The 285,612-nt window shown below is 49.1% G+C and overlaps 2 protein-coding genes across 2 annotated transcripts; both read left to right on the top strand.

The window, feature by feature from the left end:
* Positions 1-94,507: 94,507 nt before the first annotated feature.
* On the top strand, positions 94,508-229,642 carry PLXNA2 (plexin A2; the record flags this gene model as incomplete). The annotated part of the gene is made up of 31 exons (XM_080633110.1): positions 94,508-95,695; positions 97,109-97,291; positions 138,249-138,383; positions 167,104-167,204; positions 171,594-171,717; positions 172,658-172,811; positions 173,676-173,772; positions 176,234-176,348; positions 183,958-184,158; positions 185,961-186,057; positions 186,580-186,773; positions 191,928-192,079; positions 195,475-195,592; positions 198,919-199,055; positions 202,419-202,586; positions 203,809-203,902; positions 205,479-205,718; positions 205,898-206,041; positions 207,405-207,639; positions 209,083-209,225; positions 210,930-211,198; positions 215,871-215,937; positions 216,573-216,719; positions 217,137-217,296; positions 217,673-217,776; positions 222,638-222,737; positions 225,355-225,545; positions 225,852-226,021; positions 227,692-227,904; positions 228,509-228,659; positions 229,547-229,642. 31 exons carry the CDS (start codon positions 94,508-94,510, stop codon positions 229,640-229,642), a joined length of 5,688 nt encoding a protein of 1,895 aa, XP_080489236.1.
* Positions 229,643-258,035: 28,393 nt separating this feature from the next.
* CD34 (CD34 molecule) lies at positions 258,036-269,762 on the top strand (the record flags this gene model as incomplete). The annotated part of the gene is made up of 8 exons (XM_080632911.1): positions 258,036-258,114; positions 263,140-263,271; positions 264,019-264,305; positions 264,393-264,470; positions 266,728-266,875; positions 267,122-267,162; positions 267,830-267,994; positions 269,571-269,762. 8 exons carry the CDS (start codon positions 258,036-258,038, stop codon positions 269,760-269,762), a joined length of 1,122 nt encoding a protein of 373 aa, XP_080489037.1.
* Positions 269,763-285,612: the final 15,850 nt, after the last annotated feature.

Here is a 285,612-nt window from a genome sequence, read left to right as displayed (position 1 = left end):
TTGTCATCTCCTTGGACAGATTATTGATGCTACACACAAGCGTGTAATAGAGATTGTGTTTTTTCATTCAGGGATTTTTGTCCTGATAAACAGACTGGCACAGACAAGTTACCCCAGTCACTGCACGAATGCTTGCCTTTAAACTCAGCCAAATCCTTGAGAGCCCCTGGCCCTGAGCCAGGAGACCTCTGTCATCGCTCTTGGCTCCTCCTCTGCAATCCATCAGCAGTGACCCGTCACCCGGCAGCTACCAGAAGAAATCTGGCATCTGGTGCATGTTTTTATCCCAGCCTGGGTTCTGGTGTCTTTCCTTTATCTTTTTGTCTGGTTCAAAGCTGCTAAAACAGAGAGATATCTTTCTGTTGAATTCAGCAGGCTTTGGATGATGCTTTTCTTCCCTCACACAGGTCGTCTTTCTGTTTATTTTTGATGTTCCTTTGTGTAAGGGAACGAAAATTAACCTTCTCTCTCTGTTTACTCTATATCTTATCTTTATCTATTCTACATGTTGTTTTTATGGATTATACATTTCTAGCTGTATATCTTAGAGATTCCTAGTCCTCAGCATTTCTCATACGATGAGATGGCTTGTGAGGGCTGGTAATTTATGAGATGTGGAGCATTTCCCAGCCAGGTCAGCAGTTCAGTTAACCTGGTTCAGTGGTGAGGAAAAGTTATAAAAATCTGAGCTTTTGGGTTGACATGGACCAGGGCTCTGGACTCCAAATAGCCACGGAGGGGGTGATTTGTGTTGTAAAATAGAGAGGGTGTTACATGCTCTTTGAGCATCACTGCCCATGAGCACAGAGTCCAGGACAGGTGCTCTCCTCTGTCCAGAGAAGCTGTGGCTGCCCCATCCCTGGCAGTGTTCAAGGCCAGGTTGGACACAGGGGCTTGGAGCAAGCTGCTCTAGTGGAAGGTGTCCCTGCCCGTGGCAGGGGTTGGAGCTGGAGGAGCTTTAAGGTCCCTTCCAACACAAACTAGGCTGGGATTTTATGATTCTCCTCCCCTCTGCGCTGGGCTCCTGCATCTCACTGAGCCCCAGGAGATCTTGTGCAGTGCAGGGAGCAGTGGGCTGATGTTTTTCAGCACCCTCAACAGCTGGGATAGGAGTAACCGGAGCACATGTACACTCCAGCAGAGTATGGTGGCAATCAGAGTGACTGAACGCTTAACAGATCATGGACCCTTCTGTCACCCATGTGGCCCAGAAGGCCGGCAGTAAAGCAGTTGTTTCTCATTCATCACAGGCAGAGTCAATCTTACCATCATGTAACTAGCACTTGCATCACCGAGTGGGGAGCAAGAGTGGCACAGAGCTTGGGGCAGGGATGGTGTCCAGCCAGCAGGACATCATTGATCCCAGCTGCAGCCCTGCAACTCGCTCCCCTGAGCTCAAGTGACCATCATCTGAAATACCCCCACCCCAGGGGCACAGCTTCTCCTTTGCCAGGTTGGGGCGGGAAAGCACCAGGCGTTGTAATGGTTCTGGAGCCTGACTGTGCTCTTGCAGGAAGAAGGCTAAAAATAGACCATAAGGTGTGAGAAGAGGACAAAATGTGGGTGAAATTGTTAGGTCTGTAGTGGGTAACAAGTCAGGAAACTCACCCTGCGGCCACTGCCTTTCACCACTGCTGAAACCACCAGGAAACCCCAAATCTGTGGTGCTGTCGTGCCTGCAGTAGGCTCCAGGTATGAACAGAGCAGCTCTGGAGCCCACGTCCATGTGCACAGGCAGAGCCGGTGAGTACAAACAGGCTCCGCAACTGAGTGTTCTGATGTGATATATAAGCTGCTGCTTTAAATTATTCATTTGTTTGCCATAGTGTGTTTGGTTTATATTTAGTTTGATGTGGTCTAGGGGTTGGAGTCATTTTCTAACTCACTGAATGATCTTTTTTTACTCGCTTAAGCACCTTCTGTGTCACATGAAAACAATTTTCAGTCAAGAGTACAAAGCACCCACTTGCTGCCGATGGACTCTTATTTCCTGTGAACATAATTTAGCAGCTTTGGCTATATTTCATTTAAATACATTTGCATGGTGAGGCCAAGGTAGTTTTTGACTTAGGGTGAACCAAACTCCTTTCCATGCAAATACTTCCAGGAGGGAGTGACCCCTGCAGCATGCAGGTTAAATACACTTTTGCGTAGTGTGTGTATGATGTGCAATGCTATTTCTGCCTCTCTCTTTCTTGCCTCAATTTTTTTTTCTTCAGGAAAGTAATTAAAGGAAAGCATTTGAGTGTTGTGGAGGGAAATTCTGGCTTGGTTTTTGTTCATTTGGAGCTATGGAGCATGCCTGGGATTGCAGTGGGAATTGCCCTGCTGGCGGTGACAGCCGGTGTGCCCGGTCAGAGCCACTTCCCTGGGTCAGCCTGGCAGAAGGAAATGCCATAATGCCTGTTTCCTCCCTGGATTCCCTTCCGCTGAGTGATTTATTAATTACAGTATGTCAGCTGGAGAATAAAACCTTGGCCTAGTTTTGTTTTGAGTGTCATAGGAGGAGAGCTTGCGTAGTAGCTGCAAGTGGAGGACGTAAAGACCTGGCTGTAATGGGACAAATGAGGTTTTGGGGAGCAGTGTTCACTAGCTTTCATATCAAGATTTCCATGCACCTTACAGAGGAGAGAAAGGACCATTTTACAGATGGGAAAATTGAGATACAAGGAATAGCAATGACTCAGTGAAGGTTGTACACAAAGTGAGTCACTGTCTGTGATCCTCAGGGTATCTGCTAGAGTTTTGCTTCTCATGTTCATCTAGTTTTCCTTAAATTCAAGTAAATGGTGAGAGAGGATGACAAGTCCACAACCAGTGCTGTACAGGAGGTTGGATGCAATAATTTCAGACTATTTTGGCTTCAAAAATCTACAAATTAATGAAATACCATCAAGGGTGAGATGAAGTTCAAGAGGTTCTTGATCAGCCCATCCTGTAATCAACTGACATTTAATTTCCAAAGTTGCATTTAGATAAGTTCAATGAAAATTGAGTTTAAATGTGGTCAGAGAAGTCCTTCAGACCAGCAGTGGTTACACCCAGCCGGTGACATCAGAAACGAGCAGTAGAATCAAACCAGTTTGTATTTATGGAGAACCCTGGCTGCCTGAAGCACTGGTTTACAATAAAACCACTACCAAAGCATGCGAGAGCGTAGCTGCTCCCAGGATAATCAAAACTTGATCTTGGAGAGCCTGAGAGAAGAAGGGGATTTGGAAGGAAAAGCAGTTTGATCAGCAGTTACTTTTAGCAAATAATCTGCTGAGCTCACTCGTGTCCGTGTTCCTCAGAAAAGCACTTAGAGGCAGTGGCTGTCTTTTGAACACGGCTTTGTGTGTTCAGCATCTTCTGCAGAAGAGGTTTGAGCTCTTGTCAGTAAACACTAAATAAATTATAACAGTAATTAAGAACCTGCTTTATGCTTGCTCCACTTTTCCAGTGGTGAAAAAGGCTGTTTGTGGGCAGCAGAACTGTGGTTCTTGTGAGTTGGAGTATGGACCAGGTTCTGAACATGCTGATGAGTGAAACCTCTGATCAGAAATACCCCAGCCCAGGCAGTTCTGTGAGTGCAGAGTTGGAAATTAATCCTTTCCTAATGCCTTTAGTGCCAGCAGGACGAGTGTCAGCTTCCACTGGTTTTACCTGGTGAGAGAAACCCAAGCACCTGGAAACATCTTGGATGCAGCACTCAGCCTTTGGTGGGAATTTGAAGCTTTACCTACTAACCTGAAAATCCATTTTGCGTGCTATGAACGCTTCAAGTTCCTATTGTTTCTTCTAACATCACTCTGGATAATTCCTTCTAGCTATCTTTATAAGCCTAAAAGGTATTCAGATTTGCAAGAGTATTCATTGCTTAAAGGCAATTCCTTCTGCACTGGGAGAAATAAATGGAGGCTTTCAGAAGCAGAAAATGAGCAGCCTATGCTCTGAACTGGCGTTGCAAGTGCAGTTCCTCCTTGAAACCATGATGCGTTCCAGCCCTTTGGATTTCATAATCCGTGGTCTTTCAGTGGGGCAACTGCATGACCCTTAAACTGGGGAGGGATCTAATACTGTGAGTTTAATCTGCCTAAAACTAGCCAGGTCTGAAATACTGAGTCAAAATTGAAATACAGCTAATCTAATATATAGTGATTTTTGGGTGTGTTTAAGCTGAGCTTGTCTTGGAAATGCAGGTTATCAAGAAATGTCTGGGGCAAAATTCACTTATTCTTTTGTTTGCTGGAAAATATAAGTGATAGGTCTGCTATAAGATCGGTGCCATGTTCTTTCTGGTGGTTATATGTATGTAATATGGTGGTATATATATAATCAGTGGTTATATACTCCAATTTGTCCCTTGTTCTAGTCTTACGATAAGGCACAAATTGAGAAATCGTAGACTCCCAGCCTGGTTTGGGTTGGGAAGGACCTTAAAGCTCATCCAGTTCCAACCCCTGCTGTGGGCAGGGACACTTTCCACTAGATCATGTCTCCCAAATATAACCATTGATGCCTAATCAGCAGCTGAGGGTTTCCAAGTCTATGGGTAAAGTTTTTGGGGAAGCTGCTTACTGAAAATCCAAGTGAAATTTGGTCTCTTCAGCTGCAGCTGTGAAAAATGTGTCCTTCCTGAAGCTGGGAGAGGCCCCATTTACCTCAAGTGCTTGTAAAGAGCTAAGCACGGAGATTTCAGAGGTATCGCCTTTCTACAGCCCTAATCCCCCCATAAGGGACATCCTGTGTGGACACAAGCTTAACGCGACTGAAATACAAGGGAAAGAATTCTTGCCATCAGGAAACACTTCTGACAAGGGTTGCTGATATTTTTGGTCTTAGACTTATTTGAGATAAAATATTTGCAGTTGTCATAGGCAGCCTTCGCAACAGCCAGGTCTGATGGCTCCAAAGGAGGTAGAGATAAATGACTTTAGCTCTGAAAATATGTGAAAACCAGGGAATGCTGAATGTAGGCACAAACCTGAGCTCCAGCGTGACTACAGGAAAGGCAAAGAACTGGCCTAAGGTTCATAGGAATCCCTGAAGTGTACTAAAATGACACGGATGTGCAGATTCACACCAGGAGGGATTTGATCCAGGGCATGCATCTGACTGCTCCCCATACCCACCCAGCAATCCTGCCCAGAGATAGTTTTATAAAGAATACTTCTAATAAATTGGATTTCTGCATAGAAAGATAAAACCTTTGAGAATATTTTGCAGCATGTTCCTGTGGAATGTAAAATCTCCTCAAATGGGAAACGGTGTAGCTATCGTATTTAATTAATCTTCTTCCTCAAAGAGGTTCTTATCCTCCCACCTTTGTAATGCAGTTCAGGTCACTCCACTGGGATTTTCCCCCCATGTCTGGCATTAATGCCGACTCAATGCATCAGTTCAGATGAGGAGATGGAGGAGTTCAAACCAGAGGTGAACTGGAGTTATGCAATTTGGAAACACAGGAGGTCTTTTGCTGAATATAGATAGTGCCTCCTGCTTCAAAGCCAGGCAGGAGCCCCAGTCCACTCTTCCTGAAAAAGACCTTCCTTCATCACGCTAACCTTGCCAAAGCTCCCCCTGCTCCCCTGCAGGACGTTTGTTTGTGATCTCCTGGATGTGATACATGCAATACAATGTACAAAAGCAGAGAAAATGATAAAATAGTTTCTTGGTCTTATTTTATCTCTTTTCTCTCTTTCCTGTGCTCTTTGAGACTCCCTCATCTTACCCCTGCATATCTCACATATGCTGCACAGACAGATGTTTCCAATGGAGTGGGTTCGCTCCATCGATGCATCCCTTTCTGAGGCATCACCCATTAAATACGTGCATCCTAATACATGCTGCCTCGCCTTAAACCTGAAATGCATTAGAGTGATGGGGATCAAATGCAAACTTTGGATTTGATTCAAATCCTGAATCCATTCTAAACCGATGCTGTTCTAATCTCAGCTTTTAGTTAATGCATTGAACAAGACAAATTTGTGCTGTGGTGGCTGCTTTCATCTGTATAGCAGGGAGAACTTGCAGCACTCCAGGCACATCTCACTGACACTTCAGTTGTGTGCTGAAACCAAGGCTCTTCCTTATCTGTTCTGAGTTTTCCAGTCATTGGAAGAAGGTCTGAGTTCAGTACTTTGCTAGTGCATATTCCAGTTCACACAGCTGGTCTGATCCCTCCTTAGCCTGAAGCAGCGTTTCTGGGTTACTATAGTTTGGCTCTTCCAAGCTCTTCCCTGCAGAAGCTGCAGATCACGAAACAATATAGAACCACAAACTTGCTTGGATTGGAAGGGACCTTAAAGCTCATCCAGTTCCAACCCCTGCCACGGGCAAGGACACCTTCCACTAGACCAGGTTGCTCCAAGCCACATCCAGCCTGGCCTTGAGATACCTGTTTCCTTCTCCAGTAAGGGGCCCCTAAAGCACTGTGTACAAGTCTTTAGTATTTATCATGTTCATCTTGGTTCTCCAAAGCTCCAGGACTTCCAGAAGGCAGCAGGGATGGTTTCGGGAGCTCCCGCTCCATGGGTGCCACGGTCGGTTCATCCTGGCAGTGCCAGTGCTGATGTGACCGGAGCAGCACTTGCCATCCTGCAGCTTGCTCCCAGGAGCTCTTCCATTTCAGAAGCTGCCCTTGACAGATGCAAATCTGGATTTATTTGCGGAGCTTTCAATAAATTATCCTGGCATTGGCAAAGCAGCTGAACTGAGAACACTCGGGGAAATAAACAAATAGGCAATGCAGAATTTATGCCTCTACATAAACTGTCAAATCCCTGGATGATTTATGGCTGTCTGGATGTGGTTGTTAATTGTTAGCTGCTCTTAGGCATTCCTTATGCTGATGGTGAAGTAGCAGAGCCCCTAAAGCAGGTTTGTTCCGAAAGATCAGCTTGTAGATTTTGCCAGTGTGAATGGGAAGTTTCTTTGGGATGGAGAAGTGAAAGCCAGCTGCAAACAGGCAGTGAAGCTGCACATCACCTTTCCTCCTCATGCTTCAGTTCCATGTAAGAGGAGGGCATTTCTTCTGTTCTCTGACTCAGTTCATCTTGTGGTCTTGACTTTAATGCATTACCTCTTACCTCCCCTTCTCTTACATACTTGGGACAGGAGTGTGTGTACCCAAGACCTGCTGCAGCACAAATATTGAGAGTTACCTTTAGAACAGGAAGTGTGGAAACCGGTTAGCAATAGAGCAGTGATGTCCAAACATGACCAAAAGTTGTCTGGAAATAAGTACTCATTTTCTTACTCTCTTTTGTGCAGTCTCTTGGCAAATGTTTAAGAATCTGGCTCTTCCTGGCAGCAATATTCATGCAGATCATCAAGAAATCTGTTCCTAGGACACACAAAGGGTTAAAACCACAGACATCACCAGAAGCAGCTTTATTCTGGGTGGATGGGATAAGGAACATTTAATTTAACAAACCTTCTGTATCTTAAAGATGAGTGAGGCAGTGAAATTCCAGGAGGAACCCATGGGCAGCCTCAAGCAGGCATCTCATCCATTTTGAAACTGGATTTTTATGTTTTCTTTCTGGAAATAAAGAATGCCCTTTCCCACCCTCAGTGCTGTCTCCTCCTGCAGAAACAAATGCCTCTTCAAAACCCTGGGAGCTTAGCAAACTAAGAAAATCAATGAGTTTCTTTTCCCCCACCAATATCTAAATAGACATTTTTATGTGGTTTTACATCACTAGCTGTTGAACAAAAGGTCACAACTCATTTGAAGTCAGGCTTTATAACCCAGATGGCTTTCAAATAGAAAAAAACCCCCAACATTTCCTTGGCTTTGCTTTTATCAGAGAGAGAATAAAAAGATAAAAGAACCATGCAAATGTGCATAAATAACACTGTGCTCCGGCATTGCAAGAGCTCTGTAGCAAAAGTCAAGCTGTTGACAAACACAGGGTACAACCAATGAACGGGTGTGACGTTTGGAAGCACAACCTTCCTGGTAGGCATTGGTTTATAAATCATGGAGATTTATGGACAAATAGTGAAAGAACAATAACCTTTCTCCCTTTGAATGTTCACCTCTTGGTTCACATTGTAGCGGCGTGTTTCTGTCGGGAGCTGTTCTGTGGAAATGTATCCTGTCAAAAGCAATCTGCTACAAGGGCTCTCCAGATTTACGCCAAAATTAAAGAGAATCAGGCTTATACTGAAGGAGGGAACAAAACTCCGTGCAGTTTAACTACTTCTGCTGCAGAGCAAACGCCTGCTATTAGAAGTGCCCCAGCCAGAGTTCTGTGTTTGGGACTAAAACCTAAACTCCTTTGAGACTAAAACCACTTACTCCTGAGTAAGTGATTGATCCTGGTTGTGAGCAGAGGCTGGAAACCTCCCTGGAAGCAGTTACACTGGAGGGACTGATTTGTGCAAGTGGCTGTTTCCCCCGTTGCCACCTCAAGAAGTTCCCAGGCTTTTATACCTGGTACCAAGACTAAATATTTCTCTTCTGAAGCAAACCTGAGCTGCATGTCCAAAATCATGTTTGGTGGTCAAACAAACAGCAAGGAGGGTGTTTGCTGATGTATCTTCCTTTCAACTGAACAGAAGAATTTGTGCTCTGGGTTGAAGAGGGTAATCATAGAATCACAGATTGGTTTGGGTTGGAAGGGACCTTAAAGCTCATCCAGTTCCAAGCCCCTGCTGGCAGTCTGTCCCTTCCGAGTGACAGTCAGACAGTACAACCCCCTGGCTGGGCTCCTGCTGCATGGAGTGGGATGTTCACCCCAAAGCAGAAACAGAGCTGGAGGGAGCCCTGAGGGAGCTGCCTGCTCATCCCGAGCAGGGCCAAATCCCTGTAAACATTCCTGACTAATCTTTATCTAACCAATACTTAAAGACCCCCAGGGATGGATATTTCAGAGGCTTCACAAACAGTCCCTTAATAACCTGCTACAAAGTGAAAAGCAAATTTAATGAGGATTCCAGCAGCTCCCAATTCAAACATCACTTTAGAAAGACAAAGAAGTTAAAAGAATTGAGTCAATTTGTATCTTTTGGCAGGAAAGTGTAAATTACTAAAAGGCATATGGTAAAATACACTCTTAGTATGTAAGAAGGAAGGGAAACTGGTGCAGCAGCTGCATTTACCAACCGAAATGGGGAAAAATGAAAATGAAACTGTTGAAAAGTATTGAATCCAGCCAGTACCAGTGATACTAAACTAAAGGGATAACCATCAAAGAGGCTGCACAAAATAAACTATAGGATGTACTGGGATGGCACAGCCAGGACTGTGGGCCAAGTGACATCCTCCTGTATGAGAAGGAGGAGGCCCCTGCAGCCATAGCAGAGCTACAGCTGCCATGCAAAGAGTTTCTTCCAAGAGAGAAAAATCACTGATTTTTTCATTGCTTTTATTTAAATTAAAAAAATAATCTATCCACAATAAGTTATGACATGAAAGAGGCGACTGAAATAATTCTTTGGGAAAAAAAATACCCATTTGAGACATCTTAATGTGGCCTAAATATAGTAGGCTCTGAGATGCACTGCTCCCTTACCAATAGAATCTGTGGTATCAATCAGGCTCGTGATGGGCACGTGGCAGCTTTGGATGGGCTCCCTCCAAGGTGATTGCTCTGTCTGCTGGAAAAAACCCAGTTTAATGTGACATCATCAATCTAAGAGCAAGAACGGGATAGATTTTCTGATTATGAGGGTAAGTGATGCATCAAGAGAGAGCAGAGCTTGGTCAGTGCTAATCATTTAAATTTAGGAAGACTGAGGACCATGACATTATTGGCTGGCATTAAAGAACAGCTCGTTGATACCAGCCATTTGTATGTGTCCTTTCTTCTTCATGACTATATTTATTATCCAAGCAATAGGAAAATAGGCTTGGGAAGCCATTCGCTTCAGTCTTGTGGTCTTCAGTCCTGTCTAGCTGGTAACAGCACCATGATGTAACCCAGAAACTCAAGAAATGCTTGGCCGGGTCTGAATATAACACACATTTTGCTCTTGGATCAATGTAAACTCGCTGATACCATGGGAGAAGGGGGAAGTGTATCAGGTATAAAAGGAGATTTAGCACTAGATTTGCAGACCCCGTTACTGGTGTGTGGTTTAACTTCAGTGTGTTGCTATTCTCATATAGACTCCAGGGCCAGTTTTGAGTCAGATTCATCTGAATTGTGCAAAACAAGGGTTGCATCTTCTACAGCAGTTGCTTCGTTGATTAGAAATGTGGTATTATTGATAGTGAAATGAAATAATGTGCAAATAGTCTGGTTTAAGCTTCAGCCAAGCTGGGAAGTAAAGGGAGGGAGATCTGTGCCCTTAACAGCCTGGTTCACCTTTGTCTCCTTTAAAGTTTCTTCTTTATACTATACTGGTTTTAAATATGGCTCACAGCCTGCAAGAGGGTTTTTGTGTTTCTACACCAGCTCTGTCCATGCAGGTGTTCTCAGTACTTCATGAGTAGCTGTGCCTAAGTAAACTGCTGCATTGCTTCTTGGAATTGCAAGACTTGGTTTCCCGTGGCAGTAATCCCGTTACTAAATCACTGTTCCCCAGTTCAGAATGTCAGATCTTAGTGGAAGATGAGATTCCACTTTCATGAAAGAAAAAAAGAAGACAAGGTTGGGCCTTCGAGAGTGATTTTTAATTATTTCCAGATCTTCTGGATCATTAGGAAGATGAAAGATGGCATCAGTTAAGATGCAGGGCACACTGATAGAGTGTAATTGATTTTTACATATATTTAACTGATGATTCATAAAATGCGATGTGGCTGAAGCGGCACAGCCTTAAGTGCAGCCTGAATATGAAAGGTCCAGGCTCATAATAGAGAGATTACTGGGTCTGCCACTTCTGAAGGTGAGGGCCTGAGGAAAGGATTCTTGACATTATCATCATTATCTGTATTTATTATTTGCAGTATAAAAGGAGGCTGGATCCTGGTGCTGATTGTGCTGGGTGCTCGCAAGTAGAAGAGGAAAGGAAATACAGGAGTGCAGTTTTGCATCACTGACATTAGGATGCCTGCTGGGGTTGGAATTCTTGTCCTTGCTGCATGCAGGGATGTGCTGGCCAGAATCCACTAGACCATTTCTTTCCTAACTTTCTATCCTTTACCTGTAGGAGGCTTGCCAACCCCACCATTCCTGGTATCTAACCTGTCAGCAGCCAAAACTGGGGGTGCTTCTAGAGTCCCCCCACCCAAACCACCCTTAGGGGTGTCTGCAGCTCCAAGCGAGGGGCACCCACAGCTGCCTGCATCCCACAGAGCATCGCTCCCAGGGTGCTGCTGCAGGCAGTAGTGGTGCAGAGGCACCAGTCCATTGGCTTTGCCATGAAAGTCCCACATCCTCAGAGAGCCCATAGATCATGGGCAGGATGGCTCAGGGCAGAGCGCAAGCTAAACCTACCTTAAGTAATCTGTATCACAGCTACTATTTGTCAGGCTGAGGACTATGAGGATTAGATCTGACAATCAGCCTAGAAAACCTGTGCAAACCTTCCTCATCTGCAAGATGTTGCAGGCTTTGATAGCTTCAATTTTTCATTTGGGGGATTTATATTGATTGCTTTAAGAATTACACACACACAGAGAGTACAGGAAAACCAGAGCAAACTTTTTCCCAAAGAGTTGTATCCCAAGGGACTGGGAAGGATTGATTTTTACACGTTCAGCTTTTAGGTTATTCACAACTCAATCCAGACAATTTTCTTTCAAGGGAGTCCACTACAGTCCACTTAATTGTATTTTCTAACCTAGCAGTGGAAGAGATTTGTTGGCTTTACTGTCCAGAGAGGACACAAATCTTTTCTTCCAGTTTTTTCCATGAGTTGGTAATATAGTGAGTGTATTTCTGACCCTAAAAGCAATAAAATAGCAAATTGTTGAGTCCAACACCACAGGGAAAAGATTAATCCATGGAGGAATTTAAAGACTTGGAAAGGAGGACCTGGCTGTGTTTCTAATTCTTTTATTGGATAGAAATTACTCTTAGTATAAGGTTCCAGTTTGGACAGGGCACTTTGCTGGCTCTGGTTCTGTGCTTCATGTAATCACTTGGAAAAATAATCCCAGTGTGGGCCTTAAAAAACCCCATTCTTTTATATATTTTCTTTGGCTCTAAGTTTAATAGTTGAATATATTGTACTTGACCAGGTTAGGTATTGCAGTGACATCTTGTAAATTGGGTTAGAAATACAGGCTTGTAATAACTTCTGTCCAAGTTTGCAGGTGTATTTAGGGCTCAGATGTTCTAAAATCATCAGTTAAACTGTGTGAGTTTATTTGCAACCACACATCCCTTACCTTAGAAGTAAGACCATGAGATAGGTCTGAAAGGTGCTGCTTGGTGGAATGGCAACACAATTATGTGGGGAGATCTTGGAGCAGCCTTCCAATACCTAAGGTGATCAACAAGAAAGATGAAGAAGGGCTTTTGACAAAGGGACAGGACAAGGGGGAATGGCTTTAACCTGCCAGAGGGGAGATTCAGATGAGCTCTTAGGCAGACGCTCTTCCCTGTGAGGGTGGTGAGGTCTTCCTGGCTAAGGAATCTCATCTCATAATCCAGCTTCCCGAAAGCACCCCCATGTACAGCCTGGTAAAGCCAAAAGTAAAGTTTCAGTCCACTTTGTTTCTTGCAGCAGAGGTTAAACCCCTTGGGGAAGGAATGTGAGATGCCCTGAGCAAGCAGACATTGACCCTTAAGCGCAGTGTTGCACGCATGAAGTTGTAATAACAGTTACTGCGAATAACTGTTTATTCCATTCCAGCAAAACAAGCAAATAAACTGCCGATGGTGGTTAGAAACTTCATCCAGTGTAATATTCCTGTAATGGAATGCTTTTAGAGAGGAGCAATAAAAATAAATTGAAAACTGCTTTGCTGCTGAATACAGCTGGCATAAGCACCATCTGAGCAAACAGGATAACATGAAGCTTAACGCGGCATCTCTGGTTTTATTACTCAGAAGCGACAGGTCTTATAATAGTATAAATTAACTTTAAAAAGTGACTTTTTTAGAAGCCCTCTATGTTAATTCTGAGCTGTATAATTACAGGTCTTTTTATGCTTTAGGTTAGAGACCAATTAGCTTGCTTCTGAGACTTTGCAAAGACTGCTCTTCCCCTTCCAGGGCAGGGCTCGCTCTGCTCTGAATTTATACACATGAAGCAGTAAAGTGAAATTGTTCATAACCGAGGGAGAGACTGTATCTGTTGGCTTGGCTTTGCTTTAAGTACATTTTCTGCTGTCATAAGAAATGCAAATTAGTGACAAGGCACTTGCTTCTGAAAACTGGAGTCCATAAAATGGTTGTGTAGATCTTGGGAGTCATCAGTGTTTTTGCAGTCCCCCTCGGGCTGTCCCTGTGTCACTCCATCCTGTTCACAGGCTGATTGATTCCTTACCCTTCATGCAGCCTTATATGTCCTGTTCCCATCCCCATCTGGATACAAGCACCCATCCTGAGCCATCAGGACCTACCCAGAAACGTACCTGTTCCCAACAGTGAAGGTCGCTGAATGGATTGCCTCTGAAAGCTTGGAAGCAGGATGCTATATAAAATCCGCATACTGTCCTTTAGGAAAGATATTCCAATTCATTCCCAGGTCCTGTGCATTAAAAAAGTATCTTGTGATTCTGTGAGGAGTTGCTCAAATTCATGTGTCTGCTTGCTTTTATTTTGCATTGCTCAGCAGCAAATCTGGATGTGGGTTGCAGAATGGTGTTACCCAGCAGTTTCAGAGCCAGCTCAACTTACCTTTGTAAAGAATGACAAACATGGCTTACTGGAATAACTATAGAAAGATAGAGAGGATTTCTAATTGCTAATCGTATTACTTAATTTTTAAGCCAGGTCTTTGGCTGGTTTAAATAAGTGGTATTCTTTCCCTACTCACTTTCTGTGTATCATGACTTGTAGCACAACATGGACCCATCTTAGTGAATCCAGAATGGGACAGCGTATAGGAAGTGTACAGAAAGAGTAAGACCTCCCTGCTTGGTGTTGCTGTTGCAAATAAGGTCTCTAGTCTCTAAATTTCCCTTTGGAAGGTCGTAACTAGTAAAAGCTGTCAGATAGCCTGAGGCAACTGCAGCACTACCACCAAATTCTTGCCACTTCCTTTACTAAGCAGCCGCACTGCACCTTTATTTCCTTGTCTCATGCTCGATAGTACTTGATGATGATCTGAATTCGTGTCATTCTTTGCATTCTAACTAAAGAAGACTTTTACATCTACATTAAGGGAGTTGCTCCATCACTGCAATGCAGGGTTCTCTGGGAAAGAATTCCCTGGCTATTTAACAGTACCTGCACACAACAGCTCCGGACATGAAGCGACAAATCTGTTATTAATATATGACTAAGTAGCCCAAGAGTTCCATAATGCCTTTCTCCTCCAGGTCACCAGTTCAAATCTAACACAAGCTGGAAGTTGAAGTTATTACCATTTGATGGCTTTTTGTTAGTCTGTGAAAAACCACGATTGCACATCTTGCACATTAATGGACTTTTTCCAGGACCTGTCTTAATGCCGTGTGCTTGGAGGAACTCTCAGGCATGCAGAACAGCAAACACTTCACTCTTCGCTGGTGTTGCAGAGCTGACATCGATTGTTTGCTGTTTTCAGAGGTGTGATACTGATCTCTTTTCTGATGTCTCCTCCAAAACTTACAAAGTTTCTAAATATGAGCAGGCTATTCTGGGTATACTGACACAACATTTTCTAGGGAAATGCAAGCTTACTCTGCTTTCTTTGCAAGCATTTTGATGTTGAGGCTGTATTGTCACATCTAACCTAAACTAATAACTCTGCTGAGTCTTAAGGCTCGGTGATGTGCTGATACACAGCTTCTCATCATCTTGAAATGCAGGTGGCTTTTGTCTGGCTAACTATTAGTCCCATCATAGTGGGAACATTTCCTTCTGACAGAACACCAGTGCTCATTCAAACCAGGTCCACCATGGGGGTGCTTCTCAGGAAACCAAATTCCTTCTCCCCATGAGCTCCTGGAGCCGGCAGCAGAACAAAGGCACCATCACATCTTTGTGATGAGAATGGCCATGGGCCTTGTGCAGCTGCAGGCTGGCAGCAGAAAAGCACAGAGCCTGCCCCTTCCCTTTATTGCTTTTAATCGGGCGTGCAATGCTGGAGATTGGGTCTTTAATATGTGACAAACATCTAATCTGTCCCCCATTCCTCAGGCCTGTCTTGTTGCCTTTCTTGTTACAGCAGAATGATTACAGAGCACTTTGTCAATAATCCAGCAAACCTATCATACAGTCGATCAATGGGAGCTGGTTCTGTCCAAACTTGCCTTAGCTCTGTGTCTGAAGAATGCCAAGGGGAGGAATATTGCTTTGTCGCTTATCAGGAAACATTGCCCTTACGGATATTCCTTTCTGTCTCTTTTGTCTGTATAAAGCCTATTGTTGCTGATGAGTATCTAGGAGCTCTGCATAAAAGGAAGTCCCCCAATTCCACTCCTGCTATCATCCATTAAGTCATATGTGATTTGGGCACTGGGACACAGGAGCTCCAGACAGGACCGTGTCCCATCATATAGCACAGGCACAGTGACAGCCTCACCCCACAGAGTAAAGGCATCTGGGGCACAAATGGACTGTGGGAGAAGATCCTTGACTGTGTCTTGTGGTGAGGAGGTAGGAGAAGCTGGATCAAGTGGATGGCCCAAGATCCTTGATCTGTGGGAGCAGTACTGGGCTCTCACTGACCTTGAGACTGCACCATTCATATGAATTCCTATGAGGAAGGATAGGAAGCTGTGGGATGGGTCCCCTCCTAAGAATCCTGCCATGGAATTTTCCTGCTTTGTCAGAAGCATTTGCCTGAAGCAGCTGAACTGGGAACAGAATTGTCTGAAAGTGAAATAACGAGACACTTCCAGAAGATAATTCAGCCCCATCTGCAGCTGTCTGCTGACTGCTACCAGCTATTAGCCGTTGGATTTCTAACCTGGAAACCTCAGTTAAGTGCTTAAAGTGAGGTGGAGCAACTCCAAGCCCTTATGTTCCCATTTTTAAATCCTTTTGTGAATCTGTGATCTTGGCGGCAGGGAATTAAGGCCCGGGGAAGCAAAGCTACAGCATTTCTATTCACTGATAACACTGTGCCACTGTCCCCCCAGTGACTGTATCTGTGACCTGTACTCACTCACCGCCTCCGTGCTGCAGCCTTCCTATCTGCAGATCAGGAGGTGAAAACTCTGATAGTATCTCCAGTGTATGTGCTTGCTGGTTCACTAAATAGACATTTTAAAGACAAGCATGGGTGAAAAATATAGAGAGAAAGTACTGTATTAGCTGGTAATTTAGAGAGGCTGTTGCAAAAGCTCCATCTGACAAGGCTGTGAGGACTAAGTGGATGTTTCCCTAATGCAGAGGGCAGGAAGGAATTGTATCCCAGTTGGTTATCTGACCAGTTCTTGCTCTGGGTTTGCTGCTGTGGATTTTTTCCATTGTTAATTGTATGAAGAAGGTGCCCAAAGGCTTGGTTGGTCATGCAGATCCCTTTCTGCCTGTGACTCCTTTGTCCTCGCTGCCTTCCCCAGTGGTGGTGGCAGGCAGTGACCTGCTGTGCGTGCTCTGCTTTCCTCTTCTGTGCATGCCAAAGTTTTGCTCCTGAGAAACCGAGCTGGTGGGTGTAAAGGTTTCCAGTGTAGAGTCAGTGGTGTCACCGCTGCTTTGGGGTCCAGAGAGAACTTGACTAAAGGAAGATATGCTGAATTTGATATCCGAGGATGCTGCCCAAGGACAAAGCAATTTGACCTAAATTCTTCCACGTAATGGCAGGGCTTGCAGTAATGAATTCTGTCTTATCTGTGTGATGGGGTTATGATTTGCAGACATCAAAATCCGTAATTCAGTGAATGCTGCTCTAAACTTGAGAGGGCGGCTAAATAAATAAATAACATTTGTCAATGCAGAATAATGTGCTTGTGCATGGTTAACAATAGCCAGGCGACTGTAGAGTACAGCAAAGAATAATGTCAGGTTTTGGAATCAGATAAATTGCAAATAACAATGCAGAAAGCAACTGAACCTTGAGGAGTATCAGCAGCTGGGCCAGATGAGGTGGCTGCAAAAAGCCATTGCTTGGAAGACAGAAATAGAGACCAGTAAGACATGGGGGAAAAAATACATGGGGAGGGAAGAGCAGGCCATAAGGCTGTGATCAAGTCTAGGAGATACGATAGAAGACCATGGACACCCCAGGAAAAATATTAAGAAGCAGTAAAATGCAGCATCAATGGAGATAAGATGATAATTTGTTATTCTCAGCAGAGCTGTTTGTGCACTGGGGCTTTATCTAGACTCAAAAGCTCAGCTCAGTTCTACCTTGTGCTTTGTGCAGTGATTTACACCTTGGGAAACCAGGAGGAATACCCTCCAACCAGCAAGTCAGAGTGTTCGTATGCTTATGTGTGTGTAAGTTTTGGGGGAAGGATTGGTCAGGGAGGAGTTGTGCATTTGTGACTTCAGTGCAAATGAGAATCAGACCCCAGGAAAAAATGGCTCTGCAATGCAAATGGAGATGTGAGAACCAAATGCCCTGTAGTAGGTGGTCAAACATGGTAGTTCAAGACCTTAGAGAAGCCTTCTAGTAGTTAAAGTGGCTGACAAGGGAGAGGGGCTCTGGACAAGGGGGGATGGCTTTAACCTGCCAGAGAGGAGATTGAGATGAGCTCTGAGGCAGAAGCAGATGGGTGCAAATGGATGTGTGCAGGGCAGAGCCACCTCCTGGGGTGTAGGAGCCAGCCTGAGTTGAAGTAACATGGACTGGAGAGTCTGGGGCTGCCCTTGGGGCTGGAAGGGAAGGGAGTTGCATGGAGCTACACTCAGCTCCATCTCTGCATCCTCTAAATGGCACAGGCATTGTTCAGCACTTTTAAAGATGCTGATAACAACGATACAGGTCCCTGGTACTTATTAAGCTGATGGCTTTTAAACATTAAATCTCAGCTGTAATTAAATCAACTGAAATTGTAGGTTTAAAAAAAACCACAACCACCAAAACCCATAACAATTGTAAGCACTCCCCAGTACCATTTAAAAGGTGACAGAACTGCCTGCAGGCCTAAATCAGCACTGCTGCAGATTGCAGCCAGGAATCATTCGCTGGCTAATGACTGAAGCTGTAGGCTGGGGACTAGAGAGGAGAGGGGGAAGAGGGACAGGCTTCGTGGCTGGGGAGGATTTTGGGGTGGTGTTGCTGTTTTGTCTGGAGTAGCTGTCCCCCATGGAAGAAAGGCAATGTCTCTTTGGAGCTTTAAGTGCCTCCAAGACTTCCTCATTCTCTCTGTCTAGCAGGCAGCCTTTGGGAGGGACGGAGAGAGCCTGGAAATGGTGAGAAGCAAAGAACTGGGGTTTGGCCCAGCTGAACTGGAGTCTGATGGGGTTTGGAGCGAGTGGAGCTGGGGTCTCTGGCTCCTTTGTGCTCTGGCAGTGTCACACTGCCTTTCCGTGGGTGCTCTGCCACAGAATGGGGCTGCTGTTGGATGTGGTCCTGGTAACAGCAACGTGGGAAGGGATTTCCCACTCATCCTAGTATGGTGAGGTTGCCCAAGTGTGGGTTTCCAAAGGAGCTGGGGAAGGGAAGGCAGTGCTGAAACTTTTGCTGGCCTTAATCTGAATGTAGCCAAGCGTCAGGCTCCTGAGCAGGCAGGCTGGGAACTCTCATGAGCACAAAAATCCATTTTTAAAGAGAAGAGCTGAAGGAAATGACAAAGTAAGTTACAGAGACTCTAAGCCAGCTTGCTGTTCTGTGTTCAAATCCAGTGTTACAGCCTCGGGCATCCTGGAATAATTACTTTTGATGAGTGGCTATGATGTGCTCCGTTCAGGTCTAGGTGATGCTACACAAGGCACATCACAGCTCTCCAAGTTCTGTAATTCCAGTGGGGGCTGTGTCCCACATGGAGAAGAAGAACCACCACTGATGGACTTTAGGGGGACAAACCCCTGAGCCCCCCACTCCTTGTCTCCCTGTGCTGTCTCTTCTCCCAGTGTGAATGTTTTACAGCGTGTCCTTTGGCAGACAGACTGCTGCCCTTCACACTGGCAGCCCAGCACAAGGCCTGAGGCAGAGTCAGATGGTCCCTCAGATAGCTACAGGCCCCTTTGCTGCACATTATCATACATGGGAATAAAACCCCAACAGTTTTCATCACTCCTGTGTAAAGAACTTAGTGCTGATTAAGCTGGTTTCCACTCCAGCAGCAGCATTTACCTGCACAGGGGGACAACTCTGGGACAGGCCAAATAAGAACATATTTCTTACAGGGAAAATTAAGGTTTGGGATCAACGGGCCAGAGAAACACCCTCCTGTATAGGTTAGTCCTCATCCCAACAAACCCAGTGTGTCTCTGGTTCCTGTTTACATCCCTCCCTTCTCATTTGGGATTTGAGCCTGCAGAAATCCAGGATGCCCTTGGCCATGGGTGCTGCTGGTGGGGCTTCCCGCATGAGCTGCTGCCCTGTGAACAGGCAGAGACTCAGGCTGAGCATCTCCCTAAACCTGAGTATCCATGGGAAAGGCACATGTGCTGGGATGTATGTGCTGCATCAGCCTCGTGCCTAGTACCTCTTCACAAGGGTGAATTTAATCTTTGCAGCTTGCTTGGGTAGGTGAGAATAAAAGTGAATGTGAATGTCAGGATCTGCTCTTCAGAGGTCCTGAGCTACAGCACGTGCTTTTGTCGGATCACCTTCACCAGCATCACCTCTGCAGAAATGGCTTCTGAGAGACATGTAACATTTCTGTTCTGGCTTTGAAGATCTGACTAAACTGTGTTCTGTTTTGAAGGAATTGAGAATAGCCTCGTTAATCTAGTAGCTGCCTTCCTCGGGTTGCAGGATTCATCCCTGTTAGGCACATCATTCAGAAATTACCTGTTGTGGGTGTAAAAACCGATTCCAAGACATCTGGTTTTGTGCTAATATCTCGAAGTGGCAAGTCTTCGATTTCCTTTATTCTTCATTACTGGCTTGCCCCAAAAAGCAATCCTTCCTTAATCAGGGTTTGTTTCTCCTGCCAGGTTATTGTTCATCACAATATATGAAGCAACAAGAAGGCATTTTCTTAAGTTGAGCTAACCATCCACTGCTGGCAGCCCTGTTAAAACAGAGCAAGTTGAATGTTTAAGTCATAGAGTTTTACATCAGATCTATCACTTTGACACAGGGCATGGTTTTCCTTTATTCCCATACTCTGAATCTCTTTCCCAGGAACTGTGTTTGGACCAGTGAAAATGAATGCATATTTATTTCCCAGTGAGTGTTTGACAACACAGGCAAGAAAAGGATGGCTGTGTGGTGGGAAAAGGGACAGGGAACACAAATTCCTGTCTCATGAAGTGACTTCAGGTGTCCAAACTCCACAGGCTTTCTCTTTTCCTGTTGGGCTTTCTCAGATTAACCTCTCTGCTCTGCTTCTGCTGAATAGGTTATTGCTGCTGCTGGAAAGCAATGGGAGAAAATCCTCTCTTAGGTGAAAATGCACTGAAGTCGATAAATGTGACCCAAGAAATGCAAAGGGAAATATTTTGTTGTTTTTCCTCTTCTGGAACAAGTTGCTTTTGTTCTTCAGGTCCGAGTGGCTTTGCATTTCCATGTTGTAAGTGAGCATAATCTAGTGAAAGCAGCAGATACCAGTGTAAGCCAGAGCAACATCTGGCACCTTATTTGGCATGAGGAGGGCTGCAGCAAACATCTCTGCTGTCCTATCACTGCTCTGTAACCTGTGTCCTTACATCGGGATTTTATGCACTGATGAAAAGAACAATAGGTAAAAATAAGATTATTGCATCTCTTCCCCACCCGTTGATGGATTCTTCTGTGCTCCTCACTGGTTAAGGCTGTAAAGTTTCTTTCCAGTGGCTGTAGTATTGCCTTTTATCTGCTTTTCCCTGGGGCTCTCCCTGTAACATCAAAAGTGCCAAATCTATTTTTATGAAATTGCCCTGTAACAAAACCCCACAAAACAAAAACCTCAACCAAAACCCCATAAACTTAAAAGACCAACAAGAAAAAAAGGTGATGAATTAGATCCTAAAGCACCAGAACAGCTCCTCAGGCTCCTGTCTGCCAGAATGGAGCTCCATTTCAGAATGTTTTGTTCCTTTGTCCCCTGATTTTCCATGGTCTGTTTTACTATCGCTTTTGTTACAGCATTTATCTAACACCATGTCAAGTGTGAGGCTTTTGAAGTGCACTTTGCAGAGGAGGTGGTGAGGAATTAGGTATCTCTACCCGTCTGGTGGATAGATGCATGTGGGAGTTGGGAGCCAGCCCTCCATGGGCTCACTTAGCTTTGCTAACTGAAGTTGAAGAGTTGCAGTTGGCCAGTGCCCTATTGCAGCCCCAGAGCTGGACCAGAAGTTGGGTGCTCCATGGAGCAACCCTGCCTTGGGGTTTCATCACCACCAAAGCCCAGTGCTGGAAAAGAAATCTGTGCTGTTGAGTTTCCCATAGCACCTGAAGCTTTACCCTGCATCCCCAGACAATAAGCTTTGTTCAGTTACAAATGAAAGCAAATATCACTTTAAAACAACTGCAATAAAATAACCTGGTGGGTTCTTTAGAAATGGAAAAAGGGATGCTGGTGTTTGAAGCTACATACGGATGCGGTCACAAAGCTGTCTGGTTTTATGTCGCCTGTGGGATTGTCAGCAGAAAGACAAAGCTTTGGAACAAAGTTTTCAGGCCCTGATCAAATGGTTTATTCCCCTCTTCAAATTTGAGGGGTTTTAGATCTTCCCTGTGAGGGTGCTGAGGTGCTGGCCCAGGGTGCCCAGAGAAGCTGTGGCTGCCCCATCCCTGGCAGTGTTCAAGGCCAGGTTGGACACAGGGGCTTGGAGCAAGCTGCTCTAGTGGAAGGGGCCCCTGCCCGTGGCAAGAGTTGGAGCTGGATGAGCTTTAAGGGTCCCTTTGACCTAAACCAGTCTGGGATTCTATGATACTCTTTCACCCACCATCATGGCATCCTAAATAATACTCACACCCAAGAGATGCAGCTGCAATTCATCCAGGCTTCTGAGCAGGTCAGGTGCCAGGGGATGTAATAAATGCTACAAAGGAATGTGTGAATATTGAGAGTGGTTTTGCACTGCTCAGTTTTCTTTTGGACTGCACAGTTTATCTACCGCAGGTTTAAAAAGAAAATGAAAATCATCGAAACTTTTCACTTGCAGAAGGCAATAGTGTATGTGGTTTTCCATTTATCCACATTTAGGAGGTGTTAAATGTACTGGAACACAGCAATAACAATAGGCTGCAGCTGTGTCCCAGCTTGGACTCGTTAAGGCAGTAGGTGCTAAAACCGGGTCTCCAGCTCTTTCCTGTGGGTCCTGCCCCGAGGGTGGTTTTGTCCAGGCAAAAGGCTACACTTTAATTTGAAACTAATGCTCCTGGCTAGAGGTATCCAGCATGGAATGACTCCAAACCACAAAGTGGTCTCAGCCTTCCTGTGCTCTGATGCTGCCAAGTCCTGCTTGCTTTGGACCACCTTACTGTGAGCAAGGAGCATCTCTGTGGGGCTTCAAAGGGGCATTCAGAGCCTTGATTGGATCTTTGAGGCAGGTTATTCATTTTAAATGCGTTAAACTTGGCACTGGCAACCCTATTGTACATCCCTGTTTGACATCCTTCTGCTGCCTTGGCTCTGGAAGAGCATTAGAGTATTTTTTTGACAAAATTATATATGCCAAAGGCTCAGGTCCTGAACTTGTGTGGGACTGATTTATAGCTTTACTTGGCAATCCTGAAGCTGTTCAGTGTTACCTATCAGCTCTGTTTATGCATTTTAAAACAGAAAGGGTGACAGTTTGCTAATCCAGTGTGCAGCTTGGTGAAAACTTTAAGCTTTCCTTGGAAGCAGCAGCTTTTTGTTACACTTGGAGCTCCCAAGCTTCCAATCCCTGAAATTAGGATGGTTTCTTTTGAAAGCCAAGGAGCTTTAAATTCCATGTGTGCCTTCCTCCTGGCTTGCCTTCCTCCTCGCTGCAGCACGTGACTGCAGCAGAGGTGACTTTGAGAGAGGCTTGCTGGGATGGAGAAGCGCACAGGTTTTCCTCTCAGCAGGATGAAATCACTGCTTGCTCTCTGGATCAGCTAGCCCCTACATAGGGCTCTCCAGCCTGGGTGTCAGGATGTCAGGAACAGGGGAAGCAAAGGAAACAGGCTGCAGCACAGAGTTAGTTAGAGCTGAAAGCTGATGTTGACATTTGGCCTTGTTTAGGAGCTTCAGAGGAGGGAAAGACACCTTCAGTTGTTTTTCAAGTAGGATAAAACCATCTTAAAGACACCATTAAGGAAAGAGCTGTTGAGGATAAAGGCCAGTAAGGATGTGGCTGAATCTGTATTCAGCTGGAGAACTACTGGGCCAAAAGAACCAACAAAGTTGGGGTTGTATTTGAACTTTTCTGTTTCATCTGAAAGGGCTGGATTTGTGTTGGGTTTGACTCCCATGTCACTGCTTTGGGAAAGGGGGAAGGTTTGTTGTCACAGGAGTAACCCAGCTGCTGAGAGAGAAATCTGAGTGTATCCCAGCATGTCCATTTAATCAGATAATCAAATCCTGGCATCTACAACCCTCTTAGCAATGGAGACAAAAGTTCAGCCAGGCATATTAACCCCTTAATTAATAATCCTGACACTTAACTAGTCTGCTGTTACCCATTAAGCTTCTGCCGACATTGATGGAGTACCAGGACACATAGTATGGGTATGTACGGTGGAACTGGGTAGTGCTGGTAGGCAGCAGATGTGCTTTCTGGGGTGTTCACCTCTTTCAGCAGTGTCCCTGAAAGTCAGCTGTGTTCTGTGGTGGTTCTTCAGGGTCTGTTGCCTCACTCGCATAGGTACAAACTGCCAGACAATGCTTACACCTACACTGGCTCCTCAATGCCCTTGCAGACAGCAGCAGAGTCTGCTCCATCCCCATTTTATCAATGGTCTGGATTCTTTGAGGGTGAAAGGAGAAGGTGCTCTGCCACCCGGATAAAATCTCTGCAAGGGGAATGGCAGAGGGCTGTGTGTTCAGAAGAGGTCACTGTCACAAGTGGAACCCTCTTGTCGCCAGAGGGACACCAAAGAAATGAAATGGTCCATCCTAAAAATTTATGTCTTAAGCAGAAATACGATATACAAATTCCAGATGAACTGAAGCACGAGCAATGGGATCGCTCGTGTGGCGCATGACTCTTAATTGCTTTTGAATTTTCAGATGCTCTAGAGTGTAACGTGGTACCTTGAATGTGGCAAAAATCTGGTGTTTCATCTTGCAAATGATCCAAAACATAGCCCGCCACGTTCCTTTGCGTTCTTAGCAGATTGTACCATGTTCTTCTTTGAAAGAAGTAAAATCAAGTTGAGCCAAAGCTTAGAATTCAGCTGGCTAGTACTCAGCTGAAAGCCTTGGGTGAGAGTCAAAAGTAGAAGAGGAATATTGTAATTTTGACTGAAGCATAGAAATATGCAGGAGGGCTGGAAGAGCCCTGCAGGAGTCTGCTCGGGAGCACTGAATCATAGAATCCTGGCATGGTTTGGGTTGGAAGGGACCTTAAAGCTCATCCAGTTCCAATCCCCTGCCACGGGCAGGGACACCTTCCACTAGAGCAGCTTGCTCCAAGCTCAGTCTCTCGGTAGTATCTCAGAGCTGATAGCACCAAAAGCAGTGAGGTTACTCATGAGTAAATTTTTACTTAACAGAGGAGGATGCTGTCAGTTGATATTTGGTATCAAATGCTCGATAGAAGCGGGATTTAAGCAGCACTTAGACCCTGTGCAGTATCTTTTAGATAAATCTTTCCCCCTTCACATTCTCTGGTAGGTATATATTTTTCCTTTAACTATTATGCCATTACTTTTCCAGACAAAGTACTGGAAGGTGAGGAGAGTGGTGGCTGGAGGGCAGAGCTGTATCCCTATCAGAGAGCAGCGAACATCAGTTCCTAATGCAGGACGAGGAAAACTCATTGCATGCTGGAATGAGGGTGTGTTCCTCTGCTCTTAGGGGAATTAGCAGACATGGCTTCCCAGAAGAACATTGAACTGCAAATGCAGATTCCTACCAAAACTGCGTTTTCATGCTGTATCTTTCATCTTCTATAGAACTCTGTGTCTGACCCCTCTAAGAAACTGATGGTCTCTCTCATACACTAATAGCAGAGAAAGTCAAGGCAACAATAAAGGAAATCCTTTGTTGTCTCTAAGAAAAACAGTCGAAAGCCTGAAAGAGTCACCAGTGCCACTGTTCTCGAGGGCTTAAAACCAGATTTTCGACCCAGAAAAGTACATGAAAACAATGAAAGTGTTTCCTCAGCCTGAATGCTCTCCCTCCACATTAGGTAGGACCATAAATGCGTTGACCTGATCACTGTGCTGGCTTTGGGATTGGCCACAATGTCTCATTCACTAAATAACCTTGAGCATAAAAATGAGATTCTGCTCCAGAAAACTCTTTAATCTGCCTTGTTTTTATGGCTCAGCAAAGGTGTCAGCAGTTTGACACTCCGGATAACTGAGCTCCTGCATTTAGAGTGCAGCCTCCGAAGAGTGGCAACTTTGCTTTGAAATAGTCTTTCTAAACTTTGGTTGACAATTAGCATTTCAAACAGTTGCAGGTATGTAGCTGCCATCTCAGTTTGAATCAAATGTAAGGATTAATAGCAAAGCACTAAAAACAACCGTAAAATCCACCTGCTTTGGAAGTGTTCCTGCTAACTCTCGAATAGATGAAGGTCTTGAGCCACGTACCATTGGCCATCCTCAGCGTGGGGTGAGAGGAAGAAGACATTCACCTATCTGTGCAGACCAGATCTCACTGCCTGGAACTGTTTTCCACCCTAAATAAATGTTATAAGACACAGATTTATTTGCATGAGAAAAACATTAAGAAGTTTCCCACCACAAGACGATGTTGGTTACTTCTAGGTGTAGATGGTAAAACTCTGATGTTCTGTCTTGGAGAGCAACAGTCTCTCTCCCGTGCATGTGTTGCAGGCATTTGCTGAATTAGCTCAGGAGAGAGCTGATGGACAGCTACTGTGGGCTCACCAAAGCCAGGGACAATGTCTGTTTTGGTCGTGTTGAAAAGAGAGCTAAGTCATTGCCATGGATTTTATCAGCCATCTCTGACACTGTCAAGGGGATACTTAAGAGGCAATCCAAACAATGGGAGTTCTCCATGTGCAGAGGAGAACAAGAGGCTAACATGGCCAACAAGATCCATTCAGTCCCACTTCCATGCTAGCCAGAGACTTAAGGGTTTCTCTTCAAGTGTGCTCACAAACTAATCAATAAAATAGAGACAGAAGTGGCACCCGGATGCTGCTGTGCCTGCGCATCACCGGGATGGGATCCTGCTCTCCAGGATTGAGTAATGCTAGGCAGGAATGCTCTTATGAGGGGCATTTTTTCCCTCTCCTTTAAATGAATGCAAACAACAGGGGTTTCTTTACAGCTCATTCTCTAATAACTCAGGTTAGTCATAATGAAGTCTGTTCTTAGGGTAGAATTAATATGAGATAGTAATGGTGATGAGGTAATTAGCAGCTACCAGGAGTATTTAACCTTCCTGGTGACAGCGTGTCTGACATCACCTGAGCTCGTGCAGGCTCTGTGAAAAGAATTAACAATTTTAAATTACTCCATTTAAGTTATTAATTATGAAATAGGAGTGGGCTCAGGAAGAATGGCAGCGGTGCCCTGTATCCCGGTGCGTTTTCCACCTCTGCATATCTTAAATCTATGTATTTTCTGTTTTCCATTTCATTATTAAGTTGAAATAGGATGGCACGTATTGAAGGACATCTGCTCTGGTAACCATTGGCTACTCACTTTTGTTATCCCACCTCCCGTGAGCCATTGGGATGACAAACTTCCTTTTCCTCTCGTTTTAGCTGGAAATTCAGTTCATACTGAAATGTTACAATGGCCGAATATTTTGATCTTTTTTTTCTTAGTGCCATCATTTTCCTTGGACCAGGATTCATTCTCTCTGGTAATGTTTTTAACCTCTTCACACATGTCACTGCAAGAGGTTATTGAGCTGCAGCGATACCCGAATTGATTTCTTTGCGTTGTAATGTACCATCTCCTGGAGTGTACACCTCAACAGGATGCAGGAATGATGCAGCCGTTTTCCTTCTCTGAAGAAGCACAACAAACCAGAGCTCCCCCCCTGCAGCGCTGCTGATGGAGAGAGGAAAAGAAGTGACTCTTACTGAGATGTTTCATAAGTAACTTGTCAGAGATATGGCAGGGTTGGAGCAAGTCCAGAGGAGGCCGGGAGGACGATGAGGGGCTGGAGCACCCCTCACATGAAGATGGGCTGAGAACATCGGGGCTGTTCAGCCTGGAGAAGAGAAGCTGAGTGGAGACCTCAGAGCAGTTTCCAGTGTCTGGAGGGGGTCTGTGAGGATGCTGGAGAGGGACTCTTCATCAGGGACTGTAGAGATGGGACAAGGGGTGATGGGTTCAAACTGAAACAAGGGAGATTTACATTGGATATAAGGCAGAAGCTCTTCCCTGTGAGGATGCTGAAGCGCTGGCACAGGGTGCCCAGAGAAGCTGTGGCTGCCCCATCCCTGGAAGTGTTCAAGGCCAGGTTGGACAGGGCTTGGAGCAAGCTGCTCTAGTGGAAGGTGTTCCAGAGGAAGTTTGCAGACATTTGCTTCCATAATGCATGTTTATAGCTTGGCAGTTTGCTTTCATAAATTTTCCATCTAGTCATTTCATGGGCTGTAAACGTGCGTGTGTGAGTGCATGAACCTGCCTGTGCACACTCACCCGTACCCACAGGGTTCTGTCTATCCCACCCAGGCTGACCCGCTCTCCTTAATGCACTTGTAGAGCTCTTCTCCAAGTTCCTCACGCTGCATTACAGTTTCTCTTCATTAGCAGCCGGTAATGTATTAATGCATTCCTCGGTGGGAAGTGTGCTCCTCACTATTACCTTGGACACTCATTTAGTTGAATTTGATAGTGACAACACATTGACATTGGTAAGGTTAATGACCCAATACTTTATTTCATTGAACAAGTTGAACAACATTTAGTACATTGTTCCACAATGTCCTAGAGAGCTGTCAGTGCTATTACTTTTATGGTACTATGGCATTTTTGCCCTTTAAGTAATTGGCACCGTGAAAATATTCTCTAGATCCTGTCACAATTGATTAGTATTGCATTGAATTACAAAAAAATGACTTTTATTTTCCTTTTGCAATCCCTTTTTGTGGAAGGAAGGCAAAATTTGATCGCTATGGATAAGAAAGGCTGACAACTCTAAAAGTAGAGCAGGGAGACAAAGTCCTAAATGCTACCTTGGCTTTCTGGGTCTGTAGTCCCACAAAGCTCTGCTGCTCACCTCATCCTGACCTGCTGTGCTCATCCTCTCTGGATTTCACAGGAGATTGTTCTAGCTCTGCTTTTTTCTGGCCAAGGCAAGTAAGGCGCAGCCATTCTCAGTGAGTTCTGCTTTTCCCTGTGCCCTGGCATGGCTGCAGGGCTGTTCATGGCTTAACCACATCCCACATTGCATCTGCAGGGGAGCAGCATTAATGGTGCTGCTGGTGGAAGGTTGGTCCCTGCAGCAAACTCTGAAGCACACCAGCATCCCCCAGGCTCCTCTGTAAGATTGTCTTTCACAGAATATGATTGTGCTCATACTTTTTAGGGGGAGGAGAAAACAAATATGGAGTGAAATGGACTGGGTGGTAGATTACAGTGTGGCTGACTTCTATTTGCATCCACTGCTAGACATGATGATGTGATCCCCTTGCACTGTATGTGCCAGGAGTTGTCATGGCTCAAAAGCAGAGAATACTGCATCTTCCAAAGAGGCTGGAGGATGAAAGGAAAGATGTGTAGGATGAATTCCCTATTCACAGCCAGACCTGAAATTACAGCTTCTAGAAAGAGAAGTGGCATTTGGTGGCAGTGGCCCAGAAGACAGCCAGTGTTTTCAGCAAGGGACTTGAAGGTGCAAAGTAGAACATAATTTTTGTGTTTGTATCAGCAACAACAAAAAAAAGTCCTAACTTTGGATTCATGTTGTCCTTCTGTCACCTTCCCCTCGCTTTTAAATTACCCTTGATTGTACAACATCTGCTCCCTTCATGTATGCATATGGCTGTCTCCTTAAATCTGCATTTCTGTGGAGGGGCTGCATACAAATACCCAGCTGAAAGTTTTCTTTCAAAGATCTGACTAACCAGCTTGCCCTGGAAGAGCAAACTTGGCATCAAGACAGCTGCAAAAGCTGACAGTGGGGGAAGGGGATACCTGTGCAGAGGAATGGTAATGACAAGTGTCAGACAGGGACACTGGTGACGACCGAAGATGAAGCAATCGAAGGATCAAAACTGGCAACGACCAAAGATAAAGCAATCGAAGGATCAAACCCCGCATCTTCAGAGAGGAGGTTGTGTTTCATTCGTGTATTCAAAACAGAAAATCCTCACAGATGTGAAATCCTGGAACATGAGAGGAATGTCAGGTTTTTAGGTATATGAGAAAAACTCCTACAATTGGCATTCTCGGAACGTCTCCCAGTCCCAAAGATTTTCAACAGAGCTCTGGGTTGCAAGTGTATAGGATGGCAAGATAAAGGTTTATCTGCTGTAGGCTCTACTTGGTAGAAAGTTATCCCTCTTTTGATTTTGAATCTTAAAAAGTAACCATATAGAAGTACAGAACTGTCCTCTGATCATCTCTGCCTGCTTACAGTATGTTATGTAGCTTGTTCTTCTGTTTTTATGGGATACGTTAGCTGGCTTTTAGTTTTGTGGTAGAGAAAATACATCCATATGTGTATGGTAGAAGAAGGCTGAATTCCAAGGCCTTGGGCAACCTGGTCTAGTGGAAGGTGTCCCTGCCCATGGCAGGAGGTTGGGACTACATGATCTTAAGGTCCCTTCCATCCCAAACCATTCCATGATTCTATGATTTGCAGTATGCCTATAGGCTGCTTAATTAACTTCTCAGTGCCTTGACCTCTACTTGACAAGTAGTTCTGTTATCTCCTGTTCAAGTCTTTACTTTAAGCAGTCACCGTGGCATCTGGCTGAGCTCTATCCCTTCTTCTCTGCTATGCAAGGTTGGAATTGGCCAAGGGAGCTTCCAGGGTCCCCTGGGAAGAGTACAGGCAATACCTCTGTGGCTGAGGATGCTTGGCTGAGGATGGTTGTGTCCACACAGGCAGCATCACTGTAGGACAGTGACATCCAGCATCTCAAGGTGAGGCAGAAGCATTTCTCTAACACTGCAAGAGAAAGGTCTCATTTGATGAACAAGTATATTTGGGGTTTTTTTGCTAACCTTCTTCTCTCCTGCCTTCCCTCCCTGCTGGCCACCCTCTAACCCTTTTACTCCCTTCCCCAGCTGAGCCTTTCTGGAATATACTCTATATTTGTCTCCTGCTTCCCTGAACACCCATTATTATATAGAATAATAATGCAGGAGCTCTGCTCGGCACCTCTGCTCAGTGGCTCCAAGTGGGTTGAATTGTAGCCAGCGGCAGGGGGTGATAAATGTAGCGTAAGATGCCTTTTCCACAGCAAACTGCAAATTGCCTCAGCAGCACAGCCCACAAAAGGTTCCTGCAGAGCAAATTTATCTCCCATTGTCGACCCAAGGAGGAAAGTGGAGAGGACCAAGCATCCTATTTTTAAAAAGTCACATTTGATCTTGTTCAGACTCAGAGTCCGGAGTATTTTAAAGGACTTTTCATGGAAACTGCAGACTTGAGAATGCAGCACAGATAAAGGGATTTATTTTTAACTGCAGCCTGGGTTCATGACCATGTAAGCATTTCAATTTTAAGCCACTCAGTTTGAATATTCACCAAAGAGAATGTTATATCATCTAATAACTCATGGGTGGGAGGAGGGATGGTGGCTGGTGAAGGGAGGAATAAGACTGTTAGAGAGAAATTGCCCTCTAAAGATTACCCTGCACTTCCTAAGCAAAGGAGAAGGGGAGGATCGATACCAGGGGGGTTTATCTGCCCACTCCAGAGTTCACACTGTGCCTCCTCCCATATGGTTCAGTCCTCAGGCAGCAGCATGATGGACAGTCCTGGGGAATGTGTGATGATGGATATATAGCTGGAAAAACCCCCAGTGATGGATGACAGGGAAAGGGAAAGGGGGACGTTTGGTGATTGATCGATAGTGGCACAACCGCAGTATCCACAATTAATGGTATGAGGTGTCTCTGATGTATAACTCTAAATACCTTTTATTTGATACTCACGTGCCATCTTCCTACTCTACTGTCCTCTAAATGTCAGTTAATGAATTAAATACTGATAATTGGTATTAGTTTGCTGAGCTTGGCTGTGGTAAGGCAGGATGAGCCCTCCCCACCATTCCTGAGCCTCCGCTGCTGCAGAGCTGGACTTGGGAATGCGGTCTGGATGGTCCTCCACTCATCCACACTGTGTGATGGGATTTATGAGTGTGTTTCCAGGAGTAAATGCCTGAGTGCCTTTAATTGTATCCTTCATTAGCATCCTAGAGTTATTGTATTGTATTACAGTAATTGTTAGGATCCACCTCTGAGATCGAAGCTCTGGGCAAACAGAGAGCAGAGCAGCTCGCGAGCGTCCACAACTGGGTGACAAGGGTGGGAGGAAAAAACAAGGTGCTGGGAAGCAGAGAGAATGGCCTGGGCATAGCTGATGGGTGGAAGGAATAAGCAGAACTTCAACCCCAGTATCCACACGCTGCTCTGTGCCTTCCTTGTGTGCTAAATCCCATGGAAATGCATTTTGCTTGTGTTCACTTGCCTTCAAAATCAGGTTAACGGCTTCAGAATCTGATACATGCTTGCTGTGTGCTCTTCCAAAGCACATTAGTAAGTGCAAAGGAATTATTCTGGAATGAGGAGTGTGTAAATGGAAGTAGATTAGCTCTCTTTGCCTCAGTGTTCCTATTTGTGATATATTGCTAAGTAAATACTTTAATGCTGGTGTGAAGTCAGGCTTAATTTATTAATGTCATGCCTAATTAACCTGTCAAGATCCTTCCTCAGAAAGAGGATTATTAGGAACAATAATGTTACTATTCCACTGGTGTTGATTTTAGCTGAACTCACATGAAGAGGTGATCAGAACCTGTGAATCAAGAAGCGATGAGCAGCACCAAGGGCAGCCTGACCTGTGTCTGGGTGCTAACAGCACATTCCACCCAAGCAAGGAGGCTTTGCTCTGTCCTGCAGGCACATGGACACAGGAATTGGTAAGAAAACATCTAAACCAGCTTGCATTATATGTATATCTATTCATTTTCCTTTAGCTTATTTGAAAACAGATCAACCTATTTGCAATTCCAACTGAATTTGAGGGACTAGAATCTATTTTTGCGGTGTTAACATAATGAAAACTAAATGTAAGATTGTGGGTATTTTCCGAATGGCCTTTAAACTTCAGGTTTATTTATACACTGTTTCCAAAGGACAGAAAAATATTCTCCCTTTGTCTTCATCTAAGATATCTTCATATCTTTTCCCATGCAAATAATTCATGGCACTGAGAAAAAAGTTGTCTGTGAATCACTGATGAGTCTTTGATGCTTAACGTGCTGTCCAGCGTATGCATAGAGTTCTCTTGGAATGGAGTTTAACAAGAGAATCTGATTTTCTTCCTCACATCTTTAAAGTTTCCCATTCAGATTTCTCTCTAACAAGCAAATGAATGTTCCAGCATCATTATGGTTTCTGTTGTAAAAATGGCAGCTTCCTCCATCCTGTGTTTTCACACAACAAGGAGCCTAGCAGCTGAGCCGTGCTGTGATTGCTTCCAATATGGCCTATAGCATGGTTTGAAACAGGAGTCTGGCAGGACTCTCAGGGAGGCAACTTCCCTGTGCTCAGGGAAAACATGGCAAAGCCATTTGTTTAGGAGCAGGGTTCCTTTCTGAAGGGTTTTCTATAGGAAGTTGTTGAGTCAGCTTTAATGTGCATTTGTTCAACATTTCAGTGGGAAATCTTGGTGCATAGGGGTGTTCTTACAGAGACAGGCTGAGAGAGCTGGGCTTGTTCAGCCTGGAGATGAGAAGGCTCCTGAAGGGGAGACCTTAGAGCAGCTCCAGTGCCTAAAAGGGCTCCAGGAAACCTGGAGAGGGGCTTGGGACAAGGGCCTGTAGGGACAGGCCAAGGAGAATGGCTTTAACCTGCCAGAGGGGAGACTGAGATGAGCTCTTAGGCAGAAGCTCTTCCCTGTGAGGGTGCTGAGGCGCTGGCCCAGGGTGCTCAGAGAAGCTGTGGCTGCCCCATCCCTGGCAGTGTTCAAGGCCAGGTTGGACACAGGGGCTTGGAGCAAGCTGCTCCAGTGGAAGGGGTCCCTGCCCGTGGCAGGGGTTGGAGCTGGATGGGCTTTAAGGTCCAATCCAACCCAAACCAATCTGGAATTGTACGGTTCTCTTAGGAGCAGCCCAGAGTCACTGCTGCCCACTGCTTGCTGAGGCTTCAAACCTGGCTCTTGCTGTGTGTTTGCAGAATGATTAAAATCATGCTCCAATACAAATAATAATAAAATATACAATTCATCTCAAAGTGCCTGGGAGAGAATGAATAATTAGCCATAGAATAGAATATATAAACAGAAACTGCCTTAAAACCAGATGAAAATATGTCGGGAACAAGCTACTGTTACATTTTCCACCCCCATCTGAGTATGTCTGGGGATGCTTAAACTCTACTCTGGAGGAAAAAACCTCTTCTCATTTCTCCTTTATTAGTATGCTACTGTAGCAGTTTTGAGAAATTAAAAATAATTGATACATTTGAGAAGGCACAAGCAGTAACTATTTCATATTTTTAAAAGCTTTGCAAAATATCCAGGAAAAAGTGCTGTGCATGCATAATGCCAAAGCTAAAATCTGCTCCGAGTGATGCAGTCAAGCCCTCTTTTATGGGAATAACCGTACATGTGGTGTAGATGGAGGGTTTCTGCTGTAGCTGGGAAGAACCTGAGTGATCCCCGGGTTTAAGTACTTGAGCTCTTTTAGCTGGGCTGGGAAAGGTTTTCCCTTCAATCAGCAAAGGTGCTTGAGGGAGAGCTCCTGGTGTAGCACCCATTCTGCTGGATACATCCATGCTGCTGGCCTAACTCGCCCTCCTTCTGTAACAACAAATGCCTTAATTGCAAGTGATTTGGTCAAAGTCTTGCTAGCTCTGCATGTATTAAATGGAACAGATTAAACCTGAGACGAGGCATTGTTGGGGGATTCTCTGACAACAGTTCTGTACCACGTTTTTTGATGCATATCTAACACATCAGTGCTCTCAGCTGTTTACAGTATCTGCATTAGGAGCAATCACACAGAGTGGACCTCCAAAGGAGGCTGGTTTTGTTAGGTAAAAGGGAGTGAAGCACAGAAAATAGTATTAAAGATGAACAAACGCTTCCATTATTTCAGCAAATTAAATGCACTTTTCCAAGTGAAGAAGGCAAAAGTCAGTCATTATCTGTCTGTGATACAGCGCAGCAGATAATAAAGAGGGGTTTATGATCTCTGAAAGCAAATTAGAGGATATTTAAACAACACATCTTTCTATGAAGCAGTGATAATTACAAAATCAGGTCAAAATACAGAACAATCTAACCGTGCCCCAAGCTAATGTTACTTGAATAAGCTGAAATCTCCTGTATTCTCTCGCAGAAGAAGGATTCATTTGGGATGCAGCTGTTCTCATTATTGTTTATCATCTGGACTCATAAACCCTTGTTAGTGCGTGTTGATACTTGTCACATCCAAAGCTCAGCATTGCTTTATGCCTTGCTGATCAGCTGAGCAGGGACAAGGCACAGCTTCTCCCTGCTGCCACCTTCACCTCCCGCACCATTGTGGGGTAGGAAACTATGATTCTGTGAGTCTGTGAAATTGGTCTTCCTCTGGCTTATGCTGCTACACAATTCCCGCTACCAGTATCTACGCAGTCCTGAAGTTTAGGAGTCAAACAAATGCTTATTCAAATCAGGAGATGAATTAGCGTGATATTCAGTGAACTTTGCATCCAAGCCTTCGGTGCACTGGTATGTCCATGTTGCTTTCTTTTTCTTATTTAGGCATTTCCAATAGTACCTTTTCTTTAACGCACAGTTTAGGCTGGGCTTTGGAAAGAGTGTTTTGATAACCTGCTCTAACTCCTAGGACTCCAGGACTGATCATCCCAGGAGCTGCTGAGGATATTGTCCAGCCTGGACCCAAACCCGCGCCCTCTGAAGCCAGTGGGATTTTTAACCCAGTGCTGGTAAGAATGTCAACACAGAGCACATTCCATGCTCATGAGTGACAGATACTGCATGGTTTTGACAGACAGAGAAATTAGGTTCTAAATCCTTTAGCTATCTTTTGCAAAGTTACCCATAGTCCATCTTGTAGTGATTTTAATGACTTTTCTGGGATGGGGACAGCTGCCAGCCTAGCAGGGGCACCATGTGTTGATGGTCACGTTGAACGTTGCTGGAAACGTGTGTAATGATCAGCCCAGAAACCAGGCCACCTTGTTAATAGAAGCCATACTATCAGACTAAAACAAGTGTTTTGGATTCAGGCCACCTCTTTGCTATCTCCCTGGCATATGAACTCTGAATTATCAAGCATTCAGCAAAATGCTCGGTTTCCTGCTGGTTTAGCCCTGAACAGAATTTTGCTGATAAAACCAGAGGATGAGCTGATTCCCCAGACCTTCCCCTTGTCTAATCCTCTGTGACCCACAGGATGAAAATTGAACTGATTAAAGCACTACAAAACATACTGCGGGAATCCTGTCAGCGTTCACCCCTGAGGGAAGACTAGAATGGCCTAAAAGGTCTTTTCCCTGCTCTAATTTGGGTGATCTTTATGATTCACTTTGCTCTGCTGGGGGAATACAAAGGAAGAGGCAGAGCACCTGGACAAATTGTTGCTGGCCGTGGATACTAATAGAAAGAAAGATGTCAGAGTAGATGACAATGAGGTCGCGCGTGCCAAAGGAGGGCAGCTGATGAGATCACAGCACAGCCACCAGCTCTGCCGGCCTCTCATTAGCAGCCAGAGAAGAGCCCAGCTGATGGGAGAGGCCAGGGGTGGCATCAGCAAACAGATACATGGCAGAGGAGAAAATCTCCCTCTTCCTCCCCAGGGAGCTGCTGCCTTGCTTTTCCTTCTTGCTGTGAAATGAGGGAATTTCCAACACTCTCTCAGTCCAGGTTTGTTCGTTGTGTCCCTTGCCAGAGAGTTCTCTCAGACATCTTGTAAGGACTGGGTATTAAGAACAATTCCTTCCCCAAAGGGTGCTCAGGCATTGAAACAGGCTGCCCAGGGCAGGGCTGCAGTCACCGTCCCTTCAAGTGTTCACACACCATGTAGATGAGGCCCTCAGTGCCATGGGTTAGTGGTGGCCTTGGCAGTGCTGGGCAATGGTTGGACTTGATCACCTTGAAGGTCTTTTCCAACCTGGTTAAATCTATGATCCGAAAAACAATACCTGTCCTGGGGAATGACTGGAGTCCTTTCTGCCCCAGAGGCACCTTGGGCTGTGCCTCCCTTGGAAGAATCCTTCAGCAGCAAATGCAGTTTAATGAATTGAACAAAATGAAGCACACTCCTCCTCGTGGTTAAGATATTAATGTAGCAGTACCCTTGGAGGAACTACAGAGCAGTTTCTAAGCAAGCAACCTTTCTGCTCAGCTTTGCTCCAGGCATCTCGGGATATGTCTGCAAACATTAAATTTCAGCCCTCTGCTGTCTGACAGTTTGGGACTGGAAACCGGTCCCGAGCAGACTCAGCAGCAGATCAGATGGGTGATAACTGTGTAATTTATGGAAGCCTTTGCCTGTGTTACAGAGAAAATAATTGCAGCAGCAGGCATAAAATAATGAGCTGTGGTTGTGCTGCATATTGTTTTCTCTTACTTTTATGGCGCCTGACATCCAGTGCGTGTGCTGGACAACACAACATTATGGAGAGAGTCGTTCCTTATAGACTGGATGTGAGACATTCCGATTAGAGTTGAGCTCAGCTCAGAATTGGGAAGTGTAATCCTCCGGCACGTCACATTGACAGTGCAAGTCCAAGGAAGGAGGGATTTAACTGACGGGCTGCCTGGCCAAGCTGGTCCTGAAACCAAACAGAAGCCCAGAAGTTCAGAGGGTTTGCTGAGATTTGGAATTTTTCCTAGGACAGGCAGTGGCTGGAGGCCTGGAGCTGCATTGGGAGCACGTTACTTGGGTCTTACAGTCATAGAATCGTAGAATCATAGAACAGTTAGGGTTGGAAAGGACCTTGAGTCACTCAGCATCATCTAAAGAACAGCATTAAATACCATGGGAGTGTGAAGGCTGCACCCATGGTGCATGCTGTAGTAGTGCCAAGCAAATATAAATGCTGTCAGCAATGCAGGAAATGAATCCTTCCTTAGGACAAGGAGGTTTTCCTGCATGGAATTTTCTGCTCCCCTTTTGTCAGCTCTAGCCAGCTTGAGGAATCCAGCAAGAAACTGTATCTGCCTGGAAGATTCCTGGATGCCTTGATAGCTTGTAATTGAACGGCTTCTTTTCTAGGTGACAGCACAGCCATAGCAGGTACCATTTTCTCTATTAAACAGTGTCATTTATTGTGATTAATTTTGTAGGTCTAATCAGGGTACTTGTTTCATAGAATCCCAGACTGGTTTGGGTTGGAAGGGACCTTAAAGCTCCTCCAGCTCCAACCCCTGCCACGGGCAGGGACACCTTCCACTGGAGCAGCTTGCTCCAAGCCCCTGTGTCCAACCTGGCCTTGAACACTGCCAGGGATGGGGCAGCCACAGCTTCTCTGGGCAGTGTCCCAGAGTCTACAGCCTGGGGCCTGGTCATGTATTGCTGAAAGAGCAACTTCAGTTTTGAAGGCATCAAGGAAGAGCCACACACCGACCCCTGGCAGAGCTTGATCCCCAGCAGTCCATCGCTGAGATGAAAAAGAGCATCCAAAGTCACAGGGCTTTGCTACAACCTCCTGTTTCCTTCCATGTCTCTCCAGTTAATTAGTTATGCTCTTCTTCTACTTAATTAGCTCAAAGAAAAACAGCTCTTTGTACATAGCCTTATAAATTACAGTCTTTTTCTGTCTGATATGTTATAAGGGGTGACACTTTCAGCATTTTCTTAGCAGGGTCACATTTACAATTCTTAAAGGTTTGGAAGGAGCCTCACTTAGCCATGCTGTGAAGCACGGATGCTGGGAAAGGCGGTTCAAAGGTACCATGGTTTCCTTTAAAAAATTATCAGAGGAACTGGGAGAAAAAACTTGTGAGGATCAAAGCAAATGAACTCCATTAAAAAAGACTAAGTAATGACAAAAAGTTACAGAAATAGCAAACCTGCATGAAAGTGGCAAAAAGAACTTCAGATGTTCATAAGGTACCACCTGAAAAACATGGGTGACTGTTCAATCAGGAGGATGACAGTAGGTTGCTGCAGTCAGTTTTAAGGTTGCAGGAACATTGGAAAAGCTCAGACTCATCTATTTAAAATCAAAAAGATTCCTGGCCTTTACCACCATACTGGGCCTATGCAAGCCCTAAGCAATATGCGTGGAATCTCCTCAGCATGGGGATGCACAGCTCACCCAAAGGAAGGTCCAAACAGCAGCCCCATATCAACCGATGCATGACGCATCGTCCCCATTGAACAGATAAAATGCTGATGGCACCCATGACATGAGCTGCACTGGAACCAGAGCCTGGTGAGCTAAAACCTGCATGCCCAGCAAGAGGGGATGGGGGCACTGAAGGTGCTGGAACATCTCCTCAAGAGAGTTTTTGAGAGAAAAAGTAATTAATTCACAGTGACTGCAAGAATAAATACTGAGAAAGGAATTCAATGATTTTGGACAGAATACAACAATACGTTACCAGTATTAGTATTTGGAGGAGGAGATGTCAGGAAGAGATCAATTACACTGAAGACAAGAGTTTTAATTCCAGATTTACACCAGGGTAAGGCAGACTAAAACCAACCCTGGGGGTGCATTACTGACTCAGTAGTCATCCGTCTGCTTCCTGCAGAAAAGCTGTGTGAACTGGGATCTGCTGGGGCTGTTCCTTCCCCATGCAATTCATCTCTGCTGCATGCAGAGCTGGGCTGTGCTTGCACTGTTTATACAGCTATCTTTCCACTCCAAATAGACCCGGCCCTGTGCATACACAAGACATATACTCTGAAAATATTCTGTTAACAATGTGTCATTGAGGCAGGGAGAGGATAAACACCAACACAGCTCTTGGCAAACCTGACATCAAAGTTCACGGGTGGGTTTTTTTTCCACCACTCCAGCCAGAAGTGATGTTCTGCAAGAGAGCTCCCAGGGCTGTGTTTATTGTTACAGGAAAGAGTTCATGTGCTTTATCGTCTGTTTGGAACTTCTGAGCTCTTTCTGGGGCTGGACGTTGATTTCCTCAATGGCATTTAGAGTGCATTTCTCAAGTACACCTTATCATAGAATCACAGAATGGTTTGGGTTGGATGGGAGCTTAAAGCTCATCCAGTTCCAACCCCTGCCATGGCAGGGACCCCTTCCACTAGAGCAGCTTGCTCCAAGCCCCTGTGTCCAACCTGGCCTTGAACACTGCCAGGGATGGGGCAGCCACAGCTTCTCTGAGCACCCTGGGCCAGCGCCTCAGCACCCTCACAGGGAAGAGCTTCTGCCTAAGAGCTCATCTCAGCCTCCCCTCTGGCAGGTTAAAGCCATTCCCCTTGGCCTGTCCCTACAGGCCCTTGTCCCAAGCCCCTCTCCAGGTTTCCTGCAGCCCCTTTAGGCACTGGAGCTGCTCTCAGGTCTCCCCTTCAGGAGCCTTCTCTTCTCCAGGCTGACCCAGCCCAGCTCTCTCAGCCTGGCTCCAGAACAGAGCTGCTCCAGCCCTTGGAGCATTTTCATGGCTTCCTCTGGACTTGCTTGAGCAGGTCCATGTCCTTCTTGTTTTGGGGGCTCTGGAATATCCTTCTACAAGGTTATCATGTAATATGAATCTAGGGCTTGTGCTTTCAGTCCTCAGACTCAAGCCACAGAGCTCCTGGGGATGGAGTTGGGAGCAGAGCCGTACATCAGGCTCTTGCCGGTGCTTACCCTTCCACTGGTGTTAACTGAAAAGGGGAAGAATCTGTCCAAGAGGTGGATAGCAGAGTTATGATGTGTCTTACTGATTTATCTGCACAACACTGAAGAAAGAATACAGAAGGAGAGTTTAGATAATACAAAGATAGACATTTTCAGTACTGACTTAGGGTCACAGGAATTCTATAATCAGATCTCTAACTCATCCACCTCACATTTTGCAGTACTGGATAATATATGACACATCAGTCAGAAACCTCAGTGGCAAGCAGGACAGTGTTTTGAAAGGTGTGTCCTTGCAATATTGTCCCCATCAGAAAAGTACATTTATCTCTCTCTGGGCTCTGTGCTGTGTCCCCGATTGTTAGGAGAAGGAAAAAAGCACAGCCAGATCGAGCAAAGTTGAAGTTTGCCATGAAAAATTCACTGAGCAGCTCATCTCACCTTGATGTCTTCTGCAGGTACAGCTACATAAATCTAAGCGCCCGTGGTTAGTGCTCAGCTGCAGGACCAACATCTAGTGAGAGATTAGCTCAGAGAGAGGAGGAAAAACAATTCCAAAGCAGTCAAGATCTTAATCCCAACAGTGAAAAGCTGGAAGAGGATTCCAAAAAGCCGCATAGCTACGAAGTGTTAGTAGTGAGCATGGATCTGATTTTACTTGTGGTAAAGCCTGCAGCGCCCAGGCATTAAGCATAGAACCAACCAAGTTGGAAAAGACCTTTACTATCATGAAGTCCAACCATTATGATGGAGTAAGGGCTCTGTGGTTTACACATGGCCTCCTCATCCAACCCTTCCCAGCTTTCAGCACTCAGCTCCAGCCAAATTCTTAGTTTATGGAAAGAAAATGTTACAAAAACCCCCTAATTTTCCTGAAAGTGTGTCTGAAAGTTTAATTAAAGAAGCCCAAACTTTTCCTTGCCCATCTTGGATGGAGAACCCGATTGGGCATTGATCCCTGGCAGGGATTTAATCCTTCTTTGGCAGCAGTTCCATGCGTGGTTTATAGGTTGTATCCTGTCCCTTAATTCTTTTGCAGGTTCTGCCACAGACATGGCTTTGACCTCCAGCTCCCACCCCAGGACACACCATCTGCTGAGGGGTTTGAGGTGGTTCTCCCAGCCAGGATGAAACAGCCTGTCCCAGTGCTTGGAGCCGGGCAGGGCTTGCCCTCAGGGACACAGACTTTGTGCAGGTCCTTTTAACACCAAAACTCTGGAATTAGGTAAAAAATCTCACCCTGGGATTTTTGGATAGGAGCCTGAACTCCAAACCCCACATGGTTGCATTGTGCCTAATTACAGCCTGTCAAAAATGTTAATGGATCCCAGCAATGCAGTATTCGTACTAGAGGATTATTATATTGCACACACTTTGCAGTTAATGTAGTTGGGCAAAAAGGCCCAATAATAGGAAACCAGCCTGCTGTTGGGTTGCGTTTTCTTGGCTTATTGATTGAGTTTTTAAGTTTAATGCGAGGAGACGGTTCTATAGTACAAAGTGTATTTTAAGCATCTATTTATTAAAGCTGAATTGTGCTAGAACTCCTGTTCAAAAGTACACCTGACAGCTAAATGAATAGCAAATTATTTCCCGGCGTCTGTGCTATTGTCTGGTGTTTCTGTGCAGCTGGTTCCTGCATGTACTGCAGGTTAAAAGAATCCTCAACCTTCTATTTAATACAACAAACTTTGTCAGATGTTGTTATTATTTTTGCTGGATGTCATAGCTGAGTGTAATGTATGCATAAAAAACCTCCCTGACTCCTTGAGCAGCCTAAATCAGGTGGAAACAGGCTGCAGGAGTGAGGAGAAATGGAGCATGGGGGCTTTTGCTTAATCTAGTTCAAACAGGCCATAATTAGAGGCATTAAAATGCTGGTGAATCCAGTAAAACATTATTCACGATCACTAAGGATTCTGGCTATTTCCTCTACAGAGTGGGGAGCAGGAACTGAATGGCAGGATGCTCTGGACAGGACAGGGGCTTGGAATGCTGCACATTGTCCATGAAATGATAGATACCATTGCCATGGTGTTAACAGCCTGAGTACCCTACAGAGAATTCTAGAATCTCAGGGAACCTCAAAAAATCATCTGGTTTAACCTTTCTAGGCACAGCATCACCTAAAAGATGTCCAGCACCCTGTCCAACACTGGGGAATCCACCACTTCCCTGGAGAGAGAAAGAGAGGAGGTAGCACCCTAAGCTTTGCAAGGGAAGAGTTAAACTATAATTAAGGAGAGGTCCCCAGCTGTGTGTCCTTAGCAGTAATGAGCCCAGCTGGAAAGAATCACCAGATCCTTCACCATTTGGAGGGGTCTGGCAGGTGCCCAGGATTGGCAGTGGGCCTGCCTTTAAAGGCTTGTTGATAGGTGCAGCTCTGGTTGAAGGGTCTTCCTGCTTTGGAGTTTTTTTGCTGGGGTGATGTTCTTGAAAGAAGAAATGGGGATTCACTTGAGGCTTATTCAGGAGCAGCTTGTAGTAGCGTTTCTCCTTTGGCCAAGAAAGGTAAGAGAAATACCAGTATGGAAAAAGATATATATGCTGTGTGTCAGGGCATGGGGGCAGGAGTTCATTGCATGAGATACAGAAGTGTAATAAATCATCGCTATGTGTAGCCTAGAGTTGATTAAATCAGATGTTGGGTCTCTTGTTGAACCTGGAAAGTTGCGAGGTGACTTTGTGAGTTAATTGCTGTGGCTGTTGCTGGAGGGCTGGGAAGAAATGGGATTGAGGTTGCTGGTAAGGAGTCTGTGCTGATGGCTTTACCTTTTGTGCTGGTCTGCTGTAGTAACAACAAATGCTTATGCTTTCTTATTGTTGGGTTTTTTCTATTGAGTTCCTTAGCTTGAATTACCCTGTTCTCTGTGAAACAGAGGTTTAGGGGGGAGGTTTAAGGGGAGATTTACATTAGGTGTATGTTTAAAATGGAAGGTGTTCAGAAGCAGCTGAATGGGGAGTAGGAAAGAAACTGGGAGTTTGATGCATGGTGGGTGGGTAAGCTGGTCATAAAGTTTGACCTGATTTATTTAATTTTCTGGGAATAATAATAATTCTTTCCTGAAGTGACAGTCTGCATGTCAAAGTTTCAGCTCAATTTGAAATAGCTGAATGATGGATTCCAAGAGGGAAATAATGCTGGTTGTGTGGTGTACGTGCTGACAGTGTCTAACCGAGGTGTTGCTTGCCACCTTAACGTGCCACAGAAGAAATTACAGGCTGGCAAAAAGAGCTGTATTTCATGTGATTATGGATTGCTTGTGTTACTATCCATTAGGAAATAAAAAGGAGAAAAGGCATTGGGGGGGGTGTTAGTTTTTTAAGTCTTGCACTGAAAGTATTTCAATCTGGAGTAACTGAGTTACTTGCAGAAATAGTAGTTTTAGTAATAGTTTGGCCCCTAAGGGGATAAAACATCTGCCCTGGCAGAATTCAGCCATCTAACTTCATAGTAGTGCTGCTTGGAAAATCACAGGTTTTCCCTGAATCTATAGCATTTTTAAGAAATTAATTAATTCTGGCTCTAGTTTTCCTTGTGATAGGGCTTTTGAAAATCAGATGCACTGAGTCACTTGCTATTCACTCTCCTTTGTGTCCTGGTGTAATTTATCATATGGGAGCAAAATGTCCTGTGTAAATCACGGCTGAATTATCTGAAGAAGCTCGCTAAAAATTATGGGGACCATCAAAGTTTGTTTCACTGATAAAATGTCGGAGAGCTGTTTCTGATAGTACACTGGGTATCTTTTATTAAAGATTTAATTTCGGGAGCTTTAGGTGTGATTGGATTTTGAAAGTCTCAGTGGGTAGCTTATGAGAAAAAGAACAATTGATGAAAATAGGTTGCTAAGATAACTGTCTGCAGCCTCTAATCTGTCTGCTTGGTTGCCCCAGGACAGCAATCCCCACAGGCCTCCAGAGGCCTCTGATTTTATGGTATGCAGCAATGACATGGTCCATATACTGTGCAAAGACTGCCTGTAACTTCTAGTCCCAGGTCTTGAAAACATTTATGTACATTACTTAACTCCGCCTCTTAAAATGGGGCCCATTGGCAAGCCCCATAGGTAGATGAGCATGTTAAAGCTGTGTTTGGATGTGTTGGTACTGTGAGCTACTGGTCTGTACCAGGGTGTCTCTGCCCAATGTCCTTGAGTGCTGCAGCAAGGTCTATGCAAAGAACAAGCTCAGGCACCAGCCCAGGACCACATCTGGCAGGAGTTTTCTCACCTTCTTGACAGTATTATGAGGCCTGAATTCAAACCAGGCACTCTTAGTTGGCACCAGGTTTGGTTTATTTGTTTAGGATGCTCAATTTTGCAGTGTTCTTTGCCTTTGTTTTCTTTTTAAGAGCTAAATAAGAATTGCTGAGTCCATATTCCACTCTCTGTTGATGCAAGCGTAAATCAGGAAACTAGCCTGCCCTACCCCATAAAAGGCTCAATATTCTTCTCTACAACTGCCCATTAAGCTTCACAAATGGATAAATAAGGAACTGAGATGTGTCATTTATTCATAGCGCTTGGAAGGCAGGGAGGAATGCCATAAATCCATGGGCACCTTGGGCTTCACATCTGTCACTAAGCAACCTGGAGCATCACAGCTGGCAGTGGTGCTGAGCACACATCCCCTCACCTTTCCCCCAGGCCTTTGCCTTCAGACCACAGGAGACTCGCACTTTGCAGCCCACCAGCAAGCCAGTGTCCCTGCCTGGACGCCAGGAGCTCAAGGGACGGTGGCTTTTTAGCTCTGCTCCTTTTCACCTCTCCTTTTCTGCCATCTCACCTGCCCAGACCCTCTGCCTCCTAATTTCTCTCCATCTCACTGTTCTGAACCCCGTAAACCTGGTTTCTTACTGCACCAATACAGTTTGCAGGTAAGAAAAGCACCATAAATGGCACATAAGTGTCTTGCCAAAAGAAGCAGGAAATAAGTTATTTAGCTCTCCCTGCACACGTGTGTGCTGTGCATGTGGAAAGGAGGGCTTTTGCAAATGCACTAGGAATAATAAGTAAACTTGCAACTCATTGTTATTAAAATGGAGTTACAGGAATGTTTCTGGCCTGCAGGATTATCTGACCATCCCCATGTAGCATTATGTAAAGCTGAAGGCTTGGGGAGAAGGGCATCATCTGCAGTAACACCAACATACCTCCCTGTCTCCATATAATAGAAAGCTGGTGATTCGAAGGGGCTGATAGATGAGATGAGAGCACTTTGTTTGCTCTGCAGCAGAGCCCAGTAGTGAAGGGACAAAGGCAAAGGTGTATTTCTCAAAGAAAATGATGTAAATGAGGCAAGAATCCCTCCAGTTAGTGAAGTTATTCCAGCAAGTGGCTATATAAATGTCTTTATATTGTTATTTCTGATGTTAGTTTGTTGTTCCTCCATGAAAGCTGATTTATTTGAAATGTTATTACTTGAAACACCCTAATCTTTTTGTAATAATTCATATACTGGAGATTACAGTTTTGGAAGGCAGCCCAGCTCTGGCTGGAATCCTATTTATGGATTAAAGGATTTGAACAGCATTGCAAGCTAGATCTCCGAATAGCAGGATAATGTAAACCTGGTTCCATATAAAATGCTTTACCTCTGCAATAGTAACCCCATTAAAGGCAGATCGTTGGAGGACGATGGACAAGAGGACTTTCATTACAGTAAAGCAGGATATCTTGCACCCCTGAAGAGCAAGGATTTTCAGGGCTGAGTCTTCCCCTGGTTAAGATGCTGTCAGCTGCATTTTGTATCTCTCCTTTCTTGTGGAAGCCATCATGCCAGCTAATTATAGGGGGGTTATGGTAGGTTTGAACAGACCTCCTGATGCAAGAACCATTGTTTCTGGTGAGAATTGAGCCACCACAAACGAGGTGCCCCAGCAAAGAGCAACTCTTACCCCATGAGAAGAAACTTCTTCTCAGTGAGGGTGACAGAACACTGGAACAGGCTGCCCAGGGAGGTTGTGGAGTCTCCTTCTCTGGAGACATTCCTGTGTAACCTTATCTAGGTGTTCCTGCTCTGGCAGGGGGATTGGACTAGATGATCTTTTGAGGTCCCTTCCAATCTCTAACATACTGTGATACTGTGTGATGGGAGGGAGGCAGCTGGGAGCTGTGATTCCATGTAAACAGCAGCACAAGGGCCCACCCCAGGACTCATTAGTGTTACTGAAGGGACAATCCCACCCCAGGAAACTGGGAGCTTTGGGGAGTGTTGTTATTAATTTACTATTTAATGTAATAGTGTGTGGGGAACCCAGGCACAGGCTGGAGCACTGTTGAGACAAGATTTGAAGCAGAGCACTGAAGTGGCTATAGGGCTATTTATAGGCAGCTTTTACCATAATCAATGTGCAGTAGAGCCTGGCACCCTGGGCCAAGTGGAACAAAAGGTGGGAAAGGGAGGACAAGCTGTGTTAGATGCAGTTGGGAGGGATGAGCTAGTGGAGAGATGCATGGAAAGGGGTGATGCAAGCAAAACCTGCTGGTGTTCAGAAGATGGAAATGTGCTTGTTGCAGTAATTAGGCCAGAAGATGATGAAAACCTGGAGAAGGCTGAACCCCAGGGAAGGCTGAATGGTAGAGATACTGTGCAAAAAATCCTTCAAGATTTATTGGTGCTGTGGATGCAGTGCCCTGGAGAGACTTCTGAGTTTAAGCTGATGCTCAGCTTTTCTTTATTGTATGTTCCCTATAGAAGTGGAGGAAGGCATTTGGGAAGAGTGCTTAGGAGACGATTAAGATCTTGCTTTTTCCATATGGGTGCAGTGCTAACACTGAGGAGGAGGTGGGGAGGAAGACTGCTGTGATCAGCTGCACAGCATTGCAGGGAGGATTAGAGCAGAAATACATGATGAGGATCACCTGCTCCAGGAGATGAGGCTTTCCTCTGGTGCAAATGCTGCTCTGCAAACACAGGTTGTAATAAACAGCTATAAATGGGGTGCTCAACACATGTGTGTTTGCAGGTATTGCTTGTATCCACCCACCCAAGTGTGGTCTAAAAGCAGCAGTTCTGTGGCACTGGGGATGATTACAGCACTGCCCTGGGCAAAAATCATTCCACTGCTCCAGATCTCCACTTCCTTGTCTATGGAACAGGGTAATACTATGTGCATCCCAGAGGATTTGAGCATTACTTATTATTTCTATAGGATTTGAAGGTTAATAGCTTTACACAAGCCTAATTAATTGCTATTATTTAGTTTAATATTCTCTCAGGGTACTTTGTCCATACAAAGCTTGTTTTACCATCCTCCATGTAAGAACATCTTGAAGCAGCACAGTGTGGCTGTGGTACAGGAGTGTGTATCCAAATATGAGAGGCTACGCAATAGGATGTACAGGTATGCCAGAATTTATAGTGATCTAGCACATTGCTTGCTATATTGTGCCCTGCTTTTCAGCCAACAGTAGCTGGTCACTATTCAGGATGTTCTGATATAGACAATGGTAGAGCAGCTCTTCAGGGGAGACAAGGTCAGATGGGACTACAAAATAAATAAGGATAATAAACACTTCCTTCTATGATGCAAATTGTCTTAACTCTCTATTTGTTGACTTGTACTAAGTGTAGATAGGGTTTGGACTGATAAGCTCAAGTGTTAACTCTCACTTTTGCAAGAGTCAGATTTCATGCCTCTTTAGGCTGTTTCCAGAGAGCCCAAACACTTTCTGCAAGAAAACTCTTGTGTTAATGCTTCTGAAATAATTCATGGAGGCTTTTGATGTGGTCGTGTTCTGGCTGACAGCCCTGGTGTTTAATGGAGTCTGAGACCAGGCTTTGATGGACATTAGTACAAGTTTGAATGCTTTCCCATGTAAACAGAAGCAGCTTGATTCCTGCTGCAAATGACTTCATTTAGGCCTGGGTACGAAAAGCTGTAGTTTGCGAACCCTGCTTTCCTGGTGCTTCTTGTTCTCTGTGAATTGTGGCACAAAGTGATGCAGGAGCATCCTGAAACTGGGACACACTCGCTGTGCCTACAGAGGGTTTCACTAATACCACCAAGGCTGGAAAGCAGCCGTAGCTTCTCTGCACACCCTGTGCCAGGGCCTCCGCACCCTCACAGGGGAGAACTTCTTCCGAAGATCCTGCATTGTTCCCTCTGGGAAGGTGCTGTTCTTGCAGGGCAGTGCTGAGGCAGGAGCTCTGCTGCAGAGCCTTGCTTGCCAAAGAGGAGATCAAAGCTGTTCTCTGCAGTGTCTGGACAGGAACTGTGGCCTGATCCCAGTTGAATAGAATGTGCCGTTAATAACAAACAAAGCAAGAAGATAAGAACTTCGCTGTTAGTGCTTAAACCCCTCTGTAACAAATGAAAACTGCTGTAATGTCATTTGAGAGGGGACATATGGTGTGCCTGAGAAGAAAGATGGATCACATACATTGTGTGCCTGACAGTAAAACTAATAGCTATTGGATGGGGTGTTAAGTATATCATAAAATCAGCGTTAGCCACATTCAAGAAGATGCATTCAGACTGTTTCCATTGCTGGTACTGAGCGTGTGACAGCAGCCAAGGGAGCTGGGGACCACAAATGTCAGCAGGGGTGAGGGAGGGCACGGATGGGCTTGCTCCCCAAGGGCTGGCCTGCAGCACCCTGGGTGTATGGACACAGCACTCTGCAGAGGGCTACCAGAGCAAGCCTTTGTTCCCCAAAGGTACTGGATGCCCAGCCAGCACCCTCTGAATGCCGTTCTTCCATGGAGTGGCAGCAGGGGTACCTATGATGTAAAGCAGGGTGTACACAGTACATATGGCAAGAATACTTCCTACCCTGGCCCTTCCAATAGCTGCTGTGTGAAGTGAACTTGGATTCTGGGAAGAGGTGATTAAGGCAGGAACAATTAACTGAGGGTTATCTGCTGCTGGGTAAGCAGGAGCAGGGGGGAAGGAGCAGTGCTATGAACAGTGATTTCCCCAGCCTTTCCTAGCCCTTCTGTGAAACTCGAAGGGCTCCAGCTTTGATTTCCTTCCTCAGAGTTACTTCTGTGCCATCTCCTCCCAGCCTGGCTGCGTGCTGTGGTCATGAGCATGGGAGAGGTCAGGGCAGCCCTGGCTGTGGAGGCTGGAGCACAAAGCATGTGGTGGTCCCCTGGTTTGCTCCTCCTGGCCCATGTGTGTATTGTCTATACATAGACAACTGAATATCCCCACCCTTCACAGGGCAAGGAATACTGGTGTAAGAGAAGGCAAATCACTGGGGGCAGATGTGGGCTTGGGTTGCTTGTGCAAAAACTTCCTGTTGGCTTTGCAATTAGCCAGAAATCCAAAGTCCTGTTTTCTCCAGCGTGTGCAAGGCTGATGTAATGTTTAGCTGCAGTCCTCTGGGAGGAAGCGTGGAGGTCACATAGCTGGATCTGGGCTCTGTGCATCTGTTTCTTGCCTCTCAGGGCAGTGGTGTTGCCAAGTGGCCAAGCTGTGCGCTGAGCAATGCAATTGGGGATTTATCTCAGCGCTCATTTGGCAAAGAGATCTTTGGTGTGTGGGGTGACCCAAAGTCTCCAAAACCTGTTCATTCTAGGATCTGTTGAAGGTCCATCACCAGCACTCGGATGCTACGTGAGATGATTGCTGTAAGAGATGAGAGGGATTTGAAAACATGGGAAGATGAGGAATGCTGTCTTTTCCCAAAATGTCACTTGAACACCAGCTAAAGTTGATAGAAATTGCTGAAAACCTGACTGCAGGTCTCCTCATTAATAATGTACCAAAAACCCCAGTCCTTCCCTCTTTCAGGAAGACCAACTGCTGCTCTCCCTTACTCAGCATCCCCTGAAAAGCGCAGGGCCTGCTCATGTGGCTGAGACAACCTTTTGCTGCTGAATTGAGTTCACTGGATGGCCCGGGGAGGTGATTACAAAAGCTACAAGGGCTTCCAGTAGCACGATTTCCTGCAAATAATGGGCCTCAGCATTTCAGTTCTTGACTCCGTTTCTCTCCTTCAACTCTGTGGCTGCCAGCCGGTCAGCTAAATACAGAGGGAGCAGAGCATGCTCCTTTGCTGTGATCTGAGGAAAGGAAAGGTGACTTCTGCTTCCCTTGCAGCAGCTTGCTGGAGGAGTTCAGGTTTGTGGTGAGCAGTAAAAGGCTGTATCAACACACAGCGCTGCCAAGCCCAGCTCGGACGTGGTGTTGTCTTCTCGGGTCCCTGGGCATGGAGCTGGGCTCTGGCCAACCTTCCTTTGGGGACAGGCTGCTCCTGCTGGGAGTGTGGGGACTACAGAAGGGGAAATGCATCCAGGCAAAGCCTGGTGTCTGAGTTCATCGTGCTGGGGGTCCGTGTGGGTGCTGCGCATGGTTCCATGCTGTAAGGAAATGCAAATACTAATTAATCCAGTGTATCACCAGCAAACTGCTGTGAAAGAAGCTGGGAACACGTTGCCCATTCCTAGCCTGCAGCAGAACCTGTTTGTGCTGGTGCAGCCTCCCTGGTGTTGCTGGAGCTCATCCCACTCCATCCTAGCACAAGAAGGAGGTGAATACCTGATGCTCAACTCTGTGATTTAACTCTTCTATAAAAGCCTACCTGGCTCTATAAATTTTTTATGACAAATTAATTAAAAGCCCTGTTATGGAAGCTTTAGAAAAGAAGAAATAAATATTTCATCTTTATTTAAATATTCATATGCTGCATGTTTTTTAATCTTGAATAAATATTTGGGGATAATCAGTTGGGGTTTTTTGTTGTGCTAAAAGTTTGCATTGTAAGTGCAACCATGATTGATTAAAAAAAGAAACAGGCAATCTATTAATTCTGTAATTACACATATGCTGCTCAGGACCTGGAAGAAATACCTGTGTCTGTTTTTCATAACCAGGAGAGTTATCAAGATAATTTGCTTATTGAAGGCTTCAATGAATGTAATTATGGCAAGATCTCTACCTTCATCTCAGTGTAAGTACAGCTTTTGGGGTTCTTCCATCAATCTTCTTTTCAAATAAACAAGACATGAGAAGGAGTGATCCCTCACATTGCCTTGGGAATGCTTGCACGATCTGGATGTGGTACTGATAAGCTCTCAAGCTCTATTTTGTTTAGATCGTATGAATTGCAGCCTGGTTTGAGTAGAAAGAGGCCTTAAAGCCCATCCGTTTCCAACCCCCTGCCACGAGCAGGGACACCTTCCACTGGAGCAGCTTGCTCCAAGCCCCTGTGTCCAACCTGGCCTTGAACACTGCCAGGGATGGGGCAGCCACAGCTTCTCTGGGCACCCTGGGCCAGCGCCTCAGCACCCTCACAGGGAAGAGCTTCTGCCTAAGAGCTCAGCTCAGTCTCCCCTGTTCTGGCAGGTTAAAGCCATTCCCCTTGGCCTGTCCCTACAGGCCCTTGCCCAAGCCCCTCTCCAGGTTTCCTGCAGCCCCTTTAGGCACTGGAGCTGCTCTAAGGTCTCCCCTTCAGGAGCCTTCTCTTCTCCAGGCTGACCCAGCCCAGCTCTCTCAGCCTGTTGTTTCAACTGAAATGCTGAACTTAATTTTCAAGTCCAAGGTTGGGTCTCTGCAGATGTTTACATCTGCTTAAGCATGGCACAAAGAAGGGCTCACTGAGCTCCTGTGCAGTGCTTGTAGTGCTGCCTTGCACTGCTCTGCTTTCACTGCAACCATTTATTTTTTGCAGTTGCCATGGAAAGGAGTAGTAACACCTAACTCACTCATTTCTTAACCCTATTCTCAGAGTTTTTAAAGACTATTTCTAGTGCTTCTTGGGCTTCTGCATTCTCTGAATGAATCACAGCAGCGCAAATGGTACTCAATGCGCGTTGTTCTTAATGAGCTGAGATGGAAGCAGCAGCGCTGCTGACCCTGCTGTCTGTGGCCTGATTTATAAGCTGCTTCAGACTCTGACACTGAAGCTTAAGGAACCCTTAAGTCTATTTTTCCTCTGCAAGACAAATAGAAAGCTGTTATTGCAAATTAGAATGTGAGCCAGAGCTGCTAAAGACACCAAACCCAAAGCAAACAAAGGGAAACTGAAAGGATTGTTTGGAGGGGTTTGTTGCTGTTCTCAGAAGGATTGTTGATTTTTAGGAGAAGTTCATCCTGAAGGCAGTTGCATTGCTTTAGCAAAATGGAGCTGTTTACCATTTCAGGCTTATCCGCCAAAAACTAGTAATGGGAAGTTGTATGGAGAGAAATGTGCTGACAGCAGTGATGTTTGGGTAATAATTCACGTGTTGGAGAGGATGCTCTGGAAAGCTGCCCAGCTGGGTGATGCTGATTGGGGATGCTGTGGTGCTGATGGCTGTACAAGTGATTGGCATTTCTGCTCCATCACGAAATCAGGTTGCAGATGAAATGGAGATGGCTGCATAGGGCAGGGCTTGGAGGCAGCAGTGTTAGAGGAACCTCTTGGTGGTTGGCCTGGTGCGATGGGAGCATCTCTCCCCTGTGTTGTTTGCTTTCAGAAGGCAGCTTGGCCATGGTTTAGGCTGAAGGGCAAGGTGATGTTCTCCAGCAGCAGTTGGGGTTATGGGTTGTCCCAGGAGCACTCAGTTGTTGGTGTTGTCTGGACCTTGTTCTCCAAACCTGTTCCACTGGGTCTTTCTGTGATAGAGCACATAATTGGTCAGAGTAAAATGGTGCTCCTGGACCTGTTGATCCCTTTTCTTCTGTTTGTCGTGGGGCTCCGAGTGGCGTTATACTTCCTGATTCTGCAAATGGACCTTGTCCAAGATGCTCTTGGGTGGCCACGCTTCGTTTTGGGCACAGGTTGTGTTACAGCTCACTCCCAGAGCATCCAGTAGCACAAAAAAGGCAGAAACTGCTCCGTTCTCCCACCACTGCAGCCTGTTTCTGTGCTTCTCCCCAGGCCCTAACACCAGGATTTCCTTTTGTTATGAATTTGAGTTGCTCTAAACCCTATCGAGGAGGCCTAACACAAGAGACAAGATCTGTTGGGGATACTGTACTTAAAATTATTCTCTCATGGGTTCTTTTCTTTAGAAATGGTTGAAATGACTGATAACTGTTGTGTCTTTTAGCTCTGTGAGCAACACAAACTCCCCGTCAGAGTGCATATGGCCAACTTAAATGCAAATTCCACACCGCCAGCAACTTTATTACACATGAAAACCAGGTTTCACTGAGCTCATAAGTTATCAGAGGGAGAGCAACAGTCTATTACCACTCCTATGCAGAAACACAAGAGAATGCAGCACTTGTCCTTGAGAGACCTGGCTGCCAGCCATGCTGCAAACCAGGCTCTTGGGTACCTACTGGCATTGTGTGGAGCTTCTTCATTAATAATTAAACCCCAAGCAATACCTGAGGAATAAGTAAGTGTCTATTGACACAAGTGCCGTGCTCTGCATCACTGCTTGTTGGCGTTGTCACTGTTTAACCCCAGCCAGCTGCTGAGAAAGGGGCTGCTGGTTGTACCTGCTCCTGCATGAGCCACTGGATCCTCATGGGTTTAACAATGAGGATGTGCTGCGTTAAGGAAGACCCTCCTGCACCTTCTTCAGTGCTTTAAGCCCAGGGTTATTGAATTCCATCCTTGCAGCCAGGCACCTTCCTGAGCCATTAGCAGGTCTGTGTTGCAGTGGTCTTACTGCCTTCATCAGATTTGAGCTGAGATCATTCTCCAAGGGCAATATCTTTAGGTGTGAATATCCCAGTTTGGTGTTAGAACCTCAGGGTCTACAAATCAGCTGGGGATTAATGTTTTATTCCTTGCAGCTCTTTGGAAAATGGTTGGGATCAGTTGCAGCTGTGAATGTCTAATTACCCCTCCAGATGGCTTCTCCAGAGCCCCAGTCACTTGATTCTAGCATTTGGTGGTGTCCAGGAATTACAGGCACAAAAAGCAAAAGGCCCTTTGAAGCCTGACTGAAAACTTGACTTAAGCCCCCGGAAATAATAAAAGGAAAGTAAAGAACCCAGTAAAGCTGCAGAAAAAGGATTAAGAGGGGAGAAAAGCCAATGGGGACAAGTAATTCTGGCTCTATGTGATGGGGTGATATAATGTTTATGCTGTCACTGGAGCCAGGGACTGCTTCCAGGTCTATACACATCCACTTTTTCAATCTGCAGCCACTCTCCTCTATTTTGGTGCTATACTGGCATCATTTAAAAAGAAGCTAAAGTTTAAGAGCAAAGATATATATTTTTTATCTATTTCCCAGAAGTATTTTGTGTGTCATAAAGAGCCTGAATATGTTCTGCTGCCTCTGAAGTCTTCACCGAGAAACCGGGCCAGCTCAAAACCAGCAGCAACAACAAATCTGCCTTTGGTTTGGCTTTTTACAGACAATTTATTCCATTTCTCTTGTGGTGTCCCATGGGAGGGAACCACTGGTGTAGCCATCGCTGCTCCTCATGAGCATCTCTGCCTGCAGTCCTCTCCTCTGTTGGAAGAGGACCATGTGTCCCAGCGGTTGCTGGTGTTGGTGGCAGCCAGCACCCCTGCCTGGCTCTCCTTACACCAATCTGAATGCCAGATTGTATTAAAAGGGTTATAAATCCTTCTGGCAGGAGCCTGCATTTTAGGATTGATGAGTGTGATCAGCAAACTATTCAAATAAGTACGCTTATTATTAAAACCCTGCCAGCAACAGGATGACATGCAGAGAAACTAATGCGAAGTAATTTCTCCTTCATTTCTGAGCCTTACCCGGTTTTAATGCAGGCTTAAGAACATTCATTTTTAATTGTTTCTTTGGGTAGATTGGCTGCTTTTGTATTTGTGCATCCCCACAAGTTGGGATTTGTGTGGGAAGTGGCCATACATGTACACATTGCAGTAGCCAAAGGCATTTGAAAAGCAGCCAGGGCTAAGACTGGAAGGTTAAAATGGAAAAAATGGAGCAGCTTTCCCATTACTAATATCTACATTTTTATGAGCTGCTTTGTAATATAATTCCCACCTACTGGGACAATTCCTGAGCTGTTTGTTCAATATTTATCTGGTTCTGAGTCAGACAAAACTCCCAGATCTCCAGGCGACATAAATTACCACGGATGCTGTAACTCTGCAGCTGGGGACTGGGCTCTGCTGAGGCCAGGATAATCATGGAGATTTCACCTTATCTGTGCCACAGTTACTCAACACCAGTTGTACTACATGTGTGTCCTGATGTTAGAATAGGATTTAGCTCCTGCTTTTGTAAAGCCAACAGATAACTGAGTGATGTGCTGAGCAAACCATGGCACAGCCCTCTTGGGTCAGGCTGGTCTGCAGAGGCGAAGCTGGAGCATGAACACATGTGAACAGCAAGGAAAAGTTCAAATTGCTCAATTAAATGGAGTGCATGCGTCTTGTGAACGTGTTTGGTGTGCAAGCAAAGTAAATGCACCCCCCACTGGTATAAATGGGTCTGGGATGGAGACTGCTGCAGAGGAAAAGCCCCAGTAGACACATTAGCTTTCAAAACAAGTCTCTCTATGTATTTCTGGTACATGCTGAGTGTCCTTCAGTTTTGTTTCAACCTTTTAAATTTATAGGCTCACATTTCCTGGATGGCTTAAGGTGTTTTTTGTCTAATTGCAGTTACAGAAAACCCTCTGACCAGCAGCAATTAGCCAGGTACCAAACCAGGAGTCCCAAGTGCCTCATCCCACACCCAGGGTTTCACTGCACGCTGGAGGATTTTGGCCTGGTTCTCAGCACAGAACCATACAATAGAGGTCACTGCTTTCCCTGTGTAGGTAATTTTTGATGTGGTAATAATCTGTTTCCTAAAACTAGAGAATAGAGAACTGGGGGATAAAATGTACTATAATGTGTGAGCAAAGCTCCTTGGAGCATCCCAAGGAAGCTCCGGGTCTCACCCCGCACAGCTGCATGCGGCTCCTGCCAACACACAAACCCAGGTGCTGTCTGATTGCTGCTTTAATTCAAGGGAGTTTTAAAGTGTGACATTGGAGAGGATGAAACCCTGTGGCATGGGTTAAGAGCTGTTGTTGCTGGGAGGATGATCCCTCAAACACGCTCCGAATGCGACTTCCTTAAAGTGATGGGTGCTTTTTATGAAACTCTCCCCATTTATCAGCAAAACTCCTGTGGATCAAGACCTATGAATTATTAGTGTAATGAGATTAGGCATACATTTATGCTACGTGGTCTCAAGTTGGTTTAAATTCTGAAGATGAGATAGGGTCAAGCACGAAAGGGCAGTGAGGCAGAGTGCCGGTGGCTGACCGTGTGAGTGACTCGTCTTCCTATTAACATCGTCACATCCCTGCTGGGTGCCTTTCCCACTTCCCTTTCTCCCTGGGAGTTGGCTGGAAAGCTTCATCTCCAGAATTGGCAAGGAGGAAAAAAACCTGTGTTTATGTGGCTTCAGACTGTAGGAGGGAGATGGTGGGAGGGAGAAATAAAAAGGATGGGGGAAAAGGTAAAATGAGGGGATGGAGTGGAGGAGGTGGTGGTGTCGCTGCTACAGACTGAGCACAAGCACTCTGGGTATTTCTTCTTGTAAAGCCTGTTGTAACTTCGGAATATGGGCAGGCACATGTGTATCCCCACTACCTTTCCCACTCTTCTGGTTTCCCTCCTGGAAAAGCGGAGATGAACACCCCCCCCCCCCTTGGAGAGCTCTCAACCCAAGAGCCACGAAAGCATCCATTTTTCTCTCATTACACACAGCCGCTTGTGCTGTGTGGTTCCCCTGAGGTTGTCCTCGGCAGGGACATGGGTGAGATGTTCCGCAGCCTGCAGCTGGCTCCAAAGCTGCTTTGCCAAAGAGAAGTAAACATGGGAAAAGGAAAAAACCAAGTATTTTAAAAGGAGCAGAACATGCTGAGATGCTGGGGTTTGATCCTGTGAGATCAGTTCTCAGCAAAGCTGATGTGCTGAGCCCTACTTGTGGCCATCGTTTGTTTGCTGGACCAACTCTGTCCAGGAATGGCACTGCTGGCTGTGGAGCACCCGGATCGACTTGATAACTGGGGTGGGAAGGGTGGTTGTGATGGGGAAATGATGAGAAGAAGGGTGATGTTTCCCCATCAGTGACAAAACAGAGAATGTGTGATGGCTTTGGGAACTCCTGGTTTCATGCCTGTTCTTTGTGGGGCTCTGTGAAGGGGTTTGTGTTGTAATTGTACCCTTTCCAGTGATGGAAGCCCAAGGGGTGGACAGCTTTCCAGGTTCTCCAGATCCCTGGGCCTCTCCTCTGGTCCTGCTTGCAGACTTGTCTGCATGTGCAGACCCCCCTGGAGATGGCTTGAGCAGCACCATGCAGAGGGGTCAGTGCTTTGGGGGGGGGATGACAAGATACTTGCCAGTTCCAACAAACAGTTTGTCTGGGAACTAGAGGTGGTTTTCCTAAACCCCTCTTATTAAAGCCAAAATGGGTCCTATCTTCCCTGCCTGTGGAAGGGAACTTGGAACTAAGGTCTTTAGGTCCCTTCCAATCCAAGCCAGTCTGTGATTCTCTATTCAAAAGCAGGGAAAATTATAGCAGCATAGGCTCTGAGATGATTGCTGTAACCCTTTGTACAAGGGGTAGCTACAACAGGCTCCTACTGCTCCTGCTTTACCTACCTAACATTCACAACCTTCATGATGCTCTTGTTTGTTTGCTGTACAGTGGCAATTTCCCATCCTATTGCTTTGGTTTAGGTGAGTCTGCGGAGAAAGTGGGAGAAGTTTGTGTGCTTCGGTTTTCTTGTCCTCAGTTCTTTAAAGTTACTCACCTTGAACATGTGCACTCCTTCAGTTTCCAATTAAATATACATACTGTGCCATTCTTGGAGGGATGTGTAAGGGAGTGACAAGGAGGAAAAGCATTTTAAAATGAATTATAGATCGAGATTTTGATAAAAACAATGATGGCCATATGCTGTCTGGTGGCGCAGGGCTGGATCTTGCTGTAGCCCTTGCAGGGTTAAAGAAGACAACCTCTTGTCTGACAGCGAGTCCATTCACTGCCTGGCAAATCTGTATTGCCCAAGAGTCCACGTCCTAAATCAGGGCAACCACAAAGAAAAATGGAAATGGCTTAAAATATAACAGCCTGTAGGATATTTTGGTAAATGATCATGATGTAAAACTGCATGGAGATGGATTGGTGATGGGATAGACAGTTATAAAGTTAAAGAAATGATGTCTCTGAAACTAATCCTAAATTAATGACACCTTGTAGATCTTTACTGCCTTCTGTCTGAGGAACTCAAGTTGACATATACTGACATTTATTAATTAGAATTCCTTTTACAAGAGTACAAGCAGAGGATGAGAATGGAGAAGTCGCTCTCAGCCCATCATAAGTCAGATGTCAGGGACGGAGGCAACGATAAAACCCAAGCATGTGGATTCCCAGCTGTGTGCTTGGAGCCTGTGGTGATGCTGACCAGAAAGGCAGGAGAAATAAATTCTGCACAAAGGTGAAAACAACACTTAGGAATAGATTTATTTTCCTCAGAGTCGAAGTCATTGAGGCTCTTTGTGAGGGCTGAAGGAGGTAACAAATATGTGCCACAAAGAAAAGCCCAATGTGAAACTCCCATGGGGTGTAACCTTGTTGCTGAATTAATTGCAGGATGATGAGCTCTGTAGATACGCTGGGCTCTGCTCATTTATCTCAAATATCTCATACAGGCCATACCTAGTGGATAACAGCCTTTAATCTTCCCTTTCTTCGAGCCTATTTGTACCTGTTTGAGTTGAATTAAAACCAAAACATTTTAAAGTGACTGAAGGAAATGAGAAGTGATGAAGATGAGAAAAGATACGTGAGAGCAGAGGAAGGCTCTGCCCAGCTCCTGCCTGTGTTTTCATTTAGCTTTGAGGAGCCATCAGGTAAAATTAATGTTTAATGTCATAGACTGTACAGACTAATTCCTGTACTGGGACCGGACTGGATTCTTTCTTGATCAAAGTTAACAGGAAAGGATTTAAACTGAAGTTCCTGAGCTAAAAAGGTAGAATGTAAATCTAAACTTGCTACTGTTACACAAGCCAGAAACAAGGTCAGTTTTTCTTGCTGATGAAATGGTTTGTCTGCCAGAAGATATCCTCTGGATTGACACATTGCCCACAGCTAAGTGTCTGCATGAAATTAATGAAATTGGGGGGGAAAAATGTGATAGGGACCAAAACTGTAATTGGCTTCTGCATCGTCTTGGGTTTGAACTCTTACTGGTGAAGTTTTGTTCCAATTAAATGCTGTCTTGATGGAGACAGAGCTTTCCAGGGTGGAAAGTGAAAAGCCTGTAAGAGCTGCAAGACTCATAGAAGCATGCTGTAAGCTCTTTAACCCCTTGCATCAAATCCACCTTTTCCCTGCCAGCAGCAGCAGCAGCGCATGCTGCAGCCTGGCCTGAGCATCCCTCGAGTGAAAATGTTTGGCTGCTCCTGAGTTTGCTCCTACAGGAACAGATCTTCTCTTGGCATAAATACTCCCGACTTTAGCTGGATTACCCACAGCCAGTGAGGATCTCGTGGTTAGTATTGCAGTGAGGCCAATGTGTGGGTGATACCGGGTGCCAGAGGCATTTGCAGAGGTTGGATATATCGTAGCCATGACCCACGGTGCAGCTGATGCACCAGCGTAGAGCAGGACTGTGTGGCTGCAGCTTGCCAAGCTGCGCTGCCACTCTCCCCAGCTATAATCCTCTGTTTGGGTGGTGTGCTCGCCGCGTCTGTCTTTTGATACGATGTGATGCCAGCAAGGCAAGTGATGCTCAGGCTGAACAATAATTTATACAGAACCAGAGCCAAAAAGATAAAGCCTCCTACCGGTCTTATCCTTGCTTTGCCATAGAGGATCACTGCCCTGGTGGAGATCAGTTCTGTGTCAGCTGCTGAAGTCCCAAAGAAATTCAGCTAAATAATGTAAATGGTGATGACCACCATTCTAACCATTTCAGTGTGCATTTCGTTCTTTCTTTTTGGCAGGGGGGTTGGAACCGGATGAGCTTGAAGGTCCCTTCCAACCCAAACTATTTGATGATTCTATGAAGAATATGGTTTAGCATAAACCCAAATCTCTCTTATCCACCTGCTTTGTTCCCATGGGACAAAGCCTTGCCATACATTGATGGTAGGGCAAGGACTGAACAGCAACCTTGATTTTAAAATAAAAAGGAAAAAAATGGAGGAGCCTTTAATATAGATTAACCAGATTCCATCCTTTCCTGCAGTAATGACTGATCTCAGTTACCCACTGACTCCTGATGTCTTTCCTGGCAATCTGGGGCAGCATTCAGCCAGGTGCCAAACTTCACTATTAAAATGCAACAGAATGAAAGTGAAATATTAGTTTCCCTGTGCACATCCAGCCCCAGCCTGCCTTTGAAGAAAGTGAGCTGTATAAAAAATGGATGAAAAGGATCCTTGGAAAATTACAGCGTTTGCCTACAGCACAGTCTGATATTAGGGGACAGATCCACAAATGTCTTCAGATACTTGAAAGGACTGGGTCTTTTCCCCCCTGCGTAAACCTAAGGAAGCTGATGTGCCCACCTAAAGAAGGCAAAAATGACCAGTCTCTGTTATTCGAGCCCCTTGGTTTTTGCTTCAGAATGAGCCTGAAGATGAGATCAGAGCCTGTTTTCACGTGTAACTGAATTGTGACTGCTCCAGCAGCAGATGGAGAGTCCTTGGGCTTTGGGAACCTGGCTCCGGGGATGTGGATGCTGCAGGACTGGGTGACCTGCTGCTGCTCTGCGTGGTGGGGGAGCCAGGCTGAGGAGGTTCTGAGCATCACACAGAGCCAGCAGGATTTCTGTTAACTGATATGCTTTTGGATTTTTAAGCCAATCTTGTCAGATGCTCTCACCCAGTCAAGCGTTTGCATGTGTTTATCTTCATGGCTGCATTGTGTGGTGAGCTGGAAGCCCAAACTGGAGAGTACTTGTGGGGTTTTGGATTTTTCCCCTACTGCTCTGTAAATCACCAGATGTGCTTTAATCTGCAGGTTGGTGTCACTTCAGCACAGAGAAATGGATCGAAAGGGTGAAAGCACTGGGAGAGGGAAATCATAGAATCCCAGAGTGGTTTGGGTTGAAGGGACCTTAAAGCTCACCCAGCTCCAACCCCTGCCACGGGCAGGGACACCTTCCACTGGAGCAGCTTGCTCCAAGCCCCTGTGTCCAACCTGGCCTTGAACACTGCCAGGGATGGGGCAGCCACAGCTTCTCTGGGCACCCTGGGCCAGCGCCTCAGCACCCTCACAGGGAAGAGCTTCTGCCTAAGAGCTCATCTCAGTCTCCCCTCTGGCAGGTTAAAGCCATTCCCCTTGGCCTGTCCCTGCAGGCCCTTGTCCAAAGCCCGTTCCTCTGTTTCTTGTAGCCTGTTTAGGCACTGGAAGCTGCCTCCTGCATCGCATGGTTTCGGGTACTGGCAGGCAGGCGCTCCCGCACCAGGCTGTACAAATCACTGCAAGGAGGCAGAGCAACCAGCATCTGTCGCTGCAGTCAGTGTGGAGGATTGCTCGGTTCTTTGGGCCAAGGTTGCCTCCTGTGCTGGTTGTGTTAAACAGCACTTCTTCCTGACAACTACGTGAGCTGGAGCCTTTATTCCAGGCTGTAGCCAGAGTGTCTGGGCTGCGGGATGGGAGTGCTGCGAGTGGCACCTTGCTTCGCAGCCAGCTTTGCTGCGGTGGGCTGGAAGCCAGGTCCTGGGAAGATCCCAGACCCCTCTTTTGGAAGCCTGAGCAGAGCCAGCCTTGGCAGCTTGTTTTTCAGAAGGATGAAGCTTTGCTTCTGCTATGTACTGCTATGAGGACTCATAGAAAAATAGTCTGTCCCCTTCCAAGAGGAGCTACACGAGGGTCACTCACCTCATGAGGTTTAAAAGGGGATTCAGTTATCTATCCTCCTCTGACCTTAACATCTGAAGCAGCAGAGAATGCCTCCATTTGAGCATCTGGGAATAAAACTGCATCAGTCTTCCTCCTGCAGGGTCCTCTGCCTTGCCCTTTTTATTGTCTGAGATCTTGTTCAAATCCTGGCTCTTTCACATATGATCAGCTTCTGCTGTGCTGGAGTCAGGCAGAAGTAAAAACAAACAGACCTCGATTCCCTGATACAACAGCCGTGCTGGTTGATACACAGTCCTCTAACCTCTTCCTGCAGAGCCTTTGAGCCCTTCCTCTCCCACTGCCACCCCCTTTAGCAGTGAGTCCCCAGCCCCTGCCATGAGGATGCTCCTCCATCACCTGCTTCCTCCTTCTGACTCTAGTTGGAAATTCATGGAGTAAAATCTCTGTGTGATCTAAAAACTTACCAGGAGTCCAGCTAACAGGTCACAGGCAGGAAATGCTGTGCTCAGGGTCTGATTTAATGCATAATACCTCATTTTAATGGGTCTGTTGTACCCGTGCTCCTCTCATACACCTCATACTACTAAGTCAGTAGTAAGCCTTTAGCTTAATTTTACACAACTGGGGTACTATAAAGCTCCTGTGGCATGCTGGGAGGTTTGCTTACAGGCTCAGACTACTCTTAGAAATGATTGATGGTGTTCGAGTAGCAGCACCCAGCTAACCTTTCCTGCCTGCTCTTAAAAGCAGGCAGTATTTTCTAGGCTCCTTTCCATTTTCCATATTAGCATACAGAAAGAGAGGGATCATGCTTAAATGAGTTTGTTTAGCTCTTTGTAACAGTTACTAGCATCTCTCAAAATCACACCACCTCTATCTACACAGCGATTTATTTCCAGGCTTTGATTTAAAGATCTCTCCATTTGGTAGGGGTCAGATTAGGTTGCTAGTAGTGTGTGCGTGCTTAGCTTACCATTTCCATCTTGGGAAGACACACACACTGGAGACCATGTCAGCTGGGAATTTGAACAGAAATGAGCTTTGCAGTGTCCAGGTCTTGTGCATGGTGTTTTTTTTCCTAAAATGCACCTTTGGTTCTGGACTTTGCCCCACTTGGGGATGGTTTTACATGGTCTGAGATCCCTGATGAGATTCAGGCACCGTGCAGATGGGAAAGTGGAGGGTTCTCCTTTGCTAACTGAGAATCGGAGCTGCAGAGACTCTGCAGACATTTAAGTCTTAAGCAGAAGTTCTTCCCTGTGCTGAGGTGCTGGCACAGGGTGCCCAGAGAAGCTGTGGCTGCCCCATCCCTGGCAGTGTTCAAGGCCAGGTTGGACACAGGGGCTTGGAGCAAGCTGCTCCAGTGGAAGGGGTCCCTGCCCGTGGCAGGGGCTGGAGCTGGAGGAGCTTTAAGGTCCCTTCCAACCTAAACCACTCTGGGATTCAGTAATTTCATCCTTCCATTTATCACAGATTTAATGGATAAAAGGTGAAAGCTGACAAACATCAGAAACTTGCTGTGTGCATTGCTGATATGACAGTTCATCCCTATAATCCTGTACAATGATTACTCCATCCATTCCGTCATCCTGATGACTTCTCATCCAGTTTGTTCCTCTTCCAGCTCAGCATTTCTGGCTGCATATTCCTGCCGCAGACATTCATGTCTAAGAAATATAATCAATGACTTGATTTCAATGCTGTAGGTGCTCCCTATAGAAATCCTCTGCTCAGTCAATTAGTGGGACTGAATTTCCTATTACTCTAACACCTATACTCCTAGAAGGCAGGAGATTCCAGCATCTCCATCTATATTTGCTGGGATTATTGCTCAAAGGTGGCTTACCTGCTAAGCCACTGCTGCAGAAGCTCTATTAGCTGCTTTACTTGTTGTACGTGGGAGCTGGAAGGATTTCAGGACTGCAGGTTGAATAAAGAAACCTGATACGGTTCTTGGAGCAATTAAACTTTGTAAAGTAAACTACGTGTGTTTCATTAAGGAAATGGATCTGTCAGCACTGGGAATACTGTGCATGAATATTTCTTTGTAATGGAGAAGTGAGCATGTTGACAGGATGAATTATTAGACATATTTACAAACAGCTGTTAAAAAGCCTATGTCTTGGCTGTACCTTTTCCCTTTTTATGCGGGGTTTATAACACTTACCTAATGAAAAGCCAGCTTTGATTTGCTTTCTTGCAAAGAGAGGTGAGCTCGATCAGTGTAGTCATGCTCCCCAAGACTGCAGCCACACCTGGGGGAGCAGTCTGTCTGTCTGCAGTTTGTTCATGGACTAAACCCAAGGGCGGACAACCAATACACAGCCTCCACAGTGTTTAATTACAGCTCTTGTGGATGCTTGATGCTGGGATCAAGAAGTTTGAGTCTTTCCCCAGTCACGCTGGTTTCTCATGGAATTCTCCTGCACTGTGGGCTGTATGAGGAGGATCTGAGGTCATCAGTGGGAGTTTGACACCAAGGGGGAGAGGGTTTGGATCTCGGTGACATTGTAAAGGGCCTGGCATGGTTCAGTGACTGATGCACCAGGTTTAAAGAGACAGGCAAAGAAGGATTAAGCCCAAGATATTGCCACTTGAGGTATTGTGAATGCTACTTCTAAACATGTCAGCTTGGAAGTTACAGGAAATGTGAATCCCATGGCATTAGACAGATCACAAGCACAGAATATGCAATGAGATTATTGCCAAGACTTTCAGATTTTTCTCCTGTCTGCCTCCTTCCTGCTGTCACTTCCCTGCTTCAGTCTTTGGGCTTCTCTGTCAATGAAACAGATACAGCAGCTCTCAGCTGGAGAGGCACAACCAGGCCCTCGTTCTGCACCAAAACCACTTTGGGACCATGGCATATATGGCACTACAGAGGGGAAAGCTTGACCTGAAAATAGCTGTGTCTGCTTCCCGCAGTGAGATTCCCCTGTATCCCCAGCCAGCCTCTAGCAGATCCTCTTTTTTTTTCCCTCTCTTTGACTAGACGCCATGTGGAAAGTTCCTTGTGTTGTTTCCATCTGACTGCAGCAACATCTGCTGCTGCTGCTGATAATGCTGCTAAAGAACTGGGAGAGGATCGGCCTTGGCGTGTACGCTGTCCCCTCAATGGCATCGGGCAGTGGGTCCTGGCTGGTGGCAGTGCTCTGGACCCCCCTTGGGGTGCATCAGCCTCTCTGCTTTGACCCTGATTGCAATGCCCTCAGCCACATGCTCAAGCCCATCTCTACTTACAAAGGGGTGTAGCATCTGCGGGAGATAACAACGCGCTTAAACATGAGCGCACACTTTGGCGTGTGTTCTCTTTAGGGATCTACCCCTGTCGTCCATCTAAATCGCTCCAAGTGATTTTCATCATCTCTGCTCCAGAGCCACTTTCTCCAAGGGAGAGACCATGGAGCTGGGGTTCGGTGGAGAAATGGAGCACTTGGGACTTTAGAGCTGCAGAGAACCACTTGGAACAAGCTTAATGTTTTAATGATTTATTTGCTGAGGTCAGTTTCTGTATTGTCTGAATCTGAGCTTCCCGTTTCCTTCCCCTGGCTCCAGCAGTTACCCCTTTGCCATATAGGATTGACAGAAGAATATTGTTCCTGTAGCACAAGAGAAGATAATGTAATAGAAGCTGTGCAAATTCTCTGTATTTATAGCCATAGCTTCAACAAATGTATTTAAACAAATCGGCCTGGTCTAAAGCCAGCTCTGTTTTCGTGTGTCATGATTCTCTTCGAGTATTTTGGGTCACTTGAAGCTAAATCCATGAAACCAATACAATGTTTTTTAAAGAGGTCTTTAAAGTTAAGTAATTAAAGTATATACTTACAAAGACGTTAGATTTGGCATAGCATCCATATCTAATACACCTAGTTTCAAAGGAAGTCTATGAGTTCTCTCTCTAGGGTGCAAAGGTTGATGAGAAACCTATTTGTAAGGAAACTTCGGAAATGGTTGAGAGCAAAGTGCTGCTCGATTTGGTCCAGAGGTTCATCAGATCATTGCTTCCAATAATGTAATTTTGCTTATTTATTTCATATATGGTCAATATGATAAATATTAGAGAAACATGGAAGTGCCAACCAGATTATTTCTGGCTGTACCAGAGTGGCGAGAGGGCACGCTCCAGCTTACACTGAGTGCCTTGTGAAGCAGAAAAGCAATTCAGTCAGACTAAAGGCTACAGATGAGGCTGTATGTTCTCTGCAATAAATGCAAATGATTTGAATTCATTTCACTGGTAAGAGGAAAAAAGGGGGAAAAATTAAAGCTAAAAGATATTGCAGATCAAGGAATTCAGCTTTAAACAGACACAAAATTAACATAAAAGAAAACATGGCAATAAGAGAGGGGAAAAATAGATTTCACTAAAATAATCATCTTTAATGAAGAGCCCATGATCTGTTTCTGAAGTACCTCTCTGTGGTAGTGGTTTTCCCCCCCTTTATTTCTTTTAGAGCATGTACAATAGCATTATGGCCTAGCTGCAATCAGTCTGCTGCGAACAGCTTGTATATATTTAGATGTTCACTGGCCCATGAGAGCAAATCGTCCTCCCTTACTGTCAAAGACTTTCTTTTCCAGTTCCTTTATTCGGTAACAAATGGTTCCTGTTTCCTTTGTTCCTCAGTGTTCAGCACGTTTGCTTTTCCTGGCTGTGTTCTCTTATTTCTGTTTAGATTTGTTTAGCTATTTTTGTTTAGATATGTTTCTTTGTTTGCCAAGGGATGCTGGTGTCTCTTCTGCTATTCACCAAGAAATACCGTGTAATGAAATACAGCCCAGAGCTTACCAATGCAGAATAGAGACCCAGCTGGGATTCTGCCGTGAGACATTCACTGCAGGATGTTGGGGTAATTCTAAAGCCTCGTTAATAGAAAGTAAATTCTTACTGTTCATGGCAAGTGCCGTTAGTGCTGAGTGAGCAGCCAGATACCCACGGTATCTCCCACAGTTGGAGTCCAATGCCATAGAAGAAATAACTGATAAGATATAAGAGAAGGCTCTGGGAAAACCTTAAGGCAGCTCCCAGTGCCTAAAGAGGCTACAAGAAACATGGAGAAAGGCTTGGACAAGGGCCTGTAGGGACAGGCCAAGGGGAATGGCTTTAACCTGCCAGAGGGGAGACTGAGATGAGCTCTTAGGCAGAAGCTCTTCCCTGTGAGGGTGCTGAGGCGCTGGCCCAGGGTGCCCAGAGAAGCTGTGGCTGCCCCATCCCTGGCAGTGCTCAAGGCCAGGTTGGACACAGGGGCTTGGAGCAAGCTGCTCCAGTGGAAGGTGTCCCTGCCCGTGGCAGGGGTTGGAGCTGGATGAGCTTTAAGGTCCCTTTCAGCTCAAGCCATTCTAGGATTCTGCGATATGGATTTATGGATAGTTTGCTCAAGTCTTTTCTTATTTAGTTTGAATTACTTCTAGGCTGAGGAGTTCTGTGAAGGAGTTCTGTTGTTCTCTTGCATCCTTAGAGGCAAGAGTGGGAACGCTCACACCATCATGGGAATCCTGCCAAGGGGTGCGAGGGCTCCTGGCCCAGTACCTGGATGGCCAAGCACAAAGTGCGGGCTCTGCTTGCATGGGAATTACCCTTTCTGCAAGGGAAGTGAGCTCTAGGCTTGTTTTCGAGTGATCATGAGTAACTTGAAGTGATTTGAGGCCTGAAGATGCCACAGGAGATGGAGCCTGAGGATGCTGCGGCGCCGGCGGTGCTGAGGAATTCAGAGATGTCGCTCAGATATTGGTGAATCTGTGTATTTGGTTTCCCCCTGCCCCTTTCCCCTCTCCCCAAGCTAAACCTCTGGCCCAGGCAACATCAGAAATCACGGAGTAGAAAAATATAAGCATTTGTAATTAGAAACAGCCTTTTTCTTTTGTCTGGGCTGGGTATATTTAACTGGTCCAGCTCTGCTGCCAGTACGTATTTGCCAAGGAAAACTTTCTCATTTAAAGCTTCCACTTATCCAAATAAAGAGAGAGTTGCTGGAAGTAGGTCTTGGCACAGTTTTGCAGGGATTTGAGTTGGGAAAAATACCACGCTTGGTCTCCTTTTTTTCCTTTGATCTAGTCTGTTCCTATCAATCTGAAATTGTGAGTTGCTTTGCTTAAATAGATGACCAGCGGGTGCACAGCTTGCAGCCCACATGGCACTGTTCTTGGTATCAGTCGTGGCATAAGAGTAACACGGGGGCTTGGGCAAGGGGGTTTGTTCTTATTTTATTCCCCGGTACATCATCACAGATCCCAAGCAGCAAAGGCACGCTGCCCACCATGCTGGCACCGGGGAGGTGCCATCGCCACCACCTCGAGTGGCCTTTTGGGAGATAAAAATGGTGGTTTGGGTCCTTCTTCAGTGAGAAGGAAACTTCTTAAAACCAAACCAGCTTGTGAAGACACCAGCAGCTCAACAGAGACGGCCGGGAGGAGTTCTTAGGGCTCTTCTGGAGGGAATCCCATGTTTTCTTTTGGTCTTTGGTGTAAGCTGAAGAGGACTTCCCGGGGTTGCCCCATCATGAGCTAGGCCTGTCCACATTGGAGCAGAGCTTGGTTTCATCCCTTTCTCCCAGGGCTGAGTGCTCGGGCTCTGAAAGGCTTCATCTAAACCCCAGCAGCTCCCTTTAATGAACGCAATGCAAATGGGCTGCAAGGGAGAAGGTGCCAGTGAAAGCAAAAGAAGCTCATGAAAGGGAGTGCAGACAAGGAAAGGAAAAATTATTCACGTAGCCCAAAAGTTTACTTCTAAGAGGTCTTTTTTTGTTCAATTTCATATATTTTCCTTGATCATTTGAGAGAAAAGATCCGTCCATAGACAGATCTCCAAAGAGATGATTATTTTTCTTCAGCATTGCCATTGCTTTAATCCGTCGTCTGCTCAGACAGGGAATGTTTAATTGGTGCACTGGTGAAATAAAATGTTGAAATAGATTGAATGGCAGACTTTTTCCCTCTGTTGTGACATTAATCCCTCAATATTCCAGGGCCCCTTGCTGGGTATTGAGGCAAAGAAAAGAACCAGAGGAGGTCCTGCTCTATACCTCTGCCTGTGATGTGAAAACTCCCTGGATACACTTATCATACATGATCCAATACATCAATTAAACCAAAGACCTTTCTGCAATAATCACACGTGAAATAAATCATGCTGTATGATACATCTTTTGTGAGTGAGGGCAGACTTCTCTGCAGAGGTGGTGTGATGAGGGAAGGCAGGAGAGGGGAGCCCTGGTGCCTGCTCTCCAGCAGAACACCTCCCTGGAGGTATGAAACTGTGATTTGCTCACCCAGCCCTGCGTGATGCACGTGGGCGCATGTGCACCGAGAGAGCTAGAAGAAGATTGTGGAGAAGTTGAGAAGATGGAAAGGTGTCCTGCTGAATTAGGCCACCTTTATTACCTTAATTAGGTAAATTAAGAGGTTGGTGCTCTTGAAGTTGCCTTTTGTTGTTGGCAGTCTGTATTTATTATGATTGTAGCAAGATGGACATAAGAGTGTTTAAAAGGAATGTATGTACCTGTTCTGCCTTTCTCTGACTTAGGCTGAACTCCCTGCAGAAGAGTTTCTGTTAACTTCTGGGTTTGCATTTGAGAGTGGACATCTCCCTCCCTGTCCTGAAAAAACTCCTTAGAAGCACTGAAAAGGCTATGAAGCGATAAGCAGGCTTCAAGCTCCACATTCCTCACTCACAAGCTGCAGTGTTTGCAGCAGCAGATTAACACAGACCCACAAATCAAAGGATTTCCAGTTCCACCCCCATCCCACCCATTATACAGGAGAAAATCTCAGTCTCCTCAGACAAGCGGGGACAAAGAGATGAAATTAGGGTTTAAAATAATGTAGCTTTGCATTTAAGTTTGGCATTGTCAGTAATGCACATTGCCTTCAGGAAAATTACAAAGATGACCGTAGAATGAAAGGCAGAGCCACAGCGTGTTTGACAGTAGGCTCCATGGTTTATGTTCATTAGGATGGGAAGCCTGAAATACTCATTTCTTTATGATGAAGGAACTAAAGATTTCCAATGAACATGCTGCAGGGAGCATGCTTCAGAGATTTATTGCTAAAGCAGCACGTTAATCACAGCGACCACCTTTTAGGCTTCACAGGGAGAGTAAGTTGTAGAGATGCTTTTCCCCCTGTACTGGGGAGGTGGGGACCCTGCAGACAAACTTCAGCAGGTCCGGAGGGAATTCACATGTAGTTATTTAGAGCCAAAATCTTGGAAAACCTGCACTTTTTAAGGATTTCTGCAAATCTCCTAGCCCTGGGTGCTGGGAATGTTGAAAGCATCCCCAAGGGCTCAGCATCAATGATCTGGGATGGAGACGGTGGGGAACAGAACCGTGCTGATCACCAACATCTTGGAATAACACTGGTGATGCCTGTGTGTATCTGGGGTTCAGGGTGTAAGGACTTTTTCCCCTGATACTAGAACAAACCCAGACAGGAAATCATCAGAGGCTGCCTCAAGCACTGTGGGTTTGTTTGTAACTGTGTCATTAGTGAATAATTAATAAGGCAGATGAACCAGTGACAATAAAACGCAGGGTCTCTCTTGCTGCATCTGCTTCAGCCACTGAACACGAGCAAGTTGGAGACAGACCAGGCTGGTGCTGGTGAGCAGCTCTGAAGTGACCCCATGAGCAGGGAATTGTCACTTCCTTGCTGCAGAACGTGCCTCTGATCGATGGCAAAGCATGTCAGAAGAGGATTTGGCCCTTAGGAAATCATTAAGCTGTAAATTCTCGACGTGACAGGCCGGAGTAGTGCTGGTCTTGTGTTTCATGTCAAAGGCTGTGCGGAGTCTCCTTCGTTAGAGGGTCGATAATTGGCTCAATGGGCTGTAATCGCTCACCCTGTGCAGTCATGGTCTGGAGGTGGAGGTGCAGCCTGGCCTCACACAGCCCTGCCGGGCTCCAGCAAAGCACATTCCAGCCTTGAGCATCACTTGGCAGCTGGAGGGGCCACATCTGGATCATGGGTCAGCAGCTGGGGCAGGTATCGATCCCAGAAGTGATGGATGGATGCCCAGTCCCATGGCCTGGCCCAGGGGAAGGTTCCTGCTCCCCATTCCCAGGCATCCAATGGCTTTTCCAGCTCCTCTGTTTGTCTGTGTGATGGTGAGGGGCTTGCAGATCACATTGGCGATGCTTCTGAAAGCAATTGTGTTGCAGAGCGAGACCAGAGTGCCCCAAAGAGTTGACAGCCTCTTCAGACAACCCTGGTTTGGACAATTTGCTTAGCTAATGACTGAGGTAGAAAACCTCTCCCTGTTTCTGGCAGTACAGCAGGATATTTATCTTTCAAAGGAGATAGGAGCTGCATTGTGCGTAGACCCTGGGTGATCTCGCTGTGGAGCCAAAGGAAGGGCTAGGAAAAAGCAGTCCAGTTGCCTTCTGCATGTGGGCCAATGTGAGCGGTGTTTTCATGTTTTCTGTTGGGTTTGTATAAATCACTAGCTATTGCTGGTATCTTTGCAGGGTTACTTTGTGCTCTCCCCTGTATGGTCCCCTTGATTTCAGCTGAGGCAGTTCTTAGCTGTAGGAAGACAATTAAAAATGGCGTATTGTCTGCACCTTGAGTTTCTGGCACAACCTCGGCCCAGACACCATCTGCAGTTGTGTTTTTGACAGTAACAAGACGCTCTGGAACTCGGGATTTGGGGACTTTCTGTTCTCCTGCCCTTGCACTTAATGAAAACAGAGTTTGTTCTAGAAAGAAGAAATGTTTGTGGGTTAACTTCAGCTCAGTTCAAACCAGGGGATCCAGAGGCAGGAACCAAAGCTCGCATTCGTGGGAAAATCTGAGGAGGGGAAAGGAAAAGACACGTTAGGAAAAGGAAAATCCTTCTCATTTTCGAAGAAGGTGTTATGAGCAGTAGAGAGGAAAAGCAAATGACTTGACAAGGTTCTTCTAAAGAGGAAGAATAGCAGAAAGTGCTGGGTAAATTCCCATTGATCTTTCTCTCAGCTTCCCATATCCATGTGGGTTTGACTATTTGATATTTCCTTTCACTGTCATAGGTAATAACTGAGTGGAAACAATCATTTCTAAATAACTGCCTCTGATTCTTCTATTGTAGTGATTAGTGCTGAATAATTATTAGCTCTGCTGCATATTGCATGGATAGGTATGATGCGAGGAACTAGAAGCTGTCAGCCGCTGGCACCTGCGCTCTCGAGTGATGCTGCGCGGTCCCTGTGGATGGTGCCTATAGATGGAGCTCTTCCCCTCGCTCAGCTCAGCTCAGCTGCTGCTCTAAGCCAGTCCTTGCGGGGGATCAGAGAGGCCAGGGATGGGCTTTCCTAAACTCAGTGGCTTGTCCTAAATGGGCACAGAGGAGAAAAAACAAGGATATTTTCCCACTTGAGAAAGTAGGGGAGAGCAGAATCTATTTTGTCACCCTGGGAATGGCAAATGCAGAGCAAGTACTGATGTTGAGTCTTGCTGCATCTGTGGGCGCCAAGAGAAGTGCCAGAGGCAATGCATGAAGCCGGGCTGTCCAGGACTTTGAGCGAATACGAAGGGCTGATGCTGGGAGGATAGGAAGGCTCGTTGCTCCTCGCGGCTCAGACAGATTCATGACCCCTGCGCTCTGAAGCAAGGGCGTTTATCAAAGATGAGGACAGAGAGAAATCGTGCATACACAGGCTAGAAAGAGAGAGCGATCTTTCACCGGTGCTTTGCTTCACCAGCTGCTTAAAGACTGCTTTGTCATCTGCAGTCGAGATCCTGCCCTGCGGAACAGGAGTGCTCAGCAGAGTCCTGTGGCAGAGGAGATGGGGGTGAGAAGTTGCGTGTTTGAAGAGGCTTCAGAGCCCATCTTCGCTGCTTGGCCAGCGGTTGTTGAGCTCCTGGTTTGCTTCATGGGGAAGCTCAGAGCGCTCTGGGAGATGGGATGAGGGCAGCGCCAAGGGTCTGTTTGGCAAAGCCATGGTTGTGTGTTGGTGACCCCATTGCCAAAGAACCCAGGTAGATCCTAGTTGTGCATCCCAGCGCCCTTCCTGCCCTGGCTTGGATGCATACAGGGACTGTCAGACATGGACTGATATTTGTACTCCTGGTTTAGTTTGTGGTTTTGTGCATAAATATGCATGTGTGCAGAGGCTGCGTGGAGCTTTGTGGGCATAGGATTGCACTTACATGTATGTGCATCTCTATGCATTTATCACAATGTGTGTTTGATTGAACTAGTGGCAGGTTTTGTCCTTCTGTTACAGCTCCAGACTTCGATTCCAGGATTACGCCTATCACCCTTTCCAGGAAAAGGTGACCGCAAATATCCACGGAAGGGGGGAGATTTAGATTGAGTATTAGGAAAAATGTATCTCCCTGTGAGGGTGCTGAGGCGCTGGCCCAGGGTGCCCAGAGAAGCTGTGGCTGCCCCATCCCTGGCAGTGTTCAAGGCCAGGTTGGACACAGGGGCTTGGAGCAAGCTGCTCCAGTGGAAGGGGTCCCTGCCCCGTGGCAGGGGTTGGAGCTGGAGGAGCTTTAAGGTCCCTTCCAACCCAAACCACTCTGGGATTCTGTGATTTCTCCAGGTGCTGTTTCAGCATGGAGCTTGCTGATGTTTAAAGCACAGAGACACCTCCTCAGCCCAGCAGCACATCCATCACCTGAGCAGACCCAGATGAATCTCCACCTGTTCTGTTTCCTTCCCCACATGCTGGAACAGCCCTTTGCTCACATGCCCTGTGCTTGAGCTACTCCCCAAGTCTCGGGGCTGCTCCTCAGCTGAGCAATCCTGAAATGAACTTGTGCTGGACCGTTAATTAACAGAAGGCAGGAGGCAAGAGGAGAGAAATGGTTGTTGGGATGCTCTGACTGCCTCTTATGGACTTTGCAAAAGGAGAAACAGCATTAGTGGGATGTGCATTTAACCAAGGATGGTGTTTGTAATTGGGTTTAGTATCGTTCACCGTGAGTGCACAGCACAGTAAGTGTATTAGAGACAACGGAAGAGAAAAGCTTGCTAAGGAGCCAGTGCTGCCATCCACTGAGTGTCTTCTGTTTCCTCGCCTGAGCTAAACAGCTGCAACCTGTGTGTCTTCGCAGGATGTCAGAATCCCCACTCCGCAGCTTCCAGAGAAGCTGAGGGGACCCTTTCCATGGGAGTGACTTGACTGGGATGTGCAGGAGCTTTGCCTGTGCTCCACAGATGCTTGCACAGGCACTACGGGAAAAGAAATCCTTTTCTGAAGGACGGTGAATGTGGTGAGAATGGGGAGAGAGACACAGGCACTGGTCTCCCTGGAGAGGGGGCAGCACAGGCACTGGTTTACAGCCCTCCAGGAGGGGAGAAGCACAAGATCCAGAGCACAGTGGGAGGCAGAGGCATTCCCCGCCCGACCCCACACAAGAGGCTTGGGAACCCTGTACACAAGGCAGGCAGCAAAACTAACAGCAACTGTGTCTTCCCCTCTCCAAACCTGCTCTTGGGTCAGTTTAGTCAGTTGGGTTTATGGTGGCAGAGGCCCAGGATTCTGGCTATGATTTTCTCTCTTGAACATTGCAATGTGTAGTAAAAAACCCCTTGATGACAGGAGATGGAAGCCAGCAATCCATCATGTTATTGATTCCCTCCACCAGTTGGGCTCCTCAGAATTGCTCCTGTGCTGCAGTGTTGGGGCACGTTTAGCTGGACCATGGTGCTGCTGGGATTTTGGGGCCACGCTGTCCTGGTAGGGCTGGCTCTGCCTCCCTGTTCCCCGGCATTCCCAGGCCCTGGCAGGTAACCAGTGTGGCTCTGGGGCAGTTGGAGATGCTCCTCACTTTAGGTACCCTAACAGCTTCCAGGTATTTTTCCAACACTTGAGCAAGGGCAGGTAGGGGCTCGGTGCTGAGCTGCTCCATCCCAAGGAGGGATCCTCTGGATCCCAACAGCGGGTGGTCACTGGGCTCCTTGTACCGGCTAGCTGTGGCCACTGTGGTTGGTCTTGGACAGCTTTTGGCAAGGCAGGAGGTGTGAGGATTGGTGGCTTCGAAGACTGCAGCGCACATACAACTTTTGCTCTGCTGTAGGCGATGTGTTCTTGGCACAAAGCTGAGCTGTCAGCTCGAATGGCATTGACATAAATGGGGAAACTGAGGCACAGGGCTCTTAGGGGTCAGTGTCCCCGCCAGAACCTGCGGGGAAGGGATGTGCGGGGGGGGAAGGAAGAGCTCCATTCCCCTCCCTCCCAGCGCTGATGAGAGGCTGCAACCCACCAAGTGTGGGAGCCTTTAGGAGGGCGCAGGTGCGGGAGCCGGTGACTCTCTCAGCGCGGCCGGGGGTGCGCAGCCGTCGAGGTGAGTGCGGCAGCCCCGCTCGGCTCCGGGGCTTTGTTCCGTTGCGGTGCCGCGGATTCCCGGTGCTTCCTCGCCGCCGAGGCTGGGGAAGGGTTAAACGTGGATCGGGGGCGGCGCGGCGGCGGCGGGAGCGCGGCCGGGAGCGGGGAGCGCGCCCGGGCTCGGCGGCGGGCGGATGCCGGCGCGGCGGAGGGGAGCCGGGGCTCGCCGCCGTGCTCGGGCAGGGGCTGCGGAGGCATGAGCGGGCGGCGGAGCTGAGCAGAGCCGAGCCGGGGGAGGCTGAGCGGCTGCGGGAAGGCGGTGGAGCAGCGGGCACCCGGCCCTGGATTTCCATGGTGTCGGGAGCCGGGTGGATTACCCCGCCGTGAGCCGGCACCCCGAGGAGGCGGGCGGCACCGGAGCTGCGAGGGCTGGTGAGTGAGTGGCCGGGGCTACGGAGCGTCCCCAGGGCTGCGGCTCCCTCGGGCTGCCCGAGTCCGGCCGGGAGGGCGCAGGGAGGAGGAGGTCGGGGCTCGTTCTTCTCTCCCCAGCCCTGAACCGACCGCGGGCTCTTCCCCGGGGCTGCCCGAAGCGGGAGGTACCGGAGGCTGCAGCCCGCGGGCGGTGCGCGTCGGCACCGGCCCTGCCGCGGTACCGGGCGAGCCCGGGGAGGTTCTGCCGAGGGGAGGCTGAAAAAATGCCTCTGAGCTCCCCGTGCCCGGTCATCAGCCGCCCCTCTCTTCCCCCGGTTCCGTTTTGCGCCCAGGCACAGGCTGTAGCGGGGATGGATGTGCTCGTTAATTCCGTTGTCATTCGTTACCGCTCAGTCACGGTCTGGAGCAGTCAATGCACCAGAATCAACTCATTTCCATAAAAAGTTACTGTTGGCAAGGAGGGGCTGAAAACACCCGGAATGTTAGGGAAAAAAATCCCCGTTAACACTTCCCTAATCCTCACAAGACCCTTTCTGAAAGGGGATGTGGGGAGGGAAGGGAATGCACCCGTGCTCCCTTCAGGGGAATCCTTACTTCAGTGTGATGGTGAGTTTCCCCAGCCCTGGAGCTGGTGGATGGTGTGTTGAGCTGAAGATGTTCTGTGTGAGCACTGGAGGGGCCACACTGTGACCTCCCGTTGTGACCTCCGTGGATGTCCCCTCCTGTTGTGACCTCCGTGGCATTACGGGCTTTATCTCCCTTCAAGCTGTGGCCAGCGCTTTCACCTTCCCGTAGGTGAAGTGAATGATGCTCAATTAATCTGTGCTCTAAGGGGTATCAGAAAGTCAATAGGTTAATATTAAGTGAGGTGAATAGTAAGTGGTAGAGAAAAAACCCTCTGTACATCGGTGACCAACAGTTCAAGGGACTGGCTTGGGGGTGAAAGAATGTGAAGTTTGCAGAGTACCATGATGAGAAAACCTGCTGCTGACAGGGTTTCCCTGTTGTTTGCTGAGCACTTGATGCTTTGCTGGTGGCTTGAATGTGTTTAATAGATCGCAGCTGACTTGGGAGATGGTCTTGTCCCTCATTTTTCGGATGGCTTCATTGATACGGTGTCTAAAAGTTAAATCAAATGACCTACTTTAGAGCTGAAAGACAGATGCCTTGGAAGAAATCTGTGCTGTCTTCAGAGCAGCTGTTCAGCTTCTTTCCTTTAGCACAGAAGTGTGGGATCCTTTCAAACACGGTGGTTTTTTGGTCTTTATTGCTGTCCTTTTGCCATTTGTTGTCACTTTGAGGACACTCAAAGCTTAAAGTGGTTATTTTGGGGTGGTGCAGGGAACCAGTTAAAATAGCTTTGATTTAAGAAACTTGGTGCAAGTGATGAGTAACATGAACGTACAACTGTTGTGAAATGGTTTATCTAGCAAACCGGTCATCTTCCTCAACTCTTGTAAGCATATCCGCAGCGCTTGTTGCAAGAAGATAAAATAACCCCATTTACACTTCATTGCCTTTATGGTGTTGTTTGATGTAATTAATTGTGGAGTTCCCCCCCAGCTTATAACAAGTTTGTGTGGTGGAAGCAGGTAACAGATGCTACATAAGATCTACACACCATCCACCAAGACGATAGAAACGGTGCTTCCCGATGCTCTTGCCATGCTGGGTCTTGTTCTTGGTGTTAACCCTGAGCTTCCCCTCCCTCTGAGCAGAAGGGAACTCGAGCTGGATGCAAAAGGGAACACACAGATCCCGGCTGGCTGCGGCAGCCTGGAGAAGAGGGGTCTGCTGCTGCCCTGTGCTCTTTAACTCTCTTCAGCAAATTGCATTAGTATGTGACAAATTGGCTTGCCATGCAGCTAAATGGAAATGACATTTGGAGCTGTTTGCTGGGCAGACCCTGTGGTGTCTCGGAGAAACCTGTGATTTGTAGCATCTTCCCGAGATCACCACTTTAACTGCCTCTACAAGGCTTTCCAGAACTTACTCCAGGAACTCCTGTTGCAGCTCAATGTGGGAGTCTAGAGCATGTCTTGGAATAATTGCCCAAGAGCTAGGGCGAGATGTGGGTGCAGACTGTCTCATGGTGTAGGCAGCTTGCGTGAAGAGCTGGAGTGGGAAAGGAAGCAAAAGGTAATATTCATGGGGCAGGAAGGCTTAAGGGGGAGCTTATATGAAGAATTGAATTAGGAAAGAGAGCAAAAGCTAATACTTAGGAGGCAGGAAGACTTAAGGTAGGAGCTTATATGAAGAACTGAAGTAGGAAAGAGGGCAAAAGCTAATATTCACAGGGCAAGAAGGCTTAAAGGGGGAAGCTGTGCTTGCCATTGGGCGCTAACCCAATGTGTCCCTATGAGAGCTGCATCTTTGAAGCACCTTTTGTTCAGCTGTGGTTGTTCCGGTGGCTCTCAGAGGAGCGGGCTCCGTGGTACCACACCAGGAACGTGTGCACCTGCCTCCCTCAGCCCTCTCCTCGGAGCAGCCACGCGCCTGTTTGAACACAGCAATGATCAAGCTGGTTTAATTGGCCCCTCTGCAGTTTGAACAATAAATATGCAACGTGGGGAGAGTGCCCCCCTCTCCTGCCCGGCGCTGAGGCTGTCATTTCTGACAGGGGAAGCGTGTGTGCTCTCCGCTCGCTTCATCCCCGCACGCTCGGGCACCGTGCTCGCTCCCGCTCCAGCGTGTGAAAACTGCATCCCCCATCTGTGTTTGGCATCTTTAAAAAGGGAAGGGGGCGGGGGGGGAAGAAATGCTGAACCTGAGCACGCAGTGCTCCTGAGACAGGCCCCTTCACATTTCTAAACACTCTTGATTATTCAGCTAATCTTTATTTCATGGGCCTGTTACAAGAAACACAAACGGGGGAGAAAGTAGAAGGCGGTGACACATTTAAAATACACAAGAAAAGTGCTGGCAGGAATATAATCGTTCTTATTCCAGCCATATGAAATATTTATGGGCCTAAGTTGTGGCAAGATTCTCTGCTCCCCCCCACTTCTCTCCTCCCACCTAACTCCAAGATGTTTATCCCAGTAAAATAGAAGCTGGGGGGCAGGAGCTGTGCTGTGGCAGAGCCCTGTCCCCATGCACGGCCGGACCCAGTGTCCGTCTGTCCATCCCTGGGCAGAGGAGCACAGAGCTGTGGCCAAGCTGCCCGTCTCACAGGGGGAGCAGAGCCTTGTGTTACAGTCTGTTAACTCAAAATAATCCAGAAGCATCCCCTCGGAGAGCCTGTGAAAAGCCCCCTTTGAGGTGCCCGTGTTCGGTAGGAGCCTGCGGCTCCCCCAGGGCATTCTGCTATTAATTCATTAGATCTGAGGGATTTTTTTCCTCTCTTTCCCCTCCCCTCTTTCTCTTCTCCCCCCCTTTCTCTCCCTGGCAATTCAAACAGTGATGAATGGACAAAAATCCCTCAAGGGAAACATTTTTTCACTTAGTTACAAAGATTTCATGGCTAATTAGAGTAAATGTGGTTTTTAGAGTGTTAATCTCTTAACCAGCTTGGCTAGGAGGCCACCGCCACAACAGCAAAGGGGAGGGCAAGGGGGAACCAAGGGGGAAAAGGTGCCACTGAGTTCTTCCTGGGACTGAGCCCCAAGCGCCGATAGCTGCATCTGATGTGTCTTTGTCACCAAGAGCATCCCGTGTGTGACCTCCTCAGCTCTGCTAATCGGGTGCCCACCTTCCTTCCCGGGGTGAGGGCACGGCTTGGCTGGGTGAGACGTGAAGGTGGTTTGGTCTGAGGAGGCCACGAGCTCTTTTGTCTGCACAAGTGGTGCAGAGGGAGCCTCCGGGGTGAAAACCAATGCGGGAACAAAAGCAGAATTGAGGGCAGTGTTGCTGTCCTTGGGCAGCGGCCACGGCCGCCTGGGGCTTGTGGGTCATGTTCTTTCCCTGCACTGGAAGTACACACATTTACTGGGCGGTTTAGTGATGGAGATGGGCTGTGAGTGCACCTGGTGGCTGCTTCTGGCTGTGTCCCCATGTGCCACCGCAACCAGAGTGGCCACGAAGCCTCCAGCCCCTGCTCTGCAGCGAGCGCCCAGGCTTGCTGGTGAGGTCCAGGTCTGGGTGGCACCTCATGGCCAAAGGCAGATGTTTTGCTGATGGAAGTCATCCTCTCTTTGCTGCCGTGAAGGGGATTTATCCTTGATGTCTGCTGTCGTCTTCCCTCTCTCTTCCCATCTGCGCTGCCTCCCGGCATTTGCCTTTTCCAGCCTGGTTTTGACTTCATTCCGAATGGCTCTGGCCAAACGGGATGAGGAATTCATGAGCTGTAGCCCACCACTCGGCCTGGGTAACGGAGCTGGCCGGTGGCTGGTGCGCAGCTCCGGAGGAGGTGGGAGCGGGATGTGAGCTTGAAGTTCCTCCTTATCCCACTAGAGGGGATCCTCCGGATCAGGCTGACGGAGCCCAACTGAAAATGAACCTAAACCCGGCAGCTGGCAGAGCTGCTCTGAGATGCTGCAGCCGCTGGCTGCTGTGTGAGCCCCTCGGAGGGGCTGCGGCTCTGACCTCTGCTATTGCATTTAGGGGTGGAGGCAGGAAGATTTTGGTGCTTTTTGGACATTTCTGCTCCTTATCCAGGAAACTGTGGCTCCTGTACCCAGCGTGCCCTGAGCACAAGCACTGGGAGCTGCTCACATTGGGGTGAGGCTCTAATGGGACTTAACCAGAAAGCACAAGTTTACCAAACACGGAAGAGCACCATATGTCAGTGATGTCCCTAATCTGCTGCATGTTCTCTGCTGGGGTTTGCCTCCCAATTATGATCCATCTGTGTGTTTCGGAGGGGCTGAGTGATGCTGTCAGCCTCAGGCTGGATACGGGGCTGCCAGGGTGCTGGGAAAGAGGTGCCCTCCCCTCCGTTATCGGGTAGAGCCTATCTCATGTTTCTCACTGTAATCGCTGCTTCTGTTTGGGTGAATTCCAGCAGGGAGGTGGTGACGGGGAGGGGGGCAATGAAAAGCAAGATAAATGTATCGTATTATGAAACTTTAATCCTGCTTTGCCTGGGCTAAAATTGCATTGAGAGCAGGAGATAATGGCATCAGAGTTACGTTATAAAGAAAGTCCAGATCAGCTCCAAAGACAGAGTGATAGCGTGGGAGAGCCCTGCCAAGCCAGGGCCTCTGCTGTGCCAGGGCAGCAGCAAGTGCTGGACAGGGGACCAGACCTGGCTCCGTGCTGGGAGGCACGCTCGATCCCATCTCTTCACTTGGCGGAGGAGATGGTGCTTCCAAGACACAGAGGTCCCTTGGGGACGTTTTGGGAGCGAGCTGGTGCATTTCCCTGCTGGCTCCCTGCACTGTGTGCCCTGCCTCCTGGGAGTTCCATAAATACCATGGTGCGGAGGGATGGCCCCGTGGTGTGATGGGCTCCTGTCTGGAGGAGGATGTCCTGAAGTGCAGGAGGCCTGGCTCCTGCCTACTGCAGCCATTCCCTCTGCCTCTCCAATGGGGTGGATGACAGCAACAGGGGGAAAAGCCCAGAGGCCATCCCCGGGCGTGTTTCATGGCTCTCCAGAGCCGTGCGCGTGTTGTGCTTGGTGTGGGAGCAGCTTCCCAGGCAGGATCGTCCCTCGCAGCCCTTTTCCTGCTCCAACACCACCTCCCCGCTTCATGAAAGTGAAAGGTGACGTCTGAGTAAATATTACCCTGACCTCTCTCCTCACCTCCTCCCGCCGCCGCCGCTCCTCTCGCAGGGCCCATTAACGGAGCCGCCGGCTGACCCGGGGCTGCGCTGCCCAGGACGGGGCTCGGAGCACGGCGGGGGCTCAGCGCTGGAGCCCGGTCCCGGCACCTCGCCGCTGGGAGCCGGACGGGAAGGGCAGTCTCCTTCCTGGCTGCTGCCGAGGCTGAGCCTCCTCCCGAGCGTGGTGAGTGGATGTTGGAGCAGCTTGGGCTCGCTGGGAGCAGCGTGGGCTCTCCCGGTGGGTGCTGGTTTGTAATACCATAGCTGCGCTCGCAGTCCAGTGGCCACTGGCGCTGGTGGGGGCAAAGGGAGGTGCTGGTTTAGGGTGCTGAAGCCTCTACGGGAACAACTGCACCAGCACAAATCGTTGTGAGCAGGAGGCTGTTCAGAGGAGTGGGCATAGGCAGGAAGAGCTGAGCATGGACCCGGACTCTGCTTCTCTGTGGTGACTTGGAAGCGCTGAACCAGTGGCGTCCACCTTCCATGACCTCAGCTCAAGCATGGGAGTACCAGGATGTGGGGGATAGGAAGCCCTTGGGATGCACGGGGAAATCTTACTCCATTTTCCCATTGAAGGGATGGTTGGGGATAGCCCATGGAGAGGCCATTCCCTGCCTACATCAGGGAATGTCAAAGGAAACAGCTTATTTTGCTTTCAGCTCCTGGCTGCCTCTTAACAGCAGTTTAAAACCAGGCAGTTCAGTTCCCACAGCAGCTCCGTGTCCGGCTCTGGAGCCCCCTTTCCCTGTCCCATCCCTTGGGAAGCCGCCCGGCACTGGGGAAAACAGGAAACCTCTTGGGCAGCGCTGGGCTGCTGCTCGCTGCTCTGCCGCCCGTGACGCGCGCCGGGAAGGAAGCGCATCCACCGCGGCTGGGCCGGGAGCTGCCGTCAGCCCCTGACTCAGCGTGGAATAAGTTCCTCGGGTTATTTCCAGGCTCGGGGAGCTTGGGAACCGATACCTCCCGGAGAGATTGATGTGTACGGTTTCCTCTCTAGCAGTTCCATGGCATCGGTAAGAGCGAGCTCAAAGCAATCCCTCGTGTGCGGCGTGATGTGCTGGAGGAAGCTGGGCATCCAGCAAGCAAAGGGCAGAAAGCTTAGGTATAGAGGGGTTTTCCTTGGTTTCCACTTCTATTTGTTAACCTGGGAGTGAGCTTCCAAAAAGGGAGTTTGAGCTTTGAGGTTTTGAGGTTAATTATACCCAAAGCAAGGCTTTGGGTTCTTTTTCTTTGCTTCCCGGTTGCTGCGCTCTCAGTTTGCCTTGTCAAGGTTTTCTTTATAGCCCAAAGGGGCTGGTTTCGCCCCCAGGAGCGGGAAGCCGTGGTTCTGGGAATTGGCTGTTGGAAAAGCAGGTGCTGTAATGAATGGCTGTGCAGCGTTGAAACCTGGCATAGTTCTGAAATGGGCAATTCCCCGCTTTTTGGAGGCTGTTACAAAGCAACAGTGAGCGTGGCAGACCCCAGCGGGCTGGTGGCTTGCCCAGGTAGCCAAATCGGAGGGATTCACGTGTAGCCCGTTCATGTGAAGAGCTTTGTTCCCTGTGGCTGGATAGATTTATTGATGTCAGAGCAGAGCAATGGTAAGTTGGCTGCTTAACAGGGATGTTACAGTTCAACTCCATAAACCACGCAGGCTGTCTCCTTTACTCATTCATTTGCCAAGTCCCCAAAAAGTGGCAGTGACAGGAGCAGAGGATGGAGCACTGCCCTCATGGTCATATTTCCTGCCTGTGCTGGTTTATGTCACAGCCTGTAATGTTATTTAAACAAAAAAAGCCTGTGGATTTCCTTTTGATTTTTAATGGGAGTGCGAAGAGGTGGGGTGGGGAGGAAGCCGGAGCATGCCGGAGGTTTCCGAACCGCCGGAATTATTCTTATGCTACAGATTTGTCATCTCACGGGGTTTCAATCTGCGCTGAAGCTAAACCAGGGGAGCTCCTGCCCTTGGGGTGTCGAGAGGGGCAGAGCAGGGTTGGGGTGCTGCTGCTCTGACTGTGGTATAGGAGCACAGTTTGATCCTGGCAGCAAACCCCGACTTGGAGTAAGCTGTTGCTGGTTCTGTGTGAGGTGAGGGATGCTGTGTGTGATTCTGCGTACTCTGAGCATCCTGGCTATCCCAGGCTTTGATGAGGAGTGACTGTGTGGATGTAACGGACACCTCCTTTATCAAAATCCATGCGGGCACAAGAGAGCGCTGGTTTATCAATGTACCTGTTCCACTGCTGGCCCCTAAGCCTGTCTTCTGCTGTTTCCCTTTTATTAAGTGTCAATGCTGAAGGTAGGGCGCAAGTAAAAGCAAAGATGCCTAAATCTGTTCTTTCATTCAGCCACTGACTCTGGGAGATGTAGGGCAGCCAGGAAGGCAGGACTGCCTGGACGGGGCTGGTTTTTCTTCAGGGTTCTTCAAAATCACTGTGTTGTGTATTGAGTGCTTCCCAAAGATGCTGCTTATGTACTTAGCGGGGGGGGGGGGCAGAAATAAGCTCTTCCCAGTTGGTAAACTGGGAGTAAGAGCTTCTCAAAGTCTACCCCGGATTGAGAAATGCTTCTGTGTTTGCCCTAAAGCTTCTGAAACTTCTGACCTTGGATGTCTGCCCCTCTGTATTTCCAAATCAATTTAACACGACGGAGGCATCATCCGTTGTGTTGTAGAAGCTGGAAGGGCCGGATGAAAAACATCCACAGTAAGTAATCTGTTTGGCTGAGAGATGATGCAGCAGCAAAAGGCTTGCCGCAGGCTATTTTTCTCCAAGTTGTAAAGTTCTCTCTGCTGCTCGCAAGGAGTTAATCGCAGCAGCAGTGATGAGCCCTTCTCTCATCAGTGGGCTGTGGTGGCTTTGGCTCCACTGGCAGATGAGGAGCTTTATGGAGCAGGAATTGTGTTAAAAGCCCATTTGGTGGTAACAAGTTTCAACTGCCTTTAAAATCTCATAGCAACCAAGGAGCATGGGCAAGCACTCCAGGGTTCACTGGAAGAAAGAGGCAGGAGCCCCTTTGCTTGTCCACTGGGATATAATAAGGTGCTGGTACAAGTTCTTGTGCAACTTGGCTTTTCAAGGCATAAATTGTGTGACGGGGCCAATCTGTTCCGTCGGTTCCACCAAATAAATTCTGTGACAGGGAAATGGGCACAACTTGGGAAGTGCTAGAAGAGATTCTCAGGGAGAAACCAAAGCCAGAGGCTCTTTGAAGGACTTCCAGGGATGTTGTTTAACTTGTTCTAAAAAGTAAGCCCAGGATACTGGGCCACTGGGAGATGTCACCTCAGGAGTGATGGGTTGGGTGGGATTGGACTGACTTTGCAGGTGCAGTTTGTCTCTTTGCAGTGTGAGTTCAGCACTACGGGGTTATTTGAACCATTCATTTCCTTGTGGACTCGTCCAAAATGTCAGTCCCGTTCTTGATGTCAGTAAAGGTCCATTCTCCTTGGGTGTGAGCCCTGCTGGCACAGGGCTTTGGGCAGCTCGCCTTCCCCACCAGCCCTGCTTTCACACTGTCCTCTCTATGAGCTGCAAAGGCCCATTGAAAACCGAACCATTCTGGCTTAATTTCCTCCTCCTTCCAAGACTGAAGAAAGGTTTTTACCACAAACAGTGTGAATTTTAACATGACATAAAGCAAAATACTGACTTATTCGTTCATCCCTGACAATTCCTGTTGCGTTCTCTGCGAGTTTCCATTATCAACATGACACTTTGCCAGACTATCTGCTTTAGCCATCTTGTTACTGAAGAGGATATATTATTAATTTTCTTGTCATTTAGTTTTTCTCATATACATGGTGTCATTTGGTTAAGAGTGTGATGAATCTTAATGTAAGTCAGTTGGGCTTTGCTCCTGCCATCTAAAAAGACAATGGAAGCAGCACTGAAGTGATCCTGCGAAATGCACCAGTTTGCTACAGAGCTGCATGGGAACTCCAATTTGGGAGTTGCTTTTGACTGAGCATTGAAGCCCTGTTGTTTCAGTGGAAGTACAGCTGTAGCTCATCTCCCTCCTAGACCCTCCGTATGCTTTAAGGAATCAAGGGGATTTCATTACCAGTTCTTCAGCCACCAGCCCCTCAGTGATGACTCTGGTTGGGGTGATGAGGAGGTGCTGGTCCGTGCTTGGGCTTGTGCAGTGCCCCAGTGCTGCTCCGGGTGGTGGGAGCAGCAGGGATGGGGCCCGGGCCAGGGTGATCTGGCTTCCACAGAGGAGTGTTGAATTAAAGGGGTGTGAGGAGCTCTCCAAGCAGGCAGGCTTGCTGCATTCCTGTGATATATGGCCTCACAAGTCCTTGAAGGATTTATTGTTTTCCAGGCACTGCTGGATCCAGTCCGATAGCCTGGATATAGGAAGGAAATGACTCAGTTGCTCTACAGACAAGTGCAGCTTTGAAATTCAAAGAGGCAGGAGACAGCTGAGAGGCTCCAACTCATTCCCATCGGGAGCCGGCTCCCTGTGTGTCTGTTATTCCTTGTGCACAGCACTTGGGGGTTGAAGCGGGTGGGAGGGAGGAGGCTCTGCTGGATCCCACCATGACCCAGCCCATGCCTCCAAACCCTGCGGTGTGAGGAGAGCGGGTGATGGCGAGGGCAGCCGGGGGCCAGAGGAGGGGTGATGGCCACCGGTGCTGGGGCCTTCTGTGGTGCTGGGAGCAGCTGCTGTGACCATTGCCAATCGATTGCTGTGCCGGGGGCACAGAGCAGGGCTTCAGGAGCCTGCGTTCTCTGAGGCATGTTTCCCACACGGATGCGCAGTGATCCTTGAACGCGTGGGGTTTGGGTGCTCCAGCTCTCGTGTCTCCTTTTATAGAACCCCAGAATGGTTTGGGTTGGAAGGGACCTTAAAGCTCCTCCAGCTCCAACCCCTGCCACGGGCAGGGACCCCTTCCACTGGAGCAGCTTGCTCCAAGCCCCTGTGTCCAACCTGGCCTTGAGCACTGCCAGGGATGGGGCAGCCACAGCTTCCCTGGGCACCCTGGGCCAGCGCCTCAGCACCCTCACAGGGAAGAGCTTCTGCCTAAGAGCTCATCTCAGTCTCCCCTCTGGCAGGTTAAAGCCATTCCCCTTGGCCTGTCCCTACAGGCCCTTGTCCCAAGCCCCTCTCCAGGTTTCCTGCAGCCCCTTTAGGCACTGGAGCTGCTCTAAGGTCTCCCCTTCAGGAGCCTTCTCTTCTCCAGGCTGACCCAGCCCAGCTCTCTCAGCCTGGCTCCAGAGCAGAGCTGCTCCAGCCCTCAGACCATCTTCATGGCCTCCTCTGGAATCACTCAAGCAGATCCATGTCCTTCCTATGCTGAGGGCCCCAGAGCTGCATTTTCCTCTCACCCATGTTGTCTGGAGCTGGCCCCAGTGTTTGCCCTCTGGTCTGTGCTACACAGGGCTTTGTGTAGCTGATGGTTCTGCAAGATAAGCTCAGGCTTCTGGGACCTCTCACCCATCAAGATGTCCAGTCCTTCCTTAGCCTCATGCTGTGACTCCTGGTTGATGTCAGATGTGGACGTAAGCAGATGCTTTCTCCAGCCGATGATGAGCTTGGCTGGAAAGAGGAGTTTATAAATGACAGAAGATCCTTAGCAGCGAAATGAGAGTTAGTGTTCGAAATAAAGAAAACAAGACAGCTTGTTTCATCTAAACAGAAGGGTTATTAAACAGGCTTGAATTAATCAGTGATCTGCCAGAGCTCTGAAATTGAAAAGCAGGGCAGAGGAGCATGGAGCAGACGAGTGGGAAGAGAAGTCACTTTCTTGCGTAGACACTGATGTCTGAGCGCTGTAGGAGGGGAGATGGTGTTCAGCTGATGGTGGGGATGTCTCCAGGTCCTTGGCTGGACCTGCTGCCACTGGGAGCCCTGTGGGCAGGTGTGCACGGGACTCACTGGGATCCTGCAGCAGGCAGTCGCTGTCTGTGTGGCTGTGAGCTCTGCAGTGGGCACTGCTTGTCACGCTCGGTGGAGCGGACTGGGCAAGGAATGGAGATGCTTTACATTTCCCAGGGCTCAGGCACTTGGAAACACGTTCAAGAACTGCATCAAACACCCCAGTGATGCACTTAAAAGGGCAGGCGACCCTGTGTAAAGAGGCTTCGAGAGGTAAAGGCTCTTCTTTCGTGTGGCTGATAATGCTGGTGTTGGTTGCAGTTCATAGCACATACTTCCACTAAGACAGGCCTGACGAGGGCTGGTTAATGGTCCCTGAAGGGTTCTTCAGTGCTGTGTGGCTCTCTCCTACATCAACCTGTCTGCTTCAGTTTTGTTGCTAATTTAAGGGCTTTTGCAGCTGTGTTCTGCCTTTCTGAATCCTTGCAATCCCACAGTGGCACTGTGGTGGATGGTAATTTCTTCCATTTCTGCAATGGGAATGCCAGCATCGTCGCTGGCAGCTGAAATCTGGAGAAAAGCAGTGGTGCTGATCACAGTGGGGATGAACCTCTCCCTGTGTGTGTTCCTTTGCTTCTCATCCTGATGGCTCCTGCCCTGGTTTGATGCTGTTCCCACCCCTACCCTCACAGCGTGATGAAGAAGGTGCAGTGATGGACAGCGCGATGCTCTGCAGTTGTGTAGGCTTGACTTGGTGGTTGTGGCTCATAATCCCGCTCTGGAGCGGCACGGAGCATCATAACCAGTAAACACAGGCAGTGGCCTGCTCTTCAGCATCCCAGCGCTGCAGGCTGAGTGAAATCTGAAGCTGCACAGATGGGGCTTCAGCATCTCGGAACCTCGTTTTAACAAATGTACAATTTCCTGGTTTACTTAGGTAACAGCACTGTAGCTACTGTGTAAATAGCTCTGGCTGCCATAGGGAGCGGTGGGGATAACGAACACCGCTCGCTGCACAGGCCTGGCACAGCCAAAGGATTTCTGTTTCAGGATTTCTGCTTAATGGAGTGGCTGGGGACCCATTTAATTTGAAGCTGGGGTTCTTCCCTTGCCTGTGGTGCACTTGGAGTGAGGCCAGGAGAAGCTGCTGCTTGTTTTACTCCTCCAGCTCGGTGGCCGCGCTGTGATCCCCCCTTGTGCTGCGCTGTAATAAAGCGCAGATGGATGTCACCCAGGGAGAGGCTGGGCTGAGGCTGGCGAGATAAAACTCCTGCCTTTGCCATTGGGACCTTTTGACCAGCCTTGGGCAAATCACGTAATGGTTTAATCTGCTTGCGCCTGAGGTCACCATCCATTAAATTGTGTTTTGCTGGGAATCAAGTTCATGAATAATCGAAGGATGCTCAGGTGCACCAGTGAAGAGGGGTGGATAAAGCTCAGTCCATCAGGACTTGGGTAAGAAACTAGTAAAAAACACTTCAGAAGGGACATGCTGACCTAGATTGCCTGGAGGGGTTGTGGGCTCTGGTTCTGGGGGTCCTTAAAGACAGTTTAGAGGAGAAACCTATTGAATGAAGATTATAGCTGGTCCTTCCAGCAAGGGACTGGATTAGAGAATCACAGCTTCCTGCCCACAGACTGGCTATCCAAAGCCAGTGACCTGGTTGCAGAGGTTTGGCTGAAACTGAGACTTCCCCTAACTTGACTAAGCCACCTATTAAACTTAAGCAGTGTTACGTTTTCCCTTTGTGTCGTACTTCATCCAGGAAAATCGGGGTCTGTTCTGCTCCCTGCTGCGGTCATGGTGTTGTCTCCAGCCTTGGGCCTGTCCTCGGGGACTGCAGGCTGAATAAAGTCCTCTTTTCCCAGCACCTCTCTCAGTGCAAGGTAATTTATAAGCTCTTTGGCAGCAGTGTACTTGAAGCTCAATAGCTGCCAGCTGTGGTTTCTCAGATTGCAGGTGTCAAGTAGCAGCACAGGGGAAGAAAAAGGGGTCTAATTTCTGCCACCTAGGTGTCCTGGGTTCATTAGGAGCTCTTTCTTTTGGGGTTGGTGGGTTAAATGTCTCCAGGTGCAGTACACAGCTGGATGTGAGCCACGGCTGCTGTCCTGCTTTAGGTTTGCCGGAGGAGCCGGTGAGGACTTTGTCAGTGTTAAAGAAATGCCTCCTTGCTCTGTTTCAGCATCCTTGGCGGTTGCAGGTAGCTGTGGCTATGCTTGCTCATCACCACTGTCACAGAATCATAGAATCAACCAGGTTTGTCTGCGACAAAGGCAGGAGGAAGGTCAGGTCAGAGCACTGCACCGTGCTCTCCCAAATGCAGTTGCAAAGATGGGGCTTGCAGCAGGGATTTCCTGTTTCTCTTTACCCCAGACCTGTTGGGATGTGTGTGCTCCAGGGGGAGGAGAAGTGGCTTATCCAGTATGCATTGTATAACCAATATCTGAAGTCTGGACAAATTTTGTGCATAATTCAGGCAATCGTGTTTGTTATCAGGGAAATGCCTTTTCATGGCTGGGTTTTGTTCTCCCCCTCCTCTTCCTTGTCCCAGGCCTGGAGGAAGTAATAATCACAATGCTGTATTTTGCCCTCTTAACTCTTTCTCAGAAAGCTGGCGAGGTTGTGAAATACCATCCCTGTGAATAAACAGCTCTGGGGAAGCGGGTTCCTGCCTGCGCCTGCCAGCACAGCCCTGCGGAGCCAGGGACAGAATCTGTCTCCAGGTTAGGAAGCAGTCATGGGCCTGTTGTCCCAAGCTCAGTTATTGCTCAAGAGGCTTCATTCTGTGAGGCAGATCCCCAAACCCATGTGGCCTTAGGACAAAACAAACCTAGTGGATGTTATTGCCTTCTCTGCCCTCACCGTGTCTCCTGGTTGGTGACCGTGGTGGCCCCTGGGCTGGGAACAGTGCAGGGGCATCCCAGGAAAAGCACACGGCACTGGGATGCTGGGAGGGCAGAAGTGAAGATGCTTGGATTGGTGCAGATGCATTTGCTGTGTCTCGGAGGTGCTGGGGCTGCAGGAAGTGCCACTTCCAAAGGGGATGGAGTGTCCCAGGAGGGCAGAGGCGATTGATGAGGGATGGGAGGCTAAGTATAAATCACTGCTCACGAGACCAACTGTACCCCACAAGAAAGGACCCCAGGGCCATGAAGCAAACGCAGCTGCCACATGGGTGACAAAAGTTGTCCCTTTGATCCATCATCTTCCACAGGAGAGTCTCTTTTTGGTTTTGCTTTAATTTTCCTTCATTTGTGTGTGTATGTGCATAAAATGCCACTAATGACAAACCGTGGTGCCTGGGAGTGAGTGACAGCTGAAATAAGAGAAATGACTAATCGGGCCTCCTGAAGCCCTGTCGCGTGGAGATTAAATGAGCCCTTTTTTCATCCCCCCTCAATGAGAATCATGGGCATTTGAATAATAATATTATAGCCTCCATTAGGATGACAGTGGGGGAAAAAAATCAGCTCAGACCTGTGATTATTCCTTCAATCTAATAATTATTTAAATACCAGATAACTCCTTTCAGCTTAATTGAGGCCTTTCAGCTGCTTGGGTTTATATTGTGTCCCTGAATTTACTCTCGCTTTCACCTTGCGTTACTAATAGCTTTAGATTGCTTTGAAGGCCGTATTTTAAACTGGCTTCCAAAAAAAAAAAAAAAGAGGAAAAATTAATGGTCAAATAGTATCAAGGATCAGAGTTAAAATTGCCTCCTCTCCTGTTTCCCTGCTGTTTAACTCCCCAGCTGCAACCAGGCATCTCCAAACTCCTCTGCAGCGCACACAGTGGGTTTATGCTGATGGTTGATGTCTATCACAGAATGAATCATAGAACGATTTGGGTTGAAGGGACCCCAAAGCTCCTCCAGCTCCAACCCCTTGTCACAAGCAGGGACACCTTCCACTGGAGCAGCTTGCTCCAAGCCCCTGTGTCCAACCTGGCCTTGAACACTGCCAGGGATGGGGCAGCCACAGCTTCTCTGGGCACCCTGTGCCAGCGCCTCAGCACCCTCACAGGGAAGAGCTTCTGCCTAAGAGCTCATCTCAGTCTCCTCTCTGGCAGGTTAAAGCTCTCAACCCGCTGCTCACGCTGCTTAACCTGGGTTCTTCACCCACATGTTGCCCCAGCTCTGGGGTAGTGGGGACCTGGTGGGAGCAGCTCCTGCCGTGGGTGGCATGGAGCCAGGGATGGATCATTTCCCCCTGGCTTGTTCATGTAGGATGTCAGCTCATGGCCATGCTCTGTCTTCAAATGATGTTTGAAAGTGCAGATTCCTCTTCCTGCATGATCTCTTTTGCCTTTAGCAGTGACTGTTCACAAATACTCTGCAAAACCTTCTCTGTAAGGCACTGCATAGGAACAGGCTTCACTGACAGCTCTGCTGCGCAGCAGCCTCAGCCTGGCTCTGGCTTTTGTACTGTTCCTGAATGAAATCATTACTGGGAGGGATATAAAACTGCTGTGGCCTACGTGAAGAGCTTCTGTTGGCCCATACGTAAATCACCTTTAATTATTTCAATGTATTAATTTCTAGCTTGCCCTGTTCTTTTCTCCCTTTGTAATGGAACAACATTTTAAACATTGGAGAGCTGCCGAGCAGGAAAACTGGTGTGTGTGGAGCTGTACAGCAGAGCCTCCCTGTTCCCTGCAGAATCTCTTCCACTTTCTGGGCTTCTCTGGACCCAGAGCCCTCTGCCCCAGAAGCGTCTCTTCTTAAGGAATGAGAAACAGAGGGATGCTTTCTTTTGGGACTGCTGTTGTGAGGGACGTTTTGGCCTGGGAGGAAAGCCCGTTTGTGCTGCCCGGGGCAGAGCCTGCTTTCTCTGTACCCTGTGGTGCTGCGGCCATCACCTCCATGCCCTCCCCAAGGCCAGGGCGGTTGGGTTTCGTGTCTGAGCTTTGGGAACGACAGCGCTCGAGGTTTCTTATATGTTGATGTCGAGGTGCTCTGCCATGGCCTTATGCGTTGATCTGAAGATGCTCTGACACCAGTTCAGATGTTCCATAGGACTCCTGTATCGGCAGCTCTTGTGCCAGCTTTCTGTGCCCCTCTTGAGCTCTCCCATGGTGCAGGGTTCCCTGTGTGGTCCAAGATGTGGTACATCCCCCTGCCAGTGAGACGTGTGGCTCGTGCTGCATTGCCGTGTTATCCAGGATCAAAGCTGCTGTCTGTGGTCAGGTTGGTGGTGCCCACCATGGGTGGCCAGCAGCCCTTGTGGTGGTGAGCCTTCCTCTGAGCACATCCTTGTGTTCTGTAGAAAGATTCTGGATTCAGAGAACAATTTGGGGGTGTTCGCTTGGGAATTCAATGGGAAGAGCTGGGGAGGTCACCCCGGCACCTTGGGGTCTGCAGCACAGGCAGCTGCTTTTGGCCACAACCATCCAAACAAGAAGAATGCAGCAGGGTCTATGTCCTCGCTGGCAGAGAGAGAAACTGCCTCAGCCCAAGGCAGAAATTAAGAGACTGGCAATAAGAAGCAATCAGCTGGGGAAATGTATCTACGAGCAGAATGAGAAACCCATTACCGCTCTCTTTCTCCTGTCTTGTCAGTGACACGGCGACGTGCAGCCCAGGGACAGAGCTCCTTTGTCACCTCTCAGAAACACCCGTCTCTGCTTCCCGGCGGTTACAAGCCTAAAGAGCGGCTGTTGGGTGACACTTGCTGATGAGCTCAGTGCAGGTTTGCAGTACTGTGGTTTGAAATACCAGACCGGAGATCAGCGTCAATTAAAGCAGGGGCTGCCCTGAGGACAGCAGAGCCTGGGCTGGGCTGGGGAGCAGCCTCCTGCATCTGCACACAGGGCAGGGGAGGAGAGTCCAGTCACATCAGCAGGGAGGGCAAATATCTCCCTGGTGTGTGTGCTTGGGGCTTGCGTGGCTGTGGTGGGAGGTGATGGGGCTTTGGTGCAGAGAATGCAGGTGGAATGGTGGCTCGTCCTCAGCCTCTGTGGTGCTGTAAGGTGGTGGAGAGCATCATTCCCTGCAGCAGGCTGAAATGGTTCCTGGATCCAGGCTGGAGCAGAGAGTGCATAGTTTGAGATAAAGGAGAGATTTGTGAGTCCAGACACTCAAATGCATCTTTGGTGATGTGCAAGGCTGAAGCCAAGCCAAGGGTTCAAGTCATATCAGGTCTGGAGGTGCTAACAAGGATGAGATACAATCCAGTGTCTTGTCTGTGACAACAAGGGAGGTGCAGAGCCTCAGTGCAGGGATGCTCTTGGGGACCTTATGTGGTGCCCACCTCAAGGTGTTGTTCCGTTGGCTCCTCTGAGCAGCTCTGCTGGGTGCTTGCTGCCTGGCAGAGCGTTTGACTGGCAGCAATTCCAGCTGCCTTGTTGGAGCCCGAGGTGGAAAGCTCTGATGTGAACAGGTCTCACTCAGCTGGAGCGTCTCTGAGGCACTTCCTAAGGAAATTCCATCCCGGTGATTGATTCCTGATTCAGGCTGAGAGCACCCGGGTGAGCCGGGAGGATGGGACCCAGGCTCAGTGGGGCTGCAGCTGTCGCTTGGGTCTGAATGAGGTCTAAATGCACATGGGAGCATGTGGGCAAAGACAACAGCCAAACCTGCCTGTGTTTTGTGCCTTATTTCCATGTGGATTTTGGCAAGAGGTCTCCACCTCGAGTGTTACCTTGCCTTGTTCTCATGGGTGAGGGCACATCACTCAAAGTATACTCTACTTCTGTTATCCATAGGGCTATCTCAAACAGCATATGGACAATTTGGGTGATGTTGGGTCTTCTGGACCCCATGTCTAAGCTGTTGCTTTGTGTAGGTTTTGTTAGAGCAGGAAATGTGTCCAAGGTGCCCAGATGGGCAGCCAGGCTTTCCCTGCACACTGTGCTGTTGGCAGTGTTGGGCTCCTGATCCAACCACATGCCTCCCACCACAATGGGAGCTGCTTTTCAGCAGCAAGGTATCTCATGAAGCCTGAAAATCACCTTCAGAGCTGCTTCTGGCTCTGGGGAGGGGAGATGCTGGTAGCTTTGGTGTGTATGTGCTCAGTGAACTTGCCTGCGTGAGACTTCTTCCTCAGGTTTCCAAATCAAATCGTAGAGGATGCAAAGGTAGAAAACACCTCTTATTTCCTCCGCTGCTTCCAACAACATACCCTGCAGGAGACACCCTTTTAGCCAAGATTGCAGATTGATGGTTGGGTGTGTGAGCTGCAGGCTTTGTCTTGGGCTGAAGCTGATTATCCCCTCCCATGGCTGAGCAGAGTGCATTATGAACAGCTAAACCACACAACAAATTAGCATGCAGAGGCTGAACCAAGTGGCAAAGCATCAAGCCTTGAGCTGTTTACCAGGAAGTTAGGAGACCTGCTTAATTTTGGTTGGGCTTAGAGACATCCTCACTTTATCTCAAGGACTGTGTAATTAGAAAGTCTCCTTTGAATTTTATCTGCAGGGCACACTGGATCTAATCCTCTGCTCTCTGTGATTCTTTTCTTTCCTCAGAACCATGTGAAGGACATTGCTGGGGCCCAGGACACACGCAGGGAACACGAAGTTTGCCTTTCCCAGGATGGATCAGAGGAAGAACTGGCCTCGGGTACTGGACTCTGATGGCTGGTCGGTGGCTTTGTTCTGTCTCTTCCTGGCATCTCTCTCCCGAAACGTGTCCAGCAATGCCTTGTTCAGCACTTTCCACTCTGAGAACCGGGACTGGACGTTCAACCACCTAACAGTCCACCAGGGCACCGGAGCAGTCTACGTTGGAGCTATCAACAGGGTTTACAAGCTTTCCGGGAACCTGACCATTTTAGTAGCTCATAAAACTGGTCCTGAGGAGGACAATAAGTCCTGCTACCCACCCCTCATCGTCCAGCCATGCAGCGAGATCCTCACCCTCACCAACAACGTCAACAAGCTGCTCATCATTGACTACTCCGAGAACCGGCTGCTGGCTTGTGGCAGCCTCTACCAGGGGGTCTGCAAGCTGCTGCGCCTGGATGACCTCTTCATCTTGGTGGAACCCTCGCACAAAAAGGAGCACTACCTCTCCAGCGTCAACAAGACAGGCACCATGTATGGTGTGATTGTGCGCTCGGAGGGTGAAGATGGGAAGCTCTTCATTGGCACGGCGGTGGATGGGAAGCAGGATTATTTCCCCACCCTCTCCAGCCGCAAACTTCCCCGGGACCCGGAGTCATCGGCAATGTTGGATTATGAGCTCCACAGTGACTTTGTCTCATCCCTCATCAAAATCCCCTCAGATACCTTGGCCCTCGTTTCGCACTTTGACATCTTCTACATCTATGGTTTTGCCAGTGGCAACTTTGTCTACTTTCTGACTGTCCAACCCGAGACCCCGGAGGGTGTCTCCATCAACTCTGCCAGCGACCTCTTTTACACATCTCGCATTGTCCGTCTCTGCAAAGATGACCCCAAGTTCCACTCCTATGTCTCTCTGCCCTTCGGCTGCACCAAGGGAGACATGGAGTACCGCCTCCTGCAAGCAGCGTACCTCTCCAAGCCAGGGGATGTGCTGGCCAGGTCCCTCAACATCACGGCACAGGAGGATGTCCTCTTTGCCATTTTCTCCAAGGGCCAGAAGCAGTACCACCAGCCACCCGATGACTCTGCGCTCTGCGTCTTCCCCATCCGCACCATCAACGCTCAGATCAAGGACCGCCTCCAGTCCTGCTACCAAGGGGAAGGCAACCTGGAGCTCAACTGGCTGCTGGGGAAGGATGTCCAGTGCACTAAAGCGGTAAGGGTGCTCTGGCTGTGTTGGCTGTGGTAGCCTTTGACAACTGGTATCAGTGGCCCTATGGAACGTGAGCTTGCAGAACAGGATCAGATGTAGGGACAGGACAAGGGGAAATGGCTTTGAACTGACAGAGGGGAGATTGAGATGAGATTTTAGGAAGAAGTTCTTCCCTGTGAGCAACCTCGTCTAGTGAAAGGGTCCTTGCCTTGTGGCAGGGGTTTGGAACTGGATGGGCTTTCAGGTCCCTTCCAACCCAAACCATTCTATGATCCTATGCCTCAGTTTCCCTTAACATAGAAGAGACACAGTCCATGCTCTTATCAGGCAGTTATTGATGACAATGAAAAGAAGGGGTAGCAGTAAGGCAGATGAATACAGGTGTGCAGCTTGCTGGGAGTGTTTGCTGTTCCCAACCCAGGGCTCTGGAAGCAAGAGGAAAGCTCCTGCCTGTCCCTGAGCAGGAGGGTGGTATCAGCAAACTAGCAAGATAAATACAAATGGCAGTGACATCTTTTCTGTTTCTATTCAGCTGACTTCTTTAATCTTTATTCACTTGTAGATCGTTCCTGGGATGATTTGGGAATCCCTGGGGCCTTCTTTTGCCAAACATAGTAAGCTTGGCTGCTGAGAAGAGATAAACGTGGGTTAAATGAAATGAAAGAAGGAAGGTGAAGATTAGCTTGAGTGCTGGCTTGCATGGCGGAGAGTCATCCCATCAGTTACAACTAGATGTGCCTGAGCATTTGGTAGTTAATGTACCTTGTGGCAGCGGCAGTCAGTGTGATGGTGAGTGGCCACCCATGTTACCACCCTGCTGCCTGTGCCATGGAGGAATTCACTCGAGCAATCTCAGCTGATGGGGCTTAATAATACTTAGCTGTCAGCAGAACGACTTTTCCCTCACTTGTAGCAAGTGGTGTTCCAGGGAGAAGCCAGCATCCCTATTCCCTGTGTCATAGAAGGGAAACTGAGGCACACAGAGGTGGTTTATAGGAGAATGCACAGCAGGGCGGTGGAAGGAGCAGGAGTGCCTCTTCCCACTTAGTACTTGGGTGGTTGCTGGAGCCCATTCCCTGGATGGGAATGCCTGGGCAGGCAGGCTGGCACTGCCCACAGCCCCATGGACACATGGGGAAGGTTTATCTCTGTCCTGGAGCTGAGCCTTTTGTGCCAGAGAGAGTGGAAGTGTCTGTAGGACTTAGGGCTCCTCCACAGCCCTGTCCGGATGCGTTTTGGAGCAGCTGCAGGGTGTCTTGGCCTTGGCCATTGGGGAAGGTAGCTGAAGCTGGCAGGGTCAGCAGCATGTTGGTGGCTCCCACCCTGCTCTCAGCACCACTGGCTCCCCTCTGCATGTGTGGGGCTGCCCTGTGCTCTGTGTTTCACTCACGGCTGTCCCAAACCTCGTCTTTCCAGCCAGTCCCCATCGATGACAACTTCTGTGGGCTCGACATCAACCAGCCCCTGGGAGGCTCCACGCCCGTGGATGGAGTCACGCTCTTCACCTCCAGCCGGGACCGGATGACTTCTGTTGCTTCCTATGTCTACAACGGCTACAGCGTGGTGTTCGTGGGGACTAAGACTGGCAAGCTGAAGAAGGTAAGCTTGGTTCCATGACTTTGGAGGGCCAGGGTCCAGTTTTCATCTGTCTTGGGAGACTGATGTGTGTAACTGCTGCTGTGTCCGACAGATGTTTCCCAGTGTGAAACTGGGAGCCAGTCAGGAGCAAAAATCATAGGGTTTGGGTCATGGAGAGCCTTGCATTGGTGAAGCAAAGCTCAGTGAACTGTGGTGTGTGTCTGTAGGGCTATTGCAGAAATGATGAGGGCAATAATGGGCCACTGAGTAAAGTGAGGAGCTGGTTTGCAAATCTGAGTATGAGTGAACCTCATCAAGCTGTGTCCAAGGTCTCAGATCTTCCCTTCTTTTTGACACACCGATGGAAATCTTACAGTAGCTCCGAGTTGTTTCCCAGCAATCCTTATGTAGAAGACCATGGTGGTGGCAGGATGTTTGGCCATGGAGAGATAGGAATGAGTTAACTTGGCTGCTTTTGGAAACCAAGCCTCAGGGCAAAGTCCTACTGCTTCTCTCTGCCTCTTACCTCCTACTTTTCCTTTGACAGTTGGATGATTGATCAGTCTTGGAAGATAACATTCCTCACCCTCTGCATCACAAAGCCGGGGTTAGTTGCCCAGGGCAAAGAGGTGCTCCTGCTGGTTTCCTCCCCCAGCACAGGGGATGGGGGGGAGCTGGTGGGTTTTAGGATTCTGAAATCCAGCTGGGATTGCCTCCTCTTGGAGTCCTCTGCACAGCTCTGCAGTGTGTGCAGCGCAGAGGCTGGTCAGGCTCAGTCATGCATCTCTTGTGTGCTCCTCGCCAGTCCTCCATCAGGAGTTCCATGTTTAAAATGAGGATGGAATGGCACTGGGGAGTGCAAGCAGAGGCGTGTAAGGCTCTTTGTGCATGCTGCATCTCAGCAGTGGATGCAGAAGTCACCTCCAGCAAAACCAGCCTTAGAGGTGTTGCTCTGGAAAGCTGAGATCCTTCCAATTACCCTGAAATAGAAATGACACCATTAAGTGAACCTGCTAAATGCAGACCCTGCTGCGTTGTACCAGGGAAAGAGTTAACAAATGTAATCAACAGCAGGCTGTTAATTTTTTGTGTCCTTAAGCAGCAGGGAATTTCTTCCCCATCTATCCAGGAGGATACAAGGACAGGCAGATACTACACTTGAATGTCTGCATCATTTTAATTACATCAGTTCATTAATATTCAGCCAGCCCTTTACAAGTGCTGAGCAGTAGTAAATGAGGTGCCTCCCTGGTGCCTCTCGAGTGTCAGTGGGACAATTTTGAACATGGGGGAGAGTGGGCTCGTAAAGCAGAGCCCCTCTCTCCTCCCTGCTTGTGTCCCCTGCTGTCACACATGGGAGCACTGGGATATTTCTAGCTAAATGGATGGAAGAGGCATCCTTAGCATCTTGCAAATGCATATTCAAGCAGCCAAGTGCTTGTATTTGCAGTGTTTTGGGGGGGCATTGTGTAGGTACCTTGTTTAGAGGCAGTTAAAGCAAACAGCCTGTGCCTGCACACCAGGTATTTACTGTCTTGTGCCATGAATTATGTAGGGTTACAGCAGAAAGGTTTAATTCCTTGTGCTCTTCTGCATGAAGCACCTACCTTTTTGATGCAAAGTTAATCTATTCATGCCCATCCACCTCGCTGTCTGGAGTTAGGGCTGCTGGGGTCCTTTACCTGTTTGAGACAGTGGTAACCAGGCACTAAGAAAACTGGTTCATCTCAGCAGATTCATTCCAGGTGTTCACTACAGGCAGCCTTTCAAGGTGCCTGCAAAAATGAGTTGGCTGCTGCTGATGAGGCCCATGCCTTGTGTTACTGTTAGCTGGAGTGCCATCCTCCAGTGCATGGCACTGAGGTGATGATGTTCTGCATCTCGTGGTCCTGTCCTTGCCTTTAATAAGTCTTTCCTTATCTGATGCATGGGATTATCTTTTACGTGGCCTAAGAGAGGCCACAGGAAGCAGCTTTGCATTGAACTATGGGGCACCTGGGCCTCTCTCTGCAGACCCAGTGGGAAGTTAACAGGTTTTCTCCAGTTCTTGTGCATGGTCCAAGACCAGACATGTCTTAAAGTCAGCAGTACTCAGGACTGTAAATGTTTCCATATCTCTTTTTCCCCATATGTGAAGGGAGGATGGTAAAAATGCAGGTACCTCTAAGTGCCAGAGATTTGCAGATAGGTTCCTTATCTCCTGCAGCTCCCCACCTTGCTTGTCTACCTGCACAATTAATGTCTGAAAGCACCCTCACACCTCTTCCCTCTCCCACAGCTGTCGATTTACTTTGGAAACAAGCTGGGGTTTTAAAGAAGATGCTTTTGTGTAGCTGGAGGAAAGGAGTCAAGGAGCCAGCTCTGAAACCTTTCAGATTTGTCTGTGCTTCCCCAGTGAGAATTCATTACTAAAGCTCTGTTACCTCACCAATGTCCTCCTTCCCATTAGCTCTTCACCTAACTGCCTCCTGCACACTCCCTGGGAGAGCGGCTGCTGCTGTTCAGCCTCTCTCCTCTCAAGGAGCTGAGTGCTGAATGTCCTCAGTCCTCTGCCTGCCCAGACATCCTTTGCAGTACAGACTTGTTTAGCTCTACCCCTTCCTTTTGTGGCTGCCCCATCCCTGGCAGTGTTCAAGGCCAGGTTGGACACAGGGGCTTGGAGCAAGCTGCTCCAGTGGAAGGTGTCCCTGCCTGTGGCAGGGGTTGGAGCTGGATGAGCTTTAGGGTCCTTTCCAACCGAAACCAGTCTGGGATTCCTCTATTTCCTGTGTACATTTGAAGTCCCTTTCTGCTCCTTCCATGGCTCACATGTAAAGGAGTAAGTTCTCTGCCTGGGAGCAGTGTAGAGCCCTGTGGCACGGCTGGCAGCTTTCCCATGCTGAGCTCACCACTTGAGAGCCCCGCGGGGCCCGGGTGATGTGGGCAGCCCAGGCAGGTCATCTGTGGAGCCCACGCAGCCTGGCTGTGAGTTCAGTGTGCTGGAGGGGTGCTGATCCAGAGCTGCTGACAAGTCAATAAGAGCAGATAAGTTAGTTGACAATGAACTTGGCATCTTTCCTATGGGGAACCTGAGTGTTTGGTCCAGCTCTCCTTCCAGAGCACCTCAGCTGGGGGAGAAAGGGAGAGGGGGATCATGTTGGAGTTGTAATCATTCAGAACTGTGGATTCCTGCAATAAACCAATTTTCATTGAGCGAAATTAGAAGAGACATTTATGCAACAGTTAACAGCAACTAACTGCTGGGGGGGGGCGATGTGTCGGCCTGCTTGTTCTGTTTATGGGCTTCATGCAATTCCATCAATATTGATGCGTGATGCCTTTGATTTTGACACTAATCATTGCTATGAATTAAATTTGCAGCCATATAATTAGGACTGCTATTAATAGGGCCTCAAGCTAAGTACTGCTGTGCTAGTTGTCTTTTTCCTGATGGAAAACGGCATCCACGGAACTCAGCTAAATGTGGTTTGCCTGGTAGATGCTGAGACTGATGTGAAAATTATACTTGCTATATTTAGAGGAGCTTCTCTGAAAGGCAGATGCATGGGCAGGGGCTGACTTGGAGGTTTCCCAAGATCCATATTGGAGTTGCCCTTGAACTTTTGCTGCTCTTAAGATGTATAGGCTTAAGTGGGAGAGAGACAGATTGCAGGAAGAAAAGAGTAACCCTCAGTTGGAAGGGCTGCTCTTGCAAGCCTTGTTTCCATTTCGCTTTCCCTTCCTCGTGCAAATCTTCCCATTTATTTCCCCAAGCCAGTGCTGTTTCAACTCTCTCTGTCCCTGTGCATGCCTGGTTTCATCTCATCAGGCTGAGCACTGTGGCTGGGATAGCAGCATGGCTCACCACTAAAAATCAATCTTGTATTTCATCCCAAGAGGTCTGCTTCTTATTAGATCTAATAAATCAGTGAAGTGCCCTTCATTCAGCTTGTCAATGGAGGACATTGTTTGTGATCAAGAATAAATAAATGTCTCTTCTATGTCTGACAGTGCATCGTCTATGTGTTATTCTACCACTGTACTGTTCATGGCTGCTGTAGGAAAAATGCAGTTCCTGCAGTGGGAGCCTGTGGCCTTGCTATCCCGTGCCTGTGTTCGCATGAGCTGGGTATGCTCCTGGATGTCTCCCAGGGAAAAGCAGTAATGGTGACATTGTTCCTGGTTTTTACCCAGGGCTGAGTTGTTCCAGTGGCAGTAAGGCTTTGGTCTGGAGAGGGGCTTTGGACAAGGGCCTGTAGGGACAGGCCAAGGGGAATGGCTTGAACCTGCCAGAGGGGAGACTGAGATGAGCTCTTAGGCAGAAGCTCTTCCCTGTGAGGGTGCTGAGGCGCTGGCACAGGGTGCCCAGAGAAGCTGTGGCTGCCCCATCCCTGGCAGTGTTCAAGGCCAGGTTGGACACAGGGGCTTGGAGCAAGCTGCTCCAGTGGTTGGTGGACTCTGCATCAAGAGGTTGCTCCTCCAAAGGAAGATGCTCTGCATTGTCTGTCTTCAGTGTAAGCTTTGGTGCTACAGGCAGGAACCCAGGTTTGGTTACTTCAGATGCCCTGAGGTGAAGGATAGCATGTGCATCTCGATTCGCACTGGATCCTCCTGGATAAATGGGTGTCAGACATTGTTCTGAACTCCTGTAACACCCTGTCCCAATGGCAGCTGCTCTGTACGTGGCTTGAATCAATTCTGGTGCAAGTTCACCCATGAAGAGCTGCTTGGGGTCTGTGTGGAGGAGAAGTGCTGCAGAAGAACGTGAAGTGCTGTAGCTAGCTTTCAGGATTGGGAAGGCATGTTTACCTGTTCAGTTCTGGAGTGGGTGGTGTGTAATGTCTGACCTTGCTTTCAGTGAAAGCAACTGCTGCTTTTTCCAGGGATGGTGATAACTGATGGGATGACGCACTCAGGGAAAAGGCGAACTTGAAGCGTGTTGTTCCATCTTGGTATGTGGTAGTTTTTATTCAGCTTGGCTGATTTAATTTCTTCCATTAGTGGGAATAAAATAGGTCTTTCACAATGAAATCTATGTCTGAACCTGTCCTTACCTGCCTTCATTCTGGGGATGGTTATCTCACCCTTTTAATTTATCCTTAATTATCACCCCCACGCACATTCCGTAGCACTTGAGGAGAGAATCAGTTGCATCAGTGTGTAGAGAAGCCAAAAAGGCATCAGGCTGTTATTGAACAGATGAAAATGAACCATTTGCAGGCACGTTGCAAAGGAGATGCCTAGTTTTAGCTATAGGTTGTAAGGTCAGGTGCTTTGCTGATTTGATGATCAATCCATCACCCCTCGGAGCACAGACCTGTGTCCCAGCAGAGGTGCGAGATGGCAGATGAGTCTCCTTCGACTGAAGAAGCTGTTTAATTGACAGGTCTGAGAAACAAGCCTCTGTCTCTTGCCCTAGGATGTGAAATAAGGAGGTATTTATTTGGTACTGTGCTGCTGGTGATTTACTCTGGTGTGGTTGAAAAGCTGGGGTTCTTTTTCTCCCTCAACAAGGGTTTTCCAGCCTCAGACAGTAATTCTCCTTTGCTTCTCTATCTGTGTAAAAAGGTGCTGTCAAACTGTGACCCCAGAAATGTGTCCCTAAAATGCTTCATTGTCCCTTACATTTGTTGGAATGTTATTAATTGGAATTTGAAAGGGAATATGAAAAGTGATTGAAGCCAAGGGAGCTGCCAAGTCCCTCTAGACTCTGGTTTCGAGCAGTTCAGGAATGTCCCTGCCACCTTTTAAAGACAGGGAAAATTGGCCTCCTCTTCTCCCACCATCACTTCTCTAGTTCTGTTATCTATTGCCTGGCAGAGCAAGTGAAATAAGATAAAAAGAAGAGTTGGCATGTATGGTTATAGCTGCTGGAGAGCTGAGGGGCAGCTGTTCAGGAAAGGCTGTGTCTGGGAATCAAGGCACGTGGGCTCAGTCTGCTTCCATCTGTTTCTTGGCTTATGAGATGGCAACGACTCTGGTTCCTGCCCAGGTTCAGGCACCTTGAAAAATCAGCTTGAAATGTTTGAGTGCACCTATTCTGTTTTGCCCATTTCTAACTGAAGTGGAGCCATCAAAGGCTGCAAGTGGCTGAACAGTCTTAGGCATGGAAACCAGCCAGCTCCAGAGATCAGAGGAGCTTGGGTTGGAAAGGGGGACCTTTGGAGGACATCTAGTGCAACCCCTGCAGTGCGCAGGGACATCTTCAACTACATCCGGTTGCTCAAAGCTCCATCCAACCTGACTTTGAGTGTTCCCAGGCATGGGATGTCTACCAACCTTTTGGGCACCCTGTGCCTCACCACCCTCACAGGGAAGATTTGTTTCCTAATATCTAATCTAAATCTAACCTTTTTTGCTTTAAAACCATAACCCTTGTCCTATTGCTACAGTCCCTGCGACTTCATGTGCTGCTGGGCTTTCCCTGTGGCATCTGTCTCCTGCTCCTGCATCACTCTTAGCACTGGCAAAGTGTTGGGAGGTTTGACATGAAGTCTCTGTTGATGCCTCCCTTTAGGTGCACACGGCCTTAAATAGGAAACGCATTTCATGTCTCACCTTTCCCGGTGCTCCTGGGTTTTCATACAGGCAGGAATAAAGCTGGGAGCGGCACTCATGAGGGTAAAGGAAGTTTTGAGGTGCATCAGTACTTTGGAACTAGTTACCAAAGTAGCTCTTAGGAAATAGCTCCTACAAAGGCTGGTTTTCCCTCTTGTACATATAAGGGTTTTTTTTTCTTTAACCTATTTGGAAGATAATTGAGCCCCACACTTTGTATAAGAAGAGGTTTTATCTCTTTGATGAGCATGAAGTGAGGCAGAAGTTACTCCTCCTTCGTTTCACACTGGAAGCAGAGCAACATTTTTGTCTGGTTCAGGAATGCATTTCTTCTTGAAGTCATCTGGGTGAAAAATACCAGGAAATACCAGACTCTTTTGTGAGTTCATGTTGGGCTTTCTGACTGTCTCCTGCTTCCCTCTGAGTTTAAATGTGAAGAAGTTGCTGTGTTCTGGATGCTGTTGGGTTTTGGGGGTAGGGCAGTGTTAGACTCCTGCCTTTCTATTCATAAGTCAAAAAGTTCATGCTTTCTTTACTATATATATTTTTTTCTGAAGGCTTTTAAAGTCCTCAGAGGTCAAACTAACAGGGGTTTTGGTCCATTTGTAAGATCTTAAATCCCCGGGTGGCAAGAAATACTGTGAGAAGACTATGCTGTGTTGCTTCTAGAAATGCCTCCTTGAGGCAAAAGAAAAACAAAATGTGGAAAACATAAATGTGCTGGGAGAGATGGGGGAATCTGCAGGAAGAGTCCCACGTGCTGGCACAGCCCCTGAGCTGCAAAAGGTTAGGATCTGGGGACAGTTAGGGGGTGAAATGCCATTTGCGAGCAGCGGTTTGTGATCGGACTTGCCGTTAGGCTTTCCCTTACGCATCTGACTGATGCTGCCTTTAATATCCTCTCAATCCCACAATCGAGTTTACTCCCCGTTGTTGTTATGGTTGCTTTTTGCTGCTGGCCAGCGCAATGACTGCATTAGCAGGGCTGTAAAATATTGCCTGGTTTGTGAAGGCAAATTCATCTCTTGAACGTCTGCCCGATATTTATGGATGTGCCAGACAGGCATGGATTGGATGCGGCCAGTCTCTATATTAGCATTAGTCCATTATGCCTGTTATGATGCATAGTCTTCCCACCTCCCCCTGCTTTTTATTACCCTCTTTCCATTACTGCCGAGATGCATGGACAGGCAGATGCCCACGTTTCTCATGCCTTCAGGGAGCTCTTTGCAGTCAGCCCAGCCTGAGCAATAAAGGAGGGAGATAAACCCCTGCCCATAGTCAGAGCTCAGCACCCGGATGGATTTCGCACTGGAGATGTTCCTGGTGTCTGTGATAGGGCCATAGGCTTTTCTGGCTGCCACTTGGATTAAAACAGCAACAAAACACTAAGTCTGAATGTGACTGCTGCTTATTACCGGCAATAGTAGCAACTCCTGGCCTGCACGCACACTGTCCGAGGGTCTGATGGATTCAGTCTTTCCATGTGGTTAGGTTGTAGTTTTGGAGGTCACCTTAACTATGGCTTGGAAGGTTATGGTCATTCATTAGATTTGTCTCAAAGAAATCTCAGATGATGCTAATTGGGGAAGGAAGGAACCGCATCAATGTGTTGGTACTGCAAGCTTCTGTTGTCCTCATTTTAGCCACTAGTTCTATTGAGCTGCCATTGAGTGTGTTAAGCTTTCAATTTTCTGCTCTATAACTTGAATTTGCACATTGTGATTTATACCCCTGTACATGGCCACATTCCACCTGGGTCCAGGTGAGCCCTGAGGATGCTGAAAGGGATCTGTATTCTGGTCACAGGGGTCTGGCCTGGAACCGAGGTGATGTGGCAGTGATTCCCATCTGTCAGGCAGTTCTCCCTCCCAGGCAGATTTCCCTGTGTGTTCATTCCCTGTCTATAAAATGACAACCTTTTCCCAGTGCCATGCTCCAGGGTTTGCTGCCAGCCTTGAGGTGCTGCTGCTCTGCAAATGCTATGCAAGCCCACCAAAAGGGGTGATGGCTGGTGGGGCTGAAGCTGCCCAGTGCAGGACCAAAAGCCATCGGCTTCATGGGGTTTGCATGTTGCTCCTGGCCAGCACTGGGCTGAGGCAAGTGCCACCAGCCACCACCCATCAATACCAGACCAGGAGAGGATGGCAGAGAAGTAATTGGCTGAGTGAGGATTTAATGTTACTTTGACATGGATGCAAACAGGAGAGCACAGGCAGCAGCATGGGCAGGCCTGGGGTAATTAGTGAGTGGCTTCAGCATCATTTGTCCTATCATTCCCTGCCTGCTTCTCAGCTGGCCACCCTGCCACCTTTCCTGGTTGTTCCTTCTCGCTCCGTTACATGTCTTTGCATCAAAGATATACGTGTAGATGAAAGTGATGTGCATTTAAAATGAATGTATACATCATACAGCCTGGCTTTTATACAGCACGGGGGTTTTTTGTGGTAAGCTGCTAAATTATTTATTGTGTGCTGGGCTTTAATCTCATAAACCTGCCTGCAGGCCTTATGAGAACCAGCCTGAGCATCCTCTAAAGCCTGCGAGTCAGGCAGCACAAAGAGCTGCTGTGACTGTAGGTGGTAATTGTTTGTCTTCCCTCGGCCTCTTCCTCCCCCTCATCAGCTCATTAAAAGCATTGGGGCCTGTTAAGTTTGGTCATTGCCACTAACTTGGAGAGTGATTTGCATTTGCTGCTAGGACAGGATGCCAATCTCCAGATCCCCCTTAGATGGAAAGAACAAGAGCTGGTCCCTTGAGCTGCTCAAAGCACAGAAAAAAGGGTGAGGAAGAGACGCTGAGAGAAAACAAGGTCTTTCAAATAAACACGGCTCTGCCTCCAGCGGGGAGCTCTTACCTGCCCGAGCGGCTGGGAGCGTTCCCAGCCTGCAACCTCCCAGCTCTGAGCTAACATTTGGCTGGCTAATGCAATGTTTGCTTTTCCTACTCATCCTGCAGCCAGTGGCTTATTAGTGGAAAAGCAGAGCATCCTTTTGCAGGCTTTCAGTTCCTTCTTTCTTTGATGCTTTTTGCCTGATGCTCTTAAAGCTTCACACTCCGGGAGACTCTGTACCGTGAATGCAAGTGAGCATGCAAAAGTGAAGGGGCTCTCCTGGCGCTTAAATGAGTGAATGGCAGAGTTGGAATAAACCCAGTGTTCCCTCCTCCCACCTTCTCCTTTCTTTTGGCTCTCAGACCAATCCCACCTCTTGAGTCTATTTGGGCTAAATTATTCTGCAGAGCTTTGAAGCAAAAGGGCAGCAGGGGGACCCGCTCTGGTTTTCTTTTCATGCTTGCTTTGTGCAGAGCTTTTCACCCTGGGAACTTGGGCTTTTTCTTGGGAAATGAGTAATTGGAATAATCTGGGAGAGGGACAGGTTGAGGGACAGGTATAGTGGAAGAGAGACTGAGGGGTTTGAAAGACCATGGGCTGCTTTGTGCCTCCCGTTTTCCCACCAGGAAAGGGAATAGCATTCCTTTCTGACTTTTCAGGGAGTTCATCTGAAAATGACTGTGGGTAACCCACATGTTGCCTCCCGTTTCCTTGCTGATTGTTAAAGTCGGTGGGTGGGATGCTGCTGCGTGGGGAAGGGATGAAGGTCCTGAGCTCCTTTTCTCACTCCAGGAAGCTATTTGGGAGCACGACTAGGGATGCACCAGCTGTAAACACCAAAGGCTTGACTTTGGATTTCATTTCAGCAGCTTGGACTGGATTTAACCCTCCCTGCAAGAGTAAAGCATTGACCCTGTGAGAAACAGTGAGGCTTTAATGATTACAGCACAGAGAGGAGGGTGTCCACCCAACCAGTAAAAGCAAAGTGTTTGATTGCTCTCTCAGCTACCATTACCAAATCCTCTGTGTACAGGGAAACGCTGTTGCCACTGGTGGGGTTAGGTTCATCCCAGCACCTTTGGAGCTGGGATTGCCATGGAAATGCAGCAGCAAGGGCTGCAGAAGCTGTGTGCAGATCCAGGGCAAACAGCACAAAATGCCAGTGATGGGGTGCAAGGAGAGGAGCTCAGTATTTGCTTGAGAAACAAACCAGTTTTTCAAGTGTGCTGCAGCGAGGCTGGGGATGTTCAGAAACCTGGGATCAGAGGCACCCGGCAGCCTGGGTTCCCTGGGATCAATGTGTTATTCCTCCAGGAGCATTAAAGACCAGCCAATGCTTTCTGGAAAATGTTGATAAAGTTCTCTTTTTAGAATCATTTCTGCTTCTCTAGCACAAACGTAGTAGTTCTTGTTTGTCTGTGTTGCTTTCTTCCTTCACTCATTTATTATTAGGAGCATTTACATGAAACCAGCAGGTTTTTGCTCTCACAGCACATTTTCCAATTGCAGCTGCACTTCCTCAGCTGGAGATCTCTACCTTCCCTGGGAATGGGGCTGCCCTTTCTCCTGGGCATGATTGCATCTGCACTGGCTCGGGGACACACACATGGTGATGGCTCATCTCCAAGGACGCTCTGGGAGAGATGTGACAGCGCCGTGCTCATCCCTTGCTCCCTGCTATCTTGTGAGCTGGGTGGGATGCTCAGTGCGTTCGTTTCCTTCTGTGCATAGGAGTGGTTTGTGCCTTTTCAGCTGAAAGAGGCCAATGTGAAATCCCTGAGCAGGAAGGAATCCTCCCAGGGTTTCCCAGAGTGACTGGCTCTGCCTGTGGAGCTTCAGGCGGCAGGAGAAGCAGTGTGGAAAAGGAGAGCTAATGGGGATGTCTGGCAGTTAGTGGGTATATGTGATAATGCAGGCTAAAGAAAAAACCCAAAAGCTAATGTTTAGGGCGTAAGTGATGATGTAAGCAATGTGGGATGATTTATTCACCCCAGATCCAGCTTGCAACCCTTAGCAGGCACTTGGAAGAGAACCTGAAGGACCTTTGCTTTCTCTGGATGCCTCGCTCAGCTCTGCAGATGGAAGATGGGAACTCCAGATGTGTTGAGCAAATCTTTAATTTCCTCTCACTCTCGTTTCTGCTGTAGCTTTGCTCTGGGGGTAGCAGTCAGGTCTGGTTTTGCTGGCGTCTTGATAAGCTTGAGATAACCCAAAAGAGGAGGGAAGCCCTCAGGAGAGCAGGAGCAGGGTTGTGTGCATCTGCCCAGGGATGCGAGCACCCTCCTCTGTCCCCACCAGCCCCCCCCCCCACTGTCCCAGTGGATGCAAGCACCCCTGTGCCTGGCAGGAGCTCTGTGGTGGCTCGTTCCTGGAAGCTGATGGTTGGGGAGGTGACATTCCTCCCCTCTCTGCTTCTCTCACCCCTGACCCTGCTACATTTCTTCCTCCTAACCCCTGAATTTCAAACCTGACCTTTTGTATCAAGGGGGAGGGAGGGCAAGCAAAGGGCAAGATGGGGGAGGGAAAACCAGCGGAGTGATGGCTGGAGGCGTATGGATGTTGAGGGATGCTGGTCCGGACTGGGTGCTACTGCTCTATCACACAGCATCCGCCTGCAATACTTGCTAGTGCAGTGAGTTCTGTGCAGTGTAAAACGCTATGAAAGGCTGAGCTCTTGTACTTCATCACCACCACTTTGTGCTTCACCTTCCTGCCCTGCAGGGAAGTGCCAAACCCCCCCCGCCCCGTGGGCTGCTGATGGTGTGGGGTGATGGCTCAGTGGCATGAGGCAGGGAGAGCTGTGTGTGATGCTGGTGGCATTTGGGTTTAAATGTGCAAGTCCATGGCAGCTCCTGTTCTGTGGCTTCTCAGGCATCAAGTGCTGGGGATGTGGAGTATAGCTCAGCCTGGGGGGGCTCTGGCATTTCTGCATGAAACCCAGACAAACAGGCTTGGTACCAGTATCCTGTCTGAGCTTGCTTCTGCTCCTTCCCTGCTCTGATGCAGTTGGTTGTTCTCACCCTTTTACAACAACAAAACCAAACTGTGCTTTGTCACCTGCAGTAAAACAGCAGAAGACCCAGGCTCAAGGGAGCACATTTCCAGAGCCTGAGGGCACAAATAGGACTTAATTGTCTTCCTGGGACCTTCACCCACACCCTTTGGTCTGGGGTTCTACTTCAGCGCATCCCTTGGCCTTCAGCCCTATGTGTGTTATGGGATGAGCTGCCAGTTCATGGCTTCTGCCCTCTGACATATTGCCCGGGGGGGGGATTAAAAACAGAGAGCCCTGCTCTTGTGCAGAGGCAAACCAGTGCTGCAAAGTGGCCCCATCAGTCTCTGTCCCCTCCCAAGCACGTTGTGTGTTCGCCGAGACCCCCGGGAAGGCCCTGTCGATAAGGTGCTGCATCTTGTCGTAGCAGAGACGAGTTCTCTGGGATGGATGTGGAGGCTGGGAGTGCTCAATATCCTCCCTGACAGGTAGAGTCTCATTTAATAGCATCCTGCCATATTCATTACCCTGGCAGAGCGGCCAGAGGCGCAGGTGCAGTCGTAGCCCCGCTTCCCCCCCGCTGCCCCTGCCGGCACAAAGGCTCTGTGTGAATAAGTATGCAGTAAATGTCTCCCTCTCACAGATTTATTCCTTCATTAGGTATTTAAATACATTCTGCTGTATAGGATGCTTCTGTGAGCCTGCTGCCTTTTCTCTTGGTGGAAGAAATGTGTGGTGGCTGCAAAGCAGGCACCCTGCGGAGGGATGCGATGGGATAGGTGCTCATGGGCTGCAGGCTCTTGCACATCCATCCTGGCACGGACCCACTGTCCCTGTGGTCATGTTGACCTGTGCATACACCAGTGTGGCCAGAAACCAGCTCCTCAGCCACTCCACACCAGCTTAGGGACCCAGACCTGCTGGTCATCACAGCAGATATAGTTCCACATGGCTCTTCCTTGCCTTCCCCTTTGACGTTGATGCCTAGGTTGGACCATCCTGGTGCGTAGGGATGTTAAAGCAAATGTAAATGTGTAAAGTAAATGTGTGACGTTTTAGGGAGCTGCAGTAAAGTAAATGCTCTCCAAGTGTACAGTCATCCGAGCGCACCGCTCAGGGAAGAACACAGGAACTAAATTTAGCAGAGGAGCCCCAGGCCAGGAGCCACCCAGGGCTTTGGTTGGTTTCACTCTCAGCTTTCATCTCTTTTATTTATAATCTGTGGCTGATTGATCCTTATTTTTTTTACCGTTCCTTTTTCCTTCCCTGTGACAATGAGGAGCTTTTGCTGGCTCATGAATCAGAGAAGAGTTTGCACTGGAACGGACCTTCAAAGGTCATTTAGCAGTGATGTGGCTGAGTCTAATCCTTGCGGACCCGCGGGTGGCATTGCCTTCCCTCTGCCTTTCCTGCCCCACTTCTACCTGGTTCCTCCCTCTCAACATCCTCTGCCACCCAGAAGGAGATGTGGGGGGCAAGCCTTGGGGGCCTTGGGTGCATATCCCATGGATGGACCCCAGGCTTGCCCACCCCATCTCCTCCTCCCAGCCCTGCCTTAGCTGTGCTCTTGTGTTTAGTGCTGCTCCATCCCCATCTGGAACAGGTCCTTCCCTGACGGCTTGGACCTCCATGCTCTGGAGGACCCTCACGTGGTGATTTAAGACACTGTCACCTCGTTGTCTGCTTTGCTTCAAACCTGCACTACTGATTTAAATTGATGTAACAGGCTTTGTCCTGGGCTGCTGAAACAGATATATATCCCTCCTGCTAATGCCTCTGGGCTCGGAGCCGGGGATTGGAGCTTCTTGAAGCACATCAGCACAATTTGCTCATTTGTTAAAGTCCTGATCCTCAGATCCACCGGGCTTTTCAGGTCTAATGGCTCATTTAGTTGCAGAATATCATGATTGGGCCTGTGTTTTCAAAGCTGCCTTTCATTTGGGGTGCTGAAGTAGTCAGATAACTGGCAGGTGTTGGGCAAGCAGAACTGGTGTTTTAGACGATCTGAACACCTAAAATGTAGGGGAAGCTGTGGGTGAATGAAGCTCTGAAGCGTGAAAGGTTTCAAATACAAACACACCTTATTTATCTGGGTCCAGATAACATTGTCAACTAGTATCTGCTGGGGGGGGAACATGATGCTGCACACAGCTGTGTTGTTTGGAGGTGATCTCAGGCTTCCTGTGTCACCTGTATCCTCCCTGCCCTTTGGGTTTGGGTTCTGCACAGCCTTTCTACCCAGGCAGTTCCCTGCACCCTTGTCCTGGAGAATGCTCTCTTGTAGGGCAGAAGACTTGAGTCTCTGGCTTGTTTTGTTCCTGGCTTTGCTTGCACCCCAGCTCTGTGCCAGCTCTGCTGCTGATGGAAGCAATGTGCCTACCGTTGTCTAGAAAATAAACAGAATCTCATTCAGCACCGGTCAGCAAGGCGAGCGTTTGGGTGAATTCCAGTGCAGTGGGAGCTGGGAAAGAGTGGAATCGATGGTATAAGGTTTGACAGTGCCTCACCAGACCTGAGCAAAGCCCCCCCTCCCCTTCATTATATAGCTTATTCTTCTAATGAGCGTTACTTCCACTGAATTGACCCTCCCTGATTTTCTTTGGTGTGAGCTGCCCTGACCTCTGTCACATTGGAATTGCTGTTATTGCTTTCCTGCCTTCCCAAGGGCTTTCTCCCAGCTCCAGCTTTTCAATACTTTCAGCTGGGGATAAATTCACAACCAGGAGATGGATAAAGCCTGGCCCTGAGCTTATCTCAGCTGCTGCATGGAGCAGGACAGCACAAGGCTTAGCCTAAAACACACTTGAAGGTGGAAAGCAGAGCATGGAGTGGTGTCGTGGCTCCCATTCCTGGGGGAAAAAGGGGGCAGCCAGGCTCTGGGGTGCTGCATCACCCTGGAATCAGGGACTGGGAGGTGTTCAGTGCTTTGTTCATCACTAAAGGTTGGAAACTTGGGTGAGAGGAGGAGCGAGAAGCAGCAGCCTTGGGCTCTGCCCAGGAAGCGATTCCAGAGCTGGAATTGAAGGGGGGGACAATGTCAGTGTAAGTGGGACTGATCCACGAGTTTCATTGTAACTCAGATTTCAGTCCACATCTTTGGTCGGTGTGGATCAGGATTTCTTTTCCCCTCTGGGGATGGCTTGGTAAATGAAATATTCATCTTAAACAAGGGTGTATTTTGAAAGCCCAGAAAATCCAGTTCCTTCCCCTGAACGATTGTTCTTTCCTGCCGTGTCTCTGGCTAAATTAAGACTTTCTTAGAAATGCACAGGTTAAAAGTTTAAAAGCTTAAGGTTTCATTCATAATTCACATATCAATGAGGCTTTGATTCCTCCCGGGGAAAAAGCCGCCTCTATCTGCAGTGCATGTTGATAGGGTTACCCTGCGCCAGAGCCGAGGACCTCGCTGCCCTGCCTTGCCTTTCGAAGCACAGTGGAGGATGGCTCCCAGGGGCTGCTGCTGGGGAAAGCAAAACCTCTCCCTTTGGGGTCATTGCTTTGAATCTGACCCAGGTCAGGAATTGCCAAAAGTCGTTAATGTCTAAAGGCTGCTCAGTGCCCTGTGAAAAATGAGCTACTGGGTCCTGGTGCTCTCCCCAACGCGAGCAGACATCCATGTCCCAAAAACCTGCTGTCACCGCTGTCTGTGGTCGCCTTGAGTAGGTGAGTGAAGGACCAGCTGAATCCTGTTCTCAAGGAGTACCCCTTAGCCATACTCTAGGCATGTGCAGCTTTTCCTACCAGCACATCCCAAACTGTTTCAGGAGAGGTGGAGCCTTGCTGTCCCCAAGAGGGACAAAGGGCTGAGCGTGCAGGGCTGGAGGTCACGGTGTATCAGTGCGGAGCGGATGCTCTCTGTATGGTGCTTACCCTTCCAGGATGGAAGAGTAAGGGAGGAATGAAACCATATTAGGGTAATGCCGCTTTGCTAATGTTACCTTCTTTTAATAGTGGCTACATCCTGAAATGTGCCTTTAGAGCAAGCTGGAAGGCAGATCAGATGGCAGTTTTAGGGGCTGTCAAAAGGAGCAGGGGTCATAGAATCATGGAAGGCTTTGGGTTGAAGGGACCTTAAAGCTTGTCCAGTTCCAAGTGTCCACAGGCAGGGACACCTTCCACTAGACCAGGTTGCTCCAAGCAAGGAAGCAATCCTGCAGTTCCCATTGGAGACCTTCCACGGCTGTGCAAGCAGCCAGGTCCTCCCCACCAAACCAACATGCCTGTGTCTGAGCTCCAACGTTACTTCACTTTCTTTAGGAGAGGAAGAGGAGGGTGGGAGCGGGTCCTGCACACACAGCTGGGAAGACCTGCCTTCGCCTGGCTGGGCTGCTCCTTCCCATGCCTCCCCTTGGCACCCTGCCCTTCCTCCCCTTGCCCAGATGGTCCCTGTGTCTCCTTGTCAGGCATCCAAAATACTTCCCAATGTGCTCTTCCCATCCTTTTCCAGCAGACTCCTTGCCTGGCTGTAGCCTTTCAGCCTTAATCTCCTCTTTGTGCCTCCGAGACACCTCTGCAGGGCTTGGCTGGTGCACAGGCTTCTGCTCTTTTGCTTTTTGGGGGGTGATGCCCCCATCCTCCCCCTATATCGCCCACATACATTGCTGACAGTTTTAGAGGGATTAGAAGTGGAGCAGCCTGGCGATTTGGCTTGAAACTTCTCCCTTTTGAGAATCTTTTGCCTTTATTATCCAGCAGATAAATCTGCTTTCAGCTGCCTTTCAGTGCTGGGAATGGGAATTGCATGCAGCAGCCTGCTGAGTTAATTCCCCCCCCAAGGTGTGGTGCCTCTTCCATATAACATCCAGGACCATGCTGCTTGGGGGTGCGGAGATGAGCTGGGGGCTGGTGCTCTCTGCCTTTAGCTCCTTGGTCCTTTGTCTTCAAAATGCACTTAATTTCAGATAGGAATCGCAGAGTTTAGAGGGATTTTTTCCCCTTTTCTTTTCTCTTTCCCCCCTCCCAAACTTTCCCAAAGTATCTGTTGGCAGCAGCCGCTCTGCAGCAGCGGGGCCAGGAGGGCTCTTGGCAGCCAGCTCAGTGCAGAGGATTGGGTTGCAGGAGCAGAAACCCCTCCACACTGTGCTCTTGGTTTTATTCTGCCATGTGGCATCTGGCCTCGGAGCACTGCCTGGCCCTGCCCTGAGCAGAGATGATGCCTTTCGCTGCCTGTGGCCTCCTCTGCTCCATGCTCTCGGTGCAGGAAAGCACTGGAAATCCTGGGTTTGGGGATGGTTTTTGTTGGTTTGATTCTTATTTTCCTGAAACCTTGAGGTCTTTGTTAAAACAAGCAGTTGAAGGATGAACTAAGGCAGCTGCTGCTCGTAGTCTTTAGTACTTAGCCATCATCATCTTAGCAGCAGCATGGGGCAGGCACAGCTGCTTGTCAGACATAGGGCTTGGCAGATTTGGGGCAGGCTCAGAGCTTGGCCATGGGTCAGATCTTCCCCTGCCTCATTCCACAGCACTGCAGTGGTGAGGGATCAGGGGCTCAGCATTTGTGAGCATTCACAGGGCTCTCTCTCGATAGGAGCTGGCCATGAAGACAGCAACAAGCATGGCTGTGAGACCAGAGACAGGGAAACACAAGCAGGTTTTGGGGTTTTCCCTCGCGTTACATTTGATGGCTGATCTTTCCTCCTGAGAATCCCCCAGTGACTCGTTCTCACCTCTTTCCCCTTCCGGATGAACTGCATCTGCCTCTCCACTTATCCAAAGCTCACCTAACATTCGAATCTGTACGTAGGCCTGTGGCATTAACTTGGTAGTGCAGCATAATGCATTGGTGCATACAGTTCTTTGTTAATAACCCAGGTACTGGGGCAGTGAAGGAGAAAACACTGAATTTCTTCCTAAAGAGATAGGAAATGGGCAAGCAAAAGCCACCCCAGGACCTCAGGAAGGGTACATGTGCCTTGCTGCTGGAGGGCTTTGGGCTGTTTTGTACCTGGGGAGGTAAAGGAGGTCGTTTCCAAAGTCCTGTAGAAAATGCTGCCTCGGGGCTGCACTGCTCTGCCTTTCCATGTGTTTTTCCTCCTGGGGTGCTCTCTCCTGGCACTGCATGGCACGGGCTTGCCGGTGGGATTGCCTGGCTCCTGATTGCCTTCAGCAGCCATGGTCCCAGCTGGAGTGGTGGAGATTAGAGCCGAGCCTGTCTGGGCTGGCAGATGCTGTGTTAGCTGATCTTGTGGCTTTAGTGCTCTGCTGTGAACCTTCACAGCCATTCCTTCAGATTTTTCCAGGGGTCAGGTTGATAATGAAGGGATTAATTTAATTCCCCCCGCCTTCACCCCAAGCTTCTCGTGCAGCTGGTGTGTGCCTGTTCATCTGTTAGTGTTTTTATTGGCATCGTTCAGTCCTAGCTTGTGTTGGAGCTCATGAAATCGCGTTGGGTTGTGGTTCTCCCTGCAGACCAGCACCTCCCGCTGCCACTGCCTGGCCCTGGCAGCCGGGATGGGAAGGCAAAAACCCGTTTGCAAATCCTAATAATAACTAAAGCCATTGTGATGTGGGTGGAATGGACCAGTTCAGATGCTGTCCTTCCCCCACCCCCTGTGCTGCCTGGCAGTGTCATAGAGTCACAGAATTCCAGGCTGGAAGGGGCCTCAAGGCCACCATCCCTGTGAGTGCTCACACACCGTGTAGACAAGGCCCTCAGTGCCATGGGTTAGTGGTGGCCTTGGCAGAGCTGGGGTAAAGGTTGGACTCAACGATCTTGGAGGTCTTTTCCAACCTGGTTGAATCTATGATTCTATAGGGCCAAGCTGCTGGGTCTCAGTGCGAGACTCAAGCCCAAGCTGGGGACTGGGGGGGCTGGTGGCCAGTGTCCCATGAGCTCAAGGTGAGTGACTGTGGGTCTGTCCCCTTGCCCTTGGGAGGGAGGACACCTTCCCACGCTGATGCTGGGGGCAGCAATGTGTGTGTCTCCTTTGAAGGAAGAAGGGTAGCTGGTAACTGAGAATCACATTAGGATTGCTGGCTGCAGCTTTCCTGCCTCCGAGTAGCCCTTGTCGGTGGGTGGCTGTGGGCTTTTTTTGTTGTTCTCTTTATTTAATTCTATCCCAAACCTGTTTCAGATTAAAACCGAGCGCTGCTGCTTATCCATTTGTCAGTCAGACCTAATCTCTAAAAATAATCTCTTGCCAACCCTCCCTCTCCCCCAGGATGGGCAGTAATTGTTTCAAGATGTGTCAGCCTTTTGTTTCAAGTTAGTTCCGTGTTTTCTCGAGCCTCACATAGGAAGAAAAGGCTGTGTTTTGTCCCTTTAAGGGAAAGGAAAGAAGTACCGGACAGTATTCACTGCAGGTTGCCTTGGGTAGGGAGAGAAGGTAAGGGGATGTTCCTGCTGTTAAAGAGATGAGTTCACTCTGACCGCTATCAGAGCAGCAGCATCTTCCAGTCCACAGTGGCCTGGAGCCAGTGGCTTCATGGGTAAAGGCTTTGTATCACCATCCCTGGTGCTGTGCAGCTCCCCGCATCCCTCTGGCACCGGTGGCTGCGGCTGCAGGGACGTTGCTGCAGGTTCCCACAGAACGGTGCCTTCTCCAGGACCTTTCCCGGCTGTCTTCCCTGCAGGAATCCAGATGGCTCTTTTCACTTTTCACACACAGAAAAGCTAGAGGTGACTGCGTCTCTGCATGGAAAGGCTGGCAAACCTCTGCTCACATCAGGCAGGACCGAGGAACTTTGGGGGATTAGGGATGTTTTATGGATGCTGTGGAGAGCAGCTTTACCCTCAAGCTGCGCAGCAAGCTGTGAGTCGGGGTTTGTGTCAGATAACAGCAACGAGTCGTTTCAGGCCAGTTTTCAGTGTTCAAGTAACACAAACCCAGGTTGCTTGTACCAGGGAGCGATGTTAAAGATGACTTTGTGGCAAAGATGACTGGCTTAAATCACAGAATATAGAATGGTTTGGTTTGGTTTGGTTTGGTTTGGTTTGGTTTGGAAGGGACCTTAAGATCATCCAGTACCAACCCCCTCCCATGATCGGAGGCACCTTCCACTAGAGCAGGTTGCTCCAAAACCCATCCTTGAGCACTGCCAGGGATGGGGCAGGCTTTGTCCTGCGAAGGGTGTGCAGGATGGGTGCCAGCCACAGCTGCCCTCATCCTATGGATCCTCCTGATGCTGCCCAGGGGAATGGTGAAACACATGGGACAAGGCAGCATCTGCCCCTCCAGGAGGACTTTGGGCTCATGACGCCTTTCACCTCCCCTTTGCCCCCACTTCTCCCCATGTAATCAGTGTGCCTTTGCAGAACAGGGCATGTTACCCCCTGCTGATGAAGTAATTAAAAAAGTCACAGAGATGTAAATGATTGAGGCTCATTGTGAAGCATGGGGAGCATCCTTCCGAGCATCTCGTTGGAGCAGGTTAGTGCCAGCTGATTGATAGGCATAATCAATGTCCCTAACTCAGGGACATTCAAGTGACAAATCTGATGTCACTGGCTCAAGACAAGTCTGTAGACAAAGGCATGTGGTTGTCTACAGTGAGACTGTGGGATAGTCTCGTGTAGGCATTAAAGTATTTCAGGTTGCTGTGGAAGAAGGAGGTGCTCTCACTGCTCTGCTCCTTTTCCCACTCAGATGTGGGACCATCTCCTCTCTCAGCTGGCTGCTTTTCACTGTTGCTGTGTAGCTTAAAAGGTGCACTTAGAGATTTTTGGAGGATGGCAGTGTTCTGGGTAATGAAAGTAAAATGGAGTTGTCTTGGCTCACTGCAGTGGAAGTGAAGGTTTCTTCTGGGTGAAAACTGTCAAGCCTGCACTGGACATGGGCTGCCTGCAGGTCCTGCTCCTCTGACCGTGGGGCTGCCACCTTGGCATTGCCTCCCTTATCACTCCTCTAACACAAGCAATGCAGATCATGAACCCCAAGCAAGAGACAGAGCTGAAACCACGCAATAAACAAAAGCATCTGCCTTCTGTGCCATGTGTAGGAGATGGGCTTCATGGATGCAGCCTGGATCAATTGTGAAGGCTTTGCCCCTTCCCTGTGTAAAACATCCAGAGTAAATGGAGAGTGACAGAAAAGGGGTCACTGGTCTGGGTCACCACTGAGGTGATGGAGGAGATAATCAGACCCTTTTCCTTCCAGTTCAGTGGCTGCCAAAACCGCCGGAGCACCGTATCAAAGCGCAGAGCTTAGTGATGCGGAAGCACTCAGCCACAGTGTTAGCCATGGCAGTGATGGGAGACCCCAGCTCCCGTATCCCGGGGTGCCCTGAAGAGCCCAGCCCTTGCTTTGCACAGCACCACGGAGTGATGAGGACTGGGGTTTGCATGTTGGAGCGTGTAACACGCTCATCACTCCGTATCACCTGCAAGGTGGCAAACTTCTCCTCCTCGGATGCTGTTGCAGAGTGGTGTGCAGTCCCTGGGGGATTCAGGCATGTTGAAGCCCAGCTTGTATTAGCATCCCTGTTCGTAAAACTAAATAGCATCTATGCTCCAGATGGGCCTGAGCAACACCAGAAGACAACGTTACTTAAGCTCTATGTTAGACACCACTAACGCTGCTCCGAGGGGTTTTCTCTCAAGCAGTCTCGCAAGGAACATATTGGTAGTTTGCTGCTGGTTTGTTCAAATCTTCCTCCCCAGATAAGGCTTTGCTGGTGATAGCATCTTCAAAAAGGCTCCCTGCAGGGGATGTTTTGACAGAAAGCTTGATAAAATATAATACAGTTGATATCATCCCGTTTGCCATTTATGAGGAATTTTGTAACCTAGGGGGATTAATTCTATATCATGTAACAGCACATAGTATAGATTCTGTCCTCTTGCTTGCTGATCCTTTGCATACATAATGAGCAAACCTTCTGATGGAATTTGCTTGTATCCGAGGAATTTTGTGGCTCGTTTGAGCCTACCAGGTTCCCGTCTCCAGTGCCTTTCCCTCTCTTTGTCCCCGGATGATCTCAAGGGGCCACACTCATCCCAACTTGCTCAAAAGCACAAAATGAAACGCTTTCTGTATAACCTGCCATTAGTTTTGACAACTGGGTGGCTCTTTGCAATGGGGAAACCACAAAACCCCTCCTTGTCTCCCCAGTTCAGCTCCAGGTCTCCGCTGCTTCCTGTCTTCCGTTGTCATTTCCAGCCCTGCGGAGGGGGTGCTGATTTAGGAGTTTTGCCATATGTGCCAATTTAGCCCTGAAAATCAATGGGATTTGTGTGGTTTTGGAAATCTGTCTCTGCTCACTGAGCACGTGTGCAAATGGGCAACAACCTGAGGCAGGAGATTTGTTCCTTGCTACCTCTTTCTGTCAGCTTTTATGTGCCTTCTGTTGCCCTTCTGCACAATCTATAAGCCTTCCTCTTTTGCATGATCGTCTCCATTTGCATTTCCAGCAGATCCACTGACATTTGGCTGGACTCTGGGTGAAACACTCCTTGAAATCAGCCTGCGTGTTGAGTTTGTTCTGGGAAGATAAGGAGGAAAGTGGCAGGGGGGGAGCCTAGGGGGAATGATGCGTGTGAAACCGCACTGTGAGACTCGCACGAACAGGCAGACTCTAGGCCAGTCACATTTCTCTGGGATTTGTTTTGGAAGCAGAATTCCTTTTACCGTGGGCAATATCCACTGGTCTCTCTCACCCCACTGGCTTTCAATCCCAGCGCAAACCCGTCTGAGGAAGCCAAAGGATAAATAGTCTGCTCGCTTCCTCTAAAGTTGCTCTGTAGTGCTGGCAAGAGGATGCTGAAGAGGAATTTTAATTTCATGCTGGGTAAGAAGAGCGCATGCAACAGTAGCAGCCGTATGGATTTTCATATGAATAGACGTACAGTATTCATAACAGGGTAGCAGTGTTGTCCCGCAGGTTTTCATTCTTCTTGTGTCTTCGCTGTTTTCACATTTCCTTTGCTGTCCACCCATTCCTGCACTTGCTGAAATGGAAAGTATGTCCTTGCCAGATGGATGTACAAAGTGACGAGCCTGTTTCGCAGTTACAGTGCAATTGGCTTCAGAGACCTTTTGTTGCTTTAATTTCTGCGCAATCCAAGTGCGAGTCTGTTTTGCCTGAGAGGGAGCATTTTTTAGCCTTGTGCCTCTCTTGCTCAGCTTTGCGGGTATCTGAGCGAGAGCAGTTTTCAGACAGTGGAGCCCATTAATGGTGCTCTGTCTCAAGGACCCTTTAAAATAATGTGACTTAAATGGCTTGCTTGGTAGGGGAAGGCAGGTCGTGTGAATGGCCAATTTGCCAGCAGAGGATCCACATGGATGGGGTGGGTATGGCTGATGCATTTCAGCCCCTTCTGCTTCTCAGTGCTGGTGAACTCTCTTGTTTCACCCAAGACATGAAGTTGTCTCAGTGGTTTATAAACTTATCTGCATTGCACTTTTTCGGGGGTGTTTTATTGTATTTTCCTCTTTTGAATGCATTTGTTAGGGAAGGAGCCTGACGTGATTGTTCTGGAGGTTGCTGATCTAATACATTCTCCACAGCCATAAAATGTGCTTTAAATAACTTCTCCTACTAACATCTGTGAGGTGCTTTGCTTTGCCAGTTCCCATGCTAAACTGGTCGTTAATGCATCTGCACATCCCTGCGTGTCTGTCAAACCCAATCAGTTTTGCCAGTTAGGACAGGTGAATAAATCTGCCTGCCTGCAGACGCTGCTCTTCCTAATATCCTTCCGTGGTAGGAAAAGGCATGAATCGGAGAAATCCTTCTCCCAGCTGCTCAAGAAGTGTGTACGTGCAACAAGAGATGAGTGGAGGAATACAAGGGACTCGGTGCAGAGCTAACTTGGATGCTGAGGTTAGCAAATGCGGCTGGAGGAAGAGTTTGCAAATGATTCTTGCTCCCATCCTCATCTCGTCTCCTTGACAGCTGCTGGCAGCTCGCTAAGCTGAGGCCCAGCAGCGCTGGAGCTGGCTCCTTGCATTTCTTGCCAGCCAGTGTGAAAGATGGAGAAACCCGGCAGCGTCACCAGATGGACTTTGCTTTGCCATCATTTACAATCCTGATGGGTTTGTCAGGGCAGAGCCTCTGCTCCAGTCCCACAATGTCCCTTACTTTGCCCCCACAAGGTGAGGTGGGAGATGTTCCTGCAGGTGAAGGGGGGGCAGCTCTGCTTAGCCTCGCACCTCCGGTCTAACCCAGGTGACGGATGCGCCCTAGGAGAAATGCTACACACTCGAGGCATTTAGATTTAATGACTTCTTTCATGGCTGTAGATGGATACAGCTGGGAAACACATTAAAGAGTTCAGCAGCAAAGCAGACACATAATTAATAAAATACAGATTTTTCAGTTGAAATCCTGGCCCAAAATAGCTCACTAATGGAGGGAGAGCTGGCTGCTGAGCAGAGGTGCCCAGTCTGCCTGCTGGCATGCTCGGTGCGGGTATCCCTTCAGACACAGGCATGGGGCTGAGCTCCAGCACTGCCCCGGCACCCAGCAAAGGGGGAACAGCCCAGCAGAGCCAGGATGGAGCAGGGGCACTACCAAGGCTGAGCTCTAAAGAGCAAGTGTCAACCCACTGTCAGTGCCTAGCTCAGTCTGGCAAAACCCATCAGCCTGTTCTTCCTCTGTCAAACATGGTGAGCTCTGCTAAGAGCTGGTGGCTTCTTCTCCAAGGAATGTCCAAAGGATGCTGTCGTGATCTGAGAAGTGAGAGGCAGGAGCTGGCAGTGCTACAGGAGGCATCAGTGCTTCCTGGTCAAGGAATGTCCGGGAAGCACAAGGGGGAATGGCTTTAACCTTCCAGAGGGTAGACTGAGGTGAGATCTTAGGCAGAAGTTCTTCTCTGTGAGGGTGGTTGGAACTGGGTGAGCTTTCAGGTCCCTTCCAACCCAAACCAGTCTGTGACTCTATGATTCTCCAGCAGCCTGGCTTAGGGAGGATATGAAGAAGCTGTTTCAAGTGCAGGTTAAGAGGGAAGCTAAAGCAACCCTAGAGAATATCCCTCTAGCACTTGTAGGGTCTTTGGGACCCTCTGAGAAATCCAAGCATGCAGGTAGCCTCTGGGTGTGGGAGCAGAGAACCACAGAGCACTGTTAGTGAGACCATAGAGCATCCTTCCCAGCTCTTCCATGATGACAACAGCGAAGGCGAGTGTGTTCTGTCTCACAGAGCCTGAGACTCTAATGACTATACAAGTTCTTCGGAAGGAGAAAAGGGACAGTCTGGGGAAAAGGACCTTCTGGGCTGGCTCATTCCCAAAGATCTGGGAGCATGCAAAGCCGCTCGTGTTGCTTGCTTGCTAATTGGAGTTGGCTGTAACTGATTGAGAAAGTGATGGCCTTAGGGAGCTGAGATTGTTGTTTGTATTTGTCTGGGATTAAATACAGATGGAATGAAAAAGAAAACTAAAACTTGACTCAAGAAGGAAGCTTTGATGGAAATAAATTCATGCTGGTAGAAGAGAGTGAGTAGATGCTGCGGTCGCCTGCTCTGCGTTTCGGTAGCATTCCCAGAGAAGCACACAGGGAAACAATAAAAGGGTAGAGACAGAAATAGAAAGCAAAAAGTGGATGCTGATGAAAGAATCGTATTAATAATGAAAACTGGAGGGTTTGAAGCTGCTTTAGAATAAGTTTTCAAGACATAAGGCCTCTTGGGAGCGGGCTCTTTGGCGGCTGGCTTAGCCTTGGTTAAGTCCCCAATCTCAGGACTCCAGATATGGGGAACAGGACCTGGTGCCCAGCCAGGCTTTGTGCTCTGCCTCCCTATTAACTGCAGGAAGAGGCAGAGAAATACCTGATGTGCTGAAATTGCCAGGCCACAGGACTCCAACACCAGCAAAATTCGATTCTCATGGTTTTAGGTCACTGAAAGAATGCTTTGCAGCCGAGTGCAAACCATGGCATAACTAAGAAATCGTGACACGGACAAAATATGAGGCCTGAAATCATTAGCAGATTGCATCATGCACATGTATGGATATGGAGGAGGCACTGTGTTAGTCCCTGTGCAATGGGAAGAGAAAGGCAAGAAGTAGCTCAGCTCCTTTGATAATAAGCAATAGCATCATGCTGTAGCTGCGAAGAGGCTGATGCAGTTGCCAGCATTCAGTCACTGGGGGAATCTGTCCTGGAAGGTAGCTTTCCGTATCACTTCTGTCCCTTGGGGGTTTTGGCTCAGTTTATAGCTCTTACTCTAAAAGCTTCAGATATGTTTGATGCCTGGTCTCTCTTTACTGAGAGCAAGTCACATAACTTACCTCATTAGAAACTTCAGCATCTGGAGGTAGGAGGGGTGGAAGCTGGGAGCTTCATGACCCCGTGTTGTCTTTCATGTCACTTAAAAGCTGTCTACAGGTGAAGTTGAGCAGATCCCTTTCCTTCCAACGTGTCTTTGAGTCCCCTTCACCACCCCCTGACACTTCTTTCTGACTAGCTGCAGATCTCCTGCCATTGCTCAGTAACATGACTGCAAAGACTCCCGAGACTGCAGGGTCTGTCTGGAGACGCTTCCACCATCCTCTGGTGAAACAGTGGCTGAGAAAATACCCAGCTCACTGCGATGCAGCTTTATTGCCTGTGAGCTGGTAACAGAAGATGTTGGGGCGGCTGTTGCATACACCCAGTTGGTGCCCCAGTCCCGGTTTCCTGCCTGGTCAGCCTGGGACTGCGTTCCCATTTGTATGGGATGTGCAATGGGGAAAGTGAGCGCAAAAAGCAGCCAGCCTGCAGCTGCCTGCAGCTCCTCTCGTCAGCTCGTGGCTCTCCACAGACATTTAAGGTGCCGTGATTTGGGAGGGCATGGGAGATGGAGAGAATTTGCGTTGCACCTAAGGCAAAGAGACCACAGACCAGTCAACACACGGACTCACGTGGTGTTGGTGATCGATACTGAGGGGTTTGGCAAGAATTTCCCCAAAGCTGCCTAAAAGCTGGAATTACAATAAGAGAAATGAAATACACCCGCATCACTGTGACCGCTGACAACCTCGGTGTGCAGATGTGATGTCCCATCTGGAGTGCATTAGCCAAAGTGTCCCCATCCGTGTGTTTGACTTGAAGAGTGCTCACAAGAGAAGGGGTGAGCACACTGCTGGTCCCAGTGGTAGTAAATGCAGCTCTGGAAGTGGCCATAGGCTCCCTCCTCCTGAGCCAGGGCAAAGAGATGTGCAGTTTCTAGCGTTGCTTTGTGAGATGTGATCACCAGGCACCCACAAGGCACTGGCTGGAGGTTCCCTGGGTGGCTTTGAAGCAGAAAGTCCCTTGCTTGGCTTGAAGTGCTGTGCCTGTGTAAAGGGAGCGATGGCAAAGCACCAAACTGTGCCATATCATCACCGCTCACTTAAATCCATATTGATGTGTTGCCATCCAACCAGGAGGCTCTGTTTGCAGTCGATAGTTCATCTATAGTGCCTTCCATGGAGAATAATGTGTGTTTGAAGGGAAGGGGTGGGGAGAGGAACTGGCGTTCCAATGCAATGCAAGCAAGCATCTGGGCTTGCTCTCCTTAGGGGCTTCTCTTTAAAAGGAGCTTTGAGTTGATAAATTCTCACTCGTTTTTGTATAAAGAAATCTCGCTGGCTTTGATACAAAGGAGCAGCTTGCTCTGCTCGCTGCTGCTTTGTTTACAGACCATCCCTGTGATGAGCAGGGGAGAGGAGCAGTGCTGGGGAGACCAGAGCCTGGAGCCCAAACATGGGCAGCGGCAGGCAGAGCCCCCTGCCTTTCATCAGCCCGTGGCCTCTGTCACTATGAAGAGTTATAGCTGCAAAAACAGAGATGGTTGGGCTCTCGCCTGCCAGAGCGTATAAACAAGTGTTCTGTAAGAAGTCAGCCTGCAAAGCTGAAGCTGGGAAATGCTTTTCAGCTTTTTCCTTCGAGGAGGTGTTTTGCAGTCTCCCAGGCACAGAAATTTGGCCTCCAAAGCCAGCAGAACAGAGATTAATGCCTTTTTCCAAAGCAAACCCACAAACCCTTTGTATCCTAGCCTAGGATGATGATTAAAACCCTCCTTAGAGAGCCCCCAACAGACACCTTCTAGAATAATACTCCTTTCAGATGATGTATTTTAGGAGACTGTCTGTTAAGAAGTCTCAAGATGAAAGGTGTAACCAGTTGAGAACTGGAGTAGTCTGTAATTTCTATCACAGATGAGTGTTAGGCATGAGAAATATTTAACAGTGGCTTAAGTAGTTCAGATCCTTTGCTTTTTGCCAGGGGGTGGATGAAGTGGTTAAGTAAAGGCATCTTATAGCTGTGCTTTCTTGGTTTCCCTGCCTCCTTGTTGGCACATTACAGCCATGTTCTCTATTCCTCTCCCATCTGCTTCCACTTCCCAGATTTCTAACACTTTAATCTTAAACTTTTACCTTCATGTATATGGATGGAGAAGCAAAATACCCCTGTAGATCATAAAGGCTCGGTGGTGGGGATGAATTTTGACCTACAGCATAAAACTCCTTGTTTATGTGGTAGCGTTGTTACTGCTTCCAGCTCCAGCGGGTTGTGCTCGTGGTGCTGAGCATCACTCACAAGGAGATTGTTTCTCTGTCTCTGTGACCACCAGATCCTGAGTTTAGGCACTTAGAGATGGTACAGTCTTAATAACTTGGTGGCAATCACTTCAGGATGCAGATGGGGTGGGGGGACCACTCCGAAAGCAGCAGCTAGTGGTGCTCTCTGGGAACTGGTTGGTTTGTTTCGTGACCATCAGGGATGTAACTGGGGCTTGGTGGAACAGCAGTTTCAGGGCTATCAGGCCTATTGCAGCCATGAAACCACTTAGTGCTGTTTAGGAAAGCAAGCCTTAAGGACAGCAGAGGGGGAGTTGTTTCAGTGTTCAGTTACTGAACCACAGACACAGTATTTGCCTAACCAGCTAGACCTGGATTGCTGTTCAAACACTGCTTTTCTGCCTGACGTTGGCAATCAGGGAGCTAATTACACTGGATTAGGGGTTTTCTCTTAATTACATGAAAAATTTAGCGCGGCTGATGTTCATGAGGCTGCAGGGGATTAAGGCGGAAGCCATGTGTTTATCTACAGGTCAATTATGGAAGCAAAAGCAGTAATGTGGTGGAGCTTTGCCTCTCCCATCCACGGCCCCCAGCTTGAACCTATCTCATGATGTTGATTTTGGGCCATGGGCATGATAAGGGATTAGCTGTGCTGGCTGGTGTGTGAGCAGAAGCAGGGACCCCGAGGGAAGAGCTGCCTCGGTCCTTCTGGTGTGGTGTTTCACAGCTCCAGGGCAGATCTGCTTCACCTCATCATGTGGAGGAAACTACAAGCAAAACCTTTCAGTGTGAAATGAGACACAGGCTCCTTGGGTCCTGCTGGACCAAGGCTTTCAGAGCTGCTGTGCAGAGCAGTGTAGTGTGCTGCTCGCACGCATCAAAGCCATCATCTTCAGTTCCAGCCCTGGAGCTGTGTCCCCTCTATTCCTTCGTTCCCCCAGTTTGGAGACATCTAATGCTGCTGGTGTGCTTTGCCTGGGTCACCCCATGTTGTTACCATAGTGCTGAAGCTGCTCTCGTGTTCACATGCCAATGGTGTCCATGTCCTCTAAGGAAGAGCTGTGGCATCAGTTTAAATGCTCCTTGTCCCTTGGTGCTGCTGCCAGAACTGGGCTGGGGCTTTGTGCTCCAGGGCTGTGTTGCTTGCAGCTTGGGTTGGAGCTTCAAGTACTGAATGCAGTTCCTAAGTACTGATTGCAGCACCATCCTGGTTGCTTCAGAGATTACAGGCAAAGCACCAAGCTCCTTCCGGTTCCTCTCCTTCCCCAGCTAAATGTGAACTTTGCATTTGGACGTTTGAGGACCAGAGAGTTGGTCCATCCATCACCTTCTTTCCTTTTCTTCCTCTCTTTGGTGCCCAGCAGGGTGCTTCGTGCTGTCTCGGGCTTGTGGTGTGTGCCTGGTGGCTGAACCAAGTCTCCTGAGATGGGGATGGATGTGGACATTGAGGTCAGCAATCTCTGCTCTTTTCAAGGCAGTGTTCAGCAGCATTGCGTGTGTTGTATATACAGATTATTCAGAGCCAGTTCATCTGCTTATCTGCTGATTAATTCTGCAGTGCTGGAAGGGGCATATGCTGAAGGCTTAGTGAGTTATGCTGGAGAGGTGGAAGAGATTTTGGGTTGCTTTTTATCCTGGATCTGCTCTAGAATAGCATTTGGGAAACGGCTCAAAGGGCAAAAGTGGTCCTTGGTGTGTGCCGAGGAGCATGAGCCACCTCAAGCTTCTGTCTGCTGGTGACGGGGAGATCTGGGCGTGAACGAGCAGATAGGGAAGCATAAGGAGCAATTCAGCTCCCATGGATTTATTCTTGTCTGAATCCTCTCAGGAGGCTTTAATGCTTCCATCACAGGGCCCTGTGTAAGCAAACATCCTCGAGCTGGGTGCCAGCAGTTTGGTTTCTTTCTTGGTTCTGTGTCTTGCCTTCCGTGATGAAACCACGCTTGGTGCAGCCCCTGTGTGCCCAGTGGTGGGCAAAACCCCAGCACAGAGCAGGTATCCCCTGGTAGGGAGTGGAACAGCGATGAGCCAAGCTGCCATGGTGCGCTGGGAAGGGGAGAGGGCCAGGCTCTGCCAGTGAGGGCAATGCCAGGTTGGCTGTGGCTCTGCCTGTCCTTAAGTGACCCTGCTTTCCAGGCTGTTGCTTTAGTGAAATTCAGCCTCTGTACAAACAGTGTGGTCAGGCACTGGCTGGTGAGAGGCTTTTGTCTCTTGTGCTCTGCCTCTTAACTAGAAAATACCCATTTCCTATCTGCATCTCTGCCCGCTGGGCATCCCCTGCGGTTGTAACCCAGGGGGATGCGATGTTCCCCACAGCCTGGGCCGGAGCAGCAGTAGAGGGAGAGCCTCATTTCCTGGGATATAAGGGAAGCTCTGTGCTCTGTAATTTCCTCACATCCTCTGCCCGAGCAAGGTTAGATCTGATCAGTAACACATGACTGGTTCTGCAAGCACAAGTGAAACCAGAAGATGCCCACGGCCTCCTCGTTCATCTCGTTGCTCCTGTCTGACCGAAAGCTTTGCAGAGCTCCCAGGCAGGATTTCTTCACAAGTTTGTAAACCCCAAAGATAACAAAATGTAGATTCTTGTGTTTCCTTCTGGGTTTTGGCCTGTAGTGCCTCGCAGTTCGGTTGTGTTGCAGCATTCCCAGGAGGCGCCGGGCAGGAAGTCGGAGTCATTTGAAACACATTGCTTACATGATGTTTTTGAAAAGGAAAGAGAAGACTATTTCCTGAGGAACATTCCGGTTCCCACCTGAGCAGCTGGGAGCCGGGGCTTGGGAGAAACGGGCTTTTCATGTGACAGTTCTTGACAGTCGTTTAGGTTTTTCCTCCTTGGGGAGATTCGCGCCTCGCTGCTGCTCATTTAGAGGCAGCTCGACATTAGACAGTCTTGTCTAAGTGGCTTTTTATTCCATTTTACATGGCCACTCAAGGTCAACAAACCAAACTAAGCACGACCAATCCTTTCAGCTGTGAAATGTACTGCTGTAGGAAGGTGATCGGAGGGAGAAAGCTTGACACCGAGCTGTGGAGGATTATTCAGCTGGAAGGGCACAGGTGAGGTGTGGATGGATAACACGGATCCGCAGCTATTTTGGAGACTTTGGTGAAGAGCTGCAAATGGGATGTGACAAGCAATTCTGAGCAGGTACCCGGTAACTCTATTGGCCGAAATAATACCAGCTCTGTGCTTCCTCTCCTGTTTTGTGGCAGTCACAGAAGACTTAGGCTTAGCTCTGTCCAGTTTCTCTCCACTGTGGCTATTGCTCAGTCCCCAAACTCATGGAATCCCAGACTGGTTTGGGTTGAAGGGACCTTAAAGCTCATCCAGTTCGACAGGCAGGGACACCTTCCACTAGAGCAGCTTGCTCCAAGCCCCTGTGTCCAACCTGGCCTTGAACACTGCCAGGGATGGGGCAGCCACAGCTTCTCTGGGCACCCTGGGCCAGCGCCTCAGCACCCTCACAGGGAAGAGCTTCTGCCTAAGAGCTCATCTCCTGCGAGCAGCAGACCATGAGGTGTGCCTCTCTTCTGTCTTTGCTCGTGAGTCTCTTCAGCTATGGGCTCAGGACAAAGAGGAGAAGAAGCCAGGATTTTATAACACCCATAGGGATGAAGGATAGAATGGGATCAGCCTGTCCTGCTCTGCACAACCAGGGTTCCTCTTGCACCCAGCTGTGCAGCCCTGCCAAAGACTACTAGTACCACATAGAATAGGATGGTTTAGGAGCAAGAAGCCCCTCTGCCTGTTCCTGGAGCTCCTTGCTCTCCTGTACTTTCATTTACTTCACAGCTGTAAGGGAAGGAGATGCTTTAAAGCCACACAAAACGGGAGAAGCGGGGATAAGGAAAGAATGGCAGATGCTGAAGGAGCACATTGCAGAAAGGTTGTGTGCAATGCCTTGTAATTCAGCAACACCCACCTTGTTCCTTTCTCTGGGAGGCCGATACTTGGTGTCTTTGATGATTTTCTTGCTCAGTGCCAAAATGTAAAGCCTGCAAGCAGCAGAGTGCTGCTATCTTAATGATTCCCATTGCCCAGAGAGGTACCGAGCCATCGCTTTAAATAATAATACAGGAATGTAGAGGGAGAAGGGTGCTTATTGCTGAACAAAAGGGAAGGGAAGTCATTGCACACTGTGGCTCTTTATTAGGGGACAAATTAGAAGTGGATAGGTTTTTTACCATGCTGCAGGCATGCTCCGAGCTGTCCTCCTCCTGGGGAGTAAATCCACAGGATGCTCTGGAATGTTTCCTCCTTTAATGGGTTGTACTTTGATGCTGATGGAAGGTGCAAGGCTGATAGCTCTGAACCCCCAGCAAGTCTCTTTGCAACACACGCTCCAAGCAAAGAACACTGCTCCTTTGCAGGGTTCCCTGCCTGGCAGCCTGATCCCTGGAGCCCTCTGAGTTAATAGTCTCTACCCCCTGCTTTTGAATTGGGCTATCTCCTACACTGGCTTTCCTAATAGGGGTGAAGGCAATATTCTGGGCACTTTATTCCATCATTTTATCCATCTCCCTGCTGCTCTTAAGTCTGGTCTGTGATAGGCACATGGTCAGGTCGCTTTGCACTAATTCACTGGGGCATGCTCAGCCTTCCCAAGGGCTCAGGGATGGGAAAGAGCTTCCCTCCTGATGGGAATCCACCTGAGTGCCAGGACTCAAGGCGAGGGCAATGCTGCTGTTGTAGAGCATCATCCAAGGCAATCTGACCCAGCCAGCCTACCCAAATCTGATTCTAATGAATCCATCCCCAGAAGAATACTACTTAATTAATTAGCAGCTCATTTGCATGAGGTGTCACATTATTAAAGTGCTGCTGCTGCAAGTGGGGCTGTGACAAGGTGCGAGCTGACAGCTTTTCAAAGAAGAAGTCTTATAAACGAATGATCTCGCGAACTCGCAGCTTTGTTCTAAGCGAGCCTCTCGTGCAGTAATAAATTAAAGACATGGGAGCTGCTGATTAGTCTCTGCATGGTGCCTCTGTACCATCCTCCCTGGTTTATCTTGGAGGATCAGCTCTCCAGAAGGGTGGAGGGAGCAGAAGGATGGAAGGAGGAAATAAAGGCTTAGGAGGGAGAGAACAACTTCAGTGGCAATCGTCTTGTACAAGTTTGCACTGGTACCTGTTAGGATGTCGGGGCTGGAGCAATGGTCTGCTTTCACCTCCAGAAGCCAGCAGGGAGGCAGCAAGGGATTCTTCTCGCAGGCTTCTCTTTCCATCTGTGAATGGGAAGGACTGTGTGGAAGCCCTTCTGCCTGCAACAGATCCAAGTGCTCCCCAGGATGTACCCCCAAAGCAGCATCTTGAACAGTGCTGTCGCAGCTGGTTGCTGTTAGGCAGGGGACATGGGGGTTGTTGAAACAGCTCAGATCTTCTATAGAATCACAGAACAGTTTGGTTTGGAAGGGATCTTCAAACTCATCCGGTTCCAAGTGTCCACGGGCAGGGACCCCTTCCACTAGAGCAGCTTGCTCCAAGCCCCTGTGTCCAACCTGGCCTTGAACACTGCCAGGGATGGGGCATTTGGTGCAATAACCTGTTGACTGTGGCTTGAGCTTTAGCACAGAAGAAAGTGGCTAAGTGAAGTGAGAGTTAATTTGGGTTCCTTTGTTTGCTGGATTGGCTTTTTTATGCTTAGCAGCATACGTGGGTGCCAATGTTGCAGCCTACGGCCCCCCTTCCTGCCTGAGACCCTGGGCCGCTTCTCTGTGCTTTTCCCCAGTTAGCCCAGTGCTTCCTTTGGGGAGATGCAGATTCCCAGGTGGTGACTTTGAACACTTAGATAACATTTCCCAAGCAGAAGAGATGGGAAACACATGTGGGTGTGAAAGGCACATACACAGAGACATTTTTGACATGAGTATTGAGTTCACAGAAACCTCAGATCTATAAATAATTTGGGTCATGAAGCCTGAGCAGAATAAACTCAGGCTTGTACCCACGTTACCTCCTGTTTCCCTCTCCTCTGTTCCCCTTTAGAAGGTATAAACTCAGGCGTGCAGCCACACAAGCAGGAGGTGTTTGCACATCCTGGGGAAGAGGGATCATCTGAGTGCATGGTACCAGCAATTTAATCTATTGGGAAAGGTGAGATCCAAGTGAGATGGGAGCAGAGATCTGTCTCCTTGCACCTGGTGCTTTGCCTTGAGTTGAGGGAAGGGATGGAGGAGGAAAATGTCTCCAAATGATTAGGACTCAGAAAACATGAGCAGAGAAAGCAGTCTTGGCTCTGCCTTGCCTTGATGCTCTGTCTGCATTGTGCTCAGCAGCAGGAGGGAGAAGCTGGGATGTGGTTGGTTTGCTCCAATGGGGCTTTCATATCTCTTTGAAGTTCAAAAGGAAGAGTAAATGTGAACAGCAGGACTTTGCACAGCAGGGTTGCCTCGGTGGCCCTTGCTGGAGGGGCGGAGGGAGCTATGGGGATTGTTCAGGTACTTGCAAGTGACTTTTCTACTGCTCAGTGTTACCTCTGTAATGGAGCCTTGGAGCAGCGTCCAGTGGCAGCGTGAGATGAGATGCTGATGTGATGCCACCAGCCTGCTTGTCACTGGTCCCCTTGCTTTGTTCCCCTCCCATTGCTCTCATGGCAGCCTGCCCTGCTCTACGCCCCTCTCTGGCACTTCATAGACAAAAGTGTCTGATGGCTGCCTGTGGAAATTCATGCAACGATCATGGTTCAAGTGGGCAGCGCTTGAGAAAATCCCTCTTGGGTTGCAGCACAGCTCCAACGCCTGTGAGCTCACTGCGACCAGCCCTTCAGACTGAGTTTTCTCCCCCACTGACCTGCGTTTTGTAAGGGCAGCCCTAGGTGTGATTAGTGAGTGTATTTAATGTTTAGTTAGACAGCGTAATTCCAGGAAGGATGGATTTTCTCCTCCCTCGGAGACCAGATTGTTTGGTCTTGAGGAGCTGTTTTGCTCCAAGCCACTCAGCCTGATAGCGTCGTGACTTTGTGGAGTGAACCCATCTATCAAGGCTTCTCCCTGCTATCTTTGGGGTAAAAATCAAGGTGATGCCCTCCATAACAGACAGGTTTTATCCTAATGTGGGAAAAAAATGCATAAAGAAAATGTGAAAGGAGAGAAGGAGACTGGGATACGAGGGAGCCTCCAGGTAATGAAATTAATTGGTTATGCTGATTTGAATTGAATGTGCATGTAAGGGTTGTCATTAGCTTCCTCACGGACATACCTCTGATTTAAAGGAAACATACTTAATGGGATTACTATTTCACTCTAATTTCAAGGGGCGACTTCCCATGCGGAGAGCAGTGAGCTAAATCCCATTCGTCGTCTTCCTGCCTGCGGAAGGTGTGTGCAGGGAAAGCCAGACCTTCAGCCTGGGTTTCTCTTCCTGCAGATGGACACGGGGAGGAATCCTAGCCAGAGGTTCAGGCCAGTCCCCTGAGTCTGCATGAGCACCTTCAGATCCCAGGGACTGGGTGTCCATCCTCAGGAAACCACTTGGCTTCCCTGCGGTCTGTTCATGACCTGCAAATGGCTCTGTTTCACCTCCCCAGGTGATGTTGAAGGAGTCTAAGGGGTACTTTACTCCCAAAAGCATTCCATATAGGGTCTGAAGGGCTCTGGGAGACCTCTTCTGTAAAGATTTGTCATTTCTATTCTGGATTCTTCTAGAGATTGCTGTGCCTTTTCCTGCCTGGGTGTCAGAGGCAGAGAATGTAGAACCATCAGCAGCATTGGGAACCCTGTAAAACGATACTGCACGAAAGGATGTTCGAGAGGGTGACGGCAGAAGTGGCACCCACCTCATCGTGTGCATCTCACCCTTTTTAGGCTGCTGTGAATGTAGAATAGCCTGGTTTTAATTGAACCAGATTAGAAAAGGTAAATCCTTCTTGCAAACAGTATTTGGAGGAGGCACACGCAGAAAATCTGGACTCATGGATTTATCTTGTCCTGTCTTTAGCATTGCTGAGTATCTTGCATGTGGAAACTTCCTCTATTACCAGGTCTAGGTAGGAAAGGCCCCGCAGAGCCATGGACAGCAGGAGGTAGGGAAGGCTGTTTACACTATACCATGCTCCAGCCTCCTTCAGAAGCCTGCTGCCAGTAACAGTTTTTCTACTAGATTTCCAGTACTGAAGCAAGAAATCCATGCTGCAGCTTTATGGGAAGCTTGAATGGGAAATGCCCAAGAGCTGCAGGTGTCAATGGCAAAAAGGTGGCAAATCTGCAGAGATGCACCTTGGCAGTGAAGGCTGCTCTGGGTTGTCTTTGATTTCTATTTCAGGCAGTAGATGCCGTAATGCTCCAGTGCGCATTCCCAGAGCTGATAGAGTTCTGTTGTACACAAATGCAATGTTGTTTGATAGTATTCACCCTGAAGGGCTGGAAATCCTAGCATGAAAGGAGCAGTCCTAAGGCTCCAGGCTTGACTGGGCTTTTTGCTTTGCCACTGGTAGGTACCAAGACAAACATGCTCAGCCAGCGCGTTGCACCTCCTGACCTAGGGCATCATGTCAGGATCCCATCCCATTCATTGCCTCCATGGGAGGCAGCCCTCAGCAAGGTGCTTAGGGATCCATCTCCCATCGTGTACCTACATACATTGGAAGGAGCTGCAGCTCTTGAGGAGTTAATGGGTGGCCTTGCACCTAGGATCTGGGATGGGGAATCAGTCCCTTCATGCATGGGCTTATTCAGCTGTTCTTCTGGCAGCAGTCATTTCATCATGAATCAGACTCATTGAAACGCTCAGGATGAAAACAGGTAATTTAATCATGGAAAGTTCCTACAAAGAGATTCAATGCCTTCTAATGGGAGCCTGCTGGGGGAAACTGGAAGGGAATCCAGACGTATCTTACCTCTGGCATAGGCTGGGCAAAATGCCTGACAAACTTTAGTACAATAGGTGCGTCGGAGCTTCCTGTCATGTTGGATCCTTGAATGGCTTGTACATGGGGGCTGCACTGCAATGTAGACATGACACAATGTGGTGTTTTGCTAATCTCTAAAGATAATGCAGAGCTGGTGACTGCAGTCTGTACTGTGGGGGAATTAGACACATAAATCTGCATGGTGCCTTTGCAGGGAGGCTGCAGCTCCCTGACTTGAGCAGCGCTCTGCTGCATCACGTGGAGCAGGGATATTGGATGTTTCACTGTTCAGGGATGCTGTTTGGATCTGCAGATGCTGTCATTAGGCACTTTTTGAGCCATATTTGTAAACATCTATCAAGAGTATTGGGGAAAGTGCTGTATTCTTCACTATGAATGTGGTGAGGCGCTGGCACAGGGTGCCCAGAGAAGCTGTGGCTGCCCCATCCCTGGCAGTGTTCAAGGCCAGGTTGGACACAGGGGCTTGGAGCAAGCTGCTCCAGTGGAAGGTGTCCCTGCCTGTGGCAGAGGTTGGAACTGGATGAGCTTTAAGGTCCCTTTCAACAGAAACCAGTCTGGGATCTTTCCCAGATGACTTCCCCATCTCCAAGTGTGTGAGTCTGTGATCTGTCCTCCAGGTCTCAGCTGTCTCTCAAGTGGCTGAGCGTGTCTCTGATCCTGGATACCTCTGGTTTCCATTGCACCCTTGTGCTTCTCTCCATACCCCCCTGCTCCCTGTTTCACTGTGCTCTCACCCGTTCCCACCTGCCCTGCTTCCCTCTGCGTCTTTCTCCTAACCCTTCCCATGCCCTTTGATCGTGTTGTCAGAAAAGAAGAACTGGTAGTGTTAGTGGATGTAAAGAACTACAACCACCAGCAGCTCAGCCCCATCCTGCTCTTCTGTCTTGCATCACTGGTGCCTGGAGCCTGGGTTCAGGGGTGAACCAGACCTGCAGGGTTGGGACTGTGCCCCAGTTCTGCTGCTGAGTCAGTAGATGTTTGGCGCTGGTAAGGCACCTGGAAGTTAGGCAGAGGAGTTATTTCTTTCCCCAAACATCAACAAGAACCTTTCTGCTGTGGAGATGATCCTTTTTCTTCTTCTGCATTCACAGGAATCATCCTTCTTCCCTGACATCATCATTTGTTGTCATGGAAACCAAACCCTCAGAAAGAGAGGCAGTAGAGCATCACGGTGTCCATGGGTGCATCTCGGGCACCATGCTCTGGGTACCTGTGTGGGTACAACACACACCATGGTCCCCCCATGGGACAGGAGAGCAGTGGGCTCTGCTCTCTTCTTGTCCTGCAGTCTCAGCAGTGTGGAGCAATCTCACCTTGATAGGCTCAGTGAGAGACCCCAGGCTGCTCCCCCTGCCTATAGGGGAGGCAGGAGGATGCACACAGCACCCAGCACCTTGTGCAGGGCTCCAGCTGTGTCCCAAGACACCCATAAGAGGCACAGCTCCAGGCTGCAGGAGGCATCATAGACGTAGTGCTGTCTCCAGCACAGACCCACAATTCCCAGTTGGAATTGGCCTGCACAAGGCTTGTCCAGTGGTATCTCTCTTTATTAGCCCTGTCTGACCTCATTACTAGAAAGAAGCTCAGTTTAACGAGCTGCTGGTGCCCCAAGGGAACTCTGAGAAACAGTTGTTTCTCACAAAGGCTGCTGATCCTTCATGTGCGGCGTTTCCATTCCCGTTTGCCCATTAATCAGGTGCTTGTATGGAAGGGACTGTGTGTCACCGACAGCCCAGTGTCCTGGGTATTAATTCCCCAGGGGATTTTGCAGGCTTGTCCCTATGTCCATTGCATGGGCTGGCATGGAGATGGCAGCGGTGCAACCATGAGCGGTGGCTCCGGAGGCAGCACAGGTCGCTTGGGTTTGCATCGCAATGTGGTGTGATGCAAGGCACTGATCTCATCCTGGTGTCAACCTGCCTCTGGTTCTGAGTGTTTCATGAAGGCATTGAAATACCCTAATTTGAACAGTGCAGCTAAAGCAGGATTTGACCTTCTGCCTTTTTCTTTGGGATTTTCCTCTCTGAAAGTTCAGGGCTCATGAGCCAGGCTTGGGCTGTCTGCTTAATCCTGCCAGAGGCAGCCTGCATCTGCCTGTGGGTGTTAAATCAGATTCACACCTGATGTTCTTGTATGTCACTAAGAACTCAGAGGGCAAGGAGAAAAAGAAGTCCAGCAAGTACATGTTTGTGTGTGCAATATGTATTCACATGGCAAGAGGCATCAGGGCTCTTTCCAAGAGGAGGATTTATTCGGAGGAGGGTGCAGGGGAGCCTCTCTCCTCTATGAGTGTGCAGATATCCTTGTATTTCCAGCTGGGATGGCACATTTCTCAGATAAATCTTAAGATACTTACCAACCTGCTTCTTACCTCCTGGGCACATGAAGCAGGAAAATAGATGTCCCTCTCTGCTGCGCCATTCTGCCTCTTCTGAAGGCTCAGGCTTGTCCAAGCTGGTTCTTGGTGCCTCTTCCTCTGTACCACGGCCAGGTAGTGAGTAATCAAGCAGCAAAAGGGAATGAAGCAACACAGCTCAGCACGAGGCTGCAGCAGATGGCATAGAATCCTAGAATGGTTTGGGTTGAAGGGACCTTAAAGCTCATCCAGTTCCAACCCCCTGCCACGGGCAGGGACACCTTCCACTAGAGCAGGTTGCCCAGCCTTGGCTCACCCGTCTGCTCTTACCTCCATGCCTGACGGCTGCCACTGTTTGCAGCTCTGTAGGCACCGTGTTGCAATCAAATGGTTATCCAAATATGCAAATCCTGGTGGGAAGGACAATGTAAGTGGTTTGTTTATCCTCCTCCCTTCCCCTTTGCACAGCCCCCAAGGCCATAAACCATTAACTTTTGGAAGAGGTGGCATGTCCTCAACAGCAGCCGCTCCTGTCAGGGATGGGATTTGTCACAGCTTGGGTAGGTTTTCCTGCAGGAGCAGGGAGTTGTCATTTGGTTGGGTGGATGGCTACTGGGAGCCCAGGCTGGGCTGGTTTCACCTTGCTGAATCCTGCAAATATGAAAGTAATGAGATGGCAGCAGCATCTCCCGGGTTTAAGGCAGAGATGGTGTTGTAGGAGGCTTCTGTGGCGGCAAGAGATGATGGAGATTGAGTTTCATTCTTTGTGAATTCACCAACTGCAGTGGCGAGGGAGCCTTTGCTTTACCTGAGCCCATACGTTGCTTGCCAGCTCTTTGCTCTGTCTCCAGGTTGCATGCTGAGATTTTGTATTAGATGCCTTTTCCTACCTCATCCTCCTCCCTTCCAAAGTAACATCAGTTTGGCTGCTGTGAAATCACCTGTAATCTCTTTGTGCTTCTTCCAGATCCGAGCAGATGGTCCTCCCCATGGTGGAATTCAGTATGAGATGGTGACAGTTTTCAAGGACGGGAGCCCGGTCCTTCGAGACATGGCCTTCTCCATCGATCAGAAGTATCTGTACATCATGTCAGAGCGACAGGTAAGGTGTCTGCTTCCATACCTCCGTGCTTGAGGGTTCCTTCTGTAAGGAGTGTGTTGTTGGAGCACAGGGAGCTGAGCTTGTGTGTTGAGCCCTGTGGTGCTGCGATCAGTACATGTAGACAGAACACCAGCAGAAGCTCAGTTTTATTTGCCTCTGACCAGAGATTGTCATCAGCCTGCAGGGCAGGGAGTTGTGCCCATGTATTCTTGTCTGCAGGTGATGGAAACAGAGCTGAGCTGCTGTGGTTTGAGGCTCTGAACCATCCCCGCCTAGATAAGGAGATCCTGAGCCTCAGGCATTACGGATTCGCTCCCTGCAGCGAGGCTGGCAGGCTGTGTGTTTGCATTGCTTTGTCAGAGCATCCTTTATGATGGCTCTATCTATTTCTTTATTTGCCAGTGTATTTTAAGTGGCTGTGAGTGTGTGATGCTTGTGCACAGAGGTGGGACCAAGCATGGTGTGGGCATGAGCTGTGCAAGCAATGCTAACTCTAAGTAAGTGCTGTGCTATCCGTTACCCTGTTGGCTCTCATGGTGCCCAACCTGGACCAAAAAAGCTCAACCCAAATGAGTACGATGGGAATTAATGGCCAATGGTCCACAAGCTGAGGAGCCAGCATGATGTTAATGATCTGGGACCTTCAGTTCTTCTCTGAGACAAGAAAACACATGATGTGCCCACCATTAAGCCAGACTTCTGGGTTCACTGAGTGTTGAGCATTTTACTGGCTGTTACTCACGACTGTGTAATTCAGATTAATCGAGCTGGTGCCTTGTGGGTGGTGGAGGCAGGAGAAGGGTTGCGTCTGAAGGTTGCTATTGTTCTGTGTTGAGTTAACCCTCTGGTCACTAACAGCTTTCCACATCTGCTGGTAAACAACTATCTGTCCTCCCTCCCGCCTGCTCCCAGAGGGATGCGATGGAGAGGTGTCGGTGGGAAGTGCTTGAAGATCTGCTGATGGAGATAGAGAGCAAGCAGCTATCGTAACGGCTCGCTTTGCACTAGGGAGCTTACAGCTCCTCCCAAAGCCAGCAAAGCTGTTTTGATAACCTGCAGCAAAACAAAAAAGTTGGGAAATACTTAAGTTGGTTATGAAGGGATTTAAAGCCAGGGAATAAATTCGTTAGAAGGCTGCAAAGGCTGCTGAAGGACTTAAACTGAATGAATCCGTCTGGTTAAAGAAGGCATTTGATGATTTTTAGAGCAACTCAGTGACAGACACTTCTGTGAACAGCCACAGATTTAGGATCCCATTCCAGTTTGGACTTGGATTACATGGTAACAATGAGGGTCTATGCAAACTTTGAAGTGAAATTAGAATGTTCATGCTGTGGTCATCTTCTCCAGGAGCCATGTGCTCCTTCGTGCTCTCACCGGGGAGGAAAGCATCCAGTGTGTATCTCGAGCAGTTGAGGAACTGTTTCCATTCGGAGGAAAATCCAGTGGGAATGCCTCCAACTCCTCTTTTCTGAGGCGTGAGCATCTTCATATTCATCAAAGTGCTAATTTGCTTAATTGTGAAACAAAAAGCAAAGGGAAGGGAAGGGAATTAGCAAATAATAGAATATGCCTGGAACGTTATTCAATTTCCAGCCACAGCTCTGGCAAAGCACTCGCCTTGGGGGAGACTCCAGGAGCAGGGGACACCATCCCTCATTCCTTGCGGGAATTGCTATGGGATTTGCCTTCTGCCCTTGTAGAGATGCGTGCTTCGGGTCCAGAAGTCCCAGCATGCCATTACATATGGATTTCATCAGCTCCTGTGACCCCACTGCCCTAATCCTGGCAATGTGATAGTTCAGCAAAGTGAAGGGTAGAATATATTTTCCCTGCAGTGCTATATAAAGGAGCCTGATGATTGAAACAGGGTCAGAACCTAGAGAAGGAGAAAGGTCCACCAGCTTCAGAGGGCTGGTGGGAAAGGGTGGGACGTGCCCTTCAGAAGTATGGGAATATGCAGTGAAAATGTGTTCTGAAGCCTTGAAATCTGGAGCACAATGCAGTTCTGCCACAGTAAAATGACACAGAGAGCAGCGGTGCTGAACATTGAGGTGTTTCTATGGTGGGATTCAGCTGAGGAATGTGTGCTTCCAGTGCTGATGGGTCTGAGCAGGTCTTTTGGTGTTAGGTACAGACCCACAATGAGATGCGATGCTCTGTGCTGATTATGCTGAATAAACTGCGATGTGTGGATGCTTCCCACAAAGAGTTTTGGTCTGAAGCCCATCTTCCTTCTGTGCTAGCAGCAGCCAGGATCAGCTTTATGCTGAAATGCATTTAGGAAAGGAGTCGCTTCATCCTAAAATCTGGAGTTGTGGTTGTAGGCGAGTCCTTCCCCCCCTCCCCCTGGCTCCCGTCCCAGCCCTGTCTGTGCCTCGCTCCAGTTTATCCGCAGTCCTTTTGAGCTCTCCATGAGCCTTTCATGTTTCATTGCCAACTTCTTCCAAAGCCGAATATCTGACATTTGATTTCACTCCCCCAAAGCACAGAAGCAACAGTTGCACAGCCCAGTCCGGGGGAGAGGAGGATAAAGAAACTTTGCTTCCAGCCACTTATTCTGAGTTCTTTAACTACATGATTTAAGAGGCTTATTAGGAGCTTTACAGGCTCTTCCTGCTGCACCTGGTTTCAGATAGCATTTAGAGCAAAAGAGGAACGATTCTCCCAGCAATAGGTCAAGGATAAATGACTTTAAAACTGACACGGGAGAGACTGAGATGAGCTCTTAGGCAGAAGCTCTTCCCTGTGAGGGTGCTGAGGCGCTGGCCCAGGGTGCCCAGAGAAGCTGTGGCTGCCCCATCCCTGGCAGTGTTCAAGGCCAGGTTGGACACAGGGGCTTGGAGCAAGCTGCTCCAGTGGAAGGTGTCCCTGCCCACGGCAGGGGTTGGAGCTGGAAGAGCTTTAAGGCCCCTTCCAACCCAAACCCAATCGTGTGCTTCTATGATTTTATGATTCTGACCCTATTTGGAGCAGAAATTCATTCCTCAGCATTGCTCTACCAAGCCAACGCTGTTTCTGCCCACAAGCTGAGCAAGGCTTGGATAGCACCTTGGATGCAGCTGAGATGGAGACGTGTTGCCTTAGCTGAGCTACATTGGGTGCAAAACCAGTGACAAATATCCTGCTGACACCAACTCCCTAAAAATCATCCCATTCTAATGCTGCACGTGTCATGGAGCACACACCAACAACCCCCCCATGCAGGAAACCTTCTCTAATGTCTTGCTTTCAGAGACGAAGACTGCAAGGCGAAAAAGTGGCTTTATAATTCAGTCCTGAAGCATTAATTGTGTGTGTGTCAGGGAGGTGGCAGCGCTTTTAATGTATGAAAGCTCAGTGCATTTCAATTAAATCAGCCTTGTAGGATGGGAGCAGTTTTACGCCGCCAAAGCTACAGCCCCTTTCCAGGCACTGTGTCTGCTCCCTGTGCAAGTTCAAGCTGTTGCAGCACTGGTTTTGCATACAGCAGGTTTGACTTTGCTCCCACGTACACCTTCAGCCGTCGCGAGCTAACCCTGTGAGAGGTGGTGGGCATACTTCAACGCAGAGATTTATATAATCTCCTCATCATCATCTTGGCATCAGCAGAATTGGGGCCAAAGATTTTTTTGCAGCTCTTGATAGAAGAACAAATTTTGTTATTTTTAATGTGGGAGCGAGCGGAGGCTCCATCAAACACATGGCAGGGCAGGGATTGCCGTCTCCAGAAGATTTCACCACCTAATCAAGGGCTCTGTGCATGAGATTTAAACCAGCGTGATCAAAATACTTGTAGGAGGGTTTGTTATAGAAGGAATCCTGTGCTAGGGATGAGAAACACGGCCCAAGAGAATCACAGAATCGCAGACTGGTCTGGGTGGGAAAGGAGCTTAAAGCTCATCCAGTTCCAGCGCTCTGCCGCGGGCAGGGACCAGGTTACTCCAAGCCCCTGTGTCCAACCTGGCCTTGAACACTGCCAGGGATGGGGCAGCCACAGCTTCTCTGGGCACCCTGGGCCAGCGCCTCAGCACCCTCACAGGGAAGAGCTTCTGCCTAAGAGCTCATCTCAGTCTCCCCTCGGGCAGGTTCAAGCCATTCCCCTTGGCCTGTCCCTGCAGGGCCTTCTCCAAAGCCCCTCTCCGGAGGTCTCTTCCCTGCCCAAATGCAGAGCTGTCAGCCCTGATGCAGGGGTGTCTCGCACCCACAGGTTGTGACTACCGGAGGCAGTGATGGGCACAGGGTGCAGGTAGGTGTAGAGGAGCCAGGCACTGGAGCAGGCGCTCCCCTCCTCTCTCTGCCTCTGGCAAACACACTGTACTAAGACGTATTTTTCCATCTTGATTTTTCCAACACCTCTTTTAGCTAATCACCCACCACTTGGTTGTGCTAATCACGTACAGTATTTGATGAAGGGCTGAGGTCATGCGCTGCGGGTCTGCTCCCTGATGGGTGAAGCAGCACCTTCCTAACAAGATACCTGGCCAGCATGTTGCAAATGCAACATTCATCCTCCATAAGCAGCTTCCAAAATCCCTGTGCATTTCATTGTCTCCAAAATGCTGCTGCTCTCAGCTCATCCATAGTTACTTCGTGGTTTATTCTGCCACAGGGGAATGATTTCATTCTGGTTTTATGCAGCATGTAGCAGCAGCATCCTGCTCTCTAACTGGGAACCTCACTGTTCCCCTGCTAGGAATAATGACACATAATCACCCAGTGAAATGCACATAACATCAATTAGCACAGCCAAGCTTAGGAGGCCATAGACCTCTGTAGCTTGAGATGTACTGAGGATCCTTTGCACCTCGAGCGAGTACCAAGTGCTCCATGGTCAGTCTGCCTGCACCTATGTTGCTGAGCCATGTGTGATGGTGATCCCCTCTGTGCCCATTGCAGGTACCATTGCTTTAGGGGGATGCAAGGAGGGTTTAGAGGGTGCAGGCTTTTTGTTAGTTTTAAGCAAGCACCCACTAGAGCACCTGAGGGATTTCTCATGGCCAATGGGACATTTTTATACCTGGTTGATGTAGATCATAGACCTTTATGCAGAGTGGTATGAGCAGAGCTGCGCCTGGTAGGAGGCAGCAAAGATGAATGCTGGTCCCTAACAATTCCTCTCCCACTGTGGTGAGAAGGGCAGCAGGAGGGTGGAGGTTATTTAGATTGAAGAGGTGGAAGTGGCTGTATAATATGCTTGAAGCTGCTTTACCCTCGCCTTGTCTTTTCACCAGTGAGGACCAGTGCTCTAGCATCATTACTGTGGGGCTTGGAGCAAGCTGCTCTAGTGGAAGGTGTCCCTGCCCATGGCAGAGGGTTGGAACTGGATGAACTTTAAGGTCCCTTCCAACCCAAACCCTGCTATGATCGACCTGGCTACCAGCATGTTGCATGAAGGGCAGAGAGAGCGCTGCTGGAGCTCACTCAGACCTGTTGCTTCCCCCCCCCCCGAGTGCAGTTCCTCCCTCACTCTCCCATATACATCATTGTGGCTTTAGGTAAAGAAGCTGTCTTTTCATCTGCTCTGTTAGCTGTGAAATATTTGCTTTGCAAATGCCCCCATGTCAGGAGCTGCAGATCTGCAGGAGCCCCTGAGGATAATTTGTTGTGTGTCTGCATGTCCTGTAACCCTGAGATGTTTAAGTCCTGTGAAAACTGCTTTGCTTTGGACTGATTGAGAGGGATGGAGGCAGGAACTGCCCAGAGGATTTAGAAGAGGCTGGAATTGGGGTGAGGGCTGAGAAAAACAAGGAAGTCCATCAGTCCTGGAGCAGCGAGGCCGTAAACACTGGTGGTGTCCTGAAAAGAACTGAGAAAACCCAATAAAAAATGCAAGAGATGCGGAGAAAAGGGTCTGGAGTCATCAGGAGGGAAAAAATGAACTGATTAATTTATTACCTACGTTATCTGCTAGTTGAACAGCCAGTTAGCTGGATATAATGTTAGCAAAGGCTGCACCACTGGGACAGGGAAAACAGCTAATCCTCCTTCCCATGGGCTGTTCCACTGGGTCATCCTGTGCCAGCCCCCGTGCGGGTCATTGTGGGTGCAGGAGAGCTCATCACCCTGTGCATGGCTTGACCCCTGGTGTTCACAGCTACTCCAGCACGTTGGGGTGTCTAAACACACTTATCCCACTTGTTTTCCTCCACAACCACTGCCAGAGAGGTGTGAAATAGCCATAAGCTGGGGCAAAGAGGGAGCAGAGCAGTGGGATGAACGAGGGAGATGGAGAGAGAATCCCCTTGGAGCAGTGGGGTCCTTGCTGCAGAGGAGCTGCTGGCTGTGGGTTTATGCTCTCCTCTTCCATCACCCCCTGCTCGTGCTGCACTCTCCTAAACTTTATGAGTTGATGCACGTTTTGTCCACTTTCCTCCTATGGTCAATTAAGAATAATAAAGAAACTCAGCTAAAAACCTGTCTGAGATCATTAACAATATCTCCCGAAAAGAAGGATATGTTAATAAACATCAGTCGCCCAAACACCCCCCAGCATGCAGAGCTGTGGCAGTGCTGGGGCTGGTGGGTTAGGGTCCAGGCTGGTTCTAGCATCTTCCTGCAGCCCTTGCTGTGACTTATGTACAGACACAGAACTCAAAGGTGTGGAGTTAAGTGCAGGAGTCCTTGAGGTGATGAATGCTCGCAAGGTAAACTGTCCTGGAAGAAGTGGTGATGTTAATACTCAACACTGGGGACAGTGGCTCATTTTGCTAAATGAGTTATATTTTAGACATTGCTCATATGGGTTTTTTCCTTCTGTGTGCTTGCCAGGGTTGCTTTCAGGCTTTGTTTTGCTTTGCTTTTTCTTTGTATTAGGTTTTTTTGCCCCCTGCCACTTTCAGCTGCAGGGTTCCCGTGTGTTCGCTTCAGCATTTGCTTCCCTTTCCAATTCCTCCACTTCCACAGACCTATTGTTTAATTTTTAGGCAAGCAACCACAGTCCTGAAATATACCTAGAATTTCCCTTATGTGCACGTACACGCACACACACACACAAAACTCAGCACATCAGTGCACTGGGTGTTTGTATTCCCAAGAGAGAATATGACTTGGAGGAGAAATCTGGACTGTCCACTCAGTGCTCAGCTTGGAACTAGATGATCTTTAAGGTCCTTTCCAACCCTAACTGCTCCATGATTTTATGAAATCCAGAAGCAAACCTCGGATTCCTCCTTGTCTCTACTGGAGCTTTTAAACTTACTTTCTTCCCCCCTTTCTCAGGCTGCTGCAATAGTTTGTCTTCTCAGCAAATGAGTTTGGCGGCTATTCAGCCGGTGAGGAGGGGAATTGTTCACACCGGGCGCTAACAGAAAAGGAACATAACTCACAATATGGTGAGGGGAGCTCTGCACTTGCACAAATTATTCTATTTTATACTTTAATTAGTTTGAATTAGCAATGGGAATAGATGCATAAAATGATCCAGTGAAGGGTGAAATGGAAAAAGGGATACGGTATGGAGTACCGCTTTATTGTGATGCAGTTTGCAGGAGGGAAGGTGCAGATGATGTGCAGGCACTTGCCCTGCTGAATCTTCTCTCGGTGAGCTCAGACCTGAGGGCTCTGCAGGGACGGAAGGCAGGTTGTCTCATGCAGCGATGCCCTTGGACATAGGCCGAGGAATGGAAGGCTCAGGACAACGTGGCACCTATTCTGGTGGCTGTGAGTGGGATTGGGAGCAGTGGGGAACCCCTCCAGCAGCCTTCACTCTAAGCTTGGCTCCTGGCTCTTCCCCAGACCTCAGCATCAGACTGAACTCTGTGGCTCAAAGGGGCAGAAGGATTTAAGAGAGTTCAGGTCCACCCTGAGTCTTAACCTCTGAGCATCCTTTGCCAAGTTCTATTTTCCCCTTTAAGGTTCTGAAAAGTTCTGCAAAATCAGAGGCTCTCAGTGTATTTTTTGGTGGTTGTTTCATTCGAGTTGAGGAAACACAACTGCAGAGATTCCTGTGATCATTTGGAAAGGAGCAGGGCTAAAAAATGCAGAGTCCCAGTCCAAACCTCTGAAAGCACTCGGACCCTTAGGCCAGAGCCACTGGCACAGCTTTAACGCAAACAACTACTGAGGTTTCAAACCAGATTCCCACCAAACTATTTGAAAAGCTCAGAAATGTTCAAGGAAAAAGTCCCTGCAGATTCCAGATAGGTTGAAAATGATGGATGTGCCCCTGGGGAATTGGCTGTAGTGGTTCAAGTTAAGGCTGCTTGCAAAGCAGGAGAACAACTGTTCGTGAGGTTTGCTCTTGTTCTCCCTCCTCCTTCCCTGGCGTACCATTTCCCCTGTTAAAACTTCATGTTCTAGAGCGTGCCAGGCTGTGGATATGGAGGAATCCCAAGGGATTCCCTGGGAAGCCCGAGACATTTCTGGAGAGCGATTCAGCATCGCAGATGAAAATCCTGAGCGCCAAACCCAGGCAGGTCCTGGCCAGAGTTGTCCAAACCCCTCCATCCTGAGGGTCCCTCCATCCCTATCCCTTTGCCGTCCTCAGCAGCCACTTGAGAGCTGTGGCATTCCTGGCTGATGCTAGTGAGGAAAAGGAGCTCCATTAATAATCCTCTATTTATTTTAGCAGCACACAGGAATGTGCCCAGCAGACTAAACACTGCAGCCTCCCCCCTGCACCGCGGGGCTGGGGGCTCTGTGCCAGCCCTGCCTGTGCCCAGGGCTCTGCTCAGGACCATGCCTTGCCAAGTGTGCCAGGGGCCAGCCCCTAAGGAGCACAGAGCTGGGGAGGAAAATAACAGGGAAGGTCCTGAAGGTTTCTCTGTGAGTGTTTTCTTTTTCAATCATTTTTCTTGTAATGAAGCCCAGAAAGTGCTCCTTGCACCAGGAGATGGTTGTTTTCCTTCTTGCTTTATCCTGTGCGTTTACCCACCTGCTCAGTTATCACAGCTGCCTCATTTTCCCTGGCTTCTTTGCAGCAAACACCACCAGGCTGTGAAGGTTTTGCTATCAGCTAACAGATTTATCCTCCCCAAAGCCCTGTGAGATGGAGCACCAATATCACTTTTTAGATAAGAAATTGAAGCGTAGAGATGCTACGTGACCTATCCTAAGTCACACAGGAAATCTATGGCAGAGGAAGAGATTGAACTGAAACCTCCCAAATCCGTAGTCCCAAAAGGAAGGACCATGCTTCATTTCATCATTGTTCGGTTTGGTTCTCCATCATCACAGTGGAGTGAATATAGGAAGAGAAGGCACTGCTCAGGGTTTACAGTGACAAATAGTTTCTAAGGTCTTCATCAATGTCAGCAGCATCTCCCCAGCTGCAGCTGGTCACAGGGACTCTTAGAAGTGTGCCTTGAAAAGAATAACCTTTCATCAGCCTTTTACAAGGAACTGTAGGGACAGGCCAAGGGGAATGGCTTTAACCTGCCAGAGGGGAGACTGAGATGAGCTCTTAGGCAGAAGCTCTTCCCTGTGAGGGTGCTGAGGCGCTGGCCCAGGGTGCCCAGAGAAGCTGTGGCTGCCCCATCCCTGGCAGTGTTCAAGGCCAGGTTGGACACAGGGGCTTGGAGCAAGCTGCTCTAGTGGAAGGTGTCCCTGCCCGTGGGACTGGATGAGCTTTAAGGTCCCTTCAACCCAAACTATTCTATGATTCTATGATAAACGGGATTTCAGTGCACAAAATCACTTCGAAAGCATGTAACTGTCATCAGTAAATCGCCAAGCACCTGTTGCAATGTGGGGGGGATGCTCCTTAAGGTGGAGGCAGCAGCCGAGTCCTCAGGAGCTTGGGGAGCATGTTCCCATCCCAGCAAAGCAGCTGGAAGTGGCCATAGCCGGCAGCGTGTTTCCAGACTTGACTGAGCAATAGGGTGATCTGTTGTTGCAGCCTTTGAGTCTGAAATGAGATTCTGTGAGCGCTGTTGCTGCCTGGGAATATGAACAGATTCCAGGGTTTTATTCTTCCCAGACTGGGAATTTTTTTCCCCCAAATCTCATTGAACTCTGGCAAGGACAAAACGTTGCTTCTGGTGGCAAAACCTGAAGCTCAGGTGGGATTTTGCCCTTTCTGTCTTGAAATGTCTGTGTCGTATAGAGCATCTCCGTAGCTGTGTCCTTCGCAAGTACGTTCCCATCATGGATTTCTGCTGCTCCTTGGCTGTGCAGGCAAAGCGGGGCAGAGTATTTTGTGAGTAGGGGCTCAACAGGGCTTCTGCTGAGTTTGCAAGGGCTGAACAGAGAGGCAGGGCCACTCTAGCCCCGTCTTCCCACCATGACTGCTCCCCTTTCCTTGTTAGAGAAAACTTGGGGTTATTTTAACCTAAGAGGTGGCAGGAAACCATTCTGCCTCAGATGATGTGTCCCTTCCAGTCTGCTGACTGCAGCCCAGAGGGCTGCTCAGTTGCAAAGGAGTTGGCACGGGCATTTCGGAGCGTGCTGGAAGCTGGCATGTACAATACTGCTTTACACAGCCTTATGGAGCAAAACAGTGTTTCAAATGCGTATTCCTCAAGTCAGTGGAGGAAGAAGAAGGTTTTAGGGCAGTAGAGGAAGTCCAGTGTGTTCGTGTAACACCAGGTTCTGATGGTGATGGGAATATTTTAAGTGATAAGCACCATTCTGAAGTCATGCCATGAAAATCAATGACACGTTGCCTCCTCCCCTCCCTGGCTCCACTTCAGAGTGTGTCTCTCCAGTTTTCCTTGCAACACATATTTATCTGCTCCATGCCCTTATGGTTAATTAGTATTCATGTTTCCTTTCACATAGAAATTGAGTTGAGTGCTCAGAGCTCGGAGTCACTTGCATTGCATGGGCGGGATGGTGCCTGCTGCTCTCCCACTCGTGGTATTGAAAGACCTGGAGGAGACTGAATTAGGTTGTCAAGACATCCAAGATGCTTTCAGATAACTGAATAAAAAGACCTGTTCGGAATCCCAGTACATAAATAAGAGGATTTGAGTAGTACAGGGGCCCACACACAAGACCCAAGCATGGAGGGGCTCTTAGCAGCTGGGATGATGGGAGTCAAAATGTCAAGGCCATGTTGGGTAGGGTTTGGAGCAACCTGCTCTAGAGGAAGGTGTCCCAGCCCGTGGCAGGGGGTTGGGACTGGATGAGGTTTAAGGTCCCTTCCAACACAAGGGTTTATGTCCCTTCAACCCAAACCAGCCTATGGTTCTCTTGCTGGTGTCTGCAGCTGTGAGTGGAGTCTCCCTCTGTTAGACCCAGCTGCACTGGCGATGCGCTAAACACGTCAGCATCTTCTATCCGATCTGCCATAGGAAGGATGTATTTAGCACTATGGTTCATGAATGATATTTTCATTGTCTCCTAACAAGCCGCAGTCATTGCAGGCTTTTTCTCATCCCTTGAAGAAGTGACTCACAGGCAGGCAACTGTCAGTGTCTTGGGTGCTATTAATATCTCCATAAGAACATGATGATAAGTATTTTCTTTTATTTGGGGAGGAATCAGAGGGAAGGATGGGTGTTGAAAAATAACTCTTCCTTCTGTGGCTGAGCCTTTGTGTGAGTGAGCCGACAGTCCTGCCCACAGAAGGAATCTGCTTAAAATCCTTCCATCCCAAAAGAGCTGACCACACTAGAGCAGCATTAGTGAAGAAGCTGTGCCAGAAGCAGCGTTCCTGTGACTGCGGAGCGGAGTGTGCAAACTCCAGTTGTTAGGCAAAGACAGGCTGGGTTTTTCCATTTTAGGATTTGCTTTCAGTGAGCATGGTCCAGGCTGGTCGCCTGGTGGCTGTAGGAGGTGGCAGGGGGCTGGAACTAGGTGGTCTTAAGGTCCTTTCCAACCCAAACCATTCTGTGATTCTGACCCAGCTCATTCTCTGTTGTCTCATCCAAGCAGGATGCTGAAGGAAGTGTTGAACTTGTAAGAGAAGCATCTCTGTAAGGCAGCAGCATGTTATTGAGGGGTCTGGGTTTAGGCTTTGTATAGGTGCGGCATTGCTGCAGCACAGGATGCAGAAAACTATATCCCATCCAACGAAGGACCTTGATCCATCAAAGTGCAGAAGGGGATGGCTGGCTTAGGGCTCTCCCTGTCCTTACAGAGGCGCGGGGGGGCTTGGGACCACAGTCCCATCCACAGAGAGACTCCCTGAAACACCCTCTTTGTGCAGGGATGGGGCTGCATTACTGCACAGGAGTGGAGCTGCTCACCCCAGCTGGCTGGTGAAAGGAGAGGTGAGAATGTCAGTTAGATCCCAGCTGGCAATTTCCCATCCTTTCCTAATGGACATAACTATAAATTTTCCTGGCTTGGGTCAGTTGAAATTGGTGGCTTAATGCTATAGAAAGGCAGGTTTTTATTTTACTTCTGTGCTCTGTGTAATCACGTTGATGGCAGCAGCGTAACGGTCTTGAATTATGGGTGATCGGAGAAAAAGAAGGCATCTCCTTAGCTCCCTGTTGTTATTGTCTTTGGGTGCAGAGCAAAATGTGTAGGCTGCAGGCTAGATTGTGTAAATCTCGTTAGAAAGCCATTCCCACCTAATGAAACCCTGGGAGAGAGGGATTTGGCTTCCCAGCTTTCAGCCTTATAGCAAAGGCTGGAATAAATCCATCTTGGGTTATGTGTAGGCTGTTTTCTGCCCTCTCCCCCATTGTGAGTGTGTATTTATTGGTGGAGTGGAGATGCCGCCGCTGTTGTTTGAGATCAGCTGCGGGTCAGCAATTTGTTGCTTCTGCACCTGAATGATTTCAATGGCAATTATCTTCTCTTCAAAGAAATCTCACCTGGTCTCTAATCCTCCTATGGAAACGGGGAGCAGACATGTAAATAGGTTTGGCTCCCCCACTGCGAACCCGCTCTGCAGCTTGCTTGGCAATACGTAGTGATTCAAGGGGCCAGAGCTGTTAAGGAAAGCTGTTGAAACGAAGTATCTGAGATAAATGCATCTCATCTTTCCCTGTTTGTGTAGGCTGAGAATGTGCCTGCCAGAGCCATAGATCCCGCTTGGGGTCATGTTTGTTTGGCTGTGACTTTGTTGCTCTAAGCATGGGTTTACCAGCTCCTGCTGGGTAAAATATGACTGGCTTTGGCTTCCCCTGCTTGATGGCCGTGGTGGTGTTTGCTGGAGTTTTGAGCGCATCTGTGTTACTGGGTTTGTGAACGCAAAGGTGAGGTGGACGTTTCGTAACAGGCTCTGCTTTCAGCTCCAGGACGTGCTGCTCCTCTGGAGGTCATGGGGGTGATTTGGAGACCCTGACATGCAGGGCCTGCTGCTGGCCATGTACCTTCAGAGATGTCTAATTCCTCATGTTCAAGCCCGTCCTTGTACTGTGCCTTCCCTTCCCACTGCAGCATTTCACTGCAGACACTGAAGCAGGAGTGTTTATTGCTCTGCTCTCTGCTTTTTCTTGTTTCATCTGTTCTTGCTCACCCACCTTGCCTAATGCATATAGACACAGGGGAGCTTTTCCCCCTCTGTTTCTAGACCTTACTCAGGGTTTGCTCTATGTCATCCAAGCATCTCTTGGGTTTTGCTGCAGGGCTGGGAGCTGGTGCCCAGCAATGGATGGGGGCAGCCCAGAGCAGAGCAGGACACCTCGGGCATTGGAGCAGCACAAAGGGAAGTGCTGGAGGACTCCCTTGCCGTGGGCACAAGGGCTGCCCAACAAGTTGGTGGAGTGTTTCAGGCCATCAGCAGTTAGTGGATATGTGCTTCAGTGAAACAAACTTCCTGTGTTCGAAAACAACCGGGGACATTCACTGGTGTAACAGAAGATACTGGTGGAAGCAAATCAGTGGAAGTGGGACACATACAGCCCTCAGTAGGGACCGTCTGCAGCAGCTGAGATGGAAATCCAGTGGTGCAGCAGCATCCAGGCCCTTCTGGGACAGCACAGGCTGCTGGAAAGATTTGCATTGTTTTGCATTCGCTTTATCTCCTGTCTGTCCCAAAGAATAGAGGGCATCCTCTGCCTATAATGAAGTCTCTGAAGGTTTGAATGCTTTTTGCCTACTCTAACTGCAATCTTTTTTAGTGCTTTACAGCCTCATGAACTGAATGCATTTTATTTAGAAAATAATATTTCGTGCCACTTTGTACTCTCAATTTTTCTTCAGTTGGGCTTTGAGGGCCTGATGTCTTTGTCATTTTGATGTGTGCAGAAGATGGCAGCATCCATCCCTCACAGCGCTCAAGGAAAGGCTGGACAAAGTCTTGGGTGACATGGTTTAATGTGTGGTGTCCCTGCTCATGGCAGGGGTTTGGAACTGGATGATCCTAAGGTCCTTTCTAACCCAAACCATTCTGTGATTCTATGATCCGAGCAGCCAGCAGGGCCTGAGCTGAACCTTGCTCTGTGCCATCGCTTCACCACCTCCTTGCCACATGGGGCTTGCTTTGCAGACTCACCCAGCCTCTGCTCTCATGCCCCTGTCCTCTGCTGGGTGTGTATATGGGCAGAGGTGCATCCCTCGAGGCCTCTGCCTTTTCCCTGCCTGCAGCCCTAGGGCCCAGCCATCCCATGTCCTTTCACAGCCTGGGAATCCGGACAGAGGAGCAGTGATGCTCCTGTTTGTCTAAATTTGCTCTTCTTCTCTCTTCATTGAAGAGAGCAAGTCTGGCACTTTATCGTAGGGCACGGAGCAGGGTCAGCCCAGAAGGGTGTCTGGTACTTTCTATATGCTCATCCCTATGGGAGAAGTAAAATGCCTTGTTCAGAGTAGAAAATTGGCATAAACCACATGTATTGTCTTGAGGCTTCAATGCAAACAGTACCTTGAACTCCAGCCCATCCTGGTCCATGGTGCTGTGGGTGGAGGGCGTGCAGCTGGTACTTGCTGTGCTGTGAGCAAAGATGGCACCTTAGAACCATAGAATCATGGAACAAACCTCGTGTTTTGGCAACTTTGATGTAGCCCCTGAAGCTTTGCTGTGTAGAGGCTCCTTTTGGTGACCACCCCCTCACCATCCTGCCTGTGGGTGATAGCGGGGCTGGTGTGCTACACCTGCCACGGGACAGTGGTTTTCTCCTTTGGGGGAAAGGGCTTAAAGCTCTTTTTCTTTTCAAATTAGAGAGTTTGGGATATACTTAGGAGGGTTCATTTCTCACACTGGTGGTCAGGTTCCTAAATTATTTTTGACAGCCGTATGTAATGATATACAAATGGGAAAGTGATGGAGTAGCAGAAAATTGACTGGCAAGGACAGCGTAATGTAGTTAGAGAGCAATACTTACTAAAAAGCCGTGGAGATTATGGCAGTGTTCTTGGAGCACACGAGTAGCAGGTCCATGGTCAGGCTGTGAAAGCAGTAATGATATGACTCTGTGACCTTTAAAGCCACTTGGGGCATTCAGATGCTTTGGTTTTTCAAGGCTCTATAAAATCACACAAAGCAGTCATGCCTGTGAGTTTCCTCCTAGGTTTCTGTAGTATTTAAACCATTTGAAGAACCCTGAAATGCGTCAGAGGATGGGGAACTGAGGCTTGCTCGTGTGCAGGGTCTGGGAGGGCTGCACTGAATGAATCTCCCCCAGCACTGCCCCAAAGCTCACTGTAGGGACAGGCCAAGGGGAATGGCTTTAACCTGCCAGAGGGGAGACTGAGATGAGCTCTTAGGCAGAAGCTCTTCCCTGTGAGGGTGCTGAGGCGCTGGCCCAGGGTGCCCAGAGAAGCTGTGGCTGCCCCATCCCTGGCAGTGTTCAAGGCCAGGTTGGACACAGGGGCTTGGAGCAAGCTGCTCTAGTGGAAGGGGTCCCTGCCCGTGGCAGGGGTTGGAGCTGGAGGAGCTTTGAGGTCCCAACACAAACCATTTGAATACTCTCTGAAAGCAGGCAGAGAGGTGGGTGGGCATCACAGGAGCTGGGAACTCATTTTCTGCTCAGCCCGTTCCCTGGGCAGAGCTGCTGCTGAATAATCATGTCAGTCACACGCGAGGTGCAGGGGCCAGAGCCGAGGTTGGGCCATTGAAACGAACCTCGCGTGTGCCAAGAAAACAAACAGAAAGGACCAGTCAAAGCTTTTCAGTGTCACTGACACCCTCGGACGTGCCAGCGCCGGGAACAAAGCCCGCGTTGTGGCGGAGCACAGCCCGCGGGTCTGTTCGCAGCGGGCAGATGCGGCGCTGCCCACCCTGCTGTGCCGCGGCCAGTTGGCCACGTGAAGCCCCTTTCAAGGTGGGTGGTGAGACACGTCCCCCCGTGCAGCCCGGGGCTTCCTTCTGAGCAGGGAGGGTAAACAAAATGTGGCCTCCATGTCCCTGTGCGTGCCGGGGGTGGCAAGTGGCCAGGGGATGGGGAGATGCTGTAAGGCAGAGGGAGCTCCAGCTCTGCCTCCATGGCGGGCAGAAGGCAGGAGGTGGCATCAGGACACTGGTCCCCAAGCGTTTTGGGGTGAGTTTGCTGCACAGCTTGTCCGTGCTGCTGGAAAGTGATGTGCAGAGACCTTCATCCAAACAGGCTTTGTAGAAGAGCAGCAGCTTCCTTGAGGCAGCCAGGGAATGGCCACAGCTCTGGAGCCAAGGCTGCAGCCCTCGTGCTGTGCCCCATTCCGCTGCTCTCATCCTTAAACTGAGGATAATGTTTCATCTGCTTCTGGGAGCAGCTGTGCTCTATTGTTTCGTGTGTACACATGCTGCCCATTCCAGAAGGGCTACGACTTCTCTTAAAGCCCTTGGGCATGCCAGAAACGCAGGGAATGCGCTGCCGTGCAGGACGCAATGTACTGGTGACCATCAGGTGCAGCTCAGGTCCCTGGCTTTGCTTTGCTCCATCATGGGACATGCAGCAAGGGAGCAAGGCAAGGGTTAAGCACAGGGCCCCTCTGGAGAAAGGGAAATAACCAGTGTGGCAGGGAGCGAGTGGTGAGGTCCATCGCTGGGCTCCAGCTGCCTCCCATACATATGCTGCTCATTTTTCATACTGAACACAGCTGCCGCCAGCATCCCTTCCCTGCCCCTGTTCCTGCCAGTTTTATGAGGAAAGAATAAAGAGGGGAAACACATAACTGCAGAGGTTCATTTGCCAATTGTCAGCCCGCCGGTGCATCAGGAATAGAGTCATTGCTCTGCCTCCTCCACCGCGCCGGGGCTGCGCAGGCATCTTTTCATTAGCAGCGTTATTTATTCATGGCCCCCCCAAGCTGCTCTCCTTTTTGGAGGAAGGGACCTGCTGATGTTTTTCCCAGGGCAGCTTTGGCTGTGATTAGCTCGCTCCATGTGCGGGTGGGATGGGAGAAGCTGCCTTTCCTGGACACATCAGCCTCTACCCAGTGGTGAAGCGTTTCCCATTGCCGGTGGGCTGTGATCGATCACATCAGCAAGGGCTGGCTCGAGTGATGGGGTCTGGCTGCTTGCTGGCTGCCCCTTTTCCTTGAGCTTGGTAATTAGAAGCTCTCAGAGAGAGGGAAGAGAGGTCACACATGGAGTGGGCCTATTAACCCTGTCCCTTGCCAGCCACCCTGCAGAGAAATGCCCGTGGAGCAGCAGCTCTGGTGCAGGCTTCCAGCAGGAAGGCAGCTGAGGGGAGGCAAGATCTTTTTCCACCTTATCCAGGTGGGGATTCACCTCCCATGAGCGGTTTGCAGCTGAAAAACATAATGCTAGAAGCATTGGTAGGCTCATCTTTTTCATGTGGTAGTAAGAACCACTGTGGTGGCTCCCTGTGCCCCATACCCTGCTGGAGCAGGAGACAGAAAGCAGGTCGCATAGCCACTACTCCTTCTGGTGGGTATTAGGAACAATTCCTGCCCCAAAGGGTGCTCAGGCATTGGAACAGGCTGCCCAGGGCAGGGCTGCAGTCAACGTCCCTGGAGGTGTTCACACATCGTGTAGACGAGGCCCTTGGTGCCATGGGTTAGTGGTGGCCTTGGCAGAGCTGGGAATGGTTGGACTGGATGAGCTTAAAGGTCTTTTCCAACCTGGTTGATTCCGTGATTGTCCTTGTGCATCCTCACTGGGAATTTTGGCAATCCCAAATTGGCCTTAATGAACTGATCTCTGCAAGTCTGCTCAGTGCCATCTAATCCCAGCCTCCTGGGGCAATGAGTTGCCCCTTTTGATAGCTGGGGAGGGATTTCCCCCTCATCTGCAGCCTCACCAGAATCTGAGGGCTACCAATTGTCATGCTAGCCCGTTTATTCTGTGGGTTCAGAGCCCTTTCAGCCCTATAGCTCTCCCTGAGCCGGTCTGTAGTAGACTTGGCAGCAGGCTGCAGGATACCCCCGCAGTCTGTTGGGTCTGGTGCTGTACTGACGCTGGGGATATTTATGGAAATCTATGCAGAAGTTCCTCAGGCTCTGATGAAGCAGAAATAGTTTCATGGCATTATTTGCCCCAAATGCCACCGTTTTGAGGTGCTGGATCCAGACAGTGAGAAGCTGATGTCAAAGTAACTGTTTACAGCAGGAGCTGATGTGGCTTCTGGGGACAAGTGACTTAGCATTGCAGGGCTGGGAGCGTTAATGCAGCAATTCTGAGGTTTATGTGTAAGCTCTGAGCTTAGATCACCTCTGCCTTTCAGAAAAGCAATGCCATAGCCCCCGTGCTGCATTTTGATTCCCCTTCTCCCATACGGCAGAACAGCAGCCCAAGGAAAAGCAGGTAAGGATGAAAGCTGAACTCTTTGCCCAACCTTCTCTGGCTACAAAATCCATTCCAGCTTTTTTATTTCAGATAATGGGAGGCCCTGGATTCGTTTTCCCAGTTTCCCAGGGGCACTTCCAAGCCACAGGCAGTGGTGTTTGCTCTGCGGCGTGCAAAGGGAGGGGAAGTGGGTGTTTAAAGTGCTGACTTGCTGGTGGCACTGAGAATGAAGTCATGTCCCAAGGGAGGGGAATGTTGTGGGGAAGGTTTGATGGGTGAAAACCACCGTGTTGTGACTTGTGACCCAGCGAAACCCCTAATGGTGTGTTTAAAGTAAACCCCAGGCTGGGGCTGTTTCTTTTGCCTCTTGTCTTGGCAAGTTGCCTTTGGCTTCGTGGGCTCCTATCACTCATCTTGTGGTTAGCTGGTCAGGAGTCACCCTAGTAGTTAGGAAAGGAATGTTAAAGGCCTGTTGTGTAAACCAACCGCAGGCTGAACAGACTTTGTTTTCAGTGTAAATCTGTTGCAGGGAATGATTTAACCTTCCTTTATTCCTTTTTTTTTTTCCTTTAATGATTTCATTAAATAAGATTTATACAGGTACAGTATTGGAAAGGTCATCCATCCCCCAAGCTGTGGGAAGAGCTCTGTGCATTCCTCCCTTTTCACTCTCCTGCTTTACCGCTTGTTTCAGGGTGGGAAAGCACAAAGACTGGGGTTTGTTGCCTTTCTGAAGAGTTAATTTATATCTGTATGGTACACACAGCCCTCAGCCCTCCTGCCCCCCATTCCCACACTGAATGAATTCTCCATGCTCAGTTCTGGATCTGGTAGCCATCTGCTTTGTGCTTTTTCTGCAGGTTGCCCCTCTGAAATGAGATCTTTGATGGTTTTCTTGGTTTCTGATACAAATGAGGGTTTGTGGGGTTTTCTTTGCAAAGGTATTTAAGATCCCATAGCAGCAAAGCATCAGTGGTTTGACACACCAACAGTGGTGTTTACAGTCGTACTCTTGTTACCCTGTCAGCTAGGCTGGCCGTCCAGCTCTGAGCACAGCATCTACTGAGAGGCGTCCTTAGTCACATGGAGAAGACTTCATCCAGGCATGAAGGTTCACAAGCGAGGGCAGCAGAGCTGGAAAGGATGTTTTGCAGCTTTCCTAGCAGCAACCTGTTCTCCAGGGCTTTCCTGAACCCAGAGAACAGATGGTTGGGCTGGAGGCTGGGATGCAAGGACAAGGGATTCTTGTTGACATTACCTTTACCAGAGTGCCTTTCATCATTAGCATGTAAATGCCACCAAGCACCCAGGAATTATCCATCTATGATCTCTTCATTAGAAGAGGCCTCTGATCAGGTTAATCTCACTTTCCCCATGTGGAAAGGAGGATGCTGAGCAGCTGTATCCAGCAGCAAGTGAAGGTGGAGAGAGGCGGAAGGATGCTGCGACATTGGGGTTTAAGTGAATCTGCAGTGATTGCTTTGGCTCTTGCACAGAAATGCAAGGGCTGAAGTAGTTGATGGCAGTAATTGGGGCTAATGGGACTGGTCCTCGGGAGCAGGTGCCCTGGAATCCATGTGCAGTGGATGCTGGCTAGCCCAGGTCTCCTGCAGAGAGCAGGGGAGCCATGGAAGCTTCCAGCATTATTTCAGGCTCTCAATGGTCTGCTCTCCCTCTTGAGAGGCAGAAGCCAAAGCAAGCATGGGGGAGGGTGGAGGAAATGTGTTCTAACAGTAAATATGGCCTTGTTATTTATCAATGCAGAGTAACTGAAGTAATGTCATGTCATTTTTAAATGCAGTGCCTAGGGATCTAAGCTATCTGTCTAATATTAATGGGTAATATTTGGTTGTCTCATTCATTCATTACTGTTTTCATTAAGACTCTAATCCCATTTAGGAGTCTGTTTGTCATTTTAAACTCCCCTGTTTTATCTTAGCCTGCCACAATCCTTTTTAACAACTTAACTGAATTCATGAGTTCTAGGCTAGCAGCTTGGGGGAAGGGGCCTCTGCTGTCTGGCATGTGGTTTTTATGGGGAGAGAGGAAAAACAGACGGCTGAAGGCAATTGCAAGCAGCAGGCACTGAGCTTTCCTGTGATACACACCACTGAGATTTAGGTCTTTCATAACAGATCTGGATGTCTGCGTTTCAGAGCATGGAGCTCCCTTCTCTGACACGGAGAGTGCATTGACACCTCCTTTGAAGCCTCCATCATGTCTAAACCTGTGTTAAGAAGCTGCTTGGAGCAGGGCTGTTGTTTATAAATGCTTCTTCCAAGGTATCCCCGCTTTCACTCATTAGGTGCTTCTTAACACCAAGGCTGGGAAGTGCTGATGAGGGCTGCAGGGATGTACATGGCAATATTGACCCTCCAGAACATCTGTGCTGGGGCAAACCGAACAGCACGGTCTTTGATTTCAAGGTGGAGCAAGCTGCATCCATGCGGCTGGTACCCACCACTGTGGTGCTTGTATCAGTGCTGCAGACGAAGTAAGCACCAAGTTAGAGCTCCATCCAGAGCCTCTTGCTGTTGCCTGATGCTGGGGCTCCATCCCCTGGCCTAGCTCTTCCTCCTAGGGCTGGGAAGCGCCGGGGAAGCCTTGTCTGGATCCCGGTGGTGCTGCCAAGCATCACCTGTAGTGCGGAATGGGCATCAGAGCCGGGCATCCCGGGTATCCCAGTGCTGTGAGGCATCCAAGTCTAATTAGAGTCCCTGGGAATCAAACCATTGTGTTGCTAATGACTCTCTGGCAATGCTCTGACTAAAACAGTAATTTTAATAAGCACAGCCCAATTGTAAGTGTTGGTTGAACACCTAATTACACTGCTTAGAACTCCAGAATTCTGCCGAATTCTATTTTTTGCCACTTCCTTTGCAAAACAGAGAGGGAAAGAATCAGGCGCTTGGTAATTATTCACCTTAATTAATTTTTCTAAGCTTCTCTTAAAACTTTTAAATGGCTGCAGGGAGTGTGCGGTGAGTTACATGGCAGCAAGGCAAAGCACTGAACGCAGAGGCCGGGAACTGATGCGAGATGAAAGTTTATTGTGTTGGACTGATCCCCACCTGAGCCCAGGAATTCTGGAAAGCTGCTCCTGTTTTATCCTTAGTAATTAGTTCCCCTGAGGCCTGGACTAATCAGTGCTGCAAAGGGCACTGCTTGTTGGCTGGGGGGGGGGGGGGGGGGGGGGCTGTGACAGGGTGCTGTTGGTTAGAAGATGATGCCAACGCAGCAAGAAGCCACTTCTAATGGCAGAAGTGATGTTGCCCTGCAGGGATGATGGGATGTGCCACGCAGCCGCTGCGGACGCATCAGCTCCTCATCCTGACGTGCGGAGCAAGCCCAAGGAGCTGCTGTGGAGCATGTCCAGGCAGCATGCCTGGAAAGAGCCTCATCTCCAGAAACTCATTTAAACATTTATTTTGCAGTCAAGAGCAAAACTGCAGCTCCCCTGAGGCACGGTGGTTTTCCAGGGAAGGAAACGCGTGGATGTGTTGCAGCATGACCTCGTTTTCCTGGTGGAGACCTTTAGCATCTCATTCCTCATTATTAGTGCGTGTGCACATTTATCACATTACCCCTTTTCCTTGTCAAGTAGAGTTTCTGCGAGTCAGTTCTGCAGGAGAGCAGAGCAGTTTAGTGTCCCAGGTGAGACAGATAGTGTGCTGAGGATCCCGTTTGCACCACGCAGGACAGGAGCAGTGTGGGATGCAGCACTGCAGGGGAGCTGGAGTGAGCATGGCGCTGCACCTCTGTGGTCAGGTTTGACCTAATTATTCAGTCCATAGGTTTTGTTGCATTTGCTGTTTCCTTCAGCCAGGGCTTTGATTTCTACACTGGAGATGAAGGAATCTCTTCCTGATCTTGTACGTGCACAAGGTTTCCTGCTGGCCTGCTCACTGATAGAGGCAGCCGTGCATTCCTAACCCATTGCTTCCCGTATGCAGATGGTCCATGGAAAGCAGGAGGGAGAATCAATGCTGCTAAGGCCCTCTGGGATGCGAGGAAGATGTCCCTGCCCATGGCAGGCATTGGAACTGGGTGAACTTTAAGATCCATTCCAACCCAAACGATTCCATTAGTCTATAGCTTGATACTAGACTGTGATATCCAGTCCAGGAGGCAACATTATTGCTGGCGAGGGCAGAGGAGGAGCTGCTGGGTTGAACAGACCAAGCATTCAGTGAACAGTCCATGTCTGAGATGAAACCCCATTTCTCCTCCTTCAGGTTTACAGGACACTGTGCTGCTCTGGGAGAGGGGGTGCGATCTCTGCCTGGCACCTTGTTATTCCAACAGCTCTCGCTCAGATGTGCCGTGCTGATGCAATGATTAACTTGAGTCATGGTGAACCATGGGAAAGCATTTCTCTGTAGGAGCCTGTGTGCCAGAACATGAGTCTGCTCCAAGCCCAAGTCATGCCAGGTTGGATGGAAGAAGCTCTGGCTTAAGGATGATTTTACAGCTTGCTCAAACCTTACCTTGGGGCATTTGCTGCTTTTTCACTCCTTCCTTGCTTCCCAGAGGAACCTGCCTTTCCTTTCCTCACCTCCCTCAGGAGCCTAGCGCTGTACGTGGAGCCAAGGAGAAGGTGCGGTGACACTAGGAAAGCTATCAGGTCTCCTGTGCTCAAACACACCTTGTCCTCATAAGATGCTGGTGAGGTTCTTACGATGGTAAATGCAAACGCATTGGAAAGGTTGCTTGGATCAGAGTTGAAGGGACTTTCTCCGCATGCATCTGCAGCGCTGTAATTAAATAATCCCTTTGTAGTCATGGAAACATTGTCTCGGAGCCCTCTCCCACTCGCTGCTTTTCTGCCAAAAGTTCCAGGCGTTGATGTGGTTCTGACAGCCCCTCGGCAGCTCTCCTAATCCTTCCTCTGCCGAGCAGCGTGGGAGAGGAGAGCTGGGGCCTGTCAGAACTCCCCCTCACCCACTGCTATGGGTGCACACCTTCACATTCCAGGGATTGATGGCTGGAGCAGGTATTCCTGCCTTCGCAGGCTTGGTAGTGCTTTGGGGATGCTCCTCAGCACCCCACATCCCTTTGCCTTCTTCCCCTACATCCTGGCTTCTGCTCCACACAATGCACTGGTTGCATCCCATGGGGTTCCATGCTTGCTGCTGGCATCAGCCTTAGCGTGTCCAAGATCTCCACTAGATCTGCTCCAGTCAAGAATAAATCTTTTCCAGGTAGGATTCTCATACATTATGGGGCACGTTGGACCCACAGGTCTTGCTCAGCAGAGCAACAAATGCTCCACAGCCCCACATGCTGGATTTCTCCTTGGCAGAAGCAGTACCACAGGAGGACTTCATGCCCCATCGCTGGCAGTGTTCAGGGTCAGGTTGGACGGGGCTTGGGGCAACCTGCTCTAGTGGAAGGTGTCCCTAGGAAGGAACTAGATGAGCTTTAAGGTTTCTTCCAACCCAAACTATTCCGTGATTCTATGACTTGATGCTAGACTGGAACAGCTGTGCATGGAGACGCAGGGAGGAGAAACAGTGGGAAGAAGACTGTCAGCAGCTTCTGAGAAAGTTTGACTTTATTTTCCCCAGCTCTGTTACCCTGACACGTTAACGGCTGGAACTGATGAGTCCTCCTTGCTCCTTCCCACACGTCTCCATGCCTCCCACAGCAGCAAAACCCGGTGCTTTTCTCATGAATGAAGAATAAAAGCTCATTGGGAAGTTCATCAACTTTGGGCTCATTGAGTGATGGCTTTAATTACACTGCACTGCTTGGCATCTCTACTGCACTCCCCACAGGCGTTCAAAATAGCTTTTCTGGTTGAACTCCAGCCCCTTGAGGGGTCTGTGGACAGTGGGCCGTGGCCATGGGCTGCCCTAGGGCTGTCTCCAGCCGTGGAGGTCAGAGCCCTGTACTGGTAGCAAGCAAGAGCTATGGAAACTTGGCTTCGTGTGTGTATTATTTATTTGGACCTGGATTCTTGCACTTTTAGTTCCTCTGGGGCTGGCAAAGTGTGGATTCGTGTGGTTTGGAGAGCGTGTATTGATTTCTTGGGTCTATTTTTTGCTGATGTTATGGGTCAGGCAGTCGAGGAAAGCAGCACTGAGACTTTGTCACCTGGTTATTGAGAAGCGGGTTCATGTCGGCATGGATAGAAGGAAGAGGTAGCAGTCGGGCTGCAGGGAGGAGGGTTCTGCCCTCAGGAATAAGGAAATTCCCCTGGAGTGTTGGTTTCTTGGCTCTTGTCCTTCAAGCAGATGCTCCTCAGCTCTGCTGGATTGCTTTATCACTTTGCATTTGCTGTGACCATAGTAATGTGAAGCTCCTGTCACTCTTCCTTATCCCCAAATTGACCTGCTGCTTGCTTCAGCAGAGGTATTGTGGCTCTGCAGGCATCTCTAGGCCCTGCAGGGGAGCAATGGTCCATCTCCCAAGAGAGGAGGTGCAGGGTTTGAGGCTGCATTTGGAACATTCCTGCATGCCTCTGTGTGGCTTCAGGGCCTCTCACCTCATGCTTCTGGTAGCTGGAGCAGAAATCTCAGACATCCAAACCCATCATTCACTTTCAGAAGCTCAAGCATGACTGTGAGGTCTGCAGGTACTCATAGGATGCAAGGATGGGAGCTGGGGTCAGGAGCTCTGCTCTGGGTACCACAGGAGATCGTGGATGAGTTCATCACTGCAGGCAACAGGGCTTTGTCTGGGGTGGGGAATACACTCCTGAAGTGGTGATGGACCTTCTCAGGTGTTTGCTGTGAGTGCCAGGAACATTCCCCTGACCTACCCCTCTAATGTAAACTAAGACTTTGCATTTAAAAACTAAACCCTGAAACCCAAAGCCCTTTCCCAATAAACTATCCTGCTGCACACAGAGCTGCCCCTGGGGCTGGCAAGGAGGAGACGGCAAACAGACCAGGCTGTGACAAATGGGAGTCACATTGGTTATGCATAGCTGCGAGGTGCTGGTGCCCGCTGGGACCGGGATGCTGGGATGAGGATGCCAGCAGTGCTTGTGGCCATCGGAGTGGGGCTGGGCAGGACGCAGGGTGGCTGTGATTTGGGGCTACTGAGCAGGTTCTTGGTGGCTGCACCCACTCCATTCCTGCTCTCAGCCTTTGAGAGCTATGGGTGCACGGAGCCGACACTGCAGAGCTCATGGACAGGATTGGATGGGGCTTGGAGCAAGCTGCTCTAGTGGAAGGTGCCCCTGCCCATGGCAGGGGTTGGGACTGGATGAGCTTTAAGGTCCCTTCCATCCCAAACCATTCCATGATTCTATGCAGCCATTCCAGAAACTTATCAGCAATCCCTCTGCTGTTTTCTGTCTTTCCTTCTGGTTTTCCCTTCAGTGCTTTTTTGTCTCATTTTGTTACTATTTCCTTCCTGATCAGCTGCTCCTTTGCCTTTCCCCTCTCTTCTTGTCTTCCCCTTGATGGCAGCCTGTGGCTGAAGGGAGTATGGGGGGAAGCTCTTGGACCTGGGAGTCTGTGTCCTCCACCCTGATCCGTGTTGTTTTTCCTTCCACCTAGAGGCATTGATGTTCCTTGTCACACACACAGATGCTTTGGTCTCATAATGATAGTTAAGCTGGCAGAGAACAGCTTAAAAATATGTAAAGCTTTCCAGCCTGCCGTCAGGAAGAATAAGCACATCTGAGCTTTACTTCTTTACTGTCTCTGAAGGAAATAGAGCTTTCAGTCTTCTGTGTTTGTGATAGGTATGGGATAAGATATGGATATATCCTACTCTTAATGGGATTTGTCTTGTTCTCCTGTTAAAATGAAACATGTTTGTTAAAGGGTCGGACTGTTTTCAGTATGTGGATCATGGATGGGAAGGGTGGTTGATGATGTGTTGGTACTGCAGAGCAGGGCACATACTGCAAACCCCCAAATCTTTTTCACGCATGCAGATACTTCAGTGCCTTCTGTTCATCATGGTTTTGCATTTCTTCATTTAAATGTTGACCTGGGTATTGGAGCAATGCGGGGTTTCAAGCATTCGTTTTCATGAAGGGTGAATTTCGATGTCATGGCCGTAAGTATTAGAGAAAAGCAGGTGGTTTACTCTCCTCCAAAGTCTTAGACCTTCCTGCAGCCAGGATCATGGGAGTTATCTAAGGAGCCAGGGCTACAGCATTGCTGACCAAGAGGGATCCTGTAACTGCTCTTGGTCAGAGCAGGTCCCCCAGCTGGGGTGATGCCTTTGCCCTGGTTGCATCGGGCACCAGGCACCGACTCTTGCAAAGAACTGAAGGGGTGAAGTTCTCTGCCTTGCATTTTGCAGGCATCACAAGGAAAGGATCAAATGGTCCCTTTTGGGTTAGAAACTGTGATTCCAGGCATTGTTCAAAATGTCTGTGTCGTTTGTAAAGAGTTACCATGTGCAGAAGCCCCAGCTTCTGTGCAGGAAAAGAACCCAAATGCCTAACATAAAATCATCCATAATGAACTGTTATTCATATAATTCAAATTCTCTGTTATTTATAGAGTGCTGCGAGAGCATCCAGCTCCTCACAAACATGAAACGAGTCCCTGAGCTGCATATAAATCACAGGGACAGATCCTGTCAAATCTCACGTGGTGGGGAGGAGGTGGGGGATCAGCAATGCCCAATGATTTCGGGGGTGTCCTCAGCTCTGGGGTGAGTGAGAGTCACCCCACCAAGACAGCTCAACATGCTGGGCAGATCCTAGAGGAAACCCAGTGACTCCCCTTGATGCATCCTGCGGTGGCCGGTGTCTCCCGTGGCTGAGAGCCACCACAGCCTCCATGGGATGCTCGTTTGGTTTGGAAGACACCCCAAGGAGGCTGATCCTGATGCCAGGCCGGTGGGTTTGCTCCCACCATGTCTGTGAAGTGCTTTGAGGTCTTTAGCCACAGCTTCTCTGTGCTCCAGGGCTGCTTTTCTCTTAGCATCCCTGAGCTGAGCCCTGTGCTTGTCCACAGACTTCATCCCAGCACCAAACCACGCCAGCCCTGCGCATCCACGCGCGATTCTTGTTTTAGGAGAAGCTGTTGAGTAGGAAACAAGAAGAATAGCAGCCCTATTGGTGTCATCTTTAGAGAGGAACTGGGTTCTCACTGTGTCAACAGCACTTGGCATGAAAGTGGCCATTGTTTGGCGAGACACTGCTCCTTTCACCCCGCGCGCCCCAGCTGCTGGGAGCCGGGTGCTGTTTTGACGGACAGAGCGAGTGCAGTGCCCACAGTTGTTTTAGTTTCCAGGCAGTTGCAGTTGCTCCCGGGGCCTGAGGGGAGCGATAATTATTTACACTCTTGGATAATAGGGATGTAAATGGATTGAAGTGGGAATGGGTTAACGCAGGAGTGCAGCGTCAGAACAGGAGGTGCAATCATACCGTGCCCGCTGGAAGTGGCAAGGGATGGGTTGGAAAGGTTAAAGTGGCATTTCTTCACTGGAGTCAAGCAATGACCCATGGCTAAAGCTTGTTGTCATTTTGGAGCCTTTGGGGTTTTCTGTGTTGATAAATGGGTCAGGACCATGCTACACCTCAGCATCGCACAGGGATGGTGGGGGGGATGTGATTAAGAGCAAGAGGGGATTTGAAGCAGTGACCTGGGTTGGTGTTCCCTCATGGGCTTCCCTCTTTCTTCTGCTCTGGAATCTCTTGCCTGCGAGAGATAGGCAACCTGGAGGGAGTTTTGCCGGGGACGGTGTGTGTGTGTGTTCCAAACAAGTATAAGTCCATGCTGGTGCTGGAAGGGCTCAGGGTGGCTAAAGAGGAGCAAGTCATGAGCTGAATAAGCTTCCAACTTGCAATATCCCAATGGATTTTATTCCCTGCCAGCTTTCCTCCCTGCGGCAGCTTCCCCGTGGCACGTGTGAGACAGCAGGCTGTAAATCAGGGAGGAGAGGACACAGCTTCCATTATGGGAGCATCTCTGGGCAGGGAGGTCGGGAGGGTTCCTGGTGAGCTGGCGCCAGGAGGGAGCTGGGGCTCTGTGATTCACAGCACCCAAGGGATGCAGTGACTTCATGGCTCCAACCCCAGAGTTTCCTGCTCTTGGCTGAATTCTGCATGGATGTTGGAACAAATTGGTTTAAGTTTGTGAATCACTGTTGCGTTACTTAGAGAATCGCAGAATGGTTTGGGTTGGAAGGGACCTTAAAGCTCACCTAGTTCCTTCCTAGGGACACCTTCCGGTAGACCAGGTTGCTCAAAACCCCGTCCAACCTGGTTCATAAAGCCAAAAGAAGGAGAAGGAGCCCTGAGCTGTGTGTTTGCTTCCTTTGCAGGTGTCCCGGGTGCCTGTGGAGTCCTGTGAGCAGTACACGACCTGTGGGGAATGCCTGAGCTCCGGAGACCCGCACTGCGGCTGGTGCACGCTCCACCACATGTAAGTCCAGCCTCGTCCGGTTCATTTGAGCTGCTGGTGGTGATGGGGAAAGCAGATTTCAAAGCCCCCAAGCACCTCCCACTCAGTGTTAGGTTGAAGTTCCTTAAATCCTTTCTTCCCTTCCCTGGATGTTCCCCGCGTTGCAGCGTGAATGCCATTGAATGCCCGGAGCTGCTGGGAAAGAGGTAAAGGAAAACGAATTCCTGCTTCAGGAGTGGAGAGGGTGCTGTGAATGCAATGGGAAAGCAGAGTTTAAACTGGTGGGAATGAAGACCTTGTGTTCTGCGCGCTTCTCTTGCCCAAGCAAGTCCCTTCCAGTGAACAGGGAATTAGTAAAGGCAATAGTAGGCTTGAGTATACGAGTAGGACTGTGGTTTGGGAGAGGTTGCAGCACTGGAACAGAGCAGAGCATCCAGGTCCTATTAAGTAGATCAGGAAGAGATAGTTCTATTGTGCAAGGAAGGGTCAGGGGCTCTGTGCTCCAGCTGTTGCCAATGGGGCAGAGCCGGCAGCGCAGGGCTGGGAGCTGGCAGCCCCTCGCACACATCAACAGGCACAAAGGGCTAAGGGTTGGTTTGGTGGGTTTTATTTCAGGGGAGCTCCAGGAAACGCTCTCTGCATTCAGGAGGTGTCTGTGTCCTTCCTTTCTCTCCCCTGCCATAATACCCATCACTTCCTAAGGCGGAAGGGGGACCAGCGGGCAGAGGGGGATTGAGAGAGGAAGGGAAAGCCTCGAGGAGAGGAATAGAAATCCCTCCGGCTGCATGCCAGCTTGCAGAGCAGCCCCGTTAAATGCATGGAAATCGGTGGAGGCAGAGTTCAGGGCCCCCACAGCAGCACTTGGCCACTTGCCTGAGGAGCAGGTGCTGGAGGGGGGAGCAGGGGATGACAGGCTCCTCCGCAAATCCGGCCTGGATTTGGGACCTGTGGGCTTTGGGTTGCAAACTGGCTCCCTGTGGCTTTGCTTGGTTTGCAAAGAGTCGTGGCCGCGCTCGAGGAGATGCAGGAGAGCCTTGGCAGCGTTATTCTTTAGCTTTTCCCCTTTCCGACGAGCCTGTCCGGCCCCACAGCAAAGCCACCATATCTGTAGTCATGTCCAAAAGCTTTACTGTCGCAGTGGCTTTGTCAGAAGGAAGTGATTTCCAGTCCTGCTGGTTCCCATCCCTTTGGCTCTTCCCTCGGGGTGGCCTTCCCATGTGCCTTTCCAGCGACTGGGACAGCTCTGCAGTAGGAGGGGATGGCTGCGTTGGTACCTGTGGGTGTTTGGAGCTGCTCCTCAGCCTCCTGCAGCAGCTCCTCTGCAAGGATCACTGAGTGCTTGCCTAATGCTAATGAACTGAATCTTCATAAACCACCTGGGAAGCAGGTAAAGGTTGTTATCTTCATTTTGCAGAGAGAAAACCCTCAATGTCAGGAGGAGGGAAAAGTGTCATTTCCTTTGCCCTTTTGGCCATGACATTTCAGCACTCACCTATTCCCAACAAGGGCTTCTTCCCTGATGGTATTTCTCAGCCCTCCCTTCAAGCATCTGCACTTCCCTGGCCTGCTTGGAGCAAGGATCATCTTTTAGCTTTTGTGTTAAGCTGTAAATAATTGAGTTTCTCTTGCTGCTCCTGAAGCCTCTGTCATTGTTTGGAGGCCGCAGGCACTGGAGGGTTTGTATTGAATTTGTCATCTCTCTTCTCTAGTTCTTCCATGTCCCTGCTGCCAGATGGACCAGCTGCTCAGTGGAAGGGCTGTGGGTCAGGGTGTATGATGCTCGTGCTGTGGTTTCTGAGGGCTGGTAAAAGGGTGAGGGGCAGAACAGGAGATGGTTTTATCCTTAAAAGAGCAAGAGGGTGCCTGGTAAACACCAGCACGTGTGGGCATATTAAAACCAGCACTGTGACAGCTGGGGATCGAAATCCAGATGTTTCTTCCCACTGTTTGTTGTGGGGTTTTGCTCCTTGGGCTGGGGGTACCCAAGGTGCCCAGGAAGCTTGGGGCATCCATCCAAGAGCTGCACCCTGCTGAGGAGTAGAGCAGGGCAAGCCAGCCCGTACAGCAGCTCCTCTTGGGCACTTGGCATCCACATTTCACTTGCCAGAGGCTTAGCTGAGAGCACGGATGTGCAGGTACTGAGCTAGCAGGGAGCCAGGAAAGAAATCAAGAGTTTTCAGGGATGTGTTGGATGTCTGAACGGGGATGGGTGTGAGATAGATGGCCAGACCATTGCCCCATTCCATCAGGAAGTGTGCCCTGCCTTCCACACCACCAGCCAGAGAGGAATGATCAAGGAAAAGTCAAAGGGTCTGAGTTGTCCTGGTATAAGCTTTCATTATCCGATATTACATCAAGCTTTGTTAGTGTGCTCTTTGTGTGGTGTGGTTTCTTAGAGGCCTGAGTCAGGGCTTAAGGCTCTGGTGCACAAAGGGGTGCTTGCACACACATGTGCATGCTTGGAATTTAAGGGTGCTCAGGAATGGGCTTTGTGGGTGCAGGACATTGGAGAAGGTGCTAAAATGTTAGAATCCTAGAATCAACCAGGTTGGAAAAGGCCTTGAAGATCATCAAATCCAACCTTTACCCCAGGACTGCCAAGGCCACCATTAACCCATGGCACTAAGCAGACAGGGAAAGGTGCTTGGCCTCCCACAGAGCAGCAGTGCCAATGCTGAGCAGCCCAATGTCCCTGCCCAGTGCCTCCACTGTGCCCTCCCAGCCAGGGGCTTGCTGCCATCCCAGTTCATCCTCTGCATGTGAGAGCGGGATCCTTTGCTCCTCTTCGTGTACAAACATTGTTCTTTGGGAGCAAGTAGAGGCCTCAAGAAGATTGTTGAAGATTCAGCCCAGTGGGATTTGAAACCTGCAGGGCTTCCATGTGCTGCTCTCTGCAAGTGTGTTATTGTCTACAGACCCGTTTATCTCTGTTAGGGCTGTTGCCATAGATAGTATGATAAAAAAGAGCCATTCCAGCAAGTCAGTGAGATAAAGGCTCCAGTCAAGAGCTCACTTAAAAGCTATCTTACAGATTCACTTAAACCTCAATAATTCTCCTTTTGGCAGCGTTCATATTTAGCTCCATGATGCTCCAAAAGGAAAAGGTACAAGGCGAGAGGGTGGGAACAGCAGGGATCACACGGGTGCTTTGGAATGGGAAAGCGTAAGGTCCACTTTCCGTAATCAAAAAGCCTCTTGGGGAAGGTGATGGTCCCGTGTTCCCGAGTGAGAAGCCCTGGTTTTGCCAAGCACTTGTAAGCTGGCCAAAGCATGATGTGCCTGGCAAACTCAGCCTCTGTGTAGACGCAGCATGTTCCTGCTGATGTGTGTGTCTGGGAACAGCCGAGCTGCTCACCAGGGATCCAGGAAAACCAGGAGTTTGACAGCAGCACCTCCTTCGTTCAAGTAACACATACACAGAGGTAACTGTCAGAAGGGAACGTGCTGGTGGCCTGTGTGGCTGGTGACAGCATCTGGGTCCTCTGAGCTTTGTGCTACCATTTGAAATAGGATCAGAGCAAGGAGTGAAAAGTGATGAAGTGTGCTGATGGCTTATTGAGGCCATTCATACCAAAAGGCCAGTATGTCATCTGTGCCCAGGGAGGGTGGTGGGATAAAAGGATTTTCCCAAAATGACATAAAACAGAAAATCATGGAGGGATGCCAGTGCTGCGCTGCAGCCTCTGTTACCTGCCTCGAAACACTTATTCTTCCATGGTTTTCTGGTGGTGGCTCCTCTATCTGCTGGAAGCAGCTTAATTTCACTCCATTCTAAGGATACCTGCAATAAAAAGGGATATTGAGCCATCCTGGAGCACACGGCGTGCTGGGGCAGTCCTGGTCACTTTGCCATGCTCAGAAGCTTGCATTCCTGATGAGAGAGAGCTGGGAAGGTGTGAAAACCAGCCAGAGCCCAGCCAGCAGCTGCCAGAAGGTCCCACTCCTGTCCCTGCCACACTCCTCAGCTCCAGGAGGTGATTAGTGAATGATGTGGTTTTGTTTTAATTGGAATGGGGGGCATCATCTTGTTACTGCCTTTTATTGCTTTATGGTCTATTTTCTGTGTAGGTGATGAATCTATGGCTTGCAGGGGCAGCGAGCAGTGGCAGGATGCCTGGCTCTCCCTGCACCACTGACACATGGGATTCAGCAGCTCTGGGCTGCGTTCCAGTGCCGGCAGGACTGGGAATAGCTCATGAGATCCTTGTGGTCTGTCTGTCCTCTGATCACAGTCTTTTCCAGCACCCTTTGGTCCTAACCTGATACCTGGTCCCATTGCAGAGCAACACCCCGGTCGTGCTGACACCCCCCCTTCCCCTGGCTCTGCCCTCCCTTCACGCTCATCTCAGCTGTAGCACCTTGTGCTGTTTGACATCTTCCCGTGCTCTGATGTGTGCTCCTGTGTGGCAGGTGCTCCCCGAGGGATAGCTGCGAGCGAGCAGACGAGCCGTACCGATTCGCAGGCAGCATCAGCCAGTGCATGACCGTCACCGTGCAGCCCAGCAGCATCTCGGTCTCCGAGCACAGCCTCCCGGTAGGTGCTACTGGCCAGGGGCACACTTGCTGGGAGAGAGGTTCATAATGAGCAGTCCATTCTCCAACCTTTTCTCCCTTCCCATTGGCACAAATGTTTTCTCATGAAGTCAGGCTCGCAGAGGGGCTGTGGGGGGAGAAAGGGGTCACCCGAGCCAGGGAAGAAACAAATTCCCCTTCCCCTTAGGCCTCGGCTCACATTTCTCTTGGTCTGGTTTCATGAGCTGTTGAAAGGAAAGGCTTTGTTTCCCCAAAAGCTCATCTGTGAGCTGGGCTCAGGCCTGGCTCAATGAAGCATCCCAGCTGTTGCTCTCAGAGCCTCCCAGCACCCCATGGCAGCTGGTCCTGCTGCATCCCCTGCCTGCTCCCCGCCGGCACTCGGTGATGGATGGTGTGGGGCTCTGGGAGGCCACTCAGCCCTTCACACACTGGTTTTTCATGGCCACTGTCCCCATTCATGATGGGGTCAGTGGGGACTCGCTTCTAATGGCCACACATGCCTCAGGCAGGGCTGGATCTCCTGTGCGTGCAGAAGGCTGTTGTGGGGCAGTCACTGCTCTCTCATCATGAGAAGGCAGCGTGCTGCTGCTGCTGCTGTCCCAGGTTTCTGATGTGGGTGTCAGGGTGGCAGTGTTTCTGTAGAGCGACCAGGGGGACAGAAATCTGCATTTGCCACCTCTCCTGAACTGCAGAACCCCCAGGCTCAGCAAGGTGGGTTTGTATTCAGTAAAGAACCTTCATCCTTGGCTGGCTTCCACCTCTGCTCCCCATGAAGGGCAGCTGGCCAGCTGCTGTGGGTGGATGGGTCACGTAGGGGGATCAGTACTGAATGAGAAAGCAGCAGATGCTGAAAATACAAAGGCAACTGGGGCAGCTCTGCCTGCTAACAGGTTCCTGGCTGTGTTTTGTCTCCCTTCTGCTGCTCCGCTCCCTGCCTGCAGCTCAGCCTGCTCGTGGGTGATGCTCCGGACCTGTCAGCTGGGGTCACCTGCCTCTTTGGAAACCTGACAGAGGTGGAAGGGCAGGTTTCGGGCAGCCGAGTGGTGTGTGTTTCACCAGCAGCAAAAGATGTTCCTGCCATACCTGTGGATCAAGGTAAGTCACTGACTTCTGGACAGTAACACAACGGCTGTGCCACAGCCTGGCTCTCTGGGTGGATCTGGAATATGGGAGCCCTCCCCTCGGCCTGGTTCAGCACCCACAAGTAGGTGGATGCAGTTTCTATTTTTCGGTCCTGATCTTTGGGTTGTTTCTTCATTAATGTCACTGCTGTCAGATTCTCTCTTCCCATAACCAAAATGCTACTTGCTTAAAACTCAGTTTCTCCTTGGCATCCTTCCAGGTGTCAACCGTGTTTCCCTGCTGGTATCTTTGTGTTTCTAAGGCATTATATGGAGCCGGAGACTTGGTGAACACCGGGGCTGAGAGCTGCCATGGCAGTAGTGCTAGTGTAGACTCACAGCAGCTCCAGAAGAGCTATCTGCTCTTAATTAACTCAGAGCTGAGAGCTTTACTAATGCCCTCATTTCCAGCATTGTCTCTTATTCAAGTCTTGGGCTGCTTCTCAGTGGTTTTATACTGGAGACAGAATCCTTTAGGGACCAGGCTGAGATTCCAAAAGCATTTTGACCATGACCCAACGCAGTGCTTAGACTCTGCCTCTCCAATGCATTTTGCCCTTGAGCCCGATTGAGTTTGGAGGCACTGCTGGAGACAGCCAGCCAGGCCCCCTGGGGTGCTCGAGGGCAGGATCTTGGGGATGCTCAGCCCCCAGCCTGGGGAACTGCTGCAGACTCACCATGGGGGGAGCAGGGAGATGAAAGCAACCTGGCTTGCACCTTCTACCCCAGGAGCGGATGGCTGAGCACACTGGCAGGTGGGGAGTGGGTGCCTCTGTGTCTGCTGTTGCTTCCCTCCTTACTGCTGGCAGGACTGATGGGCTCTGGTTTGCATCCCCAGACTGGTTCGGCGTGGTGCTGCAGCTGAAGTCACAGGAGACCGGGAGGACGTTTGTCAGCACGGAGTTCAAGTTCTACAACTGCAGTGCCCACCAGCTGTGAGTGCTCCCTTCCCATCCCTGAGCAGAGCCAAACACCCTCTGAATCAGAACCCCACACTGGGTTGGGTTGAAGAGACCTTAAAGCCCATGCAGGGCAACAGGCAGGGACATGTTCCACTAGAGCAGCTTGCTCCAACCTGGCCTTGAACACTGCCAGGGATGGGGCAGCCACAGCTTCTCTGGGCACCCTGTGCCAGCGCCTCAGCACCCTCACAGGGAAGAGCTTGTGCCTAATACCTAATCTAAATCTGTGAAATGGATGCTGGGCTTTGGGATCAGCGGGCAGGGTTATTGCTCTACTTGGTTCATCCAGCAGCCTCGTGCATTAGAAGGGGAGCCCACCAGTGTCTGTCTTCTCTGAACGTCTCTGGGTGCTTCTGTGCCTTGGGAGATGCAGGTGGAGCGAGCCTGAATAAACCTTAACCTGCTGGTGCCCCCAAGCTGTGTGATTCTGCAACTGTGAACTCGGATGCAGCTTTGCAGGCAGCTGGTGGAGGCAGAGCAGAGGGTGCTGAGGTGGGCTGCAGGCAGCCAGAGGAGGCAGAGCCCTTCCACACTGCACTGCCCTGGAGGGCAGGGTGCTGGCTGCGGCGAGGATGCTCCAAAACACCAGCATTGGGCTGCTCCGTGTGGGGCTCAGTGCTACTGAGCATCGTGGCAATGTATCCCCCATGGACACATCTGCTGGAGGGCAGCATGCAGCTGCCTGGCCTTAAGAACAGCTTAAAAACCTGAAGTACTGAGCGGAGGTACCAGGATGAAAGGAGCCCTGTGAGTCCTTTGGTCCCCACATGGTGCCTCTCCATGTACCCATTACCCCAATGATTCTGTTGTGCTCCCTCTTGTGCACAGCTCTGTCCTTATGTCCTTGTCCCTCAGCTGGGCTCTCCAGCACCAGCCTCTCCTGGCTGTGATCACTTGCAGTCCCTCCAGCGGTTCCTCTGCATCCTCGTGGGTTTGAATTTGTATGAGGGATGGCATCACAGAGACCCCTTTTTCACTTAGAGTTTGAATCAAGAAAGGCAATTTATCTTCCCTGGCCTGTCATTTGGCTTCATCTGACCATGCCTTTCCACCAGCTTGTATGTGGAGATAAAGTGCTAACAGGGTGGTAAATCTTGCAGCACTTAGATCATACCAGACTCGTTATCAGGGAGTTCAACAAGGGCACGAGCCAGCCTGGCAGGAATAAATCACAGCATGCAAAAAGGAGGAAGGAAAACAGGTCTCAGCCAGCGGAGAAGAGAGACCTATTGATCCTGGGACTTCATTGCAATGAAAGCCATGGGCCTGTGTGATCAGAGAGGTCCTCCTCCACTGGCACCAGTTGGGAAAGCTGGAGGCCAGCGTGGGGCAGGAGGGAGAAGTGCTATGGACTGAAATGGGTCAAACAAATGAGTAATTGGAAAAGCTTGCAACACTGGATATCCTTCTCCAGATTTGCATGTCCATGATTAGAATAAGCTTCCTTAGCTATTAAGGTCACTAGGAATGCCTCAGAAGGAAAACACAATTGAGGTATTAAAACTCAAACGTGTTCCTGTGGCAGCAGCCTGCGCGAGGCATTGCCCAGCTGGCAACAGAGCCTCTGCCCTGAGCCCTGCTTTCCTCAGGTTCGAGTTTTCTGCCTAAAGCCATGCTCCTGCTTCCTTGCTGGTGCTCATCTGCTTGCACTGATGCTGGGATCGCTCCAGTGCATCCCTGCCCACTCCAGGCAGCATCACCATCTCTGGAGCTGCAGTTACACCATGGAGCTGAATACCACGGGCACAGCGTATGCTTACCCCAGCAGGCTGTCACCAGGACACATGGCACGGGGGGTTGGCCTCAGAGACGGAGGAGGTGGTCACTGCAGATATTAGCAGCTCTCATGGACCATGTGTCTGACGGGCAGCCAGTTAGTGTGCAATGAGCCCCCCCAGGCAGCCCGCTGGCAGCTGGGGCCGCCCCGTGTCTGAAAAGGGTCTGTGTTCTTTCAAAAGCATTTCATAAACAGTTCATTTCTTCCAACGTGAATCAAAAGTGTTCTGTGAAGAGCACTTGCTGGACTCGCTGTGCTCCAAGGCCAAGCAGAAATGTTACTGTTGACTTGAAGCATTCCTGACTTGTAAAACAACTGATCCAGTTTTTCCCAGCCCTGCCTTGTTTTCCACTTTCTAGAAACTAAAAAACCCCAAGTCTGGTGCTTGTGCATTATTGTGCTTTATTTTACACCAATGCAATGACGTGCAATAAATCCCAGCCTCTGTTTTATTAGTGAATGAATGGGGGGCGTTGCTTAAAGACTGTCTCTTAAGCATGTGTTTTCCCAAACCTGTTTGTTGGAGCTAAACGTCTCTCCAAAGGAATTGCTTTCCCATGAAGGAGCCTGAGCCTGGGCTCCTGGCTAGGCCCATCTCTTACCCTATAGGCCCCCCCAGGTGATAACCTCCTCTCAAACTCCTCTTTCTCCCCCCAGGTGCCTGTCTTGTGTGAACAGTGATTTCCGCTGCCACTGGTGCAAATACCGGAACCTCTGCACCCACGACCCCACCACGTGCTCCTTTCAGGAGGGCCGGATCAATGTCTCTGAGGTACTGGACCAGGGGTTTAGCTCTTTCTTCTTTGCTTTTCTATGGTGCAGGTGGCGTAACCGATGGATGAAGTTCTTGGACTTCCCATGGGTCGGGGCACCTCTCTTGGCTGGCATTGAAAGTGCAGATGTGGCTTTAAAAGAGCATGGGAAGAAATGGTCGGTCAAGCTAAAGCGATGTGTCATGGAACCCCTGATGGCAAGCAGCAAGTCAGAGGCAGAGCTCTTGGTGGGACCCATTCAGTGGGTTGTGTTGGCAGGTCTGATATTTATGGCAGTAGCTTGACTGTGAGCTGATTAAGAAGGGAATTACAGATGTGAACAGCCCCAGAGTTTGGAAAAGAGAACTGATGCCGGTTCCAGCGCTGAGGACCACGAGCCGTCTCTCTTAACAGTTAATAAAAGGTGTGGGGCTCAAGTCCAAAAATGCTTTTAATGGTTGGAAGGAGGTATTAGCCCATTAACAGCTCTGCCAGGTCTCCTACATGTCCCGAGGCAGAGCGATCCATGGATGAAAGGAGTTTCTGATCAATTCCTGATCAAAGATTACCACTAACCCCTTGGTCTGAGGTTTCTGCACCCGTTGTCTTGTCCAATTCCCACACCCCTGCCTGCTTCAGGCTCACTAGATACAGAGCAGATACAGCCTCTGATGCTGGTAGGGTTCTGGTCTTCATCCTTACTGCCCCTTCACTAGCTTTGTAGTACCTGAAATGGGTGCAGGTCCTAAAGCACTGAGGAGATAAAAAAGGGTTTCAAAAGTGCTTTGAAAATCTTGTGTTTTGGAAAGCAGGAAAGGCAGGAGTGAGGACATAGATGAATCTTAGAAGAAAGGACAGTTAGGGTTAGGCAGCATCTGGGCAAACCGTTATCGGTGAGTAACAGACATAGAGGAAAACAGAAGAGATTGGTCAGTGGAGTAGCACACTGAGCTGTTAAAAAGAAGTGACTTTAGCTGCTGCTAAACCAACAGTAAACTTGAAACTTAACTTGGGGACTTTCTGGTTAAAATGCTGCCAGAAAGCACGTAGATACAAGGCAAGAAATGTTAATGGACTGCACGTGCACAGACCTCAGTGAGAACCAAGGGATGGACAGCGTAACAGGGAGCCTTGCTGGTGGCAAGGGACAAGAAGGATGCTCCGGCAGCAGCCTCAAGGAGTTATCCAATGCAGCAAAGGGAATGGATACCCAAGGGGAAGCATCCATCCTGGGGACAAACCTAAAGCTTTCTCAGTCCGGTTCAAAGTCAAGCAACTTCCTTCCAGCATAACAAGAGAAAGCAAAACCCTTTCCTCCTCCTTCTCTTGAGCGATGTGCGGGTTTTTCTCCTTCACACTCAAAGCATCACTGTCTTCCCAGGCTTTACAACTGTAGTTCTCAGTTCTCTAGGTCTTCAACCCCATGATCTCAGAAGTGTTTGAGAAGTCTCTGGTAAAGCAGGACAATCCCATTATCTCAGTTTTCCTCCTGGGAACGCACAGGACTTGCCTGAGATCACACAGAGGAAGCGAGTGGAGGAGCTGGTGTCTCTGCCAGTTCCTGCTGGGATCACAGGACTGTTGCATCTCCAAAGAACTTCCTTTGTCAATCTTCATCTTGTAGAGGTTGTTTCTTACCAGGGGATGTTATACATGCTATCTCATGTGCTATCACACCTTCCCAGTGATGACTTTTGATAAGGGCTGATGATTAATGATACAGATGCTCCACTGTTCATCGTGACTTCTCCAGACCTCTGAACACACAGGCAAAACCAGCCACCGAAAGCCAATTTGCTTGCTTATTTAAAGCACACACAGTGCACTGCTAATGCCTTTATTACAGGCATTTCACTCCGGCTAGCACAAGGCACGAAATAAATGCTTCCTAAAGAGTTTCCTCTCCGAAAACAATTCAGGTCATGGTGTTTTCACTGTGGCATGGCCTGATGTATTAGCAAAAGATTTGTGCTTACCGGCATCGCTCCCTTCCTAGCAGAAGGTTGGGTTTGGAGCTGTAGCATGGTGATAACCATGGCAGTGCCTCCACCATGGAACAAGCAGCACCAACATGCACTGCCCTACTTTGAGTCCCATGTGCCTCCCTCATGTAAGATTTACACATGTTCACACGGGGGTGGAAGTTTTCTTGTGCCTTTAATTTAACAGAAAATATCTTGAATATTCCCTCTTACTCCTGACCCATCAGAATTTGTGTCCCAGTGGGATTCGATGCGTAACAAACTCCCTTTGAAGCTCCTATCTTGAGGAGGGAAAATTGCTCAAAGCCTCAGCTGCTTTACAAGGTGATAAGGAAAAGAAAGCCCTTCTCCATGAGCTGTACACTTGCTCCTCGCCATCTTCTGATTGTACTGACCGAGGTAAAGCATGTCAATAAATACAGAACCCTTCAGAGCCTTTAAAGCAGAGATGTCTTCAGGGCACAGCTGGTTCTTAACATCCTCCAGCTGGTGGGAAGTTTCTGACATGGGGTAAACCCAGCTCTTTTGCGGCTTCTGTTTTCAGGTGGTCAGTTAATAATTAGATAAGCAACTCAACCTTTCCTTAGCCTGAGGCTTCATTTCTCCACAAGGATGCCTGCAATGGGAAGGCGAAGGTCTGGGGCTGGCTTGCACGCCCAAAAGCAGAGTTTCTGTAAGAAGAGGTCTGTGGATGTGTAGCACTGACTGTTTCACTGCACAAAGCTTTGGATCAGGCCTGATAGTGATGTTTTAATGTGTCTGAGGTGGCTGGGTTAATGTGCGTGAGGCTATAAAATGTCTCTTAAAATGTATAAAAGAGGGATGTAGGTACATAGACATCCTTACAGCCCATCCTAGTGGAGGCCAGAACCATGTACATCCTGTTAGTTACCCTGAATGTGGGATCCTGTCCCTCTTTCATGCCCACTGACTGCAGACTCCTTTCAATTCTCAGTCTTTTTAGAGCAGCATCTTTGCCTCTGGCTGTGCCCTCAGATGCCAAGAGCTGCTTGATGTGCCTTGAAGGAAAGAAACCAAAATCAAACCTTCTTTATATCTGTTTTCCTAATCCACATTGTTGAATATCTAAATGGGAACTGTGGTATTTAGGAGATAACTCGGAGCCGCATCCAAGTCCACCAGAGTCAGCAGTTGGCTTTGCTGGGTCACATCTAACTTCTGGAGGGATGTGTTTGTCTGACAAAGTACCATGTAGTACCAATGGTAACAAAAATATCACAGTACTTCATCCATTAATGGGTTACAGCATGCGTGTACAGCACAGAGCTCAGGACAGAAGGGCACTGGGTAGGAGCTGCCTTTCTTTTCATGTCTGGTTTCTAAGGAGCAAGGTCTACTGTCCTTTCCAGTAGCATAAATGGAGAATAATGCGTTTCCCTGAGTGACAGGGTTTGTAATTTACATCATTGGGAACACAACTGGGAGCCAGAGGTTTACATTCATGTGCCACATTCATTTGTGTTTATAACTTTCAAGTACGTGTAGCAAGTTAACGTATGTGGAGAGCTGGGGTTTTTAAGATGAAAAGTATGATAACAGTATATTTTCTTCCATTTGGGCTAAATCCCATTTCTAGGCATTTTTTTATTCAAATAGAACTATATTTGACCTACTAAAACTGCTCTGTTTTAAACACAAATACTAACCATGGGTGCAGCTTCCTACTCCAGAGCTGTGCGTATTGAGGGAGGCTCTAAGATATTTATCACCTTGGAATCTTTGAGGCTAAAAAGTGTTGAAGAAGCATAAAATGCCTTTGTAAATGGTGTGCAGTGATACTCCTGCGTCAGACTCTTGTCTTTCTCCAGCAGATTTGTGTTTATTCTGGTGCACAGAAGTCAAGCAGGATAATGAGAGGATTCAGGATGTGTTTGTTTAGGGAGAGGAGGCGGTAATGGCCTTTCTAACTCACTGCAGGCTTTGCTTCTCATGAATTAAAAAACAAAGTAAACTGATTAGGGAACAAATTGCATATTCCGGCTGCAGTGTCCCTCTTTTTCTGTATTTTCTGGATGCTCAGCTCTTCCTGGTGCAGGGAAGTGCAGAATCAAGCTCTACAAACAGGTGCCTCCGTGGTGCTTCCCAGCGCCATGCACTCCGTGTATGCCTCTTCTTCATCAGAATCCCAGTGTAAGACTTTTTCTGCCACTGAAAACCAAAGGGAAAAGTATCTGTTATGTCCTGCTCGCCTCTAATGATGGCAGAGCAATTTTTGCTACCAGCATTTTCAGCTCTAGAGAGCGGATTTCAAATGTAAGTCCTCTCCCATGTCTCTAAAGAAAGAAGCATGTCTTTAGCAGTCGGCTCACGAATGGCAGTGGCCAGGAAGGATAATGGTCCATAACATACTCATTATTTTCAGGACTGTGCACTGAGGTTCTCCCACTAGTGGTGAGACTGAAGGTTTCTTGTTTCCAATCATGATGTGATAAAAGATTCTGGGGCTTCAGGTTGTCTTCATGCCTTTTCTCCCAAAGATGGGCTTTGCACAGGGCTGGGGACCAATCTGTCTCCTGTTGGTCCTGGATATGACTTTGAGGTTAAATGCAAAACCTTAAATGCAGCCAGATCTCAAGCAGGAGGAGGTACAGGTGTGTGATGCATCCTAGAATGTACATGCAAAGTCCACTCAGGATGGGTGGAAGCCTCCATGAATCCTAGGAGTTTGCTGATGGTGGTGCCAAGGCTGAGCTGGGGGTTAGATCCATGAGAAGCAGGGTCTGCAGGAACCTCCGAGCTAAACAGCACAGTGGCATTCCCTTCCAGCCTGTAAACCTGCTCCAGTGCAAAAAAGGGCTTTTTTTCTCCCTTCCCAGCATAGCTGCTTTCTGGACATTGGAGTTTAAACGTGCTCTTGGCTGTTAATCCGTGAAAGGCCCTGTTAGGAATAAAATCAAAAATATAGAAGGCAAAGTGCCACTAAAAGGGTTTATGAGGCAGCGGTTCCAGCTACTGCCTTCTCCAAACCGGGGTAGCATCTGGTTCTCATTTAGTACTTGCCTGAGCCAGTAGTGAAACAGCATCCCATCGGCCTGGCTGGGAGCTGGAAAGGGGACGTGGCTTGGCGTGTGTCACGGTCATTAGTGGGAAGTGGGGATTGTCTCCCTGGATAGGCAGTCCTGGTGGGAGCCTGGGGAGGATGCTGATGGCTCTCTTTGTGTTGCCATCTGGGTGATTGACTTGAATCGCTTGGCAGGGTGGCAAAGGCCCTGGGATGCCAGTGTGGGATTTGGGAGAGGGAAGGGAGATGTCAGTCCATTTTTATACTTCAGTTTGGGATTAATCCTTCAGTGTCGATGCTTACAGGTACTTAGGTACCTAGTTCTGTTAGATCAAAGCAAATTAGAGCTAAACAGTATGTAAATACTTCTGATGGTCAGAGCCTTTGTTCTCTGTGTGCTGCAGTTCTGGGTATGTAAATTGAGAAAACCCTGTATCTCCTGGTGTGTTATGAAGAGATAATGTTGAGGATATTGACATCTCATGGCAGGAATATTGTACAGTTATCAGGCACTGACAGGTCTTGCTTTGCTGTTCATCCCAGCTGTGGCTACCCCATCCCTGGCAGTGTTCAAGGCCAGGTTGGACACAGGGGCTTGGAGCAAGCTGCTCCAGTGGAAGGGGTCCCTGCCTGTGGTAGGGGATTGGAACTGGGTGAGTTTTAAGGTCCCTTCCCATGCAAGCCAGCGTGTGGTTCTATGCCCTAGTTCATGCTCGTGGGGACCTGGAGATCTGCTCATCTGTGGAATGATGTTTGCAGGGAGAGTGTCCTTTTATTTTGCAGACAGCATCTTGCATAGCAAAATCTCCTGCAATATTAAAACTCGTTATTAATTTACAGTTGCATGATTTTGGACAGACAGTGGCAGAAGTGAAGCAAATCACTTCTGTGTACTTAATGTTTTAATTGCTGTGCTTAGTCTTCAGAATACGTAGTTTTGGAGGCAGCATCATTTTGCTCTTTTCTTTCCTCCTTTATTGCAATCACACAGATGTTTGAAATATTTTCACATGGTTTTCAATGGAACACTTAAAGACTGCTTCCAGTTTCGTGGTATTTTGTGTACCCAAAACCCAGGCTGTTTTCAGGGATTGGGGAGCTATCCTCACACATTCCTGCATTGAGCTCTGAACTCCTGAGCTTTAACTTGTTTATAGACTGATCACCAAGGATGAAGTCCCATTCTTTATGTGAAGTGAACGACGTGAAATGAAATGCCTTTGTGCTGTTTCGTCTCAGCCCCACTGCTTCCCTTCTCCTCCTCCAGGATCCTGCTGAGCAGCCTCTGCCTGCTCCTGGAACTCAGCATCCCTCCCTTTTCCTAGTTGTCTCCTGAAACGCCTTTGCTCTGGCCTGGCAGGGTGACTGATAGTTCTGTGAGGCTCTGGCTGTAATACACTTCTCAGTTTGCATTTGACTTGGAAAAATGCATTCTTGGAGCAGCTCCTGATTGCATCCTGGAGGTGCAGAAAGACTTTGATCTGCAGCAGGAGCCGGTGTGTGCTGGTTTGAGTCATTGAGCTTCGCTGGGACATCACCTTCCTCCTGCCCATGGGGCTGTGCAGGCCAGCAGTCTGGGTTTGCTCTTGCTAACGTATACAGCTTGGGGTACCTGTGTCCCAAGAGTTGGAGATTAAGGCTTAGAATCAGACTGGTTAAGGCTAAACTGGTTTGGGCCTTAAAGCTCATCCAGTTCCAGCTGTGAGCTGCAGGCAGGAGCATTGCAGTGAGCTGGTGGGATGTTTCAGAGGTGTCAGAGCATGGCAGGGGATGAGAGCAGATAGAGCAGAAATTAACATCACCTCAGAAATTAATGGCACACTTGGAGGCATTTTACTCAGATAGCACAGAGGAGAACAGTACCTGGTAGCGAGAGGGAAGCACATCCCATGCTGCACAGAGCCGAGGGGTGTAAGGGTGAAATGGGATTAGAAGCAGCTCGGGGGCTAAGAGCAGCCCATTGCTCTCCTGGAACAGCGGGGCTCAGGCAGAGCTGGAGCAGCTGATAACACACGGCCACTGCTGCAGGAGGGCAGAGTGAGAGCTTGTGCCTCTGCAGATAAAACCCACGGCAGGCTCGGAGCAGGGAGAGTGCCTTCCATTGATTCCCTGAATAGCAGCGTTCCTTCTGTGGTGAGAAAATCAGTGTCAGCCTCAACACAGGGAGACTGTGAGGGGGGACTCTTCATCAGGGAGTGTAGTGATAGGACAAGAGGCAATGAGTTCAAACTGAAACAGTGGAGATTTAGGTTGGATATAAGAAAGAAGCTCTTCCCTGTGAGGGTGCCCAGAGAAGCTGTGGCTGCCCCATCCCTGGCAGTGTTCAAGGCCAGGTTGGACACAGGGGCTTGGAGCAAGCTGCTCCAGTGGAAGGGGTCCCTGCCCGTGGCAGGGGTTGGAGCTGAGTGAACTTTAAGGTCCCTTCTAACACAAACTAGGCTGGGATTCTATGATTTCTGCACTTAACCTGCAGCCGCATCGGTGGACTGAGAAGCGGCTGGTGCTGTGCACTGAGGATGTGCTGGGACATCAGCCCTGCCCATCAGAGCAGGGACCAAGACGTGGCTGGAACTGCAGATCACCATTACTGCTGTAACCTTTCCTTCTCTTTCATTGCCCCACCAGGACTGTCCCCAGCTCTTCCCCACAGAGGAGATCCTGATCCCAGTGGGAGAGGTGAAACCCATCACGCTGAAGGCAAGAAACCTGCCCCAGCCCCAGTCTGGCCAGCGCGGGTACGAGTGTGTCCTCAGCATCCAAGGCGTGATCCACCGCGTGCCTGCCCTGCGCTTCAACAGCTCCAGTGTCCAGTGCCAGAACAGCTCGGTGAGGGACCAGCAGGGTGCCCAAAAATGGGTGTCAGATGAGAAGGGGATGAGCTCAGTGATGGGGAGAGTGGAAAATCTGGAGTGAAACTAATCCTGGAGTTAAACTAATCCTGAATTCCTGGTGGGAACCTGCCGTGGCCATGTGAGGTGTTTCATTATAGCACCAGCTGGGAGAAGATCCTTTATCTGGCAGTTCCCTGTCTGACTGAGGGGGGTCAGCAAAGAGGAGGAGGAGGGAACGCAACCAAAGGTGTTAAGGCAGGCTAATTCACATGGGGGAGATAAAGCGAATCACAGACCCCTTATCGGGGATCTCTCCAATTCCAGGGCACTGTAGCTGCATGAATACAGTAATGCTGAAAAGCAGCATGGGGCAGGGAAGGAGGGGGAAAGGAAAACTGCTGGAGGAGAGAGCACAGTGCAGCAGAGAGAGGGAAATCATCTGAATGATGCTGTGGGGAAGCAGGCAGGGGAGGGTGGCTCTCCTCCATAGCTTGGGGCTTAGCCAAGCCGGTGGACCTGCCACATTTTAACCCAGAACACCCAAAGTCACCCTGGCAGGTACTCAGGGATGCCAAACGTGAATGGCAAATGCAGCCCATGTTTGGTCTCGTGTGGCACACTCCAGCTGGAGGACAGGCAGAGAAGAGTGTGGTCCTTCCCCTCCTTTCCATGCATTTGATGATGTCCATGGGCAAGGAGGGCCCGTTCAGTTTGCTTTAGGCAGCAGAACAGGGTCCACTTGAATATTCAGCACGGATGGTCTTAAATTGTTAATGAAGTTTTGAATTTTTAACAATTTCACTGGATATTTATATATCAGTGGCCATCTTTGGGCCTTGCAGCTTGGTGGATCATAAGTGTATTAATACTATACAGTACTTTTCCTATACAAAGAGATTTATAAACATTAGAGAAGCACTTTTATTCCTGTTAGGCTAATAGGAAGTGGTAGGTAGAGTATGTAAGGGCCGTTCTGTATCACTTGTGCAGAAGATCTAGTTTCACACCAACTCGTTAAAACTCAGGCCAAGTGAATCAGTACAACCGAATGTAAAAGTTAGTGCTGTACAACTACTGCACGGGGCACAGTCAAAGCAATCTGCTGTGGTTTAATCATCATTCCCTCATTCCAAAGAGGTGGGAACGTTCACTCACCTTTTTAAGTCTCTTCAGCAGCTCTTGGTTTGCTGAAAGAGAATAACAGAGAAAGGCCTCATTGGTGCTCATTGTGAGAATGGGAATTTCAGAATCCCCTGGGAATTCACCTAAAGCATCCAAATTCCCTCAGCCACAGCCCCCAGGATGCCCATGAGAAGGTGAATAATTCAATCCGGTGCTATCCTAGACTAGGCTGAAGCAGAGATTGGGAAAGGACCTCTCTGCACCATCTGTTCTTTCTCAGCTATTTCATCAGGCAGAACTTTGCAGTGTGATTTTGAAGCTCGCAGTCACACTAGGGTGCATGGTGATTGTGTGAGAAGATAGCCTGAAGGCAGCACTCCTTCCACTCTGATTAACTGGAGGGGCTGTATTGATAAGCTGGAGACTGAGTGACAAGAGCAGCCAAGGTGCGTGGAATAATTAATCTATTACCTCTCACAAGGACTAGATCTGATTTAATTATCTCTTCCTGGTGAGGAGGAGGAAGTCAAAGCAGGACCCTGGAGATGAAGTGTGGAAGTGTGGTGGTTCAGCGGGTTTAGGCGGAGAATAATGGTTTCTTTAAAAGAGAATTCTTTTCCTCTTAGTGCCTCCGGTGCATCCTCCAACCATTTCATTCTCAATCTTCTCCTTCAGTATCTCTATGATGGGATGGACATCAGCAACTTAGCGGTGGACTTTGCTGTGGTTTGGAATGGGAACTTCGTTATCGACAACCCAGAGAATCTGAAAGGTAACGTCTGCTTGAGTTGGCTTTCAGGACGTGGGAAGGAGGGTGGTGATGGGGCTGGAGTGTGGCTGTTGGGGCAGAGCAGCGTTAGCTGCCATCAGAGGCATTGTGGTCCTGGTGGATCCTGCTGTGGATAAGAGCAAACTCACTTTGCTCCACTGATAGTGGTGCTCACTAAGTGCCACTCATACAGCCTTGGCTGTGGGAACCACATGTGCAAGTCCAGTCTGCAGCTTGTTAAGTCAAGGGATATTAGATACGAGATTTAGATAGCAGGAAAACATTCTTCCTGATGGAAATGTGGTGAGACAATGGACAAGGTTGCTCAGAGAAGCTGTGGCTGCCCCATCCCTGGCAGTGTTCAAGGCCAGGTTGGACTTGGAGCAACCTGCTCTAGTGGAAGGTGTCCCTGGAAGGTTGGAACCAGATGGTCTTTAAGATCCCTTCCAACCCAAACCATTCCATGATTCTATGAAAACTCAACGAATGCCTTTGTACTCAGTGCCCGTCCCCTCTTCCCTGCAGTGCACCTCTACAAGTGCGCAGCCCAGCGCGAGAGCTGCGGGCTCTGCCTCAAAGCTGACCCCAAGTTCGAGTGTGGCTGGTGCAGCGGCGAGGCCAAGTGCACGCTGCGGCCGCACTGCAGCGCAGCCTCTGCACAGCCCTGGCTCGACTGGTCCAGCAGGAACGTCAAGTGCTCCAACCCTCACATCACCGAGGTAAGAGCATCTCCGGTCCTTTTCCAGTCCAGCACCAGGTTGGAGCAAGCTGCTCTAGTGGAAGGTGTCCCTGCCCGTGACAGGGGGTTGCAACTGGATGAGCTTTAAGGTCCCTTCAACCCAAACCGTTCCATGATTCTCCTCACTCCAGGCAGAATGGATTAGTGTCTGCCTCCTCCTTGTCTGAAAACCCACCTTTGTCCATCCAGTGCTGAAGAACAAGGAATAAAACACTCCACTGCTTCCCATGAAATTAATGTGCGGATCCAGGCACGTGGCCGGGATGCTCAGCCCACTGCCCCACAGGCAGCTGTCTCTTGCCAGTGATGCTACCAGCATCAGGGTGACCGCTATGGACTGTTGCAAGAATGCTCATTAAACGAGGGAGCTAATTAGTCTATAGTTGATGCTTCTGCTGTTTCTGTTCAGATCACTGAGGGATGCAGAGTGTCTCCCAGGAGCATTTTTACCAGTAAAACTCTACTCGGTCTGTTAACGTTACCATTAGGAGTGACACTGAGGTGGGCATGAAAGAAGACTTTGGTTTCTCACTTAATTAACTCCTCCTAAAACGCCTCCCTTGCCCTGAGTGTGTGGCCGTAAGTGCAGAAGGTGTTGGATCCAAGTAACCTGTTACACTGGTGCTTGTGGCGGGGTAGCACACAAGTTTCTGCCAGCTGAATAAGGGCCCCTGTACCAACAGAAGTTGCCTTCTAACTCAGATGAGTTTCTACACCAGCTTAGCTAAAGTGACTCATTCTCACATCCCCTGGGAGGAAGGCATCATCGTCCTTTTAATGGAGGAGGGGAGGAAAACGCAGAGGCTGGTGGGGCTGTATCAGGGCTGGGGATGGAGGAGGATGTGGCTGTGAAGTCCATCCATCCTCAGGGACATTAGCAAGCTTTTTGTATTTCTTTCCTAGACCTTCTCCCCAGCCACACTGTATGTTTAATGGGCAGGTATTTCCCTTGTGCTGCATTTTGTGTACTGCAGAGTGGAGTTTGTGAGGCTGCAGAGGAGCAGAGGCGGCTCTGACCGTGCAGAGACATGAAAGCATTAAGCGATGTTGAGAATCTCCTTTGGTGGGTTGGTTTGTTTGGCAAGTCATAGCTATCTTTATAGAGAGATAAAATGAGCCTTAAAGGCTTGCCTTGATGTTCACCTTGTCTTGCCAGTAGTCAGAAACTATAGGTTTCTTATCTGAGTGCTGTTCTTGCACAAGGTTGTGCTACACGATGAAAGCAAAACGGCCTCTGCCTGAGATTTCCTTCACCATAACCCATTCAGACAGTTACAGTGACAAAGTCTTAGAAGTCATTTATTCACCCCTCCTAAGCTAAGCAGAGAAGGGGAAAAGCACTGCTCAGCCACCCAGTGACTTGCATCTAAGCTCTGCCAGGTTGGCTGCAGGCATGGCGCTGCCACCAAATGTTTTATCACCATCCAGCTTGAAAACAACGCTTTTGGTCTCTGTCCAAGGAGAAAAGAGCAAAGCGTTGCTGCTACAGATTTCTTGTCTCCGTCACCAGGTCTGTGTGTCAGCCTTCAAAGCGGGAAGCGCAGGGTGCCTTGGCTGGGAGTGTTCTGAGTCTCAGGAGATTGCTCTGAATGGATTCAGAGATGTGGAAATCAAGTAGGAAATCACTGCTTTCCTTGGCAGATTTGCTATTGACCCACAGAGAGAGTCAGCAATAGAAAACACAGGTTCCAGGGGGATGCATCATCCCCTGGCCTCTGCTGACTGGCAGCGTTCTGAGCTGTGTGATTTGAACACAGTGTTGGGTGTTTTCCCTTGAACTCCACCTCCCTCCCTTCTCCTTACGAATTTACAGCTTTGGTTTTACTTATTCTTCATGAAAAGTCAAGTTTTCAGCTTTCACTGTTGTAGAAAAAGAAGGGGGAAAGGAGCAGAGGGAAGTAGGGGCCTTTTTTTGTGTGCTTTGAGATCCACTGATGGGAAGGGCACTGAGAGGGCTGAAAACTCTTACTCCTAAAACCTTTCAGCAACACAGGTTAACTTCTCTCAGCCCTCTTCCCCTGGGATTATCTTGGAGACCTTGAGCCCTTTACAGCCTTCATTGCAGTTGGGTTCTTTTTGCTGCCATCTGAGTTGTTTCAGTCTTTTGGGTACCAGTTTGCCATGTCCAGTGCCTTTGGGGGATGCATAACTAGTAAGAAGAGATTCTGTTTGAATAGCCATAAGAGTAAATGAGCAGCAGGATCTATTCAGTCCTGTTTCTGAGTGAGAGGCCCAGCCGTCACCCACAGTGTCCCTCTAACAGTGTAAAACTTCCTCATGCTCTGTGGTCTGAGCAACAAGTAAATAACCCCCTGTTTTCTTGCAAACAAGAGGCACTCTGATCTCCTACTTATTTATTTGCAGGCCTCATTAATATAACATCAATGCAACAAACAGCTGAAGGGGGGGAGTGTCAGGCTGAATAATGGAGTTGCTCTGCTGAGATAACAATTAGGTTCTGAATGTGCTATCAGCTATAGCAGAGACAAGAAGGGATCATGCCGGGATGACAGTGCTTGTGTGCTGGTTCCCTGCTGGGCTCATCAGCTGGGATCCAGCTAGCTTAGAGCAGGAGGAGGAAAGACAAAGAGAAGGAAGGTAGATGACATTCTGGGAGGGGGCAGGGGTTATGCCATTTATTCTGCAAGCCATGTGCTTGCTTTGCACCCTAACAGGTGCCAAGGGGTTATTGTGCAGAGTGGTCTTGGCTCCAGAAGGAAAAGCCCATCCGATTCACAGCCAGCCCTAGGTCTCCCTGTGTTGTGCACAGACTTCTCCTGGAGGCTAAATGTTGCTTTATGTCAGACATGCTGAACCATGAGGCTGAGAACATTTCTCCTGTATCGTTATAGAGGTGTCTTCTGCAGGCTGGGGAGGGAAGTGTGCTAGCACTGTGTTGGGGCTCCTGGATCCCTGGGATCACTTGGATTCCAACCTCAGGGATCCTTAGGATCCCTACCTTGGTTTCGAGAAAGAAGCAGCAACATCAGAAATGCAGTGGTGCATCTGCATCCCTTATGTGGTGTGAGTGCAGAGTGGGAGGGTAGCCAAGCTCCTACCACCACCCGCTTCATCTCTGTATTTGAACCCGTTCTGTGAATAACACAGTTCTTCAGCTTGCAGAAACCCTGGTCCTGAGCAGCAGGACCGTGCTTTGTTAGGGGTGGTGGGTTGCTTATTTGTTTCATGCTAGGCAAGGCTGCTGCTCAGGGGAGTGGTGACCAGCTCAGACATCAGCAGAACCAGCGTCCCTGCTCCCGCACCCCATCCACATCTCAGTGACAAAACTGCTCCAGTTTAGCAAACAACCTGAAGACTTCCAGCAGAGGTGCAGACCCCTGAACAGTAGGTGTCTAACTGCTGGTCGTGGCCTTGGTTTTAACTTAGGTGCTCTTTGCAGCTTCTCGTGACCCTCCCCAGAGCTCTGAGTGAAAACCCACTCTGCTGAAGCCTGGGTGCTTGAAACTTGGGAATATTGCTTCCTAATCCTGTCTGTCTCGGGTTGGGAATATGGAACGTGATCACAGCCAGCCCTGCAGCTCCCAGGCCAGCCAGGCTGGGGTTAGGGCAGCCCTGGGCTGGGTTTGCTGGAGATGCCTTGGCCACCACATGAGGAGGTGACCCAGGGCTGCTGCTTGGAGGGGTCACCAGCGCTCGATGTGACGGGACCTTTAAGACTTCTCTTCTCTCTGTGATTTTGACTGAATCTCTCCAGCTGTAATTAATCGAATGCATCTGTTCTAACCCTGGGGCTGCTTTGTGGCACAGTTACTTCAAAACTGTTCAATTAGTGGCCACTAAAATCTAGGTCGAGTGGAGGGAGCTCCATATTGGGGATTTTCCAGGTCAGGACATCTTGAAAATGCAGCATCCGCTCTGCTTTGTGTGGGGAGGCTCCACTGGCTGTGGGGAGGTCAGGAAATGGTAAACTGGGACTTCTTTTGAACAGTGATGAGACCACGAGCGCACGTGCTCCAGCAAACGCATTTTAACGTACTCTAGGGCTGCAAGAGACAGTTGTAACTGTCGAGTACATGAAGTGCCGAGCTCAGGTAATTCCCATTACCAGCGCAGGCCTTCAGGACTTGGTGTAATGCAATCCAATGTGATTTTGTAGCGTCTTTTAAGGGCACGCAGAGCTAAATGGTACCGAGCCTGTGACGTGGTGTGAGTTACAGAAAGCAGCAGCACGACAGAGAGTGGATGGTGAATAAACCAGAAGCCTCCGTCATGTGGTTGAGGGCAGAGGGAGGTAGAAGTTGGAGTCTACACAGAGGAAGGAGGCAGGGGGTTGTTGTTTGGTGTATGGAGCAGGCTGAACCCCAGCATGTGTGGCCAAATCCCATTCAGGAAGAGGTTTTGAAGAGCTCAAGTCGTTTGCCAAAGACAGGGCCGGAACAAACAAGCCTGGACAAGATTTCTCCATTAAATTAATTGAGTTGCATTATTGGGGATTATGTTTGTTTACGGATAACAGCTGTAGCATGGGGAATATTTGTAACTCACCCAAGAGAAAGGATGGACCGGTGGCAGATGAAGGGCAACTCTTTGACAGTTTTGGGTCCAAATTTTGTAACGATGTCTTATTGTAATTTATCCTCCTAATTGAAGAGGACAGTGTCCTTAATGAACGTCTATAGGAGCAGAGATGATTATGGCTGAGGCAGGCTATAAACAGGCAGCTTTAAAGCACACACCTCACACTTTAACATTTCTAAGTCATTTGAGGTGCCAACTTCCTAATAAAATGTGACATTAACGTTCAGGGAGCAGCCAAGGCAGGAGTTACAGATCTCCAAAGCAGCAGGCTACTTCTGAAGGGTAATTTACCATATTCTGGGTATATAAAAAAAGTCAGTCTCATCCTTCTGCAAGGCTTTCTGGGGGGATGGCACTGCCCATGCCTCTTGGCCAGCTCAGGGACCATGATGTCCTCCTTTGGAGCATGGCACAGACGGATTTCAGCATCATTGGGCTTCTCAAAGACATCCAGAGAGGAGTCATGAGAAGGTGGCAGTGGCCTGGGTTTGGCAGCAGGAGGAGGTGGAGGCTGCAGCACTCAGCATCCCTGAGCAGCCCATGGAGCAGACGCCTGGACACCAGCTCAGTATCCCTGTGTTTTGTTTCCCCCTAGATCCTGACGGTGTCGGGCCCGCCAGAAGGAGGGACGAGGGTGACCATCCGTGGTGTGAACCTGGGCCTGGACTTCTCGGAGATCGCCCGCGGGGTGCAGGTGGCCGGGGTGCAGTGCACGCCGCTGCCCGAGCACTACATCGTCGCCGAACAGTGAGTGGCTTCGTAGACCTCTACTGTCCGCCCTGTGGGTCCCCAGGGCTGGCCAGCCCACACAAAGCCTCTTCCCTGACCCCCAGCAAACCCACCCTCACAGGGAAGAATCTCTGCCATCTAACCTAAGTCTTCCCTGTTTAAGTTTGAATCCATCACCCCTTGTCCTATCACTACAGTCCCTGATGAAGAGTTCCTCTCCAGCATCCTTGTAGGCTCCCTTCAGATACTGGAAGCTGCTCTGAGATATCCACTCAGCTTCTCTTCTCCAGGCTGAACAACCTGAAGGGGATGAGGTGCTTGGATGCTCTCTGGGGGTGTCCAGCAGCCGTTTAAGCTTTCGTTAAGTGTTTTGTTTCCTTCCACACCAGCGTTTCTGCTTTGCTCAGCAACTTTTCTGATGAGCACCTTGCTGTTGATGCTGAGCTCTCTGCCCCTTCTGCTCCCCACTGTATTTGAAATGCAGGCGATGCTGCTGCCTGCACGCAGCCATTTGTTAGGCGGGTGAGGCAGTGACAGCCGCTTAATCCGAATGGGCCTCCACTGGAGTCAGTTCATTTATTTCACTAAGGAAAACGTCAACCAAAAATTAGAGAACAGGTACTGTAAGAGAGGATGGGCGAGCGAACCTCCCAAAGTGACACGTGCTCCTGGGGCTGTTGCCAGAGGGTTGCTCAGGGGTAGCCACAGTGCTCAGGAGTGTGTTGAGGGTCATCTGGGCAGAGTAAGAGGGGAGCAATACATGATGTCGTATAGAATGGTTTGGGTTGGAAGGGAGCTCAAAGCTCCTCCAGCTCCAACCCCTGCCACGGGCAGTGACCCCTTCCACTAGAGCAGCTTGCTCCAAGCCCCTGTGTCCAACCTGGCCTTGAACACTGCCAGGGATGGGGCAGCCACAGCTTCTTTGGGCACCCTGGGCCAGCGCCTCAGCACCCTCACAGGGAAGAGCTTCTGCCTAAGAGCTCATCTCAGTCTCCCCTCTGGCAGGTTAAAGCCATTCCCCTTGGCCTGTCCCTGCCTGCCCTCGGAGCATCTCCATGGCCTCCTCTGGACTTGCTCCAGCAGCTCCACTCTGAAGGGCACTATGGGCATGCAGAGCATCGCTGATGTTATTGCAGGAACAGCTCCAACCACTGCACCAGCAGTGCTGTCACTGCTAGCCGTTTGGGCTGTTCTGCTGAGCAGTGTTTTGTTTTATTTTTCAAATAAAGGATGGAAGATTATGGAATTATCCTCCTTTGATGGTATGAAACCCTGATTTTATAATCATGACTCTAATTACGGCTCTTGAGCTTTCGAAGTTTGTTAACATCATTAAAACATTTACCCTGGGCAGATAACAGCAAGCATTAGCAGGAGAGCTGTCTTTTAAAGATGAAAACAGATAAAAGGACCCTCTTAAGGGTTCTGTGGGCAGACTGAATTCCAAGGCTGTAATGACTCGCCATATGCTCCAGCCACGCAATCTATCAGCCAGCAATTAGGTTAATGTTGGTGAAAGGGCCACTTAGCCCAGCAATCAGCACCCCACAGCTCTGCCGAATGCATCATTTTGTAACAAGGTACCTGCTGGGAATTTGGCTTTTATCAGGAATTGGGATCAGGTGTATCAGGTCACTCGCACCCCACCCCGCACCCCATTATGATGGCTGGTGCTGTACAGCAGCTGCTTTACTGGCAAATCATAGAATCATAGACTCTAGTTTGGGTTGGAAGGACCTTAGCGCTCATCCAGCTCCAACCCCTGCCACGGGCAGGGACCCCTTCCACTAGAGCAGGGTGCTCCAAGCCCCTGTGTCCAACCTGGCCTTGAACACTGCCAGGGATGGGGCAGCCACAGCTTCTCTGGGCACCCTGTGCCAGCGCCTCAGCACCCTCACTGAAGAACTTCCTAAAATCTAATCTACATTTCCCCTCTTTCAGTTGAATATTATATAGTCAATAGATATCTAGTATTCAGTGCTTGGTGTATCCTTGCCTCTTGTGAGAGAAAACCTCCACTCTCTTCTCCGGCCTGTGGGGTGTCAGGAATCACTTCATCTTCCTTTGCCTATGGGCTGGCAGGAGCAGAGATGATTGCTCTCAAATGCCAGCTCTCCATCCTAGCCCACCGCCTGGCAGCACAGCAGCCCTGCCAGTCTGCAGGAGGAGAAGCAATGAAATAGCAGAGAGGTTCATGGGCAATGTCTGGCTCAAAGGCAGAGAGAGGAGCACGTGGCAGATGAAGGCACACAGCTGAGATGCTTCAGTTCCTGTTCTCCAAAGGCAGCATCTCTCCAGGCAACTCGTTTTAATATGCAGCAATAAGGGCGTTCACGTTAGAGCTCTTGACTATATGTGTGTATTTCGTTAGGCCTCCTGGCATCACCTGTGCACACTCATCCGCAGGTTGTTTTTCTTCCTTTAGTCTATTTTATGTTATTTGTAGTTAAATCAGTGCTGCTGAAGGCAGCTGACATGCTGCCTCCACAAATTGGAGCCTTTTATGTGTTGGCACATCATTGGCAGAGGAGTGAGCAGTTTCCCTGCTGCTCTGCAGAGGTGCCTTCAGCCTCACGTGGGAAATGATGCTCTGGCTCATCCTCTGACCTCACTGTCAGGGCCAGACACCAAGTGTCTCATCCCTGCGTTCCCCTGCCCCAAGGCAGGTTACTCCTGTCCTCAGATTTCCAATGCCCAATGGGATTCTCTTGGATTTGTCTTCCCACTGTCGCTGCAGGAGCAGTTTCCATCCCCTTTAGGTACAGCTAGAGAGCCCCACCAGCTGACATCCCTTTGCAAACCTGTCTCAAACCTGCCAGCATGACAGGCATTTGCTTAGTCTCATCTCCAGTCGATGTTACACATCCCCTGGGTTATGTACCATACCCACAGGGCCATGAGCTGTTTCCTCATCTTCCAGCCTGGCCTGCTGGGGTTAACCCAGCCGCTCTCCCTGTCCTTAAGTGCCCACAGGGCTGAGCTGAGCTATGGGAGGAGTGGATCAGTGTCTCCCCTGTAAATGCTGCTCTCCACAGCTGTCTCTCTCATTCCCAAGCAGGTTTCTCCTTTTTTGATTAACTGGGAGACTGCAGCGTGAGCTGTTCCCTTAATGAACTCATCTGTTACTCTGAGGACTTCGCACTCACTTTGCTACTGGCTAATATATTGCCATTAGAGCTCTGCTTTGCTCAGGAGTTTACAGCTTGTAATAATTATGTCTAATTTTGATTTTTTTTTTCCCCTTTAAATTATAACATGGGGTAAAAATAGACTCAGTAATTAACTTCCTCCAAAGAGGCAGATACCAAAGTTAAGGAAGAGGGGGAAGAGAGGGAAGGAGAAGGAAAGTCAGCCCTGCATGGGCACTGTTGGCACCTCCTGCCAAAGAGTCCCTGTGGCCTTTCTGCTTCCAGGATCGTCTGTGAAATGGGGCAGGCTCTTCCAGGGATCAGCTCCGGCCCAGTGCTCCTGTGCATCGGAGAGTGCAAACCGGAGTTCACAGCCAAGTCCACGCAGCAGTACATGTTTGTGGTGAGTATCTGATGAGGGTGAGGGCAGCACGCGTGTCCCATGGGAACGGCCGGGTCAAATGGGTAGGGTTTGGCACCAGAAGGCAGTCCCAGAATTGCCGTCTTCCCTGTGGCATTGCACAGTTTTTGGTAGCCCAGCCTGTAGATGTCTGCAGAATACACAGGATTTAGGTAGGAACCTAAACCCAGGGTTCCCACTGGCTTTGGTCTCAGCTTTGCACCACCAAAGTAGTGACAAGCTTCCCTAAATTTCTAGGCTCACTCTTTGGAAGTGCACTGGTGTACTCCCAGCAGGAGCCTTACACAGATCGTAGAATCCCAGCCTGGTTTGGGTTGGAAGGGACCTTAAAGCTCATCCAGCTCCAACCCCTGCCATGGGCAGGGACCCCTTCCACTGGAGCAGCTTGCTCCAAGCCCCTGTGTCCAACCTGGCCTTGAACACTGCCAGGGATGGGGCAGCCACAGCTTCTCTGGGCACCCTGTGCCAGCACCTCAGCACCCTCACAGGGAAGAATTTCTTCCTTATATCTAACCTAAATCTCCCCTTTTTCAGCTTAAAGCCATAACTTTGTTCTGTACCTGGGGATTTTCTGTGTATGAGGAACTGGTGTCAACACTAGAAATCTTCCTGTTTGTAATGAAGGGATGTTGTTACCTTGGTGCGTAGTTAATGGGAGCAAATCCAGGGTGCTGCTTCTTGCTGGTTTTGAAGACATTTCTATACAGACCTGTGTGTGCATACAGGCACCTTTTTGCATGAACCCAGAAACAAGCAGGACAGCAAGCACCAGAGACCATCCTCTGCAGCTTGGGTACTGCTACAGACTTAACTCTGAAAACGAGCTATATCTGAGTTAGTTTCTGTGTCTGTAGATTTAATTCTACCCTTTGGGATGGAGGGGTAATTTAATTCTGCATCCAACTATTATGGGCTTTTTGGTTTTCCCCCCTCCAAGGATGCTGGTTCAGTGTAAGCTTTCTCCCTGCTTAATGGAGAGCTGCTTCGTGGCTTGGTGGCTTCCATGGGTTGAGTGGGTCATTTATTTCCCTTGTTTAATTAGCAGCCTTTTGATTCATAAACTTAAAAGGTGCAGCTTTCGCATATCTCCAGTTTTGCCTAAACAGGGTGCTTCATCCTGCCCCATTGATTTTGTGCTCAGTGGAATCTGTATGCGGGGAAATGCCAGCACTTCCCAATTGTCCACAATTGGTAAACTAATTGAGAGATAAATCAGGCTAACCCCTGCCACCCCCTATTAGTGTTGTATCCCACACCCTCCCCTGGGCTTTCAGTTATTGCACAACATAGCAGGGATGCAAAATACCACCACATTTTGCTCGAGTATGCCAGAAGCTCTGATCATCACAGCACAGTGCCAGTATGGTCCCCAGTTCCCGCATTATCAAAAGGCAGGTTCCCATGTGTCACAAGGAGGAATCTCTCTTGCTTTGTGTTAAATAATAACCAGGAGCCAGTGGAAGGTGATTGTGGAGATGAATCTTGGAGTAGGATCTTGCAGGAACCCGGTAACATATGCTGAGCATCATCATCCTTTGCATTGTTGCTTCTGATTTCTAGCACTTACCTTGATTAGATCGTTTCTTTTTCTCAGGCACCTACAACTTCCAAGCACTGCCTTTTGTTAGTTGGCCTCTATTTTTCTCTTTAGTGCTGCCACAGATTCCATTACAGCTGCTTTATGCCATTAAAGTCAGTAGTAAAATTGATTGGTACCTTAAAGCAGAGCTCTGTTCTGACCCCGTGAGGGTTTATACCTTCATGAGCTCATCTGGAGCCTGACACCGTGCAGGAGCAATGCTGTCACCTGAATTACACCCGTTTTATCCGGGGAGGTGGAACCTTGGAGCTGGCTTGGTCTGTCAATCTGTCATAATTATCACCAAATCAAGAGCTCAAGATGGAAAATCTTTATTAAGCTCTCAGGCCCTCATCCGATGCCGACTGCATCCCAGCCTTGGCATGGGGCTGAAGGAGGAGGGGGGCTGTGGTGGGCTCTCTGTCTGCAGTGTCACAGCATTGCAGCTTGCTCCTAACTCACTTTAGGGCCCAGTTGCCAGGGTTGGGCTGGAGGCTGAAGGAGGTTTTTGATGGGGAATCATACATGGACCATCCTTTGAATGTGGTGTTTGCATTTTGGAATCGCTCCTCTTGGTTGTATGAAATGGTCCCCAGCCTGCCCAGTGTAACCACTGCTATCCCCTTTCCTATAGTCTGCTATCCATTAGCTGGGGTAGCCATCAAATATCCTCAGCTGGAAGGGGACCCACAAGGATCATTGAGTCCACTTTGACCCCAGCTAGCATGAGAACTGGGAGCTGCCAATGAGCAGCTGAAGGATGAATCTTTCCCTCCTGCACCATTATCCCATAACAACCCACAACAGGGTGAATTGTGTGTTTTATTCTCTGGTCTATTGAGGAGTCAGGGTCAAACAGGCCTGAGCTGCTCTGGCAAATGCTGTGGCACCCAGAAAACACATGCTGCATTGTGAAAACAGTAAAGAACCCAGGACAAACTCTGGGAGCTGCCAAGCAGGTGGTGCCAGGGGAGCAGAGCTGGGAGGCTGCCAAGCTTTGCAAATGAGAGTCATAAGGAGGGGAATGCGGAAGCATTGGGAAAACAATTTGGTAATATCCACTGATTGAAAACAAATAGAAAGGTACCTGCTTTCTGCAACTCTATTAAGGGAGATAAAAGCTCACCCGGTGCGAGGTAGGATGAAGACATTGCTGCAATAACATCACCAGGGAAATGTCGAGTGGGATTTGTTTGCTAAGGATGTCTGTCCATCAGCAATGGGAAACAGGCTTTGCCCCTACAATACCACCACGGGGGGTTCATGTTAAGCTGGAGCTGCCTTTTGTTAAAGTCCTGCAGTGTTGCCCATGACCCTGGCGGGGTTTTTTTTGATGCTTTACCACATTGGCAAACTTGAAATACTTAGGTTCAGATTTCCAGCGTGGCAGTTTGCCAGGCTTGGGATATATACAGCTTTTGAAACAGCAGTGCAAACAGCTTACCTTTGTGTAAAGACTGAGTTGAAGGTAAATACCTAATTTTGCCAAGGCTAAATTTACACTCAGTTTGTTGAACCACATTTTATCTTTCAGAGCTGTGTTCAAAAATGTAGCAGGAGATTTGTCACATGTCCAGGACACATCTTCTCTCTTGCTTTTCCATTCTAAAAAGGATACCTGCACTCAGCCAGAGCATAAAGATGCTCCGGAGAGGATGTTTTCTGGCACGGTCCCTGGGCTCACAACATCTCCCTTCAGAGCACTGAGTTTGTCCTTTGGTTTCTCCAGACTCCAGCAGTGACTTTCCTGAATCCAAGTCGTGGTCCAGAGTCAGGAGGGACAATGGTGACCATCTCCGGGCACTACCTGGGAGCTGGCAGCCGCGTGTCGGTGCTCCTGGGAAACCAGACCTGCGAATTCTACGGGTAAGGGGTTGAGCCGTGTCATGGAATTCTGTGTCAGGGAATCCCAGACTGGTTTGGGTTGGAAGGGACCCTAAAGCTCATCCAGTACCAACCCCCTGCCACAGGCAGGGACCCCTTCCACTAGAGCAGCTTGCTCCAAGCCCCTGTGTCCAACCTGGCCCTGGACACTGCCAGGGATGGGGTGCAGCATCCTGGTTATCAGGGCTACAGCACAGTGTGTCTCCTGTAGCTGAGCATGCAGCCATGGCAAAAAACTTACCTGGGAACCCCTGAAGGCTCTCATTTCCTCTTTTATTACCTGAAACCATCTTCTGCTATACTGTGACTGAGCCTTGCTTGGCAAGGGAGGGACTGCATGAGTATTAGTGCTGTCCATTATTTCATTTTCCTGCTGTTACAACATTAACCGATGCAAACATCTTCAGCAAACATCACTGCGATTGTAAAATGTTTAGAGTGGTCATCAGGACCTGCCCTGAGCCTGGTTACTCTGAAGAACATGCAGCATTTAGAAGAAACAACTGGTTTCTCTTTTCACAGCTCAACAACTTGCATTACTTCTATTGCAGCCGCTGCTGCACATCCCTCAACCTCCCAGAAATGGTCAGAACAAGGGGTGGGCTTCTGTGTGGCAGAGCAAAGCGAGGATCTGCACACACCTTCTTGCTGAGAAACTTGCACAGCCATCCATCTCCTCCGGGATTTCTATGGCAAATTTGCTTTTTAGCCAGCAGTGTAAACACGGAGTTGACATTTGCAGGGTTTAATGGGTTTTATTGGGGCTTACTTAAAATAAGATACATGCAGTGCACATCTGTGCGCATCACACATCTATGCAGCATACATCTGTGTGCATACGTATCCGTGCCCTGCACCAACCCAAAGGTGACAGGGTGCATTTCAGAGCGTGGGGAGCCTAAGCAAAGTGGTGTGATGTGCAAAGGGACTGTCAGATCAGGCTTCCCAGGGGGAACCGAGGGAGTTCCTAGGAAAGAAGAGACCCCTGAAGGTGAATTTCTTATCTGGAAGACTGAGAGGTTCACTGTGGGAGCTGTGGATGTTGAGATCATAGAATCACAGAATGGTTTTGGTTGGAAAGGACATTAAGATCATCCAGTTCCAACCCCTGCCACTGGCAGGAATGCTCTCAGGAGACAAGGTTGCTCAAGGCCCCATCCAGTATAGCCTTGAACACTGCCAGGGATGTGGGAGCATTTTGGGATATTAGTGCTTATTCTGCGTCCATCCTAGAATGGTGCTTCAGGACATGCCAAGGTCTTCAAGTGCAGATCAATTCACTGTAACCAATGCACCAACATTTCTTCCCTCATCCAAACCAAAGGTGCCGGATTGCTGCCTCAGATGCACGCGGGTAACGGCGTTCCCAGCGGCAGAAGCAGCCTTGGAAGCTGGCCTGCAAGCAGCATCAGCCCTGTGATACAATCCCTTAAATATATCATTATATTCAGGCAACCTGCAGATAGTGACCTGCAAAACCTGGGAGAGTCGTGACTACTCTGTATGGTCTAATTACAGCAGGCAAGCAGAAACTTAAACAAAGCCAGGGCGGTGTATGAATGGCACCATCCTTCATGTGGGGCCATGCTGTGCACTTTGTTTTGCTTGGACTGTTTGGAGGCAATGAACTTCAACTGGACTCGAGGGTGTGGGGGAGCCTGATTAGATGAAGCAGCTTCTAATGAGATTCACTCTAATTACAGCTTCCCCCATTCTCCCCTCTCTGCTCAGAGGAGTGGGTAGATTCACCATGACGACACGCTAATAGCATGGAAAGCTAATTAACTGATCACAGGGAGCTGAGAGCAGCCCTGCCAGCAGTGAGGCGTCACTCTGGATCTTGTGCCAGAGCTAAGTAGGCTCGGTAGAGTCTGGCAGGGCTGGGCAGAAAGCAGGCAGCAAAGCAGGCAGCAGAGCAGGCAGCTCTTCAGCATCCACAGAAACACACAGAGCAGCAGCAAGGAGGGTGGAGAAACGCGCTCCTCGCATAAGGATGCCATTGTGGTTAAATGAAACCTAGGTGGAGAGTGAGAATGAGACCGGGAGGAAGAGGAGGAGGAGAGCAGGAAGGGGCAGACAACTGCAGCAACAGAAATAGTCCAGTCCAATCTGTTTGAGATATTTTAGGAGGTTGTTTCTGTTCCCTGGGTTATGGTGGATGGGTGAGCGCTGGGAATGTTGCGGTACCCACTGTTGGATACCCCTTGGAATGCCCAGTGCCGAGTGATGTGCCTGTACTCCTTAGGGAGTGTCTGAGGGACCTTGAAAGGGGCCCACAGGGCATCCCCTTAGCCAGGTACAGACACCAGAGCCTTGCTGGAAGCAGAGCAGGGGCATGGCTGCACTCGGGCCTCCAATATTCATGCTTCATGAGCTGTGCAGCCTCTGAGGGTGAGGATGGGGAAGAGCGGACATTCAGCAGTGGCAGGTTTTGATTTGAGTGCTGTGCTGCAGACCTGCCTGCCCTCTTCCCCGTGAGAAGCAAAACCAAAATGGGCCACAGAAGCAGCATGGCCTTTTTGGCAAGCCAGGGGCAGCTTTGGGCAGGCAGGACATCCCGCAGGTGGCCCTACAGGACACTGGCCTTCAAGGGATGTCGCTCCAGCAGTGTTATATGAGCAGTGTCCAGGCTCACCGCAGAGCTGTGCAGGTCCTTGCAGCTCTGTCCTGGCAACGGGAGCATCGCCGCTTGGATCTCATTCCCCTTGTCCGTCCATCCATCCATCCATCCATCCATCCATCCATCCACCAGTGCCTTTGTGCTTTGACAACCCCTCTCTTCCCTGCTGCCTCAACCTTCTCCGGGGCTTCACTGGAAGCAGATGGTCTGTTGTGTCCGGCCAGCCAGTGCCAAGGCCAAGGTCACCCCTGCTCTGATGGGGACACAAAAGGCGGAAGGCAGCGGTGACGGTGGCATCGCCCTTCCCAGGGCGCTTCATGGGCTCCATTATGCTGCTCACAAGAGCCCGTGTGTGCAGTGGGGTGGGAGGGGAAGAATTTGGCTTTTGAGTGAGCTTATGCATCCCATTTCAAAAGCAGCCATCTGTTTTCACACGCCCAGCAGAAGGCAGCGGGTTCACAGAGGGATGCGGGAGGCTGCAGTTTGGCACAAAGAGTGATTTCAGGAGCCTGCACTTCTCTTTTGGTGGGCAGACAGAGTCCCTTTCCATGCCAGTGAATCTTTCCTGCCCATCTCAGGAGCTCAGCCCCTTTCAGGTGTCAGAGTGTAGGGCTGGCTGAGGGCTCAGCCTTTTAGTGAGCTGCAGGTCAGCACTAGGACCAAGGGGGTTTTGCCCTTATGCTGTGACTGCCCATTAAAGCTTCCCTGGCTTCTGTCTTGCACAGGCGATCCATGAACGAGATTGTCTGCGTGTCAGCTCCATCAGCCCATGGCCTGGGGGCTGTTCATGTCTCTGTCAGCGTGGACCGGGCTCAGCTGGAGAGGACTTTGCTGTTTGAGTACATTGACGATCCAAAGGTGCAGCACATTGAACCTGAGTGGAGCATTGCCAGGTAACAAAAGGCTCTGACATAATTTCCTCGACAAGCAGGAGGGTAAACCAGCATGCCTGGTCTGGGTTTCCTCTCTCAACCTGGGATCTGTGAGGTCAAAAGAGAGTCGATTTGGAAATGCACATCCCATCCAGCATCCTGGATTTGTTAGGGCTGTGCGTCTGCAGCGCTTGCAGTTACCAAAAATCAGGTCCAGAGTTACTATCAAGTAGCTGTGATTACCGAGGCAATTACAGCAGCAGCAGCAGTCTGCCCTGAGATTCTGGGAGCACGAATAAAGCCGAGATCACTTCCATCTGCTGAAGAAGTGCACAATTGCTCATTAAAGGCTCCTTCTCATAGTCCTGCAATAAAACAAAACCAGCAAGCACCAAGAAAGGAAAAAGCTGATGCTAATCAAAACGTAGTGTTTATCCCAGATTCACTGCTTGGTACAGGGTGACCAGCGCTGTCACATCACCGTGGCATCATCACTGCTAAAAACCCTATGCCAGCCTCATCCCCTGGGGTTACTTTAATGGTTGTGCTCACACAGGCTGAAACACAGCAATTCATTTCGAATTCCAATTGTTCTTTAAAATTGCCCCCGAAGGAAGGGAGCAGCTCACAGCAGCCTCTGAGGTGTTTGCTCTGAGCCTCAGTTCAAGATAACATCTGGTCTGGGGTGAGATGGGTTTCGTGGGCTGCTTCAGGAAGCCAAAAGTGAAAGACTTTACACAGAGGCACTGGCTGTGGGCGAACTGGGGTTCTCTAGCCTGGGGGGGTGTGTTCTACCTGGCCCACATGGCATCGGGTGCTCTTCATCCCTCCCCTCCTCTGTGTGACAACTTGCTGCCTCTGCGATCCAGATACAAGTGCATGTCAGCTCCTTCACTGCACCCACCGTTCAGTGTGTTCCTTAAAAACATCACTATGTAAATCATTAACCACTGTGATTAATTTATTGTCTTACATATTTCGTCTCAGCTCAGTTGAGTTCTTTGGTCCCATTTCTCATCCTGCTGCCTTGCAGTGCTGTTAGGTGGGAGAAAGCTGCCAGTATCAAATCTTGCTGACTTTGGACCCCCCTCCCCAGTGACTCAGGGAGTGGGAATTAATCCCTGCTGTCTCCCGGTGCCTGAAGTGTCTGCAGAAAACATCTTTCTGAGATCAACAAGCGTCCTTATTGTCAAGCAGAGCCTCTCTCCACAGCATTAATCAGGTGTCTCCTGGTTCTCCACAGCGGGCACACGCCTCTGACTGTTACCGGCTCCAACCTGGATGTGATCCAGGAGCCAAGGATCCGCGTCAAGTACAATGGGAAGGAGTTTGTCAACGTAAGTAGCTGCTGTCAGCACAGTGCCTGGGAGCATCCTTTGCATGGGTTCCCCCCATGTGGGTGCACACATGCACTGGTTACTGGTGAGGCTTGCCATGGCAAAAGCTGCTTTGGGGTTGTTTCCCTAGATTTACCCAAACTGGGAACGCTGGAAAGAGGGATTCTTACACACAGAAATTACTTCCTCAGCAGCACAGTCACTGCCAAGGAGTTTTCAAAGCTAGGAATGGAAGCCTCCATTCTGGATCATCTCAATCACGTCACATTCTGTCTTGGGTCAGATAAAGTTTCACTCTGAAATTCCTCCTTTTGTCCGAGGCCCTGAAACCTTTCCTCTCCCCAGCACCTTTGATTTCCCGTCCCTAGCTCAGGTCTACAGGCACATTACGATGGGAAGCCCAAGGGTAGCTGCCTCCATCATTCCCAGCTGCTCCACACTTCCCATTTTAGTCCTGCTCTTTCTGTAAAAGCCCGGAGTAGGCGCTGAGACCTGCCAGCTCTGAGGCTGCTATCTTTAACTAGTCTCTCCCTAGCTGCCTCTCTATAAATAAACCTCCTACTGCCACAGCTCTGGGCCCAGCAAACCTGTACCAGCCCAGGGAGGGGAGGAGAGAGGGAACCACTTCTGAACAAGAAGCTTTCAGGCTGCTTTCGCAGCTCAGTCGCTGCAGTAAGACCAGATGCTGCTTCCCTGTATCCACCTCACCATGTGAAGGATGCTGGACATGGGGCTCTGGGTATTTTGGTGAAGCTGGGTGTTATTTTTAAGGCTCTTTTCCTTCCTCCCTTTTATCACTCTAATATTCCCAAAGCAAGGAGTCAGTATAGCAGAATTTGGGGTTCATCTGGAATGCCACCTCCTTCCCCAGTCTGTGTTTTTTCAGTCCAAGGGTGAGAAACTGAAATGAATCCCTGGCTAAGTGGGAACTAAGCAAGGTTCTTTTATGCTACGAATACAGATTGTACCTCCAGGACCTGCAGAAATTATTTTGACCAAGTAAAACTGCAATACACTGTTTCTACGCAGTGATCTTTCTCACTGAACCTGTATTATCTTGGAAAGGGCAAATCACTTTGCAGTCTTTTCCTATTCCCTTTCTCCCTTCCCCTCTGAAGACCTTTTTCATCGGAGCTCTTTTTAAAGAGACATCTAATTTTGTTGCTAGCACTTGCAGTTATAGTGCTGCAAAAATAATCCTGAAGACACAAAATTGAGTGAAATTAAATTTTCCACTTATGGAGGGAGGCCAAATGGTTGGGCTCTTGCTGCTTTATATAAGGCAAGAGCCTCATAAATCAGCCAGTTCCCTGCTTCCAGGCCTGGAGAAGCTGTGGGTGTCCTCAGCCTGGCAGGAGATGACCTTGGTGTTACCTCCAGCCCACAAGTGCCAGACAATCATTCCTCTCCCTTGTTGGGCATTGCCTCTAATCACCAGTTTGTAGCCGGAAGCAGGTATTTGCCCTGGGTCTGTTTCTCTGGGCTTTCCAGGGTGTATTTAAGGAATCAGAACATGGCTGTGCAGGTCAAGGTAAAGTTTTCCCTGCTGTCTTTCAAAGCATCACCTTCCTCCCAGGTCTGCAAGGTGGTGAACGCTACAGCGCTGTCCTGCCTGGCTCCCCCCCTCACCTCCGAGTATCGGCCCGGCCTGGATGCTGTGGAGCGGCCAGATGAGTTTGGGTTTATCTTTAACAATGTGCAGTCCCTCCTGGTCTACAACGACACCAAGTTCCTCTACTACCCCAACCCAACGTTTGAATTGCTGAGCCCAACGGGGGTGCTGGAGCAGAAGCCAGGGTCACCCATCATCATGAAGGTAAGGAGACCTTTACTCAACCCATGGGAAGAAACAAGAAACCAATCCCAGAGAGATTTTTATTCCCTCTTTAGAGAATGGGATACACTGGATGGAGTCCCATCATTTGCACAAGGAATGGGAATGAGGCAGAAATGAGAGAAATGCATTTGTACAGTCCTCTCTCCCCTTGTCCCTAGGGCAGAAACCTGTGCCCACCCGCTCCTGGAGGAGCAAAGCTCAACTACACTGTGCTCATCGGAGAGACACCCTGTGCTGTCACTGTCTCTGAGACCCAGCTGCTGTGTGAGCCACCCAATCTCACCGGACAGCACAAAGTGATGGTGAGGAACCAAACGCTCCTTTCAGCATCCTTTCCCTCCCTCTTTCCCCTCCTTTTTGCCCCCTTCTCTAGCTCCCTGGATATTGAGTGCAGTTTCTTGTCCAAGGTTCGGTAAGATTTTAGCTCTTTATGGCTGTCTAATTGGAAGTGTAAAATACTGATGTGGATTAGCATGGACAAACTTCTTCCCTCCCTGAGGGAACCTACTATCAAAGCCTTTTAGAAGGAACAAATCTTTTTGGCAATGCCTTCAGCACCAGTTATCATCCTTTCTGTGGTGCTGTATAGCCTTCCTTCAGTAAGTGAGACCACTGGCTTTAAGATGAAAGAGGGCAGATTTAGATTAGATTAGGAATATATTCTTAACTATGAGGTGGCGAGGCACTGGCACAGGTTGCCCCATCCCTGGCAGTGTTCAAGGCCAGGCTGGATGGGGTTCGGAGCAACCATCTCTAGTGGAAGGGGTTCCTGCCCATGGCAGGGGGTTGGAAGTGGATGAGCTTTAAGGTCCCTTCCAACACAAACCGTTCATGACTCTATGATTTTCAGTGGGTTGTGTTCTCCCTCCTGTTGGGATTTTGACAGTCCTTCTAGCCAGACCTGATCTGCAAAGTGGATGGGAAGGTTTTCCTTTTCCTAAAGCAGAAGCAGCTAGGAATATCTGAATGCTGGAGTGGTTGAATCAATGGTCTCATGCAGGATAACAGTCGGTGTCTTCCTCTGCTTTGGTTTTTCGGCATTGCTGCTTCCTCTGATCTGCTCGCAGCTGCCGAAGTGCTTGAGTGGAGCCCAAATGAGACTGTAATTGTGATTTATTTCCCTTTAAGTTCAGCATCCAAAACATATTCACATTATCGCAGTGTGATGCACAGAAGCGCAACCTGGCTGAGAGCTGCTTACATCTGTGGCCGGGGCACATCCAAGAAAAGCCTGTCCTGGCATTAACCTCCAGAGTGTTTGCTCTTTAGCTTTCACGTGGGGCTTTCTCTCCCCTTCTCTGTTCTCTCTTTCCAGTTGCTCTGGTTTCTTGTCAGTGAAATTATCACTGGGTTGCTTATGACCACGCTTTACAAAAGGGAGTTGAAAGCTTATAAAATGAAAGTCAAATGGAGCCATCAGATAGGAAGAACAAAGCCCAGATAGTGAAGGGCTGGCACATTTATCATTACTTGAAGCCTCCCTGTGTTCGCATAAGCTACACCCTCTGTTTGAAGGCAACTGGAGTTGCTGTATTCTTGGCTGAAACACGACTCTGTTCAGTGCTTTTGTAGGGATCTGCACAGGCCCTGCGGTGTGTACTCGGGCTTGGGGACTGGCTGGCACCCTTAGCTAAAGCTGCTGGTTACCTCCGTTGTGCTTTGTAGGTGCGTGTTGGTGGTATCATCTTCTCCCCTGGCTCGGTGAGCATCATCTCAGACAGCCTCCTGACCCTGCCAGCCATCGTCAGCATCGCGGCTGGAGGCAGCCTGCTCCTCATCATCGTCATCATCGTCCTCATTGCCTACAAGCGCAAGTCCCGAGAGAACGACCTGACCCTGAAGAGGCTGCAGATGCAGATGGACAACCTGGAGTCCCGAGTGGCCCTGGAGTGCAAGGAAGGTCAGTACAGACCGGGCACACTCGGCGTGCTGCAGCTCCATGCTGTGCTCCCCAGCTCGCCCCAGCAGAGCCCCCCCATCACCTGATGTTTGTGGTGAGGAGTGGAGTTCATGCCCCCCCCCGCCACGTTTGCCCACCTGCCAAGCTGCAGCAGGGTGAGCAGCCACAAGTGTGTCAGCAGCAGACACAGCTCTGCTGCCTAATGTGCACAGAATAGGATTAGAGCTTGATCCTGCTTAAGCGACATGCCTGGATGGTGCTAGAGAGCTGGTGCGAGCCCCAGGGTGTCCGACACAATATGCCCCCTTGTCTAATGGCCTTTTAGTAAAGGGCTTTTGAAAAGGCACAGAGATATGGAGGAGAGGAGGTTTGGACCCCCAGGAAGCCGTGTGTATCCCAAATGGAAGGCAGGAGGATGGGAAAGCTGGTTCATTCCCTCCTCTGGTCTCTAAGATGTGAGCCCAGAGCAGTGTGAGTAGGTCTAAGGGATAGGAAGAAGCTCCTCAGCATTTACTTCTGGGGAATCTTGTGTGTTATTTGGACTAGATTTCAACACAGACAAGCTTTGCCCCTTCAGCAAGGCAGCTGTGCCTGGCTGCTGTGCATCAGAGTGAAGGTGGAGGTGCACAGACATCTCTTGTAGCTGGTGGGTGAGAGAAGAAACATCCTGCTGTAGTTCTCTATGTCCTTCCAGCTGGAAGGGAGCTTAGTGAATTAAAGACAAACAAATCAAAAGCTGCAAATTCCATAGTGTGACCCCTGTTTCTAGAGAGCATCACACTGGATTTGTTCAGCTGGTTTTAAAAGGATAGCCTTGAAAGCACAGGACAAAAAATGAGATGTATTCAGGAGAGAACACCACTTGGGCATGGGCGCAGCCTAGCTGGGGTACAGAGACCTCACTGAGCCATCATTTCATACTTTGGAGGATGAACACAAGGCCACACATAGAGCTCTATAACACGGTGATGTTATGTAGCAAGTGGAAGAATAAATCCCTTCCTGACCCCTGCAGCAAGCAGTTTCTGCTTGGATTTGATCTGCATCAGCTTTGATTATTTTGGCAACTGTTGACAGAGGAGGGAAGGAAGAAGAAAGGAAAATACGGGAGGCACCAAGTTAGGAAAATAGATCCTCATTTCTATCGGCAGCCTTTAAAGGTGCTGTAGGTGTGTGTACACTAGTGTGAACTGCATACAAATGGATAGGCGTCTTTTGTTCTCAGCATCTGCTCTGTGCAGTGTGTGCTCTCTTGCTTTCAGCAGAACCTCCGAGGGACAGGGTTTGTCTGAGCTACATAGCAGGGTCTCCTCCACATCGCTCTTCTGAGCTGGCCTATTTGTGGGTCCTACTCAAGGCGAGCAGATGGGCAGCCCACCCCCCCGAAGCCTGGGCTCCCTGAGCTCACGTGTGCTTCTCTCTTGTTCCATTCTCCCTCAACAGCTTTTGCAGAGCTGCAGACGGATATCAATGAATTGACCAGTGACCTGGATCGCTCTGGGATCCCGTACCTTGACTACCGGACCTATGCCATGAGGGTCCTTTTCCCTGGCATTGAGGACCATCCTGTCCTGCGGGAGCTGGAGGTAACGTACAGCCTGTGCTCAGGCCCTTCAAAGTTTCCCTGAGCTAGTGTGAAACCCAGAGGCCTTTATGCCTTCCACACCAAATCTCGTGAGAGGCACTGGGATCAGCAGGATGAGCCCCCGGTTCATTTTAGCTAGGAAGCTGGTGGCTCGTCTCCATCTCTCATTGCTTGATTCCTTTTGCTTTCTTCCCTCTGGTGTTGCTTTAGTTTCATTTTATGGGGTTTTATATTGCTATGGGCCAGTGGCAAAGCATACCAGATAAGTTACTAGTGTCCTTTTAATCTCCTCCCTACTCACTGTACGGTGCAAGGCAGGCTTTGAGCCTGAGAGCATCCTGCTTGGAGCATCCTGCTGCTGCTATTCCACGGCGTGTCCATCGGAGGGCAAACGCCGTGGCTCAGCATGGCTAGCCTGCCTGTGAACACCTCAAGGTTTTGTCCACCACTATGTCTAAATATATATGAAAGATTTTCACTGGGGATACAGCAAAATGGGTGATGTGCATTGGACCCCCTTGCAGATCAGCCCTGCTCACCTGCGAGAGCACCCAAATAAATGATGGTGCTTCAAGAAACGTTCTCCACCACTGAGAGAACATGGGGCTTCCATCCTCCATCCAGGATGCACAGAGGTACCAGCTCTGCACTCGCTCTTGGAGTATTGCTGCAGTATCCTGAAAGTCCTAAGTCCTCTTGCCTTCACACAGCCCAGGGGAGAGCTTAAATCTTCAGCCAGAACTGTAAGAGGAAGAAGCAATGCTTGCTTGTGCTCCCTATGGCTGCATTGCTTTACCAGGCGAGCACTACTTAGCATTAATACATCAAATCTGATTCCTCTCCAATGGGCACCAACACTGAGCAGTTGCCCTGGTGTTGGTAAAACTCACCCAGGCTTTGAACCAACCTCTCACAGCCCATTCCCTGCTATTTCCAGTCCCACGCACTATGTTCACTGTTTGAATTGCCAAATAAGCCAAACAAACATGAAGGCTTTTTGTTTTACTCATGAAAAACAGAGTTGCAGAAGTGATGTGCTGCCAATTACACAGTTGCTTAATTATGTAGTGTTAGTAAAACCAATACATAAGTCTCCAAGATGTTTGGTAAGGAGTTGCCTGATGTAGTTCCATCGTTTCCACTTGTAATGAATCACTTCAATCTGCAACTGGCTGAAAGCCTCAATTAATTTTTTACACTTGTCCCATAATAAAGCAATAGTCTAAATGAGTATTTAATTTACTTACAAGAGTGTCACTTTTTGTGCAGAACAAGCAGAATTGTACGTTGTTTATAGGGCCATTAGCCTCTGAGTAGCAGCTTTATGACTCCAAGTGCAGTTCTGAACAATGATCATAGAATGGTCAGGGTTGGAAAGGACCTTAATATCATTTAGTTCCAACCCCCCTGCCATGGGCAGGGACACCACACACTAAACCATGGCACCCAAGACTCCATCCAGCCTGGCCTTGAACACTGCCAGGGATGGCGCATTCACAACATGATGAAGGTGAGCTGTGCAGAAGTGCTGGGAGGGGACAGAAAAGGTGACCAGGACTGGCCAGAGACCATGTCCAGGGATGCTGAGACCTTGAGGGATAGGGTGCTGGCTTGTGCATCCAGACTTAAACCATTCACCCACCCCTAGTGATGCTCCCCTGTCCTCCCAAGCCTTGGCTGATGGGTGGTCTCTCCTCCACCCCAGGTCCAAGGGAACGGGCAGCAGAGCGTGGAGAAGGCCTTGAAGCTCTTTGCGCAGCTGATTAACAACAAAGTCTTCCTGCTGACCTTCATCAGAACGCTGGAGCTGCAGCGCAGCTTCTCCATGCGCGATCGCGGCAACGTGGCCTCACTCATCATGACAGGGCTGCAGGGCAAGCTGGAGTATGCCACTGATGTACTGAAGCAGCTGCTCTCCGACCTCATCGAGAAGAACCTGGAGAACAAGAACCATCCCAAACTGCTCCTGCGCAGGTAGGGCAAGTGCCGGGTCTGAGGGCAGGTCACTGTGCTTTCCACAAGGTTGCACGGACACACTGCTGGTGGCATCTGGGGGCTCTGCAGGACCAGGGTGCTGGTTGCGGGAGGAAAACACTGTTCATCCATGGTGGATTTTGGATGACCCACCTATTTCCTTGCCTGTCTCCATGACACAAGGTTAACTTGATTTAGCGTTTTCACAGATGGCTGAACAGGGTTTTAAATTGGATCATAGAATTATAGAAGGGTTTGGGTTGGAAGGGACCTTAAAACTCATCCAGTTCCAGCCCCCTGTCATGGGCAGGGACACCTTCCAATAGAACAGGATGCTCAAAGCAGTTCGGCTTATTTCTCAGATGTCTGTACAGTACTTGCGGACCTTGCCTCGCACGAGCTGTGCTATTAAGATGGTGAGTAGAGCAGGAGGATCGCAATCTCAGCCCTTATTTCTTGCCTTAGCAGCTCCAAGCCTTTCTCCTTATTCCTCCCATCCCTTCTACAACCCTCTCATTCCCATTAGGGGGCTGGAACACGCGCTTGGCTTCAAAAGCCAGCTGAGGTGTGAGCCACCGCATCACACACTGCTTCATCCCATCGGGATGCGCTTTTCCTACATGGGCAGCACGCGCTGCCAAGAGCCAGCAGGTCTGCGAGCCCACCAGCTGGGAAGTGCCTCAAGGAAAGAGATCGCTCCCCAGACTTCTACACTACTGACACAAGGTTGAGGAACGACCTGTTAGAGAGCAGTGTGGGGGAGAGGGACCTGGGGGTCCTAGTGGATGGCAGGATGACCATGAGCCAACACTGTGCCCTTGTGACCAAGAAGGCCAATGGCATCCTGGGGTGTATTAGAAGGGGGGTGGTCAGTAGGTCGAGAGAGGTCCTCCTTCCCCTCTACTCTGCCCTGGTGAGACCGCATCTGGAATATTGTGTCCAGTTCTGGGCCCCTCAGTTCAAGAAGGACAGGGACCTGCTGGAGAGAGTCCAGCACAGGGCAATGAAGATGATGAAGGGAGTGGAGCATCTCCCTTATGAGGAAAGGCTGAGGGAGCTGGGTCTCTATAGTTTGGAGAAGAGGAGACTGCGGGGGGACCTTATTAGTGTATATAAATATATAAAGGGGGAGTGTCACGAGGATGGAGCCAGGCTCTTCTCAGTGGCAAACAATGATAGGACAAGGGGTAATGGGTATAAACTGGAACACAAGAGGGTCCACTTAAACTTGAGAAGAAACTTCTTCTCAGTGAGGGTGACAGAACACTGGAACAGGCTGCCCAGGGGGGTTGTGGAGTCTCCTTCCCTGGACACATTCAAAACCTGCCTGGACACATTCCTGTGTAACCTTATCTAGGTGTTCCTGCTCTGGCAGGGGGATTGGACTAGATCATCTTTTGAGGTCCCTTCCAATCTCTAACATACTGTGATACTGTGATACTGTGAAGGGAAAAGCAGTAGCAGGCAGAGGCAAGCACTGGAGGGAAAGGGATGTGGTTTATTGGCCTGAGAAGGTGTCCACAGCGAGCGCAGGCTGCAGCACGATGTCCTCAGCACAGCTCTCTCGGGCATGGTGCCGGCAGTGGGGCACTACTCCTCCTCTTGTGAGCTCATGCAGGAGAAGCTGGACGTCTTGCCCAGAGAATTCATTGCTCTCCTGAAGCAGGATGGTCGTCGTTCCATGAATGAGACCTGCAGGGCTCTGTCTACAGTACTGAGTCGCCTTGGGGCAGGCGCCTGTGCTGCTGCCTGCTCTGCCAGTGCCTCCTCTTGTGCCACGGCACCGAGAGGCGTGCGGTGCTGCTCTTGCTCAGCAGCTCCAGGCAGGGTGGGAGCTGCTGGCTCAGTGTCTGTGGGTCCAGCTGTGGCAGGAGACACCCTCGGTAGGTCCTCAGCAGCCTCTCGTGCTGCCTCTCCTGCTGCAGCTGTGCCCGCGCTGCTGGGGATGCTGGATCCCTCCTGGGGACCCATGTGGGGGGCCTGGGAGAGCTCTGGCACCCGTGGCATGGTGATCCCATGGCGGGATGAGGCCTGGCTCGGGCTGCCCTGCGGCTCTTCCTGGCAGGAAGGTGTGTGATGAATGCGGCTGCATTTGCACAGCTGCCCCCGCATTGCCCCAAGCCTGGCCCCGGCACCCGGGCGGCTCCGTGCAGCCCTGTCCCACCGCCGGCCTCTGCCTCCTGCCCCGGCCCTCACCTGCGCATCCTCTGTGCGCTCGGCCTGCCCTCAGCGGGCCGGGATCGGGTGTTCTTTACCCACGGGCATCTCGCACGTCCTGGGGCAATGAACTGCCATGGGCTTCCAGGGGGTCGCTGCCTCCTGCGGGAGGCTGCTCCTCTGGCCTGGGGTACTCCAGGGCTCTCGCTCCTTAGGTACCCCATGGGGTTACCTCCATCACGATGGCCTCCGGGCACAAGGAGTCCCCCTCCATCACAAAGCCTCCGAGGTCACAATGGAGATGCCCACACCCATGGCTGGTGCCAGTCAGTCCCACAGCGTCTCCACAGCGACCACCGAGGCTTTGTGATGGCGGCGGCATTGTGCCCATGGCCACACCGGGGCTGCTGCGGGCAGTCATAGAGTCACCCAGGTTGGAAAAGACCTTTAAGGTGATCAAGTCCAACCGCTCCCCAGCACAGCCAAGGCCACCACGAACCCACGGCACTGAGGGCCTCATCTCCACAGTGTTTGTCTGTGCACTCTGGCCCATTTCATAGGTGGAGATGGGCTAGGGGAAGTGCCTACTGCAGACTTGTTTGCAAGGAGCCTACAGTGCTCCTGCTGCACGCAGCAGTGATGAAAGTTTGAAGCATCCAGCACAGGACAGTGATGATGAGCGCAATTGTTGGCCATTCCCAGGCCTGTTGCACTACAAATAGCTTACATTGTCAGCCTGGGTTGAGATGAGAGTGAGGTTCGGTGCTTGAAGGAATGGAGAAATGGGATTTGACAGAGGTGCTCCGAGGTGTTTCTTTTTGCTGTTCCATTCAGCTGATCTTGTATTTCTGATATAGAAATCAAAGGGAACAGCTGGGCATGAGAGTGTCCGCTACCATTCTCCTGCACAACATGCCCCAACATTCCTGTCACTCCACATTCCAGTTATTCCACAGTGTCAGTGGCAAGCCATGAGCAGCCCACAGGGACAGGACACAGCATTACTTCAGTGTGGGGCTCACAGGGGGGAGGCTTGCCAATTCCTAATTTAATATTCTATTAATAAAGTAGTTTACTAAATTAATATTCACTCTCAAGTCCTGAGTAGATTGTTTTCTGTGGTTTCCACCTCTTCCCTGGTTTGTATCACTGACTCTGTGTTTTCCCTGGCTCACATCCTAGTGCTTCTCCTCCTTAATTGGGTGACTGAAATATTTCTAGCGGGAGAACAATGTGTGTGTCTATTTGTAGCCGGAATTTTTAGGCAGTTCATCAATTCTGGCTGAAATCCTTTAGGGATCTGCAGACATTTTCACAAATTCCTGGCAGATGTTGCCATCGGAAGAGATGATGGATAATGCGACCCCAGGTCTCTTTACCAACTGGTGTCAGTTTTTGTTTGCTGGAATCCATGGCTCCTGTTTAGTCTTGATCTGCCTGACTTTGGGATCAAACCTCGTCGCTCCCATAGTGTGTGCTTTTCATTAAATGTCAGTTCTGAAGCATGTGGGATGCTGTGTAAATACATACCAAGAGGCAGTCCCTAACGCAAGGCAGCAGAGCATATGGGGAAAATGGGTCTGGAGTGGGATATGACTTGCTCCAGGTGAGGGTATGGGCAAAAGCAGAGGCTTGGGGCATTGCCAAGCCCATGGGACATCTCCTAAGCAGGGTTGGTGGCACATGGTCAAAAAGGCAGTGTTGTCAACCAAGAGGATGAAGGTGGAGCCCAGCACCAGCCGGGTCACCAGAGGAAAGGGTGCTGCAGAGGGCAAGGGGTTGGATGCATCCCTTTTCCCTGGCTGAAATTTGGACCACATCCTGGTATCAAATGTGGCGTGAAGGCCAAGGTGCCCAGGGTCATGTTCCCATTTGGCTCTGATGAAGCAGAGCAGCTCCCCCATGCGTGGCCTCAGGGGCAGGCTGGCAGCCCTGCCTGCTTTCCTGCCTGCCTGCTTTCCTGCCTACCTGCCAGCACCGGCATGAGCTGCCTGCATGGGGCTCAGATGCAGACTGTGGGACACTGCCACCAGCTGATCCACCCTGTCCCAGGGACAAGTGGATTGTAGTGCTTTAAGCTAAGTCTCCAGGTCCTGCAGAGCCAGAATTAAAAACTGTCATTAGGAGCCATTGTATTTAAATTAAAGATAATCTTGGGCACAATGTGGGGAGAGGACACTGGGAGGAACTGGGGAGAAAGCTGCAATTTCCCTGCCGTTGTCACTGATTGCCAGGAACTGCTGCAAATCCCAGTGATTTACTGAGCTAGGCTGTAATTTCCACCACGTGCAAGGAGCAGAGTGTCACCAGGCTCCCTGTCACCAGCCCCATCAGGGCTGCGAGGGGCTGTCAGCTGCTGGCAGCTTACTGCGGGGAGCGGGGACAGCTCTTGCCACATCCTGCCCTGGTCCAGAGCATCACAGGAGCGGTGCCAGGGTGCAGCTGGGGAGATCTGGGGCCTCTGATGCATGGTTTGGTTTAGTATGTAATGTGTGTGTCCTCCTGGCTTCCCTAGGACTGAGTCGGTGGCTGAGAAGATGCTGACTAACTGGTTTGCCTTCCTCCTGCACAAGTTTCTCAAGGTAAGGAGGGATGGAGCTGAGACCCTGCTGCTGCTGCTTTGCTGTCTCACCCAGGGTGACTCTGGGCTTGAAACTCTTCAGTCAGGCTCCAAGTCAAATGAGGGGAGGCAGGGGAGGTGGAAATTTGCTTTGGGGACACCTACACCCAGGGATGCTGTTACATGGGCTGAGTCAAGCTGCCGCAGCCTCTGTGCTCAGCATTCTTCAATGTGGTGTCATTCCCATGCAATGGAGTTTCTGTTGCACCTCCTAAGTACTTGGGAGAAATTCTCACTCCCACCTCCATGCCTGGGCTCCGTATTTCTTAACTTTATTCGTGGTTTGGAAGCCCCACAGAATGTGCTTCATGAGAGCGAACGAGGAGATCAAGATCTCAAATTGCTGGTTTTTTACAGCCATATAGATTCTAGAGAGATTTGCCAAGCCAAAGACAACATACCCGTCGAGCAATGGAGCTTGTGGGTTTGGCTGTCTTCCGCAGGAGCTGCTGGAGACTGAGCCTGGATTGCACATGTGCTAAAGGCTGAGTCAGTGGGACTGTGACTCCTGTGCAAAACCTGCTGTGCAGGCCAGGAGCCTGGAAGGAGATGCACCTTCACCTCAGTGTTAGTTTTGCTGCCTGTCTCATTGTGTAGGAATGTGCTGGGGAACCGCTCTTCATGCTCTACTGTGCCATCAAGCAACAGATGGAGAAAGGCCCGATTGATGCCATCACAGGAGAAGCTCGTTACTCCCTTAGTGAGGACAAGTTGATCCGGCAGCAAATTGAGTACAAGACTCTGGTGAGTGATCACTGTAGGAGCTGCTATTGAACTGCTTCTCTCTGCTTGGATATGAGCTGTTCTGACCTTTAGGTCAGTAATAAAGACACCACCATGAAGCATAATTGTTACCAGTGCTATTAAGTCTTACGCCCAACTCAGGTGCATCCCTAATTTGCAGGTACAAATAGCCTGAGATAAGGTTTTGAAAGGTAGGGTTTGAGTGGAGCATTTTATCTTCCTGATAAAGGTGCACTGACCTCCCTCTAGCAGGTAAAAATGGACATCCAGGACTCCTGTCTCAGTAAGCAAAGAAATACTAGATGCAATTATGGATGCAGTGGGTTTTTTATGAGAACAGGTTGTTCTGATACCTGTGGTTACAGTTCTCCTGGATGCTTGTCTGAAGCCCACGATGTGGTTCTCTTTCCTTTCCAGATCCTAAACTGTGTGAACCCAGATAATGAGAACAGTCCAGAGATCCCTGTGAAGGTGCTAAACTGTGATACCATCACTCAAGTCAAAGAGAAGATCCTTGATGCAGTATACAAAAATGTCCCATACTCTCAGAGGCCAAGAGCTGTTGATATGGACTTGGGTAAGAGCTTCCTTGCCTCATAGAAGGGGAAGATCAGAGAGGTTAATCAGTGATTCTGGGTGGGTTTTGCAGGGCTTGAAAACCAGAGCTCAGACTGCACACCACCATATATGTTTCAGCCCAATGAAAGCATGGGCTGTGCTCCTGCCAAATAGGTTTTGAGCTCTGTGGGAGCTCCATTGACCACAGAGCAAATGATTCCTGAAGCCTCCTTCACTCTGCTGAGAATTTAGCTTTATCTTGGTGTCTCTTCCTGGGAAATGGGCTTTTCTAAAGGCTTATCTGTCTAGTAGTTACTATCCAGAAGCAGATAGAGCCTTTTAGTGTCTTGTCTTTCTCTGACCATGTGTCTGTCTGGTTTTTGCCTCTCGTGCAGAGTGGCGGCAGGGCCGGATAGCTCGTGTGGTCCTGCAAGATGAAGACATCACCACCAAGATCGAGGGAGACTGGAAACGCTTGAACACCTTGATGCATTATCAGGTAAGAAAGCAGCCCCAGCAGACAGCTCCCAGAACACTGTTAGGAGAGAAAAAAAGAAAAGCAGAGATTTAATTCCCAAGTATTTTGTCTACTAAGACAGACGGGGAAAGTCCCATTTGTATGATAAACCAGAAGGGTTCAATGTGCTCACGCATTAGATGGGAAAGCAACCTTGACATGGATCTTAGAGAAACTAGCAGGGTTGAAAATTGGCTAAATTAAACCCATCAGCTGTGCTAGTGAGACACAGAGAGCAGTGGTGAGGGCTGAGCTGCTGCTGGAGATGCAGGGCCAGGGGAAGGGTGGTCTGCGTGGCTCAGGTCTTCACACGGGGTTCTGAGGCAGGGAAAGAAGAGGAGTCTCTGCCTTCCTCCAAAGCTTTGCGGACACAACACGAGCTGATGCAAAGCACAGGCTGCAGCAGCAGCTTGTCTCTCATACTTGTGAGCTTCCTACGTGTCGGCTCTTGAGCATCATGCAAGGAGTGAAGAAGGAAAGGCTGCATGCCTCAGCCTAGGCTGCCCTGGATGGGCGTGCAGCTGTTGGAAAGGGCTTCTGACAGGCTGGGAAAAATGGAAAGAGAGGTAATGATGGAGCTGGGGAGGCTTTGGCTAAAGAGGATCAAAGCCTGTCTGCAGCAGAGGATAACTGCATTAATTGGCACCTGTAACCTGCTACTGTCCATCACTACCTGCACAGAAGTGTTTAGTATTTAATCTGGCATCTTTCCTTGTTTATACACTGTCTCGAGTCCATCAGCGTGACTCCTGCTGTGTAAGTTGAATGTGAGCCAGTATTGACAGGAGCCATATCATCAAGGAGCGAGGCAGAGAGAGTGGCATAAATATGCAAAGTACATCTAAAAAAGCACCTCGAGGGTCGACTTTTCCAAGCTGCCCAAAGGATTTAAACACAGATTACCATAAAATGTCATAGGAGTTATGCAGGTTAATTCCATTGTTTCTAAAATCTGTTTTACCTGACAGTTTTACAAGGGATTAACCAATATGCAGGGAAGCAGCAAGACTTGATTATGCCTTGATCTTTAAAAGTCATCTTAAGGAAGTCACAAGGGAAAGCCATGTTTGTCTGATGTGTGTTGGATGCTAGGGGAGGGAGTCCTTTTACTTTAGTGCCTGTGGGGAAATCCGAGCCACAAATTTACCCTTAAAATAAACAAAATCCTTGCAGCACTCAAGATGCTGCAGCTGTTCCTGCCATTTGAATGTCACTTTTGCTCTGGAACAAAGCACAGGTTTGCTGCCCAGCATCTGAACAGGTACCAACTGCTCATGTCCTCTCCTCACTCTGGCCTCAGCTCTACACAGCCCAGCAGAGCTGGTTCATGCATTAAAAAGAAGCCAAGTTCTCTGCACTGCAACAGGAATCTTGTCGAGGCAGAGCTTTTGCCAAAGCCAAACAGCAATATTTGATTGTTTTCTGGTATTCCTACCAGGATTTTTTTAATTTTTTTCTGTTTGAGTAATGGATGTTTTTATTAGGTATCAAAAATACAGATGCTCCAGGACTATAGACTAAAACAAATACGTGGGCAAAGGCATAGCTTAGAAAAGAGTGGAAAATCATTTGGGTATCAAAGGCTGCTGTCTCACTGCTTAATAGGAGTGTTACATATAAAGCAGGTATGGTTCAAGCCATTGCCTAATGCCTAATACCTAAAGGTAAAGCTTTCATCATCTTTTATTCAGAGCTGCATTGTCTGTATTCAGATCTGAAGGCAAAGTGGTCTCTGGATTTGCGCGCAGTAACTGGAGCTGAAGGCAGCCTCCTGCTCACCGTGCTGTGGGCAGGGTGCTGAGGCTCTGCAGAGGGCAGTTATTTAACTACAAGAGGGTTTTGACACCGTTACATTGGGTTTCTGTATGTTTAGGATGACAAATGCAATATACATCTGCATCCACTGATAAAATCTGTTTTTCATGGGAAGCCTTCACATGCAAAAGCCAGATTGGATTTAGAGAAAAACATTCATCTTTCTCTAACATTTTTGAACCACCTTATAGAATTGTAGAGAGAAGTGTATCCCTGCTGCTTATTTGTTCCATTATAAAAATAGATGTGTTAAGTTAAATAGGTGTAATTCTTTGTTAAATTCTCCAGAGCTCTGTTGTAAGGAATTGTATTCCATTTGTGTAGTAGCCTTCTGGTTTCATGCCTATTAAAACTCCATGGGAGAGTCTCACCCCGTGTGGCTTTACTCAAGAAAAATGAAACACGGGATTTAATATCAGATGATTTACAGTGGCTCACGCAGGGTTAACTCCGAGGCAGCAGAGCATGAATACCTGTCAGCCGCTGCGAGCCGGGAAAGGCTGAGAGACTAGAAAACTGCTTTAAATGAGAAATTAGAAGCAGAGAGGGAAGATTTGTGTGGGAAATGAGACCCAGGAGCCGAGGGTGGTGGGGATGTGGAGCTGGCATCCTCACTGCATCCTCGCTACCCCACGCAAGCGCAGTGTTCTCGTCTGGGCTTCTGCACCACTGCTCTCCCTGCTCTGGGTTTTGGGTTTCTTGTCTTTAAGGTGTTTTGTGCAGCACGTTTCCACCTTGGAGAAGAATTGGAATATTTATAAAGTTGTAAAAGAGCCAGGCAGCTCTTTTTAAACCCAGGCGTCCCTGGGGTTTTATGGGAATGTGGCAACAGCAGAGCAAGATGGGAAGGAAGTGTGTGTTACATCTGATGCTGATTTGCACGCTGGTGGGTTTTAGCTGACAAGAGCCATTCGACCCAGAATTTAGAGAGTGAGAGTACTCTGTGTGTGTGTAATTTGTAATGCTGCTTCTCTCCCAGTTAACCACAGCTCTGGTGGAAACAGATCCCAGCACAGTGGCCAGGGAGCTGTTGCCTCTGTGGGAACATGCTGGGCTGCCGGCGCGCTTGAGTTTCTCCCGTGTGAAATGAAACTGAAGTGGCAGCTAGTAACAGCCTAAGAAAATAGTCTCACCCCTGGTTGTTTCTACCGTTGACTTAATCAGTGGGATGAAGTGAGGCAGGAGCAGAAGAGGAAATAACAGAGGTGTTTAAAGTGTTTTGCTTAAAAATATCTGACTTTTGTACTGGGAAACACAAGGGACTATTATTTCCACTATCACTAGCAATAATAATAATAATTCACATTTACATGGAACCTTTCATCTGAATGGAACCCGGAGCATTGAAGGTGGTGAAAATTGCTATGTGCAGGTCACCTTGCTGCAACAGATGTACAAACATCCTTGTGCTGAGAGAACAGGATGATGCTGGGCCAGCAAAATCCAGATGCCGCCCTGGAGCTTCCTCATGTGTAGGGACAGGGCCAAGTCCCTCACAGGACTCCTGGCAGATAATGGAGGGTTTAGCCCCAGAAGCATTTCTCCAGCATAAAGAGGCATTTCTTTTGTGCAGCTTCTCTAAATGATGTGTTGGCTGGGCCCCGGTGGGTCCGTCACCTGTAAGATCATAGAATCACAGAACAGTTTGTGTTGGAAGGGACCTTAAACCTCATCCAGCTCCAACCCCTGCCACGGGCAGGGACACCTTCCACTGGAGCAGCTTGCTCCAAGCCCCTGTGTCCAACCTGGCCTTGAACACTGCCAGGGATGGGGCAGCCACAGCTTCTCTGGGCACCCTGTGCCAGCGCCTCAGCACCCTCACAGGGAAGAGCTTCTGCCTAAGAGCTCAGCTCAGTTTTCCCTCTGTCAAGTTAAAGCTGTTCCTTCTTGTTACTTGCGGTGCCTCCGCTCTCTGCTCCCTTGTGCTGCACCACGAGCCACGAGTTCAATATTAAAAGACACTTAGGCCCATTCCCTTGAAACCTGCAGATCCTTAATTAAGGGAAATGAGTTAAAAACCTTCCAGTGACTACTAGATTTATAGGGAGGATAAAATTAAACATGGCTACTAAAATCTGCTATAACGAAATCTTGTTAGCACTAATGTTCATTTATAGTTTGACTTCCCAGCATTTAATTCCTTCTCTGGTGCAGTAGAGGGGGACTGAATTTAATACCCTGAAAGATGGCTTTATGATTTGCTCAGCTGTAAATCAAACTTTTAAAGTTTGTAAAAATTGCTAAAATAAAAAATGGTTTAATAGGAATGTTTTATGGGCCATAACGTTATTACAGCCCTTTTATTCCCTCTGCATTGTTACTTTAATTGGATCACAACAATTCTTGAGATGCTCATTTCTATTGGGTAAAACATAATCTTAAATCAGAACGACCAAAAACATCTTCAGTACATCTTTTGATTTATCACTCCTTTCCCTTGCTGCAGAGCTGCTGCTGACCCAGCACAGAGCCCAGGCTGGGTCCTGGAGGCTCACCTTGACCTGGCCGTGTGTGCTGACAGCCTAGAAACCACCTATGTCCTGAGCTGCATCCCCAGCAGGTTCAGCCTGGAGAAGAGAAGGCTCCAGGAAGACCTTAGAGCAGCTCCAGTGCCTAAAGGGGCTACAAGAAACCTGGAGAGGGGCTTTGGACAAGGGCCTGTAGGGACAGGCCAAGGGGAATGGCTTGAACCTGCCAGAGGGGAGACTGAGATGAGCTCTTAGGCAGAAGCTCTTCCCTGTGAGGGTGCTGAGGCGCTGGCCCAGGGTGCCCAGAGAAGCTGTGGCTGCCCCATCCCTGGCAGTGCTCAAGGCCAGGTTGGACACAGGGGCTTGGAGCAAGCTGCTCCAGTGGAAGGGGTCCCTGCCCGTGGCAGGGGTTGGAGCTGGATGAGCTTTAAGGTCCCTTCTGACACAAGCCATCAGATGGCTCCATGATGCTATGACTTTCTTACCTGCGTTTGCAGGACGAGCAGCTGGTGATCACAATGTGGATGGTGGATCTCACTGATCTTCCTTTGCCTCTCTAGGTATCTGACCGCTCAGTTGTGGCTCTCGTTCCCAAGCAGACCTCCTCCTACAATATTCCTGCCTCTGCCAGTATATCGCGGACATCTATTAGTAGATATGGTAAGAAGCAGAGTTCAGGGCTGGGAAACAATGGCTCCTGTATAGCGACTGAGCAGTGCTCCGGCTGCACTGCACATTCTTGAGCCAGACTGGAGCTCGCAGCTTTACTTGAAAATGTATCTTGATGGTGCTGGTAATGAAGCTGCCTTTAATGCAGGGGGGCAACACTTTAAGGGAATTAGACTGAGGAAGAGCAGCAGCTTCCCCCAAAGAACCACGCCACATCAGCCAGGATGAGTGTACGTTCTGATGCCAAACTGCAAAATGTCCTTGGCTGCTGTGTTTTTGCAAAGGCTTTTCCATCTCTGAGCGGAACAGCAAAAAAAGACCAGAGAACTGAGAGGAGGGAAAAAGAAATGCCAAGCATGTGAGCAGCTGGTGGAAATGTGGGGCTTGGAAAAGCCCAGGGAAAGGCTTTTGGCTCAGACGGGCTGGATGCTGCAGGAAAGCAGCTTTGTGTCCCTTGCGTGCAAACAGGGCTACATGAGAGAAAAGCTTGATTCCTTCATCTATTGCTCTCTAAGTGGAGGATCCTGAATTCTTAACTAATGGGTCAAAGATGGGAAATGGCAATGTTCAGGGATGTGCACACCTGGGAATTCATTATTTGCATAATAGCAGGGCTCAGCTCGTCACGGAGGGTCCCTGAAGACACTGCAGCCTTTGTAAATGAGCCTGTGAGGGGCCAGGTGTGCATTTATAGCACTAAACCCACAATAATAGTAATCATAGACTTCCATAAAAGGCAGCAGTGGCAAAATCTCCAGTGTGCTGATCTTTCATTATCTCTCATTTTACAGAGTGTTTCACAAACGAGAGGTCCCCTGGCAAACCCCATCTCCTCCTCTTGTTTATAGCTCCCAAAATAATGTTATTGAAGGGTTCTGAGGAGCCATTCACAGGAGAATCTTAGGGAAAAGCCAGGAGGAAAGGCATTTCTCCCTGCAAGGTGTTGTCGACCCACGTGCCCAGCACTCCCCATGCTTCAGGTGATGGAAAAGTCAAGGCTGGGTCACACAACCCGAGTCCTCAGTGCTCAGTGGTCTCTGTCAGATGGAAAAGCTTTTGCAAGCTACCACTATGAACTATCATTGCTCATGTGTAAGATTAATACTTCTAATTGTGCCGACAGAATTTCAATGAGATACTTATTTACTTCCCCTGTTATATATCAGCACAGAGCTATGTTTAAAAATAGAATTCCTAGATGCTTCCTTAGCTGTCCCCCTGTCTGTCTCCTTAATTATATCAGTTGGAGTACTCATTTATCTAAGCCTTAATCAGGGATGAAAATCTAGCTACTTTGATAATGACTTGTGTATTTCCCTTGGCTGATTTATGATTGATCCCCTTACTCTTGATGAGGAGGGTGAGCAAGGAATTGGAGGCCAAACTTGAGTAAATGCACAAGCTTCCCAGGGAACAAAGAAATGTAGGGAGAGGAAAAATCCCAGCAGCACCCGTTTGTGCCGCTCAGCCCTGGGGCTTGCCTTGAAGACACTGCGGATGGGATCCAGGGAGGCACATTCTTTGGGAAGTTAAATAGATCTCACATCCCTCCATGGTTTCTGAGCAATTAAGGGAAAAATCCTTTGTTTGGTCCCCTTTGAGCTCCCTTTCCCTGCAGGAGGAGGGCAGAGGCAGGGATCACCGGGAGGCTGGATGCTCGGCTGGGATGCAGGACTGGCCTCGGGCTCTGCCACTGGTGCTCAGCTGGAGCCCTTGTTGCTCTAATGAAAGCCTCAACACCAGGAACAGAGTTTCCTCTGCTCTTTGTGCTGCTTGGGCTGGGCAGCTTGTTATTATAGATGTCAGGACTCCAGTGCTGCAGGAGCTGGTGCCCAGGATTGATGTGTGAGAGCAAGTTACAGCTTGTGGAGGAATCTTGTATAGGTCTGGATTACTGAGTTTACATAAGTAAAGGATGTGAATTAAGCAGGAAAGTCTCATGTCTGAGTATGAAAACAGAAAGGCTGGAATCTGAGGGACCGTATTCAGTGATTCATGTTCTGAGATCTGGAGCAGCTCTGCTGCGGAGCCAGGCTGAGAGAGCTGGGCTTGCTCAGCCTGGAGAAGGCTCTGAGGAGACCCTAGAGCAGCTCCAGTGCCTAAAGGGGCTTCAAGGAACCTGGAGAGGGGCTTGGGACAAGGGCCTGTAGGGACAGGACAAGGGGGAATGGCTTTAACCTGCCCGAGGGGAGACTGAGATGAGCTCTTAGGCAGAAGCTCTTCCCTGTGAGGGTGCTGAGGCGCTGGCACAGGGTGCCCAGAGAAGCTGTGGCTGCCCCATCCCTGGCAGTGCTCAAGGCCAGGTTGGACACAGGGGCTTGGAGCAAGCTGCTCTAGTGGAAGGGGTCCCTGCCCGTGGCAGGGGTTGGAGCTGGAGGAGCTTTAAGGTCTTTTCCAACCCAAACCATTCTTTGATAGGACCAACATGTATCTTTGGTGAACACCATATTTTCTTGGTGCCTGGGGGGAATTACAGTTCATTACCCCATACAAAAGCCGGTGCAGGTGATTCTGGCATTAGTGAGCATAGTGGCATCACTGAGAAGAGACAGGGAAATGAACAAGGGGTTTGCTTTGAGCGTGACTGACTTCTCCTCCCGTTGTTCAGACTCCACCTTCCGCTACACCGGCAGCCCCGACAGCCTGCGCTCCCGGGCCCCCATGATCACCCCCGACCTGGAGAGTGGGGTCAAGGTCTGGCACTTGGTCAAAAACCACGACCACGGAGACCAGAAGGAAGGGGACCGGGGCAGTAAGATGGTGTCTGAGATCTACCTGACCAGGCTCTTAGCTACAAAGGTAACTTCATGCAACAGTTCCCTTGGGAAGTGAACAGGGAGATTCATCTATACACACTCGCCTGTGTGGCACCTAGGGATGCTTGGGGGTGGCTGTTCATGTCAGGCTTTCCTGGGCCCCTGGGTTGGTTGGTTACAGGTTGGAGCTTTCCCCCAGCATTGGTAAAGACCTTGACCTTAGTTATACCTTGAGGTCCGTGGTGGCACTTTATGGGGCTGCGCAGAGCTAGTAAAACCATCTGGCATCCCCCTTGCTACCTCCGCTGCCCACCCCTCCTGTCACCTCTTCCCTTGCTGCTCCCGTTAGGGTACACTGCAGAAGTTTGTGGATGACTTGTTCGAGACGCTGTTCAGCACCGTGCACCGTGGCAGCGCGCTCCCGCTCGCCATCAAGTACATGTTCGATTTCCTGGATGAACAGGCAGATAAGCACGGCATCCATGACACAGACGTGAGGCACACGTGGAAGAGCAATTGGTAAGGATGGAGGAAGAGGGTGGAGGGAGGCACAGTTATTTGTGTGCTACAGGAAAACAGATAGGGAAGAGGTTTGCAAAGGCTGGGAACAACCAAGTCCCATACCTCCAAAGCATGGGATGTACCATGAAGTCATGCTGATGCTTTTCAACCAGCACCACTGCTGCCCCAGTGCCCCGTGGGGATGTGGCGGTGGGGTTTGCTCCTGGATCGTGCTGCTCCGTGTGCACACATGAGCTGAAATCCTGGTGCAGTGTTGAACCGCAAACTCGGGTGTCTCTGGGTCCTCTACCCGGGTTGGTGCTGAGCACTGTCCTCAGGTTGTAGATCCACACGCATGGACTTTGGATATCACTGGGTTTGCAAAGTCTGCAGTGGGAAGCAGGGCTCCATGCCTGCACCATCCTGCCTACACCACCCTGCCTGCGCCACCATGAATACCAACACAGGCTGCTCATCCTTCCATCTGCATCTTCCCCATCACTTTGGGCAGCAGCTGGAGGATTTGGGCAGCGGAAGGAGGTGGCAAAGGGGGAAGGAGCCAGCATAGACTGCAGCCAGGTTCAGCCTCCTCCAAACAATAAGAGCTCTCACGTCTCCACCACTGCTGTTATTTTAGGATTAAAAGCTCTGTGGGTTAGAAATTTAACATGGGTTAGGAGAAAAAAAAAAAAGGCACCACAAATGGTTGCTCCCTGAAGACTTTGTATTTTCAACCCCAAGTTCCTTGTAGTTTAAAAGGCCTCTAATCATCGTGGCTGCAAGAGCTGGGTTCCCCGCTAAGGCTGCAGGAGGCTAAAAACTATTTATCGATAGGCTAAAAGAAGGAGTTATTAGGATAAAAACTCTTGAATCACCGAGAAAAGATGAGACTTCTTCAAGCAATAAAAAAGCAAGTGTCAACCAGCAGAGCTTGCTCTGCCGGAGCCATCAGACCACAGAGCCCTGGTCCTTCCCTCTGCACCCAGGGCATGGGAGGCTCAGGAGAAGGGCAGAAATTTGGTCTCTGAACTAACAGCTCTGCTGAGCACTTTGCTTGGCTGCAGCATTCCCAAATGGGAATTTCAGTGGGGAGATGGGGGGGGCAGATTTTATGCCACTGGAGCAGGTCAAAGCAAATGGCTTGGAAAAGGGAGCTGGGGGTCAGTAGAGCTGGTGCTGCTGGGGATGTGGTTGAGCTGCTTGCTTGCAGTGCAGCAAGGGTTAAGTCTTCCGTGCAGCTAGCTGGGTAGATGGAGAGAGCTGAGACTTGAAAGGTAATAGAAAGCAGCAGCTGTTTTTTTGATCCTGCTATACAGGCAAAGAAAAAAGGAATAATAATTCCCCTTTGATTGCAAAGGCCTCGGGATTTGGGGACAAAGCCTCTGATGCCTGCTGCACCGCTTGCAGATGATGGACTGTGGAGTAGCCGGACAGCAGCTCAGCCCTGCCATAGGCTCCTGCTCTAATGAACTCAGTTTAATGGGCTCCAGGTGGAACTGCTCAGGCATAGCATGACCCATCACAAGCAGTCTGGGTGGCAGTGGGCTAACTGTTTTTGGATGGGCCTTGCCCAGCTACTACCCAGATTATTGTTGCTTCCCACCGTTCATATTCTGTTTTGGAACACAAACTGCAGCACGTGCCCTTGCCTAGTCTCTGTTTTAACATCTAATTTGGTTTCTTGACAGCCTGCCTCTCCGATTCTGGGTGAACGTCATCAAAAACCCCCAGTTTGTGTTTGATATCCACAAAGGCAGCATCACAGATGCCTGCCTCTCTGTTGTGGCTCAGACCTTCATGGATTCCTGCTCCACCTCAGAGCACCGCCTGGGCAAGGATTCCCCTTCCAACAAGCTGCTGTATGCCAAGGACATCCCCAGCTACAAGAGCTGGGTGGAGAGGTGAGCAGCAGAACGTGGGGAGAAGCAGCTTTGCTCTTGGTGGGCGATGATGCACAGGGTGGCTCTTGCAGTGAGCTGGAGGCACAGCCCTGCTGAGCATCAGTGCTCTTGTTTTCAGCTTCATAGAACAGAATCATAGAAAGGTTTGGGTTGGAAGGGACCTCAAAGCTCATCCAGTTCCAACCCCTGCCACGGGCAGGGACCCCTTCCACTGGAGCAGCTTGCTCCAAGCCCCTGTGTCCAACCTGGCCTTGAACACTGCCAGGGATGGGGCAGCCACAGCTTCTCTGGGCACCCTGGGCCAGCGCCTCAGCACCCTCACAGGGAAGAACTTTTGCCTAAGAGCTCATCTCAGTCTTCCTTCTGTCAGGTTAAAGCCATTCCCCCTTGTCCTGTCCTTACCTGCCCTTGTTAAAAGCACCTCTCCAGCTTTCTTCTCAGCCCCTTTAGGCATTGGAACCTCTTACAGAACAGGATCATGTTTTGCTAGATGTAAGCATAAAGCAAAATGATGTCCTTCTCCCTGCAGGCTTAGTTTCAATCCCAAGGAGAAGAGGGACAGTTTGTGTTTCCCATGGCCTCCCTCAGCCTTTCCTTCCCACAGGTATTACGCAGACATTGCCAAGCTCCCCGCCATCAGTGACCAGGACATGAACGCCTACCTCGCCGAGCAGTCGCGCCTGCACTCCGTCGAGTTCAACATGCTGAGTGCGCTCAACGAGATCTACTCCTACGTCAGCAAGTACAGTGAGGAGGTGGGTGTCCCCTGGGGTAGGCACAGGGGTGATGCTGCCCTGTGGTGCACACACAGCATGGGAGAGGAGCTGCGTTTCTGTGCGGTACTGGGATGCGCAACAATCCCCCTTGCGCCTTCCTCTTTGTCCTTGATGCAGCACAGCTGTAGCTTACACCGCTGCTGCCCTGTTGATGCACATAGAGATTCTGGTCCTCCTCGTGCCCACAGCGTGCTTTCCATAAGGATTGAGAGCTAAAATATTTTGGGAGCAACTGGATTCCTCAGCCTTGGCATACACCCAGTGCAGCCCACTCTTAAATGCAGTGGAAAATAGTCATGACCCAGTGTAGCTCCCCAGAAACATCCCCATCTTTTGGGAACAGCATGATACAAATCCCATGTTGTAGTGACGCAGACTCCTGTTTGCAAAGAATTGCTGGCAGTGTGAGCTCCTTTAATGAATGCATCACTTGAAACCAAGTTCTCACCATCTGTTCCACCCCTTCATTTCAGCATAAGACGAACCCATTTTGCCATTATGCCCATTAAAAGGAAGGGGTTTGTCATTTAATTGCATCGATGCATTTGTAATACAATGCCACTCGATGAGGGTTTAAAAATCTCATCGCTTTCCTGCTAAATGAGACAAGAAATGTAGAGTCCAAGGTACAAGAGTGGGAATGATGGTGGTGCATGATAACATGCTTTCCTTGCACCGAGAAGTCCAACAAATGGGTGGCACAGCTGCGGTGAAGCGCTCAGCACATTGCTTTGCCACTTGTTATTTAAGTTTCACACATCCCCATTTCAAGTTGCTCACATCTTGCTGCCCGCCCACCTCCACCTCCCGCTCTCGCACACTGATTCTTTCTCTTGTGTTTTTTCCTCTTCCTTTTTCTGTACCAGCTCATTGGGGCTCTGGAGCAGGATGAACAGGCACGTAGGCAGCGTCTGGCATACAAAGTAGAGCAACTCATTGGTGCCATGTCTATTGAGAGCTGAAGAAAGGTTGCGGTGCTCACTGGCAGCAAAGGGCAGAGGATTGCACAAACTCTCGGGAATTCAGAGGGAGAACAAGCAAGGAAGGCGCTGGACACATATAAATACCAGGGCTCTTCTGAAGGGAGCAGAGACAGGCCCGAGGACTGACTGTGTTCCAAATCATACGGGATCCGGTTTGAAAAGGCAGGAAGAGAAAAAAGACAAAGCATCTCAATCCAAGTCAGATCAAGATGGATCTTTTTTTCAAGCATACACAGAAAGAAGGAACCTGGAAAGTCTGGATGTCTCCATGACTGCTGCTTTGCATGAAAATTGTTTGATGTATATTAGAAAATAAAACTTTATTTAAAGGGTTTTTTTTTTAAAAAAAAAGGAAAGAAAAAGAAAAAAAAAAGAGAAATAGAGCAAAAATCAGAGAGGCCACAGAGAAAATCCTGGCAACAAGGAGCAAGGTTCAGCTGTGACTCCTGTCCTCGAGAGACTCCCGAGGCCGCGGCTCAGGCATCCTGCGAACGGACTCTTATGCCAATTGGGAAGTCTGGAGAACCAAAATGTTCTTCTTTTTTGGGATCTCATCAAGAAATATGAGCACAAGTTTGCACCACACCTTTTTACACGAGTAAAACAGCAGCTGAGCCAGAAAACAGTTCAGTGGCTGAGTAACTTAGAGGCTCTAAAAGGAACTTTACCTGAATTGCGAAACCATCGGATCATCCAGTCTGTCTTGAAATCCAGCTTTATGTATTTATATAGTGTCAATATATATATTTTTTAAATCCCACTTTCTGTTGAATGAGGAAAGACCTGATTTTAAACGCTTTCCCCTTCTCCCCCCATCCCACCTTGCTGTCTGCCAGCGCCTCCATGGTGAGCCAGCAGCACCCTCGGTGATGCCATGGCCATGGCCTTACCCAGTTGGCACATTGCTGGTCCAGTTGGAGCAGGAGGGGCTGGCTGCCCGCTCTCTGTTGGGCAGGGCTCCTGGGTTGGGTTTTGGGGGGTTTCTGGCAGCGCCTCTGATTTCTTGCAGTAAAAACCAACAAACCCCCCATGTTTACAGTGAGTGATACTTGAAAAGACTCGGTGTAGTGAGATGAGATGTTTCTTGCTTTTCTGTTAGACTTGCAGAGTTGATGAGCACAGCTTTGAGGTTCTCAGCCAACGTTAGCAGTGTTGCCCGGGATCAGGCCCAGAATGTGTGTTTCCACTGGGAAAGAGATCTTTGCTCTAGGCAAGGGAAAACCTTAACCAGCACTCTACAGCCAGCTAGTGCTGCTGTCTTGTCTCTGTCTCGGCGTGTCGTTGTTCTGTTCAGTTCCTTGCTGGCCCCACTGGCACGTGTTCTTGTGGCCAGTGACAGGCAAGTGTTTGTGAGTGTTATTTCTTTCCAAGACACCAAAGCTTATGTGTGTCCGTTTGTAGAGTGCCAGGAGGGGAAGGAGCACTGTAAATATTTCTCTGTCTAATAAATACGGATCTTTGTGCAGGCTGCAGTAGGGAGGACAGGGTGATGAGGGCTCATGGAAATACAAGTCTTGACAGCATCGGCTTGGCAGTGGCAACAAAATAGCTTCAGGCAAGATAGCTCAGCCCTGCCCGGGCAGTGCTGTGCCAAACGGGGACCTTGCTTTGCAGCCAGTGTGTGTCAAAGGAAAATCCATCCTCCTTTCTGTCCCCCTCCTCCACCAGAGGAGCCCAGGGGGGTCACCACGGGCTCCCCATCCACCGGGCTCTTGGTCTCAAGATGCAGTCCTAAGGGGAGCCAGCATCAAGGGAGGGGAAAAGCAGGTAGGGAAATACTCAGGAAGCTGCTTGCTTTAATTGCAGTTCACTAAAAGCCATGCCAAGTCCACTTTCTTTGGGCAATCCACTTCTGTGAGCTTTTCTGGGCCCTGTTAATACTCTGGAAGAGAATACTAATGGCAATGATCAACCTTGTGCAATAAGTTCTTGACATTTACAACAGCCTGAGCTTTGTAACTGGAAGGCTTGGATTTAGCGAGGCATGGAGAGAGCTGGCAGGAGGGACTGAGCAGCAGAGCAGGATTCCTACTGCCTGTTATCAGAGTTCCCTTCCCAGGGATCCTTCTCTGCACAGTGAATCTGATTGCAAAGGCACAAAATGTGCAGGTTTTCCTCTTTTTTCACTGGCTTCTGTTGCTGCTGTTCACAGTGATCCAGCACACAGCTTAGGAGGGATTTCCAGATCCGTACTCTTCACTGTGGTCGTTGTTTTGGGTATTTGCATTCAGCTCATTCACCGTGTTTTTATGGTACTCTGAAACCCAAAGAAAGCTCTTCCCAGTGGTTTCCAAACAGTTCCCAAACACTTCTGTTAGTCTGAATAGTTACCTCTGCAGGATTCACAAGATACAAGTACTGCCCAAAGCAAAGACCTGGCTTCTCATCACCTGCCTGCTGGTGAGCGTGGGCTTGCCCAACAGCCCAAGTCTTGGTCCTCTTTTCTTCACATCTATTTGAGAGGCTTTTGAGCAGCTGCTTTTAAGCTGACTTTCCTCCTCCTCCTCCTCTCTTCTTTCAGGCCAGGAGCACCCCATGAACAACCACTTTGTCATTCCCCCTCCTCCAGGATTTTCTCAGTGAGGTCCCTGACCATCCCTTGGGTTCTGAGCCATGGGGTTTGTGGGGCAGTCTGAGGGGGTGTGCTGCAGTGATGCTGGTGACCAGGCTGTTCTCCACATGCATTCTGGCTGCCTGTTCCCCCATGGGCAGGCAGCAGAAGAGGTGGCACACAGGAGGTCTCGTGATGCTTATGTGTGGGGTGATGGGCTGCCGGCCCTCCTTGGACCGTTTGCCCCTTAGCAGCCTCTCCCATCCCCCTGAATGGAGCCTGGAAAAGGCCCCATAAACTGGGATTATCCTGAAAGGTAAAGATGGGGAGGGGTGGAGAGGGGGTCTGGGAGAGGAACGGGGAAGAAAAACCATTTCAGAGCCCAGAGGGATTGGTTTGTGAGCAAGGCTTCAAAGGATCCAAGGTGTCCAAACACGGGGTCTGTACTCCATGAAGACAGGAGAGTGCTAAGAGGAGGGGAAACTGAGGCTCTCTTGTGCGCTGTGGGAGGAATTTGAGCAGAGGAGGAGAGGGAAAGCAGCAGGAGCACTTTACAAACCAGGAAGCTATTACACTTTTGAATGACTTTGGAGGGAAGCAGTAGCAGCATCTCTGCTTCCATCAACTGGAAAGGCATTAGGAGGATGGCGTGGGGATGGCACGGTGCTGGCTGGAAGTGGTGGCCTATAAATAATCTGCCAAGTATTTACTCATGGTGGTTGACAGTAATTATGGATCTTTACAGGCAATTATATGGAAGGAAGCAACATATCCCCTTGGGGCAAAGCGCTTGTAGTGCATTGCCCTGTTTGCCTCTGACTTTTCCATTACTCCTTTGGGAAGAGGAAGCTTGAGATCATAAATGGCATTTTCTTTGCGCTTGCAGCAAACCGGACGCGAGTTTCGGTCAGGAGCGGGCAGTGACGTTGCCTTAGATGAAACCATTTCCCATCCCTCTCATTGCCCCCTGCCTCCCGCAAGGCCCGTTGGTGTTTTGACTCTCCAGTTCGCTTTGTTCCGGGTATTCCGACATCAAAGTGGGAGACGTCATTTTCCGGAATCTCTCTGCCTGGTGTCACTGCTTGAATAATTCCATTTAATCTTCTGCTCATGAGCTATCAAAGCACCCACTCCAAGGGGGAGCAAGGTGCTAATCAAACTCTTCTCCACCTTGAAAGCCTTTATTAAAAGCCCATATACAAGAGTCTAACTTACAGGCAAGCTTGTCTCCGCATGAGCCCCGCAGTGCTGCAGCCCACCAAAGTGCAGAGGATGTGGACGTGAAGTGCTCCACTTGCCATAAAGGATGAATTTATGTTTAAAAGAGAGGCAGGAGAGATCAGCACGGCCAAAGTGCTGCAGCCCCTGTGTGATGCAGCATGGACCAGTCTGCGGCTGCATGAAGATCCACTGCAGGAACCAGTGCTGAGAAGCCAAAGCACTGTTGTGGCCTCACTGTTGGTGGGCAGCATCCCTGGCAGCAAAGGAGGCTGGATGTGGCCGTGCCAGACAGCGATGCCTTCCCACAGGGTCTCAGTGTTGCAACACAGTGGGGATGATGAGTGCAGCCACCTGATGTGGTGGCAACAGAGACCTTCATCACAGCAGTGCCTTCAACACACTGTCTTAAAATCCTAGCGCCCATCCCCACGTGAGTTCTCTCTCCTTCCTTCAACTGTACTTCACCCAAAAATGTCATGATGTAGGAAGCAGTTTGGGTGGGCACGTGGAGGACAAAAGCAAGAGGGCTTAAAGCTCTTAAAGGGGTTGCATTCCTGCACGCTGCTGGTTCAGAGCACCTCGGTGCAAGTTGTTCACGTCTGCATGGAAAGGGTCGGAGCGCTTCCCTCCTCTGGCAGGCATGACCTACAGAGGTTTCCCTAAGTCCCAAGCAGCCAGAGGGGATGAGGAGCAGCGACCTGCCCGCAGCCCTCACCCTGTCCCCAGCAGGTTGGCAAAGGGCAGCTCCCGACATGGTCCCTATGATGCTCCTGTGCCACGAGCTGGTTCCCTGGCAGCAGCCCCACCGTGTTCTTGCCTGTCACTGGCTCTTCTCCATCCCATTTCCAGTGCTGTCAGAGCTTACCTGGCACTGGGACTCAGCTCAGCAAACTAAATGAAACTTAAACCAGGCTTGACTTGAGTGAGCTGGGACATCAGGGGAAGCTCAAGTGTGACTGTGCCATGGAGAGAACGAAAAATGTTCAGAGGTGGATAAATAACTGACATCAAAGATGCATTAAAATGCCACAAAGCTTCAGCCATCTGATTGCAGAACTGCATTTGTACCATAAACCACAAGCCAGTAACACAGGGAGCTGTGACACTGTAAATAGTTGTGTACTAGGTAGAGCCAGGTGAGCAGTCCTGTGTGGTTAGTGAATGTGTCTTCCGTGAAAGCATCACCCCAGCCTTCACCCAAGGCCACTCGGACCAGAGGGCCTAAAGAAGGTGCCATTCAGGATCTGCTGAGCTGCGCCACCCTGAATGTGCCATTGAAACTGAGGTTGATCAGATCAGTTTTGAAGGGCAAGAGGGTGGGAATCTTCAAACTGACTTTTGCCTCCTGCAAGGCTTTGTGCAAAGCCTCTGTTCACCCCACTTCAGGCGGTGGTGCTGTTCTGGGCAAGGCATGGCGATGGAGGCATCCCAGCTCCATGGGGTACCTGCTGCTTTTCTGCCTCCTTGTGGAACCCTCTGGGTCTCCTATACCCCAAGGAGCTTCAGTGGGTGCTGGGGGCCGAGCCTTGGGTGTGAGGTGGGGAGGAGACAGCAGCATGGGACAGCAGAGACCGACTGCTTCCTTGCTGCAAAAGCAGCTCCTTGTCTGCTCAGACGCAGCTGAAGGTGTTTTGGCCGTGCTGTGAGCACGGAGGTGTCTGTGTGCTTGTTCTTTCAGATCCCTGTTTGTCCCCCGTGTTGCCCATTCCTCCCCTTTCTTTGTACAAGTGGAACAGAACCCTGAGAAAACAGACGTTCCTGCAGTGCGTAAGGACGTGCTGAAAAGACCTGCAGGGTCCATCCAATTGCATGGACAATACCCCAGACTCTCTGGGCCTCCTGAGGCTGCCAAGTCAAAGCTAAGATCTCCTGTATGGCCTTTCCTTTGAGATTTTTAATACCTCTACTTAGAATAAGCTTGGAAGTTCATGCAACAGCGTCTCCATCAGATGTTCCCATCTCATGGACTGGGCAGCAGAGGTGCAGCTGCAAGAGGAGCCGTTGGAAAGTAAATGAAGTGGTTTTGGCCACGTTATTTCAGAGCTTCAGAAATCAAACGTCCTTCTCATTGATGAGTGTTCCTGTGTTAATGGCACCCTGGGGGCCGTTACAAGTGGGAAGCAGCAAGAAGGGAATGTACAGGTACCAAAACTTCTGGAGTTGTCCCAGACTGTCACAGAATGCAGAGATACCAGCCCTGGAGCAGCTTCTGATTTCTTCTGCCTCCTCCTTACAATAATCACATGCCAGTCTTAGGGAATGTGTGTATTGGCAGGAGCAATGGATTGGTTTGTATCTGTACCCATTCCACCGCATCGTTCTCTGGCTCCTCCCTTCCCCGTTATACTTGACACACTGGAGTTCTGTATTATAGATTATTTTTCAAGATGATTGTCTGGGGTTGGTTTGGTTCTTCTTTTTTTTTTGTTGTTGTTTTTACAAGTGTTGTGGAAAAGAAAAAAAGACCTGTAAGAAAGTTGAAGTATTTAAAAATGTTCCAAGGAAAAAGGGGGTTTTGTTATTATTCTAATATATTATTGTGTACCTATTGTAAATATGAAACACTCCTATTTTGCAAGCCAAGGACTCACTTTGTACTGTTGTTATATATAAATAAAGTTTACTGGTTAAAAAAGCCCTCCTGAGCAGCTCCCTCTTTTCTGCCCTGTGGTGTGTGGTATCCATTCCATCAGCTGGGTACTGTTATTTACTCACCGGATCACACCAGCAAGAGTGGAAACCTGGAAATAAGCCCCGGCTAGCAAAGCCAGGGGGGCAGATGGAGGCTGTGCTCCCCCCTGGCCTCCAGCCTTTGAGAAACAGCTTCTGCCTTTGCAGCATGGGGTTGTTTTCCTGTAGTAAAGGAGAAGCAAAGTGCAGTAGATGCGGGGAGGCTCCGAGGACCATATGGGCTGTGGGAAGGACTGGAAACATGTGCTCGGGGTAAGGAAGGAGCAGGCAAACGCTGTTTGAAAAGCAAAAGCCTGGATGAGTTCTTCCTATTTCCCCCTCCTTGAAGTTATCAGTGCTTCAGGTAAAATGCATTTGCTTCCATTTCCTCCGTTCAAGCTAACGTTTGAGTGAGCGCTGAGAGGCATCTGCTGAGTAGTAGGAATCAGCAAGTGACTCCTTCAGCAGCTGCCTGTCAACTTTAATGACCAATATGGTTGCAATTACAGCAATGAACTTTCTGTAACAGCCCAAAATTACTCTGGATGATGATAAGTGACAGAAAAATGGAGCCCCTTAAGGAAGCATTAAAGAAGAAACATGGGGATCTGGAACAAGAGGTCTTCGAGCTTCTTGTGAAGGATCTTAGGGGTTGGGTTCTTTTTTTTCCTTTCTAAATGAGGTACTAAAAAGGATAAATGTAACCCAGAAGGGGGAGGCATGGCACCGGGTGGATCACAGCAGGGAGTTCAGTGCTGCCCCAAGATGTAGTTTCTGTACAGCCGTTTGACATTGACTTCACTTGGTTTAGTGTCGAGCTAATAGGGTGAGGGGAAGCTACTCCTATTTGAAGCTAATGCAAATATATCATGTCAGTGCGGCAGTCTGCTCCTCAGGCAGGTGGTTTTGTCTTATCTTCCTCAAACTGAGAGCAGAGCTTGACGTGAACCTTAGGAAGGCAGCTGGGCCACATCCTGCCATCTCCCACTTTAAAGCAGTAGCTTTTAAGCTCGGCAGATTGCTGCCATGGGCTTTCTTAGCTCTGTTACTGGGAGTCCCATAACCATTCCAGTGCTGCACTGGGGGGGGTGTCAAACATTATTGAATAGAACCGTAGAATCAGACTGGTTTGGGTTGGAGGGAGCTTAAAGCTCCTCCAGCTCCAACCCCTGCCATGGCAGGGACCCCTTCCACTGGAGCAGCTTGCTCCAAGCCCCTGTGTCCAACCTGGCCTTGAACACTGCCAGGGATGGGGCAGCCACAGCTTCTCTGGGCACCCTGGGCCAGCGCCTCAGCACCCTCACAGGGAAGAGCTTCTTTATGTCTAATCTAAACCTCCCTCATGCACTGCACATGATTCAGGAATGATTTGGGAATGAAAGAGGAGATGCTTGTTTTCCACTTGTGCGTTTGGGTTAGTCTAAATTTACACCAAGACTAAAACACGAACTGAACTGAGATTCCCAGGCCTCTCCTAAGAGCCGGAGGAGAGGGATGTGCTGTGTTAGAGGGGACCTCTAGAGGTGCTGCTGCCTTGGCTGACTTGCTCGCTGGAGTAGACACTGGAGGCAGGCAGCAGGACGGGTGCTGGCAGGAAGCGTTTCCACTCCATGTGTGACCTCTGAGGGGTTATTGACTGCTTCAGCTCAGCAAAGGTGAAAGACATTTCCACGTGGATCGACAGCATTGACCATGGGGTCATTTGAATTCATCTGCAGCTTGTTAATACATCTGATATAATAAGTATACTCAATTAAAACTACATTTCGATCTGGCATACACTTCACAGGGCTTTCTCAGCACTGACAAGGTCAAGTGATGCTTAATAAAGATTATAGAAAACACAGATGGCTTAGATCCTTCTGACATTTCCCAGGTCCAATGCAGAAGGCTGAAGAGCCACAGCCATGCTTTGGAAGGCACCTCTGTAAGAGCAGGTTTGGACCTTACCTGGTAAAGTTATGGGTCCACCAGCTTTTATTTCACCTTCTGACCAGATGGGATCACCCTGTGCTTTGTCACCATCACTCTGGAAATAGTGGGAAGGATTCTGACCATCCTGGTGCTGGCTTTTCAAGCCTGGTTATCAGGGCAAGCTAACGGAGGTGACACTTTCAATTACCAAGTACAATTGTGGCGTTCATTTTAACCTGTTTAAATTCCAGCATCTTTTCTCTTCTGTGAATGCTTAGCTAGAGGGTGGCATATAATTGTATATAATCAGACAGTTATCTTAGACTGGCAATGACAACCACAAAACCCTCTTGCTTTTTATTCCACTAAGCATGTGTGGTCTTGTTACATCTAAGTAGCTAACTCATCTGCAATGGACGTTTAGCTTAGGGTTGAGTGATGCTTCATTGCTTCAAATGGAGTGTATCACTAATAACCATGTTAAAATTGCTCCTCCCTAAGCCGGAACTGGTTCATGGGATGCTCAGGACCTCTCACCATCCCTGCTATGGGGCACATCTCCCCAGGTGCCAGGTCAACCTGGAACATGCAAGGTATTGATGTTGCTCGTGGGGGGCTAGAGATCCGACAGCAACAAGATGAAATATAGCACATTTATGTAGAGCTCTTCAAGAAGAGGACTATTGTATCTGTTCCAGTGTATAGATAGGTTTGTGCAGGCAAGTGTGTATAAAAGGATGTGGAAGTGTTATAACACAATATAAAGGAGACGTACAGCCTAATACAACATGAACGTGTCTATATCTGCATCAAGACTATACCCTGGGGTTCATGTTCAACTTACAATTACAACTCTTGATGCCAAAGCAAAGGATTTGTTTTTAGTTCACACTAATACCTGTGAAAAGGGAAACTACTCAGGCTTTATTGGTGCTTCATAATTAACTCCAGTGGAGGAATCTTATTACAACTGTTCAGTACTGCCCTATGGCAAAATGTCTAAGAACAGGGAGGGAGGATGGCCAGGCTGAGCAACTCAGGTAAAGATTAACTCAGTGCTAATATTTGACAATCAGGACTGCCTCTGCCAGCTCATCTGGGTATTAATGAATGGGGCTGGTCTCACTTTTGATTCCTGAAGGTTTATGACAGTCATTTCGCCCTTATTGCTCCTGGAAATAGGCTTGTCCATGGCTTAAGCAACAGCAATAATGTTTGGGGGGTCATAAATAGATCCCGCTCATCCAGACTTGAAGGCAAAGTTCTGTAGCTGGGTCCACATGGCTGTGCATGTGTCCTTCCTCGGTGCTTCGGGCTTGCCCCGCACCAGCTCTGTTTCAGATTTTCCCCTCTGACAAATAGAACAGAGCTACTTCCGACCCCTTGCAGCCATTTCCCATCTCTTGGAGCTACTTCTCCTCCCTTATGCAGTTGTTGGGAGATTTGATTCTATTTTAAGAGCCTCAGAAAGGCATTGCAGACTGGAACATTCATTAGCCAAGTCCCTGCTGGGTGGCTCTGGACACACACAACCCTTGTGCTGCAGTGGCAGGGGGTGGCCTGGGAGCAACCGGGATACAGAGCAGGGATGCGTGGAGCTGGCTGGCTCTGCACAGCCGGCATCATCATTCTGCTCCAGCTCTGCGGCCGCCAGGAGAGGAGGAAGCATTTTCTCCTTTGTTAGCACTCAATTAGGCTGAGCTTTGAGGAGAAGATAGAAATGCTTCAAAGAGCTCTCTTTGCCGTGTTCAGCTTCCACAAAGGGAAGTGTTGGAATGATCTGGGGCGGGGGGGGGGGAGAAGGAGAGTTTCTCTTGCACAAGTTTTTAAGCATCCTTTTGACATCCATGTGATTATTGCAGCAGGAGCCTGGAATCTCTCTGAGCTCATCACAAAGGCATTGCCTCAGGCTGTACAGGAGTTTGGAGACTAGGTCACAGACCTCATGCGTATTTTATACGTGCTCAAATAGCATCTTAGCCTTTGACAAGCACAGGTCAGAGCGGCGGCGCCCTGCCTGGGAGGGAAGTGGCTCAAGGCTACTCACACGGTACAGATACACCAAACAAATAGATCAAGCACCTGAAATACTCAAACCTGCTTTGGGAGAGAAGTCAAAGAATTGCTCCGTGCATGGCCTGGCCTTTCTGCTTGTACAAGAACAAAGAGGGCCGGTACTTCCAGAAGGATTCCAGAAGCTACAACAAAGCGGCTTTTGACAAGGCCAGGACAAGGGGAATGGCTAGGAGATAAATCCCCCCCAGCTGAGCAGAATCACCCTGGGGAGATGCTGTAATTCCCTGCCCGGCTCACAAGAGCCGTGCTCCTCCTGCTGGAGCAGGAGCCGGAACACTGCTGGGGCTGGGCTGGAGGAAGCACTTCCACAGTGGTCTCAGCACTGGACTCACTGCAGGTCTCAAACAAACCCCTCATTTACACACACCCTAATAAACTGCTGCCTTCTGCTGTGGAGCTGTGCAGTGCCGAGCTCTGCAGGGAGCCCTTCCCAAGGCTTCACCTCTGGAACAAGGCAGAATCTCCTTCTCCATCTGCAGAGGAGCAGCGAGAAGCTAAAAGCCAAATGCACGGGGGGGAGGATTCGCAGGTTGGTAATGGATATGGGTTGAGTAATAATCTGTGGGGTGATTAATATGGATATGGCTTTTGGGTTAATAAGGATGCAGCAGAGCTGTCTGCACAGGTAAGGTGTTTGCACACACCAGTTAGAATGCAGTGACCGTTACTTTAATGCTGTGATTAAATCCACATTTAAGACACCTCATTAAGTTAGAGTGTAAAAGTGAATTCTTATGACCCACAGCAAGAAATATATTCAGATCTGGTGGGTGAAGAATGCAGGAAGATCCCTGGAGCACCTCTGGGAATGTGTTAGAGCTGCTGTGGCCAGCCCAGCCTGGCACATAACCTGTACCCAGCCATTTCATTGCTGTCTCCTTGTCTCCTTCACCCATGTCTTTGGAGCTGTCACCCTCCAGCACAGCTCCTGACTGCGGTCACACAGACACGAGTTGCTTCTCTGCGGCTCTGTCACCTCCAGTGAACCCAGTTCAGCTTGAGCAAAAGCATCTACCTACAGCACAGCCCAGGCGTGGGCTTCCTGCAGTGTTCTGAGCCCTGGAAATGAGGGCATCCTCCTCGCTTCAAACAGGGGTTAAACATCCAGCTGGATCCCTGACCTGTCTGCAAAGCACTGACCTGGAAGGGAAGGAGACTTTCAACTGCCTTATTACCTACCCTGCAGCTCCAAGCTACAGATCACGTCCCCCTCAATTGCCTTTCATTGCTCTCAGGATGAAAGCAGGCTTTTGGCAGAGGGGATTTGAGAACGAGGGGCTGCAAATCCCTTCCTGCCTTTGATGCCCTCAGCTCTCCCGCCCTGTGAGGAGTGGAGGGGACCCATGGGCACACACACACGTGCCCTGTGCCTGTTTGTAAACCCCTGTTTTCCATTTTCTGGCTGGCCCGGCGAACCCCGGCTGCTCCTGAGCACGTTTGTACAGGTTCCCATTTACATACAGCAGAGTCTGAATTTCCTTCTCGCCACGTGCTTCATGGATAAACCAGCTGAAACACTGCAGGTGGCTGAGATGGGGAGCGGGATGCGGGAGATCACCCGTTTCCCCTAATGGCAGAGTTGTGGTGGCTGCTCCATGGTGGAGGGTTATGTGAGGGTTTACTCTTCACTTCTCTCTGCTTTAACTCAGTGGCTTCCCATTTACCCAGCCTGAGCCGCGGTGCTTGAGCATTAATTGATTCTTGCTGCTGAGCGAGGCTCATTAAGCAGCAGCTTTGGGGTGCAAGTGGCAGCTCACTGAGGCCGTAATGAGCAGGACAAGAGGTCCAGGACTGAAACTTCTCCTCCAGCATCTGTTATCACAATTACAGCCCCCAAAACACAGCACACACACAGACACAATAGAGCCTTATTAAAACAAACGGCTCTCGCCAACGCTCCCCGTTTAGGAGCTCAGCACCCTGCAGCTGGGTTAATTACCGCTGTCTGGAGAGCACAGCCTCCCCAAACCCCGGGGTACCGGAGCCTCAGGAGGAGCTTGGCCGGGTTCCCCCCCAGGGTCAGCGGGCAGGGCAGAGCACCTCCCGTATGAAGACAGGCTGAGAAAGTTGGGGCTGTTCAGCCTGGAGAAGAGAAGGCTGCGTGGAGACCTCATAGCAGCCTTCCAGTATCTGAAGGGGGCCTACAAGGATGCTGGGGATGGACTCTTCATCAGGGACTGCAGTGACAGGACAAGGGGTAATGGGTTCAAACTGAAACAGGGGAAGTTTAGATTGGATCTAAGGAGGAAGGTCTTCACTGTGAGGGTGCTGAGGCACTGGAATGGGTTGCCCAGGGAGGTTGTGAATGCTCCATCCTTGGCGGTGTTCAAGGCCAGGTTGGGCAGAGCCTTGGGTGCCATGGTTTAGTGGGAGGTGTCCCTGCATGGCAGGGGGGTTGGAACTGGATGATCTTAAGGTCCTTTCCACCCCTAACTATTCTATGATTCTAATTAGCATCTATAGTGATTAATACGCTACAATTTGTGCATATGGTGTAATTAGGGGGGTAATTTGTGGGCGCAGTTATGGGAGCCGAGCTGGCTTGACCCAGGCGAGGAAGAGGAGGGCTCCAATATCGGGTGTTGTTAAAGCGAGGTAACGCCGGGATGCCGGAGGAAGCAAAGCGGGAGGGGTGCGGGTGGTAGGAGAGAGGTGCGGGGTTTGGGGAGCAGAGCGGGGTTTGGGATGCGGAGCCGGGGCGGGCCGGGGATGATGCTCGGAATCCCGGCGGTCCGATCGCCATCTAGCGATGTTCCAGCTCTTTGCCTGGATGCGCAGCTCCCGGAGCAGCTCCCGCCGCTCTAAATGTGGCTTCCGGGCTGGAAGCGAGGTGCTGGCCGGGCTCTGGGGGGCCGAGGCCGGGCACAGGGTCAGTAGTGGGTGGGGAGCGAGCTCGGACCTGTATGAGTAAAGGACTTTTCTGTATCTGGCCCAGCTTTTCACTGTTGATGCCCTGAATGCGTTTCTGACCCTGTGCGCACCCACAAGGAAATCCAGCCCTTCCTCTCCAGGTAAGAACGTTCTCTCCACTTAAAAGATGTCAGGGATGAGCTCAAGAACAAGGGTCTGCCCTCTCCTGGGGGGTTGGAACTGGATGGGCTTTAAGGTCCCTTCCAACCCAAACCAGTCTGGGATTCTATGTCTTAGCAAGGCAGCTGTGGTCTGGTATGCTGAGCTGTACCTGTGTAGCAGGGCAAAGGGTAAACCAAATACCCAAATCCATACATAGAGGCTATGGATTGGAAATGGCCTGGCTTTAAAAACATCTCAAAGCCCTGTCTGGAACTCCAAACTGGGGCTGGGACACAGCATTGTGTTTTCCTGCTTCTGAGCTTTAAGGTTATGGCCTTGTTTAGAAAAAGAAGTGTAAAAACAATCATATCAGAACTCCAGCCTGGTTTGGGTTGGAAGAGACCTCAAAGCTCACCCAGCTCCAACCCCTGCCACAGGCAGGGACACCTTCCATAAGCCCCTGTGTCCAACCTGGCCTTGAACACTGCCAGGGATGGGGCAGCCACAGCTTCTTGGGGCAGCCCCTTGGTGCCCAGTTTAAAGGACCTGCAGTGTGGTCCTTACCCCAAAATGCTCTAAAGGCTTTGGATCAGTCCTTTCGTTGTCCCAAAAGTGGGATCGTTCCCCAGTGTGCACTACACCAGTGTACACTATTTAAAGCTATTTTGCTTGGTGGAAGCTCCCCAAACCTGTGCACCTTAGTTTTGTGTACATCAGGTTATGTCAATTCAGAGAGCAAAGCAATTGCTTTTCATTGGTCCGAAGCTACCAAATACATGATTAATTGGTACTCTGAAACAGCTTGAATTCCCTGAGGGGAATGTGCTCTATAAATACACAAGAATCCCATTTCCAGCCCTGCTCCGTGGTGTGGTTAGCGGAGGGAGGCTTTGCAAGACACAGACATCAGAATAAATGTGACCCTCTTAAAGACAGCTGATGATACAAAGGTCAAACAAAAAGTGATTGACGAGGAGAAAAGTACATGTTAATATTTCTCCAAGAGGAAAAGAATTACATATAATGGGCGTAATATTCAAAAAGAGCTCGCACATCCAGTGAGTGATGCCAGCATTTTAAAAGCACTTAAGCCCTAAATTTCCCCTTGATAAAAGTCATGTCACGTCACTCTTATCCAATGATATGGCTTATGGCAAAGTGTCATGCAAACACATCCAAAGGAGAGAAGGAATGCCAGCACAAACAGCAGTGCTGCTGGAGCTGCAGCTCCATGCCCATGCAGCTCTGTGGGTGATGGTCCTTGCTGATGGTTCCTGCTGAAGGTGTGCTGGGTGGAAGGATTGTGCCTGCTGTTGGTTGTTTTCCTGACTCCCCAATTCCCTCCTCTGCTCCTCCTTAGGCAGTGAGCAGCTGGTTTTGATCGTTAGCAGCAGCATCACACCCTCAGCTTGGCCAGGTCCAAGGGTGGGATCCTTGGGACGGGTGGGACCCCTTTGAGCTTGCCTTTTGTCCAAGCTCAGGATTTTTGTGTCAAAGCCTTGCATTGCGAAATGGGGAAATAAGGACTGCTACAAACGCAGTGCTTTAGGCACAGGGCAAAGCGACGTGCTGGAGCAGCAAGCAGATGCTGTAGCTGAGCAGGGTTGGAGCATCAGAAACCCCCCTGATTGATCGGTCTCTAAACTGGGTGCATAAAAACATACCAGGGTGGTAATCAAAGTGCTAAACTTTATGCTTCTCTATCACCATGAAATAATTGTTCTGCCTGAGCATCATTATCCTGCCATTTCTGTGCTCCTGTGTCACTTACTGAAAATAAAGGCTCACTTCTCCCGTTATAATGAGCTACGGCTTCAATAATTCACAGGGAATTTTACTGGGCTTTATTTTTTAATCTTCATCCCAGGGTTATAAAATTTCTGCCACTTTTCTAAGGGTTGGTGAAGTATCAGCAGAAGGAGAAGGCAAGGACGGATTCGCTGCAGTTCATTTAGTGGGATTTTCCTCTGCTCTATTGGAACTAATGTATTGTTATTGTTGTTGTTATTACTACTGTATTTTCCCCAGTAGCTGCTATTGCAGCAAGCATGGACCTGGCTGGGGATGGAGTTTGGGCCGTACGGGTGCCATCCAAGCTGTTGGTTTAGAGACAATGCTTTCTATTCCCGATTGCTTTGTTTTCTCTGGAGAAGTTTCTGAACAAGTATTCTAGGCTGAAGGGTTTGGTCTCTCTTCTCCTTCTATTGTTTCTTACTGATTTTGATGTACGATACCTCCATATATGCTCTGTACATACAAATTCAATTCTCCATATACAAAGTTCTGTCTGCCTTCAGGGAAAGGATATGGGATTTTTGTGTCATTAATCTGGTAGCATCTTGAATGATGGTGCTGTTTCTAAAAGCTTTCTTCATATATATGGAATGATTATTTGACAGAGCAGCGTTCAATATTGCTGGAATAATGATTCTGCTCGTCTAATACATGAATTCAAGCTGTTATCATGGGTTCTTTGAAATGCTAGATAATTACATAAATAATTATGAAACATTCTGTCAATGCATCTTAGTGCAAAGTATTGCTGCTGATCTTTCACAGACATAGAACTAAATATTGTGGATGTGAAAGGAAGAGGGAGCCCATGGCACCGTGCTGAGTAGGTTGTTTCCCGTATGCACGTATCTGAATACCAGGCAATTCAAGCATCAGATCAAGGAATAAACTGTCACCGCTTCTCTTGCTTCCCTTCTTTCTCTTTTTGGTTTCTTACTTGCTGCTGCTTGCATGGTAAAGAGCTGGAGGAGGCTCCTTCCCCTGCGTGTTGCTGGCTTTTCTTTATAGCTGGGATTCTTGGGCATCGGATTGAAGAGTTAACCTGGATGATCAGGCAGTTTTCCCTGAAGTTGGCCATTAGGACAGTGATTTGGAGCAGCCTACGGAAACCTTCACTGCAGTGCAGGCATCTGTGCTCGGGATGGCAGGAAGCCGACGGTTCTGCAGCGTCCTCATGTCCTGATGGCAGAGCACATCCTTAAAACCATGGGATCATCTCCTGTTAAATGACTGCAATTACTCCTGTTAACATGAGTTTCCTTAACTGTGTCTCATATCTGCTGTGCTCGAAGGGTGGGTGCTGCTTCCCCTAACCAGGAATCTCATGACCTATGAAGCTGCATTTGGCTCTTCCCTCTCTTGGGCTGCATCTGCTGCTGCTGCCTGGCAGGTTTCAAGCAGGGCCTGGGAATGCAGCAGCTCTATTGATCTTTATTCTTCTGGAGGTTTATTAACACATTATTAATTAGCATGAGGCCAAGGGGAGGTTTGTTAGCACTTTCGGCTGCCATTTCCAAACTCGTCAGCGCTCCCCTCTCTCTGTGCTGGCACCTAAGAAAGGGATTTTTTTCCTTCTTTCTAAGACACAAAGCAGAAACCTGAGTGAATGTTGGTGTGAGCGTTCAGCAAGCCTGAGAAGGTAGGTTGTCTCAATGTGGGGATGGTGGGGGGAGGACGTACCAGGGCCCCCTCTGTCCTGTTGCCAGCCAAGGAGAGAGCGCACAGGAGGGGGTCTACTGGGTGCTAGAGCTGCAGCCCAGGATGCCTCAAGGCAGCATTTTCATAAGATATATCATTATTATGACCATTATTGTTATATAATACATACAATAATATAAAATCCTTTATAATATATAATTATAATAATAACAGTATTTAGAAGAAGATTTCATCGGAATAAATCAGTGCTTTTGAGTCGGAGCATCCCCAGACATTTGCTTGGGGAAGCATTTGAGTGAAGATTTAGGTTTTGGCTGAAATCATCTTTCCTTTGTTTAAACCCCTTTGCTGTGGGGGGAGGCAGGAGCCCCCCCTGAGCACTGAGACCCTCAGCCAGCGCTGACCCCCTCCCTGTTTTGGGAGGGAGCATCTGGTGCTGTCGGCTGAGCAGTCCATCACGCCTCGGCCCTGCTGTCACCGGGAGACACGGTGGAACGAAAACAAAAGACGTGACAAATTTGTCCTTTTCTCTTTTATAATTAACCAAAATAGCTGGTTGTGTAGCAAAGCGTGGCTCCTCATTAACAGGCAGGCGAGGGGCTATTTTTAAAACCCAGACCCCCAGTAATTATAGTTGCAGCAGAGAATGGTATTTCAGTCAAATGCGACAGACAGTGAGCCAAGCTCCCATGTGAGGCAATTAATATTTCACACCTGCCAAGCAAATCAGTGGTGGGGAGAGGAGGGGATGGCATTGAGAAGGGGCTGCTGCACTGGGGGGGCTGCTGCTTGCAACAGAGAACACCAGAAATCCTTCACTTGGCTCTACAGTGGCCAGTGAAATAGCACATGCTGCTGTTGGGACAGCAAAGGGGAGTTGTGGCTGCTCCATCCATGGCAGTGCTCAAGGCCAAGTTGGACAGAGGGGCTCGGATCAAGCTGCTCCAGTGGAAGGTGTCCTTGCCCGTGACAGGGGTTGGAACTGGATGAGCTTTAAGGTCCCTTCCAGCACAAACCAGGCTGGGATTCTAGGAGCTGGCCAAAGTGCCCATCAGCAAAAGCTTGTTAGGGAGGTCTGCAGGAAAGGGAAATGAAGCACTGATAATAAATTGGTCCATTTGGGAAGCCGGCTCCAGCATCAGGGCAGCCAGCCCTCCTTTTTCATCCTAAAGCTATTTTCCTTCTCCTGGTCCCACTGAGGCCCCGGGCAGCCAGAGGAAGCCATTGCCTTGTGCTCTGCACACATCTTCCAGTGCCTCAGGGCTCTGCCAGTAGCTCCGTGTGCTCATAATGGATGTAACTGCAGCTCTCCTGTGAGTTGTACATATTAGCGTGTTCATTTTCCCTGTTACGGAGACAAAAGCATGTATTTTCCTTCCCACTGTTTTTGCTGTTCAGGATTAATCTGCCCATTAATGGATAATCTGTCAGTGTTTAGATGCATTGAAGTTGGGAGGAGATTTATGGGCTCACGGTACCATCTGCTTTATTAGAGTGCTTTGCAAACCCGACGTTCAATTTGTTCTGCAGGGTTTGACAACAGCTTATTCTCCAGATTCCAAAATAATTAAGAACACCAAAACCCAGAGCGAATGGTGACAAGGTGGATGGGAGGGGAGGCAGCTCCCGCCCTGTCCTCGGGGTAGGTGAAGCAGCCCCATCTGCGGAGGTTTTCTGCTCTGCCTTGTTGCTGTGTATAGGAATCAAATGCCACCAGAAGCGTGGCTGGAGACCACTGAGTGCCAGGAGAAGGGCAGAGCCACAACTTGTCTCTTAGGCCTTGATAGTAATTAGAAAGCTTTGGTGTTTAAATAAGAAGCAAGGAGGTGGGGGGGGATGTTCCATAGTTTGCTCTGAAACACAGAGCCACGCACAGGGGAAGGCACAGTGAATACTGCAGCTCTGAAACTCTCCCTTCCAAATTCTGGATGAAGCTCGCTCAGACAGAGGGCTCTGACCTCCTGCCACCATCCTAATGAGAAAAGATGATGGTAAAACTCCAGGGGGGTGGAAAAATGCAAACAAATCTTTCTTCCATAAAAACAAGCCAAGAAACCTGTAACAATTAATCTGAAGCCATCTAGGAGAGGTCCCAGGATAGGGCTTGTCTCTCCAAAGCGCTCTCTGAAGCACTTCTAATAAGTAATGGAGCCTCAGCTTCCACGTATCGATCGTGTGCCCTGTGTCACAGGAGTGCTTTAGCTAAACGATGCGGCATCACTTCTCATCGCCAATGCTCCCCCTGCCATTACAAATGGTGCTGAGAGAAGCTGCATCCCAATGGGTTGGAGGAAAAGTTCTTGGAGGTGGAAAACCGTCAATGGGTCATAATCCTCATCCAAACTTTCAATGTGAATGCCCTCAGTCCTCCAACCGCCCCAGCCAAAGTCATGTTTAGAAGGCTCAGGGGGGACCTGATCGCTCCCTACAAGTGCCTGAGAGGAGGATGGAGCCAGGAGGGGCTGGGCTCTGCTCCCAAGGAACAAGGGATGGGACAAGAGGAACCGGCCTCAAGCTGCACCAGGGCAGGTTTAGATGGAGCTGAGGAACAATTCCTGCCCCAAAGGGTGCTCAGGCATTGGCACAGGCTGCCCAGGGCAGGGCTGCAGGCACCGTCCCTGCAAGTGCTCACGCACAGTGGAGATGAGGCCTCAGTGCCATGGGGCAGTGGTGGCCTGAGCAGTGCTGGGGAACGGTTGGACTTCATCATGTTAAAGGTCTTTTCCAGCCTAGCTGATTCTATTGACTGTCCTCTCCACAATCCCCACTGTGGCAGCTCCCCCAGCTCCATTCTGCAGCATCCCCCAGATTTTCTCCTTAGTCCCCCCTTAACAGCTTCCTGGCTTCTGTCTGTGTACAATGAAGGTGCTCTGTGTTCATCATCATTGCTTGAGATCCTTTCAGAGAAGAGTTTCTGAAGGCACAGAGCAGAAACATTCCCCTCTCGGAGAGCTCTGCTCGTCACAAATCCGCTGACAGAGGCTGCTCTGCGCTGTGTCAGGACCTCCAGCAGCAGCAATTCCAGTGTGGTACCACAGGGGGAAAACACTTTTGATGGAGCTGAGAGGAAGAATACCTGAAAGCAAAACGTAATTGGAGAAAGCACAGAGTTCATGAACAGTGGGCAAAGGGGAGAGGTGAAGGGATGGCCTTGCTTGATGCAGCAAGCACCAGGTCACAGTGGAAATACCAAACTTTGGATTCCCTGTGTGCGAAATCGCTTCTATTCCCAAATCAGAAATGGGAGGGTTTGCTCACAGCCCTGTGGCTGCGTGGCTGCGCCTATGGAGCGGTTCTGGGACCATCCCCACTGCACCTGAGACCCTGCTGCGGCTGAGGAGGTGCCACCCTGAGCATGGAGGGGACAAAGGTGCTGTGCTGGGAAGCTCCCTCAGGCCTGGAAATCTTCCCACAGATCGGGATGAAAACGGAGTCATTAACTCTGTTCCTGTGGGATGTCATTTATCTTGGTCATTGCTAATGCGTCTTTCATCATCTCATAAATGCATGCATTTTATTTTCACCGCTACATCATCGTAGTACTGAGAATACAGGTTTGGGATTGTGTCCACAAATGGGATATCTTTTCCATGCTTTTCTTTAGTTGGACCCTATCAGTGGCATTATAGGAGATACACTGTAATTTGTCTGGTGAAAGAGCAGTGTAATTTTACATGCTAATGCTGTAGAATGTTTATATTTTAATGCAACTGTCCTATAACACCCACCTCCTTCACAGCTTCTAAGATGCCCCTCGCTCCCTTTCCCAGGAGGCTTAACTGGATAGCATCTGCTTGCCTATGCGCTTTGATTTTTCAGTGATACTGGAAGCTTTTTGTTCTATTATTCACTGTAGGTCTGTGTTGTCTGAGCTTATTATGTGCCATCAGAAGGTACTTGGAGCCTGCAGCCTTGCCAGCCACTCCTATTGTACAAACACATCAATAAATAAGAGGTGTCTGTATTTAGCTGTGTGCTCGTAGCCGTGCGCTGAGCCCTGTCATTCTTTCAGGTCATCTAGCACTGCGGTTGAAATAGTTTTGCTGTTGCATCCTTCTCTTCAGGAGACAACCAACAAAGTGGCTCTTTGTTTCCTATTTAATTTTATTTATCACTCAAAGCCCAAAGACTTTAAGAAGTCAAAACAAAAGGATATGTTGGAGGTGGGCTGCGGGCTCCCAGTGCAGTGGGTCAGTGGCGGCAGGAGTTGGTAATGACTGAGGATGCTCCTATCTCTGTATTTGAACAAACCCTCCTTTGAAAACCAAAGACACTCGTACGTCTGGGACCTCATTTCCCGGGTAGAAACAAGCAGCACTTTATTATCAGCAATTGCCAGGGTGGAGATGAGAGCCTTTCCCAGGTGCTTTTAAAGGTGCCCTTTTATCACTGCCATTGAGGAGGTTTTTACGTCTCCTCCCGTGCTTCAGCAGCACCTGGCACTGAGCTGATATTTACTCAGAGTAAAAGCCATTCCTTTATTTCCTAATTACAGTTTGGGGTTTCTCCATGAGAAATACTACCCTGGGCTCACTTTACATAGCTCACAGCTGAAGAGGTGGTTCTCCCCGGGAATAAATCAGAGAACCACAGAATGGTTTGGGTTGGAAGGGACCTTAAAGCTCATCCAGTTCCAACCCCTGCCACGGGCAGGGACACCTTCCACTAGAGCAGCTTGCTCCAACTCAAACCATTCTGTGATTCTATGATGCTGCAATTCCATCACATTTAAACCAAACTGTATTGCAAACAGCATTTATTTGGAATTAAAGTTGCCATTAAGCATCTCAGGTACCGTTCCCTTGATGTACCCACAAGATGGACTTGCTGCAGTCCCAACAATGGGGGGAAAGCCCAAACAATGAATCCAGCTTGCACGTTCAGATGGCATCCAGAGAAATAAATTGCAATGATTAGTCTGCAGGTCTGGATGGAGAAGCTAATCTTTGTCCTAAATTACTAGACTTATGCTCTAATGATTTTTATTGGTGTTTCGTGGTGCTGCTGTTTATTATAGTTAAGTACTTTGGATGGGGCAGCAATGAAAAGCAGTCGGTGAAATCAGCCAGGTTAATGAGAGTCTGGTCCAGCCCAAAGTAGTGATGGATAGAAACGGAAACCCCATCAGTTCGTCTCTGTTCCTTCTCTGATATTGCTGCAGTTGGCATTCTTTGTATCTTCAAACAAATGGGAATATTTTGAGGAGAAAACCCCCCAACTCTGATCTTTGAGGGTATCTCATCCCTTCAGCACACCAGCAGTGACCACCCAGAACCCCAGTACAACTGGACCTAGTGCAGACAAAAGTGATGTGGCTGTATCTCATCAAGGTGTGTCATTAACTTGAGGGCTCTTTCCAAGACATCATCATGACCTCAGAGACGGTTCTCTCTTCCAACCCAAACCAGGCTGTGAATCTATCTCCTGGCTCTGCCCATCCTGCACCCGGATTTGTTCCTTTCCATTTAGGCTCCTGTTCCTGCAACTTAGAAAAACCCCTTAGTTCTGTAGGTTTCTGGTTTGCTGATTCCTGCCTCATTTTTCAAGGCAATTCCTTCTGACTCGTTCAACCTCCGGTATTGCTGTGGAAAATATGCATCTGGGGAACAGTTTCATGGAAAAATGCTAAAGTGACTTGATTTACATTGTAGCCTGCCCCTTAAAACTATATTAAAGACCTAGCAATATCCTACAAAGCGCTGAACAGACAGAAGGTAGTAAATGAGCATAGCCTTGATTAGACTTGAACCACCAATCCTGAAGTTAAAGTTTGAGGCATAAAACTGTTCAGCAATCCACCCACCATATGGTTTGCTTCAGTGTAGTCACGTGTGCTGCTTCTTTGCTTTCTTACTTGAAGATATTGATTGTAGAGGAATAATCACAGTAAGCAATTTGTTTTAATACACCGCTTCTATTAAGGGTATGTTGCAGTCGCAGCAACCATGCATCTTTTTCTTGGTGCTTTTTTAAGATTTCCAAAAGCTTTTTAAACGAAAATAGATGATCTATGGCTCAAAAGTCTCATATTCGCAGGGGTTTTTTCAGCTCTCTCTGAGGAATGACTCTGCTGAGTGTAAATGAATAAGCAGTAGCTTTGCAAGGGGGTAATAAATACCAAGGCATGCATTAAATGGAGTTGCAAGGATTATGAGGAGGCCAGCCTTTGCCCAAGTTAAAATAGTATATGTATTGTTCAGACTGGAGACCTCAGAGCAGCTCCAGTGCCTAAAGGGGCTACAAGAAGCATGAAGAGGGGCTTGGACAAGGGTCTGTAGGGACAGGCCAAGGGGAATGGCTTTAACCTGCCAGAGGGGAGACTGAGATGAGCTCTTAGGCAGAAGCTCTTCCCTGTGAGGGTGCTGAGGCGCTGGCCCAGGGTGCCCAGAGAAGCTGTGGCTGCCCCATCCCTGGCAGTGTTCAAGGCCAGGTTGGACACAGGGGCTTGGAGCAAGCTGCTCCAGTGGAAGGTGTCCCTGCCCATGGCAGGGGTTGGAGCTGGATGAGCTTTGGGGTCCCTTCCATCGCAAACCAGTCTGGGATTCTGTGATGTATTTGGTCTTTAATTCTGAGAACTAAATTTCAATACAAATCAGAGGAAGAATACAAGCACCTGAATAAGTAGTGGTCTGGAAAGGCAGCTTGCTTTCATGAACGAAGGTTATTCAAGGCTCTATGCACTCTGGAAGTAAATTGAAGAGCCCAGACATGCTGTGTACTTCTTGCTGAAGCAGGAGGTTTTCATTTGAGAGTACAAAGGAAGGAGAGGGGGAACCTGCATTTACTGTTGTAGGTAAAGGTGAGTTCTCCTCCAGCATCCTCTGGTGGTGGAGGGCACAAGCAGGGATGGCTCTTTGGGGGTGAGGGGCTCTTCCTTGGCTGGCAGAAGCGGATGGCTTTGTAAGGTTCAGATGTAGAAATGGAGGTAATTATCTCTCCCGCACAGCCTTCGCACAAAGGATGCCTTGACAGGACTCTCAGGATGTCGTTTCTGAAACAGTAATAGAGGAAGCATTTCCTGCCCCAAGAGCTACAATATAAATATAATAATGTGCAAAACCAAACACAATAAAACAAATAGATGACAAGTTCTTCAGGAAACCATGATAAGGATGATACTATTAGGGAAGCTTTTGAGTTCTTTGCTATTTCTTAGATGAATCACAACCAGTGCATTCCATCTGCTCAGAGTGGAGAGCTTGCGTCCTGTGTTAGCGTGGACATGAGTTCCCCTTGCTCAACCCTGGTCAGGATTTGGTCCCATTCCTGCTGTTAATACAAAGGAGATGTGGTCCCAACAGCATCTGAGAGGGTTCAGTGGGGAAAATTAAATTCAATTTAGATTAGGTATTAGGAAACAAGCTCTTCCCTGTGAGGGTGCTGAGGCGCTGGCACAGGGTGCCCAGAGAAGCTGTGGCTGCCCCATCCCTGGCAGTGTTCAAGGCCAGGTTGGACACAGGGGCTTGGAGCAAGCTGCTCCAGTGGAAGGGGTCCCTGTCCGTGGCAGGGGTTGGAGCTGGATCAGCTTTAAGTTCCCTGCCAGCCCAAACCATTCTATTGTAATCCTGCTTTGTACAAAGGCCTAATCAAAATAAAAGCTATCACAAATAATGCATCACTCAAATGCCGTTTCATTGCAGCTTCTTACTCTGCTGTGGTTTTCTGGCCCCATCCAGGCATAGGGATGCTTGCCCTGCTCCTGAAGCTGTATCTTCTGCAGCAGTTCTTTGGAGGCCTGAGATGGGTGTGAGTTCCAGAAAGCATTGCTCTGGCTGGGAAGTGGTGTGGTTTGGTTGCTATGGTTGGGGATTGAGACTCAAAACGTTTGGCTTTTGGGGTTTAGTTGTGGTGTGGCGTTGCTCCAAGTGCTTTCATGTGCTTCTGTTCCCATCCACCATCAATCCTCACTTTCGATTTAAGTGGGGAAGTTTTTAAAGTGTTTTGAATCTCTTGAACGGCAATGGATGGGCAAGTGTTATGTTTGATTTATGGGATGGCATTTTGTAGAGAAATAGTCCTCTAACATTGCACATCCTCTGGGTCAGCAGTGCTGGTGTCTTGGGAAGATGGTGGGAGTCTAATTATTCCGAAATAGCAACTTTTAAGAGGTGAGGAAATGACTACACCAAAACTATTGTATGCCATCTGCCTGCTAAAATACTTATAGAAAACATGTTTCCTGGCATATAACTTCCCAGCCATATGTCTATTGCATCATTCACAATTAAGTTAAATCACCCTTAAATACTTGGCCACAATCCCAGTCCATGTGAACAAACCTTCATCACCATACTGTTTGAAATGTGGACTCTTGATCCTGTAAATGTTTAGTTGGGATTGGCTCAGGAGCTGCTAACCTCATACAGCTGACACAGGCTGAGATAGTTCATGTACGTGTTTCTTATTTTGGTGTTGAAGTTTTCCACCAGAAGGATTTGTTAGGGGTCTGAGAGGAGGAAATCTTTCAAGCCGCTTTAAACAGAGGTTTAAGTGGAGAAGTCCTATCAGTGAGAAACGGTGTCATCTTCTGCTCACTGAATAAACAGGAGGAAATACCTGAAGAGCCTGGGTCCGGATGGATATGTGGAATATGCTTGGAGGTGTGCACACAGATACACCCCCCCCAACCGAAGAGCTTGCCCACTTCCCAGCATCTCTGAAACATGACTGCAAATGGACACCAGGCCACAAAGCCTTGTGGTTAGTCTGGCTCCAAGGAATAGGGTGAATAAGTAAGTGATTCTGGGTTCTTCTGGCTCTTCACTTGAGGATATGTCAGATTAGCTGCGGTGCCCTGCTTAGCTGAGTCACTGTCCGCAAACGAGTTCTAAGGCATGGTCTGACATACTCAGCGCACACAGTAGGCATCAGTATTAATGCAACCCTACATCTTTGACACTAGGAATGTCATTTCAACACAGCCTGACTTCCAGTGGAAACCAAACCCAGGCGCTTCCCATGCTTGGTGTCTGACAGACCCGGCCATCGCCTATTTTTAGTCCAGCTCTCTATTTTTAGTCTGGTTTTGAAAGGTGAAATACAACCGGCAGCCAAAGCCGGATGAGCCTCTTGGTTTCTTTCACTCAGGAGCCCGAAGCAGCGCTGGAAGAGAATGGCAGGAAGGCTGCACGGCACAGGGGAGAGCCCCTGGTGCAGGCAGGGCAGGAATTGCAGGCAGGGTGGGCAGGGGACTGGCCACCAGAGGGGAGCCACCATGGGGCTGCTTTCCTGCAGCCCCCATGCAAACAAGAGGTCAGCACCAGCTGGCTTGGTTTATTCTTTCCCTATAATTCACTTATTTTTAGTGCTGAAATGCCATTTCTAGGCATTTCTGCCTTCACTGGACAAGAGTGGTCCTGAGCCTTGTCCTGCCAGAGGCAGCTCCGCAGCTTTTCTTGATGCTTTTCAGTGTGCTGGGATGTTAGTTCTCACCAGATGGTCTTCATCTGATGTGACTGATACTTCGAAATTTCAACTCTTCTATTTTTAGTCGCATTATCCAACCCAAATTCTCACTTTAATAGGAAAAAAATTAATAATAATCTGTTATTTAAGTAGGACTTTTGTCTCGCTCTGCTTTTCTCATTTCATCTTTGGCATATATTTTCAAAGCTGATACACATGCAAACCTGTGTTATGTACTGAGTCGTGCGCTTCCCAACGTGTGTGAGTGTCTGAGACAGGGAAGAAGACAGCATGCTGGTGGGAGCTGCTGGAGACAGCCGGGCTGTGTCCACACTCAGGTTTGACACCGTGTTGTAGACCATATTTTACTGGGGTATTTTGGACTTCAGCAGAGTTGCATAGCTCTGTCGCACAGTAATAGATTGCTGCACATAATAGAAGTCTTTATATAGATGCTGGAGCACATTTCTTAGCTACAGATGTTTCCTTCCAAGAGATGTTTCCTGCCATAGAATCGCAGAATGCTTCGAGTTGGAAGGGACCTTTAAACATCATCTCCTCCAACCCCTGTCCTATGCTAAAAACAAAAGCTACTGGCATTTTGTCATACCAAGAAATGTGTGTATTAGAAATGCTATTGGGGGATTTCTTTGTGCATAACACGACCCTGTCTTTTCTTCTGTCTTTTATTCCTTTGCTGTCTGTAGAAATGTACTAGTGGCATCCACAAACAGATAATACATTCAGCAAGCTCTTGATTGTCTTTCCTTCCATAGCTGTTTTCCTGGCCACCTCATTTTTGGATTTCCTGTGGCTCCTTTAGTGACTGCACCGTTTAGCTGCAACAGAAAAGGAAGAATCCAGGCTTTAGTTTGGGTTCCCAAGCAATCATACCTTTTCTTTATTATCCCCAAAGGCCAAAATTGTTAAATTATGATGAAGACATTTCTGTTACCTTTGGTGTCTCCAGACATACAAATGAAGAAATAGAAACACAAAAGTATTTTTAAATTTAAAAAATAGATTTTAATATATATATATGTATCTATACTTAATCAGTGCTTTTGGAGATCCTCATGTCTCTTTCAGGCTGTGCTAGGGTGTATTGACTCAGCTCCATTTGCCACCTGCTGCAGAGCATCCCTCACCCTTCTAAGTCCAGTGCTGGTCCCACGCGTGTCTGCAGTGCGGCTCTGGAGAGAGCCAGGACAACCGTTCCCACTTGGTAAAGTTCAGCCTGATAGCAAGATGGAAGTCAGTATTTCTGTACTGTTGGTAATGTCTCTATAATGTGTTATTAATGGAAAGGAGGTCTAGGATGTCACTAGTCTTGAGTCCCTCTTCTGCTCCAGGTCTTCTGCCTGTGGGTTTGTCTTTCCCTCAGTCCTTCTCTAAACCATTTAGTTCTCTGTTTGACCACAGCAAATTTAGTGAAGCTAATGGAGCTCTTTCCCTTCAGGTCAGTGATGATTTCACATCCTTGAGTTCCTTGCTTAATCCACTGTGAAAATCTGTGATTCTGAAGTCAGTTTTCCGAGTTCCCCCCTTGCCACTGGCACAGCCCTGGCACCGTGCATGGGGCTGGAGCGGGGGGTTCTCCATTTTCCTGCTCTCATCAGATGGTGTTTGCTTTGCTTGGAGGGAAGTTCAGGAGCAGGCTCCGCTCTAATCCTTCCCTCCAGCTGGAGCACGCTGCATCCCTGCCTTCCCTCTAACAGGAAAGTAGGCGGCTCTCAGGAAAGAGTTAAGCCCGGCGAGGCTTTGGGATCCTTTGCTGGGGAGAGGGTTGCTCTTTTGTTTGTTTTGAAGCACTGGCAGGGAAGTGGGGAGGAGAAAATTACCTAAGAGATAGTGAGGTTGCCATGAACTGTATAAAAGCGGGACAGGAGAAACTCCACCTCAGTCTTGAACCATAAGCACAACCCCTGAAGAGAAACCCACCCCACAAGTGAGTGATCTCAAAGGCTTGAACTAAACCCAAGCAGCTCCATGAGCTCAGAGCTGCTGCGGGACTGAAAGCGCAAGAGCTGTCACCGCCAGATCCAGTTGTGGTGGGAGCTGCGGGCAGGAATGCTGTTCTTGGGAAGTTTAAACATCATGAAGTGGAGGCAGCTTTTCTGGATTGCGTTCTGTGTTGTGGAGATGTGTGGTGAGTATTGACTGCAGCGACTAACCAGGGTTACAAGCACTGAGCAACAGAGCAGCGTGAGACTACTGCATGGGGCGACTTAGTAACTTACGGAACAAGGAGGGGGATGCGTTTTAATGGGTGCAGTTTCACGCTGCAGTGATGTTCTACATCAGGCATCCCAGCCAGCACATTCCAAGTGATACACTGCAAGCAGAAAACGCTGCTGGGCTGAGAAAGAGGGGAATCAGGCTGGAAGAGCTCCCTGAATATTGCAGATAACAGGAGGGGATGCTGATGCAGCACGCAAGGCGGTGGAGTGCAGCCACAGTTCAAGTCGTTTCTCAGGCTGTGTCAGTGTAAATTAGCCTTACTTTTGTTTTGTGGTGGGAGCTAAACACTGTCTGAAAATCGAATCAATCTACATAAATATTAATATCTCCTATTCCAGCTCTTCAGATATTCATCATATGGAACAGTGAGTAATGATACAGAGATTTTCTTGAGCTAGTGCTTTTTAAAGGGTTGTATTTTAGGGAAATATTATCATTTTGGTCCCAAACCCAACAACCATGAAGTAATAAAAAGGGACTTAAAAATGTAAAGCAGCACTCTGTGCCAGGACCCCAGGTGTCTCCTGAAATGTATTTTCCCTTATTGACCTGGAATAAGGAATAAGTAGTGAAAGAATTTGCTGTATTTTGTTCTCCTGTTTCACGGTGCTCCTTTCATGTTCCCTTTGCTGCCAAGGTCTATTGCTCACCCGAGCCATTGGGCCTGACCCGCCAGTCTCTGTTAATTTTATAGGAAGGAAAAAAACCCCATTTTATTAAAGAGAAATAGAACTGAGGACTGGCTGAAGGGTGTAAAGACACAGGCGTTCACCTGAAATGCAGAACCCGAGTTCCTTGCAGTACAAAGCAAAAGGGATAAAAAGCTGTGCCTGTGTAAAGGCAAAGCTACTGGGCGAGAGCGGGTTTAATGCTGCAAAATGTCATTGCTGGTGCTGGCACAGCTAATGCTCCGCAGTCCTGCAGGGTATTACAGAGCTTTATTAGCACCGGCTGGAAGTGGAGGAGGTTTGGTTCTGTGCAGAAGTAGGGAGCTCACCCCCAGGCTCTGCTCTTCACCTCTTTGGGGCGTCCCAGTGACTTAAGCGGAGGTTTCGGTTGGGCAGCTCCCGATGGAAATCCCAGGTCTGAGGGTTTGAGTCTGGATTGGCTCCTGGAACACCTTTGGTGAAAGCCACATGTTTTAAGGGGACGCAGTTCTTCCTGTGAGGGTGCTGAGGCGCTGGCACAGGGGGCCCAGACAAGCTGTGGCTGCCCCATCCCTGGCAGTGTTCAAGGCCAGGTTGGACACAGGGGCTTGGAGCAAGCTGCTCCAGTGGAAGGTGTCCCTGCCCGTGGCAGGGGTTGGAGCTGGAGGAGCTTTAAGGTCCCTTCCAGCCACTCTGGGATTCTGCGATATTTGTACCAAATGCAAACAACAATTGTTTTTAGTCTTTTCTCTTTTTTTTTGTTACACATTTTTAACTCATCTCTGCCAAACTTGACTTTTGGAAAGAATCTCTTTTCCTGTCCTTTTAAAACGTTCTTTCTTCCCTTCATCCCTTTTGCAAGACCTGGAAACGTTGCAAAAGTGAGGGAAGGGAAAAGGAGCTTTCAGACTCGCAGACCCTTGAGGGATGTGACTGCCCGTGGTCCCCAGGAGGGCTCCCAAGCGCCCAGTGCCAAGGAAGCCCCTTGGTGCAGCAGGTCGAGGGGCTCCCCGCAGCCCCCTGCCCCTGCGTGACACCGGCCCCACACCCATATCCTGTCTGTGAGAAGGAAAACGGGGAGGGAAGGGATTTTTATCAGATATTTCCAGAGGGAAGAGGGCTCCACCCGCTTGAATTCCTGCCACATGGCTGCGAGCAGTAGGACCAGGGAGGTGTGAGTAATGCTGCTGGAGCTGCCGCAGGGAGCACGGGATGGCTGTGGCCATCCAAATGTTCCTCATCCTCCTCTTCCACAGGCAGCGTGGGGCCGGATCACCTTCGCTGCAGCTCTTGTAGCGTCTAGAGCGCTGGCTGAGCTTGGGGAAAGGCTTTGTTAAACACAGCAAAGAATTCAAGGAGCTATCCTGGGTCTGTGTCAGGGCACTGGGACGGGCACCAAGCTGCCAGAGGGTTTGCCAAGAGGTTTTTGTGTCATCCAGGATCAGTGTAGAAACTGGAATTACTGTTTGGGAAGCCCCTCTGGGTTGCACCTTCCACCTTGCCGGGAGGGATGTACAGGGGAGAATCATAGAATCATGGAATGGTTTGGGTTGAAGGGACCTCAAAGCTCCTCCAGCTCCAACCCCTGCCATGGCAGGGACACCTTCCACTGGAGCAGCTTGCTTCAAGCCCCTGTGTCCAACCTGGCCTTGAACACTGCCAGGGATGGGGCAGCCACAGCTTCTCTGGGCACCCTGGGCCAGCACCTCAGCACCCTCACAGGGAAGAGCTTCTGCCTAAGAGCTCATCTCAGCCTCCCCTCTGGCAGGTTAAAGCCATTCCCCTTGGCCTGTCCCTACAGGCCCTTGTCCAAAGCCCCTATGCAGCTTGAGAAACCCCCGTGGTGGATTTGCTGCAGAGCAGGGCACAGATGATGTAAATGTCTCTCCTGTTTGCTGAGCCCTTGCATTGGCAGAGTTTTGCCTTCTCTGGTCCAGGTTTAGTGCTCAGGGGTGAGCGTTGGACCAAGTCAACTACTTTAACATTGATATTGTTGCTGAGACACTTCCTAAGCCCCATTATTAAAATCTCCTTAAAAATCGGAGGCATTTAACTTCCTAGCTACGCAATGGTGTTTAGGCTTTTAAATGGGTAAATGCAATAGTGAAGCACAGTTTGCTTTCACATGCTTTTGCTCCTGCATGTGCCAGCACTCCCAGGTGAAGATTTCTCTGAGGTTAATAAATGGTTTGGCTTAAACTCTCAAACCCTTCAGACTAACAAATGGACCGAGTTTAGCAAGGCCAGTAAAAATGTGTGGTGCAATAAATGACCTGCTTCAGCTGAGCACCACGTGGATTATCCAGCCCACATCTGGATCAGTTTGTATCTCCTGAGTCTAGAGGTTTCAAACAATTTAGCCATGTTTTCTATAAAAAAGGGCCTGCATATGCTACAATAAAGGGGAGGAAAAGCAATGCAATGTGACAGGTCTCCTCACAACTGACACTGAGCAATAACCCAGGCTTCATTTTATGATGTTCAGCGGTGAAAAGACTTTGCTTAGAAATACCTCTGGTGCTTAACAAACATCTGGAACAGCTCACAGGTTCTTGGGTGGCTGCAGCCCTTGGGGAGGTCAAGTCCAGGGGCTCCATTGTTCTGGTGATGGGAAGCTTCCTGCGCATGTCCACGCAGACACAAAGCTGTGAGCGAGGCACGGATTTAGCTTGTGCTGCTCCTTGTGCTGGGCACGGAGTCGCGCCTCCTGCTTCGGGTTTGTTCAAGTGCATCCGAAACGTGGTGATTTAAGCAGCTGGAACTGGAATGTCTCAGAGAGAAGAAACCTCTCGCTTCAGTAAGAGCCAGAACCTCAATCCCAGCTCCAGACACCTGCGCGGAGCCTTCGGCAGAGCCCCCCCTTCCAGCTCCCCCGTGCTCCCGCGCCCAGAGCAGCTGCAGCCTGCACGGGCCTGGGATGGGATGGGATGAGACGGGATAGGACAGGACAGGATGAGATGGGAAGGGATGGGACGGGATAGGACAGGACAGGATGAGATGGGAAGGGATGGGACGGGATAGGACAGGACAGGATGAGATGGGAAGGGATGGGACGGGATAGGACAGGACAGGATGAGATGGAAAGGGATGGGACAGGATAGGACAGGATGGGGTGAGACAGGTTGGAATGAGATGGAATGGGATGAGATGGGATGGGATGGTACGGGATGGGGTGAGGTGGATGGGATGGTACAGGACATACGGGATGGGATCGGATGGGACGAGACTGGATAGGGCAGAACAGCATGGAATGAGATGGACGGGATGGGATGTGCCATGCCCACAGGGCCGGGCTGGTGTACGCTCCCCCTCAGCACCCGCTGGCTGCAGGAAGAGCCAAGCAGCTCTGCCACCTGCCACCCTTGGCCAAAATGGACCTCAGGGATCTCAGTCTTTGCTTTTCCTAAACCATCCAAGCTCTCTGGGCCTGATAAAGCAGGTACTGACATCCCACACGGAACAATTCCTGCCGGGACAATACTACAGTGTGCAGCACATGAGTGCATGTGAAACGGGCAGGGGATGCTGCCCTGGCGCCAGCGCCGGGTGGCTGATCAGGACCTGTCAGTGCTGCTCCATCTCGAAGTCTGGTTTGGAAAGATGAAGGAACTTTTCTTGGAGCTCAGGCTCCCCTGGGCAGAAAGACAAATGAAACAACGCATTTTGTGTGATTTTCTTGAGTGTCTGGGTAAGAATCTTAAACAGCAAAAGCCCTGGAGTAGAGACTGAAGGTGTTTGACAAAAGGGGAAATAGATCTTATGAACAGAAAAGGTTAAGGAATGGGAAGCGATGCGTTTTCACTGACTCATGTAGTTCATTTCAGAAGGACAAGCTGGAAGTGTCATCTTGGTAACATACCAGGAAGCAGTATATAATCTTTAAGTTGGAGCAGCAAACCATTCTCCAAACATTCTGTTTTACCTCCAAAGATGTTTTCGCTCATGAGTCAGTGCTGATCCCAAGCCAAAGGGAATGTTTCTATTTACTTTGAGATTGTGCCTGCAACTGCAGATCCAGCTTATTTTTCCTGAGGCGTATAAATGATCTCTTCCAAGAGAGTCTTTCCTCCAAGGATTATAAAGCCAAACTTACTATGAAATCCAGCTTTGTGCAGAGCTGTATGCATCCCTCAGTAAGGCTGAGGATGGGGAGGGATGAGGGCAGAAACGAGCCGGTCCTCCTCCAGTGCTGCCTCAAGAGCCCTCTGCACCCCAGGATGCTCGGGGGCAGGCAGGGGCTCAGGGCTGGGGGGACACCAGCCCCTAACACCTTCCTCTGCCCCCAGGTAATGCGTGTGGGAACCCAACAGACAGCCCCACACTGACGGCCACAGCATCGCGAGGCGCCAGCAGTGCAGCAGCCACCGGAGCTGCCCCTGCAGCCACCAGCAGCGCTGAGCTCACACCACAGACATCTGGTAATTGCCCCCCTCGTTCCCCCCAGTGATTCCTGGGGGCATTTGCGTTGATAATCAGGTTTATGAAGTGCATGGGTTTGCCCTAGGAAACCGTGGAGTTGGTGCAGGGGTTGTGGTCTCAAAAAAGAGCCTGATAGTATGGGCAACAGCTTTAATCCTGGCCCCAAACATCCCACCGGGGACAACCCAGCGCTGCTGTCATCAGGATGGGTGGATTGGACTCATTCTGTTCAAAACAGCCAAGAGATGATGGGACAAAATGCTCATTAATATCTTATCTCAATATACCTGTTATTTGCTCAGCAAATGGCACCCTATGGGTTGGCTCTGCCAACCTTTCCAATACAAGGCCAGGGTTAGGATCTGAAGGGTTTTGGAGCAGGGATGCTTGCAGAGATGTGTGGTGCCCTTCTCTCGTGCTGTTTGAAGTCAGTACGTCTTTCTGACAACTCTGGGTCAAGGAGGAGATGAGGGTGATGCAGGGTAGGGCAGGCCACAGCATCCCTGCTGTGGTGCAGTGTATGCCCAGGAAATGAGCCCATTGTAAACAGATTATGAAGTGTTTGTAACAATTAGGTAGCTGAAGCAAGTCTAATGCACTTTTCTTACACAGCCAATAACACGTTCTGGTATTGCTGGCTATGACAAATCAATATTGTACTTGAGTCATCGCAATGCCACGCACTGATTTTAGAGGACTTAAGCTTTCTCGTGTCTCCTTTTCATTGCATTTCTTCACAACTGAAGCTGCTGCCAGGTCGCTGTCAGCCAGCCCCACGTCCCAGGGACCCAGCAGTGAGCAGCCGAGCCCCCAGCCCAGCCGAGCCCACACACAGGCACTGGGCACTCCCTCGGACCCAAACCACACCAGCGAAGGGGTCCCCACACCTGAGAGCCCAACAACGCATCCCAGCGCCATGGCAGAAACCCCAGGGTCTGAGCAGGCTCTGATGAGCTCTCCAGCCACCACCTCAGGGCATCCTCCCATCCCGACTGCCACCACACCGCTGCACACAGCCAGGGACAGCCTGAAGGTGAGGATGGGGCTGTGGGACCATGAGGATGCTGGAGTTGTCTCACAACAGGTCACTGATGCCACCGCTGTGTTTTTGCCCTTCCAGCCCATCACGTGCCACAATGTCAAAGAAGTGAGTGACACTGGAGCCATCTGCTTGCAGCTCAACGAGACCAGCACTTGCGTGAGTTGCAGCCCTGGCTGGACACCCATCTCCAAGGGGGGGACTGCAAGCAAATGCTCTCAGGCTTGCAGTGATGGGGTCACCCACTATAGCTGCGGGGTTGGTTTGGGGTGAGGAGCTCACACTGTTATCCCTAGGGCAGAGCATCTGAGCTGTGGGGATGATCCCAGCAGTCCCAGGAGGATCCCAAAGGGATGATCCCATAATCCCAGGGTAAACGCATCCTCCTGGTTGCATAAAACCTCCTTTTTAATGATTAAGCTCTGGGGTCAGTTTGGCTTTTAAAGTACCTCCCACCATGTTGAACGGGAAATTGCCTTTGTTCTTCTCCTTCCTCTTCCCTGTTGGGAATGCGAGGGCCTTTTTTTGTCTTGCCAACTGCCCTAGGAAAGGAATCAGGGCATCTGAAGGAGCACGCGTGGCTGATCAGTGGCTCCATCTGCACAGAGTCCTAAGGGAATCCCAGGTTTTCTGGTGCCCTTGGCCTTGCGCACCAAAAATGAAGCTGATATAAAAGCAGGAGAGGGTCTGGCTGTGATCCTGGGAGGCCAGAAACCTTCCACACTGGAGGCACAACCTGTCAGAGAGGTGCTGGGTCTTGTGGCACAGCAGACTTGGCAATGCCCTGGGCATAAAATGACACTGATTAATCTTAGTGCTGCTTAGCCACCCTGCCACCACTTAGGGGGAGCGAGTTCTTGCCTGGCTTTGCTCTGCAAATGGCATTTAGACTTGCTCCTGTTTACAGGGACTGTGCTTTAGCAGGAATCCACACGGAAACTCCTCCGGGAGCAATGGTTCTGGTCACAGATGCCATCTAGTGGGAAAGGACACTTGGGCACAGGGTCAGCATCCCTTATCCACACATTGCATGCCTGCACAGACACAGATGGACGCACCTATAGCATACAGGCTATCCTATAGAGTCGTGTCTAATTGCACACACTTCCCTCCATGGGAGAAGAGTCCAACTGCCCCACTTCCAGGCTTGTTTTTATGGGAGCTTCCACCCAAGAGCAGACGTCTCCCGTGCCTCCACCTCATGGAGTGGGAAAATCCAGCTCAGGCTCAGCAGCCACTGAACCTGGGAACCCGATAAGAGCGTCTGTGAGGGGAGCAGATAGGAGGGACCGTGTCTCACTTTCCTGCTTGGCCTTTCCCAAAGCAAATGAGCAATGAGCTGGCACCCAGCACTGCTAATTGCAAGGGGAAATTCTGACACTCCGATGAGTTCTTTCCACAGCAGAGAAAGGAAAATACACACTTGGGTCTCTTGTTCCATCTTGGCCTTTCTCACCCCAAGCCAAGCGCGATAGAAACAGCTGAAAATGATTTGTTTGTTATTCTCCCATGGATAAGTTCCTGCATTTCTCTATGCTAAGAGGGTGAGGTGATCCCAGCACAAGGCTAAGGCAGCTCTAAGGCAGAAAGAGGAAAGCACTGAGCTGCCTGGTGGCAGGGGCAGGGATTTAATGGGAGCCGGTCTCTGTCTTGGGAGAGGGGAACGGCCGCAGCTCAGATGATGTCCCCAGGTAGGAGGATGTTAGGGAAGCTCTTAAGGTCTTTTAGCAGCTGTGGGCTCTCTGCAAGCTGTGGCTGAAAACAGCCGCAAGGAGAAAGCCTGTCCTGTCTGCTGCAGAAGTTGGCCCGTGGAAGAGGAAGGCTGCAGCTCCTCACTCCTCTTCCTCTTCCCCCCAAGAGTCGGTTCAGCTCTAAAATGTGAGAAATTGGTATTATTTTTGCCTAGCCTTTGATCAACAACCTAGCAAAAACACTGAAGACATTTCCTAAACAGGAAGGCTCAATGCTTCTTTGTTATTTCCCTCCTTTCCCAGCCCCTGCCTGGGACTCTGAAACAATAGGGCTCTTCAGGAGGCTATTTGAGTCCAGAAAGTGGAGAGACTTGCCATGCAATTCAGATCCTAAATTTAGCTTTGCTTAAATGCCGTTTGCAAGAGTCGCTATTGATATCTTCTTCATTTAATTCATTTTCATTAAGTTAAGAAGCAAGAAATGAGCATCTCCATTTCCTAGGTATTGGTACTGGGGCTCAAAGCAGTGGGGAAGTGGGGAGGTGAAGGTCTGACCCCCAGCCCAGTGCTGACTGTCACTTCTGCTTGCTTCTTGCTCAGCTTTGCACAGCCCAGAGAAGCCACCAAAACACCAAGGGTGGATGCACAACACTCCCATAGCACCAGCAGAGCCGTGATGGTTGGTTGGGTTGGTTCAGTTGCTGGTTTTCTTGCACCTCTTGCAGAAACACTTCCTAGAGATGAAGGGATCGGACTTGTGGAGTGCAATATGTGAGGAGAGCGCCCACCGTGTCCCTTCCCCCTGCCAGATCAAGCTCGCTCAGTCCGAGGTGGATCATGACTGTATGCTCCTCATCCTCGTCGGCGAGAGAGGTCAGTTGGGCTGATGCCTTTGGCTGGCACTGATGATGGGCAGTGGGAGAGGCTGTGGGGCACAACCTGGAAGGAGGCTTCTCTCCGCAACTACTCTTTCTGCTGGGGTCTTCTGGACACAAACAGCTTTGGTGTTGCCTCAAGAGCAGCTCCTCTGTGTTCAGCAATGGGCAGGCTCCCCGATGCTGACTTCAGCTACAGAATGACCCTCTATGTAATGTGCCTCTCCTGTTTCAAACCTTGCAGATCCTGCTACAGATATGCTCCAGGAGTCCCACTGGGAAAAGGTAAATTCCTTAAGCAAATTCAGCTGGGAAATAAAGGGTGGCCCGAGAGGCTGGAGAAAGGAGGTTTTTAGATGGTCAGTTAAGACCTGACCCTGCCTCCATCTCGGGGGTGCTTGTTGAGTGTTGGCACATGAGATGGTTAGATCCCAACAATAACCGAGGATGTAACCTGCACTTTGCTGCTTCAAAGTAGTACTCTGGCATTAAGCAGTTCCTCCTCTCAGCACTCCAGTGAGGCTGCCATTGGCTTGGAAAGCTGAGCTTCAGGTGCCTGTATAAACAGCAGCCAACAGAGCTGCACAGCAGAAGTGTTTGCACTGGAAGTGTTTGTCCCTGGCAGTGTTCAAGGCCAGGCTGAACGTGGCCTGCAGCAACCTGCTCTAGTGGAAGGTGTCCCTGCCCATGGCAGGAGCTGGATGAGCTTTAAGCTCCCTTCCAAGCCAAACCTCTCTGTGATTTGATGCTTTCAGCAGCAGATGCATGCTCTATATCTGAGGACCTGAACACTTTGGTCCAAGGGAGAACGTTGGGCACGAAAGCCCAGCTTTGTTTACATGATGTTGAACAAGGAGGTGAAGAGCAGCATTGTTTGAAGCCTGCTGCCTGTTCCGCACATGTTTCCTGTTTGTCGGACTCCAGGCTCTCTTTGGCGTTTTATGTTTTCCAGTTTGGAATAAAATCCCTCAAACGGGGGAGCGTGAGGAACCACCAGGACTTTTCTCAGAAGACCCTGATTGCCTTGGTCACATCTGGACTCATGCTGGCCTTCCTGGGCTTGGCTGGATACTTCCTGATGAAGCGGCGGAGCTGGAGCCCGGCAGGAGAGAGGCTGGTCAGTGCTTATAGATGGCAGAGCAGCAGGTAGAGATGAGCCATGGGGTGCCTGGGTGGGAGAGGAGGGCGCTCAGCACCCACAACCTGCATGTGTGTCCCCAGGTCCTTCCTGGGCAAGGAACAGACCAGACAGGGTGAAGGGAAACCTCTCTTGCCTTCAAAACTTAGCTGGTTGCTCCCATGGGGAAGAGGCCCCTTTCTCCCTCATACTTCTAGGTCTAACACTTATTTTTGCTCAGCAGTAAGAACTCATCCAGCAAGACCCCTCCAGAGACACCGAAACCTTATGAATTTGTCATTAAAAGTGACGCATTCTAACTTTCCATTCGCTGCGTTTGAGTTATCTGTCTTGTACCAACGCTGTAATAAAGGCTGTTTCTCCCTCTCACTTAACAAGCAATGGTAATAAAATACATCAAGAAAGAAAGAGGCAGAAATTTCCTATTCCTATTCCTATTTTCCCCTTTCCAGGCAGGCTCACTGCTGAGGACTCTTCCTACCAGTGCTTTCGGGGTGTGATCCCTTTGTAAAGTGAGGATGGGACATGCTTTCCCCTCATCGCTGCTTGTGGGCATGTGGAGAGTTGTGTCCTGGGAAGCCATTAGGTTATTTCGTTGCCCTCAAAACATGCAGATGGGAAGTCAAGCGCATGTGTCAGAGGCAGGGATGGGGCAGCTTGGGCTCTCAAGCGTGGATACCATCTCCTGGATGCTGGCAGCAAGTGATAGGCAATGTAAATCTGTGGCTGCCCATGGAAATGCATGGGAGAGTCAGACCGGTTTCTAGGTGAGATGTGTTCAGCACACCTATCTCATTGCCATGGACAAGGGTGTCATCAAAGGGGCTGAGCAGAAAGAGAAACTCTGCAGCCTGGGCGGGTGGATGCCACCAAGCAAACAAGGAACAGGGCTGCCTGCTACTAGCCAGGGACCACTAGTGCCCATTGCATTGCTATCAGGCCTGCCACAGTCCAAGACATGGGAGATACCACAGTAGGGATGGAGGATATTGCTCTGCATCCTCCAGAGGCATCTGCTCCTTACGGCAGCAGCAGTAACAAGCCACACAGCACATCTTTGCATTTGCTGGAGCGCAGCCCTGCACTTCTGCTGGCACCTGGCTATGAGCTATAGATGTATTTACAGGCTGAGAGAAAGGACAGGGAAAGATAAAGAGGCGGTTTCCATAGCTTTCATTCCCTGGTGCTTCTTATTTAGCTGAAGTGGATAGCAGAGGTGGTCTGTCATGGAATAATAGAAGAGTTTGGATTGCAAACCCAAGGCAGGGTCAGCTCCAAGACCTGGTTATAACTAAAAACCCAAACCTGACAGCTTCTCTTTTCAGGTCCAGGAGAAAAATAAAGCGCAGTTCCTGGCTGTTTCTCTTGCTTCATCTTGCCATAGTTCAGGCCCTCTGTTCCCCTCCTTGTCAGCCAGAGCAGGTTCCCATGCCCACTGTTGTTTGCGCCTCTCTGTCCAGGAAGCGCCGGCAGCCAAGCTGCTGCCTGCAATCAAAGCCGGTCGCTGTCAGCCCTTTCCCTCCCTTAACTCTTTGTTATTTATGTACCTGTTTAGGCTGAAGACCCGTACTACACGGAAAACGGTAGCCAGGGAAACACAATGTTGATGATCCCTCCCCAAGAGCAACCGGAGCTGCAGGAGAAGCCAAACCTCAACGGTGGCACTCAGGAGAATGGGACTGGCCAAGCATCCTCCAAGAACGGCCACTCGGGCCGGCAGCAGAGCCCCGCTGACACCGAAATGTGAACCAGGCTGCAGGTGCATCCATTCTTAGTGTGAACCAAGAGGGGAGCAGAGAGACAGGGGAGGGCAGGAGTTTTCTATGGACAGTTAGGGAATTGCAGACCTTTTATTGCTACTATCCTTATTCCTGTGAAGAACTTCCAAATCAGCCTAAAGCAGATGAAGCACCAAAGACCTGCTGCTCTGCCTCCTCCTCCTTCTCCCACTGACCACACAAGACACTTCTTCGCAGCTCTTTGTCTGCTTTTGGTGTCAGAACACATGAGAAATGCAAGTGCCCTTTGTCCTGGAAGCTTTTAAGCAGAGGCAGACTCAAGGTCCAGAAGCTTTGAGCCAGACTCGAACCAGCCAAGAGTTTTGGTGGCAGTATGTTAGGCTGATTAACATAGGTAAATTGGGATTTCAGTGACAAAAACCTTCCAGGTTTCAGATGATTTTGGTTATCAGAGCTGTTTTTAATCTCGTCTTTATGTGTAAGTGCAGGATTTCTTCTTTTCTTTTGAGAACATGAGGCATTTAATCCCCCTTCTTGTGCTTTAGGTCTCCTTTAGTATTTCCTACTCCAGCAGAATTTGCTGAAGCTCTGTGTAAAACGTTCCACATGGACTTGAAGGCTGAAATGTGAACAGACCTCAAACTTGTTTCTTTTTCAACCTTACCGGTAGTTGCTTTAAAGTAAAGATCTCCCCCAGTCTCTTCATGTCAGGGGTTGGAGATAGCAGTTTGACGAGGCAGAGCCAGCAAGCAATGAGATGGAGAATACCTGATATGGCTGTAGGTGGCTCTGCAGATGCCTGGGGTTGGACGTCCACCACCCTCCCTCCCGACATGGGAGGCTTTGGGAATAAATGATGCCAAAGGGCTCCCAGTGGGATGAGCGCTAGACCCAGACCTGGCTCTGCTCTGGCTGTTTCTCCCTCTGCATCGGCAGCAGGTACATGAACAAAAAGAGGTGTTTTTTTTTCCTTCAGTAAGTGAAGACCAACGGCACAACCCCAACAGCAGCAGCGGCTCCTCCCCAGCTCTGCACTGCCCGAGCTGCATCGCTGAGGTTGAGCTCTGTGCAGCTCAGTGAGAGCCAAGGCCCAGGGGCAGGTCTGTGCTCAAGCAAATACAGCTCATTTTCAGGGAGCCAAAGCTGGTGTGGCACAAGCCTGGTCTTGATGGTGCAAGACCATGAGAGGCTGCAGCTCAGCAGATGCTGGGCAGACCACAATCCCCGCTGGCACCTCCACATCCAAAATAAGGGCTACACCAGCCCTTGAACCTGATCTAAGCCCTCACTAGTGACGTTATCACAACCTTTTCTCAGTGCTCAGCACCTGAGGGGAAGGCTTTCTTTTTGGTACAGGGCTTAAAGGGATGACAGCAACACCCGTCATTACCTGGGGCTGTTTTCATGGGTGCAAGATTCATTTAAACACGGTTTAGAGTAGTTCAGGGTTTGTTTGTTTTGGTGTGAATTGATCCTCCCAGATCTCACTGTAAATAAATCCCAGTTGAAAAATAAAAAGTTGACTATTAAAACGCAGTTTCTCCATTGTGTCCTTGGAACAACAGCGTGTTTATCCCACTGGGATGCGTGGCTCTGGCTCTGCCAGCGCGATGAGAGGCCAACGCCTCGCAGAGAGGCTGTTTCCCAGCAGCAATGCTATGACTAAAGGCTGTGGCTTGTCCTGTGCACATTTTCCCTGTCTTTCAACACCATGTTTGCAGGGTAAGTGACGTGCAGCAAACTATAAAACCTTGTTTGCTGGATTTTCTGGTGCTTACTATGCCCAGATAATTCCTGGTCCGGTTTTATGGAGTGATCTGCAAGGCTGGGGTCTGGCCTGACAGTGGAAAGGGGTTTGCATATGAAGATCATAGACTCATAGAACCCTAGAATGGTTTGGGTTGGAAGGGACCTTAAAGCTCCTCCAGCTCCAACCCCTGCCACGGGCAGGGACCCCTTCCACTGGAGCAGCTTGCTCCAAGCCCCTGTGTCCAACCTGGCCTTGAACACTGCCAGGGATGGGGCAGCCACAGCTTCTCTGGGCACCCTGGGCCAGCGCCTCAGCACCACTGCCTGTTTCGCGGTATTCTGGGGTATATGGGACCTCCAACAGATCGGCTGCAAGGGGAACAGATGCAGGGAAAAGCAATTCCTTTCCTTCTTTCTCTCGGGAGAGCCCTGGGGCAGCATTCCCAGGGGCTGGATTTGCACCGTGGGGTGGGACAGTGCGCGGGGATTGGCTTTTCTTTCTTGGCAGCTGTTTATCTACTCGGCACTACTCCCTGCATCAATAGTGGGAGATCTAACCAAACGTCAGGTGCGTTCTTCACAGCTCAGGGTATGTCCTGCAGCCAAGAGCGGACAATAAAGTTACAGTCAAGTGCTTTGGCAAGACAAAAGGTTTCTCTAAAGCATCCAGATTGAGGGAAATGCCTTGAGTGGAGGTGGCGGAGCAGGGACGGAGCCGAGCCAGCGGAAAAGGCTGCGCTTCCAGGTCAGGAAGCTTTTTGCCTGTGTGTAAACATAGGCAGGATCAGCAAAAAGGGCTGTTCTTATTCCTTCCTTATCAAACCCCTTGCATTCCTTCCTTGCAGCTCCACCGTCTGCCAGGCAGCCTCCCCCTCTCCATCCCATGCTTGTAGCTGCTTTTTGGGGGGGTAAATCCATCTCAACTTCCAACAGCAACCTGCTTTCCCATACACATGGTTCAAGGCTGATGCAAGCGCTCTTGCCTGGTTCATGTCTGCTTGTATATAGTGTATATACAGTTTAGGTGGTGGGGACCCTTCTATCAGTGTGAAACGCTCTGCATGAAAGCATCCTCTGGGGAAGAATGGTGGCAAATACATATACAAATGCATGTACATACACATATACAAATACAATACATATACATATATGTATACATATACGTATACAAATACTATTCACATACATATACATACGCCTATACAAATACATATACATATACCTATACAAATACATGTACATATACAAATACATATATATATACACAAATACCTATACAAATACATACACCTATACAGATACAAATACAATACATATACATACATGTATACATATACATATACAAATACAATACATATACCTATACAAATACTTATACCTATACAAATACATACACCTATACAGATACAAATACATTACATATACATACATGTATACATATACATATGCAAATACAAATACGATACATATACAAATATAATATACCAATACAAATACATACACATATACAAATACAATACAGATACAAATGTAGATACATATACATATGCATATACAATACATATATGGTAGATTAAATACAAGTATAAATAATAGAAATAGTATAATATAACTATTATAAATCATATAAATAATAGAAATGGAAATGGAAATAGAAATAATAGAAAGAATAGAAGTAATAGAAATGTGATATGGCCATTAAGTGGTCCATTTCCCAGCCTGAAAAAGAAGCAGGAGCTCTGACCTCCATCCATGCAGCCCCAAATCCTTCTGCAGGTTGAAATCAAAGCCTTTTTCAGCAATGAAGCAATACCTTCCTAGCTGAACTGCCATAAAACGCTCCTGTGAGTGGAGGCTGGCTTGTTCTGTGCAGGGCTGAAACCAATCAAAATTATCAGAGCAAACAAGTTTTAATTAAGTCTTATTAACAACGATGTCCCCAGTGGATCTTCCATCGCTTTCATAATAAAACAGCCCTCGAAGGTGAGAAATCTCCTGCCCTACAATAGTGAACCCCCTCACAGCAAAACAGCACGTCCCAGGGCAGAGGAACACAGTTCATTCCTCAGTTTTCTGGTTGTTCATTTCCTTTGCACTGATTTATTGCTGGGAGGAGCTGCCCCGATGCTCAGCATCCCTCAGCGGCAGGATGGGTCCCACACAGGCAGCAAGATGCCCATCTGAGGATACCAGTGTATGCTCTGCCTTGGGGAACCCTCAGAAAAGATGAGCTCTCCTGGAGCTCTCCACCACAGTTGTTAACAGAGTTGTTAGACAGAACTATTAGAGCCTACAGCACTCCTATTTCTCTTTAATTACACCAGGTAATTCTCTTTAACTACCTTACTGGGTAAGGGTTTACCTCTTACAGGCTGAGCAGGACCCGGTGCCCAGTGAACCCACCACCCACTGCATGGAAACAGAGCAAGCCATGGCCTAATGCTTAAATGCACCAAGGTGCCTGTATGACTTTGACACAGCAGCAGGAACAGTGCAGGGTGTATTACATATACCAATGCTGCTATCTGCTGGCTGTGCTTCGCTAGAACATTTGGTGCTTTGCTCTATCGGCAGCTGGTGCTTGGGTGCTGGTCCTCTGTTGAAGCAGCCCCTGCAGTAGAGTCCTGCTCCATCACAGCCCCTGCTGCAGCCTGGAGAGGATGAAAGATGGGGAGGGGCTTTGGACAAGGGCCTGCAGGGACAGGCCAAGGGGCATGGCTTTAACCTGCCAGAGGGGAGACTGAGATGAGCTCTTAGGCAGAAGCTCTTCCTAAAGCATTGTAGGCTTCCATGGTTAAGACATTAAGGAAGCAGTAACACACAGCATGGGCTCTGCAGCTCATTTCTGAGGAATAGGGAACATCTAAAATGAAATTTCTAAACTGAATTTCCCATCAATCCACTTCCCATCTGCTTGTTCGATGCCTGATCCTGCAAGATCCATGTGGGAGTTCTATGGTATTTGCTGCACCATCTGCCGCAAGGCCAAGCAGGCTTTTCCATCCAAGCACAGGGTACACGTGTGACACCTCAGGTGCCCGATGGAGAAGAAGCTGGCGGAGCAGCAGTGGTGGGGCCAGGGCACATCCCTATGACCGCAGCTTGGGAACTTGGCTTCAATTCCTGTGTTGTTCCAGTTTGGAGGCAGCCAAAAGCTCCATCACCATAAGATGGCCATAAAGAGGCCGTGGTAAAGGGTGATGTTCATGCTCATTCCCTCTTCAATCCTTTCCTAACCATAGAACTGGCATCACGTAAAGCCCATGTATATAATCTGTGATGATTCTGCCTTTGCCTTTGAGGTAAAGGGAACAGCATCTGTGCAGGGCTTTTCCATCGCCCAGAAAAGAAATGGTATTTACAAGTATTTGCATTACAGGCACTTCACAGGTGTTTCATTCAGAGCCATTTAATTTCCTGGTGTTTTGATTTGTATTAACAGACGTAAATGAGATTATCTATCCCCTGGGATAAACTGTCAAAGGCACGTGCTGAAGAACTGGGCTCTGAAAACATTTTAGTGTGCTGGGGTTGCAAACCCTGAGATGGAGCCAGAGATTAGCGCGAGCCAGGACCTGGGTCTCAAACACAGTGTGCAGTGTGAGGAGCACCTTTGGGTGGGCTCATCCCCTAAGGAGGCAGGAGGGCAGGAGGAAACATCTTCATAGCATGCAAAGAAAGTGTGCCCAGGGCCATGAGGCTTCATGGGTTGCTTTTGTAACCTTAAGAAATACCAGGTGAGACAAGAATAGGTGAATATAATAATATAGTATATAATATCATATCATTTATCATATAATATGCTTTCTTGGACAAGAATAGGTGAATATAATATAATATAATATAATATAATATAATATAATATAACAAATATATAATATAACACATATATAACATAGCATAACATAACAATATAATGTAATATGTTATAATATAACAAATATATAATATAACAAATATATAACATAATGTATATATTATGTTATAGATATCATATCATATAATATGCTTTCTTGGACAAGAATAGGTGAATATAATATAATATAATATAATATAATATAATAAATATATAACAACGTGGCATAACATAATGTAATATAATATGATATAATGTAATATGACATAATATAATATATCATATCATGTCATGTCATATCATATATCAAATATCATATAATATGCTTTCTTGGAAGAGCATTGGTTCTTTGGGGGTACAGCTGTGGAGTCTGATGTAGGAATTGCATTGGGTTCTGATTTTCCTATTGATACTTGGTCACATTCCTCTTCTGAAGGAAAAAACCCAGAGTTTTGAACAGTTTTTCTGCCGGTTTTCTAAGGGCAAGTTATTTTGTTGGGGGAAGAAGAGGTCAGTTCTCACTTGAACTGTAGGAAAAAAGGTCTGAAAACAGTTCTAGAATCACAGAATCCCAGCCTGGTTTGGGTTGAAGGGAGCTTAAAGCTCATCCAGCTCCAACCCCTGCCACAGGCAGGGACCCCTTCCACTGGAGCAGCTTGCTCCAAGCCCCTGTGTCCAACCTGGCCTTGAACACTGCCAGGGATGGGGCAGCCACAGCTTCTCTGGGCACCCTGGGCCAGCGCCTCAGCACCCTCACAGGGAAGAGCTTCTGCCTAAGAGCTCATCTCAGTCTCCCCTCTGGCAGGTTAAAGCCATTCCCCTTGGCCTGTCCCTACAGGCCCTTGTCCCAAGCCCCTCTCCAGGTTTCCTGCAGCCCCTTTAGGCACTGGAGCTGCTCTAGGGTCTCCCCTGAGCCTTCTCCAGGCATTGTGTCTTGCAGAAGCCACAGACAATGTCCCCAGGGCCTGTAAGTAGAAATCTATTTCCAATTACATATTTTTTTATTCCCAGAAATGAACCAATGCTCTTCCCACCCTTGGCTCTTTATTTGCTAGTTCTGATTCTTGTGATTCCCCTTCCCCATATTTTTCATCTTGATGTCTGCATCTTCCTTCTTTCCTTATCTTCTGCCTGCCCCAGAGGCTTAGCACTGCTTTGGCAACATGCTAACATGTTTAGGAACGATAAGACATCTAATTAATAGTTTAATTAGCAGTACAAGGTCTTAATAGCTTATTAAAGCAAAGACATTCAGAGAATTCTTCCTCTTTCCTTGCGTTGGTACAATATAATTTACCAGCTAATGATAAACCAGGTTTGAGGAGTGCTGAGGCTTTTAGCAGGGATTTGGTGCCGGATTCCTGATTTCAGGGGGGATTTTGCACCATTAATATTATTATTTAGTTGCTGGTGTTGCTTGAAAACTATTTACCAGAAGAACAACAGCAATTGCAAAGGAACCAGGGTGCTGCCTGAAAAGGGAATGGAGTGGAGCTGCCTTCCCTTCTCCTGCTTAGAAACAAGTCCTGCGGGGAGCTAAACTTGCTCTTTAAGAGGCTCTGCTGAAATGTCAGGTCGTGCTCGGAGCCGGGGAAGCTCGGCCCCTGCGGGCTCCCATCCACCCGCTCCCTGTGCACTAATGGTTGTTAAACCTGGTTATTTTTAGATGAGGGTATCCTTGGCTGAGAGCCTCCAGCGGGGCAAGGACCACCTGGAGATCCCTCTTGCTTTTCCCAGTGAGAAACCCAGCGTTAAACCCCGCTTTGGAGAGAGGAGAAGGAACCCAAGCGGGGTTCCCCAGGCCGCCGTGTTTTCCCTCTGACCCACACAAAGATCTCTTTCTATATTTATCACAGCGTCCATCGGGCAGAGCCCGCTGGAATCAGAGCTGGGGAACAACGCAGGGATGAGGCGGGCGGTGAGGAAAGGGCTGGAGACAGTGAGGGGGCAAGTGGAGCTCTCACCAGCCTCCCGGCTCCATCCACGTTATCCCTCCCCGGAGGCTGGCTGCCGCGGGAATGCTGCACGGAGATGGCAGCGCCCCAAGTCCTGGCCATGTCCAGGGAGGTTTTGCTTGGCTCTGGATGGAGGCACCGCTGGGGAATTTCCACTGGGCTGCGGACGGAGCTGGCGGGTCAGGAAGGTGAAGCTGCCTTTGGCTGCAGCGGGGCATGCAGGCACAGCACCCCATGCAGCCGAGCATCGCCCCGGCTCCCAGACCTCTCCTGTCCCCCAGTTCATACCTGCACATCCAGGGCTCCTGCCCACTTGGACCAGGCAGCCTTTGCCACCCTGTGCAATGGGTGTCCGTGGGACAAAAGCCCATGATCTGGTGTCCCATGATCCCAATAACACTGGTGCAGGGGGCACAAAACTCCTCTGGTTTGTGCTCCATGAACCCTCACACCGAGGATGCAGGCCAGTGGAACCCATCCTTCATGGGTGCTGGCGGACGCTAGCTCTGTGCTTTGCAGGGATGAGCCCTATACAGGGAGTATGTACCTGGAATCACACAGGGAAATGTTTGGAATCACACAGGGAAATGATGCAGTTACAAGCCTGGCAAATTGAGAAAATGCAAGACTATGCAAAGTTCTTACTGTCAGCAAATTGCTTAATCTGTGCTGAGCCGAGTTTCCCATCCGTTAAATGGGGAATGATTATCCCCCTGCTTCCTAGGAGGGAGCAAGGAATCTACCCACCGATGCTTGCGGAGCTGCTGGGAGGGAGATGCGCAGGGACACACGTAGTGGCTGGAGCTGGGAAACCCAACCTTCCGGCCTCGAAGGAAAAAGTCGCGTTTTAAAACCAACCTTTAGAAATTAATTTCTCCCTTTGTTACTTTTTTCCCTTTTACTGAGGAAAATCCCGAAATAGATTTATCCGGTCCGAGCAGGACTGTAAAAGGTTTCCCTTGATCGCAATACACCAGGACCCGTGGGAAAAAGGAGGAAAATGCGGCTGTGGGGCGGGAGGGGAACGGACTCACGGTGCCTCCTGGGAGTTGTAGTCCGCTCGGGTTGACCTGGCCTCCGCCGGACTGCTGCGCACCATGCAGGTACCGGGGCGTGCACCCCGCCCGTGTCCCCCGCACATCCCGCCCACATCCCATGCACATCCCGTGCATCGCCCCACGCACGGCCGGGTCCTATCCCTGGCACCCTGGGCTAGGGGAAAATGAGGATCTCGGCACGGTCCGGGATTCCCGGGCCGGGCTGCCCTCCCCACGGGATGGGGAGTCTTGGAAAGAGCAGTAATAAGGGTGATAATAATAACGGTGATAATGATGATATCCTTCCCTGTGAGGGTTGTGAGGTGCTGGCACGGGTTACCCAACCCAAAACATGCCAGGATTCTATGATTCTATCTATGAAAATAATGATCATAACATGACAACAATATTAATTATCAATAATAATGTAACAATTAATTAATATTAATACTGTGACAACAACAATAAAGAGAATAAAGTTAATCAAGGTAATATAATAATAATGATGATAATAAGAATTAGAAGCAGCAGAAGAAGCAGCAGCTGATTCTGTTACACTTCAACGAGGGGGTCCACACAGGAAAACCTCACCCAGGCTCACTCCTATCCTATAGAATAAGGGGGAATGGCTGTCCTAGACCAAACGGGAGCACTCGGGGGAGTGTAAGGGCTCTCTCGCTATTCGTTTTAACACCAGCCCACAGGGGTTGCAAGCGGCTGCTTTACAGCTTCCTGTTTCCCCGGCTTTTCTATTGAGAGCCAATAGCTGCCGGCAGCATCGTAACTGCCTTGCGATGGGTTGTTACGGTCTGGCTCCTGCTTTCCCCCTCTCGCAGAATATACGATGCCACTTCTGTTTGGGGACTGCTTTAATAGCGAGGTGGCGGAGGCAAAATTGACTCAATAAACTTGCTTTTCCCCTTGTGCAGCTTTAACTTAGATAAACGGGCTTTAAAGTCCCGCTTTAGCGTGGGATAGGGCTGTTTACCCTTCATCATTGTCAGTTAATTGCTGTTTGGTTAAATATTTAGTTTGGATTAAGTTCTTTTATGCTCTTTTCTTGAAAACTAATAAATAAAGGTGTGTTTAGTACTGTGGTAAAAGGCTTTGTAAGAGGCTGCTTTAAGATACTCCACAGCAGGGAAGCTCCAGGAAGTTATTCTCTATATATTGCATTTAAGTTCTCTGACTTGGCATTTGCTGTGTTGTTATTTGTAATTAGCCAAGCAAAAGCAGCAAGGGGAGTCCACCGGTTTCTCTGCTACTGCAGGCTTTGAGTCTACATTACCCAGGACATTCCTTATCCTGAAAAGTAAAAAGAAACACAGTTTGCATCGTTTAAATCCATGAAATCCAACTCAGGGCTTGCAAATTGCCTGTGTGCAGGGCAGGAGGACAGTGCAAAGGAAGGGCGGGTTTGAGTAGGTCCAGAGGAGGCCACGGAGATGCTGCGAGGGCTGGAGCAGCTCTGCTCTGGAGCCAGGCTGAGAGAGCTGGGCTGGGACAGCCTGGAGAAGAGAAGGCTCCTGAAGGGGAGACCTTAGAGCAGCTCCAGTCGTTGTGCCCCATTCTCCATGACACACTGTCCTCCCGTTGCCAAGGAGCTGATCATATTGCTGGGAGCCAGGACTCTGCTGAACTGCTCCGGCATTCCCACTCTTCCTGTGCCTCCTCCCCACCTCCCACTCAGCCCTGATGGAATCACGTTTGGAAGGATGCTCCTGCAACCACCACCTCACTATTGGGGCTGGGTTTTGGCAGTCTCAGGCAACGGGGATGTGCACGTGGCCAACCCCAGCAGTGGGACTGTCAGCCCGGCTGTGCCATGCAGGGTGTTACTACCACGGGGTGACTGGCACCTCTGCAGATAGCTCAGGTTGCCATGGTTACAGACGGAAATAGGGCTACGGGTTAACTTGGGTCAGTGTTGCATCAAGCACAACACCCTGCATGGCTCTGTGCACCCCTGGGACAGGGAACGCTGGAACAAGGAATCCCCGAGTCACCTCCCAGCTCTGAGCCTGTCAGTTAAACTCCCTGAATCATCCCAAACCTTGGGGTGGAACAGGCTCCTGCGAGCCCGGGGCAGAAGGAGCTCTCTCAGCCCTGTAACCTCTTGTTCATTACTTACTGGTGCGTAAATATTATGTGAATATTTGGTGACCCGAATATTTGGTGACCCAAATATTAAGGTCTTCTGTAAGCTCTGATTTTTCTGGGCTTTCACATTCTGAATCATAGAATCATGGAAGGGACCTTAAAGCTCATCCAGTTCCAACCGCTGCCATGGCAGGTTGCTCCAATCCTTGTCCAGTATTCGGATTGCCTTATATTTGGGGAAAGAACACTATTAGACATTTAAATATTAAATATTTGGATTATAGACATTAGGCAGAAGCTCTTCCCTGTGAGGGTGCTGAGGCGCTGGCCCAGGGTGCCCAGAGAAGCTGTGGCTGCCCCATCCCTGGCAGTGTTCAAGGCCAGGTTGGACACAGGGGCTTGGAGCAAGCTGCTCCAGTGGAAGGTGTCCCTGCCCGTGGCAGGGGTTGGAACTGTGGGAGCTTTAAGGTCCCTTCCAACCCAAACGAGTCTGGGATTCTACAATTCTATATTAGAAGCTGGCATAGATTTAAACTCAGTCTGTGCCATCCCCTCATTGCCAGTCCTTGCAGCAGGCTGGGAGCTGATCCTCAGCTCTCCCCCTGAAAGGATGGAACGATGCCGTCATGTACGGGCTGGAGCTGCTGGAGCTGGTCTCTGTGCTAGGTTTGGGGTTTTTCTGTGAAGGAAAAGAGTTGGCAGGCGCAGGAGCAAAGCTGAATGCGCTTTCATCTGGTTTGGTTTGTAGTGGTTTATGTTTTGTTTTCTACTTTACGAATTACCCAAAGGAATCGCTCAGAACAAAGGTCTCCCATTCGGGAAAGGGGAAAGAAAATCTACAGGGGGACTAATGTGATTCAATAGAATCAGCCAAGAACAACCTCAAAAGAACTGATCAAATGAGACTATCTGTTTTATCTTGGGGAAAAAGAAATGGTTCACCCTCTTACTGAGGTTTGCTTGCAAAAGGATTCCAGGCTGGGCAGAGAAATCAACTCGTGCACCAAAACGCGTTTTGAGATTAGTTTTTATTTATTGAATGGATTGTGGAACTTACCTGTGGTTTTCAACCACTTCTGGCTCTGTAAGCACAAAATACCTGTCTCACCTTTTAACCTGATGCGTACCCGTGTTTCATGAAAGGCTGCAGGACAGAACTGACCCAAAAGGTTTAAAAAGGCAGTTTGTGAGGAGAAACCGGCCGGGAAAGGAACCTCTCCTCACTCCTGCTTTTTTACCAGCTTAATTTTAAAGAGAATAGCTTATATTTACATGTATTTAGAAGCATCTCAAAGGCTCACTGAGACCCAGAGGCCATTCAAGAGCTGGACAAGCAAAACCAGTTTAGCCCTGGCCAAAATCATTTGCAATCCCATTGTCCAGGCTGAGCCAAGAGGCAGAGATAAACCTCAGCCAGCACCAAACCTGGCATGACCAGCGATTGCCACCAGCGACAGCGTCGGTTCGACCAGCTGAGCCAATGGACCCGCTCTGAAGATGATGCAGCAACAAAAGGATGTGTTCAGCTAAGAGCAGACACTTTGTGGTGTTAGGTTTGGGCGGTCTCCGCAGCGGTGCTGGTGCAGGCAGCGTGGTGCTGGTGCTTAGCATGTCTGGCAGCTCCCAGGCACCCGTGGGTGCTGTGCTGGGGGCGGGAGCAGGGCCCCAAGTGCTTCGGATGAATCACAGCCGATTTCCCAATCTCACTGTGCTGGAAGAGCACTGCAGGCAGGGGCTGGCAGACACAGGCACTGGGTGAGATGGGGCCTCATACCCAGCCCTGCTCCCAAGTCCAAGCCTCTCTGCCCCGCTGCATCGCCCTAATGGTGGGCAAAAGGAGGAGCTGTGCTCTTCCATGCAGTCTGCTGCTGGCAGCACAGCAGTGCCAAGAACACTACTTAGGAATCTCTAAACAAATTTTTCACTGTTTATTCATTTCCCACTTGGAAAATACTGCTTCGTCATACTAAGGTTGGTGGAATTCTTCATAGGATCCTGGAGTGGTTTATTGGCATAGTAGTATTACTGTTTTGATCTTATTATCATAGTTATTGTTATAGATAGAATAATAGAATTCTAGAATGATTTATTGCCATATTATAATAATTATTATTGTGGCTGCTTTCATATTAGCATTATTAAAATCATTATTATAGATAGAATAATGGAATCACAGCCCAGTTTGGGTTAGAAGGGAGCTTAAGGCTGCTCCAGCTCCAACCCCTGCCACGGGCAGGGACACCTTCCACTGGAGCAGCTTGCTCCAAGCCCTGTGTCCAACCTGGCCTTGAACACTGCCAGGGATGGGAGATTTTAATGGGAGATTTCCTCCTATCCAGGATTTAACCCCAGGGAGTTGGGAGGTGAAATCAGGTTCACGGTGCTGCCCATCACTGTGCCACCCATGTCCAAACCTTCTCCATCACACCATGCAACCCTTCATGCTGCTCCCCCGGTACTTGGAGGAGCGCTGATCCTCAGTTAGGTAAATCCAAGATATTGAAGGAGTGTTTAATGGATTCTTCCTTTGTTTTCCCAGCCAGGTCTGATTACTGCTATAGAAATGAAAAGGAAAAACTCCTGGCTTCTGATAAAACAAAACTACATTCTAGCTGCAGCTAAAGACTTACATTGGTAATTAATATCCATCCTTTAGGGTGGGGAAATGGTGGGTTTCCATCCTTTCGTAGGCTTTTCTGGGAGAAATAAACTACAGCAGTTTGGAAAGCAGAGGTTGAAATCTGTTTATTGCATACTAAACATGTTGTAATTCTGCTTACGAGACAGCAAGTCAGCTCTCTGTGTGCATGCTGTCCAGGAGGAAATAAAACCAACCAGGATTTACGGCAGTGCCCTCGGGACTTGCTTGCGCGGGACCAGGCTCCTCCGGGGCTGCCAGGAGGAAAGCGTTGCTGGTGAAGTCTTTAAATCTTTACTTACTGGAGCACACGTTACCTGAATCCCTGTTTTCCAGTGGGTTTGAGAGCAGATTCCCAGGGCCGGGTGCTGCGTTAAGCCTGTGCTGATCAGCTGGAGCTGGGAAGCCGAAGGCCAGCGAGGCGGGACGCTGCCGTCACTCCCATGGCTCCCGCGGCTCCCATCGGAGCACTGCGTGTTCCTGGGATTACGCAAGACCGGGCAGCGTGTGCCCCCGGCCCCTCGCTGCCACGATGGGCACCAATCCCCCGTCTCCATTCACAGCCTCTGCGTCCCCACGTGAAACGGGAAACCTTGGGAAAGCAGAAGTGTGGCTGGAATTAGGATTAAGCTATTTTTAGCGGCTGCCTTGTGCCCTGTCCGTGCTGCAGCTGGGATGTTTAATTCTATCTGGGACGACTCCTTCTGCAGTTGCACCAGGATTGGCACAAGGATTTCCTCCTAAACCTTGAATCTGTTGTATTTTTGGTTGAGTAATGTGGTTTTTACAAAACCCCCTTTTTCCCCCCCGCATCTACAACAGCTGGAAAATCCAGCAGTAAAACAACACAAACGCTGCTGAATAATAAAAGAAGAACTTTTACTATCATTATTATTCATTTTACTGTGTAGTTTGGAAACAGTCATGGATCAGGAATGTGTTTTACCCTGGGCTGCACAAACAGCACGGAAGGAAAATTGCCTCTATTGAATAAAATCACATAGTGATACCCATTATAGCTAAACAGCATCAGGACAAGATATTAAAGACACCTCTGAGCACTTCATCATTTACCCAGCCCGTATTTAAATACCTGCTGCTCGTATGTTTGACCTTTGAGAATGCATTTGTAAAGGGAACTTCAAGGAAGACCAGCAGTTAGGAAAACACCATGAAACACACTTGGATAGAGATCAATGGATTCCTCCGTCCCGCTGCGTTCCCCACACCCGGTAATGTTTGGCCTTTGCAAATATCCAGCCCCACGTGAAATGGGATGGGCACTGGGTAGGGGAAGGAGCCCTGGGCATGGGGATGGTACCTGTGTGGGCATGAGCTCCATGTGAAGTTGTCCTTGCCGTGCTCTCTAATGGCAAAGTGATCCAACCGCCTTGGGACAGGGAAGATGCTCTCCATCGGAAAAACCAGGCTCCACAGAAAAGTGCCATTCTCCCCGCTGAAAATACAGCAGTCAGCCCAAGGGCATGTTCTGTGCTATAAGGGCAGGGTGTATTTTACTCCACACTCCACCTGTCCCCCTGTGTATTTCAGTGACTCACGAAGCTCTGAAGGGCTATTTCCGTGCTCCCACTGCAATCCCAGCACCTCCGGCTGCGCTGTCAGCACACCTCAGCTGCACACAGCACCCCCGCCGGCTCTATTCTTAGCAGCTAATAGCTGAAATAATTACTTTTGTCTCAGTGCTGTTGATTCCTTAGATTTGGAACTGAGGAAAACCTGCAGCTCTGGGAGCCCGGCTGCCCCATTCCTTCTTCCACCACTGGGCAGCGTTTCGGGCACCACACGGACCAGGAATGCTGCGAGACTGTGGGCAGAGCTGTGTTGGAGGATGCTAAATACCGTGAACCCAGCTTCTACACAGGGCATTAGCTCTGCTTTGAAGCAGCTTGGATGTTAATGTGGTGCCACCTCTTTGAAAACGATCTTGGCTTTTCCAGCTGGGATTTTCTTAGACTTCACAGGGTAAATTCCAGGAAGCCAGGTTTTCAAAGGGAGGGGAAGGCTTTCACCTGCAGCTTCCACTCCAGCACCTGCTTTGTTGTGTGGGCTTGCTCTGCACAAAGAATGCAAACATGACTACCCGCTGCCAGCACATCCCCAACAGTTCCCAGGACGGAACCCACACCTCCAGCTTTGCCACCTTCTGATCTCAACCACAGATGTTCCATCCAATTCATAGAATCCCAGACTGGTTTGGGTTGGAAGGGACTCGATGAGCTTTAGCTCATCCAGTTCCAACCCTGGCAGATGGGCCTGTTTCTGCTGGTATTCCTTGAATGGAGCTGGCTGGGAATTCCGTGATAGATTTCTGTTGGAAACCATCATTTTGCTGAGGTCGTGTTTTGTGAGGGAGCTCTGACAACTTTCACATTTAGAAAAAGAGTTATCCCACATCAGCAGTTGGAAAACATTCTATTTTGCATTTTAAAGCCACTGTCAGGACTATTGGTTGGTAAACTGAAAAACACTGTGCTAAGGGACATTAACTTCTACATTCCCCTG

The sequence above is a fragment of the Psittacula echo genome (genome assembly GCF_963264785.1).
Source record: "Psittacula echo genome assembly, chromosome: 22".
Lineage (NCBI taxonomy): Eukaryota > Metazoa > Chordata > Aves > Psittaciformes > Psittacidae > Psittacula > Psittacula echo.
This window is presented reverse-complemented; position numbering and strand designations above follow the sequence as displayed.